At 42.3% G+C, this 288,358-nt stretch overlaps 1 protein-coding gene and 1 pseudogene across 1 annotated transcript; both read left to right on the plus strand.

Moving 5' to 3' along the window:
• The first annotated feature begins 13,555 nt into the window (after positions 1-13,555).
• On the plus strand, positions 13,556-241,363 carry LOC124717266 (multiple coagulation factor deficiency protein 2 homolog). The gene is made up of 6 exons (XM_047244072.1): positions 13,556-13,752; positions 201,072-201,251; positions 204,522-204,611; positions 215,032-215,156; positions 224,817-224,977; positions 240,877-241,363. The coding sequence occupies exons 1-5, from the start codon at positions 13,670-13,672 to the stop codon at positions 224,975-224,977; spliced, it is 639 nt and encodes a 212-aa protein (XP_047100028.1). The 5' UTR covers positions 13,556-13,669; the 3' UTR covers positions 240,877-241,363.
• Positions 192,974-193,091, plus strand: LOC124717599 (annotated as a pseudogene).
• Positions 241,364-288,358: the final 46,995 nt, after the last annotated feature.

Consider the following 288,358-nt stretch of genomic DNA (forward strand, 5'->3'; position numbering starts at 1 on the left):
GCGGCAACAATATGGCTATTCACGTTGGTGTGTAGAATGTATGAGTCTGGCGACATACCATCTGACTTTCGGAAAAATATTATCCACATAATTCCGAAGGCTGCAAGAGCTGACAACTGCGAAAATTATCGCACAATCAGTTTAACAGCTCATACATCCATGATGCTGAGAAGAATAACATGCAGAAGAATGGAAAAGAAAATTGAGGTTGTGTTAGATGTCGATAAATTTGGCTTTAGGAAAGATAAAGGCACCAGAGAGACAATTCTGACTTTTCGGTTGATAATGGAAGCAAGACTAAAGAAAAATCATAGGATTTGTCGACATGGAAAATGCATTCGACAATGTCAAATGGTTCAAGATGTTCAAAATCCGGAGAAAAATTGGGCAAAGCTATATTGAGAGAATAATAAGAGTGGACGAAGTGCTCGGATTAAAACGGTGTAAGATAGGAGTGTAGTGTTTCGCCGCTACTGTTTAATATGTACCTCGAAGAAGCAGGGATGGAAAGAAAGATTCAGGAATGGAATTAAAATTCAAGTTGATAGGATATTAATGATAAGATTCGCTGATGACATTGCTATCCTTAGTAAAAGTGAAGAAGAATTATATGATCTGGTGAATGGAATGAATACAGAATATGGACTGAGAGTAAATCGAAGGAAGGCGAAAGTGATGAGTAGTAGCAGAAATGAGAACAGCAATGGCTGATGTCGCGAAGTCAATGAAGTTAAGGAATTCTGCTGCCTAGGCAGCAAAATAACCAATGACGGAGCAAGGAGGACGTCAAAAGGAGACAGGGACTGGAAAAAAGAGGAGTCTACTAGTATCTAACATAGACCTTAATTTGAGGAAGAAATTTCTGAGAATGTACGTTTGGAGCAAAGCATTTTATGCTAGTGAAACCTGGACTGTGGGAAAATCGGAACGGAAGAGAATCGAATCATTTGAAATGTGGTGCTATAGACGAATGTTCAGAATTAGGTGGATTGATACGGTAAGGAATGAAGAACTTTTGGGAATATTCGGAGAGGAAAAGAATATGTGGCAAACACAGACAAGAAGGGACAGGATGATAGGATATCTGTTAAGACATCAGGGAATGACTTCCATGGTGCTAGAAGGAGCTGTAGAGAACGAAAACTATGGAGCAGGACAGAGACTGGAAAACACCCAGCAAATAATTGAGGACCTAGGTTGCAAGTGCTACTCTAAGGAGAGGAATTCGTAGCGCGCCGCATCAAACCAGTCAGAAGACTGATGACCCAAAATAAAAATAAAAAATTTAAAAAAAAATGATAGTGGTCCAGATAGTGGTCCACTCGACCGCCTGGTATGACGTGGACGCCGTCTACAGCACCCTCTGACGTAACTCTGAAAGCTCAGTTTCTAGATTAAAGTGGCAGCTGGAGACGTTCGGGCCTTCAGAGAGTAACTTACAATAAAAAAATTGTGCCCAGAAGATGTGAATCTAGTTTACGGAAAACAGTTTTTAGCTTCGCAATATTTAGTTTCATAAAATTTTAATGAGTAATTATTTAATTGTACACACAAACAAGAGAAGGGTTATCGCTCAAAGTAGCCACAAAGGCGTTTAGTTTCCAGCTATACAGCTAAGAAAAAACTTCTTAATAAACTTATACCGACGAGATAGCTAAAGAAACCACACTATAAAGCAGGAGGCTGGGCTGTAAAGGGAGGAAAGATGACCATAAAATGAGCAAAAAGAATAGAATCGACTAAGTAAATCAAGCAAGACAGGTTTCAAACACCTTATTGTTCGTAAGCCGTTGCCTCTCTTCGACACCTGAAATCACTCAGCAATGCAGTTATAAGTGGACTTACAGTTCAGTGTCAGTTCTGAACCAAACTTCTTACACATTAAAATCTTGCAGGCTTCAAACAAGTGAAAATTCGCACACAGTTTATTACGAATTCTTTTAGTATATCTATGAAGAATTACGGCTGTGATCTAAACTGACGATTTACATGGGTATAAATTTGCAACCACTCGTTTTTTGGATAACTAGTTTTCAAACCACTGCATGTTCATCATCAGATGCACTTGTTACAGGAACGTTATATCTTGGACTAAGTGTAGCTACCGCGCTGTCGTGGGAAAATGACGGAATTTAGTAATCGTTTCCAAGCCACCGATCCCTACATTCTGTGAAGAGCAATGGACGCCCAACTTCCTTTCACCTACTCGTAGTTTCAGTATTCTCAGTCACTTAACATAGATGTTGACGGCGGTAGCAGGTGAACAGGTGTCCAGGTACTCGCTCGCAGACGCTGGGCCACAACAATCTGGCTTTTGCCAAAGTCGCTAAAGTATGCTGATCTCCTCATCTGCGCCACTTATCGCCGTTAAAATGATTCCCTGATTGTCTCTACTCCGCTCCTATACTTCACTTAGCGCGTCACGTGCCGTCAGCACGACCGGGCAGCATACGCTCTCACAGTGGGCAGTTGTCATAACGTTTTGGCTGATAAGTGTATATTTAAGTTAATCTTGCTAGCTCCAGCTGTGTTCTTATGTTAGCAGCATACATGCAATACGGATTAAAAAGGTGCACAGATAAACACAAAGAGCGAAGTATTTCCTATGTACTTGAAGACTGAATGAATTACAGCATGCCATAGTTGTCTGAAAACTAAGAGAGTGAAGCATTTACTTTGTAACTACAGAGTGAATAAGTAAGAGAGCTACAGTTGTTACATGACTAAGAGCACATAATTTATGGAGGAGGATGGATATCGTGCTTTGGTACCAAGAAGCTTTGAAGTTTTTCCCCAATTCTGTTTGTTCGTTAAGGATATTTTGAGGCGAATGTATATATCTAATTGTTCAAGTCGACCTGATTGTAACCTTTTGTCAGCAATGTGTAAAAGAGAGATGATATAGTTTTTTTGCAGTTTATTGTCTGTGTAGAAGATATTTTTATTTTAAATGGTCTGAAAATATTCGCATTTTTTATGACACTTTCCCAAGAAATGTAAGACTGACGAGTTTAATTGGCCTTTCTTTCTTATTGTGTAATGGTGTTGTGGCTGCTTAATTTTACTTTGGTTTTTTTCAACTAAGGTGTTTTTTTGCACTATAAACTTAAGTAGGTTTATTTCTGATCGTGTGTCTGTTTCACTGATAGGATGGGCAAGTGGATCATAAAACCTGAAGAAAATAGTTTTATGGTAGGTCTGGTGGCATGAGGTATTGTCAATGACGACATAAGTGGTAGTGGATTTTCTGTGTATTTGTAAAGCATGCTTGTTACTGTAGTTGGAAATAGTGATATCGAGGAAATTAATTTCTTAAGTTGTCTGATGTTGAACTGTACATCTGATATGGGATGCATTTTATTCACTTTACCTGCAAGGCTTTTTAGCTCTTCTTTTGGACCACTGATAAGTATTATTGTGTCATCTACAAACCTTTTATAGCACATAATTTTGTATGTAGGTTATGTAGAACTTAAGAATTTTTATTCTAGGTTATGTGTAAGTACATCAAGTAGCAAGTCTGCAAGGTTGCTACTATTGCTTTGGATGTAAAAGTTGCGGTCGAATGAAAACAAATTTATGTGGTCTTGGGCTGATCAGCGATCGAGCCCAAATCAAACCTAGCTACAAAAGAAACCTGTGAATATAATTTTACACATATTTATTGATTAGTTTAACCTGCAATGAAATCAGCAAAAGTGGACAACTTCCGCGTGATATCAGTGGAGATGGAATGCCTCACAATAAAAATTAGGCACCCAGAAGAGAAGCAGGAACTGAACAGGATCTTTATAGGTTGAGAGGGTATGTGATGATATTTCAGTGATTACAAGATAAATTTACACAGATCTTGGGAGCAAGAGCCCACTTATCAGTATGACATTGCATCACCTTTAGTGTGGATACATGCGCTGAATCGGTTAGGTAGTCTCTCCTGAGGCAAGATGATCCATAACTGTTGTAATTCGTCCCTGAAACCCTGGATACAGCCTCTGAAGTTGATGCCACACATCTTCTATCCTGGACAGATGTGGTTATTTTGCTGGCCGCTGTAATTTCTCAACATCATGGAGACATCCATAGAGATTTTCGTAGGTGATTGTCCACAGCTATTAAACAATTTGGGGAAAGCGTGGTTCTACCATTATCTACGAGTACACAGCTTTATGTTTGTTATCTACCAGTTTCGATCTCATAACATCTAGACAGATATGTCACGAGGTATGACCACTTCTCTACGTATGTTACAATGAGATATTTCTGTAGAGCTTTTACTGGCAGATAACGGTTCCCACAAGGGCCACATAGTACTTTAACAAGATTTGGTTGCTACTTCAATACAACTGAAAGAATGAACAGGTTAAACGGTTGGTTTCTACACCTGACTACAACGTTTCTCATATTTTTATTGTCTTTTTTAATCTACATACGTAATGCCATCGTCTGCATTTAGCACACAGTATAACAGTGTTTAATGTCCTACTCCATTACAGTCCTTTGAAGTGAGTTCTTTCACAACGTGTAGTGCAGATAAATATCTTCTTTTTAATTTACGTAACACGAAAGTCGGTATACCACATTATAACAGATTATATCTTTTTGTAGCTATTCAGAGAAAGGACGCAATATTATCTCTGTATTTCTGTTGCTGTAATCTTTGGCTAGGCCAAAGAACATTTGTAATCTCTTAGGCATCGATACTGTGTATGTGTTTCAACTTGATCTCTTTGACTGTCACATAGTATTTATACCTTTGACAATTGTAATGTGCAGTTATTAAGAGTGGAGTTATCACCAAATATGCGCTACTGTAATTGTGCTAAGGTACAGCGCATTTATGTCGACTGTGTTAGCATATTATGAGAGGTATGTATGTTCTGTATTTGTATAACACTTATAAGACGGAAATTTACGGTTGACCCATTGTGTTGGGTCTTGTTCCACAGGAATGAAGAGAGAGGATGTTGTTTGGTGGCCAGTATCCTCTCTCTACAACGAAACTGCACACATATATTAACAGGGTTCTTTAGCTACATAAGCAGATAGCTGCTACTTTAATAGCGTCCATGTGTTGTGGTACAAGCTCTTCAATGTTAAACCAAATTAGCCTCACCGCTGGTGAAGTCCCGCTATGTACACTAATCTTGTCGCAGTGTATTGACAGACGCCAACTTGGAGTGCGAGGCAGTGTGCCAGTGACTGAGCGGCTGAGTTAGTGACTGAGGGACTGCGCTAGTGACTGAGACTGAGTCCTCCAATCTGCGGCGGCTATCTAAATACGGGTGATCGAGATGGCGTTGATGGCACGTTGCTTGCGAGTCTGTCTTTGGCCTCTATCCTGATAGTCGCACTTGATCCAGCGCCTATTGAAAAAGTTAACGCAGAACAGGGAATCAGCGATCATGAAGCGGTTACGGCATCGATGATTTCAGCCGTAAATAGGAATATTAAAAAGGGTAGGAAGATTTTTCTGTTTAGAAAAAGTGACAAAAAGCAGATTTCAGAGTACCTGTAGGCTCAACACAAAAGTTTTGTCTCAAGTACAGATAGTGTTGAAGATCAGTGGACAAAGTTCAAAACCGTCGTACATAATGCGTTAGATGAGTACGTGCCAAGCAAGATCGTAAGAGACGGAAAAGAGCCACCGTGGTACAACAACCGAGTTAGAAAACTGCTGCGGAAGCAAAGGGAACTTCACAGCAAACATAAACATAGCCAAAGCCTTGCAGACAAACAAAAATTACGCGAACGCAAATGTAGTGTGAGGAGGGCTATGCGAGAGGCGTTCAATGAATTCGAAAGTAAAGTTCTATGTACTGTCTTGGCAGAAAATCCTAAGAAATTTTGGTCTTATGTCAAAGCGGTAGGTGAATCAAAACAAAATGTCCAGACACTCTGTGACCAAAATGGTACTGAAACAGAGGATGACAGACTAAAGGCCGAAATACTAAATGTCTTTTTCCAAAGTTGTTTCACAGAGGAAGACTGCACTGTAGTTCCTTCTCTAGATTGTCGCACAGATGACAAAATGGTAGATATCGAAATAGACGACAGAGGGATAGAGAAACAATTAAAATCGCTCAAAAGAGGAAAGGCCTCTGGACCTGATGGAATACCAGTTCAATTTTACACAGAGTACGCGAAGGAACTTGCCCCCTTCTTGCAGCGGTGTACCGTAGGTCTCTAGAAGAGCGTAGCGTTCCAAAGGATTGGAAAAGGGCACAGGTCATCCCCGTTTTCAAGAAGGGACGTCGAGCAGATGTGCAGATCTATAGACCTATATCTCTAACGTCGATCAGTTGTAGAATTTTGGAACACGTATTGTGTTCGAGTATAATGACTTTTCTGGAGACTATAAATCTACTCTGTAGGAATCAGCATGGGTTTCGAAAAAGACGGTCATGTGAAACCCAGCTCGCGCTATTCGTCCACGAGACTCAGAGGGCCATAGACACGAGTTCACAGGTAGATGCCCTGTGTCTTGACTTCCGCAAGGCGTTCGATACAGTTCCCCACAGTCGTTTAATGAACAAAGTAAGAGCATATGGACTATCAGACCAGTTGTGTGATTGGATTGAGGAGTTCCTAGATAACAGGACGCAGCATGTCATTCTCAATGGAGAGAAGTCTTCCGAAGTAAGAGTGATTTCAGGTGTGCCGCAGGGGAGTGTCATAGGACCGTTGCTATTCACAATATACATAAATGACCTTGTGGATGACATCGGAAGTTCACTGAGGCTTTTTGCAGATGATGCTGTGGTGTATCGAGAGGTTGTAACAATGGAAAATTGTACTGAAATGCAGGAGGATCTGCAGCGAATTGACGCATGGTGCAGGGAATGGCAATTGAATCTCAATGTAGACAAGTGTAATGTGCTGCGAATAAACAGAAAGATAGATCCTTTATCATTTAGCTACAAAATAGCACGTCAGCAACTGGAAGTAGTTAATACCATAAATTATCTGGGAGTACGCATTAGGAGTGATTTAAAATGGAATGATCATATAATGTTGATCGTCCGTAAAGCAGATGCCAGACTGAGATTCATTGGAAGAATCCTAAGGAAATGCAATCCGAAAACAAAGGAAGTAGGTTACAGTACGCTTGTTCGCCCACTGCTTGAATACTGCTCAGCAGTGTGGGATCCGTACCAGATAGGGTTGATAGAAGATATAGAGAAGATCCAACGGAGAGCAGCGCGCTTCGTTACAGGATCATTTAGTAATCGCGAAAGCGTTACGGAGATGATATATAAACTCCAGTGGAAGACTCTGCAGGATAGACGCTCAGTAGCTCGGTACGGGCTTTTGTCAAAGTTTCGAGAACATACCTTCACCGAAGAGTCAAGCAGTATATTGCTCGCTCCTACGTATATCTCGCGAAGAGACCATGAGGATAAAATCAGAGAGATTAGAGCCCACACAGAGGCATACCGACAATCCTTCTTTCCACGAACAATACGAGACTGGAATAGAAGGGAGAACCGATAGAGGTACTCAAGGTACCCTCCGTCACACACCGTCAGGTGGCTTGCGGAGTATGGATGTAGATGTAGATGTAGATCTTCCTGTTACATCTTTGCCGACTGGTGTGCTGGCGACAGCTTACGCCAGCACACATCAATGTACAACGTGTAAGTTTTATGGTTTAAAAATCGCCTTTTTCAATTCCTCCATTTTCCATGATTCTTGGGTATATTCTAGATTCGGTTTTTGTATATTACAGATTTCTTCTTAAAGATGACTTAACAATAGAAACCGGTAGAAAATAAACATAGAATTGTACAGCTGATGGCACAAATAGGCTTTTTCCATGTTCACAGACACACGGGCCACACGTACACGAGTCTTGTCCTGTTGACAGATGGTACCTTGAAATGTCTCTGTGAATTGGTTTCATAAGACGCTTGTCGAAGTCAGTACAACTTATTCATTTTACTACCCTATTTTAGGTAAATTCATGAACTCTTCCAGAATGACTGAGCACTCAAATAAGGCGTATTGAATATTATATGTGTGTTTCAACGTGGGGTTTCGGTTTTGTTTTGTGGGAATCGCTGAATTGGTCATCGTCTGCTGGGAGCAGACGAAGTTGCTTCTCCTTCAAAGGAGAGCACAGGATGACCAACTTAGGTTTCCAATACCTCAAAAGACAGGTTTACCCATCTTAGTCGAGGGCTGTGTCGAAGGCTGTTTTTGTGTGTGAGGTTGGTGACGGTAGCTTCCGCTGCACGAGGAGCTAGGTAATCTCGAAAGAGAAAGCGGCACTCTTCGGTGAACGCTTGGTGAGTACGGATCGTAGCTCTTAAGGGGGGTTTCAGGTCATAAGAATCAGGTTGAGTTAGGACTTCGTTATGTTTAACTGTTGAAATACTTAAGAACTTCAGCTTAACTGAAGCGTGTGAAGCGAGTATGACTTTTAATGATTTTAATCTTAGGTTTTGTGTAAGTTGGTTTTGTCTTTGTGTGTCGATTTTGTGCCACGTGTTTGGTAATCAGTTACACTTCTGGTCCACCATGGCACCGCAATAGGTTTTACTTTAGCAGTTTGCCTCCTTAATGAGCTATAATTTCTGCAAGAATATCTGTTCTCTCGTGTGCTTTCTACAAAGCAGCATAACAGTTTGAACTGTAATGTACCACGTGCTCTAGTTCGGCCGTTTGCAAGCAGCAGACGCAGTTAGTATGTTGAATAATTATCGCACAGCCTCGTGTATTGGTTAAACCTCTGTCCAGAATAGTGCATGCGTAGAATCGTAATGCAAATCTCACTGAGATATTTTTATGGTATTAATGCAAAGGAGATGATAGTATAATTGTCTCCCACCCCCGTCTTCTGTTTCTTCTTGCTGTTGATAAATTGTGCTCTGTTTCATTCTCACTTAAATATTTCTAGTCAGGCACCAGTTAAGTGTAGTTAGGATGTGCAACCAAATATTTAGTTACAATAAATAATTTACGCGAAAGATAAATTCTTTGGTGTCGATCTTACCCCCTTACTCTGATTTCCATTCCTGAATTAATCAAGTTGCTTCATACACGACATGGAGTGCTATTTATCTGGCTGCTTAAAGAAATTTGCGTACTTGTAATTAAATTATTAAAGTAATTAAACTAATAATTTTCCAGCTCCCTTTTTTCTAAATGATTAGGAAGGACTTGGGCTGGTGGCGACCCTGAATTTCTGAATTTTTATCATTGTTTGTGCGAGAGAAGCAGCTAGAAATGCAAGAAACGTCGTAAACATAGTAATGCGTTACAGCCTCTATACTCTCAATGAGAAGTAAAACATGAAGATGCCGGATACCCATCAAGTACTGTTGTGTCGTCAGATTTTCCACAGTCAATTTGAGCAGTAATCAGAAGTCATACACAATGGCTGTCCACAGCGTGATGTAACACAACTAAGCTTTTCTAAAACTTTTGAAGGATGGGACCACTGCCCAGGTCGCTACCATACACACGAACTATGGTCATCTAGGATAGTGTAGAAACGCGATTCAGAGCTTAACAATATGCAATGGTGTTCATTGGCAGTCCAAATGCAGCCGTTTTTGTTGTCGTGCATTGGAGGAAGCTATACACAAGCGTAATGGTCTGTTCTTCTTTCACGCCAGGGAAGCACCACGCTTAACCCGATAAATTAGCCTTACGTTTTCTCCAATGCTCATTTACCTCTTACTTCTCCATTCCTCTTTCCCACTGCCCATTTTATTCCCCATCTTATTCGAACTGTTTCGTATGCAAAATTCCCCGCCTTTTAGTTTTGTCTCTGTAGTTTGTTCTATCTTTCATTTCTTGCTTATGTACATCAATCACTTCTAGACCTTCCATGCACTTTACGAAAACCAATTACAGTTTTTACTTTTTAATTTTTCAAAATGTTCCACAATTTTTGACGTGCCTGCTAGGATTCGTTCTATGGATGTGCCCCTAGAACAGGCGATGGCAAACATTTCCTCTTATGGAACACTGAGAGAATCCTTCGATGGAACACCCTGTTTATTTTGTGGGTTATTTTTTAAAATAAGAAATGCTAGTTTTATTTAGTGATTATTTCAGTTTTAAATCGTAATTAATAAACTGACATCATAATAAAATTTTAAAAAATAATTAACACCATCAAAATATCAATGATAAAACGCCATATTATTAATAGTTTTTTTTTCCGGAGCACTTACTCGCTTCCCGTGAAACACCAATGTTCCGCAGAACACTGTTTGGGGAACCCTACACTAAAACATTAGTCTTCGTAATTTCTACATGACGTATATTTCTGTGCAATTTCCTAATTTAAACGTTTCTACCATTGTGCTGTTTCCTAAGATCTTCCTCACAATTTTTTTTCCTTCATATATAACAACTGAATTCTGTTTCTACCTGTAGCAAACACCGGTACTTCGTGTTTAACACCCGAACATGTTTCAGCGAAGTTTCACCGTCGTCAGAGAATTCATGTATTTTCTGTCGTATCCCTAAACGTCTTTCAGTGAAGTTTCACCATCGTCAGAGGTGATATGTTTTCGTTAAACGAATTGTAAACAAATTTATCACGACAATATATACATCTTAGGGAATTATACTATTTTTATTTGTAATATTATTAACAGAAGAATAACTACCATAGTTTCATACACTGATAGTTATATGAGTGATTGACATTAGCAACACAGCTGATTGCTCCAGTTTGTCAACTGCAGTTGATCATGAGTTTTCAATCTAATGTTAAATATATTTACCAAAATTAAAATGAAATTTTTGCTTTTCTCCGTTTTATATTCTCCTGTAAACATTGATTGATAATTCTTTGCCTAGCATATTCGAAAACTATTACTTTAACATGACAGATGACAGTTAAAGAATAAAACAACAAATCTGTAATGCCATCAAAGTATGAGATTCGGCACTAACGTAATCTTATGCTAAAAAAAGGGAAAAAACTATAACTTCATTTCAGTTTTGGTTAATATTTGTAACCTAATTTAGAAAAATCCTGATTAATTGCAGATGACAAACTGAAGGAAATATCAGCGGTACTGCTAATGCCAAACAGCCACAAAAATTTAACTATGTGATAGGAAGGTATATATTGTTGTGTTAATAATTTTTACATGTAAATAGTGTAACTCTCGAAATTGGGTATATTGTACGTTTCAATTTATTTATACGTTTTTTGGCAGAAAATAAATTAACCAAAGTCTGCTTCTGTTTAAACAAGGAGAATTTGCATTTATCTGGACAGAGCCAAGTATCCATAATAGTATACATTAAGAATCGAACAGAGATGAAAAGTGAGCAGCTTCCTCAAGCTGAAAATCTTCCTTCTTTTTTCCTAATTTCTTAATTTTGTCCCGATTCGTATGTAGATTCTGGCAAAATTGCTATCTTCCAACAACAAATTTTTGCATTGCTAGAGAATGATCGTTTTACTATAAATGTATTTCGTTAAGTAATCTTGCTCTGACAGCTTCTTTTTCCCCCTTCGTTACTCTGATTATTTCTCTTACATACTTAAGTTTATGTTCTATTAATATTTCCGTAGTTTATACTTAACAAAGAGTGCAGTATAAGCACCAATATTTATGACTTAGGAGTTTCTTTTTTTCTTATTTCATGTCTTTCTAAGCTAAAGAATTTGATGTATTCTATGGAGACGATCAATATGATATTCGCAGAATATGTATTCATATGAAACGCGCTAGCCTCGTAAATTGTTTCTAAACACAAGTTTGTTGTTGTGGCTTCTTTCCACAGCAAGCATATAAATATTTCATTTATATCTAGACGCATTTTTCTTGCTAAATTATATTCGACCAAGAAAAAGACGTTTGAACTTACAAATCGAATATGCTTCTAAATATTGTCAACAAATACAAGAAACAACATTTACTAAAATTACAGAATGAACGTGATCGCTTGTGACACAGTTTTGGGATAATTAAACTAATTCTTTCGCTTGACGTTAAATGTGCAGTAAACAGCACTTTGAGTTCATTTGTAGCGAAACATGCACTTGTTACGATTGACAGCAATGGATTACAAGCTCCGCTAAAATGCCGGATGCTATTGCATCGTCGCGCGGCAAAATTTCGTTTGTTATTCCGGGCGAAAGTTCAGGGTTAATATATCAGGTTAATAAATAATTTCTCCACACTTCGCATGTTAAATTATAATCCAGTAACACGAAATAACGTTTCCCGTTGTTTAAAACAGACCGTGCACGCTACGAGTAATTCACTTTCAGTAACTGGTTTACTATTGTTCCCGGCGATTGCACTAAGCGCATTTTAGTTTGTTGTGTATATAAATGTTTACTGATACGCCAAATCCCTCGGCACGACAGAACAAGCGTTTCAAACTACCACACTCACCCTCAATGAAATCGCTCTTTTCCGTCGTACTCTTTCGGTATTACCATTTCGCGCTCTCTCTTTTTTATACCCTGACAAAAAAACAAGTTCCATCTCCCTTTCACAAACTGTTACAGAAGCGCACTGGGCTGAGAGCGAAATACAATCTGCCAAATGTAATTCGTATCGTGTTTACAGTTAATTCGTTTCAAAGAACACTCATTCCTCTTCACTAACTCACGCCCTGCCTGAGGTTTCGCTCCAAATCCTATTGTAAGGATCAAGAAAATGCAATTGCAGGTATTCGCCACGAGCTAACACGTTAAGCGATAACCGTTCATCAAATTCTCTAACAGAATTTTTCAAAGGGCGTGCTCCCTTTTTTTATTCTTTTTTTTAATCAGTCTCTCTCTCTCTCTCTCTCTCTCTATCTCTTTCTGTCTCCCTTCGCACGATTGAAGCTTCTTAAACGAAGCGGCAAAAACATCGTTGGCCAAAGCCATTCAGGAATATGCTCTTTCACTTTTTTCCCTCTTTTTCTGTCACTGGTTTTCTCTTCTGCCTCGGTGGAATTTATCTTCTAGTGACTATCAGTTGCTCGTAACGTATCACCTTAATTCGATTCAAGGCAATATCCTACGCATGAAATGCAGTGGAAAGATTTAATATAAGGTCCTCTCTCCACCTCCCCCCCCCCCTCCCCTCCCTGAAGAACCTTCCTGTTCACGACATGGTGTGGGGCAGCTGTTTCAAGAGAGAGAGATAAAGAAGAGAACGAGGAAAAGGTAGAAAAACTGTTTGTTTTAACACTTTTGTTGATTTTCAAATTCAATTTGTTTGCAGCATAAAGGATCCTTGTAATAAAGACATTATGTCCCATTTAAAATTAAACCTCGCTTTCTCTCTCCCTTTCCAGCTCCTTTGGACTTCTGTCGCTCTTCCTCTCACAGTTTTCTCCATTCCCCATCTCTCTCTGTCACTTCCTCCCCTCCTTTTTTTTATTCCCAGCGACGGCTAACGCTGTTAGTCAGAGCAAAAGACATTACCTTTTAGTTGGTGCCGCTCGGCTTCGAATGCGTACACCAGCGCCTCCCGGCGGCCGCCACCGCTACTAAGAGCAGCAGATGTTTTCGGGCGTGCGCGTTGCCAACCTCGCGCGACCAAACCCGCTGCGGGGTCGCAAGTATTGATGTCTTCCCGTCTGCAAAGCTCCACCTGGTCGCGTTTGTTCTTGTATGTGTGTGTGTATGTACTTGTATGTGTGTGAAGGCTTACGACGGTGTTAGTGAGAGCGGGGGCGTGTGTGTTTGAGTGTGTGCATGTGTGCACAGCTTGGAACAGCACTGGGAGACGTCGAAGCCTTGACAGACAAAACGAATAGCTTTGGTGTTCAGCGGAAGATGTGAGTTTCTGTGTTTGCAGATCTAAATGTTTAGCTTCATGTTATTCCTTCTGTTGAAGTGCAGGCATTAACATTGCTCCTCTGTTTTATTGCGTTTCTCGTTTTCTTATTTTCATTTATTAGTAGTGTTAATGTTGAACGAGGCCAATACGCTTTCACACGTACTGTTACTGTCAGAATTTTGCGGAAATCGCTGTTTTTCAAGGAATAAAACGCTTTTTTAGCATAACCTGCAATAAAAAAAGACAGAGCCCTCTTCCAACCTTCACGAAAAATATTATTACATTTATCAAATCCAGAGCTGTAAAGAGATATATTTTATACTTTTTGTGAAATTTGCATGACTGACACTCATTTTAAAAATTCATACTACACAATAGTGCACCCAAACACTCGAAATATCTTCACCACTTATAATTACATACACGTGAATAACGTATAACGTCCGTTTCGCATCAAAATACAGGAAAATGAGTTTAATACTAAGCAAAATTCTGTTGTTGGAAATAAAAGCAGTATGTCCCAACACATTTGAGTGAAATTCACAACACATCCTTTTACTTTATGAGACGATTATGTTCGACCCTACTAGTACACACAGCAACGGTTTGAATGTTTTCTTTCCTAAGTGCATTAAAGACGCTTTTCTAGTTTTTAATACGCCAGCCTACGAGTATAGAACGAGCTCGTCAGTGTGGCGTCGACTACAGAGCGCTCTAGTAGTCGTTGAAACAACTAAATGACTTACAGGTACCAACAGCCACGTTCTTTTACTGAAATCAAGTCGCGTGGCAATAAAATAAGAGAATGGGAATATGGTGATCAGTTCGAATGCTAATGAAGGCCTTCGTTGCTGTTATTTCGAGCATCAAAGATTAAGACGGAAACCTTGATATATTCATTCTGTAACGACTCCAAATAGTTTCTTCTGTGGCCACTGTAAATATTTGTGACACTGAAAGAGTCGAAACTATAAATAATTTGAGTGTGGGAACTAATATAAGGACAGTGATATACACTGAACGTAAAGCACCGTGGTGTCTCATTTTCACCCAATTACTTTAAAGCTAAACGGAACTGGAGACTTAAGTTTCATGCTTCTGCCTATTATTCACTCATACATTGTAATTACACGAATTAAAAATTCTACTGATTTAATGAAATTTGTTTCATTCAGTTAATACGAAGTAGTGGCAATCTGTTTTTATTCAACCTTTTTGGAAGGCGCCTATCAACAGCTGCCAAGTAATGTATAAAATGTATGTTGACCGTCGGCGGCTTTTATTTTAAATCCAAACATCAACCGGTTTCACTCATGGGCCATCTTCACGGATAACAGTTAAAATGGTTTAAGCCACCACTTTATATTCGTCATTACTCGAATAATGTGTAGAGCATGTCATGAATATCAGTGTATGACAAAGGACTATCAGAAGCAATCATGGTAATACTAAGTGTACACAGAGCAGTACTGCTCTGCATGCATTTTATACATTGTTTTTATTATATTCTGTGTGTAGAGAATTGTGTACTTTCTTCTGTTAGGTTGGTCCGTAATTTTGTAGCGATTTTGTTTTGCATGTTGGTATCATGGTTGCAATGGATTTATTTATTGACTGTCGTTTTTTATTTGTAGTTAACTGTTGATATTTGAGTTTACATATTGTCATTTGATTATACGAAGATAGTGATTGGAGCTGTGGATGTAAGAAAGTGGAATCCCAAATGAAGAAACCGAAACACTTCCGATTTATCCTCCTATTTGCGTTCATTAGATAGGCGACAGCAATGGAGACAGCCACAGACAATTGCGCCTTGTACGGGGATAATGCCACTGGACAGGGCGCGGCAAGAAAATGATTTTCTCGTTTTAGGGAGGGTCGTTTTGACGTTAGTGACTATCCTTATACAGAACCTCCGGCCTTTGATGGAGATCTTTTAAACGCACTAATCCATAACTATCTACATCAGTGTACTCGAGAAATGGCAAATTTGATGAAATGTGATCATTCCACCATCGTGCAACATTTGCATACAAAGGTGAAAGTTCAAAAATCGGGTGTATGGGTACCACAAGCTCTAAACCACAATCACACAAATCTGCAGGTGGCCACATGTTCACCTCTGTTTGCTCCTCATCAGTTGGCTCGTGAAGAACACCGACCTTTCTGTCGTGTGTCGTCACTGGTGAGGAGAAATGGTGTCTTTATGCTAGCATGAGGAAAAGAAAGGACTGGTTGAGCCCAAACAAAGCAGCAACTCCTCGTGCAGATCCATATCTTCAAAAGGTAATGTTACGCATATGGTGGAACTGTGACGGTGCGGTGTAGCACGAATTGCTTTCCCGACGTGTAACCAGCACTGTTGACATTTCTTACCAACAACGGAGACACCTTGCAGAGGCAGTCCAAGAACAACGACCAGGAAGACTGCGTGAAGCAATGCTAGTCCATGATAATGCCCGTCCGCATTCTGCTAAACAACACTGTGCAGGACTTGAGTTGGGAACCCACTCCGCAACTCACCTTATTCACCTATCTTGCGCCCTCTGATTTTCGCGTATTCTGCTGTCTGTTGTACAACCTTCAAGAAACTTCCTTTCCAGATAAGAGTGCGCTCCGAACGTGGTGCGACGAGGTTCTTTGCCTCAAAACTACGTGATCTCTACAGCTACGTGATCGAAAAGGTACCCCCATCATTTCCAGACTGTTGTAAATAATGAAGGAAAACATGGGAGCAGGTTACCTTTATTGGACCACTTTTTTCTATTTTGCTACCCCAAGCCATTATTGTATATCTAATAGAAACAAAATGTACTGTACAAAAAGCTACATGTGCATACTTTCACCAGGTGGTATTATACTTTTGAATAAACACATGACATAAATGGGCATCATTTCAAATTTAGACATTTGTAAATCGTCGGAATTAGGAAACCTGTTCCTTAATTTGGATCTTTAGTTGCGTACATTGCACCATATTGTAAAACAATGAACAAAAAGTAAATAATAACTCTAATATTTTAAATAAAGCTTTAGTTCAACATGTTTGTTAAACAGACATGTCAATTATGTACTTGATGCTATATTATATAAAACAGAGGGGTTTGAAATATTCATTATGTTAAGATGTTTATATTGTGAAATTACTGAAATAATTTTCGTACTCATAGCTATATTCGCTTCAAATCAAAACAAAGAATAAACTAGGAAACTTGTTACAAAGAAAAATGTAAGTAAACTTGACACCCTGAAATATACCAATAATTTCCATTAACTGGGGTTAAGAATGACAAATTACTTTGAAGCCTAATTGCAATCTGAATAGAAAATTTTCTTTATATTGAACTTCACATTGGCACATCGTGTATGAACTCGTAATTTACAGACCATACACTGTATCGTGTCACCTTCTTTAATCTTCTTATACAGAACCAGCTTGAATTTCCAACAGTGCCGTTTGTTTTCTGTTCTTTGGGAAATAAAGCAGTGTTAGCAGCTTTTTATTTCTTTACTTGACCTTGCAGACTGCTCTAATTCTTGTTTGTAAGGATTGCTAGTGTTTACAGTGGCATTCTGTGCTTTTCCTCTACCTCGAATAGCAGGCTTGTTGTATAAATTTGGAAGGGGTGACATCTTGCTAATAATCTTCTTGAATTTCTTAGTGGGTGTCGCAGGCCCACAGTAGTCATCGCTTGAATTGTCGTTTGAAGAAGATTCGTATCTAACGTTCGCTGAACTCGGTTTCTCAAGAAAATTATCATCGCTTCCCAAGCAATCAGCTGGTGAAAAATGATTATCTGTAAACATATTCCTTTTCACAGGGCAAATTCCAATTGAGCGGAAGGCACTCTCCACTATTTCTACTGTTGCTGTTCGGTCATAACCTTCATTCAACAGTCCAGATAACTGATACTGTGTCACTTAGGATTTCTCTACTAAGCTAAGAAAATGGCGTGAAAGAAAGGACACTTAGACTAGCCTCAGTCACTCAACTGCCACCTCCTCCCAAGGATTCATGGAAAAAGGACTTGGACACAAGTCTTTCTTTAAACAATTTCATACAGTATGGCCATCCAGTGTTTTCATCATGAGGTCTGGACTCAAACTGACCTGGTACACAGCACCACTAACAGAGGGCACTGTCATCTGAGATGGAGGCCATGATGTCAGGTGATGTCACAAGCACTGTTATCAAAGATGGTGGCAAACAGTATGTTCACTATGATGCCTAGTACACAGCACCACCACCAGAGTGCGGTGTTGCCCATTTAGTGACATAATCCAAGATGGTCGGACAAGTGGCGAGAAAATTACTCTGGCTGTGTTGGGTATAAGGTTTTATATTGCAGGGAGTGTCTACACCATGAGATCTAGACTCCAGCTGACCTAGTACACAATACTGCCACCGGACAGTGCTGTTCTCCCTCCTGTGAGGTAATCTAAGATGGCTGTCTGGGATATGGGAAAATGGTGGGAAAACGACTCTGTCTTTGCTGAACATGAGTCTTTATTTTGCAGGCAGCCTTACACCATCAGATTAAGTGTCCAACTGACCTAGTACACAGTACCATCACCAGAGTGTGCTGTCATCCATCATGTGACATAATCCGAGATGGTGGTCTGGAGGGGGAAAAATGGCTCCAAAATGACTCAGCCTGCGCTGGGCTGTTGGGGGGAGAGTGAGAAAAGATTTTATTTATTTTGGAACATTTTATTTAGGGATGGAGTATATTTATCACACTGATCCAAAACACCCACCCTGATGTGCTTGGAGTCAAAATACAGTCAGCAGACTTATAAACTACTTATAAATAACGCTCTCCAGACACGCAAATAGCTCCTAATTTTCGAAATAATTTCAGTACAGATCTGCAGACTGCTCCTAAATAATGCAGTACACAGATGTGCAGACACGAAATCAACTTGTACACTGTTCAAATAGTGCATGCAGCAGCCTACAGGACCACTCGCAAAATAATGCAACAGACACGCAATCAATGTGACCAAGAACTGCCCCCCCCCCCCCCCCCCCCATCCACACACCCTGTCACCTTGATCACACAGGAGGTTAACGGGAACCCCTGCAAAGTGATCCAGCCATCAGGTGTCAAAACACACAAAGACACACATTAAGGTCCCACCCGCATGAGATGGTGCCGCCCCTTTCATACTTTACACCTGACAAATTCCTTGCAGATGTGTGCAGTCACAGCCGTGAGCCGCTGCCTCGAAGTTGGCTCTATTTTCGAGTATACTGTCACTGTTATACTGATGTCACCAAACTCCAAGGTACGCTCACGCAGCCCCCATATGCGAGACAATTGACACATTCGAGTAGAGTGGTATATTACGCTTCCCAATCAGTGCATTTGGGCTGGGTGTTGGCAGCTGTGCTACATGGATAGATCTGACACAAAATCGATAGCGAAAAATGGCGAGGGAATAGGTATAAATTGACTGAATATACACTGAAATGCGGGGAAACTAAGGAAGTACTTGCCAGTCTTCTGGTTCATTAGTACAAGTTAGTGCATGCTAGTAAACGTTTATGTACTTTAATGTGTGGTACATTTTGTCTAGAGAAATAAAAACACAAACAGAAATTCAAGATTGTAAATATATTTATTTATTCCAAGGGAATAGGTATAAATTGACCCAATATACAGCAAAATGTGGGAAATTGAGGAAGTACTTGCATATCTTCTGGTTCGCACTGAATAACTTGTACGTGGGAACACGTTTGCGGCACCAAGAGGAATCCGGAAAATGTTGACATCAAAATGAAGGGAATCTGAGAGGCAGTCAAATTTTTTCCATGAAGGCAGTATTATACTGTATGTACACTACTGGCCATTAAAACTACTACACCAAGAAGAAATGTAGGTGATAAACGGGTATTCATTGGACAGATATATTACACTAGAACTGACATTTGATTACATTTTCACGCAATTTAGGTGCATAGGTTCTCAGAAATCAGTACACAGAACAAACATTTCTGGCTGTAATAACGGCCTTGATACGCCTGGGCGTTGAGTCAAACAGAGCTTGGATGGCGTGTACAGGTACAGCTGCCCATGCAGCTTCAACACGATACCACAGTTCATCAAGAGTAGTGACTGGCGTATTGTGATGAGCCAGTTGCTCGGCCACCATTGACCAGACGTTTTCAATTGGTGAGAGATCTGGAGAAAATGCTGGCCAGGGCAGCAGTCGAACATTTTCTGTATCCAGAAAGGCCCGTAAAGGACCTGCAACATGCGGTCGTGCATTATCCTGTTGAAATGTAGGGTTTCGCAGGGATCGAATGAAGGGTACAGCCATGGGTCGTAACACATCTGAAATGTAAGGTCCATTGTTCAAAGTGCCATACCATCACGCCAGGTGATACGCCAGTATGGCAATGATGAATACACGCTTCCAATCTGCATTCACCGAGACGTCGCCAAACATGGATGCAATCATCACGATGCTGTAAACAGAACCTGGATTCATCTCAAAAATGACGTTTTGCCATTCGTGCACCCAGGTTTGTCGTTGAGTACACCATCGCAGGTGCTTCTGTCTGCTATGCAGTGTCAAGGGTAACCGCAGCCATGGTTTCCGAGCTGATAGTCCATGCTGCTGCAAACGTCGTCGAACTGTTCATGCAGATGGTTGTTGTCTTGCAAATATCCGCATCTGTTGACTCAGGGATCGAGACGTGGCTGCACGATCCGTTACAGCCATGCAGATAAGATGCCTGTCGTTTTGACTGCTAGTGATACGAGGCCATTGGGATCTAGCACAGCGTTCCGTATTACCTTCCTGAACTCACCGATTCCATATTCTGCGAATAGTCATCGGATCTCGACCAACGCGAGCAGCAATGTCGCGATACGATAAACCGCAATCGCGATAGGCTACAATCCGACCTTTATCAAAGTTGGAAACGTGATGGTACGCATTTCTCCTCCTTACCCGAGTCATCACAACAACATTTCACCAGGCAACGCCGGTCAACTGCTGTTTCCTGCAAGTTTCCCTCATGTCAGCATGTTGTAGGTGTCGCCACTGGACTCCAACCTTGTGTGAATGCTCTGAAAAACTAATCATTTGCATATCACAGCATCTTCTTCCTGTAGGTTAAATTTCGCGTCGGTAGCACGTCATGTTCATGGTGAAGCAACTGTAATGGCCAGCAGTGTATATTGAGGTACCAGGAGGACAGAGAACCATTCACCTCTAAACTTACCTGCATCTGCGTTAAAGGATAACAGAGGGTGGACAGGGTGATCGACTGAGATGGAGCTGTAATCAGGTACGATTTAATGCTTGATTGATGCATTGCAGAGAAGGAGAAGTTGCTGCAGGTGAATTGCTTTCCAGTGCTCTGTCCGGATGCATCAGTCACGTGACATAGCCTACGTTCTACTCGTATACAGCCAGGTGTCCTGTACGTGGTTTAAAGCACTGTCTACTTGCGATCGTTAATGGTAAACCTTTTGGGCATCGGAGGACTTCCATCCCATGTGTGATGAAACTTGGCACATATGTCTAAACGAACTTTGATTTGTGCGATGTACTCCATCTCCCCTGTCGCATCTTGGATGAAAATCGAGACTTCAGCATCATATCTAAGTTAGCGATAGGAGCTTGTGAGCTGCTGCAATCCTCGTGTACACATCTGCCCCACAGATGTGCTGTTTACAGAGTTAGTGACAGAATTACTTGTAATGTTCACATGTCGGACACTGCTGCTTGCGTTTATCTGTTTCCTTGTAGGATGTATCCCCTGCTACTAACGGTTATTTTATATAAGCCTGATGCATCCATAGTATAATTTCTGAACTGTGATTGGATGTGAACAGTGGACACTATACGTATCCAGAAAGCTATATTGTGCTCATATAATGCAGAGCATGTGTTTTAAGGAAGTTTATCGTAGAGAAATCGTCAAGAAGGACGTATGTCATGTGCTAGAAATATATTTCTCACAATGGAATATTAAGAACGCTACATTCCATACGACTGATAGGTCGGAAATGCAGGCGACCTAACATTATAGCCCGTTTTAAGTGCAGAACGTTGTAGCCGTAGGAGCGTGTCTGTGTTTATGTTGTCTCTTACCAGTACCTTCCAGGTACCGATCCTAGACCCTAGAACAATACTTTAGAGTTAATAGCTTGGTTGATTTATGTAAAAATGCGTCGAACTTCATCCGTCTGGAGCTCCATCGCACATACAAATCATTCGTTTCTTGTTCTTCTTAACTGGCTGCTATTACAACACGATCCTTTGAAATCTGTTACTATACTTCGATAAGGAGTGCTAAGCTCCTTGACATGGGCGCATCTCGAGATGGGTGAGGACTCAGAAAGCCACAAAGCCCCATTCATTCACGCGACGTGGAGTGTAGCGGTCTTCTTCTGGTGGGTTGCAGATTAACTCGCTAACGGTGCTGCAGGGTGGGTTGGTCAGTGGCAGTGTGAAGAAGGTATTTCATTCTCTGATTGTACCCTGTGACAGTGAGAATGCTCTGTGACTCCCATTCACAGAGAGACAGATCGTAAATTAAACACTATACTCGAGATGAAGGAAATATGTGGAGTGCTGTCTGGTACACTTTGATGATTTATGTGTTTGAAAATTAACCCTGAATGAACATACTGCACTGTCATCTATCCATGTTCACAATGATACTCGCAAAGTGGAGAGGTGGTGGTTTACCTATGAAACTGAAATTGGGGAAACATGCTGTCACATCATCGGGCGGTGTTGAAGTTACTGTAAAATTGCTAAAATTGTTCGCGCTATCAACTGTGGTGCTCATTATTAGAGTACATCGATGTTGTCTTTTCCATACCATCTGTGCACTGGAATGCTCTTGGCTACCACATAATGATTGACTAGTATCGCTTGTTTGCATCGGGGAAAAATTTTTGATGGATGGAGAGCACCTTCTGGGGTGGATAGCACCGAAACACTGATCGCATACATGAGTGCTATATTAGGAATCAGTCGAAGGGAATGCAGAGCCATCAGTTATTCCATCAGTGTGAGAGACGAGTCCAATTTGGAGCTCGTGAATCACCTTTGGACTGTAGTTTGGAAACCTATGCCAACACCGTAAAACTCTTCCAGTTTGCTTGTGTTGTAACTGTCTTTTAGTTAAAATCACACGATGTGTGGCATGCTATGCTACCCGCCGTAAGAATGTGATTTACACCATGCAATCTCTAGTTTCCTGCGAAATGCCACGGATCAGAACTTCTTAATATCAGTTTAGAACCTGGCACAGGCCTCGAAGTCGCGGCAGAAATACGAAATCTTTGTCATTGTACAAAAGCGTGTTACAAAACAGTGTTTCAAACAACTAAACAGGACCAGAGGGAGCATCTCATGCAATTTAGTATAGCCTCTGGGATACAATCATTCACCTACAGTATAGGTGATCAAACTTTAAAGTGGCCTCTGCAGTGCCTGTATATTTAATAGGACGATGTCACACAGGTGGCAGTAGCAGCAGCAGTTTGAGGTGTAAATTCGGTGAGGGACTGGTATACCGGTAGGAATGCATGGAGGGCTGCACACTGCGGTATTCTGGGGAGTATTACGAAATCTTTTTCTCCGCACTGGACCGCATCGTAGCTATGCCTTGTAGAGCCAGCACTGGTGCCTTGGTGACTTCTATATATGATGAAGTTAGTGGGGCTTTTATAGTTCGTAATTTTTCTCTGTTGGGGGGTTGAGAATAATGATAGTATGTCGGCCTGATTGATTTGAATGGGCGCAGATCTGCTTCAAAAATGGTGCAAATGGCTCTGAGCACTATGGAATTTAACATCTGAGGTCATTAGTCCCCCTAGAACTTAGAACTACTTAAACCAAACTAACCTAAGGACATCACACACATCCATACCCAAGGCATGATTCGAACCTGCGACCGTAGCAGTCGCACAGTTCTGGACTGAAGCGCCTAGAACCGCTCGGCCACACCGGCTGACTGGATCTGCTTCGGACTGTAGTATCTGTATCTAGTTTTGGATACATACCACATTGCCTGCATTTCAGCCGAATGGTCAAAACAAGGCCCTTTTGCACTAACTCAGGTCATTCTGTTTCTACACGGGTTGCAGAAGGCGGTGGATATGTCTTTCTCAGACTTCTGCTCAGTTCTGACTTAAATTGGAACGATCACATGTGGAAAGGCGTAGAAATGGGGTCAGTTGCAAGAGGCATAGGGGGTGACTGAAACCACGTTGGAATTTTACTGTAGCAGCTAGGCTCGGGAAAGGTGATTTGTTTCGAGATATGGGAGTGCCAGAAATATGATTGGTGAGTAGTGGTTGTAATCATTAAAGGAATTGTCAATAGCATCCAATGCAGGTATGTGCTTGAACGGAAAGAGCTGTTTCCAAATCCCAGACATCATTTCCAGCAGATATCATAACACTAGAGCTCTGAGAAGCTGGTGTACATTTTCTTACAACTTCAATAAGCACATCATCTGCTACTACTGTTTGTGTTCCTTCTCGATCAGTCATCGCCTATAACTCAGTGGATATATCGCGGAACCTCTGATATGGTATCGAGACAGAATGTGTTACAACTACTATAGAATTATCTAGCTGGGGCGGTGTGAGGGAGTCGCAAATACCGCTTACATACCATGTTCCTTAGCCGAATCACTTTCAAAATGCGGTAATTTTATCACTAGGTTGCATTGTGGACTATGTGTTGGTCTGATAATAGACATTCCTACTATCCCCGTCATGGTATTTGTCCGGAAAAAACCACCTGATTCAGTGCTAATGTCGTACTTCGATTTGTAAAGCGGGTACAGCTTTTAACATGGATACTTGTGTGCACCTGTGGAACCAAAACAGCTTGTGACAGTAACATACAGTAGTTGTTGCGATCGAGTTTTTTTAAGATCTGGTCGATTACGTCTTTCTTTCTAGAACATGGTGGTAGGACTTGTAAGAACACAAACTTATGAGACATGTCCACCCATCGCTGATTTTGTTTCAGTATTATTTCGTATCGTAGGCAATCAGCTATTGACGAAATTAGTAGTAGTGGATGTGTGATAGGTCCGTGTTTGAGCATCAGGTTTATAAAGTATGTGTTGGTGTAAAGGAAATGACTATGTCCAGTCGTAAGGAGGGTATGGATTTTACTTGGAGTACTTTGATAGCAGAGGTATTTCTGTTTCCAGAGCCACTGCCGACAGCAGGGTGTATTTCCAGTACTTTGCTCATTGTCAAATGCCGTTCAATTGAGACTGTAATTCTAACATTTAATTGTAAATATAATGATAAAAAATATATGTGACCGGTTTTCTAGAATGATTCCGCATATGCATGACCTGTGGTGTGAATGATTCACATTTCCCATTAACGGCAGCAGCTGTCCGAATGCAGAGACCTGTTTGAGTATAGGAATGTATCTCAGTTAACTTTACCGTCCTAGCGAACTAATACTCAGTATGTGTTGGGCGTCTTTCGTGATCAAATGGAAATTTGAAAAGATTGTGTATGGAGGTGGGTTTGCGCTGGACCGTTATTGCCTCCCACGTAAATTGTTCAGTTGGCTGCTTCTGAACATTTCGCGCCTTTATTTAGTTGAGAGAAGATCGATTGTGGTGAGTGCATCTGCCATGTGTAGGACACGTTTGCCTGTTCTCTAGACATGGGAAAGATCTTAGTCGCCTTGTAAATTATGGGGATGATATGGAATATGTTAAATCACCGAATTCGGTATTCGAGAGTGGAAATATGAGTTTCCTCTATTTGTTTCTAGTTACTCAGTGGTTTCGAGCATGCTGCACCTAGCTAAAGTTTGGGGTTTGAAGAGAAATAATTTCCAGTCTATATCTTGGGAATTATGTTGCGCTAGCGATCGGTAGGGTGCTGCCTAGTGCTTAATATCCAGAAGTACCTCGAAAATGGTGTAATATTATGGTGAACCATGCGAAAATACGTATGTTCTTGTAATCCCCGAGTCTGGAGATGTGCGTAGAAAAGTGAGAAAGCAAAGAAATAGGTTCAGGGCAGAAACAGCAACGTGTTTGTGCCGAGGGGAAATGAATGCACGTTAGTAAACGTTAGTGCACATTAGTTCACGTTAGTACACGTTTATGTATGTGACACACTTCCCCTTGAAATGTACGACTTGCAGTTTATTCTATTGTGTAGGCATTGTAGGTTAATATTCAAGCACCTGTCCTCAGTGGGAGAGCAGTGTAATTCAGTAAGAGTCTTTCCGTATTTGACGATATGTATGGCACTTTGCAAGGTTTAGTTATCAGTGCAATATGGTGTTCAGTGTGAAATAACCACTGAAAGTCTCGTTTGCAGAAGGAAAAAAGGCGGATGGTGCTTTGATACTGGTGGCATCAGTAATTCGGCAGGTAAATTCGATAAGAGCCAGTCATAATGCTCGATTCATTCACATCCTTTGTGCTGAGATAGTCTCTACATAGCGGTGAGAACATTTGCATATGTTGAGAGCGTGGAAGAGTGCATTCGATGTTATTCTACGCTACTTTAGTAAACAGGTTCTGTAAGGCAAGAATTTCCATGCATACAGGCTGCAATATAACAGTGACTGTATATTCGAAAATAGATCAAACTTTGACCTGCGTCCGGTGGCGGCTCGTAGCTGTGACTGCATGCGACTCAGGTGTAAAGTATGAAAGAGGCGGCACCACCTCATGCATGCAGGAAATTAGTGGGTGTCTGTGTGTGGTTTGACAACTGATGGCCACATCACTTCGTGGGGGTGCCGTTAACCTCCTGTGCGGTGGACAGGGTGTGGTGGAGGGGGTGGGGGGGGGCGGTGCTTGAGCGCGTTGATTGCATGTCTGTTGCATTATTTTGTGAGTGGGCCTGTAGGTTGTGCCATGCACTATTTGAACAGTGTACAAGTTGATTTTGTGTCTGCACATCTGTGTACTGCATTATTTAGGAGCAGTTTGCAGGTCTGTACTGAAATTATTTCGAAAATTAGGAGTTGTTTGCGAGTCTGGAGAGTGTTATTTAGATGTACTTTATAGGTCTGCAGACTGTGATTTGTTACCCCGAGCACATCAGGGTGAAAGTTTTGCGTCAGTGTGATAAATATACTCCATCCCTAAATAAAATGTTCCAAAATAAATAAACTCCTTCCTCACTCTACCCCCAGCAGCCAGCACAGGCTGAGTCATCTTAGCGCCATTTTCCCTCTCCAGACCACCTTCTCAGATTATGTCACATGATGGATGAGAGCACACTCTGGTGGCAGTACTGTGTACTAGGTAAGTTGGAGTCTAGATCTCATGGTGGAGACACTGCCTGCAAAATAAAACCTTGTACCCAGCACAGGCAGAGTCGTTTTCCAGCCTTTTGTCCCACCATCTTGGATTATATCACGAAATGGACAACAGTGATCTCTGGTGGTGGTGCTGTGTACTAGGCATCGTAGTGAAGATACTGTTTGCCGCCATCTTTGATAATGGTACTTACGACATCACCTGACATCATGGCCACCATCTTGGACGACAGTGCCCTCTGGTGATGATGCAATGTACCAAGTCAGTTTGAGTCCAGACCTCATAGTGAACAAACTGGATGGCTGTACTGCATGAAATTGTTTAAATAAAGATTTATGTCCAAGTCCTTTTCCCACGAAATCTTAGGAGTTGGTGGTGGTTGGGTAACTGAGGTTAGTTTAATAAACTCAAGTGGCAGACTCTGCAAGAGAGGCGCTCTGCATTGCGGTGTAGCTTGCTCGCCAGGTTTCGAGAGGGTGCGTTTCTGGATGAGGTATCGAATATATTGCTTCCCCCTACTTATACTTCCCGAGGAGATCACGAATGTAAAATTAGAGAGATTAGAGCGCGCACGGAGGCTTTCAGACAGTCGTTCTTCCCGCGAACCATACGCGACTGGAACAGGAAAGGGAGGTAATGACAGTGGCACGTAAAGTGCCCTCCGCCACACACCGTTGGGTGGCTTGCGGAGTATCAATGTAGATGTAGATGTAGATGTAGTCAAAGTGTCCTTTCTTTCACGCCATTTTCTTAGCTTAGTAGAGAAATCCCAAGTGACTTATATTGCCGCCGAAATTCAAACATGGCATCAGTTCATAGAAAGAAGTGGCGTTCAGGTGAGGTAGCTCAAGTGACCTATCTTCCTACTTTTTCTTAGCTTAGTAGAGAAACCCTGACTGACTTATCTCCCAACCAAAATTCAAACTTGGTGCCGGTTCATAGCAAGCAGTGGCGGTCAGATGACTTAGGTTACCTCAAGTGACCTATCTTCCCACGATTTCCTTAGCTTAGTATTCATAACCATGGTGTGATGCATTATCCTGTTGGAATTTGAACTTTTTTTCTGGAGGAGGGTGGGTGGCACTTTCCCACCAAAAGCTGCCATCTGGATAACGGTACTTGCATCATCATTTGACATCATGGCAGCCATCTTGGATAACGTCCACATCTACATCCATACTACGCTAGCCACCTGACGGTGTGTGGCGGAGCGTACTTTGAGTACCTCTATCGGTTCTCCCTTCTATTCCAGTCTCGTATTGTTCGTGGAAAGAAAGATTATCGGTATGCCTCTGTGTGGGTTCTAATTTCTCTGATTTTATCCTCAAGGTCTCTTCGCAAGATATATGTAGGAGGGAGCAATAAACTGCTTTAATCCTCAGTGAAGGTTGTTGTTGTTGTTGTGGTCTTCAGTCCTGAGACTGGTTTGATGCAGCTCTCCATGCTACTCTATCCTGTGCAAGCTTTTTCATCTCCCAGTACCTACTGCAACCTACATCCTTCTGAATCTGCTTAGTGTATTCATCTCTTGGTCTCCCTCTACGATTTTTACCCTCCACGCTGCCCTCCAATACTAAATTGGTGATCCCTTGATGCCTCAGAACATGTCCTACCAACCGATCCCTTCTTCTGGTCAAGTTGTGCCACAAACTTCTCTTCTCCCCAATCCTATTCAATACTTCCTCATTAGTTATGTGATCTACCCATCTAATCTTCAGCATTCTTCTGTAGCACCACATTTCAAAAGCTTCTATTCTCTTCTTGTCCAAACTATTTATCGTCCATGTTTCACTTGCATACATGGCTACACTCCATACAAATACTTCCAGAAACGACTTACTGACAAATCAATACTCGATGTTAACAAACTTCTCTTCTTCAGAAACGCTGTCCTTGCCATTGCCAGTCTACATTTTATATCTTCTCTACTTCGACCATCATCAGTTATTTTGCTCCCCAAATAGCAAAACTCCTTTACTACTTTAAGTGCCTCATTTCCTAATCTAATTCCCTCAGCATCACCCGACTTAATTAGACTACATTCCATTATCCTTGTTTTGCTTTTGTTGATGTTCATCTTATATCCTCCTTTCAAGACACTGTCCATTCCGTTCAACTGCTCTTCCAAGTCCTTTGCTGTCTCTGACAGAATTACAATGTCATCGGCGAACCTCAAAGTTTTTATTTCTTCTCCATGAATTTTAATGCCTACTCCGAATTTTTCTTTTGTTTCCTTTACTGCTTGCTCAATATACAGATTGAACAACATTGGGGAGAGGCTACAACCCTGTCTTACTCCCTTCCAAACCACTGCTTCCCTTTCATATCCCTCGACTCTCATAACTGCCATCTGGTTTCTGTACAAATTGTAAATAGCCTTTCGCTCCCTGTATTTTACCTCTGCCACCTTTAGAATTTGAAAGAGAGTATTCCAGTCAACATTGTCAAAAGCCTTCTCCAAGTCCACAAATGCTAGTAACGTAGGTTTGCCTTTCCTTAATCTTTCTTCTAAGATAAGTCGTAAGGTCAGTATTGCCTCACGTGTTCCAGTGTTCTACGGAATCCAAACTGATCTTCCCCGAGGTTGGCTTCTACTAGTTTTTCCATTCGTCTGTAAAGAATTCGTGTTAGTATTTTGCAGCTGTGATTCATTAAGCTGATAGTTCGGTAATTTTCACATCTGTCAACACCTGCTTTCTTTGGGATTGGAATTATTATATTCTTCTTGAAGTCTGAGGGTATTTCGCCTGTTTCATACATCTTGCTCACCAGATGGTAGAGTTTTGTCAGGACTGGCTCTCCCACGGCCGTCAGTAGTTCCAATGGAATATTGTCTACTCCGGGGGCCTTGTTTCGACTCAGGTCTTTCAGTGCTCTGTCAAACTCTTCACGCAGTATCGTATCTCCCATTTCATCTTCATCTACATCCTCTTCCATTTCCATAATATTGTCCTCAAGTACATCGCCCTTGTATAGACCCTCTATATACTCCTTCCACCTTTCTGCTTTCCCTTCTTTGCTTAGAACTGGGTTTCCATCTGAGCTCTTGATATTCATACTAGTCGTTCTCTTATCTCCAAAGGTCTCTTTAATTTTCCTGTAGGCGGTATCTATCTTACCCTTAGTGAGATAGGCCTCTACATCCTTACATTTGTCCTCTAGCCATCCCTGCTTAGCCAGTGAAGGTATGTTCTACGAAACTTCAAGAAAAGCCCGTACTGAGCTACTGAGTGTCTCTCCTGCAGAGTCTTCTACTGGAGTTTCTTCTCCATAATGCTTTCGCGATTACTAAATGATCCTGTAACGAAGTGCACTGCTCTCTGTTGGATCTTCTCTATGTCTTCTATCACCCCTATTTGGTACAGATCCCACACTGGTGAGCAGTATTCAAGCGGTGGGCAAACAAGTGTACTGTAACCTACTCCCTTTGTTTTTGGACTGCGTTTCCTTAGGACTCTTCTAATGAATCTCAGTCTGGCATCTGCTTTACAGACGATCAACTTTATATGATCCTTTCCAATTTAAATCACTCCTAATCCTACTCCCAGATAATTTCTGAAATTAACTGCTTGCAGTTGCTGACCTGCTATATTGAAGCTAAATGATAAAGGATATTTCTTTCTATGTATTCGCAGCACATTACACTTTTCTATACTGACATTCAATTGCCATTCCCTGCACCATGCGTCAATTTGTTGCAGATCCTCCTGCATTTCAGTACAATTTTCCATCGTTGCAACCTCTCGATATACCACAGCGTCATCCGCAAAAAGCCTCAGTGAACTTCTGATATTATCAGCAAGGTCATTTATGTATATTGTGAATAGCAACAGTCCTACGACACTCCCCTGTGGCACACCTAAACTCACTCTTACTTCGGAAGACTTCTCTCCATTGAGAATGTCCTGCTGTGTTCTTCAATCCAATCACACAATTGGTCTGATAGTCCATATGCTCTTACTTTGTTTATTAAACGACTGTGGGGAACTGTATCATGCACTGTTGCCAAGTCTACGCGCCACCATTTTCGATTACGTCATTGCGCCGTCTTGGATACATCTGGCAACAATGCAGAGTAGCGTAGAATCCCCTTTGTCCCAATAGTGAGAATGTGTTTTTACTATCAGGATGTGTCTGTATTGTAGCTTTGGGTACTCCATATACACGAGCACACTCGTTAAGTCCATGGTCACCTTTTCTGTATGCTGCCACAGTGAGTTTCAACTCATCTCCTCTCTTTACTGTACATTCCCCATCTTGGCATCTTTGAAAGATTACCCATAGCTGTTACTTACTGTAGAAATTCTCCCATCCTGAAAACCTAAAAAAAATACCCATACCTATTACGTATTGTAAAAATGGACTTAAAAATTATTTGTTGCGAGTGTCTCCTCAATTTCCCGGTCCAATTTAGGAAACAGGCATTGGTCCAACTTCGTCAACTGGACGCCATATAAATAATGATAAAGGAACACCAAAATTAAACTCTAGTTTTGCGATGTTTAATTATTAACTATTGAATCGCTCTTATGAACTATAATGCAGATAATTTATTTAATTAACCGTACTGCCTAGTAAGCGACAGATCCCGGGTTCTAATCACGGTCTGACAGACATTTTAACTCGTCGCCACTGACAGCAGTGATCCTTCCTTCCCCTCTCCATCTTGAATTTACATGTAGAATATGTCAATCATTTTCCAAGCGAAGCTTGTGAAGCGATGTTTGGTATCGGTACCTCGCAAAAAGCCATCGCTCACAGCATCACTAAAAACTGGTGGGTATTCAGTGGGCCTAACGGCAAAGAAACTGGGAAGTAGCTGACCAGTGGTGTAGTGTGACTTGAGGAGTCGCGATTTTGCCTCAGTTCAGATGAAATGTGCGTATTGCATCATTGGCTCAGAGTCCTGGGCAGTTTGGCCTCCTGGTGCAAAGTATTTTGTATCTGACACCACCTCGGCGACTAGCTCGTGGCTGATGATTTAATGATGGTGAGGACAACACACACACACACACACACACACACACACACGCATACACACACACACGACACATACCAGACGCAAAAGGACGAAATCCCCCACCCGGTCAGTAATCGAACTTGTGACTGCATGATCGACAATCACCAATCTATCCACAATATCACCAACTGCTTACCTCTTTTCGAGTGATGTAAGGTGCAAGTGCACCGAATGGGCCGTTTAACCTGCAGTGTGTGAAGGATATACGCTGATGGGAAAAGAGGTCGCAACACAGAAAAGTAATTATCGTAAAGTAATAAATACATTTCACTGGGTAACATATTTAAATCATTAATATTGTAAGATCATAGGTTAATGGAAGTGCGATATAAGTCATTGCAAATGTCAAATGCTGGTACATTAATAACCAGAGTAACTGCCAGAATATTGAATGGAAGCATGCAAACGTGCATGCATTGGATGCACAGGTGCTGGATGTCTCTTTGTTGGACAGAGTTCCAGAGCTGTTCACATGGTCAGTCAATATAGCGACGGTTATTGCTGTTTGTGGATGGCCATCATTGCCAGACAGATCTGGTAACCGAGCAAGCCAAGGTAACATGTCGACAGTATATAGAGCATGTTGGGTAACAGTGGAATGTGGATGAGCGTTATCCTGTTGGAAAACACTCCCTGGAATACTGTTCAAGAATGGCAGCACAGCAGGTCCAATTACCAGACGAGGTACAAATTTTCAGTCAGGGGATAACCACGAGGACGCTTCTTCTGTCATACCAAGTCTCCTCCCAGACCATAACTCCATGGGTAGGTCCAGTGTGTCTAGCACACAGACAGGTTGGTTGCTGGCAATGAATTGGCCTCCTTCTCGCCGAAATAAGCCCATCGCTGGCACCGGCGCAGAACCAGCTTTCATCAGAAAACACAACAGATCCCCACACTGCCCTCCAATGAGCTCTCGCTTGACACGTCTGAAGTCGCAAATGGCAGTGGTTAGGGGTTAGTGGAATGCGCGGTACAGGGCGTCTGCCTCAGGGCTGTCCTTGAAGTAACTGCCTTGTAACAGATTGTTGTGTCACTGTTGTGCCACCTGCTCCTCAAATTGCTGCTGCAGACGCAGTAAGATGCCGCCAGAGCCATAGTCACACTCGATGGCCTTCCCTCCCGGTAGTACCATGTGACCACCCGGATCCTCCATATTGCTGTGACCACTGTTGCCATCGGTCATGTACATTGGCTGTATTTCTGCCAAGTCTTTCTACAGTATCGCAGAAGAAACATCAAGGTTATTGTAGCCCTATTACACGACCACGTTCAAACTAAGTTACCTGCTGATAATGGCGTCTTTGCCACACTGAATGTATTCTTGACTAACATCCAATCACAACGTTAAATCTCAAAGGAAACTAACGCTCACGAACGTTACAGCGTGTATTTAAATAAAACCTGATTTGCATCCTCATAATAGCTCTACTAGCACCACTCTTACGCGACTGGCGGGAAGTTCAAATAGACATTATTTTTCAGATGTAGAAAGACGCCCACGGAATTTAGTTTATGTCGCAGAACTCCTTCTTGGTGTTGGAATTTTTTTTCCGTTAGTGTACTTCAGACCAGAGGCGGATCTGTGAAATACTGAGGATATTTTTCATACTTGGTACTAGGTGCTTCAGTCCAGAACCGTGCTGCTGCTACGGTCGCAGGTTCCAATCCTGCCTCGGGCATGGGTGTGTGATGTCCTTAGGTTAGTTAGGTTTAAGTAGTTCTAAGTCTATGGGACTGATGACCTCAGATGTTAAGTCCCATAGTGCTTAGAGCCATCATACCTGGTCCCTCTCATTCTGGCTATCGTGACCATAAGGCAGGTTATTTATTTCAACATTACTGGTGACTGTGTATTGCGCTTTCTTTTACATCAGTGTAAGCCAAAAATTCGGCTGGCGAACCGTTCAAAAAATGGCTCTGAGCACTACAGGACTTAACATTTGAGGTCATTAGTGCCCTAGACTTAGAACTACTCAAACCTAACTAACCTAACGACATCACACACATCCATGCCTGAGGCAGGATTCGAACCTGCGACCGTAGCAGCCGCGTGGTTCCGGACTGAAGCGCCTAGAACCGCTCGGCCACAGGGGCCGGCTGCCGAACCGTGTCCTGGCATGAATACAACAGCACTCAGCCTCACTGTACACTTCCCTCGCGTCACTCCAAGGTGTCTTAGGGCGAGGAGAGAGAGAGGAGGGAACTTCAAACGCGCCACATTTAAAAAAATAATGGAGTCGCCTTGCGAATGGCATCGGTTTATACTTCACATTTCACAAAAATATACACTGATCAGTCAGAACATTATGATCACAGACCGACTGACGATATAAACCCGTCCAGACAATAGCACATCACCTGACAAGGAATGACTGCTACTCAACCACACGCACAGCTCACGTAGTATCAGTGACGGTGTTGTCCACCTGTAGAATGGGAATGGTGTGTGATCTGTCTGAGATTGACCGAGAGTACATTGTGATCCACTGGAGGCTCGGCACGAGCATTTCGGAAACTGTACAACTTTTCGAGTGTTCCAGGACTGATGTGGTGAATCTCTTCAACACATCGTGAAACCTTGTTCATATGTCACGAGGTTGGGCTGCCATCCCTCATCCCAGCTGTCAGACATTGTAGGCTAGGAATACTGGTAAAACAGGACAGGCAGCGAACTGTGGCGGAACTGATATCAGACATTAATACTGGCCAGAGTACAGGTGTGTCTGAACACACAGTGCACCGAACACTTGTAACGATGGGGCTCCGCAGCCGATGACCCATGCACGTGCCAGTGTTAAAGACATCGGAAACTGCGATTGAAGTAGGGACGTGACCATCGGCACTGGACGTTGGGACTGTGGCAGAGCGCTGCATGGTCTGATGAATCTCGATACATAACTCATCATGCCCATGGATCAGCTCTTTGACACTTGTACTGTGGCATGGAGACAAGGTGATGGCGGCTTCATATGCTCTGGGAAACATTCACATGGGCATCTACAGGTCCAGTGGAGCTCGTGCAAGGTACTATGACGACCAAGGAGAATCATACACTTGTTGCGGACCATGTACACCCCTTCATGACGATTATGTTTCTCGACGGCAGTGGCTTTTTTCAGCAAGGTAATGCGCAATGCCACAAGGCCAGGACAGTGATGAAGTGGTTCGAGGCACGCAGTGGCGAGTTCCAGTTTATGTGGTGGCTCCCAACACTCTAGCTCTGAACGTAAACGAACACATCTGGGATGTAACTGAATGTGGAATCAAAGCTCAACATCTCTCTCTCCAGAATTTACGGGAATTAGGTGACTTGTGTGTACAGATGTGGTGCCAACTCCCTCCAGCGACCAATCAAGACCTCGTCGGTCCATGCCACCCCAAGTGTCGACGCCGTTATCCGTGCCAAAGGTGGATGTACCGGCTATAAGGTAGGTGGTCATAATGCTCTATGTAATCAGTGTAGCTCACAAAAAAGCAGTGTTATTTAATTATTTTTGGCGCTATGAAGACATAATATAATTTGCATTTGGTACAAACTGTCGGGACAGAAACAGACTCAGACAATTTCACAGGTTTTAGAAAGTTTGCCACGTGATCGTGAGTTATTTAGTTTGATAACCCAAAACTAGGTCTTTCACATGTATATATACATATATGTTCATTGAAATGTTGTAGCACTTACGCAACCGCACTATGAAGATGAGGAAACTACCTGATGAAAACAACGTAGGCATGCTGGACAGTTTTAACGTAAAAGGACTTGTCTTTAAAACGGGAACTACACTACAGATCTGTCAGCTACATGTGCACATGTACAGGGGCGAAATGGTTCAAATGGCTCTGAGCACTGTCGGACTTAACATCTGAGATCATCAGTCCCCTAGAACTTAGAACAAATTAAACCTAACTAACCTGAGGACATCAGACACATCGATGCCCGAGGCAGTATTCGAACCTGCGACCGTAGCGGTCGCGCGGTTCCAGACTGAAGCGCCTAGAACCGCTCGGCCACACTGGCCGGCGTACAGGGGCGGTTTCAACTGAAACCGCAAACGGTCACGAAAACATTTCGGAAACTCAATGTCCTCAAAACGTCTATCCCTGTAATTCCTTCAAGGTCACAATGAATTACTGAAATCTCGCCATTTCTTTGCGCCAGTGGGCTTACGAAACTGTCTGTTTTTTTTTCAGAATTTGTCGTTTCTAAAATCCGATTTTCTTTATCCACCTTGCAGTGTGTTCCTGTGGACAGTGTCCAGTCAAGTCCACTTAAAATGGGACGTCGGCAGTCCATTTCTTATGTTCTAATTTTCTTTGGTACACTCATGTTTCCTTCATAAATTCAGCAATAGGCGGTTTTAAGTCGACAGTTCCATAGAAAACTGTTGAAACTGACTGGATTGATGCGTTTGACTTCAGAAATATTACTGTTCATACCACCAATTCCTTCACATGCTCCACCGCTGCAAATTTAGCACAGAAGGCTTCTGATTGTACAGAACAATGAATCCCGTCTATCGATTGTTGTAATTTTTTGCTCTTTCGTTGTAAACTAAATCCTTAAATCCTTTCTGCATGGTACTGCAATGTAGTATTATAGTAAATTTACAGTAGCCGCCGATTATGCTACTGCAAATTATTTACTGAGCATTCTGATCCCTTTCTTCTATCATTCAAATTCAGTTTTAAAGGTTTGTGACAATAGATCGCTAGACTGTCTCCTTTTGTGTAAACGGCCAGCATACCCGTGAATGCCCTTCATACCACAAACAAATAGCAAAGGGTAAAGAGAGTTGACACCACTATTCTACCGAAATGAAGAGGGTTTTGCTGACCGGAAAATACCGCATCGCAGTTCTAAATGACACGTGTCCTGTACTGAATACTTCCGGTTCAAATGGTTCAAATGGCTCTGAGCACTATGGGACTTAACTTCTGAGGTCATCAGTCCCCTAGAACTTAGAACTACTTAAACCTAACTAACCTAAGGACATCACACACATCCATGCCCGAGGCAGGATTCGAACCTGCGACCGTAGTGAATACTTCCGGGAAGGAACGAACAAAGCCGGCAGAGGCCGAGCTCTGGTCCGCAAGCGGTCCGCACACCCTGCTCACGTGCGTTGTAGCATGTTGTGACCGAGCTTGTCCCAGGTATTCTGGATGATGATGATGTTTGGTTTGTGGGGCACACAACTGCACGGTCATCAGCGCCCTTACGAAGTCCCAATTTGTGCACAGTCCAATTTTCACACAATCCAGTCTAGCCACTGTCACGAAAGATGATGATGATGACGATGATGAAATGATTAGGACAACACGAACACCCAGTCCCCGGGCAGAGAAAATTCCCATCCCGGCCGGGAATCGACCCGGGACCTCGTGATCCAGAGGCAGCAATGCTAGCCACAAGACCACAAGCTCCTTCAGTGTGTGTTGCGGAACAGATCGTATGAAAGCAGTGCTGATTTTGCTACAGTTTTCATCTAACTTTTTTGTGCGTCACGAAGAGAATTACTGTAATAAGGTAAGTGGAAACTTATTGTTTTATTTATGGATGAAAATACATGATACGGTTCAAAAAATTCCTGAACATTGTTCACAAAATCTTTCTACGCTTACCTTCCAGTTATCGTGCGTGGTCTCCTTCGAAATACTCCCGTCCACAATTGATATACCGCTCCCAACGACGTTTCCATTTCCTTAAGGAGTTTCTTGCTGGATCGCGCCAACCGCCCTCTGCCGAATTTTACTTTATTTTGTCTACCGTTGCAAATCTTCGTCCTTCCAAAGGGATTTTTCAACATTGGAAATAAAAAAAAGTCCGCGGTGGCCACGTCTGGAAGGTACGGAGGATGAGGCGGCACAGGAATTTCGTTTTTTTGCGCAATAGAACACGTGAGGCAATACTGACCTTACGACTTATCTTAGAAGAAAGATTAAGGAAAAGCAAACCTACGTTTCTAGCATCTGTAGACTTAGAGAAAGCTTTTGACAATGTTGACTGGAATACTCTCTTTCAGATTCTAAAGGTGGGAGGGGTAAAATACAGGGAGCGAAAGGCTATTTACAATTTGTACAGAAACCAGATAGCAGTTATAAGAGTCGAGGGGCATGAAAGGGAAGCAGTGGTTGGGAAGGGAGTGAGACAGGGTTGTAGCCTCTCCCCGATGCTATTCAATCTGTATATTGAGCAAGCAGTAAAGGAAGCCAAAGAAAAATTCGGAGTAGGTATTAAAATCCACGAAGAAGAAATAAAAACTTTGAGGTTCGCCGATGACACTGTAATTCTCAGAGACAGCAAAGGATTTGGAAGAGCAGTTGAACGGAATGGACAGTGTCCTGAAAGGAGGATATAAGATGAACATCAACAAAAGCAAAACGAGGATAATGGAATGTAGTCGAATTAAATCAGGTGATGCTGAGGGAATTAGATTAGGAAATGAGACACTTAAAGTAGTAAAGGAGTTTTGCTATTTGGGGAGCAAAATAACTGATGATGGTCGAAGTAGAGAGGATACAAAATGTAGACTGGCAATGGCAAGGAAAGCGTTTCTGAAGAAGAGAAATTTGTTAACATCGAGTATAGATTTAAGTGTCAGGAAGTCGTTTCTGAAAGTATTTGTATGAAGTGTAGCCATGTATGGAAGTGAAACATGGACGATAAATAGTTTGCACAAGAAGAGAATAGAAGCTTTCGAAATGTGGTTCAAAATGGCTCTGAGCACTATGGGGCTTAACATCTATGGTCATCAGTCCCCTAGACTTAGAACTACTTAAACCTAACTAACCTAAGGACATCACACAACACCCAGTCATCACGAGGCAGAGAAAACCCCTGACCCCGCCGGGAATCGAACCCGGGAATCCGGGTGCGGGAAGCGAGAACGCTACCGCACGACCACGAGCTGCGGACCGATGTGGTGCTACAGAAGAATGCTGAAGATTAGAAGGGTAGATCATTTACCTAATGAGGAGGTACTGAATAGAATTGGGGAGAAGATGAGTTTGTGGCACAACTTGACAAGAAGAAGGGACAGGATGGTAGGACATGTTCTGGGGCATCAAGGGATCACAAATTTAGCATTGGAGGGCACCGTGGAGGGTAAAAATCGTAGAGTGAGACCAAGAGATGAATACACTAAGCCGATTCAGAAGGATGTAGGTTGCAGTAAGTACTGGGAGATGAAGAAGCTCGCACAGGATAGAGAAGCATGGAGAGCTGCATCAAACCAGTCTCAGGACTGAAGACCACAACAATAGTCACACACCAACAGGGATGAATGTGCGGGTGCGTTACCGTGATGCAAAACCATAAATTGTCTGATCACATTTCAGACCGTTTCCTCCTCACATTTTTTGCAGGCTTTGCAACACGTCCCGATAGTACCATCGATTTACATTGTGTTCCTGTGACACCGGATTCGTGATGAACTAATCCTTCAAAGTCAACGAAAACTATCAGCATGGCTTTGATGCTTGACCCGATCTGACGAGCTTTTGTTGTGCTTGGAAAACCTTTCCCGACCAGTTGTGAAGATTGAATCCTAGTCGCAACATCATAACGGTAGACCATTTACGATTCTCTTAACTAACATCTCGTTCTCATTTGCGCGATCCAAAAGCGCTTCTGGCCTTGAGACATAAGCCGTGGTACGAACGTGGCGCCAACACGATGTATTCCAAGATGCTGTGTCATGTTTTCGTGACATGATCCAACTGAAATATTACATTCTTCTGCAGTCTTTCGGACAGTCCGTCCTCGATTGGCACGAAGAATTTCGTTGACCTTCCAGAGCGTAGTCGGCAGACGTCGAAGGGCGTCCTGAACAAGAAATATTTTTAATTTCCATGCGGCATCTTTAAACCGTGTAAACCACTCGTAACACCGAGTACTGTCTCTGTAAAGGTTTTCTTGAGCTTCACGCAAAATTTAATGCAGACGTGTTGCTCGTCTAACTCTACCATTTCGAAATTCGCAAACTGTGCGACGCAACGTTATACTCAACACAGCACTGAACAGTAACTAACATGCGAGCAGCAATGAAACGTCCAGCAATTACACATTAAACAAAGGGTGTGCTGGGAAGCCAACCGTATTTCACTCCACCACACTACTGGCGTGAAATTACAAATGTCCTGGAATTTTTTGAACAGGCCTCGATAACATCCATTTTTAGGCCGTCATGCATCTAAATTTGTTTTTAGGAAACTGACAAAGAGAAAATGGCTATTTTACTTATAATGTATCGCTGTAAGTTTCCGATACTGTACGAGTACAATTTACGTAACTTGTTCATAGAGTAAGCTTTAAATATGAGTTTAGAATTATTATTGTAACATAATGTTCATAAAAGATATGGTGAATTTTCTATAGCATTCTTTACACAAATAAATGTATTACAGGATGGCAATAGAGAGGCTTTGTGGATATTGGATGAAAGGTGGTTGAAATTAAGCTGTAGAGGTATATGGAAACTGAGATTATGGATTAAATGAATTTGTACCCATATAAAATGTGTCTCAGCCAACAATTAATTGATGCGCTGAAAATGAAAACAACAATGCAAACGAGGATTTGAAACGGCTTGGTCACAGTGAAGTATTTTCCAGCGAAGTTGAAAACGAATTGCAGAAGCAAATTCTAACGTTTGCGGAGAAGAATGTTCTGTTTAAGATAACTTACGTCCGACTTTTCAGAGCGCAACGTACTTCCCCAAAATTTCGATGTAGAAGAAGACTAGACAGGAAATAATTGCGCTGAAGGTATTAAATCCAAGAAATATCGCCGAATCCGAGGAAAATTAATGAAATCTCGAAGCGAAACTTGGAGACTTAAATAGGAGCCTTTGAGATGACGAGGAGGTCACTCAAAGAAATCTAACCAGAGCGAAGGAAAAGAAATCTGTAACTACAGCTCTACCTTGAAGAGGAGTTTTCGGAGACTGCGGGGAAACCACCACATAAACACTGAGACAGAGGAATGGTATAGCGGGTTGTGCGAGGAAGATTGTACGGAAGAAATGATCAGATGCATGAAATTCAAACTGTGAATTGTTGCGGTGTACCGAGTGGAAATGAAGTTATATCGCCTTGCCTGTAAATAGAGATGTAAGATTTTCAACATAGCTGCTGTTTGGCAACAGTGAATGTGAATGAATGATTTGAGAAAATCAGCCAACGTGTTGCTGGTATAAAGATTTATTAACAGCCTATGTCGTGAAGAAGACAATTTTACCATTGTTGAAACCATGGTGAAAGGTTGTTAATAAACCATTGTACTTGCAAATGGTTGGCTGATTTTCTCAACTTATTCAGTGATGGAAAAAGTATTGAACATTCCTTTAAACTCACGCTAGTATCTCTGAGCTCAGGGACATAATCGTAGTTTATGAGGGCGTTACAGTTTATGCACCAATGGAATAACTTCTACATCTACATCTATAACACTACTCTGCAATTCAAATTTAAGTGCTTGGCACAGGGCTCTTCGAACCATCTTTAGACTATTTCTGTACCGTTCCACTAGCTAACAGCACGTGGGAAAATTGAACACTTAAACCTTCCTTTAGGAGCTTTTATTTCTTTTGTGTTGTTACGGAGATCAAATCTCTCAGTGTTGGTTGGCAACAGTAAAATGTTATCACATTCAGAGGAAAAAGTAAATGTGTAAAATTTCGTGAAAAGTGCTCGCCGCAGTGAAAAACGTCCTTGTTTTAATGATTGCCATCCCAACTCGCGTGTCATATCCCTCACACCCTCTCCCTATTTCATGATAATACAAAACGAGCTGCCCTTCTCTGAACTTTTTGGATATCCTCCGCCAGACGTATTTGGTAAGGATCCAATATTGCGCAGCTTACTGTAGCATAGGGTGGCCAAGTTTAGGGTAGGCAATCTCTTTCATACATCTGTTGGATCTTCTGTTCTAATAATGAACAGTCTTTAGTTTGCCTTCCCCACGACATTATCTTTGTGATCGTTCCAATTTAAGTTGTTCGTAACTGGATTCCTAGGTATTTAGTTGAATTGACAGCCTTTTAATTTGTGTGATTTATCATTTAATCGTAATTTAACAGATTTCTTTTCGTATTCAAGCGGATAATCTCACACTTTTCGCTATTCAGAAACAACTACCACTTTTCGCACCACATGCATGTTGCTTCTGAATCATTTTCCAGTTAATTTTGATTTTCTGATGCTCTACTAGACGGTAAGTGACAGAATCAGCTGCAAATAATCTAAGAAGGCTGCTCCGATTGTCTCCTAAATCGTTTACACAGATTAGGAGCAGCAGAGGACCTTTAACACTCCCTTGGGGAACGCCGGATGTCACTTACGTTTTACTCAACGACTTTCCGTCGGTTACTACGTACTATGATTTTCCTGGCAGGAAGCCACGATTCCAGTACGACGACCGAAGCGATACTCCATAGGCACGCAATCTGATTAGAAGTCTCTTGTGATGAGTGTTGTCAAAAGTTTTCTCGAAATCTAGAATTATGGTATCAGTCAGACATCCCCTGTCGACAGCATTTATTGGTTCGTGCGAATAAAGAGCTAGATTCCTAATCTGTTCCGCTTGCAGATGTTAATAAAATTAAATGTAGTGTGTTTATTTTCCTCAGAATTTCTATTCTTTAAATCAGATAAAAAGATCAACATCCTGCAGTTGAAGATGACATAAATAGAAATACATTTTTATTTGCCATCAGCAGTAATATGGTATCGGCAGCAATTGAGAGATTTATACAAAATAAATTTGTAGACACAGAAAAAGTTTTCGATTATGTTGAATCGAATATTGTCTTTGAAATTCTGAAGGTAGCAAGGGTAAAATACAGCGAGCGCAATACTATTTACAGTTTGTGTAGAAACCAAACGGCAGGTTTTTAAATGAACACACCGCCATTTGACTGTTTTGTTGTTTATTTAATTACGACCTGGGTTTCAGATTGTTATGTCATTTTCAAGTGATTGAGTTTATGTCATTAACATATGTTGCAGTACATTACTAACATAAATTCAATAACTTGGAAATGGCTTAAAAGGTTGAAACCGAGGTCGTCATCAAATAAACAACAAAACGTCAAATGGAGGCGTCTTCATTTAAAAATTATTCTATCACCGCTGCACAGAAACATCAGCAACAGCTACAAGAGGCGAGAGACATGCAAGGGAAGCAATGGTTGAGGAGGGAGTGAGACAGGATTGTAACCTATCAGCGATGTCATTCAATCACTACACGGAGCAAGCAGTAAAGGAAACAAAAGAAAAAAATTAGAGTACGAATTAAAGTTCAGGGGAAAGAAACAAAAGGTTTGAGGTTTGCCGATGACACTGTAATTCTCTCAGAGACGGCCAAAGACTTGGAAGAACAGTTGAACGGAATGGACAATGTCTTGAAAGAAGGATTAAGATGAACATCAACAAAAGCAAAACAAGGATAGTGGAAAATAGTCAAATTAGATGATGCTGAGGGAATTAGATTAGGGAGCGAGGCACCTGAAGTAGCACATGAGCTTTGCTACTTGCGCAGCAAAATAATTTACGATGACCGAAGCGGCAAGAAAGCATTTCTGGAGGAGAGAAATTTGTTGACATTGGAAGTCTTTTCTGAATGTATTTGTGTGGAATGTAGCCTAATATCGATGTGAAACATGAAAGATAAACAGTTTAGACAAGAAGAGAATAGAGGCTTTTGACATGTGGTACTATAGAAGAATGACTAAGATTAGATGTATAGTTCACGTAACTACTGAGTAGGTAAGGAATAGCATTGCTGGGAGGGGGGACCGTGGGGGCGAGGGGGGGGGGGGGGGGAAGGGAACAAAATTTGTGGGACAACCTGATAATCTGACTAGAAGAACGGGTCAGTTGGTGGGACACATTCTGAAACATCAAGGGATCACCAGTTTACTACTGGACTGCAGGGTAGGGTGTTAAAATGATAGAGGGAGACATAGATTCAGAAGTATGTAAGTTGCGGAAGTTATTCCGAAATGAAGAGGCTTACATAGAACAGTGTATCAAAGAGAACTGCATCAAACCAGTCTTCGGACTAAAGACCGCAATACATGATACATTTGTTTAGATATTACACATGATGCTATATAATATGTGTACTGTTAGCTTTAAATCTACCATACATTTACAGCTTGTCATCATCAAACATCGCAACGTAATTTGTTTGTCTGTTGATTGAACATTTCCGACCGCTATATATCGCATTAGTTAGCGGATCACTTACAGTGGCTCTCGTCCCTTGCGTGTGTCGTGTTAAAATGCATATCTCTTTAGCTGCTGCCATTAACACGCTCTTTGTATGATTTGTCAGCCAAGCATACAGTCCTTGTCACTACTACGTGTGTTGTTGTGCCTATGCGGTGTTCATTTGGTGGCACGCAAATTAAAAGTATTGTTTGAGATTCTTAGCTTATCCATGTGTGTGTGTGTGTCTGAGTGTGTGTGTGTGTGTGTGTGAGAGAGAGAGAGAGAGAGAGAGAGAGAGAGAGAGAGAGAGAAAGAGAGAGAGGGGGGGAGGGAGAGAGAGATAGGGGCGAAGGGAGAAGAGAGAGGGAGCGGGAGGGAAGGAATTACGGATGGCCGGTAGAGTGAATGGGGTCGATTATGGAGAAGAGAAAACAGTTTTCAGAAGTTGACAGTTGTAGTTTTTCATCTACTACTCGCTTTCTTTTTGCAAAAGAATGCGATAGCGAAAGCCGTTTTAAATACATTGACGTACCGATCTACAACTGTTCATGATGAGAACCACTTGAATTCCGAAATTAAATGTCCAAAATACGTATTCTGAAGAATCAACTGTCAGACTGTAAGTGCATTTTTCAAGATATTGTCAAAATCTGGTTATGTCGCCGTTTACTTTTTGTCATTGACACATGTGGTATATGAAAGAGTCTTTTATGCGAAATATACATTTTTAACCCCCCTCCCCCCCCCCTCCCATGAACCATGGACCTTGCCGTTGGTGGGGAGGCTTGCGTGCCTCAGCGATACAGATAGCCGTACCGTAGGTGGGACCACAACGGAGGGGTATCTGTTGAGAGGCCAGACAAAAGCGTGGTTCCTGAAGAGGGGCAGCAGCCTTTTCAGTAGTTGCAGGGGCAACAGTCTGGATGATGACTGATCTGGCCTTGTAACGTTAACCAAACCGGCCTTGCTGTGCTGGTACTGCGAACGGCTGAAAGCAAGGGGAAACTACAGCCGTAATTTTTCCTGAGGAAATGCAGCTTTACTGTATGATTAAATGATGATGGCGTCCTATTGGGTAAAATATTCCGGAGGTAAAATAGTCTCCCATTCGGATCTCCGGGCGGGGACTACTCAGGAGGATGTCGTTATCAGGAGAAAGAAAACTGGCGTTCTACGGATCGGAGCGTGGAATGTCAGATCCCTTAATAGGGCAGGTACGTTAGAAAATTTAAAAAGGGAAATGGATAGGTTAAAGTTCGGTATAGTGGGAATTAGTGAAGTTCGGTGGCAGGAGGAACAAGACTTCTGGTCAGGTGATTACAGGGTTATAAACACAAAATCAAATAGGAGTAATGCAGGAGTAGCTTTAATAATGAATAGTAAAATAGGAATGCGGGTAAGCTACTACAAACAGCATAGTGAACACATTATTGTGGCCAAGATAGATACGAAGCCCACGCCTACTACCGTAGTACAAGTTTATATGCCAACTAGCTCTGCAGATGACGAAGAAATTGATGTATGATGAAATAAAAGAAATTATTCAGATAGGGAAGCGTGACGAAAATTTAATAGTCATGGGTGACTGGAATTCGGTAGTAGGAAAAGGGAGAGAAGGAAACATAGTAGGTGAATATGGATTGGGGGACAGAAATGAAAGAGGAAGCAGCCTGGTAGAATTTTGCACAGAGCACAACTTAATCATAGCTAACACTTGGTTCAAGAATCATAAAAGAAGGTTGTATACATGGAAGAAGCCTAGAAATACTGACAGGTTTCAGATAGATTATATAATGGTAAGACAGAGATTTAGGAACCAGGTTTTAAATTGTAAGACATTTCCAGGGGCAGATGTGGACTCTGACCACAATCTATTGGTTATGAACTGTAGCTAGAAACTGAAGAAACTGCGAAAAGGTGGGAATTTAAGGAGATGGGACCTGGATAAACTGAGTAAACCAGAGGTTGTACAGAGTTTCAGGGAAAGCATAAGGGAACAATTGACAGGAATGGGGGAAAGAAATACAGTAGAAGAAGAATGAGTATCTTTAAGGGATGAAGCATTGAAGGCAGCAGAGGATCAAGTAGGTAAGAAGACGAGGGCTAGTAGAAATCCTTCGGTAACAGAAGAAATATTGAATTTAATTGATGATAGGAGAAAATAAAAAAATGCAGTAAATGAAGCAGGCAAAAAGGAATACAGACGTCTCAAAAATGGGATCGACAGGAAGTGCAAAATGGCTAAGCAGGGATGGCTAGAGGACAAATGTAAGGATGTAGAGGTTTATCTCACTAGGGGTAAGATAGATACTGCCTACAGGAAAATTAAACAGACCTTTGGAGATAAGAGAACAACTTGCATGAACATCAAGAGCTCAGATGGAAACCCAGTTCTAAGCAAATAAGGGAAAGCAAAAGGTGGAAGGAGTATATAGAGGGTATATACAAGGGCGATGTACTTGAGAGCAATATTATGGAGATGGAAGAGGATGTAGATGTAGATCAAATGGGAAATACGATACTGCGTGAAGAGAGCACTGAAAGACCCGAGTCGAAACAAGGCCCCCGGAGTAGACAACATTCCATCAGAACTACTCACGGCCTTGGGAGAGCCAGTCCTGACAAAACTCTACCATCTGGTGAGCAAGATCTACGAAACAGGCGATATACCCTCAGACTTCCAGAAGAATATAATAATTCCAATCCCAAAGAAATCAGGTGTTGACAGATGTGCAAATTACCGAACTATCAGTTTAATAAGTCACTGCTGCAAAATACTAACGCGAATTCCTTACAGACGAATGGAAAAACTAGCAGAAGCCGACCTAGGGGAAGATCAGTTTGGATTCCGTAGAAATGTCGGAACACGTGAGGCAATACTGACCCTGCGACTTATCTTAGAAGTTAGATTAAGGACGAGCAAACCTACGTTTCTAGCATTTGTAGACTTAGAGAAAGCTTTTGACGATGTTGACTGGAATACTCTCTTTCAAATTCTGAAGGTGGCAGGGATAAAATACAGGGAGCGAAAGGCTATTTGTAATTTGTACAGAAAACCAGATGGCAGTTTTAAGAGTCGAGGGACATGAAAGGGAAGCAGTGGTTGGGTAGGGAGTGAGACAGGGTTGTAGCCTGTCCCCGATGCTATTCAATCTGTATATTGAGCAAACAGTGAAGGAAACAAAAGAAAAATTCGGAGTAGGTATTAAAATCCATGGAGAAGAAATAAAAACTTCGAGGTTAGCCGATGACATTGTAATTCCGTCAGAGACAGCAAAGGACTTGGAAGAGCAGTTGAACGGAACGGATAGTGTCTTGAAAGGAGGATATAAGATGAACATCAACAAAAGCAAAACGAGGATAATGGAATGTAGTCGAATTAAATCAGGTGATGCTGAGGGAATTAGATTAGGAAATGAGACACTTAAAGTAGTAAAGGAGTTTTCTTATTTGGGGAGCAAAATAACTGATGATGGTCGAAGTAGAGAGGATATAAAATGTAGACTGGCAATGGTAAGGAAAGTGTTTCTGAAGAAGAGAAATTTGTTAGCATCGAGTATAGATTTAAGTATCATGAAGTCGTTTCTGAATGTATTTGTATGGAACGTAGCCATGTATGGAAGTGAAACATGGACGATAAATAATTTGGACAAGAAGAGAATAGAAGCTTTTGAAATGTGGTGCTACAGAAGAATGCTGAAGATTAGATGGGTAGATCACATAACTAATGAGGAAGTACTGAATAGGATTGGGGAGAAGAGAAGTTTGTGGCACAACTTGACTAGAAGAAGGGATCGGTTGGTAGTACATGTTCTGAGGCATCAAGGGATCACCAATTTGGTATTGGAGGGCAGCGTGAAGGGTAAAAATCGTGGAGGGAGACCAAGAGATGAATACATTAAGCATATTCAGAAGGATGTAGGTTGCGGTAGGTACTTGGAGATGAAGAAGCTTGCGCAGGGTAGATTAGCATCGAGAGGATTGAAGACCACAACAACAACAACATTTTTAAACCAAAAGATATTGTAATTTTTCTTCAGCTTGATGGTGGTTTAATAAACCTAAACCGGTCAAGAATACATCTACATCTACATCTACATGGATACTCTGCAAATCATATTTAGGTGCCTGACTTGGAACCACCTTCACAATTCTCTATTATTCCAATCTCGTATAGCGCGTGGAAAGAACGAACACCTATATATTTCCGTACGAGCTCTGATTTCCCTTATTTTATAGTGGTAATCGTTTCTGCCTATGTAGGTCGGTGTCAACAAAATATTTTCGCATTCAGAGGAAAAAGTTGGTGATTGGAATTTTGTGAGAAGATACCGGCGCAACGAAAAACGTGTGATGTCCAGCCCGAATCCCATATCATTTCAGTGACACTCTCTCTCATATATACAAAACGTGCTGCCTTTCTTTGAACTTGAAGCCATAGCTGGTATTCTAAGAGAGGACGGACAAGCGTACTGTAGGTAGTCTCTTTAGTAGATCTGTCACATTCTCTAAGTGTCCTGCCAATAACATCTGGGAAAGGCTACAACCCTGTCTCACTCGCTTCCCAACCGCTGCTTCCCTTTCATGCCTCTCGATTATTATAACTGCTATCTGGTTTCTGTACAAATTGTAAGTAGCCTTTCGCCCCCTGTATTTTACCCCTGCCATCTTCAGAATTTGAAAGAGAGTATTCCAGTCAACATTGTCAAAAGCTTTCTCTAAGTCTACAAATGCTAGAAACATAGGTTTGTCTTTCCTTAATCTGTCTTCTAAGGTAAGTCGTAGGATCAGTATTGCCTCACGTGTTCCAGTATTTCTACGGAATCGAACCTGATCTTCCCCGAGGTCGGCTTCTACCAGTTCTTACATTCGTCTGTAAAGAATTCGCGATAGTATTTTGCAGCCGTGACTTATTAAACTGATAGTTCGGTCGTTTTCACATCTGTCAACACCTGCTTTCTTTGGGATTGGAATTATTATATTCTTCTTGAAGCCTGAGGGTATTTCGCCTGTCTCATACATCTTGCTCACCAGATGGTAGAGTTTTGTCAGGACTGGCTCTCCCAAGGCTACATCCTCTTCCATTCCCATAATATTGTCCTCAAGTACATCATCCTTGTATATAGAGGGTCTTCCACCTTTCTGCTTTCCCTTCTTTGCTTAGAACCATGTTTCCATCTGAGTTCTTGATATTCATACAAGTGGTTCTCTTCTCTCCAAAGGTCTCTTTAATTTTCCTGTAGGCAGTATCTATCTTACCCCTAGTGAGTTAAGCCTCTACATCCTTACATTTGTCCTCTAGCCATCTCTGCTTAGCCATTTTGCACTTCCTGTCGATCTCATTTTTGAGACGTTTGTATTCCTTTTTGCCTGCTTCATTTACTGCATTTTTATATTTTCTTCTTTCATCAATTAAATTCAATATTTCTTTTGTTACCCAAGGATTTCTACTAGCCCTCGTCTTTTTACCTACTTGATCGTCTGCTGCCTTCACTACTTCATCCCTCAAAGCTACCCATTCTTCTTCTACTGTATTTCTTTCCCCCATTCCTGAGACTCTGTACAACCTCTGGTTCTTTCAGTTTATCCAGGTCCCATCTTCTTAAATTCCCACCTTTTCGCAGTTTATAAGTACGGAAAGACTGGCAGTACTTATATGTCATTTATAAAATAAGAAATACGCCAAAAGGGCATTAGTCACAAAGATCTTTAAGATAATGAAAACTGTGATGACGAGCTGCTTTTTTATATTTTGGCCAGACCTGTACAGGGCTGTACACCCATCTTCAGCAATCATACAGAAGATGCACAATAATTTGTACAAAAACACAATTGTATGCTATGGAATGTGGTCACAGTTTTATGCTTTGTTGCTCAATAGTTACATCCAATTTACTATCTTGCTCTAATACAATTTCTGTAAATTTTTATTGTTAATTTTATTTTAAGTTTTAACTAGTTTTCAGGGCGTCCATTTAGTGTCACAGATGGGTCAGCATGCTTTCCATTACCAACGATGTATTTTGTCCTCAAAGTTATTGGTATTCTGAGTTTACGCAGAGTGTTTTCGGTGACTTAAGTGGTGTATGTATGAATGTTTTATTGGCGGCAAAATATATGACTAGTAACGTAAAGAACATTTTCCTCACCTGTAACACAATGGACACATGCTGAAAAGCAGTGAAAATAAAAATAAAATAAAAATCCAAAAAAAAACTTTGAGGGTTCAATAATGAAACTTTATGTAGACCGAGTGTGTAGCTGAATGGTTGGTGTCGCTGCGTTCGTTGCGGGAGAACGCGGGTTCGATTTCCAATACCTTCTCTGAGTTAGTGAGACAGGGATAAAGGGATCTACTCAACCTTGTGAAGCCAAATGTGGAGCTGCTTGAATAAAGAAATAGCCGCGTCATCAGGATTCAAGTGTCAGTCGTTCTCAAAACAGTGTTCTGTGTGATTGTGAGTGCATTATGTCAGAGCTCTGTCTATTCGATCGTGAACAAATTGCTGGTGCCCTTATGGTGGGTGGTTTCATAGCCAAGGTAGCCACAGTTTCTCATGTTTCAAGAGGCACTCTATCGAAGATTTATATAACATCCAGGGGTACGCTTCGACGGTGCTAAGAGAGGCAATTGGAAGCTGATTTACAAAGACTTCGCGTCGGATGTGTATCTGGTTATTATTTGGTATTCTCGGCATAAAGGAATGGCTCTAATATGTTGAAAATCCGACACCAAGAAGAGATTTTATAGAGCATTCGAACATCAAGAGCCTTGAGTACCGTTAGCTGCCATTTCGCCTGCCACCAATCTTCTCCACTACTTCACCAACTTCATACATTCAGTAATATGTATGGGCAAGGATCAGCTAATTTGTGTGTTGTTTTAATAATAATCACAAAACATAAATTTGTGTCCGGAACTATATTTTCTATCCCTCACCTGCTACTAAAACCGAGTATCCTGATTTAAATGAACAATTCTTGCATTCAAGTGTTTATAACTGATTTTTTTTTTTGTATAATGTAAAAGGAGTAGTAAAAGTTAAAGCTAAAACCACAAAAGTGAAGTTTGATAGGTTTTTGCTAAAGTATCCTTAGTTTATAACAAAATATAGTTTTGTAGGATTACAGTGCAAGATTGTGTAAATATGACGGTCTAGAACACCTGCTTCACAGGTGATAAAAAGGCAAATAACTTATGCTCATTTTCAAAGATAGTGTGTTTTTGATTTCTGTCATCGATGGTTTCTTTTTTTGAGTTAATTAAGCGTTGTGTTGTATTTTATTGTCTTGCAAAGTAAAGTATGACCTACTCCAAGTGAAGTGAATAATTAGATTTTTGGATTAGTCTTATCTACACTAAAAGAACGTAGACTAGTGAAACTATACTAGTTGATGGGCCCCATCATATTCTTCGCCTATTAGGAAATCATTGAACTATAATTGTTGCTAAGAAAAAGTGATATATGTATAGGACAAAATCTTGTCCATGGCTGCACGTTGAGAGACCGTGAATAGTTGTAATTGAATGAAAATCAGCCCTCGGTCACTATTTTTAACAAATTAAACTGGTTTCGACACTTGTAGGAGTGTCTTCCTCAGAATTTAAAACATAGAATGGTCTATATTCTGTCACATGGTCACAGAATTATGACTAAAAATGTATGATAGAATTACAATGAAATGAACACCCCTAGCTGCTTACAGGCGTTGACATACGTCAACGGGGACAGATGAAAATGTGTGCCCCGACCGGGACTCGAACCCGGGATCTCCTGCGTGCATGACAGACGCTCTACCCACCCTTTTTTTTAAATTCTTTGTTGATCTCATTTTGTTCGTTGTATATGTTCGGGGCGGACGTCTGATGACACCCGGTTAGGTTGTTCGTTGATCCGTTCACTCAGTTTGTTTTTTTTTATTCAGAGGGTAGCTAAACCCTCTGACCGAACACGCTGAGCTGCCGTGCCGGTAGACGCTCTATCCATCTGAGCCAACGAGGACACAGAGGATAGCGCGACTGCAGGGACTTCTCTCTGGCACGCCTCCAGCGAAACCCACATTCTCAACGTATTGTCCCGCACTACATCCGTAGTGCTCCCGCCCATTATACTCATTACTCGCGGCGCGTTGCCGATTCCCGTAAGAGTTCGGACATTGTTTGTGCATTCGCACAGAAGAAGAAGATGGCCAAGTGGCCGGTGAGCCTTAACAATATATATATATATATATATATATATATATATATATATATATATATATATATATATACTAAGATGGTATCTGTTCTTTCGGACATCTTGACGTCCCGTTCTGTCCCGTCACATTAGTTTCAGTTGCAGATCTGTCTGAATGCCACCATCTGAACTGCACTGTGCAAGCCAGCCGGAGTGGCCGAGCGGTTCTAGGCGCTACAGTCTGGATCCGCGCGACCGCTACGGCCGCAGGTTCGAATCCTGCCTCGGGCATGGATGTGTGTGATGTCCTTAGGTTAGTTAGGTTTAAGTAGTTCTAAGTTCTAGGGGACTGATGAGCTCAGAAGTTAAGTCCCATAGTGCTCAGAGCCATTTGAACCATTTTTTTGCGCTGTGCGACATTTCACGGTCGATTCCCTTAAGTGTCAGTTTACCTTAAGGGAATTATCTCGAAGCTTGCGCTCCTCGTGGATGTCGACGAACACCGCGCTGTGCTCCATACCCTCTCTCTATACATCCAATGGCCGCACAAATAAAGGCCGGAATCGGGATAAACTGGAGAAACAATTGGTACTCCACGCAGGATTCCGGTCAACAGTGCGCATTCGGCGCACTTCCGATCGTCCGATTGTGCGGGGGCGACCCCTCCGCCAGTAGGGTGGTAGCGGGTCCGCTGGGGTGGCGGCACTGAGAGAGAGGGTGGCAGCGGGCTAGGGCGGGATTTTATATAGTGTCCGATTCGGCGGTCCAGGGGCTCCCAGCCGAGAGGCCCTAGCACGGCTGATTGCCCGCTGATGAGGTGCGAATTGACGCTTTGGGAGCGACACATGTCGGCCCGAGGGGCTGTGGGAGGGAGGGGGGGTGACAGGAGGGGGCTGATGGGCGGCTTTGTGATGGCGGTGGTGTGAGGGCCGCCGGCTTAGCGGCCGGCCCGGATCAAATGACCCGCCGTATTAATATTTATTCTGTGCCCGGCGGCCACGGGCGCGTATAGCGCCGTCCCCAACCCCTCCCCCCTCACACACACACACACACACACACACACACACACACACACACAAAATGCGGTGCGCAAACCGCGACGTAACGCCGGACCGACGATCAGCGACCTGCTGGCGCACGTGGCGAGTGCGTGCGGCACGCACACCACGCGCTAACGCATACCGCGGCCGTATCAATTTCAGGAGTCATTACCGGGCAAGAGGAGCGATGTCAGCACTTTCATCGCCCCCCCCCCACCCCCACCCCATTCGCCACTACCACACTCCGACCCATCATCCTCCCACTCTTGCAGTGGAAACGTCCTTCAACACGACAAAAACTGGCAAATTACTTCGCATCCCAGTCACACAATTTCCTGAACTTTTCCCCACTACAAAATGAAATCATGGTACGGCATTATTCGCCGGGATATCCAGCCTGGGGATCATAGGCCGCCTGCTGCAAGTCTTTCTATTTGATGCCCCTCTGGCGACACGTACGTCGATGAAAATGAGATGAAATGATCAGAACAAAACAACATTCGGTTCCCGAGAGAAGGAAATCTCCGGGAACTGAAACTTCAACCATGCGGTGTACTGGTCAGTCAGTATAAAAAGTCAGTATAAATTTGAAAACTGTATAAACCACGGAATAATGTAGATAGAGAGGTTCAAATTGACACACTTGCTTGGAATGACATGGGGTTTTATTAGAAACAAAAAAATACAAAAGTTCAAAAAATGCCTCACAGATGGCGCTTCATCTGATCAAAATAGCAATAATTACCATAACAAAGTAAGACAAAGCAAAGATGGTGTTCTTTACAAGAAATGCTCAATATGTCTACCATCATTCCTCATCAATAGCTGTAGTCGAGGAATGATCACTGTAAAGCATGTCCGGAGTTATGGTGAGGCACTGGCATCGGATGTTGTCTTTCAGCATCCCTAGAGATGTCGGTCGATCACTTGCGACTTCAGATAACCCAAAGCCAATAATGTCACGGACTGAGGTCTGGGGACCTGGGAGGCCAAGCATGACGAAAGTGGCGGCTGAGCACACGATCATCACCAAACGACGCGCGCAAGAGATCTTTCACGCGTCTTGCAATATGGGGTGGAGCGCTATCCTGCATAATCATCGTACGTTCCAGCAGGTGTTTATCTGCCAGGCTGGAGATGATGCGATTCTGTAACATATCGGCGTACCTCTCACCCGTCACGGTAGCAGTTTTGCTGTCCAGCGCCATCTGTCGGACATTTTGTGAACTATGTTTTTCTTTTTTTTTGTTCTAATAAAACCCCATGTCATTCCAAGAATGTGTGTAAATTTTTACCTCTCTATCTACATTATTCCGTGATTTATTAAGTTTTCAAATTTATACTGACTTTTTGATCACCCGCTACAGGTAGCGGTCCAAATCTCCACCATTATATAGTCAGTGGTTCTTTGCGGATTTCGCGTGACGTCTTTCAGTTTCTATCAGGTGGAATTCCACTCATCCATTTTATTAAAGAGGTTGGCAGCTGCTCAAAATATTCGAAGTGCCGCAAATTTCAGGTAGAAGGCGTTATACGCTGTTAAGACCTTAAGGATACCACAAGACGTAAAGGTACTGGTTGTGATTACCTTTTGGAGTTCGCGCATTATTTTAGTGGACAAAAACATTTGGACGAGTGTTGGAGTAGCAATCACTCTAAACAAATGGTGCTCAAAATTTGTAACGTCGTGGAAACCGGTTAACAAAAGGTTAATAAAGAATACAGCAATAGTGGGAGTGTATGCCTCTACTGAAGACTCGCCGTTTAAAGTAAAAGGAGATTATGAACAGATGCTGGTAGTGACTATAGAAACCGTTCCAGGATGCTATACTTACTATGGCACAAGAATTTAATAGCAGAATAGGCAAGAGAGGAATATTAAGACTATTGGGACGTGTCTGGGGTATGTTAGAAATAACAGTGGGAAAAGTTTGGTATATATATTAGAGCAGTATGAATTACGACTAGAAAATACATTCTTTGCTCACAGGGATGTAAATGAATTTACATGGTATAACCATACAAGAAGGTTGATATCAATAATTGATTATCTAATTTTGATGGAAAATGCCAATTTCAAAAATTCAGGATGTCAGAGTAAAAAGAGGGGCAGATTGTGCAAGTGATTTGGTGGAATGTAAAATTTATATCCCACTGTACTTTTAGGCGTAGTGGCGAACAGAGGAGGTAATAAAATTCTGACCACTCTGAGATCATACGGAAAATCTTGGACACTTTAAGGGAAGGTAGTACTAAGTATTTAAATCAACAGCGCCTGGCAAACAAATTGGAGATGCTGAGAGAACATTAGAAGAGCAATATCAGCAAATAAAGAAGGCCAGAGATGAAGCAGCAAAAGGAGCCCTTGGAAAATATGAGAAGAACATGAAACCAGTTTGATAGGATTTATAACTAGCAGGGATGATTGAAAGGAAAAGAGAAACCTATTTGACGTTCCTGTGTGTGAATGACACTAATATAGAGACAGTTACAGGACAGAAAATAAAGAAGTAAAAATAGAAGCGTTAAAAAGGAAAAACAAGGAGTGGGAAGCAAGTTGTGAATATGTATAGAGGATCATTATTGGGGCTCGTAGTGCCGACGCAAGGAGAACAATCAAGTCAATGCAAGTGTCAAAGGATGACAAACTACATCATAACAACACCAGTCATGGTCAATGGATAACGTATTGCAGGAATTTTATCCAGGAAAATCGGCCTGAATTTTGACATAGTTGTGAGATGAGGATGCGCCAGGAGGAGTTTGGCGTTTACATATAAAAATTCTTCAGCAGGCTGTGAGGAGCTGTAAGATGAAGAAGACACCGACATATCGATTAATATATTCAGAACTAGGGAATTTTTGCTTTCCGAAATTGTTGGAGATTTTAAGATGGTTGTCTGAAAAATAATTAAATGGAGAATAGGTTCCTTTGGAATGGTAAATAAGGTACGTACGACCGGTACATAAGAAAGGGGCATATAATAATCCAGTTAATTTTAGGTGGTTTTTGGCGATCCCTTCAGCAGTCGAAGGTACTGAAAGACCTGGTAGTGGGAGAAATTACTAACAAGCCGCAAGAGGAGCAAGCAAGATTCTGAGAAGGAAGATTGGACGTCTTCACCATGGAACTAATGTGTGAAAAACGCACTAAGCTTGGACTGGAGACGCATGTTGCACTGATTGACGTAGGGAAAGCATATGATAATGTACCCACCAACAAACTGTGGGCAAAGTTGAAAGAGATAGAGCAAAGATCCCTAAAGACTATTATGAAATTGTATAAAACAGTGCAGCGAGAGTAAGGATTGGGAATAATTGGAGAGAAGAATTTGAGGTGAATAAGTGTCTGCGGCAGTTATGTGGGCTGTCATCTACGCTCTTTAAGCTGTATCTAGGAGCAGTCCAGCTGACTTGGCATCGAAAATGCCGGATAATGGGAATGGCAATGGAAGACAGCGAAGTATTTAGCCTGTATTTTGCAGATGACCAGATTGTGCTATCAGAAGGTGAAGATGATCTGAGCTATATGGTAAGAGAGCTTAAAGAGGAGAACAATGAGGTTGGCCTGAAGATGAACATGATAAAGTACTCACACTTGGGTGTTGGAATGGAAAACGTAAACAATTTGGAGTTAGATGGAGAAGTAATTGCAGGGGTGGTAAAGGCAAAATATCTTGGGATATTAATTAATAGATAGGGCACAAGCAATGATGAAATCACTAATCGGATTAATAAATGACAAGCTGTAACAAGGACAATGAACTCTGCTCCGTGGAACAAAAAGACAAAAAGAACAACGAGGAATAAAATGTATGAGACTATAGTCCATACTGTAGTTTTGTACGGAGCTGAAGCCTAGGACGTTAGAAAAAAACAAAAACAAAAAGAGTACATTGCTTGCCACTGAGATCAATTGAACTGGGTTGGACAGGATAAGAAATGACGTAATACAACAAAGGATGTAAATGGATAGGGATATCTGTAACGACATCCAACAAAAACAAGTGATTCGGTTTGATCATGTGAATAGGACGAATGAAGACAAGGTACCAAATAGGATACCACGATGCATACCATCCCAGCGGAAGAAAAGAGGTCGCCCACGACGCAGCTGACAGAATGATGTGGAGGGAGCAATATAGCAAGGAAATTGAACATTGAGAAAAGTCAAGAAAGAAGAAGATGGCGAGTTGTGGTGGAGAAGCGGCGCCAGCCTTAGATTAACCGCATGTTACCGATGTTTCTGCGTGGATCCGAATTGTATTTAGATTAATGGGTATTCCACCCTCAGAAAATATATTTTTCATATTTTTAAGACTAATATGTTTTAAAACCTACACTATCTGATCAAAAGTAGCTAGAAACCTATTTTTTTCGAGACATCTGTCTTCTGACTGGTTTGACGCGGGCCACAAAGAATTCTCTCTTGTGCCAACCATTTCATCTCAGAGTTGCACTTGCAACTTCCACTCTCACTTACTTGCTGATTGTATTCCAACCTCTGTCTTCCTCTACAGCTTTTGTCCTCTACAGCTCCCTCTAGTACCACGGAAGACATTCCCTAGTGTCTTAACAAATATCCTATCATCTTGTCCCATCTTCTTATCGGTGTTTTCCATGTATTCCTTTCCTCGCTGATTCTGGGGAAAACCATCTCATTTCTTATTAGTCCACCTAACTTACTACATTCTTCTGTAGCACCACATCTCAAATACTTCTATTCTCCTCTGCCACGGATTCACCGCAGACCCTGTTTTACTACCACACAATGCTGTACTCTCATTGTATGTTCTCAGAAATTTCTTCCTCAAATTAAGGCCTGTGTTTGATACTAGTAGACTTCTCTTACACAGGAATATGCATTTTTTGCCGCTGCTAACCCGCTTTTAATGTCCTCCAACCTTTGTCCGTCTTGCGCTATATTGCTGCATAGGTAGAAAAATTCCACAACTTCTACAACTTCGTGATCACCAATTTTATTGTTAACATTCTCGCTATTCTCATTTCTGCTACGACTTTTCACTTTTGTCTTTCATCTGTTTACTCTCTATCTGTATTCTATATTCATTAGACTATTCATTCCATTCAACCCATCCTGTAATCAATGTTATCAGCGAATCTTATCACTGATATCGTTTCACCTTGAACTTAAATCCGACTCTTGAACCTTTCTGGTATCTCCTCACTGCTTCTTCGATGTATAGATTGAACAGTAGGGGTGAAAGACTATATCCCCACGTACACCCTATTTAGTTTGAGCAATTCCTTTTTGGCCTTTCATGTTTACTTTTTCTTTTTGCTTCCTGAACAACTGTATAGTACCAATTTCTCCCTACAGCTTACCCTACTAGTTTCAGAATTTCAAAAATCTTACACCATTTGACATTGTCGAACACTTTTTAGAGGCCAACAATTGGTATGAAAGTGTCTTAACTTCAATCCTTGCTTACATCGTCAACCGCAACGTCAGAATTGCCTCTCTGGTACCTTTACCTTTCTTAAAGCCAAACTGATCGTCATCTAACACTTTCTCAATTTTGTTTCCCATTCTTATGCTTATTATTTTCTCAGCAACAGGGATGTATGTGCTATTAAGCTGATTGTGCTAAGTCTCGCACAGAACTTAGCAGTTCTTGCAGTTCTTCGAAATTGTGTGGATGACATTTTTCCGCAAGAGTGATGGTATGTCACCAGACTCATACATTCTACACAAAAACGTGAATAGTGGTTTTGTTGCCACTTCCCCAAATGATTATAGAAATTCTGATGGGATGTTATCGATCCCTTCAGCCTTATTTGATCTTAAGTCCTCGAAAGCTCTCTTAAAGTCTAATACTGGATCCCCTACCCCTTCTAAATCGACTCCTGTTTCTCCTATCACATTAGACAAATCGTTCCCCTCATAGAGGCATTCAGTGTATTTTTTCAACCTATCGCTCTGTCCTCTGCATATAAAACTCGAATTCCCGTTGCACTCTTGATGTTACCATCCTTTCTTTTAATTGCTCCGAAGCTTGTTTTTACTTTGTTATATTCTGAGTCAGTTCTTCTGACAATCCCTTCTTTTTCAGTTTGTTCACGTTTTTAATACAACTATTTCACCTTACCTTTCCTCCACCTACTATTTATTTCATTCCTAAATGACTTGTATTTTCGTATTGCTGAATTTCCACACTTTTCTAGTTCTTTCTTTCGTCGATTAACTGAAATATTTTTTTTCTGTTATCCGTGGTTTCTTCGCAGTTGCGTTCCTTGTATCCATGCTTTTCTTTCCAACTTTTGTAATTGCCCTTTTTAAGGATCTCCATTCCTCTTCAAGTGAACTGTCTATTGAGCTAGTCATTATCGCAGTGTCTACAGCATCAGAGAATCAAGCGTGTCTCTAAGCTTTCTTAGTATTTCTGTATCCTATCTCCTTGCTCATTGATTCTTTCTCACTAGTCTCTTAAACTTTAGCCTACTGTTCATTACTACTAAATTGTGATCTGAGTCTGCATCTGCTCCTGTACCTGATTCGGAGTGTCTGCCTGATCATCTGCGTCTACACCTACATCTGCTGTTCACAATAAAGTGCCTGGCAGAGGATTCAACAAACCACCTTGAAGCTGACTCTCTACCGTTCCACTCTCGAGCAGCGCGCGGGAAAAACGAGCACTTAAATTTTTCAGTACGAGCCCTGATTTCTCTTCTTCTATCGTGATTATCATTTCTTCCTATTTAGGCGGGTGCCGACAGAATGTTTTCGTCAACAGAGGAGAAAATTGGCAATTGAAATTTCATCAGAAGGTCCCGTAGCAACGAAAAACGCCTTTCCTTTAATGATTAGCACACCAATTCGCGTATCATGTCTGTGGCACTATCTCGTCTATTTCGCGATAATACAGAACGAGCCGACCTCCTTTAAACCTTTTCGATGTCATCCGTCAGTCCCAACTGATGCGGATCCCACACCGCACGGCAGTACTTCAGAATAAGGCGGACAAGAGTGGTGTAAACAGCCTCTTTAGTAGACCTGTTGCACCTTTTAAGTGTTCTGCCAATGAATCTATCTATGCGAACGTTCCAATTTAGATTATTTGTAATTGTAATCCATTAGTACGTAGTTTAATTTACAGCCCTCAGGTTTGTGTGACATATCGCGTAATCGAAATTGAGCGAATTTACACTCCTGGAAATGGAAAAAAGAACACATTGACACCGGTGTGTCAGACCCACCATACTTGCTCCGGACACTGCGAGAGGGCTGTACAAGCAATGATCACACGCACGGCACAGCGGACACACCAGGAACCGCGGTGTTGGCCGTCGAATGGCGCTAGCTGCGCAGCATTTGTGCACCGCCGCCGTCAGTGTCAGCCAGTTTGCCGTGGCATACGGAGCTCCATCGCAGTCTTTAACACTGGTAGCATGCCGCGACAGCGTGGACGTGAACCGTATGTGCAGTTGACGGACTTTGAGCGAGGGCGTATAGTGGGCATGCGGGAAGCCGGGTGGACGTACCGCCGAATTGCTCAACACGTGGGGCGTGAGGTCTCCACAGTACATCGATGTTGTCGGCGGAAGGTGCACGTGCCCGTCGACCTGGGACCGGACCGCAGCGACGCACGGATGCACGCCAAGACCGTAGGATCCTACGCAGTGCCGTAGGGGACCGCACCGCCACTTCCCAGCAAATTAGGGACACTGTTGCTCCTGGGGTATCGGCGAGGACCATTCGCAACCGTCTCCATGAAGCTGGGCTACGGTCCCGCACACCGTTAGGCCGTCTTCCGCTCACGCCCCAACATCGTGCAGCCCGCCTCCAGTGGTGTCGCAACAGGCGTGAATGGAGGGACGAATGGAGACGTGTCGTCTTCAGCGATGAGAGTCGCTTCTGCCTTGGTGCCAATGATGGACGTATGCGTGTTTGGCGCCGTGCAGGTGAGCGCCACAATCAGGACTGCATACGGCCGAGGCACACAGGGCCAACACCCGGCATCATGGTGTGGGGAGCGATCTCCTACACTGGCCGTACACCACTGGTGATCGTCGAGGGGACACTGAATAGTGCACGGTACATCCAAACCGTCATCGAACCCATCATTCTACCATTCCTAGACCGGCAAGGGAACTTGCTGTTCCAGCAGGACAATGCACGTCCGCATGTATCCCGTGCCACCCAACGTGCTCTAGAAGGTGTAAGTCAACTATCCCGGCCAGCAAGATCTCCGGATGTCCCCCATTGAGCATGTTTGGGACTGGATGAAGCGTCGTCTCACGCGGTCTGCACGTCCAGCACGAACGCTGGTCCAACTGAGGCGCCAGGTGGAAATGGCATGGCAAGCCGTTCCACAGGACTACATCCAGCATCTCTACGATCGTCTCCATGGGAGAATAGCAGCCTGCATTGCTGCGAAAGGTGGATATACACTGTACTAGTGCCGACATTGTGCATGCTCTGTTGCCTGTGCCTATGTGCCTGTGGTTCTGTCAGTGTGATCATGTGACGTATCTGACCCCAGGAATGTGTCAATAAAGTTTCCCCTTCCTGGGACAATGAATTCACGGTGTTCTTATTTCAATTTCCAGGAGTGTATTTTAGTACTCATGTGAATAACTTGACACTTTTCTTTATTCAGTATCAATTGCCACTTTTCACACCATACAGATATCGTATCTAAATCGTTTTGGAATTAGTTTTGGTCGTCTGATGACTTTAGAAGACGGTAAATGACTGCATCGTCTGCAAACAATCTGATACGGCTGCTCAGATAGTCTCCTATGTCGTTAATATAGATCAGGATCAATAGAGGGCCTATAACACTTCGTTGGGGAACGCCAGATATTACTTCTGTTTTACTCGACGACTTTCCGTCTATTACTACGACCTTTCTGACAGGAAATCGCGAATCCAGTCGCACAACTGATCGATATTTCATAGGCAGGCAGTTTGGTTAGAAGACGCTTTTCAGGAACGGTGTCGAAAGCCTTCTGGAAATCCAAAAATATGGAATCAATTTGACGTCCCCTGTCGATAGCACTCATTACTTCATGAGTATAAAGAGCTATTTGTGTTTCACAAGAACAATGTTTTCTGAATCCGTCCTGACTATGTGTTAATAAATCGTTGCCTTCGAGGTAATTTATAATGTTCGAACATAGTATATGTTCCATAACCCTACTGCAAATCGACGTCAGTCATACGGACCTGTCATTCAGCAGATTACTCTTCCATTTTTGGGTATTGGTGTGACTTGAGCAATATTCCTGTCTTTAGATGCGGGTCTTTCTGTAAGTGAGCGGTTGTACACAATTGCTAAATATGGAGCTATTCTATCAGCATAATCTGAGAGGATTATTAAATGATGCTTCGTTCCTCCGAGGATATCTACTTCTATGTTTCTCATCTCGGCAGTTGTTCTTGATTGGAATTCAGGAATATTTACTTCGTCTTCTTTGGTCATAATCTAATCGAACTGAAACCTCCACATATCTCAGGGCCTTTTAAAAGAATACCTTCCCCTCTTCTAATTCTTCAATACAGTATTAGCTGAAACATATTGCATAGCTTAATTAGTGGAAATTAATAGTGTGTGTGTGTCCTCTTCGCCTTATAATGGCTTGAACTCTTACGGACACGCTTTCACTGAGGTGCCTGAATGTCTGTCGAAGAGCGGCCGCCCATTCTCCCTCAAGAGCCGAAACCAAAGAAGGTAGTTATGTTGAATGCTGGGGTTTGCAGCGGAGTCGACGTTCTCATTCCAAAGGCCGTGAGCGAGCAAGTCTATTTCAGGAATATTGTTACCGTCAAAACAATGTTCCACAGGTGCTGCTTAATGACTAGAAGCACTATCGTACTGATAAAAACGATCATCGTCTATGAACTGCCTCACTACTGTACACTGCATACAATGATATAGAATGTGTTCACGTACTTTCGCCTTTAGCGTTTTCTTAACCACCTTAAGGGGAAACCGAAAAGACGCCTATACTGACAGACCACACTTTACTGGATGACTGGTAACATTCGTCAGGCATTCGTCAACCTTTTTTTTTTTTTTTTTTTTTTTTTTTCTTTTGAATCGTGTGTCCTCTCCTGTGCCATCATCTGCCGGATGTATTCCAATCTTTGCCTTCCTTTACAGTTTTATACAGTTCCGTCTAGTACCACGGAAGTTTCTCTCCCATGTCTTACGAAATGTCCAATCATCCTGCCCCTTCTTCTTGTCAGTGTTTTTTATATATTCCTTTCCTCTCCAATTCTGCACGGAGAAGCTCCTCATTCCTTATCAGTCCACCTAATTTTCAACATTCGTCTGTCACACCACCACTCAAATATTTCGATTCTCTTCTTTTCCGGTTTTTTCACAGTCCATGTTTCATTACCGTTGAACGCTGTGCTCCAAACGTACATTCTCAGAAATTTCTGCTTCGACCTAAGGTCCATGTTTGATACTAGTAGACTTTTGTTCGCCAGGGATGCCCTTTTTGCCTGTGCCAGTCTACTTTTGATGTTCTCCTTGGTCCGACCGTCATAGGTTATTTTGCCACATAGGTAGCAGAACCTGTTAACTTCATCTACTTCGTGACTATCAATTCTGATGTTTTAACTTCACAGCTGTTCTCATTTCTGATACTTCTCACTACTTTCATCTTTCTTCGATCTACTCTCCATCCATCTCTGTACTCATTACATTGTTCATTCGATTCAGCAGATCATGCAATTTTTCTTACTTTCACTCAGGATAGCAATGTCATCAGCGAATCGTAGCATTGACATCCTTTCAGCTTGAATTTCAATTCCACTCCTTAACCTTTTTTTTATTTCCGTCACTGCTTCTTCGATGTACAGATTGAACAGTAGGGGAGAGAGACTACGCCCTTATCTTACACCCTTTTCAATCCGAGCATCGGATTCCCTCTTGGCTCTTGTATATACTGTATATTACGCATCGCTCCCTATAGTTTACCCCTATTTTTCTCAGAATTTCAAACATCTTGCACCATTTTACGTTCTCGAATGATTTTTCCATATTGACAAATCCCATAAACATGTGCTGATGTTTCTTTACTCTTGCTTCCTCCTTAAGCACGGTAATTATACCGGCTGGACTGTCGGTAGCACTAAGACACTCGCGAGTGACTCCTTTCGCTGATTTGGTGCGGTATTTTACAAACACCCTCCGCAATTTTTGACGGCCCCTGTGCGTCAGTACGTCTACCTGTTCTTGGTTTCGCTGCGGTTGTTCCTTCGCCTTTCCAGTTCAAAATTACGTCACCATTTTGACCAGCTTTAGAAGCGTTGAGATGGGTATAGAGGACTTGTTCAGAACAACGCTAAAGATTAATTAAGTAGACTGAATAACTGACGAGGTACTGAATCTGGCTGCGAAAAAATGAAATTTATGGCACAAATTGTCTAAAATAGGTATCGGTTGGTAGGGCACGTCGAGAGGCATCGTCGAGGACTCATTTCTGTTATGGAGACAAATGTGGAGGATAAAAGTTGGCCGACCGGGGTGACCGAGCAGTTCTAGGCGGAGGTTCGAATCCTGCCTCGGGCATGGATGTGTGTGATGTCCTTAGGTTAGTTAGGTTTAAGTAGTTCTAAGTTCTAGGGGACTGATGACCTTAGAAGTTAAGTCCCATAGTGCTCAGAGCCATTTGAACCATTTTTTTTGATAAAAGTTGTAGAGGTAGATGATCATCTACAGTAAGCAGGTTATAGTAGTTATGCAGAGATGAAGAAGAGTCTTGCACACGACAGACTACCGTGGAGAGGGGCATCTAAAGCGTCCTCGCACTGAAGACTAAAACAGCACACGAGGCGTGTTAACGTCACGTGATGCAGACTGAACGTCATTGTATCTGACTGGTTGCATCATTCAAGATTACAAATAGATGGCTCTGAGCACTATGGGACTTAACTGCTGAGGTCATCAGTCCTCTAGAACTTAGAACTACTTAAAACTAACAACATCACACACATCCATGCCCGAGGCAGGATTCGAACCTGCGACTGTAGCGGTCACGCGGCTCCAGACTGTAGCGCCTAGCAACGCTCGGCCACACCGGCCGGCCAAGATTACAAATATTTGGTTGTTGCAACTCCTCTCTGAATGCTTTCATATTTTGTTTAAATAAGCTCACTCTTCCTGTCGGTTAACATTAGTACGGTGTTTATTAGCTTTTCTTTTTTACCTCTCTGTACAAGTACGGGTAATAATCCATTTTCTTGGCGGAAAATAGTAATCTAATGAAAATTTAATAACATATCCACAGTGTGAAGTATGTTCCGCTACGGTGAAGTTGTCACTTTGTCCATTTCTCCAGAGTTTGGCTAAATGGGTGTAGCTTGTCAGTGGAATGGTTCTATACACCACCACGACCTGTCAGCCCAAAACTTTTAACAGAAACATGTAGCAGATATAATGAGATTCACTGTAACTCCTGTACCTCAGTCAGCAAAAACGGAACCCTTGTACAGGAGAACTTTGTTCTCCGCCTGTCTTTCCGTTTGACTGTTCAAAACCCTGTTTCTCAGGAGTTGTCAAGTTGAAATTTATGTTAGGTATTAAGGTGTACGGTCCCTTGGTGGTGCAAAAACATGAAGCTTCTATGTCAATGCTATCAAAAGGTACGGCCATTCATGTCACATATTTTGGTACTCTCAAAACCAGCTGCGTCCTTCCCGTTAGTGTAGAATCGTGAAACATGGAAAGAAGCAAGGTTTGAGAGTACAATCGAAGGAAAAAATTGGGAACTGTGAATCTGTAATTACAGCACACAAAAAGATTGTCATTTGTTATCTGACATTCTGTCCGTCCCTACGTTAAGTCCCCTTTTTCTCAGGAGCGGGTAGACGTATCAAGCTGACATTTGTGTCACATACTAAGGCCTATGGTCGCTTCACCATGTAATAAATAGAAGCTTCTAAGTCAATGCAACCAAAATATGCAATCATTTATGTCACTTATTTTGATATTCCCAAACTGACCCAATGAGAACCTACAGGGGAGTCCCTTTGACCTAGTACCATCAATTTTGCCAGGAAGCAATGTTTCATAGTTCAAACAAAGGTAAATATCCAAAAATTGTTAATTTGTTATTATATCACACGAAAAAATATTTCTTTTGTCATTTGTTATCCGACTTCAAACTTGAAATTAAAACAATCTAGAAAGTCTTGCTATCAGTGGGGCCGATAGGTTGCCAGTATCAATGTCGATAACAGACAAAAAACGTTGAGATTCTCTATTCCCGGAATAGATGAACTGCCTGTATGTACAGGGTGAGTCAGCAGGAAAGGTAGATGCTTTGAGGGGTGACACTATCAGTGATTCTGAAGAAAAAACTTCAAATGGACGTATGCCCTATTCCGAATGGTGTGTGGACATTGGACGATTGAACAGTGGAAAAATGTTGTGTGGAGTGACGAATCACGGTACACAATGTGGCGATCCGATGGCAGGGTGTGGGTACGGTGAATGCCCGGTGAACATCATCTGCCAGCGTGTGTAGTGCCAGCAGTAAAATTCCGAAGCGGTGGTGTAATGGTGTGGTCATGTTTTTCATGCATGGAACTTACACCCCTTGTTGTTTTGCGTGGCACTATCACAGCACAGGCCTACATTGATGTTTTAAGCATCTTCTTGTTTCCCACTGCTGAAGAGCAATTCGGGGATGGCAATTGCACCTTCCAACACGATCGAGCAAACTGTTCATAATGCACGGCCTGTGGCAGAGTGGTTACACAACAATAACATCCCTGTAATGGACTGGCCTGCACAGACTCCTCACCTGAATCCTATAGAACACGTTTGGGATGTTTTGGAACGCCGACTTCGTGCCAGGCCTCACCAACCGACATCGATACGTCTTCTCAGTGCAGCACTCCGTGAAGAATGCGCTGATATTTCCAAAGAACCCTTTCAACACATGACTGATCGTAAGCCTGCGAGAGTGGAAGCTATCGTCAAGGGGATGGGTGGGCCGACACCATATTGAATTCCGGCATTAACGATGGAGGGCGCCACGAACTTGTAAGTCATTTTCAGCCAGCTGTCCAGATACTTTTGATCACATAGTGTAGCTCATCACTACAACCAGATCTTCCGTGTCGGCGAATTTTACCACGTGTTCGGTCTCACACAGCGCGGCCTCTGCCACCGCCTATTTCTCCACCTGCCCCACCGTGCAGTGTCGCTTATGTTCTGTGATATTGGTGTTTGCCAATCTGAAACACTCTTTTATCCTCTTTGTCGGATTGTAAATAGTCTTTACCCCGTGTTTGCGCATTATACGGCGATTCTGTCCGTCACTCTGGGAATGTATTCCAAAAGGCCGTATCCGACATTTCTTTTCCCGATGTGTCACTTCGCCTATGTTTACCTCTGTTCTACGTCCAGTATAACTTGTCCAGTACCCATTGCTACTCAGAAACCTGTCCAGGTGTTGCATTTCGCTTCTGAGGTGCTGCGGCTCACAAATTCGTCATGCTCGCGATGCGATTATATTATTCATGCCTCTTTTCTGGCTCGGTTGGTGATAAGTATCCATCTTTCGGTATGAAATTACAGATCTTATTTATTGCAGAACTTTTTTTTCTATCGCCCAACACTGTTTTGAAGCGTTATTGATGTTTCATTGAAATATCCCTGTCGGGAAACCTCAATGAGACATGGGGCATGTGAAACACTTATATCGCGGCTGCTACGGTCGCAGGATGGAATCCTGCCTCGGGCATGGATGTTTGTGATGCCCTTAGGTTAGTTAGGTTTAAGTAGTTCTAAGTCTAGGGGACTGAGGACCTCAGATGTTAAGTCCCATAGTTCTTAGAGCCATTTGAACCATTTGAACACATAACGATTAGGTTTATATTATGTATCTGTGTATTCTTTGTTAGTCAAGGTCATCGATTTTTGACAGGAAATTTAAAGTGTTGTAATGTATATATGGAAAAAGATAAGTGATCGTTAAAATAATGAAATTTTAAAATATGTGTATGATTATAAAGAAAATAGTGCTATGGGAAACTGGTTCATGGTTAGGGCATTTATGTTTGTAATGTGTAAAAGACGTAGGGAAGATCATCCGCAAAGGAAGTGGCTGGGCGCGATGTAGAAGGTGGTTTTGGCGGTAGAACTGGGCGGCTCCTTGGTGGGAACGGTACGCAGTCAGTGCCTAGCTGTTGCAAGGTACACATCAGCGGTGCCAAAGGAGGCAATTGGAAGCCGCTTTGAAGGAATTTTGTATTGGATGTGGATTTGGCTGTTGCATGGTACTCTCGGCAACAAGGAATGGCTCTAACACGCTAAAAATCCGTCGCCAAGAAGAAATTTTATAGAGCATTCAAACATCAAGAGCCGTGAGTACAGTTAGCCGCCATGTCGCTTCGCTTGCCACCACAACTTCGCCACCGCTCCACCAACTTCATGCACACAGATATGTATCAGAGCACGGACCAGTCAATTTGTGTGAGTGATTTTAATGATAATCCAAATGCTCTAAATCAGTGTTTGGAAGCGTATCTTTTATCCTAACCATGAACCTATGCAGCGTCCTCTCCTAAGTTTACTAAACCGAGCATTCTCTTTCAAATGCACTATTATTGTTCATTTATGTTTGTCAGATGTGCAAGGATTAGTAAAAGTGAAGCTAGTTAGAATTTTGCTAAAGTACTCTCAGCTTATTCAAAGTATCATTTTGCAAAAATTCAGTGCCAGACTGTGTAAATGTTACTGTCTAGAATACCTACTATACTCATTTGAAACTTAACTGTCATGAACGAATTTTTGAAGTTAATTGAGCTCAGTGTTAAATAATTTGCCTTGAAAAGTAAAAATATATTCCAAGTGAACTTAAGAGTTAATCTTGTTTGAATTAATCTTAGAGCTTGGCTAGTGACACCACACTAATTTATGGGTCCCCATCATATTCTTCACATATTACAAAGATAAATGGACTATTATTACTACTAAGGAAATCTGATATATTTCAATAGATGGGAGTATAAACTGTGATTGTGGTATTATTTATTTTAAGAGTGGTATTTATATGTCAGTTAAGTCTGAAGCCCCTCCTGGCCAATTTTAGTTCTGCACTTCTGGCAGGAACATTTCAGTACTGGTCCAAGTAACAATATTGAGTGTAGTCTTATTAGTGTGAGTTTGGTACGATTTTGCTTTCTATTATTATTAGTATGTGTATTATAGCTAACCACTGCTACCCACAGCTCATAGTGCCCTGTGTCAGTTTGAATCCTATGTGTTATTCAAAGGGAAATTTTAATGAAAGCCACCTCAGTAACTAATATTCAATTTTCTTAAACATATATTTTCAAATTAGTGTGCCTAATTGGGCTGGCGACCGTTCGATTTTTCATTCGTGTATGAATTTTACTACTTTTATTAACCCTAAAGTTAAAGTCTGTTTAGTTTTTCTGTTAGTTGCACACTATTCAAAATAATAGTCCGATACCTTCATCCATTAGACACACGCACGGTCAAAACTCAAAATCCTCCCAGCGGGTAAAATTAGCTAATGTCACGGTAGGCTAGTGTTATACAGCCTAGACTGTATACTAAATTATGTTCCTGTCAGAGTACGCTGATGCAGTACTTCCATACTTAACAATCATATACAACCGCTCGCTATACGAAAGATCCGTACCCAAAGACTGGAAAGCTGCACAGGTCACACCAGCATTCAAGAAAGATAGTAGGGGTAATCCACTAAATTACAGATCCACACCATTAACATCGACATGCAGCAGGATTTTGAAATATGTATTGTGTTCGAACATTACGAATTACTTCGAATAGAAAGGCTTATTGACACACAGTCAACACAGATTTAAAGCACCTAGTTGTTATGAAACACAACTAGCTCTTTATCACACGAAGTGTTGAGTACTATTGACAAGTGATTTCGAATCGACTCCGTATTTCTAGATTTCCGGAGGGCTTTTCACACTCTACCACACAAACGGCTTGTAGTGAAATTGGGTGCTTGTGGAATATCGTTTCAGTTATGTGACTGGATTCGTGATTTCCTGTCAGAGAGGTCATAGTTCGCAGTAACTGACAGAAAGTCATCGAGTAAAATAGAAGTGATTTCTGGCGTTCCCCAGGGTAGTGTCATACTGCCTTTCCTACTCCTTATCTTATATAAACGATTTAGTTGACAATCTGGGCAGCTGTGTTAGTTTGTTTACAGGTAACAGTGTCGTTAATCGACTAGAAAAGTCATCAGAAGATCAAAACGAATTCCAAAACGATTTAGAGAAGATATCTGAATGCTGCCAAAATTCGCAGTTGCCCCAAATAAGGAAAAGTTGAGGTCATACTGATGAGTGCTAAAAAGCATCCGCTAAACTTCAGTTATACGACAAATAAGTCAAATTTATGGGCCGTAAATTCGAGTAAATACCTAGGACTTATAATTACGAACGACTTAAATTGGAAAGAACGCACACAAAATGTTGTGGGAAAGGCTAACGAAAGACTGCGTTTTATTGGAAGGACATGTAGAAGATGCAACAGATATATTAAAGAGACTGCCCACACTACGCTTGTCTGTGCTCTTTCAGAATACTACTGCGCAGTATGGAATCCTTACCAGATAGTACTTACGGAGTTAATCGAGAAAGTTGACAGAAGAGCAGCACGTTTTGTATTATTGGGGAATAGGGGAGACAGTGTCAGTGACAAGGATTTGGGGTAGACATAATTAAAATAAAGGCGTTTTCCGTTGCGGCGGTATTTTCTCACAAACTTTCTCCTCCGAATGCAAAGATATTTTGTTGACGCCGACCTACATAGGGAGGAACGATCATCATGATAAAATAATGGAAGGCAGAGCACACGGAAATACATAGGTCTTCGTAGTTTTCGTCCGCTGGTCAAGACTGGAATAATAGAGAATTATTGTGAAGGTGCTTCGATGAACTCTCTGCTAGGAGCATAAGTGTGATTTGCAGAGTATCCACGTAGATGTAGAAAAGGCTTGTCCAGGATACCACAGTGTGGAGAGCAGCGTCGAATAGCTCATTTTCATAGATCCTCTCCTACGCGCCGCAGACGTAGCCCTCGGTTTGCTGCTGGAGAGCGGATGTCGGTGATGACGCAGACGTCAACCCCGCCCGACGTGACAGACGGCGGCGGGTCGCCCACTCCTGCTGCGGCCAGCTGCGCGAGGGTGGCAGCCCTGCTAGGGGGGAACCCCCGGCCAGGCTTGGCCCAGCCCCCCGGTATTCTATTAGGCGACAAAAGCCGCTCATCTGACATGCCGGCCTGAGCCGATAATGAATACCCGCGACGTGTCATTACACGCGCGCCCATATGTCGCCCGCGCTACGCTGGCGTCTCCCCCGCGCAGTATGTTGCGCTCTTAGGACAACACTTACAGCTTGTCCGCCCACGCCACCCACCCCTGGCCCGCTGGTGTAGTGTTCACTTGTCACCAAGTGCATCGCACCCCAACCCACCTCACCCCTCTTCACGTCACGTATTCACTTTACTGTCGAGGGGCCTGACCGACGTCTATATTATTTGGTCGTACATTGTCACCTGTAGACTCAGTTCCATGTTTAATTATACGGTGCAGATTCGCTGCAGAAATTAATTCAAAAGTGTAAAATATGCTCAGTTATTAACAGACAAATATATACTGGCACGAAAAGAGTATTTATTACACCAGAGCGCACGGAAGCCGACTGGTCCCGGCGGAGGTTCGAGTCCTCCCTCGGGCATCGTTGTGTGTGTTTGTCCTTAGGATAATTTAGGCTAAGTAGTGTGTAAGCTTGGAGACTGATGACCTTAGCAGTTATGTCCCATAGGATTTCACACACATTTGAACATTTTGAACGAACGCAAGTAAATCGGCATTCGCAAAAAATTCGCCAGACTTCACTAGCATCCACTTGTATCTGTGAAGAAGTGCCTACACTAGAGTCCTAGACGTCAAATGATTTTGCTTAAGAGCCAATATTGACACTCTAGGGAGACACCTTGGGCCGTATAGGTAGGGCGGGGGGAGGGGGTTTGGGAAGGGGGGAAGAGGGATTAAGAAGCCACTCAAAGACAAATTTAATTTTCACCAAACCATAGTTATTGATAGAACCTTACCACTTATATAGTTTAAGTCTACATATTATGAGCTATCATATGTTGTTGTGGTTGTGGTCTTTAGTCCTGCGACTGTTTAATGCAGCTCTCCATGCTACTCTATCTTGTGCAAGCTGCTTCATCTCCCAGTACGTACTTCAGTCTACATCCTTCTGAATCTACTTAGTGTATTCATCTCTTGGTCTCCCTCTACGATTTTTACCCTCCACGCTGCCCTCCAATACTAAATGGGTGATCCCTTGATGCCTCAGACCATGTCCTACAAACCGATCTCTTTTTCTAGTCAAGTTGCGCCACAAATTTCTCTTCTCTCCAATTCTATTCAATACCTCCTCGTTAGTTTGTGATCTAACCATCTAATCTTCAGCATTCTTCAGTAGCACCACATTTCGAAATGCGCTATTCTCTTCTTGTCCAAGCTATTTATAGTCCACTTTTCAATTCCATACAAATACTTTCAGAAACGACTTCCTGACAAATCTATACTCGATGTTAACAAATTTCTTTTCTTCGGAAACGCTTTCCTTGCCATTGTTAGTCTACATTTTATATCCTCTCTACTTCGACCATCATCAGTTATTTTGCTCCCCAAATAGCAAAACTCCTTTGCTACTTTCAGTATCTGATTTCCTGATCTAATTCCCTCAGCATCACCTGACTTAATTCGACTACATTCCATTATCCTCGTTTTGCTTATGTTGACGTTCATCTTATATCCTCCTTTCAAGACACTGTCCATTGCGTTCAACTGCTCTTCAAAATCTGCTGTCTCTGACAGAATTACAATGTCATCGGCGAACCTTAAAGTTTTTATTTCTTCTCCATGGATTTTCATACCTACTCCGAATTTTTCTTTTCTTTCGTTTCCGTATTAAATATTTTTAAGAGAAAAAGAAAATAATATAACAGAACTATACGCATTTTTCTGAACACTTACATAGTGAACAATTTTCCTTAATTAACCTTACCTAATAGGCTGCTGTGGCTAGTGATGTCATAACAGCGTCCCATCTCTGCTGCTCAGGTGTCCGGGCAAATTTTCTAGTCATCTTCATGCTCTAATGTCTGAAAGAATATCGAGCGACTGCAGCTGACCGCTTTCAATCGCACTTTTGTATCAGGTCAAATACAACAGAACAGAGACGGTTTTACATAATACAACGAAATTAATGGTGTATGATAGTTTTGTATAAAAAAGGGCGTAGGAGTCTGTTGTGTTATGCGTGCTTTTTGGAAGTTACTAACTCTCATTAGGGTGATCACGTTGGCCACATTTCCCGACGAGTAGTGTGGTTAACTTTCCCGATTGGACACCATGTCACCATTAGTGATACACATAAGAAACTCTCAAACTGCAATAAATAACGAGGAACTACATTTGTAGGTCAAAAGACGCTGTTTATACATTGATATTCTAAAAAAGAAATACCATTCTCCATGCCAGTGAGGTAAACAAGAATAATGTAAATAACTTCTCTTACAGGAGGAGTCTCAAAAGCAAAAAACGCTTTTATTAAAAATAGCGCTAGAAACTTCCTCTGTTAATCTCACTGACAACAGTGGCAATGTAGTATATTAGGTCCAGTCTGACCACTTTTCGGCAGTCACCAGAGCTGATCGGGGCAAAAAAATATGTAGTGACCACTTTTCCCATTGTGGCCACTTTACTACACATTTCTCCACCAGCCTTACTATTAATTGGTAACCTACCTACATTAGCGTATTATATTAATTAATAACAGTAATTGCAATATGAGACACGCTCAAAAATGTTTAGTGTGTGTGTTAAATGCCATTTTTCTTTTATTCATTGCACTGTGCAGGGTGTCCCACTCAAACCTCCCTGATTTCAAGGACCCAAGAGAGAAAAACCACACTAAACACGACAGTGAAAAATGCACCACATTGTAGAGCATATCAAAGAATTTATATTCCCGCATCAGAAGTGGCAAGTATCGTCGCCAGAGTGCAGCATGGTCGCATGTAGTGAAAATGGCGACTCCACACAATGCGCACTCACAGTAGTGTGGATGGCAGAAACAAAATCGCCCATTACTGTGCAAAGAAATTATCGTCGTGTGTATGAATGTAATCAACCTGATTTGGAAACAATAGGAAGTTTCTGGCAACAGGAAGTGTTCTGAAACATTCTGGCGGTGCACGTTACAGAGTTTCAGAAGAGACAAACGGTTCTCAGAAGCCCACGTAAGTCAATTCGTCAAGCATCTAGGGAATTTGATGTACGAGGTGCATTCAAGTTCTAAGGCCTCCGATTTTTTTTCTCCGAACTGGAAAGAGATAGAAACATGCGCATTGTTTTAAAATGAGGCCGCGTTCATTGTCAATACATACCAGAGATGGCAGCACCGTACGGCAGATGGAATTTTACCGCCAGCGGCGAGAATGAGAACTGTTTTAAATACTTAAAATGGCGACGTTTTCCTTACTTGAACAGCGTCCAATCATTCGTTTTCTGAATTTGCGTGGTGTGAAACCAATTGAAATTCATCGACAGTTGAAGGAGACATGTGGTGATGGAGTTATGCATGTGTCGAAAGTGAGTTCGTGGGTGCGACAGTTTAATGAAGGCAGAACATCGTGTGACAACAAACCGAAACAACCTTGGGCTCGCACAAGCCGGTCTGACGACACGATCGAGAAAGTGGAGAGAATTGTTTTGGGGGATCGCCGAATGACTGTTGAACAGATCGCCTCCAGAGTTGGCATTTCTGTGGGTCCTGTGCACACAATCCTGCATGACGACCTGAAAATGCGAAAAGTGTCATCCAGGTGGGTGCCACGAATGCTAACGGACGTCCACATGGCTGCCCGTGTGGCATGTTGCCAAGCAATGTTGACGTGCAACGACAGCATTAATGAGACTTTCTTTTCGTCGGTTGGATGAGACATGGATGCCATTTTTCAATCCAGAAACAAAGCGCCAGTCAGCTCAATGGAAGCACACAGATTCACCACCACCAAAAAAATTTCAGGTAACCGCCAGTGCTGAAAAAATGATGGTGTCCATGTTCTGGGACAGCGAGGGCGTAATCCTTACCCATTGCGTTCCAAAGGGCACTACGGTAACAGGTGCATCCTACGAAAATCTTTTGAAGAACAAATTCCTTCCTGCACTGCAACAAAAACGTCCAGGAAAGGCTGCGCGTGTGCTGTTTCACCAAGACAACGCACCCGCACATCGAGCTAGTTACACAACAGTTTCTTCGTGATAACAACTTTGAAGTGATTCCTCATGCTCCCTACTCACCTGACCTGGCTCCTAGTGACTTTTGGCTTTTTCCAAGAATGAAAGACACTCTCCGTGGCCGCACATTCACCAGCCGTGCTGCTATTGCCTCAGCGATTTTCCAGTAGTCAAAACAGACTCCTAAAGAAGCCTTCGCCGCTGCCATGGAATCATGGCGCCAGCATTTTGAAAAATGTGTACATCAGCAGGGCGATTACGTAGAGAAGTAACGCCAGTTTCATCGATTTCGGGTGAGTAGTTAATTACAAAAAAAATCGGAGGCCTTAGAACTGAATGCATCTCGTACTTCGATCTACATTTTATCATGTGCTTACAAAGTGAAAATTGTGCAACATCTGACGCCGAATGAGAAACCATACCGACAACAATTTGCTGCAGACATGCTGCAGCGTATTGATATGGATGGAAAGATGTTTATTCTCAGATGAGGCAAACTTTCATCTATCAGGAAGTATTAATAGGCATAATGTTCGGACTTGGGGTTCGCAAAATCCGCACGTTGTCACTGAACAATGTTCGTGATAGCCCTAAACTAAACGTCTGGTGCGGGCTAATGCACGGCAGGATTGCTGGACCGTTCTTCTTTGCGGATCGATCAGTGAATGGGTCAGTGTATCTGGACATGTTAGAGCAGTTTGTGTAGTCTCAGATACAAGCAACCCAACATCTTTTTCCAACAAGGTGGAGCTCCGCCGCATTGGTCAACGGCTGTTCGCAAGTTCCTGGATAGGAAATTTCCCAATCGTTGAATCGGACGCGGAGGACCCATTGCATTGCCACCACGTTTACCTGATATTACGGCGCTTGATCTCTTCATGTGGGGATTCGTGAAGCACCGCGTATATGCGACCAAAGTGGACGATATTTATACTTGCCGACACTATATCACTAATGTGATTGTAACAATAACAGAGGAGATACTACAAAGAACTTGGCAAGAAATTGGACTCGATATTCTTCGTGCTACAAATGGTTCACATGTAGTGGTGTATTGATGATAAATAAATAAATTCCTTGAGATGCTCCAGAATGTGGTGCATTTTTCATTGTCGTATCTACTGTGTGTGTGTGTTTTCTTTTTTTTTTTTTTCTTGGGTCTTTGAAATCAGGGAGGTTGAGTGGGACACCCTGATCTTATATTACTTCTTACAAATATGCACTACATTCGGCGACACCTACAACGTGCTGACATTAGGAAAGTTTCCAACCGATTTCTCATCACAAACAGCAGTTCACCGGCGTTGCCTGGTGAAACGTTGTTGTGATGCCTCGTGTAAGGAGGAGAAATGCGTACCATCACGTTTCCGACTTTGATAAAGGTCGGATTGTAGCCTATCGCGATTGCGGTTTATCGTATCGCAACATTGCTGCTCGTGTTGGTCGAGATCCAATGACTGTTACTAGATTATGGAATCGGCGGGTTCAGGAGGGTAATACGGAACGCCGTGCTGGATCCCAACGGCCTTGAATCACTAGCAATCGAGATGACAGGCATCTTATCCGCATGGCTGTACGGGATCAACAGATGGGGACGTTTGCAAGAAGACAACCATCTGCACGAACAGTTCCACGACGTTTGCAGCAGCATGGACTATCAGCTCGGAGACCGTGGCTGCGGTTACCCTTGACGCTGCATCACAGACAGGAGGGCCTGCGGTGGTGTACTCAACGACGAAGCTGGGTGCACAAATGGCAAAACGTCATTTTTTCGGATGAATCCAGGTTCTATTTACAGCATCATGATGGTCGCATCCGTGTGTGGCGACATCGCGTTGAACGCACATTAGAAGCGTGTATTCGCCATCGCCATACTGGCGTATCACCCGGCGTGATGGTAGACGGTGCCATTGGTTACACGTCTCGGTCACCTCTTAATCGCATTGACGGCACTTTGAACAGTGGACGTTACATTTCAGATGTGTTACGACCCGTGGCTCTACCCTTCATTCGATCCCTGCGAAACCCTGCATTTCAGCAGGATAAAGCACGACCACATGTTGCAGGTCATGTATGGGCATTTGTGGATACAGAAAATGTTCGACTGCTGCCCTGGCCAGCACATTCTCCAGATCTCTCACCAACTGAAAACGTCTGGTCAATGGTGGCCCAGGAACTGGCTCCTCACAATATGCCAGTCACTAGTCTTGATGAACTGTGGTATCGTGTTGAAGCTGCATGGGCAGCTGTACCTGTGCACGCCATCCAAGCTCTGTTTGACTCAATACCCAGGCATATCAAGGGCGTTATTACGGCCAGAGGTGGTTGTTCTGGGCACTGATTTCTCAGGATGTATGCACCCAAATTGCGTGAAAATGTAATCACATGTCAGTTCTAGTATAATATATTTGTCCAATGAATACCCGTTTATCATCTGTATTTCTTCTTGGTGTAGCAGTAGTGTAGTTGGCTAGTGATCGGAAGCGGTAGGACTGAGCATAAAAATAAACACGTGACCGTCATCTAGAATGAAGTTTCGCAATTATTAGACAGCCGGAAAGCCGCATCTCGTCACAGATGTGAACTGTCATTCGAGGTGATCGACTGTTAACAGACACCTGGCTGCACAACTGGGTGTCTATGTTGGTAGTGTTCACACACTCGTCCACCAGTTGGGGTGCTCAAGGCTGTGAGCCCGCTGGATTCGTCGCTGTCCACCATAAGACCACAAAGAGCAATAAGGACCATCTGTGCGGAATTGCTTCCGCGTTAGGAGCCCGATGGTGACAATTTATTGTCGAACATCGTCAGAGGCGGCCTTGGTTGCTACGTCGACCGGTAGCGTGGTAGCAAGCGGGCGTACCGGTAGCGCGAGGCCGTCGTATCGAACGGAGATTATCTTGAAAATGAGTTTCGCAGCCAGAAGAGTGCGGAATAATGTGGTGTATTGAAATCGTGAATAAAATGGTTCACATGTAGAGGTGCATTAACGATAAATAAATAAATTCTTTGAGATGCTCTAGAATGTGGTGCATTTTTCATTGTCGTATCTACTGTGTTTTTCTGCAGGAAAGTAGTGAAAAAATCAATGAGGATTTGCTGAAAATAAATGTGGTGTAATGACTGGCAGTTATCTCTCAATATAAGTAAGTGTAACCAATTGCCTGTAACAAGGCGAAAATCCCCGTTAATGTACGAGTACGAAGTAAATGCCCAGTCTTTGGAAGCGGTAACATCTGTCAAGTATCTGGGTGTGACTATTCGAAATGATCTCAAATGGAATGATCAGATTACACGAGTAACGGGTAAGGCGAACTCTAGATTGCGGTTTATTGGTAGATGCAGTCCTTCAGCAAAGGAAATAGCTTACAATACGTTAGTTCGTCCAGTCTTAGAGTACTGTCCGTCTGTTGGGTCTGATTCAAGAGATTGAGAAGGTCCAAAGAAGAGCGGCAAGATTCGTGACTGGTACATTCAGCCATCGCGAGAGCGTTACAAATCTCATACAAAGTTTGTAGTGGGAGACACTTGCAGATAGACGGCGCGCTAAACGGAAGGGGCTGCTCACTAAATTTCGAAATCCGATCTTCCCCGAGGATGTAGAGCGTATATTATTACCACCAGCTTTCAAATCGCGCAATGATCACCATTCAAAGGTTAGGGAAATCGGAGCTCGTTCTGAGGCGCTCAGACAGTCGTTTTTCCCTCGCGTGATCCCCGAGTGGAAATGACTTTGGCGCGAATTGTGCCCTCCGCTACACACCGCCTGGTGGCTAGCGGAGTATATATGTAGATGTAGATGTAGAAAGCCAACCTGCTTTCAGAACAAAAATGTGTTGCATTACTTACTGAAACCCCCTCGTAGTGAAGAGTGCATGAGCCTCTTCATGATTTTGCTTAACATTTGACTTAATGTTCCCGCCTCTGGCACCTCAATTCTGGGCGCAAACTGTCAATTACACACACACACACAAAAAGAACACTGAGCATCAGCGTCTGTTCGTAGTGGCCACAATGTACATTATCTATATTTCATTTCACATTTCACTAAGACTTTTGGTAATTATCGGAGCCCCGCATGCATACTCAATACATTTATGTGCAATGTGTCAGTATACACAGCCTTTCCTCCTCTCACCTGATGAATGAAAAGCGTGAACTGGAAAGATAAATTTCAATATCCAGATCTCTGGGAGTAAATGTAGTCTACTACTTTGGCAGAACAGCCAATCCTATAAACCACGCACCAGAGGTTTCTTTTTTCTTTTTTTTTTTTTTAATTTGTGGTAAGATTCTATGGGACCAAACTGCTGAAGTCATCGCCCCCTAGGCGTACACTCTAATTAAACTAACTTACGCTAATGACAACACATATACCCCTGCCTGAGGGAGGACTCGAACCTCCGACGGGGGTAGTCGCGCGAAACGTGACGAGGCGCCCCAGACCGCACTGCTACCCCGCGCGGCCAAAGAGGTTTCTGTTCGCCTTAGACGAAGGTTGGCACTACGCAGTAGGCAGAGATCTCTGGGCACATCCGGAGGAACGGGACTCGTGCTTTCCAAAAGGGTTCGCTCGGCAGCGTTCCCGGAGACGGGCGACACCGACTAAGTGTGCATGTGGCTGTTCATAGTTAATTCAATGTCTTATATGTTTAGATTTCATCTCCAGTCAAAAATTAACGTCTTGATCTCATCGCTCACTGTTCGTTGAGCAGTATACGGAATATTTCTTGCCAATTTCGAAACATCATAACCACTTGCACTTAACCACGCATGCAATTTATTGTTCTGCCCTACCTTGGTTCAAACATGGGGATGCTTGACGTGCTGGCCAAAGTGGCCGAGCAGTTCTAGGGGCTACAGTCTGGAACCGCGCGACCGCTACGGTCGCAGATTCGAATCCTGCCTCGGGCATGCATGTGTGTGATGTCCTTAGGTTAGTTAGGTTTAAGTAGTTCTAAGTTCTATGGGACTGATGACCTTAGAAGTTAAGTCCCATAGTGCTCAGAGCCATTTGAACCATTTGATGCGTGACGTAACTTCTCGGTTCAGTCTGATTTAGTTCGTTGGTGATCTCACGAGTATAGTACAATTTAACAGATTTCTAAACTTCACTAATTTTGATTTCAGTTCGTAAACATGTTTCCACAGGTCTTTGTTGTCTCAGCACGTGTTAAGTACGGATCTGAGAACCTGAAGTTCGCAGTGATGTATCCTGTCCAACTTGCTATGCTGTTCTGAATTGCACCACTCATTTCATGCACAATTTTTGTTTGTGACGACCACGTGTTCGCGGACTGTGAGAATCGTTACATGTCACAGTTACTGATTCTCGGGGTAAAACTTCCAAATTAATTTCGGAATTTCGTCGGAGGCGCAATTATGAAAAGTTTACTTTTATGGGCGAATTCTTGTTCACCTGCTTCGTGCAGTCAAGCCAAGGGAACGACCGTTTGCTAACCATGTGCATACTGGTGAAGTTGTTCTTTATTCTTATATTTTTCCTGAATCTCTATGATATATGTATATGTGCGTAAATGTCGCCATTGAAATATTCCTCTAACCCTTCCATAATTAATGATAAACCCTGTTGGGATCTCCAAGACGCAGTTGTAATTTTGTAACTCAGCCAAGAGTGTTATGAAGAATAGCAACCATCAGCCATTTATTAGTTGTTTAGTTTACTAGTTTGTTCGGGTGTGTCTTAAATAAATGTGTTATTTTTACCATACTACATGCAACTTCCATTTCTTGCTTTCTATTGATATCCGTTGTGCAACAAATGAATACGGCCCAGTTATTTATATAATATTTATCCAACGATCATAAATGTGCAGATCCGGCAACTCGGTTCATTTAAACATAAAAGGTTTTTCTGTCGTATATATATATATATATATATATATATATATATATATATATATATATATATGCAGATACCGTCTTCTCACTTTGAAAGTTAATACATACATCCTGCTTATGGACACCTCCATCACGAGCACAGACCCCCTACCTGATCCTTCACGTCTAGACACCTTTCACTACAATTTTACAGTCACATACCTTGAGTCGAGAAATAGTCTTTTACTGAGGCAAGGCAGATATCCACGTGTACGAAGAGATGACCTCTGGAGCACCACGTGCTGTTAGCACAGTCTTGCACCCAGAACACGAGAGCGGCTCTCGACGAAACATTGTAACTAGAACATGAATGTATAAGCGTATTCTTTGCTGGCCTGTGTAGAATTTTATAGTCAAGGTACATCCTCTGAGTCAGAAAATTGTCCTTTTTTCAGCAAGAAAGTAATACGTACAAGTACAGTGTGACGACATCTGGAGAACTATGGACTGTCAACGTGGCTTCCCTTTACTTACAGGCACAGAGAGACCGCCAGTGGCGCGCCCGCCAACAACACGGGACACAGGAGAGTCTCTCAGTGGCCTCTTGCCATTAGCGCCCGAGAGGACAAGCATATTGTTTTCCCACCCGTATCGAATTCCACATCTGCTTCACGCACCTTCAGTCCGAAAATGGCCCTTTTTACAGCAGGTTCAAATGGTTCTAAGCACTATGGGACTTAACATCTGAGGTCATCAGTCCCCTAGAACTTAGAACTACTTAAACCTAACTAACCTGAGGACATCACACATCCACGCCCAAGGCAGGATTCGAACCTGCGACCGTAGCAGCCGCGTGGTTCCGGACTGAAGCGCGTAGAGCCGCTCGACCACATCGGCCGGCTTTACAGCAGGTCACGTGTCTACCTTTACAGTGCACCGACGTGTGAAGCACCACAGGCTGTATGACTGCTCCCCTTGTCGCCAAAGCACAGTGAGGCAAACCGAAACACCGAACACAGGAGTGGCACCAAGTTTGCTTTTCAGACGAGTCCCACTTCTGTCTACATCATCATGAAGGACGTCCCCATGCCCGGACGCGCAGAGGAGAACAAACGTTGCCAGACTGCATTCGTCAGAGCAATCTGGACACCGCAAGTGGCATGATGTCACGGGATGTCATTAGGTCAGCAATATCGTCACCTCTGTTTCGGATAGCGGTTAATTTGGACACAATCTATCACTTTTCTGAAGGGTTAAGACCAGTGTCTTCGAAGTCTCTTTCGTCAACGCAGTAACGCATGTTTCCCGTGCTTTGCTAACGTGCCTCCTAACGTACCTGTTGCCCTGGGCTGCACATTCTGCACATCTCTGAGTCATGGAAACATCCGGCCATGGCTTCCCAAGAGACTGGTACACCACTGCAACTGAATAATGATTGCACAAAGTTGAAGCAGTATGGAATGATTTACCCAGATGTGTCAATCAAGCTGATTCGAAGCCCAGCTGCGTTACAGCAGTTTTCACTTCTGCAATGGCTACTCTGTCTACTGAATTTCGGCCGGCCGGGGTGGCCGAGTCTGGAACCTTGCGACCGCTACGGTCGCAGGTTCGAATCCTGCCGCGGGCATGGATTTGTGCGATGTACTTAGGTTAGTTAGGTTTAAGTAGTTCTAAGTTCTAGGGGACTGATGACCTCTGATGTAAAGTCCCATAGTGTTCAGAGCGATTTGAACCATCTACTGAATTTCGCACCCTGTACACGCACAAATCGCCTACAGGTATAATCGTGAATTCTCTCACCATACTGTACAATGATCAGCCAGAACATTACGACCACCAGCTGATAGCTCGAATGTCCATCTATGGCACAGATAACAGTGTATCGATTGGAATTCGCCACTGTATTCCTTGAACCACTCCATCACACTCCTGGTCTGGTGACCTGGCGGGTTATCTTGATGAAAAATGCCACTACCGTCGGGAAACAGGATCGTCATGAACGGGCGTACATGGTCTGCAGCCAGTCTACTATACTCCTTGGCCACCATAGTGCCTTGTACGATCTCGCCTGGACTCATGGATGACCATGTGAATGTTTCCCAGAGCATAATCGAACCACCGCCAATTCCTCTTCGTCCCGCAGTGCAGGTGTCAAGGAAGCAGTTTCCTGCTAGACGACGGTTTTGCGCCCTCTTCCTCCCCCCCCCCCCCCCCCCCCCCCCGCATCAGAGTGATGAAAAAGATATCGGGATTCATCATACCGTGCAACGCTCAATGCCAGTGGGCATGTGCCTATTTCAGTCAAAGTTTCCGATGTCGTACCGTTAATATTGGCATATTCGTGGTTCATCGTTAGGAGTGCGCTCAGACACCCTTGTACTCTGCCCAGCATTAAAGTCGGACGCTAGTTCGCCAGAGTTCGCCCAGCCTACGAAGTCCGACATGAGTTATGAGGGGACGGCTGCCCAGCCCCACGACGTCTCGACGTGGTTTCATCTTGAGTTCGTCAAGTGTTGAAGACACCCACCACAGCACTCCTCGAACACCCGACAAATCGTGCAGTTCCCGAAATGTTCAAGCCGAGCCTCCGGGACATCACAATCTGCCCTCGGTCAAACTCAGATGGATCGCACGGCTTCCCCATCCTACACACATCACACTCACGCACCTAGCCTGATTCTGACTAGCAGTCATACCTCGCCAGATGACGCTACTACCGCCTGGATGGGTTTATATCGATAGTAGGCCGGTGTACGTAGCTTTCTGGCTGATCAGTGTACGCACACAATGAGTAATATTTCATATTTAGTATCGATCGTGGTGTTGCAATTATAGTGGACAGCAGAGTAATATTCAATGTTTCTCAGCAGTACAGTTTCGTAGCGTCTATTTTGGATATGATAGCACGCATATGAATTATTCTAGCAGTGACGCATAGCGGTTTTTGTAGCCCATCGAGTGCATGTCCGTCAGTACGTCATCCGTGACATGCGGGCGATCACACACGGACACAGGGTGCGATCAAAGCGCGGACGATCGCGGCGTGACCGTGCGACTGGTTGATCTTCCACGGTCCGCGGGGCGCGCCGGTTTGGCCGCGCGCCGCCGGTGGCGCGTGTTCCGGAATCACTGTGCGTGACGTCACACGGCGTCGCACACAGGAGCGCGGCTGTGTTCTGCTTCTTTCATTTTTAAACAGGCGAAACTGCGCTCAGGGCTGCTACCAGTAGGAACCGCACAGTGGATTGGTGGTGCCGTTTGCTTCACCTTGTGAGCCGGTTGTGGCCAATGTGAATACTTCGATGTATAAGCCCATTTACTGTGTGTCTGAGATTGCTCGATCCTAGATAACCAGGTAACTGAATAACTACATAACAGGATAATACGGGAGATATTGACTCTAATAACACAGGAGATCTTTGTAATTGACGAAGGGAGAAAATATAGAAATGCAACAAAAGAAGTAGGTAAAAGTGAATAAAGACGATTAAAAATGAGATAAAAATGCAAAATACTAACACGAATTCTTTACAGACGAATGGAAAAACTGGTAGAAGCCGACCTCGGGGAAGATCAGTTTGGAATCCGTAGAAATGTTGGAACACGTGAGGCAAAACTGACCCTACGACTTATCTTAGGAAATAGATTAAGGAAAGGCAAACCTACGTTTCTAGCATTTGTAGACATAGAGAAAGCTTTTGGCATCGTTGACTGGAATACTCTTTCAAATTCTGAAGTTTTCAGGGGTAAAATACAAGGAGCGAAACGCTATTTACAATTTGTACAGAAACCAGATGGCAGTTATAACAGTCGAGGGGTATGAAAGGGAAGCAGTGGTTGGGAAGGGAGTGAGACAGGTTTGTAGCCGCTCCCCGACGTTATTCAATCTGTATATTGAGCAGGCAGTAAAGTAAACAAAAGAAAAATTCGGAGTACGTATTAAAATCGATGGAGAAGAAATAAAAACTTTGAGGTTCGCCAATGACATTTAATTCTGTCAGAGACAGCAAAGAACCTCTAAGAGCAGTTGAACGGAATTGACAGTGTCTTCAAAGGAGGATATAATATGAACATCAACAAAAGCAAAACAAGCATAATGGAATGTAGTCGAATTAAGTCGGGTGATGCTGAGGGAATGAGATTAGGAAATGAGACACTAAAAATAGTAAAGGAGTTCTGCTATTTGCGGAGCAAAATAACTGATGATGGTCGAAGTAGAGAGGATATAAAATGTAGACTGGCAATGGCAAGGAAAGCTTTTCTGAAGAAGAGAAATTTCTTAACATCGAGTATTGATTTAAGTGTCAGGAAGTCGTTTCTGAAAGTATTTGTATGGAGTGTGGCCATGTATGTAAGTGAAACGTGGACGATAAATAGTTTAGACAAGAACAGAATAGAAGCTTTCGAAATGTGGTGCTACAGAAGAATGCTAGCTACATCAAACCACTATTCTCTTCCTGCTGCTGTTATTACAGCAATTAAACCTATTTTCAGAGACTTGGCTCATCCTGACCTTCTAAGGAAATGTCTGCATGGGCAGACACAGAACCCGAATGAATGTTTAAACAGCATAATTTGGAACCGGCTTCCTAAAACTGTATTTGTAGGCGTGCATACAATGAAACTAGGAGTTCACGATGCTGTTATTACATTCAATTGTGGTAATAATGGAAATAATGGAAAGTGTTGGGTACTGAAAAAGCTGGGAATTAATCATTGTGAAAATATGATCACTGGGCAGCAAACAATGCGATAGGATGAGGATAGCCGATGCGGACAGGTCTGCATCTAATATGGCCAAGAAAGCAAGACAAACATCCAAGAAGGTGAAAAAGAAGCTGGAAGACCTGCTAGAGGCCAAAGAAGGGCCATCATATGCAGCAGGACAGTTTTAGTTAACTGTAAGTAACAAATTTCAAAAGTTTTTTCTTTAAAGTCAATGTCCCGCAAACTAAAATTTTGAGTACATATGCCCCATTATATCAGAAACTATCGTAGATAAAAGAACGAATTTTTCCGAGACTCTGTATAACATAAAAGCCTCCTCTGGTACTACATTCATTAATATTGCCCCATTAGTGAAACATGGACTGTGGGAAAACCGGAACAGAAGAGAATCAAAGCATTTGAGATGTGGTGCTATAGACGAATGTTGAAAATTAGGTGGACTGATAAGATACGGAATGAGGAGGTTCTATGCAGAATCGGAGAGGAAAGGAATATGTGCAAAACACTGATAAGGAGAAGGGACAGGATGATAGGACATCTGCTAAGACACGAGGGAATGACTTCCATGGTACTAGAGGGAGCTGTAGAGGGCAAAAACTGTAGAGGAAGACAGAGATTGGAATACGTCAATCAAATAATTGAGGACGTAGGTTGCAAGTGCTACTCTGAGATGAAGAGGTTAGCACAGGAAAGGAATTCGTGGCGGGCCGCATCAAACCAGTCAGTAGACTGATGACAAAAAAAAGGAAGTTCACAAAAAAATATTTTCTGGAGAAAAATCTTAATATTTTTCGTTAATAAATTTAAAAATGTGTTTCTTAAAAACTATAGAATGGATAAAGTGGATTTTAGTACAATTGACTATTAGCATCATGTAACATACAGTAAAAATATTAAGTTCCTGCATCAAATAGTTTTTTCAGAAATGGGTCAAATACTTGCCTATATTAACATGGGTTAGATAGGCAGGGTGTGGCCCCTTAAGTTTTAACGTATGTCGCACATACACTCTTTCAATCATTCTCACGCACTCACACAACAAAATATAATCAAATAATAATTTTGACCGATGATTGTATTATGCAATGCACAGTGACTATAGTTTTGAAAAGAAAATTCTAATTAATTGATTTTATGTACTGATATATTTTTAATGGGTTCAAATTATAATGAAAATCAATCTGTATTTATTCCTGGCTTGGTTTTAAAAAATAAGCGTCGGTTTAAGACTTTTAGGTAATTTTCTCTATCTCCGGAACTATAATGAATAAAAATCTGAAATTTTAACAGTATCTTTCCATTAATAATAAAAGGCTGTGCACCAAATTTTAACAAAATCGGAAAATAAGTGATATGGATTATTTAGATTCGTAGAGGGTGTGAGCCTTTGGATCGACGGAATGTTACTCTACGCAGTTGTCACGGCAGGCAGCGTCAAAAAAAAACATAGCCATCCTGCAGCCACCACACCAGACGGCTGCGTCCCTTACTGCAATGAATGTCCGCTCGTAATAACTTGCTGTGTTACACGACATCCGTCCAAGATATGGCGCAGCACTGCGGGCGTGGTCAAGCATCGTCAACGTGCAAACGTGCAATGCACGTGGAATTACCAGAACGGTGGACATGCCTACGAGCAAGATGCACAAAATCCTACGAAACTTCCTGCATTCCTATGCATCAAAATAACACATGCTTAGGAGTTGCTTCCTGCTGACCTGCCAGCAAGACAAACGTTCGCTCTGGAATTTCTTGCTCGCTTGGAAGTGAACAATAAATGGTGATAGAACATTCTGCGGTCAGTTCAAAATACAGAGAATTGCAGAATATGGGCAACGGAAAACCCGTACGCATGTCAACCGGCACCACTTCATTCAGTGAAAGTAACTTTGAAAATGCCGGAATTATCAGCCGGCATTTACCTACGGCCTATAACTCCACATATTCTGATCTTAATCCGTGTGACGCCTAGCTGTGGGGATACCTGAAAGATGTGCTCAATCCTTCAATTACGAACGTAGCTGAACTGAAGGCATGCATTTCGTAACGCGTTCTGAACGTCACTCCCGAGAAACTCCTACCTGTTATGGAAAATACTGTTTCTCGGGCTCAGTTTGAGGCAGAAAACGGTGGACACTATACTGGACATGGCTTGCACCAGTCTCACGACGATTAGAAACAGATATCATTTTCCCTTTTTATGCAGTTTTTGACCTCAGGACAATTAAAACCCGATTTTTTCCATCCGATGTGGTACGAACTAGTCACGGTTGATGGGCTTACCTAACAGTACTGCAACTGTTGACTGCCAAACATGTGCAGTCATGTACATTGAACAGTACAGATGGCATAATCTGCAATTCAAACCATAGCCGTCGTAATGTGATGCATCTGCCATTTGTAGCTGACCCAAGTTACATTAAGACGCTTGCAGCGACATCTATTAGTAAAATTTTCGTTTTTTTTTTCGTTCCATGACGTTCCCCCTTGCGTCAATAATATGCTCTTCAAATCTGATACCATTTAGAGCAGTGGTTCTCTTCCTACAGCATTTTGAAACTGGAAATTTGATTATTGACACATGGTATGTCAGTAGATCGTACGGCATCAGTACAGTAAGAACGCTCGATGGGCAGGCGTAACAGAATGACAATTAGGCCGTATCGTATAATACTCGAGTTGGGGTAGCAGTCACTGAAACAAAGGCGGTTTTCTTTGCGGCGACATCTATTTACGAAATTTCAATCACCAACTTTCTCTTCCGAATGGGAAAATATTTTGTTGACACCCACCTACGTAGGGAGAAATGATCATCATAATAAAATAAGAGAAATCAGAGCCCGAACGGAAATATTTAGGTGTTCCTTTTTCTCACGCGCCATTCGAGAGTGGAATGGTACTGAATTAGTATGAAAATGATTCGATGAACCCTCTGCCAGGCACTTAAGTGTGAATTGCACAGCAACCATGTTGATGTAGATGTATTAAATGTTCCCATAACCACGTTGTGAATCAATTTGCTCGATTTGTACAGGGTAACAATTACTGAATTATATGAAATAAAATCCTCATAACTTTTGCACAGGTTGCGTTAGAACGTTCAAACTGCACGTTTGACGCAGAGCATGATGGGAATTAGTAAGATTTGGTTTAGCAACAAAGCCGACTTCCATTTGCATGGGTTCGTCAATAGCCAAAATTGCAGCACTGGGGGACTGAGAACCCACAATTCGCGGCCGACAAGTCTCTTCACCCTCAACGGGTGACTGTGTGATGTGCCGAGTCCACTCACAGGATAATCAGCGCGATATTCCTTGATGACACGGTGACTACCGAACGGCACGTGAATGTTTTCGAAGACAATCTCATCCCCATTATCCAAAGTGACCTTAATTTTGACAAGATGTCGTTCGTGTAAGACGGAGCTCGACCCCAATGAAGCAGGAGATTGTTTGATGCCCTGGAGGAGAACTTTGGAAATCGTATTCTGCCTGGAGTACCCAGAGGTCACTGTCATGGGCCTTGATTCGCCGCCATATTATCCGGATCAGAACGGTGCTTTTTGTGTAGATACATTAAAGACAATGTGTACAACAACGACACCAAAAACATTGCTGAGCTGAAAACAGCCATTCAAGAACTCAGCGACAGGATCAATTTTACGACACTTCAGCGGGTCATGCAGAATTTCGCTATTCGTCTGTGCCATAGGATCGCCAAATGATGGCAGGCATATTGAACATGTCATAACCTAAATCTGAATATGTGTAGTGACGTTTACATGTTGAATGAAGTGTGTGCACTAAGTAGTTTGTAACTAATTTACGTTTTTTTTAAATATAGTTTAATAATTGTCACCCTGTATGAACACTAACTGTTCAAGATCTCTGCTAGAAAGGATGTACCATAAGAGACCATTAAAAACAGCCTAAGGACAGTCGTCCTGAAAATATAGTAACTGACAGCGGCTACAGAGGAGTGTCAGGAAGCTTACGTAACAGAGTGGCGGGTGAGTAGAAGAACTTGTTGATTAAGAGAGTCATTCTTAACAATTTTTATTAAAACACACATTAGAACAAAATTTAATCACCCCCAATGGGCTCAATTAAATGAGGCACATCTGATTGATTAATGAACATATTTGGATAAACAATGTAAGCAAAATTCAGTGAGAAAATTATTTTAAATTACTGAGTAAGGGCATAACAAGGGTGGAAATTGAAACTAGTCACCAGAGCACAGAAAATGACAACCAGATAGACTTCTCATTGGTGAAAATGTACACTGCAATAGCAAGATATAAAAATAGAATATCCCAGGCTCAGATAGCATATACTATATAAAGAATTAATCAAATGTGGAGGAGAGACTATTATATCAACAGCTTCATGCTCTATTTATCAGTATCATGGAGGAAGATAGCATATCAAGAGAATAGAAAGTATTACAATCACAGTGTACAAAAAACGAGATAAACGACTGTTAGATAATTACCGGGTAATTAACCAGCTTGTTAGTACCTTTAAGGTACTAAGATCAGTAAGTAGAGACAGAAAGCAGAAATATATAGAAATAGCAGAAGAATAGGAAGGATTCAGGAAGCACAGGCGCACAATAGATGCTGTTTCTGCTTTAAGACAGATTGGAAGAAATTCATGGAGCCATTCGTGGAGCCTACCTGTCCTTCGTTGACTTGTCAAAAGTCCTTGATAGGACTAGACAAAAGGATATGACTCAAAGAGCATTCCTGGCCAAGAGAAGTCTACTATTATCAAACATATACACTCCTGGAAATTGAAATAAGAACACCGTGAATTCATCGTCCCAGGAAGGGGAAACTTTATTGACACATTCCTGGGGTCAGATACATCACATGATCACACTGACAGAACCACTGGCACATAGACACAGGCAACAGAGCATGCACATTGTCGGCACTAGTACAGTGTATATCCACCTTTCGCAGCAATGCAGGCTGCTATTCTCCCATGGAGACGATCGTAGAGATGCTGGATGTAGTCCTGTGGAACGGCTTGCCATGCCATTTCCACCTGGCGCCTCAGTTAGACCAGCGTTCGTGCTGGACGAGCAGACCGCGTGAGACGACGCTTCATCCAGTCCCAAACATGCTCAATGGGGGACAGATCCGGAGATCTTGCTGGCCAGGGTAGTTGACTTACACCTTCTAGAGCACGTTGGGTGGCACGGGATACATGCGGACGTGCATTGTCCTGTTGGAACAGCAAGTTCCCTTGCCGGTCTAGGAATGGTAGAACGATGGGTTCGATGACGGTTTGGATGTACCGTGCACTATTCAGTGTCCCCTCGACGATCACCAGTGGTGTACGGCCAGTGTAGGAGATCGCTCCCCACACCATGATGCCGGGTGTTGGCCTGTGTGCCTCGGTCGTATGCAGTCCTGATTGTGGCGCTCACCTGCACGGCGCCAAACACGCATACGACCATCATTGGCACCAAGGCAGAAGCGACTCTCATCGCTGAAGACGACACGTCTCCATTCGTCCCTCCATTCACGCCTGTCGCGACACCACTGGAGGCGGGCTGCACGATGTTGGGGCGTGAGCGGAAGACGGCCTAACGGTGTGCGGGACCGTAGCCCAGCTTCATGGAAACGGTTGCGAATGGTCCTCGCCGATACCCCAGGAGCAACAGTGTCCCTAATTTGCTGGGAAGTGGCGGTGCGGTCCCCTACGGCACTGCGTAGGATCCTACGGTCTTGGCGTGCATCCGTGCGTCGCTGCGGTCCGGTCCCAGGTCGACGGGCACGTGCACCTTCCGCCGACCACTGGCGACAACATCGATGTACTGTGGAGACCTCACGCCCCACGTGTTGAGCAATTCGGCGGTACGTCCACCCGGCCTCCCGCATGCCCACTATACGCCCTCGCTCAAAGTCCGTCAACTGCACATACGGTTCACGTCCACGCTGTCGCGGCATGCTACCAGTGTTAAAGACTGCGATGGAGCTCCGTATGCCACGGCAAACTGGCTGACACTGACGGCGGCGGTGCACAAATGCTGCGCAGCTGGCGCCATTCGACGGCCAACACCGCGGTTCCTGGTGTGTCCGCTGTGCCGTGCGTGTGATCATTGCTTGTACAGCCCTCTCGCAGTGTCCGGAGTAAGTATGGTGGGTCTGACACACCGGTGTCTATGTGTTCTTTTTTCCATTTCCAGGAGTGTACTTCAATTAGAGGAAGAAATTTCTGAGAATGTACGTTTGGAGCAGAGAATTGTATGGTAGCGAAACATGGACTGTGGAAAACCGGAAAAGATGAGAAGAGGAGCATTTGAGATGTGGCGCCACAGACAAATTTGAAAATTAGTTGGACTGATAAGACAAGGAATGAGGAGGTTCTGTGCGGAATTGGAGAGGAGAGGAATATGTGGAAAACACCGATAAGGAGAAGGAACAGGATTATAGGACAGCTGTTAGGACATCAGGGAAGTACTTCCACGGTACAAGAGGGATCTGTAGAGAGCTAAAAATGTAGACACAGGCAGAGATTGGAATAGATCGAGTAAATAATTGAGAACGTAGGTTGCGAGTGCTACTCCGAAATGAAGAGGTTGGCACAGGAGAGGAATTCGTGGCTGGCCACGTGAAACCAGTCAGAAGACTGGTAAATGTTTTAAAATTTGAATGTTATTGAGATACGAAACACATAATAAGGACAAGAGTTTGAGTTCCATGGTTCAGCGTGTCACATAGCAGTAGTACGCCTGAAAGCGCGGCAACCCTTCGGACAGAGCAGCATCGGGTGCAGACATGCATCCTAGGCGTGGCCTCCCACGACTTGCGCCAACGGCGATAGCCATACCGGAACTGGTAGACGGCGGGGCAAAGAGTCACGTGCACGCAAACAGACCTACAAGTGCGCCTCCATGCACGGGCTGATTATGGGGGCGCAGTTCCACTCATCGACAGTTCACCGCCGACGCTCCGGGCCAACCCTTGTGGCAGTTAACCCTCAGCTTTCAATCGGAGCCTGGTAGGAGCCACAGTAGCGGCAGTTAAGGCATCTCCAGCATCGCCCCAAGAAGTATCTTCGGCCAGCTTGCGCTGAGTACACTCTACTTCCTGCCCGTGCGAAACTTCATTGGATTAATCTCCACGTACCGTCATCTTCATTCATTATGTTGTTTTCGAGGCGCACGGCTGATAGATGACACGAGGAGTGCCAGGTAGGTGGCATCACCCGATCTACCAGTAAAGTCGCTCAGCGGAAGAGGTATTAAAATAAGCGAACCCGTGTCTCGGCTTATCCGTAACTAGTCGACCGTTTCTGAGATAACGGCGGTCACAGTTTTCGCCATAATTTATATGCGCTGAAAGTTGAACTGAAGAGCTCGCACAGAGGGTAGCATCGCAGCTTCGCGCCTCTGCGTCCCGTGTTCGGAACGCGATTCCTTTTTAACTTTATTTAATTTCATTTATCTGTCCATGTTCGTACAGGCTTATTACACAAACGTTTCAAATCAATTTATGGAATACAAGGGCTTTATATTAACTGTAAAGTAGCAACTGGGTTTCACAATAAGTGTAATACGGTTATTATACCACGTCCTTTCGTAATATATTGGGAAGCATTCGTGTTGTAATCTTCTACGGACAAAGGCAGGCAAAAACAAAAACCAAAATAAAAACATAATCGGGTTTCGAACACAGGATGCAAAACTGCGAAGCCGCAGCTAAGATAGCGTCTCGGTCGAGCTCATCACGCGCCATAAAGGTACACACAGTACCTCGAAAACTTTGACCGTCGTTTTCTCAGAAACTGTCGAGTGGCTGCGGGTAGGCTGAGACACGAGTTCGCTTATGTTTGCTCCTCTTCCACTTAGAGAGGTTTCTCGGAAATCGGCTTGTGGCACTTGCCGTGTTCCCTTTGTGAGAGAATTTTGTATTACTTTTTGTGAGAAGAAGTATATGTTTTGTCAATGTTCTCTTGTTTTGGCATAAAACGTTCTTTTGTTGATTGGAACGTGAACGTGTCATCTCTTAGGCATCTCACTGCGTGAGAGAAAGCAAGGGCCAGTTTATCCCCCACTCCCCCAAAAAACTGAATTTTTTGGAAGCAGTTAGCATTCAGCTTAATGATTAGGTCTAGTAGCCAATTTACCAATTAATTTAAACAATTAGAATTTGATTGGTAAACAACAGTGCTATAACAAGAACAACAGTTTGAATTGAGTTAGTAGGCGTGACAGCCACTATACCAAAACAACACATTTTTAATACTGAATTGGACTAAGCATACAGACAAGCTACAAAAGACAAGACCTACAATATCTAGCTCCGATAATCTGAACCTTCTCGGCGGAATTTTAATTTACATCTTTACAAACACGGAGGTCACCTCCAGCACCTGTTTGAAAGGAAAAATATAGTCTTCTTCAGGTTGCTTACGGATTGTTGGCCGTTGTCTCAGGAAACCTGTTGACGTGTCGCACCGTAGGAACCTACCACACCCGGTAAGACTTCAGAGTGTTAACAGAGGTGTAACATCACCGACAGTGTTGACCACCTCACTCGATACCCAGAGACATTCTGTCTCCGAATGCTTCGCTACTGCACAGGGCGGGGTCGTCACGCGCCCCTTGAGTGCCGAGGTAGTGCTCGACGCGACCGCCCTGAATTTCGAAAGACGGGAGAAAGGAAGGATGGGTTTAACTTCCCATCGACCTCGAGGTCATTAGAGATGGAGAACAACCTCGAATGGTGTCAAGGATGGGGTAGGAAATCGACCGTGCCCTCTCAAAGGAACCACTTGGCATTTGCCTGGAGCTATGTAGGGAAATCACGGTAAACCAACATCTCGACGGCCGGACGCGGGTTTGAAACGTCGTTCTCCCGAATGCCACCTCGCCCAGTGCGGAACTGGAGTTTGTACAGACGGCAGCTGTGGAACGGTGCGGTGTCTGTCACGTCACGGTTGGAACCCTTCAGTTTTTTGCGGGTGGTAACCTTGCCCAAGGTCCAGGTTAGGTTAGGTTGAAAAGTGATAGTTTGGATGTGAGTTGGCGAAGCTACCGAATATAAAGGGTGAGTCACCTAACGTTACCGCTGGATATATTTCGCAAACCACATCAAATACTGACGAATCGATTCCACAGACCGAACGTGAGGAGAGGGGCTAGTGTAATTGTTTATTTCAAACCATACAAAAATGCACGGAAGTGTGTTTTTTAACACAAACCTAGGTTTTTTTAAATGGAACCACGTTAGTTTTGTTAGCACATCTGAACATATAAACAAATACGTAGTCAGTGCCGTTTGTTGCATTGTAAAATGTTAATTACATCCGGAGATATTGTAACCTAAAGTTGACGCTTGAAACCTCCGACCACGGGCCGCGGTCGGCGAGCAGTGTCATGCGCATACTGCATCGTCACCGCTTTCACCCGTTTCATGTGTCGCTACATCAGCAATTACATGGTGATGACTTCAATCATCGAGTGCAATTCTGTCAATGGGCATTATCAGAGAATGCGTTGCAGTTCTACCTGTTTACCGATGAGGCTGGTTTCACAAACCACGGGGCAGTGAATCTACGGAACATGCATTACTGGCCCGTGGACAATCCTTGCTGGCTCAGACAGGTAGAGCGACAGCGACCGTGGACTATAAATGTATGGTGCGGAATCACTGGCGACCACCTCGAAAATGTCCCACTGGAAACGCGTCGACGTATGTGGTATCAGCATGATGGTGCACCTTCACATTCCGCAATTAACACTAGGCTGACCCTTGACAGGATGTTCGACGGGCGTTTCATAGGACGTGGAGGATTTATAAATTGGCCAGTCCGTTCTCCTGATCTTACACCTCTGGACTTCTTTCTGTGGGGCACGTTAAAGGAGAATGTGTACCGTGATGTGCCTACAACCCCAGAGGATATGAAACAACGTATTGTGGCAGCCTGCGGCGACATTACACCAGATGTACTGCGGCGTGTACGACATTCATTACGCCAGAGATTGCAATTGTGTGCAGCAAATGATGGCAACCACATTGAACATCTATTGGCCTGACATGTCGGGACACACTCTATTCCACTCCGTAATTGAAAACGGAAACCACGTGTGTACGTGTACCTCACCCCTCATGGTAATGTACATGTGCGTCAGTGAAAAAGACCAATAAAAAGGTGTTAGCATGTGGACGTAATGTGCTGTTCCAGTCTCTTCTGTACCTAAGGTCCATCACCGTTCCCTCTGGATCCCTACGAAATTCGGTGCTCTCCGATACACACGATCGAACAGCGGAGGAGTGGTACTCAAGCGTCAACTTTAGGTTACAATATCTCCGGATGTAATTAACAATTTAAAAATGCAACAAACGGCACTGATTACGTATTTGTTTATATGTTCAGATGTGCTAATAAAACTAAGGGGGTTCCATTTAAAAAAACGTAAGTTTGTGTTAAAAAACATACTTCCGTGCATTTTTTTATGGTTTGTATTAACCAATTACACTAGCCCCTCTCCTCACGTTCGGTCTGTGGAATCGATTCGTCAGTATTTGATGTGGTTTACGAAATATATCCAACGGTAATGTTAGGTGACTCGCCCTGTATACGAGGGTTATGCGGAAAGTAAGGAAAGATTGGTCGCTCGCGAAATGGAAACCACAGTGAAAATCAGATGAAGTTTTGCACCGGTAAGTGTCTCTAGTACGCCCGTCGCTCACGTTACGTCGTTCTTTCCAGTTCTCAGGACACAGGGAGCACATAAAGATACCTAGAACAATAGTGTCTGCCACCAAGTACGAGTTCCTGGTGTGAAATTTCGCCTGAAGTTACGCAGCCAACATTACATAGCTGTCGTGCGTTTTCTTCTTCAAGACAATTCTCAGCCGCATTCTCCAGGGGCAATGAAGATGCTCCTGCTTCGTTTTCAATTGCAAATGTTTGGTTACCCACAATACAGCCCGTAATTGTCTCCCTCTGAGTTTCATCTCTGCTCGCATGAACCGCTGGATATGAAGACAACATTCTGGCACAGACAACGAGCTGTAGGCCAGCGTAGAGAATTGGCGAGGAGCACTGGCGGCTGCCTTCTATAATGAGGGTATTGGAAGGTTGGTATACGACTAACGTCTAAGCCGAATCGGCGACTATGGAGATAAGTAGCTGGAAGATGTAGCTAACTGTTGCAAATAAATAGTTTTTATTTTCACTGTGGTTTCGATTTCGCGACCTATCTTTCCTTACTTTGCGCATAGCCCTCGTCACGTACAGAGAATCTCGGCCGGCCGAAGTGTCCGAGGGGTTCTAGGCGCTACAGTCTGGAACTGCGCGACCGCTACGGTCGCAGGGTCGAATCCTGCCTCGGGCATGGATGTGTGTGATGTCCTTAGGTTAGTTAGGTTTAAGTACTAAGTTCTAGGGGACTGATGACCTCAGCAGTTAAGTCCCATAGTGCTCAGAGCCAAGAGAATCTCGTGGATTTTTGGCTTCTATTGATATCGATACTGGCGATATCGGTCCCAGGAATTCGCAGACCGTATCAAAACCTCTACAGAAGATCCTCAGACTATCCCACACATACAGAAAGAACCGAGCAGGGCAGTTCAAGTTATATATGTAGCGAGAGAAGATCAATATTTTTATTTACTTACTTAAATACGACTTAGATTCTATGTTTACATGCAGTAATATTTTCCTATCATGCAATGTCAATACTAATGGTAGAAAGATATTTTGATTTAATATAATTAAAATTTAACATATTTCGTAGATTTTTCCTTTACTTGTGCTGTGAAAACTTACTTATTGCCAAATTTCACGATCCTAGGTCAACGGGAAGTACCCTATATGTTTTGATGACTGTCTTTGCGAGTATCAAAATATGTAAATGGCCGTATCTTTTGACTGCATTGACTTAGAACCTTCAATTTTTTTACACAGCCAATTGATTGTAAACCTTAGTATGTGACAAAAATGTGAACTTGATAGGTGTGTCCGCTTCTGAGGAAAAGGGGTCTTAACAGACAGAGGGATAAAAATGACGTAACAATATTTCTTTCATGTCATAAATTAAAAATTGACAATTCTTTGATTTTTTCCTGTACTTGTACTGTGAAAGCTTGCTTCTTGCCGAATTTCATGACTCTGTCAGCAGGAAGTACACTATATGTTTTGATGAGTGAGTTTTGCGAGAATCAAAGTATGTGACACAAATGGTGGTATGTTCTGATTGCAATGACTTAGAAGGTTACAATTTTTGCAATGCCAATAGGCCGTAGAGCTTAGTCTATCACACAGATTTGAACTTCATACGTCTTCTCGTCCACGAGAAACAGGATTCTTAACAGTCGTGCAGAGAGACATACAGAAAGACGGACAAAGCGATCCTATGAGGTCTCCGTTCTTACCGATTAAGGGGTTGAGTTGTTTCGGGAAGGAAACCCGACAGCGAGGTCATCGGTTTTACCGATTGAGGTACGAAATCCCAAAAACACCTGGTTGTCGTGACAGTCCGAGGTCAAGGTTTGGTTGGAGTGTGACAGTTTGGTCTTGAGCTGTTGAGTCCAAAGAATGTGAGTGCAAAAATCTACCTGAAGTATCCTGAAGCTCCCCTCAGGAACACCAACACATGCCATCTCCGCACAAGTCTCACCCCGAACAACTGTCACAAACTCGAGTGTCTCGTTTTGCCAACGACAATCGATTTTAAATGCGACAGGGTTTGAAAGAGATTCAGCTCAGCTGATCTCAGAGAGGACATTGTAAAGAGAACTGCACGCAGTGGACATTAGCGTCTAAAACGACCGTAAGTCACAGCCCCACATGAAGCTGCACTTCTTCAGTCGGCCAAACAACGCAGAAACTGGACTGTAGCTGAAAAGAAGCGTGTGGTGTGGTCCCGCCAGTCGCGATGTAACCTCCTTCCAATCGATGCAAGACAACGAGAGCACCGGAGCCCCAATTAAGTGATTAGGGTTCAGTGACTGTGGAAGGAATCTTTGAAGCCAGGGTCGACTAACTTTTTTGGGTATGTTTTTCCTGGCATGTATTGGGCCCTCTCTTTCATTTTTAGGACGAGTACACTGTGAACTCTCCCATATTCCAAGTTGAAAACAACCCTGCTGTTCAGAGGGCAGCACGCGTACATCCCTGGTACTGAAAAACAGTGAGGCATCCTGCTGGCCGCGCGGGATTGGCCGAGCGGTCTTAGGCGCTGCAATCCGCTGATCGCGGCGGAGGTTCGAGTCCTCCCTCGGGCATGGGTGTGCGTGTTTGTCCTTAGGATACTTTAGGTTAAGTAGGGTGTAAGCTTAGGGACTGATGACCTTAGCAATTAAGTCCCATAAGATTTCACACACATTTGAACATTTTTGAACATCCTGCTGGATCTCGACTGGCGCGCTAAGTGATCCAGTCCTGATCCTGTAACGAATGTCTGTGACTATTTGTAAACATAGCAATCAACATTTACCCACTCTGGCAGCTTTGTCAAATCTTATCATCAGTGTGTGGTTTCAGCTGGATTTAGCATATATGAACAAAGATGTAGAGTCTCATCCCCGCAAAATTACCAAAGCTACGGACCGTGCCGTACACAAATATTACGCACTACTGAAAGCACGATAGGGGTCTGACAAGAGAATGGTCCAATCTGGCATGTCGAAACATCCCCTGAAATGTTTATACAGAAAGAGCACACAGAAAGTAAGGCCCTGTCAAAATTTTAGTTGCTAAAATCTTGAGGGGAGTGGCAACATTGCCGTTTGGAATGTATGAGTCTGGCTGTATACGAGGGTAAGTCAATTATTATCCGCAATTTAGCGACATTTTTGTTTATTTTGGTTGTTGTTGTGGTCTTCAGTCCTGAGACTGGTTTGATGCAGCTCTCCATGCTACTCTATCCTGTGCAAGTTTCTTCATCTCCCAATACGTACTGCAGCCTACATCCTTCTGAATCTGCTTAGTGTATTCATTTCTTGGTCTCCCTCTACGATTTTTACCCTCCACGCTGCCCTGCAATACTAAATTGGTGATCCCTCGATGTCTCAGAACATGTCCTACCAACCGATCTCTTCTTCTAGTCAAGTTGTGCCACAAGCTCCTCTTCTCCCCCATTCTATTCAATACCTCCTCATTAGTTATGTGATCTACCCATCTAATCTTCAGCATTCTTCTGTAGCACCACATCAAAGGCTTCTATTCGCTTCTTGTCCAAACTATTTATCGTCCATGTTTCACTCCCATACATGGCCACACTCCATAAAAATACTTTCAGAAACGACTTCCTGACTCTTAGAACTATACTCGATGTTAACAAATTTCTCTTCTTTAGAAACGCTTTCCTTGCCATTGCTAGTCTACATTTTATATCTTCTTTACTTATTTTGGTAGTACTGTCGTTTTAGGTTGATGACGAATCCTTTGTTATATCTTTGCAGTTTTCAAGCTGCTAGGTTAGTTTCATTATCGCTGCCGTGCCGTTAATCATGGCTGCTCCGCTGTCTATTTGCACCAAAGAAGGGCAACGTTCAGAGATCCCTTTTTTGTGGTCGGAAGGTCGGGGACGAAATTCATCGAAGACTTTCGGTACGGAACTGGAACAGTGTTCTGCCACAACGGATTGTCTACGAATGGATTGAATAATTCCGAAATGGTTGCTCAAGTGATACGCACGATCAAGGAGCCGGACGACTGTTTACCGCCACAAATGAGGAAACCATTGAGCGTTCATGTGAAATGATTCTCTTGGACAGACAATTAACTATTGACGAAGTGGCACATCGTCTGCAAACTGTTCACGGTTCTGCCTACGAAATCGTTCACAACAGACTTGGGTTTCATAAAGTTTGCTCAAGATGGGTCCCAAAATAACTCACATGGTTGCATAAGCAAACGCACTTGGACATATGCAAAAAAACATTTGGATCGCTATAGTAACGAAGGGGACAACGTCTTAGACAGGATCATTACTGGTGGCGATACATGGATCCACCATCACGAGCCGGAGAGTAAACGGCATAGTATGGAATGGAGACATTCAAATTCGCCGTGCAAGAAAAAATTCGAATCGTCCGCAGGAAAACTGATGCTTACGGGTTTTTGGGACGCACAAGGTCCAGCACTGGAACGTTACGGGGAAACGGGCACAACAATAAACAGTGTACGTTACAGTGATATGCTTACTGCCAGGCTAAAGCCTGCAATTCGAAGCAAACTCCGAGGATTGCTGTCAAAAGGTGTTGTGTTGTTGCACGACAATGACCGTCCGCATACTGCTGCCCACACTGCTGAAACGCTCCAGAAACTCAAATTTGAAGTACTGGATCATCCTCCATACAGTCCCTATCTTGCTCCTTCTATCGCTTGTTTGGCCCACTCAAACAGGCATTAAGCGGCCATCGATTTGCGTCGGACGAAGCAGTGAAAGAAGCGGTGCATTCCTGGCTCGCAGTTCAACCGAGAACCTTCTTTTATGAGGGCATCAGGAAGCCTGTACAATGATGGACCATGTGCGTTGAAACGCAAGGAGACTATGTCGAAAAATTATGTTCTTGTAAGTTTCCTATTTCATTATAATAAAATTTTGTTTCTACTTTGCGAATAATAATTGACTTACCTCGTACCAACTTACTTTCGGAAAGACGCCATCCACACAATTCCAGCTATCGAAGAGCCAAGATGTGCGAGATTTAGCGCACAGTCAGCATAACAGCTCATGCATCCAAGCTGCTGACAAGAATAATATACAGACGAATGCAAAAGAAAATTAACGATCTGTTGGATGTCGATTAGTCTGGCCTTAGGAAAGGTAAAGGCACCAGAGAGGCAATTATGACGTTGAGCTTCATAATGGTAACAAGACTGAAGAAAAACAAAGATATGTTCACAGGATTTGACGACCTGGAAAAAGTGTTCGACACTGTAAAACGGTTCAAAATGTTCGAAAATCTGAGAAAAATAGGGTAACCTATAGGGAAAGGAGGGAAACATACAATATGTACAAGAACCAAGTGATCAATAAGAGTGGATGACCAAGAACGCTGGGGCTACAAAGGGTTTAAGCCAGGGATAAAGTCTTTGACCCCGACTGTTCACATTGTACATCGAAGAAGCAATGATGGAAGTAAAGGAAAGGCTCAGGAGTAGGTTTAAAATTCAAGATGAAAGGATACCAGTTATAATATTCGCTGATGAAATTGCTATCCTCAGTGAAAGTGCAGAAGAAATGCAAGGTCTGCTGAATGGAATAAACAGTCTAATTGGTACAGAACATGGACTGAGAGTAAACCGAAGAAAGTCGAATGTAATGTACAGTAAGGGAAGTGAGCAGAGAGGGAAACTTAACATCAAGATTGGTGATCACGAACTAAATGAAGTGAAGGAATTCTGCTTCATAGGCAACAAAATAACCCATGACCTTCGGGGTAAGGAGGACATCAAAAGCGGACTAGCGCTAGCAAAAAGAGCTTTCCTGACCAAGAGAAGTCTACTAGTGTCAAAGATATGTCTCAATTTCAGGAAGAAACTTCGGAGAATCCACGTTTGGAGCAGATCATTGACTGTCAGTTTAACATGAACTGCTGGAAAACCGGAAAATCGAAGAATTTGAGGTGTTACAGACAAATGTAGAAAATTAGCTGCACTGATAACGTGAAGAATCGAGAGGTTCTATGGAGAATCGGCGAGGAAAGGAATAGATGGAAAACACTGACAAGAAGAAAGGATAGTATTAAACGACTATCTTAAGACATCAGGGAATGACTTCCACGGTAGTAGCGAGAGTAGTAGAAGAAAAAAACTGTAGAGGAAGACAGAGATATGAATAGTTCCTGCAATACTCTGAAGAGCCAAAGAAACTGGTAAACCTGCCTAAGGCCGTGTAAGGCCACTGCGAGCGTGCAGAAGTGCCGCAACACGACGTGGCATGGACTCGACTAATATCTATGGTAGTACTGGAGGGAACTGACACCACGAATCCTCCAGGGATGTCCATAAATTCGTAAGAGTACGAGAGTGTGGAGATCCGTTGTGAACAGCACGTTGCAAAGCATCCCAGATATGCTCAATAATGTTCATGTCAGCGGAGTCTGGTGGCCATAGGAAGTGGTTAAACTCAGAAGAGTGTTCCCGGAGCCATTCTGTAGCAATTCTGGACTTGTAGGGCGTCGCATTGTCCTGCTGGAACTACTCAAGTCCGTCGGAATGAACAATGGACATGAATGTATGCAGGGGATCAGACAGGATGCTTACGTACGTGTCACCTGTCAGAGTCGTATCTAGACGTGTCAGGGGTCCCATATCCCTTCATCTTCACATTCCCCACACCATGGCAGAGACTCCACCATCTACTGACATGTACGGTCCATGGATTCCTGAGGTTGTCTCCATACCCATACACGTAAATCCGTTCGATGCAATTTGAAACGAGACTCGTCCGACCAGGCAACATGTTTCCAGTTATCAACAGACCATTGTCGGTGTTGACGGGCCAAGGTGAGGCGTAACGCTTTGTGTCGTGTAGTCATCAAGGGTACACGAGTGGGACTTCTACTCCGCAAGTCCATATCGATTACGTTTCGTTGTTTTGTTTGCGTGCTGACACTTGTTGATGGCCCAGCACTGAAATCTGCAGCAATTTCCGGAAGGGTTGCACTTCTGCCACGTTCATCGATTCTCTTCAGTCGTCGTTCGTCCCGTTCTTTTTCCAGAGACAAGCATTGTCTGAGATCTGATGTTTTACCGATTCCTGGTATTCACGTTACACTCGTGAAATGGTCGTACGGGAAAATCCCCACTTCATCGCTACCTCGGAGATGCCCTGTCCCATCGCTCGTGCCCCGCCCGTAACACCGCGTTCAAACTCACTTGAATCTTCCAGAATGAGATTTTCACTCTGCAGCGGAGTGTGCGCTGATATGAAACTTCCTGGCAGATTAAAACTGTGTGCCCGACCGAGGCTCGAACTCGAGACCTTTGCCTTTCGCGGGCAAGTGCTCTACCAACTGAGCTACCGAAGCACGACTCACGCCCCGTACCCACAGCTTTACTTCTGCCAGTATCTCGTCTCCTACCTTCCAAACTTTACAGAAGTTCTCCTGCAAACCTAGCAGAACTAGCACTCCTGAAAGAAAGAACATAGCGGAGACTACATAAGTGTTTCCAAACGCGGCGCCGTATTCTGCTTGTTCACATATCTCTGTATTTGAATACGCATGCGTATACCAGTTTCTTTGCCGCTTCGGTATAATTGAGGACGTAGGTTGCAAGTGCTACTCTGAGATGAAGAGATTGACACAGGAGAGGAATTCGTGGCGGGTCACGTGGACTATGCTACCGCAACATGGCAGGCACGTATCCTTGGTTGACAGTGCATCGGTGAGCAGATAACACGACCGAACGCGATAATATTTGGTAAAACAGATTTCAGTTTTCGTTGATAGTTTCTCTGAAACAGATGTTCACAGTCACTCTTCATTACTACTCATTTAATATCCATTGTAATTACCAGCTGCTTCTGCAGTAGTGCAAATGTTATCAATGAAAATAAAACTGCATTACTAGTCATTGTGCTTAACGCCTAGTGTCGAGCAGTGTGTAAACCTAGTTTTGCTCCGTAACATGTCAATATGATCTGTATAAGTGGACAAAAACACTCACTCAGAGCAAAAAACTATGCACCAAAATGAAATTCGTAAGCCTATGAACAGAAAACTATCCAAAATACTTACTGTACAGAATAGCCACATAGCCCCATTCTCTACCATTAATAACCAACATACACTATATGATCAAAAGTATCCGGACACCCCACAAAACACACGTTTTTCATATTAGGTGCATTGTGCTGCCACCTACTGCCAGGAACTCCTTATGAGCGACCTCAGTAGTCATTAGACATCGTGAGGGAGCAGAATGGGGCGCTACATGGAACTCCCGGGCTTCGAACGTGGTCAGGTGATTGGGTGTCACTTGTGTCACACGTCTGTATGCGAGATTTCCACACTCCTAAACATCCCTAGTTCCACTGTTTCGGATGTTATAGTGAAGTGGAAACGTGAAGGGACACGTACAGCACCAAAGCGTACAGGCCGACCTCGTCTGTTGACTGGCAGAGACCGCCGACAGTTGAAGGGGGTCGTAATGTGTAATAGGCAGACATCTGTCCAGGCCATCACACAGGAATTTCAAACTGCATCAGGATCCAGTGCTACTATGACAGCTAGGCGGTAGGTGATAAAACTTGGATTTCATGCTCATAAGCCACACATCACGCCGGTAAAAGCCAAACGACGTCTCACTTGGTGTAAGGAGCGTAAACATATTACGATTGAACAGTGGAAAATACGTTGTGTGGAGTCACGAATCACGGTACGCAATGTGGCGATGCGATGGCAAGGTATGGGCATGGCCAATGCCCGGTGAACGTTATCTACCAGTGGGTGTGGTGACAAAAGCAAAATTCGGAGGCGGTGGTGTTATGGTGTGGTCGTGTTTTTCATGGAGGGGGATTGCACCCCTTGTTGTTTTGCGTGGCATTATCACAGCACAAGCCTACATTGGTGTTTTACGCATCTTCTTGTTTCGCACTGTTGAAGAGCAATTCGGGGATGGCGATTGCATTTTTCAACACGATCGACCACCGGTTCATAATGTACGGCCTGTGGCGAAGTAGTTACACGACAACATCCCTGTAATGGACTGGCCTGCACAGAGTCCTGACCTGTATCCTATAGAACACCTTTGGGATGTTTTGGAACGCCGACTTCATGCCAGGCCCCATCCACCGACATCGACACATCTCCTCAGTGCAGCACTTCGTGAAGAATGGGCTGTCATTCCCCAAGATACCCTCCAGCACCTGTTTGAACTTATATTAACGGTGGTCCAGCACCACACGAATTCCAGCATTACCGATGGAGGACGCCACGAACTTTTAATTGATTTTCAGCCAAGTGTCGGTATACTTTTGATCACATAGTGTACATTCCTAAGCTTGAATAAATAACTTGAACGGTTCTTTAGAGGAGTTTTCTTGTGATGTGAATCGTGTGAGCCGGTCGTGGTGGCCGAGCGGTTCTAGGCGCTATAGTCTGGACCCGCGTGCCCGCTACGGTCGCAGGTTCGAATCCTGTGTGATGTCCTTAGGTTAGTTAGGTTTAAGTAGTTCTAAGTTCTAGGGACAGATGACCTCAGAAGTTAAGTCCCGTAGTTCTCAGGGCCATTTGAACCATCTTTTTGAATCGTGTGAAGCAACACGTGAGGGGCAGTGTACCGCTAGCGATGGTGGTGTATGGGACTGTGCCCTCAGAATCGCAGTTGTGATGACCATCACTGATTTGAAGTTTTTTCGACCTGGTTTAGGAGACGCAAGAAATCATACAGTATAGGAAGTCACAAAACAAGGAAGTTGCTTCAAGTAAAGGGGTAGAGGAGATGCGATTAATTCGTAGTCGAAGACAAATCTAGCTGTTATCCCCATATTTGATGTGTTTACCACTGAGCGCTCAGATTGCGTGAAAGAACAGCTAGCAAACCACACTTTATCATTTCGAAGGATAAAAGTCAGTATATTGTACCATCAATTAACGCTGTGACACATTTATACAGTCACATACAACAGTGACGAGTGGATTATTGTTTCTGCAGTTGTATATCTGTGTTCATGGACCTCAAGGTATGTCATGACCACAAATTTCAAAAAAGGGTTGTTTAGTGACCAAAATCCTATAACTAATTAATCAAAATTCCAGCTGGAGACATAGGAAAGAACGATTTTTAACAGTTCATTCGAAAAACTTTGTAACCAGTTACAGAAATTAATTAATTGGTTTTGATGGGCTCTTGGCCCGGTAATTGCAACGCCTCTGCCTTTCTGCAGGACGACAAAAAGACTGTTGATATAATTCAGATCCAGCCAGAACAACCAGAGTGACTCTCGATAAAGAAATTTTTCGACTGTGAGAAGTATTGCTCAGGAAATTGTCGGCCAATATAATTTCCGATTTCTCTCTGTCATTTGGGGTTTATCAGCAGGACACTATTCTTAAATGTCAGTCATTTGCGCATTTTCAGTTTGAATCAACACAATGTACGAACTGCTTGAAGTACTTTCTGTATAAAGCACAATAAGCAGTGAAATGGCCAGGACCATTTCTAAATCCACCACCATTCCATCTAAATAAAACTAGTAATGACTGATGTGCCTGAAACTTTTCTTTCGTCAGTTGGGCCTGGTGTAAGGCAAATGTCCCTTTGTGTCATTCAAATTACACTTCGCTTTATTGTGACGTCTACGGGGAATAAACAAGGAGCTGGATACGATGTTGCACTGCCTGTTCTGTTAAGAAGGACGATGCAATACCCCTTCGGACGCGCATGCATGTCTGAAGGAACAAGCTCAGCGGCGTCCGCAGCCGTTATGAAACACATGAGATGTGTTCACAGTTGCGAATATAGACAATCATCAGCTCTATAATAGAATGACGTCAGTAAAGTTCTTGCCGGACCGGGCCTCGAACCCAGATTTCCCGCTTTAAGGGAACGGTCTCCTTAACCGCTTTGGCTATTCGTGTGCGACTCAAGGCCGCGTACACACATTATGTAAATCACGTACAGGGGTGGACATTTTAATTAGAAGTCGGTACCGGGTATCGGTGAATAAATACGATACGTGTTGCTAAAAAGAACGATATTGTGGTCCTTCGGATATGCATGCATGCGTGCAAATAACACACTCTCTGAACTCTGAAAATTCCCGGGAGGGATATATTGCTAGCACCGACATCGACAACAAACAAAAATCGTCGAGGTTCTCGATTCCTAGGATGGATGAAGTACCTAAATACATGATTAAGTTTGTACGGAAACCTCAGAGCCCGACCCGTACTCACAATTGGCCATTTTTTTTCTAATGTGGCACACGTCCCTAAACCATGAGGGAGAACTGGCGCAAAGTATGTGTGATACATGATTGTGTTTGCTATTTGTGGTATTTTCCGCCCTCATAGAAAGTTTTTAATTTATTTTAAAAATCTAACGCATTCAGTGTGCTGCTAAGTATTTCATGATTAATAGTGCCTTCTGCGGAAGCTGAGCTTCAGAAGTATTTGAAATGAGAAACTGATTTTAATTTCATCCCTTCCAAAAATGAGAGCTGTTGAATAAATAATCCTAAAGACTGTTTCCTTGGTCAATTTTGGTTGAAAAAAATGCGGAATTTATTGTTGGACATCATGAAATATTCCCGCTTCAGCCTCTGTAGTTTCACTAAATTCGAAGAGGTGGTAGCGCCGTACGTAGCCTTCGAAATGGCGTCTGCAACACGTGTGCGTTCTAAGCACAAAGCTATTGTTGAATTTCTGTTGGCGGAAAATCATAGTATCGCAGATATTCAAGGCGCTTGCAGAATGTCTACGGAGACCTGGCAGTGAACAAAAGCACGGCGAGTGGTTGGGCGAGGCGTCAGTCATCGTCGGAACAAGGTAGCGCAGACCCGTCCGACCGTCCGAGTGCCGGGAACGGGCCAACACTCTGATTGGGGGTGATAGAAGGATCACAACCATCACAACCAGACACAGCGCTGCTCAACTTCACCTCTCGGTTGATTCTGCTTACCCACTCGTCGACCAGTTAGGCTACTCAAACGTTTGCGCCAGCTGACTTCATTACCGCCTGACAGAAGACCACAAAGAGCACAGAAATACCGTCTGTGTGGAGATGCTTGCGCCTTACGAGGCTAATCGTGACAGCTTTTTCTATAACTTGGTCACAGAGGATGTAACGTGGGTTCATCATGTTATGTCTTCCTTTGCACACTGTGTGGTTTAGTGGATACAGGAACGAAATCGAAACTGTTCATGAACAGAGAATTCGGATATTAATTTACTCTGCATCTACCATCAAATAGTAAAAATGTAAGGTGTACAACTTTGCTTCCGCCTTTGCCGATAGGTGACGACAACGGTAAGTAGCGGTCGAAAAAAAAAAAAAAAAACAAATCACAGACGCCAGGCAGTTAGCTTGGACCTCGGTCAACATAACCTCATTCGAACATTAGTCGATTTCTGTCTGTATCATAAAGTTGTTCTTGATCAAAAATGTCAGTTGACGAGCCTAATTTTCGTCGTTTGTGGGAGGTGTTACTGTTTTGTTTCAATATGAACAAATCAGCGGCTGAGTCTCATCGAATGCTCCCAAGTAGATGTGGTAAGGACACTATTAGTAAAAGAACGTGTCGTGAGTGGTTTCAACGTTTCAGAAACAGTGATTTTAACGTCGTAGACCGGCATAGTGGTGGAAGAGAGAATGTTTTCGAAGATGCAAAATTGGAGACATAGTTGAGTGAAGACTGGAGTCAAACTCGAGAAGAACTGGCACGATTAGTGGGAATGGCACGGCAAGCCATTTCAAAACGTCTCAAGGCTATGGGCATGATTCAGAAAGAAGGAAGTCGGGTCCCGTGTGAGCTGAAACCAAGAGACGTTGAACGGCGTTTGTGTGTTTGTGAACAATTGCTTCAGAGGCAAAAACGGAAGGGATTTCTGCATTGCATTGTGACCGGGGACGAAAAATGGTTTCATTACGATAACCCTAAACGCAAAAAAATCATGGGGATATCCCGACCATACTTCCACGTCGACGGCCAAACCGAATATTCGGCTCCAAGATCATGCTCTGCATTTGGTGGGACCAGCTCGGCGTTGTGTACTATGAGGTGTTCAAAAACCAAGTGTAACAATGACAAGTGCTCGTTATCGAACGCAATTAATGCGTTAGAGCAGAGCATTAAAAGACAAACGGCAGTAGTACAGCCAGAGGTACGATAAAGTGATTTTGCAGCACGACAATGCTCGACCCCACGTTGCAAAAGAGGTCAAAACGTACTTGGAAACATTAAAATGGGAAGTCCCACCCCACCCGCCGTATTCTCCAGACGTTGCTCCCTCTATCACCTGTTTAGACCAATGGCTGACCAACACTTCCGATCTCATGAAGAAGTCACAAATTGGGTCGATTCGTGGATCGATTCAAAGGATGAACAATTTTTTCGACGCGGAATTCGAACACTGCCTGTGAGGTTTTGGACGGATTAAATAAAAGGTTGCGAACGCTAGGTGTTTTCTTTCATTTAACGAAGGCTTTTGACTGTGTCGACCACAAAATATTACTGCAGAAGTTGGACCATTATGGAGTAAGGGGAGTAGCTTACAATTGGTTCGCCTCTTACTTTAAGAACAGAAAGCAGAAGGTAATTCTCCGTAATATTGAGAGTGGTAGTGATGTTCAGTCCCAATGGGGCACTGTTAAGTGGGGCGTTCCCCAAGGGTCGGTGCTGGGGCCACTGCTGTTTCTTATTTATGTATATGATATGCCTTCTAGTATTACAGGTGATTCAAAAATATTTCTATTTGCTGATGACACCAGCTTGGTAGTGAAGGAAGTTGTGTGTAATATTGAAACAGTAACAAATAATGTAGTTCATGAAATAAGTTCGTGGCTTGTGGAAAATAATTTGATGCTAAATCACAGTAAGACTCTGTTTTTACAGTTTCTAACTCACAATTCAACAAGAACCGATATTTTGATCAGACAGAATGGGCATATTATAAGCGAGACGGAACAGTTCAAGTTCCTAGGCGTTCGGATAGATAGTAAGCTGTTGTGGAAAGCCCATGTCCAGGATCTTGTTCAGAAACTAAATGCTGCTTTATTTACCATTAGAACAGTATCTGAAATAAGTGACACTTCAACACGAAAAATAGTCTACTTCGCATATTTTCATACGTTTATATCGTATGGTATTATTTTTTTGGGTAATTCTTCTGATTCAAAGAGGGTATTTTTGGCTCAAAAACGGGCTGTTCGAGCTATATGTGGTGTAAGTTCGAGAACCTCTTGTCGACCCCTATTCAATAGACTGGGAATTCTGACATTGCCCTCACAGTATATATTTTCTTTTTCGTTTGTTGTTAGCAATATTAGCCTATTCCCAAGAGTTAGCAGCTTCCACTCAGTTAATACTTGGCAGAAATCAAATCTGCAAGTGGAATGCACTTCCTTGACTCTTGTGCAGAAAGGAGAGCAGTATTCTGCTGCATCCATTTTCGATAAGCTACCACAAGAACCCAAAAATCTTAGCAGTAGCCCAAACTCTTTTAAGTGTAAACTGAAGAGTTTCCTCATGGCTCACTCCTTCTATTCTGTCGAGGAGCTCCTGGAAGAGCTAAAAAATTAAGCAAATTCCAGTGTTACATTGTTGATTTTCTTTATTTAAACTTACGACTTGTCACCTGAATATGCTTTTTTATATTTCATTTTATCTGTTTCTAATATCGTGTTATAATTTCATGTATTGACTCGTTCCATGACCATGGAGACGTCTCCTTAATTTGGTCCCACGGAACAATAAATAAATAAATAAGACGGGAGAAAGTAGTTGCCGGCGATGGAAAATACTTTGAATGATACATGCGTAACCAATTTGTTTCATTAAAACCTCAAATGTCGGGAGAAAACGGCGGAAGCAAAGCTGTACACCTTGCAATATATAATTTTGTTGCTGTATTTGCAGCGCCAGCTGCTAACAGAATATTTGAATGTAGAAGTACAGTATATAGAGATGCAAAAGATTTATAAATCTGTCGTTCTACAATACAACGTGTCTTCAGGAGACGTCGAGCCCTGGGCACTATGAAACTCTATAAATGGTAGTCAACTGCCAAACACACAAAATGGGCTCAGTGCGTAAATGTTCGAACTTACGTGCACCCGGCGCTGGATCTGCAGAGAGGGGATGCTTGCGTCTCATTGCGTGGGAGCGCCCTCGAGCATGCGTATTTGAAAGTGCGGCGGCCGATACCGCACGTCACTTCGAACCGGGATGAAAACGACTTCCACGGGGAGGCACCACACAGCTTGTCCTCAAAAGAAAAAGTTCAAAGCCGCACCCCCAGCTGGAAAAGTCGTGACACCAGTCTTCTAGGACTCTGAAGGGGTCATCTGTTTGATACGCTCCGTCGTGGTGCGATGACCATCTCTAAAGCGTATTGTGCTACCCTCAGGAAAGTGTAGCGAACTACGTCAGAGAGCTCGTCGTCACAAAAATACAAACGAACTTCTCCTTCTCCCTGTCAACGCAAGGCCCAACGTAAGTCTGTGCACCCAAGAGGAGCTCACAGAACTTCACTGGACTGTTCTTCCTCATCCACCCTGCAGCAATAATCTCGCCCTTTCAGACTTCGATTTGCTTGCCCCAATGCATAATGCGCTCCGCGGGAAGAAGTAACTGAATGATACCGTTATTAATACGGCAAGACCTTGGATCCGAGAGGTACTATGCGGGTATAAAAAACCTCCCAGGAAGGTGGTGTGAGGCCGTCCCAGTGAATGGAAATTATGTTGAAAAACAGTGTTTTGTAGCCAAGAGAGTGGGGAATATTATGGTGTATTATAATCCTGAATAAACTAACCTGCTTGCAGAAAGAAATGTGTTGCATAGCGAAAATGATGCTGTCCATGAGCAGAGAATTCAGATATTAATTTACTCTACAAGTAATGTTAAAACCGAGCGAGGTGACGCAGTAGGTAGCACACTTGACTCGCATTCGGGAGGACAACCGTTCAATCCCGCGTCCGGCCATCCTGATTTAGGTTTACCGTGATTTCCCTAAATCGCTTTAGGCAAATGCCGGGATGGTTCTTCTGAAAGGGCACGGCCGACATCACTACCTAATACGATGAGGCCGATGACCTAGCTGTGTGGTCTCTTCAAACAAATCAACCGATCATATAATATTAACAATTCATAATTTTGTTTCTGTATCTGGAACGCCAGTTGCTAACAATAGGTAATGACTGTAGAAATAGAGTATATACAGATACAAAAGATTTATAGACCTCTTGCTCTACAATACAATGTGTCGAGCCCTGGGTACTGTTGTCGTTGTGGTCTTCAGTCCTGAGACTGGTTTGATGCAGCTCTCCATGCTACTGTATCCTGTGCAAGCAGATTCATCTCCCAGTACCTACTGCAGCCTACATCCTTCTGAATCCGCTTAGTGTATTCATCTCTTGGTCCCCCTCTACGATTTTTACCCTCCACGCTGCCCTCCAGTACAAAATTGGTGATCCCTTGATGCCTCAGAAATGGTCCTACCAACCGATCCCTTCTCTTAGTGAAGTTGTGCCACAAACTCCTCTACAATTCTATTCAGTACCTCCTCATTAGTTATGTCATCTACCCATCTAATCTCCAGCATTCTTCTGTGGCAACACATTTCCTAATCTTCTATTCTCTTTTTGTCAGAACTATTTATGGTCCATGATTTACTTCCATACATGGCTACACTCCATACAAATACTTTCAGAATCGACTTCCTTACAATTAAATCTATACTCGATGTTAACAAATTTCTCTTCTTCAGAAACGCTCTCATTGCCATTGTCATTCTACATTTTATATCGTCTCTACTTCGACAATCATCAGTTAGTTTGCTCCCCAAATAGCAAAACTCCTTTACTACTTTAAGTGTCTCATTTCCTAATCTAATTCCCTCAGCATCACCCGACTTAATTCGACTACATTCCATTATCCTCGATTTGTTTTTGTTGATGTTTATCCTATACCCTCCTTTCAAGACACTGTCCATTCCGTTCAATTGCTCTTCCAAGTCCTTTGCTCTATCTGACAGAATCACAATGTCATCGGCTAACCTCAAAATTTTTATTTCTTCCCCATGGATTTTAATACCTACTCCGAATTTTTCTTTTGTTTCCTTTACTGCTTGCTCAATATATAGATTGAATAGCACCGGGGAGAGGCTACAACCCGGTCTCACTCCCTTCCCAACTACTGCTTCCCTTTCAGACCCCTTGACTCTTATAACTGCCATCTGGTTTCTGTACAAATTTTAAATAGCTTTTTCTCTCTGTATTTTACCCTTGCTACCCTCAAAATTTGAAAAAGTGTATTCCAATCAACATTGTCAAAAGCTTTCTATAAGTCTACGAATGCTAGAAACGTAGCTTCTAAGTCAAGTCGTAGGGTCAGTATTGCGTCACGTGTTCCAACATTTCTACAGAATCCAAACTGAGGTCGGCTTCTACCAGTTTTTCCATTCGTCTGTAAAGAATTCGCGTTAGTTTTTGCAGCTGTGACTTATTAAACTGATAGTGCGGTAATTTTACATCTGTCAACACCTGCTTTCTTTGGGATTGGAATTATTGTATTCTTCTTGAAGCCTGAGGGTATTTCGCCTGTCTCATACATCTTGCTCACCAGATGGTAGAGTTTTGTCAGGACTGGCTCTCCCAAGGCTGTCAGTCTACCCCTGGGGCCTTGTTTCGACTTAGATCTTTCAGTGCTCTGTCAAGCTCTTCACGCAGTATCATATCTCCCATTTCATCTTCATCTACATCCTGTTCCATTTCCATAATATTGTCCTCAAGTACATCGCCCTTGTATAGACCCTCTATATACACCTTCCACCTTTCTGCTTTCCCTTCTTTGCTTAGAACTGGGTTTCCGTCTGAGCTCTTGATATTCATACAAGTGGTTCTCTTTCTCCAAAGGTCTCTTTAATTTTCCTGAAGGCAGTATCTATCTTACCCCTAGTGAGATAAGCCTCTACATCCTTACATTTGTCCTCTAGCCACCCCTGCTTAGCCATTTTGCACTTCCTGTCGATCTCATTTTTGAGACGTTTGCATTCCTTTTTGTCTGGTTCATTTATTGCATTTTTGTATTTTTTCCTTTCATCAATTAAATTCAATATTTCTTCTGTTACCCAAGGATTTCTATTAGCCCTCGTCTTTTTACCTACTTGATCGTCTGCTGCCTTCACTACTTCATCCCTCAGAGCTACCCATTCTTCTTCTACTGTATTTCTTTCCCCCATTCCCTTATGCTCTCCCTGACTCTGTACAACCTGGTTTAGTCAGTTTATCCAGGTCCCATCTCCTTAAATTCCCACCTTTTTTCAATTTCTTCAGTTTTAATCTACATTTCATAACCAATAGATTGTGGTCAGAGTCCACATCTGCCCCTGGAAATGTCTCACAATTTAAAACCTGGTCCCTAAATCTCTGTCTTACCATTATATAATCTATCTGAAACCTTCTAGTATATCCAGGGTTGTTCCATGTATACAACCTTCTTTCATGATTCTTGAATCAAGTGTTAGCTATGGTTAAGTTATGCTCTGTTCAAAATTCTACCAGGCGGCTTCCTCTTTCATTTTTTAGCCCCAACCCATATTCACCTACTGCGTTTTCTTCTCTCACTTTTCCTGCTATCGAATTCCAGTCATATTCTTTTATCTCATCATACATTTCATCAATTTCTTCGTCATCTGCAGAGCTAGTTGGCATACAAACTTGTACTACTGTAGTAGGCGTGGGCTTCGTGTCTATCTCGGCCACAGTAATGCGTTCCCTATACTGTTTGCAGTAGCTTACCCGCATTCCTATTTTTTTTATTCATTATTGAACCTACTCCTGCATTACCCCTATTTGATTTTGTATTTATAACCCTGTATTCACCTGATCAAAAGTCTGGTTCCTCTTGCCACCGAACTTCACTAATTCCTACTATATCTAACTTTAACCTATCCATTTCCCTTTTTAAATTTTCTAACCTACCTGCCCGATTAAGGGATCTGCCATTCCACCCTTTCGATCGGTAGAACGCCAGTGTTCTTTCTCCTGATAACGACGTCTTCTTGAGTAGTCCCCGCCCGGAGATCCGAATGGGAGACTATTTTACCTCCGGAATATTTTACCCAAGAGGACGCCATCATCATTTAACCATACAGTAAAGCTGCATGCCCTCAGGAAAAATTACGGCTGTAGTTTCCCCTTGCTTTCAGCCGTTTGCAGTACCAGCACAGCAAGGCCATTTTGGTTAGTGTTACAAGGCCAGATCAGTCAGTCATTCAGACTGTTGCCCCTGCATTCAAACATTATGAATCACCTCGAAGGGAACGATCTATTGATACGTAATCAGCATGATTTCAGAAAAACATCGTTCTTGTGCAACGCAGCTAGCTCTTTATTCGCACGAAGTAATGGCCGCTATCGACAGGGGATCTCAAGTTGATTCCGTATTTCTTGATTTCCGGAAAGCTTTTGACACCGTTCCTCACAAGCGACTTCTAATCAAGATGCGGGCCTATGGGGTATCGTCTCAGTTGTGCGACTGGATTCGTGATTTCCTGTCAGGAAGGTCGCAGTTCGTATTAATAGACGGCAGATCATCGAGTAAAACTGAAGTGATATCAGGCGTCCCCCAGGGAAGCGTCCTGGGACCTCTGCTGTTCCTGATCTGTATAAATGAGCTGGATGACAATCTGAGCAGTTCTCTTAGGTTGTTCGCAGACGATGCTGTAATTTACCGTCTAGTAAGGTCATCCGAAGACCAGTATCAGTTGCAAAGCGATTTAGAAAAGATTGCTGTATGGTGTGGCAGGTGGCAGTTGACGCTAAATAACGAAAAGCGTGAGGTGATCCACATGAGTTCCAAAAGAAATCCGTTGGAATTCGATTACTCGACAGATAGTGCAATTCTCTAGGCTGTCAATTCAAGTAAGTACCTGGGTTTTAAAATTACGAACAACTTCAGTTGGAAAGACCACATAGATAATATTGTGGGGAAGGCGAGCAAAAGGTTGCGTATCATTGGCAGGACACTTAGAAGATGCAACAAGTCCACTAAAGAGACAGCTTACACTACACTCGTTCGTCCTCTGTTAGAATATTGCTGCGCGGTGTGGAATCCTTACCAGGTGGGACTGACGGAGGACATCGAAAGGGTGAAAAAAAGGGCAGCTCGTTTTGTATTATCACGTAATAGGGGAGAGAGTGTGGCAGATATGATACGCGAGTTGGGATGGAAGTCATTAAAGCAAAGACGTTTTCCGTCGCGACGAGATCTATTTACGAAATTTCAGTCACCAACTTTCTCTTCCGAATGCGGAAATATTTTGTTGAGCCCAACCTACATAGGTAAGAAAGATCATCAAAATAAAATAAGAGAAATCAGAGCTCGAACAGAAAGGTTTAGGTGTTCGTTTATCCCGCGCGCTCTTCGGGAGTGTAATGGTAGGGAGATAGTATGATTGTGGTTCGATGAACCCTCTGCCAAGCACTTAAATGTGAATTGCAGAGTGGTCATGTAGATGCAGATGTAGATGTAGACATATAGTTCCATTCAGTCCTGCACCTCGTTTTCTGCTTAGCAGACCTTTTTAACGAATACAAGTGCATTAGATTCATTGTTCATTCTGGTGATTGATTTTATAATCACGTGGATTACTGAGCTTTCGTGCAGTCCCACATGCGTCGTCCGGTGCCTAGTGGGAGAAGCCGCAGCCTGTGGCAGTTCAACCCCCTCCGCTATGTAGATTCAGACCCGGCAGCTCGCCGGGGGGTTCGACGGCAGCACGCGTCTAGCCTCGCACAGCGGATTCGGGGGCGGGAGGGGGTGGGATGCGCGGACGGCTTTGGCAGCCAGAATTCGCAATTAGGCGCAGCGGGGGCGTGTATCGATTTGTTATGATCGCATCGGCTCCGGCTGCGGGCCGCCCATATCGGAATCCGGCGCAGCGGGCATCAAAGCGACCGCAGCGCCGGCGGCCGGTCCGGGGGCGGTCGCTGTCGTTATTATCACTGCCGGCCATCTCGCGGCACGCACACGCACACGTACACGCACGCGGGTACGCGCCGCGCCCACTACAAAGGACGGCGCCGGGCTCGTGTAATTAGCGGACGGACGGTCGCCATGCAGCCCGGTCGGCTGTAGCTGCGGCTGTCTTCCGCTTATAACGATCGCCAATCGCCGCGCGAGGCACGTAAAAAATTTTTTTTGCTTTTTCTTGCATACCAATTCTGTGCAAAAAAAAAAATTTGTTCCGTGGGGCGCTCTGCGAATCAGTAGAAAAGGGGTGAAGGGGAGGGCGTCGGGTCGGGGGAAGTCCCGTTGTATCAACCGCCGCTGGTAGTTGAGTGGTCAGCGCGACGGAATGTCATACCTAACGGCCCGGGTTCGATTCCCGGCTGCGTCGGAGATTTTCTCCGCTCAGGGACTGGGTGTTGTGTTGTCCTTATCACTTGGTGTTGTGTTGTACTTGTCTAGCCACATGTACCGGATTTAGTTGTAATCAATTTAATCAACATTACACATGAATTATCACATTTTAGACTTCTATGTAACTTAATTTTTGATTTGTCTGCTGTAGACATTTATAGCTTTTAAAACACACAGGGTGTTACAAAAAGGTACTGCCAAATTTTCAGGAAACATTCCTCACACACAAAGAAAGAAAATATGTTATGTGGACATGTGTCCGGAAACGCTTACTTTCCATGTTAGAGCTCATTTTATTACTTCTCTTCAAATCACATTAATCATGGAATGGAAACACACAGCAACAGAACGTACCAGCGTGACTTCAAACACTTTGTTACAGGAAATGTTCAAAACGTCCTCCGTTAGCGAGGATACATGTATCCACCCTCCGTCGCATGGAATCCCTGATGCGCTGATGCAGCCCTCGAGAATGGCGTATTGTATCACAGCCGTGCACAATACGAGCACGAAGAGTCTCTACATTTGGTACCGGGATTGCGTAGACAAGAGCTTTCAAATGCCCCCATAAATGAAAGTGAAGAGGGTTGAGGTCAGGAGAGCGTGGAGGCCATGGAATTGGTCCGCCTCTACCAATCCATCGGTCACCGAATCTGTTGTTGAGAAGCGCACCAACACTTCGACTGAAATGTGCAGGACCTCCATCGTGCATGAACCACATGTTGTGTCGTACTTGTAAAGTCACATGTTGTAGCAGCACAGGTAGAGTATCCCGTATGAAATCATGATAACGTGTTCCATTGAGCGTAGGTGGAAGAACATGGGACCCAATCAAGACATCACCAACAATGCCTGCCCAAACGTTCACAGAAAATCTGTGTTGATGACGTGATTGCACAATTGCGTGCGGATTCTCGTCAGCCCACACATGTTGATTGTGAAAATTTACAATTTGGTCACGTTGGAATGAAACCTCATCCGTAAAGAGAACATTTGCACTGACATGAGGATTGACACATTGTTGGATGAACCATTCGCAGATGTGTACCCGTGGAGGCCAATCAGCTGCTGATAGTGCCTGCACACGCTGTACATGGTACGGAAACAACTGGTTCTCCCGTAGCACTCTCCATACAGTGACGTGGTCAACGTTACCTTGTACAGCAGCAACTTCTCTGACGCTGACATTAGGGTTATCGTCAACTGCACGAAGAATTGCCTCGTCCACTACAGTTGTCCTCGTCGTTCTAGGTCTTCCCCAGTCGCGAGTCATAGGCTGGAATGTTCCGTGCTCCCTAAGACGCCGATCAATTGCGTCGAACGTCTTCCTGTCGGGACACCTTCGTTCTGGAAATCTGTCTCGATACAAACGTACCGCGCCACGGCTATTGCCCCGTGCTAATCCATACATCAAATGGGCATCTGCCAACTCCGCATTTGTAAACATTGCACTGACTGCAAAACCACGTTCGTGATGAACACTAACCTGTTGATGCTACGTACTGATGTGCTTGATGCTAGTACTGTAGAGCAATGAGTCGCATGTCAACACATGCACCGAAGTCAGCATTACCTTCCTTCAATTGGGCCAACTGGCGGTGAATCGAGGAAGTACAGTACATACTGACGAAACTAAAATGAGCTCTAACATGGAAATTAAGCGTTTCCGGACACATGTCCACATAACATCTTTTCTTTATTTGTGTGTGACGAACGTTTCGTGAAAGTTTGGCCGTACCTTTTTGTAACACCCTGTATTAACATTGTTTCTGCTTTAGTAATCTACTGTCCCAAATAAAATCTTGTATAGAGGAATTTATCATGTATAACCTTCAACTATCTGAATATTTTTTGTATTTTTATTTGTGTTGGGGATAACTTTGGTATCAATTATGATTAATAGCCTGCAAAGGTATAATTGTATTGCTATATGTCAATATTCTTATTGTTTTATTATTCACGTGAAATTTGAAACATTATTAGAACGTCATATAGAGGAATCTAGTTATGTTCAATCCATAGGCACATACATAGCCTCCACACTCAGGAATTGCATGTGTGGGAATCAGGTTTTAGGAGACACTATGTTTTTCAAAAAACTCACTATTTATACTCATTTTCTTTTATACTAAGTATAATTATATTCTTTTATTAATTATAATAACTTTGTTAACCACTTATCTCTAATAACTGATGATTTGTATATTATCTCATACTTAAATTTAATTTTTAAATTTTGAATAGAGAAATCTTATGATGTTTAAACATAGCTACCTGATTACTTCCCGAATCTAAGATTGTTTATGCAAGAGTTTACCACTACCATTATATCTTAATATTCATTATGCTCTTATGTTTCATGTGAAATTTTAACATCATTTATAATCTCACATAGAGAAATCTAGCTCAGTTTAATTTTGGGGCACATGTATAGCCTTGCACTTTGAAATTGCATCAGCGAGAACTTGTTCTTGGTAGATACCACATAGTTTAGAATTCTTTTTCTTTGTTTTCTTTTGTGTATATATTTTTAATTCTATTTTGTTTCACTTTATATTTCATTAATTATATTAGTTTTATTAATTACTTTGCATATAAACATTACTCACTGTATCAAAGAATGTACCAACAAACAGAGCAACAGCCAGGGCAGAAACATTAGAAAAAGGTCAGCCTCCACGTGGCAGGGACGGTAACGGAATGGGGACTTGTCAGGCTAACCTAACTCGCAAGCAGCCATTACGGCTAAGAGACCTAACACTGCCTAGCTTGTCACTTGTCTTAAGTAGCACACGGCCTACCTTAGTTACCCAGGTGGTGGGCAACTCTGTAGTGTTTAAATGAAAAAAAAATATCCTTATCATCATCATCATTTCATCCCCATCGACACGCAAGTCGCCGAAGTGGCGTTAAATCGAAAGACTTGCACAATGCGAACGGTCTAACCGACGGCAGGCCCTAGCCACACGGTATAAACCGACTGGTCTTCGCTTGTTGTGACAAGTACACACGTCTACAAGGACACATTGTACCGTATTTTACGGACTACAAGATGCCCTTTTTGGTTTGACAAATTGTCTCCCAAAATTTAAAAAAGGACTCAAAAATGGGCATATACACTCCTGGAAATGGAAAAAAGAACACATTGACACCGGTGTGTCAGACCCACCATACTTGCTCCGGACACTGCGAGAGGGCTGTACAAGCAATGATCACACGCACGGCACAGCGGACACACCAGGAACCGCGGTGTTGGCCGTCGAATGGCGTTAGCTGCGCAGCATTTGTGCACCGCCGCCGTCAGTGTCAGCCAGTTTGCCGTGGCATACGGAGCTCCATCGCAGTCTTTAACACTGGTAGCATGCCGCGACAGCGTGGACGTGAACCGTATGTGCAGTTGACGGACTTTGAGCGAGGGCGTATAGTGGGCATGCGGGAGGCCGGGTGGACGTACCGCCGAATTGCTCAACACGTGGGGCGTGAGGTCTCCACAGTACATCGATGTTGTCGCCAGTGGTCGGCGGAAGGTGCACGTGCCCGTCGACCTGGGACCGGACCGCAGCGACGCACGGATGCACGCCAAGACCGTAGTATCCTACGCAGTGCCGTAGGGGACCGCACCGCCACTTCCCAGCAAATTAGGGACATTGTTGCTCCTGGGGTATCGGCGAGGACCATTCGCAACCGTCTCCATGAAGCTGGGCTACGGTCCCGCACACCGTTAGGCCGTCTTCCGCTCACGCCCCAACATCGTGCAGCCCGCCTCCAGTGGTGTCGCGACAGGCGTGAATGGAGGGACGAATGGAGACGTGTCGTCTTCAGCGATGAGAGTCGCTTCTGCCTTGGTGCCAATGATGGTCGTATGCGTGTTTGGCGCCGTGCAGGTGAGCGCCACAATCAGGACTGCATACGACCGAGGCACACAGGGCCAACACCCGGCATCATGGTGTGGGGAGCGATCTCCTACACTGGCCGTACACCACTGGTGATCGTCGAGGGGACACTGAATAGTGCACGGTACATCCACACCGTCATCGAACCCATCGTTCTACCATTCCTAGACCGGCAAGGGAACTTGCTGTTCCAACAGGACAATGCACGTCCGCATGTATCCCGTGCCACCCAACGTGCTCTAGGAGGTGTAAGTCAACTACCCTGGCCAGCAAGATCTCCGGATCTGTCCCCCATTGAGCATGTTTGGGACTGGATGAAGCGTCGTCTCACGCGGTCTGCACGTCCAGCACGAACGCTGGTCCAACTGAGGCGCCAGGTGGAAATGGCATGGCAAGCCGTTCCACAGGACTACATCCAGCATCTCTACGATCGTCTCCATGGGAGAATAGCAGCCTGCATTGCTGCGAAAGGTGGATATACACTGTACTAGTGCCAACATTGTGCATGCTCTGTTGCCTGTGTCTATGTGCCTGTGGTTCTGTCAGTGTGATCATGTGATGTATCTGACCCCAGGAATGTGTCAATACAGTTTCCCCTTCCTGGGACAATGAATTCACGGTGTTCTTATTTCAATTTCCAGGAGTGTATTTGATGCCGCAGCAAACCTTGCTCTGTCTGTGAGCATTGGATTCAACTGGCAGCAGCAGTGCACCGATCAGACGAACATGAGTTGATAATACGAGGGCTGTCCTGAAAGTAAGTTCCAATCGGTCGCGAAATGGAAACCACTGTATAACTTTGATTTTATCCATACTGGATGAGAGGTCGTGGTTGTGAATGTCAATGTTAAAAAATACATCGGCTCAACCACTTGTTTATAGTGTAAAACACTAAGATTGACGCGTTTCAGAAGTCTAGCTTCCATCACCAGAATAATAAAAAGTAAAAGAACCTGTTAAAACTCACTAAAATGGAACATGCACCAGGCACAATAAAATTGATAATAAAATTAAAACATCGTGGCTACTTCCCTTGTTGCAGCCGTATCTTCCAAGGTGCATCTCCACATAGTCGTCAAAATATAAAAAACTCTAAAATGGTGTCGCCTATGGTGTTCAACATCTAACCACATGGCTCTCTCCTCTATCGTCGTAAACCGCCCGTGCGTCTTCGTTGATACCACACACCACGCAGCCAAACACGACACTGAAACGCGAGTGAGCTCACGCGCAAGTAAACAAGGAAGTGGAGATGCACCTTGGAAGACACGGCTGCAACAAGGGAAGTAGCCACGATGTTTTAATTTTATTATCAATTTTATTGTGCCTGGTGCATGTTCCGTTTTAGTGAGTTTTAACGGGTTCTTTTACTTTTTATTATTCTGATGATGGAAGCTAGACTTCCGAAACGCGTCAATCTTAGTGTTTTACACTATAAACAAGTGGTTGAGCCGATGTATTTTTTAACATTGACCACTGTAAAAATCTGATGAAGCTTTGCACAGATGTGTTGGGCAGTGTCTGTAGAGCGCCGGTCGATCGCGTCACATCGCTCTTTTTAGTTCTGATCACACAGTAAGCACGTAAATGTACCCAGAACAATAGTGTCTCTCGCCAAGTACGAGGGCGTGGTGAGAAATTTCGCCTGAAGCTATGCAGCCTACGTAGCACAACCGTCACACCGTCCCTTCTTCATAACAATTTTCGCTGCCCTCTGCAGCGGTAGTGAAGATCCTAATACAGCGTTTTCACTGGGAAGTATTTGATCACCAACAATACAGGTCGCAATTGAACCACTGAGTTTCATCTCTGCTCGCACGAACCGCGGACTAGGAAGACAACATTTTGGCACAGACAACGAGCTGTCGGCCAGCGTAGAGAATAGGCGGAAAGCACTGGCGGCTACCTTCTATGACGAGGGTATTGAAAAATTGGTACAACGCCACGACAAGTGTCTAAGTCGGAGCGGCGACTATTTAGATAATTAGCTGGGAGTTGTGGCTAGCTGTTGCAAATAAAACATTTTTGAATTTTACAGTAGTGCCCATTTCGCGGACGATCGGAACTTTCTTTCTGGATAGCCCTCGTACTATCTCCCTCCCGCGCCGCCGTCACAAAGGCAGAATACTGTCTAACTTTTGACGCGTAATTGCAGTCTACGGTGCCAGTAAACTTGATCTGAAAGTGATTCGTGTTATCTGCAACAGCACGACATTTTTGTTAGCAGCTAGTTTCGTAAGGGAAAAAAGATAAAAGGTATTCATATGATGCTGGCTATAAATTCAATGTAATAGCATATGCAGAAGGAGATGGCGACAGAGCAGCTGAGTGGTATTTCGGCCCGCTGTCAACAGAAAAAACTGTCTGTGATTGGCAGGCTAGTAAAGAAAAACTGGAAAAAAATGAGGAAGACTAAATGTGCAAATCGAGGACTGAATGCAAAACGACCAAAACTAGAAGATGATGTATTGAAATGGATTCAAGGAAACAATCAAAAGGGCATTGTAATTAATACAAAAATGATTCGAATACACGCTCGTAAGCTAGCACTATAAAGGAATTAAATAGACTTTAAGGGTGGAGTAGGTTCGTGCTACAGGTTTATCAAGCGTCATTGACTTAGTATGCGAACCAACACCAAAATATCTCAGAAAATGCCGCAAGACGATGAAGAGAAAATATTATATTTGCATCGTTTTATTGTTCAACATCGGAAGGAAACCAGTGTGGAACTAAGCCAAATAGCAAATATGGACGAAACTCCATGAAACGTACTAAAACTGTAACGATAAAAGCAAGGGGACATGAAAACATGCACTACACTGTTCTTCTTTCATGTTGGGCTGACGGTACTAAACTTAATCCAGTGATCATTTTCAAGCGCAAAACAATGCCAAAACCTTCTGAAATACCACCAGCTGGTGATGTTCACGTACATGAAAAGGTTTGGATGGACGAGTCTGGTATGAAATCATGGATTAACAGATTGTGAGAGACAGGGACAGGTGCTTTATTGAAGAACAGTTGTCTTCTTGAGCTAGATCAGTTTAGGACTTATCTGAAGAATCTGTGAAAGAGAACTTGAGACAGAGAAATTCAGAGCTTGCTACTATTCTGGGAGAACTTACTTCACAATTGCAACCTCTTGATGTCTCGATGAATAAACCATTGAAGGTGTATATGAGAGAGGAATGGAACAAATGCTTGATGGATTAAACCCAACGTGAATTCGCGTCGAAGGGAGCTATAAAACGTAATACAATCAAACAAGTGTGTCGGTGAATAAAACAGTCGTAGTTTACATTGAGAAAAAACATTATTGTTAAATCTTTCAAGGAGTGTGGCACAAGTAACTTACTCGATGGCAGTGAAAACCATCTTATATATGAACAAAATGATTTATTTTGTTTTCTTTTTACTTACAGGTCAAGTTCCGTAGGACCAAATTTAGGAGCAAATCTCCAAGGTGATAGAACGTTTCAGTACATGAAATTGCAATATAAAAGTAATACCAGATAAAAATAAAATGTTTATGAACCCAAAAAAACTCAATCGATATTGCAGTCAACAATATACGTAACATAAGAATCAGCTTAATTTTTCAGGAATAGAAGGAATTTTTTAGAATAGAAGGAGTGACCCGTGGGGAAACTCTTCAATGTCGATTTCAAAGCGCGTGGATTACTTCTAAGATTTTTGAATTCTTGTGGTAGCTCATTGAAAATTGATGCAACGGTACACCGCACACCTTTCTGCACAAGAGTTAAGGAAGTCCGATCCAAATGCAGGTTGGATATCTGCCGAGTATTAACTGAATGAAAGCTGCTTATTCTTGGGAATAAGCTGATGTTGTTAACAAGAAACGACAGTAAAGAATATATATATATATATATATATATATATATATATATATTGAGATGCCAATGTCAAAATAACCAGACTAATGAACAAGGATCGACAAGAGGTTCGTGAACTCACACCACTTATTGCCCGAACGGCCCGTTTCTGAGCCAAAAATGTCCTTTGAGAACGGGAAGAGTTACCCCAAAATAATATACCATATGATATAAGCGAATGAAAATAAGCAAAGTAAACAAATTTTCAATTAGAACGATCACTTACTTCAGATACCGTTCGAATAGTGAAAATGGCAGCATTAAGCATTTGAACACGATCCTGAATGTGGTCTTTCCACAACGGTTTACTGTCTATCTGAACACCTAGAAATTTGAACTGTTCAGTTTCATTAATCATATGCCCATTCTGTGACATTAAAACGTTGGGGTTTGCAGAATTCCGTGTAAGAAACTGTAAAAACTGAGTCGTACTGTGGTTTAGCGTTAGTTTATTTCCTACAAGCCATGAACTAATGTCATGAACTGCGCTATTTGAAACAGAGCCAATGTTGAACACATCATCCGTTACTATCAGACTAGTGTCATCAGCAAACAAAAATATCTTACAATTACACGTAATAGGAGAGGGCATATCATTTATATACAGCCATTCTCATCGCTGTGAATAATGAGCTATTGCTGTCCGCTGCTGAAATAAGAGGTGAATCAATTGTGAGCCACTCCCCGTATTCCGTAACGGTCCAACTTCTGGAGTAATATTTTGTGATCACCACAATGAAACGCCTTACTTAAATCAAAATCCAGATGACGCAGGCATTGTAAAGGTCAGTTCGGTGCTATAAACAAAGAAAGTTTTTAGTCTGGCTTTACAATGTAATGATAAAAATGGTGAAAATTTAATTTTAAAAAACTGATTAAATTAAGGTGCGTCTTATATTCCGTAAATATGATACCTTTTTGGCGTCATATTTTCTGAAAATCGGAACCTATTTGTTTTGCATATGTTTTACCGTTTTGCAGTTTATTACAGTTAATTCATAATACTTTCCAAACAGTCTGCAAGTACACTTCATCTTGTATGACGCACAACTGCACCGGTAAGTAACATCGTATGAATATGTGGTATCTGTTGTTTCGGACATACACTAAATATTCATATTCCAAACAGTCTGCAAGTACACTTTATCTTGTATGAGGCACAACTGCACCGGTAAGTAACATCGTATGAATATGTGGTATCTGTTGTTTCGGACATACACCAAATATTCATATAACTGATTCACCTGACGGAAAATGAATCCACCGAGGTCAGTGCGGATGCATTATTACGTTCGATCTCCTGTGGGAATCTCGAAGTTGTGAGCATGGAGGACATTGACGGGGACTGTGGATAGGTGGCGGCCGGCGACAATGTGGGTCGGTCGGCCGGGGGAAAGTGGAGGGGAGGCGGGGGGGGGGGGGTGCGACCTGTAATAGTCCACGCAATTACGACAAACATAGTGGGTGGATGTGGGTGGTGCAGTGTTTAACGCAGCTGCCTACTAAGCAGAAGATCGATCCTGGGTTCGAGTCCCGGTCCGGCACACACTTTCACTCGTCGCCGCTAACTCAGTGTGAAGTCCCACTGCAGCTAACATCATGGGCAACTCCCCTCCACCTTCAAGTTTTGTAAATAACTTATTTTACGACCGGTTTCGTACCCTAGAAGCCACATCATGAGGCAAAAATCTGTTAAATAACTAAAAGCGTTTGCTACAATTCTGGTTGAATTGCAGTTACAATAATTGGTGAGAAACAGAGCAAATTACTTATATGGTGAATCATGACATTAAAGTTGCAACATGGAGGGGGCTGAAATTTCCTTGCCCATGAATAAATGGCGCAATCAGCAGATCGTCAGGTAAGTGAAAAGTATGGGTCCACGGTTCCTCAAGCGTGAATAATTTTTCTTTTAACTATGAGAACCGAGAAGAAATACCCTCCCAACTTCATGCGATAAAAGACCAATAATAGGTACAGCACTCAGTCATAGACTGAAAATTAAAAGTACCTACCATGAACATGGGATGAACGATAGGAGCCCGAACATAACCAGTTAACCATTCGAGGTAGGGGCACAATCCATCCAGAGCGTCTAAAAATTAACGAAAATGTGGGAAGTATCAACAAGAACCCTCTTAGTAATAAAAACAGTATGGAGACGATGACTCATGGGCAGATTTGTGTGAAAATGATATACTTTAAATATAGCAGACCGCAGGACATGGCGATGCAGGCGAGAAAGTGCCTAGCATATAGGTATATAGGCAGTCATTTTTCCCTCGTTCTCTTTGGGAGTGGAACAGGGAGAGAAGATGCTAGTTGTGGTACGAGGTACCCTCCGCCACGCACCGTCTTGTGGATTGCGGAGTATGTATGTAGATGTCGATGTAGATGCAGCTATGGACCCAGCGATAATGTGAAAGTACTTTTCTACGTAGGATGTACTGGTGTTCACAAGAAAACAATAATTAAAAAAGTGAAGATAAGATTTTCTAACATACTTCCTCAAATCCAGGTACCATTTAATCCAATAATACACATGTGAAGCTGACCAGATTTTTGCCAGATATATATTACATGATCACTGAGATACTAGGCCTATTTAATCATTCCCATTAGGTACATAAAAATAAGAAAAATTATAATGTCTTATATTTTAACTTAAGTTCTAACTAAAAAATTTAATTCTCTATAATTTAGAGGAACATACAATGAAATATAAGTCTCCTACATAGGAGCAGACGGTTGAAAGTTATAGAAACAAAATTTTGCAATGCTTTATAAACTGAAGTAGATATGTGTTCAACGTGAGGGAAACTGCGAGATATGAGTCATACTGAAATGTTCCTCAGAATATTAATGGAGCGTAGTCCTCATCCTGTTGCACTTCTTCAAGACTCCTCTTGGAATTCTTTTTTAGTATTGCTTCACTGGTCAGTTATACAAAATACACAGGGAAACGTTGTTATCAAAAATCTCTAATATTTATTGGCTGATTTGCTTCAAGCTTTAATAACTTAACTTAACTTTAATAAAATTAACTTTAATAAACATTAACATTTACTATTCAATGGATAGCATATTTTGACTACAGACGATGGGTATTCCTGTGATCTTTTAACGTTGTTGTAACTGATAATGAGACTTTGGGCCGCGAAACACATTGCGTTTTAATAAACAACAATTTTAGCAGCTGTTAGCGGAGTTCCTCTTAACATCATGCCTTCCAATAGCTGCGGTTGAGTAGAATGTACTCTCTGTGATCAAAAGTGTCCGAACACCTCAAAAGACGTACCTTTTTCATATTAGGTACATTGTGCAGCCACCTACTGCCAGGTACTCCAAATCAGCGACCTCAGTAGTCATTAGACATCGTGAGACAGCACAATGGGGCGCTCCGCGGAATTCGCGGAGTTTGAATGTGGTCAGGTGATTGGGTGTCACTTGTGTCATACGTCTGTACGTAAGATTCCCGCACTCCTAAACATCCGTAGGTCCACTGTTTCCGATGTGATACTGAAGTGCAAACGTCAACGGGCACGTACAGCACATAAGCGTACAGGCCGACCTCGTCTGTTGAAAGACAGAGACCGCCGACAGTTGAAGAGGGTTGTAATGTGTATATAGGCAGACATCTAACCAGACCAATACACAGGAATTCCAAACTGCATCAGGATCCACTGCCAGTTGGGCGGGAGGTGAGAAAACTTGAATTTCATGGTGATAAGCCACTCATCACGACGATAAATGCCAAACGACGCCTCGCTTGGTGTAAGGAGCCCAAACATTGGACGACTGAACAGTGGAAAATCGTTGTGTGGAGTGACGAATTACGGTACACAATGTGGCGATCCGATGTCAAGGTGTGGGTATGGAGAATGCCGGTGAACGTCATCTGCCAGCGAGTGTAGTGCCAATAGTAAAATTCGGAGGTGGTGGGGTTATGTGTGGTGGTGTTTTTTTTTTTTTTTTGTTTTGCATGGCACTATCACAGAACAGGCCTACATTGATGTTCTAAGCACCTTCTTGCTTCCCACTGTTGAAGATCAATTCGGGGATGGCGATTGCATCATTCAACACGATCGACCACCTGTTCATATTTCACGCCCTGTAGTGGAGTCGTTACACGACAATAACATCCCTGTAATGGACTGGCCTGCACAGAGTCCTGGCCTGAATCCTATAGAACACCTTTGGGGGGTTTTGGAACGCCGACTTCATGCCAGGCCACATCTACCGACATCGATACCTCTCCTCAGTGGAGCACTCCGTGAAGAATGGGCTGCCATTGCCCAATAAACCTTCGAGCACCTGATTGAACGTATGCCTGCGAGAGTGGAAGCTGTCATCAAGGCTAAGTGCAGGCCAACACCATACCGAATTCCAGCATTACGTATGGAGAGCGCCACGAACTTCTAAGTCATTTTCAGCCGCGTGTCCGGATACTTTTGATCACATAGCGTAAAATGGCAGTATTAATAGTGAGTCTAAGGACTATTTAAAGCTCTCTGATATAAGAAGTATAGTGCATACTTTGAGTCATTTGCCTAGTTCCACCAGCCCTTTTCTTGAAGGTACTATTATTAAATGGCTCTGAGCACTATGGGACTTAACATCTGAGGTCATCAGTCCCCTAGAACTTAGAACTACTTAAACCTAACTAACTTACGGACATCACACACATCCATGTCCGAGGCAGGATTCGAACCTGCGACCGTAGCAGCCGCGTGGTTCCGGAGTGAAGCTCCTAGAACTGCTCGGCCACACCGGCCGGCTGTTATTGTTATTTAAGATGGTTGTTTCCTAGATATTAAGTATTCATGAGTACTGTCATTGTATGTGTTGTAAGAATTTTGTTAGTTATCGTAAAAGTAAGTGTTATTATGAATTGCCCAGGATATCAATGTATGCATACCTGTTATGTCTTTTTTTTTTGGGGGGTGGGGGGGGGGGGGGGTTGTGTTGATAAAGTTTTGGAAATCTAATAGCTCAGTGCCTTCCAGTCAAGGATCGTTCTATCAAGCAAACCCACTCTAAAGGTAAAAGTAGACTAATCCTGTCCCGCTACGCTTTCACGATCTACCCATTTTTATATAACTACCAACTTTTGTTTTTCTTCTACTATTTACTATTCTGTTATAACTTTTTCCAGCACACCGTCTCCTAGTCTCACTGCTGATACAGTCTGAAAGAATCTAGAAGTTCAAAGAAATTTAACTGTAAGTACTGTGTTTGTTGAAAATTTCCGCGCGATTGTGAGACAGACTAGAGAGGAATTGTTGGGGTAATGGTGGAGATGGAGAACGTGAGTTGGCAACAGTGGTGAGCGCCGGACATGACGCGCAGGGAACGCTCATAGCCAATTCTGCCATCAAGATGATCAGCAATTGTAATGACGTGAGTTATGGGGGCGGGGGTCGAGGGTGGCCGAGGACGAGAGAGAAATGCGTCGAGCCAGCCCGCTGGTCAGCCTGTCCCTTTGTCTTCCGGGGTTGGTGTGGCAATGTTGTTCCTTACTACTGCTTCCCCCCCACTTTCGGGAGCGCGCCCCGATAACAATCTTTCGCTTCGTCCTGCATCGGCAATTACGAGATCTCACAGAGTGAATCCACGTTGGCTGATCCATTTTCCTGGCTGTACAGCGATTCTTTTTTCAATAGGCGCCGGTAACAAATTGCGGCACGTTACTCTTAGGCAGTGGGTACCAATTATTTGAAGTCAAGGGAAATAAATGACAGCAGCTATGTAGTATCTGCGTAATGTTGTTGTTGTTGTGGTCTTCAGTCTGGTTTGATGCAGCTCTCCATGCTACTCTATCCTGTGCAAATGTAATGTATTGCGAATACATAGAAAGAAGGATCCTTTATTGTATGATTATATGATAGCGGAACAAACACTGGTAGCAGTTACTTCTGTAAAATATCTGGGAGTATGCGTGCGGAACGATTTGAAGTGGAATGATCATATAAAATTAATTGTTGGTGAGGCGGATACCAGGTTGAGATTCATTGGAAGAGTGCTTAGAAAATGTAGTCCATCAACAAAGGAGGTGGCTTACAAAACACTCGTTCGACCTATACTTGAGTATTGCTCATCAGTGTGGGATCCGTACCAGATCGGTTTGACGGAGGAGATACAGAAGATCCAAAGAAGAGCGGCGCGTTTCGTCACAGGGTTATTTGGTAAGCGTGATAGCGTTACGGAGATATTTGGCAAACTCATGTGGCAGACTCTGCAAGAGAGGTGCTCTGCATCGCGGTGTAGATTGCTCGCCAGGTTTCGAGAGGGTGCGTTTCTGGATGAGGTATTGAATATATTGCTTCCCCCTACTTATACCTCCCGAGGAGATCACGAATGTAAAATTAGAGAGATTAGAGCGCGCACGGAGGCTTTCAGACAGTCGTTCTTCCCGCGAACAATACGCGACTGGAACAGGAAAGGGAGGTAATGACAGTGGCACGTAAAGTGCCCTCCGCCACACACCGTTGGGTGGCTTGCGGAGTATAAATGTAGATAGATGTAGATGTAGATGCATGCTGCTTCATCACCCAGTACCTACTGCAACCTACATCGTTCTGAATCTGCTTAGTGTATTCATCTCTTGGTCTCCCTCTACAACTTTTACCCTCCACGCTGCCCTCGAGTACTAAATTGGTGATCCCTTGATGCCTCAGAACATGTCCTACCAACCGATCCCTTCTGATAGCCACGTTTTGCCACAAACTCCTCTTCTCCCCAATCCAATTCAATACCTCCTCGTTAGTTATGTGATCTACCCATCTAATCTTCAACGTTCTTCTGTAGCACCACATTTTGAAATTTCTATTCTCTTCTTGTCCAAACTAGTTATCGTCCATGTTTAACTTCCATACATGGCTACACTCCATACAAATACTTTCAGAAACGACTTCCTGACACTTAAAACTATACTCGATATTAACAAATTTCTCTTCTTCAGAAACGCTTTCCTTGCCATTGCCAGTCTACATTTTATATCCTCTCTACTTCGACCATCATCAGTTATTTCGCTCCCCAAATAGCAAAACTCCTTTAATACTTTAAGTGTCTCATTTCCTAATCTAATTCCCTCAGCATCACCAGACTTAATTCGACTGCATTCCATTATTCTCGTTTTGCTTTTGTTGATGTTCATCTTATACCCTCCTTTCAAGACACTGCCCATTCCATTCAACTGCTCTTCCAAGTCCTTTGCTGTCTCTGACAGAATTACAATGTCATCGGTAAACCTCAAAGTTTTTATTTCTTCTCCATGGATTTTAATACCTACTACGAATTTTTCTTTTGTTTCCTTTACTGCTTGCTCAATATAAATCAGACAATTACTGTCTACAATAAAGCGTTACCTCATCAGAAACTGTAACTTTGCTGTTGAAGTTATAAACAAGCCAGCCTCTGGCTGCAAGCATGGTTTTCAGTTCCTTCTTTGCAGTATCGATTTCAGAACTGCCAGCAAAATTGGAAATTTGTGGTAAGGACTTGGGACCAAACTGTTGAGGTCATCGGTCCCGAGGCTTACACACTAATTAATCTAACTTAACCTAATTTACGCTAAGGACAACACACACACACACACACACACACACACACACACACACACACACACATGCCCGAGGGAGGACTCGAACCTCCGACGGGGGGGGGCCGCGCGAACCGTGACAAGGCGCCTGAGACCACGTGGCTTCACGGCGCGGCACAATTGCCTGCCCCATGTTGAGGTGCACCTTGCACATGTACATCTTACAGACATTTGGTACAAAGATTGTTATCGTTGGCAATCAACAATATGTGCAAGAAACCCGTGCCTACAAAAACCAAACGAGGTTGAACCTCAGATGATGCCGACCGCTGAGGTGTCAGTTACGTGGTTTTGTAGTCACAGGTTTGTTACACGTCGGTGAGGATAGCAATCTGTGTAGACAACATACGTAAGATGCACATATACAAAGTGCATCGGGCTGGTAGGTCTGAAATTGATAATGCAATAAAGAAATTGAAAACCTAACTTGCAGCCAGAGGCTAATTTATTCATAATTTCCACTGATTGTAGAATTACGTTCCTACCCTCCATAACGATGGAAAGTTAAAACTTCTACAGTTATCGCTTCCAGCCTTACACCATTTAAAAAAATAATTCATCTCTATTAGTGTTCCTTTTCTTCCATGTGTTGATGGTATGTATCTTAACACTTGAAATAATTCCTTAACGTGGTCCGATAAAGCAGGAGATGGTGCAAAAGTTTTCGGAGGGTGTCATTCTGATTTGTCTCTGTCAGTGTGGCCGGCCACTGTGGACGAGCGGTTCTAGGCGCTTCAGTCTGGATCTGCGCTGCTGATATGGTCGCTGGTTCGAATCCTGCCTCGGGTACGCATGTGTGTGATGTCCTTAGGTTAGTTAGGTTTAAGTTGTTCTAAGCCTAGGGAACTGATGACTCAGATGTTGTCCCATAATGCGTAGAGCCATTTGAACCATTTTCTCTGTCAGTGAACGATATTTTTGGAGGAAGAGTATCGATCACTGTGACAATATTGGTTGCTCAGGCAGACTATTGAGGTGTCTACTATGTTCTATGGCAACTAACTCAGACGCTGAGTCTTCAGTGAATCTGATAGGGATTCCAATGGGTCTTTTTAGATTTTAGTAATGACATCACTTGGCTGATCGTCGTATTATAACATTTAAGATAGCATTTACTGTTATTGCGAAACTTTGTGTGAGATCATGATCTGAAATTTTAGGATCACTGAAAATATGTCATCTATACTAAGTGGCTTCTAATAGTACGTTATACCTTATTATGAGTAGCCAAGAAACTTTCATTGCTGCTGCACTTCGCACTACAACTGCTTTTAACAATTATGTCGCTGATGATAATCGTAAAAATGTGTGACATGCAAATTTAGCGAATCACGGCATTCCCCTAAAATTAAAATACCCCGCTGGGTGGTAGTTATAAAAGAGTCTATCTCTATTCATTCTTCTGTTGGCTTCATGTGGTCTAGGCTGAAATTCATTATCAAAACTTTGCAGTATGGAAGTTCGGGTTTTGCTCTGTAATTGACTGAACACTAATTGTTCATGTCGCTGATTTATTGCACAGTTTTTCTTGAATGCAGACATATCCTATGTCACACTTTCCATCACACGATAATGCTTGCGTTTAAATAGTTGTTCAAATTAGACTCGCATCTTTCACTGTCACAAAAGGCAATATACACTCCTGGAAATGGAAAAAAGAACACATTGACACCGGTGTGTCAGACCCACCATACTTGCTCCGGACACTGCGAGAGGGCTGTACAAGCAATGATCACACGCACGGCACAGCGGACACACCAGGAACCGCGGTGTTGGCCGTCGAATGGCGCTAGCTGCGCAGCAATTGTGCACCGCCGCCGTCAGTGTCAGCCAGTTTGCCGTGGCATACGGAGCTCCATCGCAGTCTTTAACACTGGTAGCATGCCGCGACAGCGTGGACGTGAACCGTATGTGCAGTTGACGGACTTTGAGCGAGGGCGTATAGTGGGCATGCGGGAGGCCGGGTGGACGTACCGCCGAATTGCTCAACACGTGGGGCGTGAGGTCTCCACAGTACATCGATGTTGTCGCCAGTGGTCGGCGGAAGGTGCACGTGCCCGTCGACCTGGGGCCGGACCGCAGCGACGCACGGATGCACGCCAAGACCGTAGGATCCTACGCAGTGCCGTAGGGGACCGCACCGCCACTTCCCAGCAAATTAGGGACACTGTTGCTCCTGGGGTATCGGCGAGGACCATTCGCAACCGTCTCCATGAAGCTGGGCTACGGTCCCGCACATCGTTAGGCCGTCTTCCGCTCACGCCCCAACATCGTGCAGCCCGCCTCCAGTGGCGTCGCGACAGGCGTGAATGGAGGGACGAATGGAGACGTGTCGTCTTCAGCGATGAGAGTCGCTTCTGCCTTGGTTCCAATGATGGTCGTATGCGTGTTTGGCGCCGTGCAGGTGAGCGCCACAATCAGGACTGCATACGACCGAGGCACACAGGGCCAACACCCGGCGTCATGGTGTGGGGAGCGATCTCCTACACTGGCCGTACACCACTGGTGATCGTCGAGGGGACACTGAATAGTGCACGGTACATCCAAACCGTCATCGAACCCATCGTTCTACCATTCCTAGACCGGCAAGGGAACTTGCTGTTCCAACAGGACAATGCACGTCCGCATGTATCCCGTGCCACCCAACGTGCTCTAGAAGGTGTAAGTCAACTACCCTGGCCAGCAAGATCTCCGGATCTGTCCCCCATTGAGCATTTTTGGGACTGGATGAAGCGTCGTCTCACGCGGTCTGCACGTCCAGCACGAACGCTGGTCCAACTGAGGCGCCAGGTGGAAATGGCATGGCAAGCCGTTCCACAGGACTACATCCAGCATCTCTACGATCGTCTCCATGGGAGAATAGCAGCCTGCATTGCTGCGAAAGGTGGATATACACTGTACTAGTGCCGACATTGTGCATGCTCTGTTGCCTGTGTCTATGTGCCTGTGGTTCTGTCAGTGTGATCATGTGATGTATCTGACCCCAGGAATGTGTCAATAAAGTTTCCCCTTCCTGGGACAATGAATTCACGGTGTTCTTATTTCAATTTCCAGGAGTGTAGATACGCCGAAACACCACTTGAGCAAGCGGAGCCATAACCACAACTCCACTTAACACAGGTTACCTCAGATTGCGTTAACTCACGACAAGAGATCGTAATACACCGAAGATAATTTTCTAAGAGGTTACACGCATCTATACCGTTATATTAATTGCGTACTTTAGAAAAGTGGAAAAACTGGTAATATGTGGTAAGGTCTTACGAGACCAAACTGCTGAGGTCATCGGTCACGAAGCTTACGCACTACCAAATCTAACTTAAACTAACTTATGCTAAGGACAACACACACACCCATGCCCCAGGGAGGACTCGAACCTCGGACGGGGGACGCCGCCCGGACTTTGGCAAGACTCCATAGACCGCGCGGCTACCCGCGCGGCAGAAAAGTAGATTCGTGCATTATTTTAAAGCATAATTTGCGTTGATACTAATAACTGTTTTTATCTGATTTTGTCGAAGTTAAATAAAAAATACCTTTATGACTAGCGGTTTTTATTTTGTATAAAAAATATATACATCGTATACGACGTCTGTTCAAATCACTCCGGAACTTTGTCCACAAAATTTTTCTGCGCTTGCCCCTTCAGCAACAACAGAGGCGAAATTACGAATGTGCATGGTCTCCTTCGAAATACTCGCCTCCGCAATTTATACACCGCTCCCAATGCCGTTTCGTCCTCTAGAAGCAGTCTTGGTACGGCTCTTGCTGGATCGCCGAAGCGCCGTTTGCGATTTTCCTTTATCTCGTCTATCATTGCAAAACTTCGTCCTTTCGACGGGGCCTTCAACTTTGGAAATAAAAAAAGTCGGCAGTGGCCAGATCTTGTGAGTGCGGAGAATGAGGCAGCAGAGTGATTTCGTTTTTTGTGCAATAGTCACGCACCAACAGGGATGATGTGCGGGTGCGTTACCACGAAGCAAGAGCCGCGAATTGTCTAGCCCCATTTCAGGCCGTTTCCTCCTAAAACTTTCTCGCAGGCATCACAAAACATCCAGATACACGTCGAGGGACCTCCTGAACGAGGGTCAGCTTCAACATCCAAGAGGCCACTTTTGAACCGTGTGACTCATTAGTAACACAGAGAACGGCTTAAGCACTCACCACCGTATGCTTCCTCCATCATTTGTCCCCTGTACAGGTTTTATTGAGTTTCAGGCAAAATACAGCATTGAACTATAACTAACAGACGTACAACAATGAAACTCCCGGCATTTACACTTCAACAGTGACGTTTGGAGGGATGCCAACCGCATTTCTCTCTAACAACAATTGAGGCGGAATTACGAATGTTCCGGAAGTTTCTGAACAGACCTCCTACATACGCCGAAGCATGTTTTGATAAAAAATGCCGTCTGAAGTGTAGCGCAGAAAGGGTTCGCTACAGATCGCAGGATATCATTCATGTATGTCACATTAGTCACAGTGCCCAAAACACGCACCAAGTGGGACTTGTGGTTATACCCAACAGCAACCCACACCATAAGGCTTCGAGCTGCCGCTGATGTCTTGTACGAATGCAGTCACTGTGACGCCACTCTCCTTGTCTGCCGCGAATCAAAATGCAGTCATCGTTTTCAGACAGAATCTGGATCCTCCCGAAAACACAATGTGATGCCTACCGAGCGGGGTGGCGCAGTGGTTAGACACTGGACTCGCATTCGGGAGGACGACGGTTCAATCCCGCGTCCGGCCATCCTGATTTAGGTTTTCCGTGATTACCCTAAATCACTCCGGGCAAATGCCGGGATGGTTCCTCTGAAAGGGCACGGCCGACTTCCTTCCCAATCCTTCTCTAATCCTATGAGACCGATGACCACGCTGTCTGGTCTCCTTCCCCAAACCAACCAACCAACAATGTGATGCCATTCCTGCCCCCGTCGTTCCATACACCAGTGCCGTCTAGCATGTTCCTACACGTTCGTCAAAATACGCGGAGAAGTGGAAGGCGCTCACTAACCTACGCCGTAATGAACGGCAACGAACTTTGACTCTTGATACTGCGCAGTGTATTACAGTGTTCCGCTGTTGCGCCAGAGTCGAGGAGGACACAGATCTCTGCTGCAGTGCCATTCGAATGAGATGTCGATCTTCTCGATTGGTGAGGGAGGGAGGGGGGGAGGGGAGGCGGGACGTCTGAGTGGTGCGACCTGACCCATCTCGTCTTCTACGGCCTTCCGTGAACCATTCGGCACACACACGCTGCACTGCCGAAACACTTCATTCCACACAAACAGCAATTTTTCTCTCATGCCAATAATACGCCCCCTTGCGCCCTCTTTCAAACTCACTGATTTCAGAGTGCTGTTGTCGTATACGACTGCGATGCATGCTGCACGTCAGCTCAACTCACACTGATCCATTACCTTCGATTTATAGTGAAACCCAGAGCCGCATGCTCATTTCACCGGTAGCTGGTGTTGCGCCGCGATATCGATGTTCATTTGAACCCGCGATTCGAAATGGTTCAAATGATAATCATTCCTGCAGAACATACCAGTGTACAGGTCCTGTGCATATGAACGTCCTACCTCCAGTCGTTTAAGGTGCTCTACTATTTCTGAACATGAGTGTATTTTTTTTTTTGTCATCAGTCTACTGACTGGTATGATGCGGCCTGCCACGAATTCCTTTCCTGTGCTAACCTCTTCATCTCAGAGTACCACTTCCAACCTACGTCCTCAATTATTTGCTTGACGTATACCAATCTCTGTCTTCCTCTACAGTTTTTGCCCTTTACAGCTCCCTCTAGTACCACGGAAGTCATTCCCTCATGTCTTAGCAGATGTCCTATCATCCTGTCCCTTCTCCTTATCAGTGTTTTCCACATATTCCTTTCCTCTCCGATTCTGCGTAGAACCTCTTCATTCCTCACCTTATCAGTCCACCTAATTTTCAACATTCGTCTATAGCACCACATCTCAAATGCTTCGATTCTCTTCTGTTCCGGTTTTCCCTACATCCTCAGAAATTTCTTCCTCAAATTAAGGCCGGTATTTGATATTAGTAGACTTCTCTTGGCCAGAAATGCCTTTTTTGCGATAGCGAGTCTGCTTTTGATGTCCTCCTTGCTACGTCCGTCATTGGTTATTTTACTGCCTAGGTAGCAGAATTCCTTAACTTCATTGACTTCGTGACCATCAATCCTGATGTTAAGTTTCTCGCTGTTCTCATTTCTACTACTTCTCATTTCCTTCGTCTTTCTCCGATTTACTCTCAAACCAGACTGTGTACTCATTAGACTGTTCGTTCCGTTCAGCAGATCATTTAATTCTTCTTCACTTTCACTCAGGATAGCAATGTCATCAGCGAATCCTATCATTGATATCCTTTCACCTTGTATTTTAAGTCCACTCCTGAACCTTTCTTTTATTTCCATCATTGCTTCCTCGATGTACAGATTGAAGAGTAGGGGCGAAAGGCTAGAGCCTTGTCTTACACCCTACTTAATACAGCACTTCGTTCTTGATCGTCCACTCTTATTATTCCCTCTTGGTTGTTGTACATATTGTATATGACCCGTCTCTCCCCATACCTTACCCCTACTTTTTTCAAAATCTCGGACAGCTTGCACCATTTTATATTGTCGAACGCTTTTTCCAGGTCGACAAATCCTATGAAAGTGTCTTGATTTTTCTTTAGCCTTGCTTGCATTATTAGCCATAACGTCAGAATTGCCTCTCTCGTCCCTTTGCTTTTCCTAAAGCCAAACTGATCGTCACCTAGCGCATTCTCAATTTTCTTTTCCATTCTTCTGTATATTATTCTTGTAAGCAGCTTCGATGCATGAGCTGTTAAGCTGATTGTGCGATAATTTAATTCTCGCACTTGTCAGCTCTGTCTTCGGAATTGTGTGGGTGATGCTTTTCCGAAAGTCAGATGGTATGTCGCCAGATTCATATATTCTACACACCAACGTGAATAGTCGTTTTGTTGCCACTTCCCCCAATCATTTTAGAATTTCTGATGGAATGTTATCTATCCCTTCTGCCTTATTTGACCGTAAGTCCTTCAAAGCTCTTTTAAATTCCGATTCTAATACTGGATCCCCTATCTCTTCTAAATCGACTCCTGTTTCTTCTTCTATGACATCAGACAAATCTTCACCCTCATAGAGGCTTTCAATGTATTCTTTCCACCTATCTGCTCTCTCCTCTGCATTTAACAGTGAAATTCCCGTTGCACTCTTAATGTTACCACCGTTGCTTTTAATGTCACCAAAGGTTGTTTTGACTTTCCTGTATGCTGAGTCTGTCCTTCCGACAATCATATCTTTTTCGATGTCTTCACATTTTTCCTGCAGTCATTTCGTCTTAGCTTCCCTGCACTTCCTATTTATTTCATTCCTCAGCGACTTGTATTTCTGTATTCCTGATTTTCCTGGAACATATTTGTACTTCCTCCTTTCATGAGTGTATAATAAGGGACAATTCTTCCAGGTTTGACCAGTACTACCTCCTGCAGAAATATGTGATTTTTTTTTTCATTTTAAACCCCCTGTGCAGTGAAATCATCACTGCATACCCCGACAGCATCAGGACACCTGCTATCGAGGGCAAGCGCAGGAGCGTTATCGCGTACGCGGTCTCTAGTCTTAACTAGGAGTGCGCGTACCCGCTAGCGAGCGGGCCCAAGCGGGTTGCATCACGGAGCCTCGCAGGCGCTCAGCGGCCAACGCTGATGTCGAGTTAATTTCAGTCTTGATGTTGCCACAGGGAGTACCGGAAGTGGATGGTTTACACTCGCTATCGTCCGATGTGAGAATGCCTCTCTACCTGGGTTGTAATCATTCGCCGATCGAGATGTCATCGTATACCATACATGGCATTGTGGAATAGATGCTAACAAGGGAACCTCCTCATCGCAGCCCCCTCAGATTTAGTTATAAGTTGGCACAGTGGATAGGCCTTGAAAAACTGAACACAGATCAATCGAGAAAACAGGAAGAAGTTGTGTGGAACTATGAAAAAAATAAGCAAAATATACAAACTGAGTAGTCCATGTGCAAGATAGGCAACACCTAGGGGAGTGGGAGCTCAGGAACGCCGTGGTCCCGTGGTTAGCGTGAGCAGCTGCGGGACGAGAGGTCCTTGGTTCAAGTTTTCCCTCGAGTGAAAATTTTCATTTTTTATTTTCAGTTTATGTGACAAAGTCTTATGTTTTCATCGCTTTTTCGGGACTGATTATCACATTCACAATAAAACCTATATCGGGCAAGGTAGAAGAATCTTTTTACGCATTCGCCAAGTGTAAAAGTTAGGTGGGTCAACAACATATTCTTGTCATGTGACGCACATGCCGTCACCAGTGTCGCATAGAATATATCAGACGTGTTTTCCTGTGGAGGAATCGGTTGACCTATGACCTTGCGATCAAATGTTTTCGGTTCCCATTGGAGAGGCACGTCCATTCGTCTACTAATCGTACGGTTTTGCAGTGCGGTCGCAAAACACAGGCACTAAACTTATTACAGTGAACAGAGACGTCAATGAACGAAAGGACAGATCATAACTTGCGAAAATAAAGAAAGTAAACTTTTCACTCGAAGGAAGACTTGAATCTAGGACCTCTCGTTCCGCAGCTGCTCACGCTAACCACGGGACGACGGCGCAACTGAGCTCACATTATCCTTGATGTTGCCTATCTTGCGCATGGACTACTCAGTTTGCATATTTTGTTTATTTTTTTCATAGTTCCAAACAACTTCTTCCTGTTTCCTCGATTGATCTGTGTTCAGTTTTTCAAGGCCTATCCACTGTGCCAACTTATAACTAAATCTGAGAGGGGTGCGATGGGGAGGTTCCCTTGTAAGAGCCAATCTAGACCTAGTTATGTATATAGTAATACGCCTTATACTTTGTATACCCGCTCATGTCGTGAAGTCGAGCCCTACGGCATGGCACGTCACGGTCTCGTTGCTACGGCCACTCGCGGGGCTGGCCAGCGCGCGCACAGAAAGGCGAGCAGACCCTAGCGGAATGGCAGGCGCGGCCCCTCCTGCTGTGGGGCGGAGTGAATCACTTGCCGGCCGCTTCGCCACTTTGCAGGCACCCTGCGCAGCCTCCCCCCTAATGAAGATCCCGCGGGCTCTGCCGGTTGAGGACCCGCCGACCCTGATTGTCGGATTATGGGCAGACTGCGACAACCCTCACCCCGCCGCGCTGAGCCGCCGCTTCGCCCGTGCACACGCGCTCTTTGATACAGCACCTTGTTCACCAGCACATACCGCCGATAGACATTAAATTCACTCGTACACAGCCACAGGCACTGATGGTCCAGACGTTATGACCACTGCCCACAGGAAGACCGAATGCCGCCTGGTGACGTGATATGGAAAGCATATATGCAGAGCGTTGCTGATGTGGGAATCATTTGGCGGCGATACGGGCCACAAATAGGGAAGTCTACCGGCTTAACGGGAGTTAGAACACAGCAAATTTATTTGACTTTTTCTAATTTTTATCTCACAGTAAAATTTTCCATTTCCTCAATAAAAAGGTATAAAAATCTATACCACTATATAGAAACAAGTTGTGGTTTGACGTTGTTACCAAAAACTCTAAACGTTCTTGACCTATTTACTTCGAATTTTTACGCAGTGCTCTAATAAACGTTTAGACAGACACAGAGTACATATTTTTAACATATGTCTATCTAATGCATAAAGTGAAAACGCTATTTGGAAAAATCTTGAAAAGTTCTTGAACCGATTTACTTCAGATTTTTACGCAGTTCTCTAATAAACGCTCTGTAGTATATATATATATATATATATATATATATATATATATATATATATATATATATATATATATATAGGGTGTTACAAAAAGGTACGACCAAACTTTCAGGAAACATTCCTCACACACAAAGAAAGAAAATATGTTATGTGGACATGTGTCCGGAAACGCTTACTTTCCATGTTAGAGCTCATTTTATTACTTCTCTTCAAATCACATTAGTCATGGAATGGAAACACACAGCAACAGAACGTACCAGCGTGACTTCAAACACTTTGTTACAGGAAATGTTCAAAATGTCCTCCGTTAGCGAGGATGCATGCATCCACCCTCCGACGCATGGAATCCCTGATGCGCTGATGCAGCCCTGGAAAATGGCGTATTGTATCACAGCCGTCCACAATACGAGCACGAAGAGTCTCTACATTTGGTATCGGGGTTGGGTAGACAAGAGCTTTCAAAGGCCCCCATAAATGAAAGTCAAGAGGGTTGAGGTAAGGAGAGCGTGGAGGCCATGGAATTGGTCCGCCTCTACCAATCCATCGGTCACCGAATCTGTTGTTGAGAAGCGTACGAACACTTCCACTGAACTGTGCTTGATGCTAGTACTGTAGAGCAATGAGTCGCATGTCAACAAGCACCGAAGTCAACGTTACCTTCCTTCAATTGGGCCAACTGGGGGTGAATCGAGGAATTACAGTACATACTGACGAAACTAAAATGAGCTCTAACATGGAAATTAAGCGTTTCCGGGCACATGTCCACATAACATCTTTTCTTTATTTGTGTGTGAGGAATGTTTCCTGAAAGTTTGGCCGTACCTTTTTGTAACACCCTATATATATATATATATATATATATATATATATATATATATATATATATATATGTGTGTGTGTGTGTGTGTGTGTGTGGAATACCATGTCATCAGCCTATCACATACATTCTATTCTCTTTCCACCAATACATGTTCCTCTTTTCCCATCTAAGCCTTTCGCAATAATCTCTTCAAGGTATGCCTTAAACAACAGTGCGGAAAGGCGACAACCTTGTCTAACACCTCGTCCAGTGCTGCTTTCTTCTGACATTTCATTTCCAGTCCTTATCCTTACTTTCTGGTGTAAATATAGATTCGGTAACAGTCGACTCTCTTTCCAATCCACTCCTTTCCTCTTCAAAATATCCATCAGCTTGTTCCTCTGAACTCTGACAAAGGCCTTTTCTAAATCTATAAAAACAGCAAAGATTTTTTTTTACCTTTTTCCATATACCTTTCCCCTATAGCATCTCTTGTTCCTTTTCTAAATCCGAAGTGTTCCTCTGCAATCCCTCTATCCAGCTTGCCATATAGCCTTCTATTCAACACTCTCACCAAGACTTTAGCTGCATGAGGCCGGCCGGAGTGGCCGTGCGTTTCTAGGCGCTACAGTCTGGAACCGAGCGACCGAACGGTCGCAGGTTCGAATCCTGCCTCGGGCATGGATGTGTGTGATGTCCTTAGGTTAGTTAGGTTTAATTAGTTCTAAGTTCTAGGCGACTGATGACCTCAGAAGTTAAGTCGCGTAGTGCTCAGAGCCATTTGAACCATTTTTCAGCTGCGTGAGAAATTATAATGATGGTGATATGTTTCTCTTTTTTTCTATTGATATCATAACTGTTGCAACGAAGTACTCAGGCCATTCCCCTTTGTCACATATCTCGTTACAGAGGTAGACTATTTCTTTTCTTGTCTTGTTTCCCAGACTCATCAACAGTTCTGCTGGTAAATCATTAATTCCACATGCCTTCCTATTCTTCATCTCCTTCAGCGCCTTTTCTACTTCTGCTTCCAAGATGGTGAATCCCTTTTCACCTTCCGACACATACTGCTCTTCTTCAACCTTAATTTCTCTTTGCATTTCATCCCCCTTGTACAGACATTCAATATATTCTTGCCATCTGTTCAAAACCCCCTGTGGTTCTTCTGCTAGAGTACCATCCGCTCTTTCTATTTCCATGTTATTCCTCTTTCTTTTACGTTCAAAAACTTACTACCCAGTCTATACCTCATTTCACGCTGTCCCTCATAGCCTACCAAACCAGCGCAAATGCTGAAGGTGAAGCGCTCTTGGTGACCACAAACAAACGTGTCATGCGGATTTTCCCATACCCACAGATGTCGATTGTGGCTGTCGAACACGCCTCCCCTTGTAACGCATGCATCATCCGTAAAAAATAAAAAGTTGGGAATTCCGGTTGACGTCAAACAACTGCAAAAAACCACAGCAGAAGTCAATAGGATGCGAAAAATCTGGTTTAATGGCTTGAACTTTCTGGAACAGGTAAGGGTGCAAATCATCTTCATTCCACACACGGCAGACCGTGGAATGGCTTTCACCCATTTCTCAAACAACACTCTGCGTTCTTGTTGAGGCCACGATTCAAGCAGTGCTGACGTGTCTCTGTTGTGTGCACGGCGCTTTGATGACTGCATCTGTCCAGCTTTCACATCTGTATCACAAAATGAATGTATCAGGTTCCGATGTAGGCGTCAAATGCGCTTACGCCATTATAGTACCTTGTCAGTGAACGACTCACCGCAAATGCACCTGTCTTTCTTACGGACCTGTGGATATGGTGAATAGGCTTCGATCTGGCGTCTGATGATTCGTAAACTGCTGAATGTACAACCACTGAGCAGCAAGAACATTTCCATCATCTGCTCCGTAAGCACAGAGTATGTCAGCCTTTTTCTCCCAAGGAAAGCGGTCCACTTCCCGTCCGCTCCACACAATATCAAACACAACACACACTGACGCAGGTTGATCCAGGCTGTGCAGCGTGCAGAAATTTGCACTGCCAAACACAGTACATTCGCCTCCTAGCAAATGCCGGAAAAGACTCACTTGTGTTGTTCCACCCAGAAAATTTGCTATCATTTTGGCACCCAGAAAATTTGCTATCATTTTGACTCGAATGGCAGGGTTATATGCCTACCTTCCTGTAGTCGCGAAGCCTCGTTAAATGAAACCTGGTGCTGAACACTAAGGGATGTGGAGGATGTGGATATAGCTTGATATGTGATAATTGCTTATTACGACCCACTCTACCAGCTATCTCAGATTTTAGATTCATTTTAGAAATACCCTGCATGTAAAATCTAAATAATATACAATGTTTTAATAAATATTCGTCTTAAGGATACTGTCTTGAAAAAAGGTTATAAGATGAACAACAACAAAAGTAAAACAACTGTGATGGAATTTAGTTGAATGAAATTAAGTGGGACAGAAGGAGTTTAGGAAATGAAACACTGGAAGTGACAGTGGAGTTTTGCTATTTGGGCAGAGAAATAACTGGTGATGCCCGAAGTAGAGAGGACATCAAATGTAGACTGGTTATATCTGGTGAAGTATTTATCAAAAAAACGGAATTTGTTAACATGTGCTGTAAATTTAAGTGTTTTCTGAAAGCATTTGTGTGGAGTGTAGCCTTGTATGTGGGTGAAACATCAACAATCAGCAGTTCAGACAAGAAGAGTGCAGAAACTTTTCGAATGTGATTCTAGGGAAGAATGCTGAAGGTCAAATGGGTAGATCATGTAACCAATGAGGAAGTAGTAAGCCGAATTGGGGAGAAAATAAGTTTGTGGAACATCTCGTCTAAAAGAAGGGATCAGTTGGTAGAACGCATTATGAGGCACGGGGGAATTATCAGTATGATGGTTCAAATGGCTCTGAGCACTATTGGACTTAACATCTATGGTCATCAGTCCCCTAGAACTTAGAACTACTTAAACCTAACTAACCTAAGGACATCACACACATCCATGCCCAAGGCAGGATTCGAACCTGCGACCGTAGCAGTCCCGCGGTTCCGGACTGAGCGCCTAGAACCGCTTGGCCACCGTGGCCGGCTTATCAGTATGATAATTGTCGGATAGGAAGGTGGTAAACATTCTAGAGGGAGACAAGAAATTAATACAGTGAGCAAGTTCAAATAGACGTAGCTTGTATTAGTTATGCAGAGATGAAGAGGGTTGCACAGTAGTGTAGTGCTGCAACAAATCAGTCTTCGGAGTGAAGACCACAACAGCAACAACAACAATGTGTCTGTTAAAATCGAAAGTGCTGTGAGTGGTGATATGAAAAATGTAGTTCCCAAGAATGAATGTCAATTTGACAGACTTTCTTTTTGTACCTTTTCGGATGGAAGTTTTGTGCGCAAATTTAAACCCTGGAATTAATTTTTATTTGGAAATTTATTTGAAACAGAGATTGTATAATTTTTAGAACGTAAAATTCAGTACTCTAACAGTCTATTTATGTGTACTATTTAAAAGAACCATGCAAAATTATATGCTTTTGTGTGACAAAAATGTAAAATGCTACAGGCTTTGTTTAGTACAATAAAATAAACTATAAGCATTTCAACAACACTTAATAATTGTAGAAATAAATGCTATATAGCATAAATTAAAAGTTTCAAATGATGTTTACCTTAAATCTCGGTTTAAACATAGGGGTCCCAGAGACCCCACCTCGTGGTATACGTTACAGAAAAGTCACCTCGCGAATTAAGAGTTAACTGAAATGTCGAGCTGTTCGTGTGGGCCTACTTCCGAGGAGGGCCAACAAGGCGGAGTCACAGTGATGGAGGGGGGAGGGGAGGGGATTCCACGGCCAGCCCACGCCGCATGCGTGAAGACTAGCACGCCGTGGCTGGGCCACACCTTTGCCCTTCAGCTGACTGCGCACAACTTTTTTTCTCAACCGGTTTCGCTTATTACAAACAACATCACTGAGAGACTAGAAGTAAACTAAAATGAAAATTATATGTAGTACACACAGTCAAACGAGAAATGTAACTATTGTATGCATGAAGACAGAATCACCTACAGTATTTGCAGTGCTGAACAGTGAAAAATCAAAATGACGTCAACATCAACATCCTACATAAATAGATGTCACGACTAAGTGCATACAAGCAATATAACTGACTTCATAGCGATTCATAGTCTACAGGTATTATCATGAATAGAAGATAACAAACAGGTACAAATTGTCAGTATAACACCATAGATGTTATAATGAAAGAAAATCAAAAGCAAAGGAACATTTATCATCACAGACCAACGACTCTATTATCAGGTCACAGGTTGGATCAGCTTTAGACGACAACAAAAAAAGACGTCCAAAACATCGATATGTATCCATGTCTAAACAATCTTTTGGCTAATCACAGCAGTATCTAATAACAAGTCCTTATTACTAAAATGTACAGTACTAATCTGTAATTAAAAAGAAATAAACATTATAAGTAAATAATAACTTCATAAAAAGGAAATAAAATTTCATAAGTAATAACAACTTTCTTTAAACGAATCATAAAAAGTGAAATAGGAAGTTATTACTTACCTGTAACGTTTATTTCCTATTTAACTGCAGATTATTACCGTATATTTTGATAATAAGGACCTGTTATTCTATACCACTGTGACTTTGCTAAGTAATGTTAGACCCGATACAAATGCATGTTTTAGACGCCATTTTTGTTAGGTCGTTAAAAAGCGATTTGGGGAATTATTGTTAACCCTTTTAAGGAACATTTAAAAAATAAACCACACAACTTCAAGCATACAAGATAACCTATACTGGACAATGAATTTTTTGGAAGAAATTGGTATTTATAGTCACTAACTGTTTATTTATTTTTTCTTACGTGACCGGCCTGAGTGACCGTGCGGTTCTAGGCGCTGCAGTCCGGAGCCGAGAGACCGCTAAGGTCGCAGGTTCGAATCCTGCCTCAGGCATGGATGTGTGTGATGTCCTTAGGTTAGTTAGGTTTAATTAATTCTAAGTTCTAGGCGACTGATGACCTCAGACGTTAAGTCGGATAGTGCGCAGAGCCATTTTTTTCTTACGTGAGCACCCGAAAACTGTGCATTAAGACGAAGTAGCGAAGTACGGTTGGAATAGCCTAAGTATCTTATACGTTGGGAACTTTTAGGCTTCACAATACATCCTCCTGTTACCTATGGTGTAACTAAAAACTAAAAAACTGAGCTCCGCCCGAACAGGTCGTGAAGGCGCAACGGTACCGACCGGCCCCCATGTCACCCTCACCATACTACGAGACCGGAGCCGCTACTTCTCAATCAAGCAGCTCCTCAGCTTGCCTCACAAGAGCTGAGTGCACCCCGCTTGCTAACAGCGTTCACCCATCCAAGTGGTAGCCCTGCCTGACAGCGCTTAACATCTGTTATCTGGGGGAACCGGTGTTTCCACCGTGATAAGGCCTATGGTGTAAGGCTTCACAATACATCCTGCTGTTGCCTATGTATATCTCGTCATTATTTCAGCTTGAACTATAATACAAAAGCTACTTTGTTTAAGTGCTATGCTGATAGAACACACATATAACTCCGCACATACACACGGTCGAGTCAGATTAATGTGACCACCTATCAAAAGTCTGAATAACCACCTTTTGCAGTGCGGACATGCAGGAAGAGAGTCAGTGATTGTCTGGAAGATATCGACACGAGTGTGGAGCCATGCCTACTCTAGTTCCGTGGGCAGATGAGCTAGGTTTCTCGGCTGATGATCCATGTCGCGAACTACCCGAGCGAGGTGGTCCCACAGATTCTCGATTTGATTTAAGTCCAGAAAATTTGGTGGCCAGGAGAGTAGGATGAACTCATCCTGGAGTCTCCTAACTACGCACTTACACTGCCAGCTGCGTAACGCGTTGCATTGTGCCATTGTGCTAAGGAAAAAAATAAATTGACTTTAGGGGTGGACATGGTCCAAGGTGATAGCTTCATACTTGTGTTGATCCACTGTGCATTCCGGTATTACGAGATCACCTAGGGAATGGCACGAAAACATACTTAAGGCGACAACGATCCACTCTTCCGGCCTTGGGCCTCCCTACGGTTCTTGCAGGGCCACGCAGGCCGACGGCCGTCTGTTCGATGGAGCATAAAAAGTGATTCGTCTGAAAAGGGCGTCTCTCGTCACCTAGTGGATCTACAGCTGCGGAATTGGCGGGCAAATTCCAGCTCTCGTGACAAAAAATAAAAACACCTACAGCAGTCCTTATGATTTTATTTTATTTTGTCGCTACCGGTTTCGACGCTTCGTTGCGTCATCTTCAGGCTGTTTTGATGCGATGCAGGTTGACACGATCCCCATGCATAACCCATCAGTTGCCAGCATTGCTAGATTCACACCACAGTGTGTTGACACATTATCTGCATATCCAGTAATGCTGGCAACTGATGGTATATGCATGGGGATCGTATCAACCAGTACCGCATCCTAATGCGCTGAACCGCCGATCCTGTCGCAGCAACTCAGCAACGATGTCTGCAGCAGTGGAAAGAAAGGCAATCTGCAAACCAACAGGCTTCACAACAGCCTAACTGTGTACCCAAGATCCACGATCCGCCGCAGATCAAATTATAAGTTCTTTTCCCAGTTACTTGAAAAATCCATAAAGAAAAACATTAAACTGTAGCAGATTCAACCTAGAAGATAAGAATAGACGCAGCAAAATTCACCAGTCCCTGTTGTAGAAAAGTTTTATCGTAAAAAAAAAAAAGCTTTTGACAGTTCAACAAAGTCACAGAGTTTCAATATGTTCGGGGTGCGGTCTGTCACTCCTTGATATCTTTGCCAGAATAAATTGAAATTCTCCTAATTTTTCCTTAACTAATTAATTAATGTCACTAAAGAATCAATTTTGTTCTCATTTAACGAAATATTCCACTTTAAAACCGATCTTCTTGACCACAAACGCCGATAAAGCTTTAAAACAGAATTTTAATACACTTCACGGTAATTTCCAAGAATGATTGCCTCTCGAAGTCGCGGGGTCGAAACGATACGTATCGAACCTGCGATCCGAAATCGATCACGCGACTCTGGTGGTCGGCGTTATGAGTATGGTTCCGGTGGTCACTACAGCAACGACAAAAAAAAAGAGCGTTAGAAAAATACTTGTAATTACAAAGGAGAAGACTTACATTATTCGTTGCTGGTGTTGTCGTCACGTGAAAGTCCATGTGATGTGGTCACTACGGGAACAATTTCCTTTTTGCCATTAATTCGCGGAGGTGTATAACTTGGGGCAGCTAAGGGAAACAGAAAACAGATAAAAATGACGATCACAAATAATTGATCATAACGCCCGCCACCAGAGTCGCGTGATCGATGTAGGAGCGCACGTTCGGTATATATCGTTTGGACCCCGCAACTTCGAGAGGCAATCATTCTTGGAAATTACCCACTTCACAGTATCGATTATTTTCTAAATGTCAACACGTGTCGACTTCTCATTAATGAAACTTTAAACTAGTTATGAAACTTCCTGGCAGAGTAAAACTCTGTGCCTAGGCAACACCTAGAACTCGGGACCTTTGCCTTTCGCGTGCAAGTGCTCTACCAACTGAGCTACCCAAGCACGACTCACGACCCCTCCTCACAGCTTTACTTCTGCCAGTACCTAGTCTCCTACCTTCCAAACTTTACAGAAGCTCTCCTGCTGTGGCCAAGCCATGTCTCCGCAATATCCTTTCTTTCAGGAGTGCTAGTTATATGATCATTAGATCTTCCTGCATTTCGCTACAATTTTCCAATGCTGCAGCTTCTCTGTATACTACAGCATCATCCGCGAAAAGCCGCATGGAACTTCCGACACTATCATTTTGCCATGCACAGTTTACTTTTACCACGGCGGCACGCGAGCAGTTCACAAACTTAGCCATTTAAGAAATGCTTCCACACTTCGCTCGCAAGCCAACAATCATGCCCTCTCGGAGTCAGATAAATCGCTCCGCTTCCATGTTACGGCAACGGTTGCACTGTTTCCTGGGTTCCCCCGCTATGCTATATATACCCTCAACCTTTATTCCTCCCACCTACCATATGGTTATCTCACGTTGACGCCGAACACAGGCGGTGGTCTCACTAATTTGACTGGCCCGCATATTACACGAGCCTTGCGTCTACCTTAAGGTATAGCGGATATACTATCTGATAAAATCTATCCAGACACAACCAAAAACATACGTTTTTCATATTAGGTGCATTGTGCTGCCACCCACTCCCAGGTACTCCATATTAGCGACCTCGGTAGTCAATAGATATCGTGAGAGAGCAGAATGGCGCGCTGTGCAGAGCTCACGGACTTCGAACGTGGACAGGTGATTGGGTGTCACTTATCACACAAGTCTGTACGTGAGATTTCCACACTCCTAAACATCCCTACGTCCACTGTTTCCGATGTGATAGTGAAGTTGAAGCTTGAAGCATACAGGGCGACCTCATCTTTTGACTGACAGATTCAAAATGGTTCAAATGGCTCTGAGCACTATGCGACTCAACTTCTCAGGTCATCAGTCGCCTAGAACTTAGAACTAATTAAACCTAACTAACCTAAGGACATCACACACATCCATGCCCGAGGCAGGATTTGAAACTGCGACCGTAGCGGTCGCTCGGTTCCAGACTGTAGCGCCTAGATCCGCACGGCCACTCCGGCCGGCTGACTGACAGAGCCCGCCGACAATTGAAGAGAGCAGTAATGTGTAATAGGCAGACAGCTACGCAGCAATTCCAAACTGCATCGGGATCCACTGCAAGTACTATGACAGTTCGGGGGTAGGTGAGAAAACTTGGATTTCATGGTCGAGTAGCTGCTCGTAAGCCACACATCACGCCGGCAAATGCCAAACGACGCCTCGATTGATGTAAGGAGCGTAAACATTGGACGATTGAAGAGTGGAAAAACTTTGTGCGGAAAGACGATTCACAAAACACAATGTGGTGATCCGATGGCAGGGTGTGAGTATGCGAATACTCGACGAACGTCATCTGCCAGCATGAGCAGTGCCAACAGTAAAATTTGGAAGTGGTGCTGTTATGGTGAGGTCGTGTTTTTCGTGGAGGGTACTTGAACCCCTTTTTGTTTCGCGTGGCACTATCACAGCACAGGCCTACAGTGATGCTTTAAGTACCTCCATGCTTTCCACTGTTGAAGAGCAATTCGAGGATGGAGGTTGCATCTTTGAACACGGTCGAGCACCTGTTCATAATACACGGCCTGTAGCGGAATGGTTACACGACAATAACGTCCATGTAATGGACTGGCCCGCACAGAGACCTAACGTGAGTCCTATAGAACACCTTTGGGATGTTTTCGAACGCCGACTTCGTGCCAGGCCTCGTCGACCGACATCGATACCTCTCCTCAGTGCAGCACTCCGTGAAGAATGGGCTGCCATTCCCCAAGTAACCTTCCAGCACGTGACTGAACGTATGCCTGCGAGAGTGGAAGCTAAGGCTGGGCCAACACCATATTTAATTCCAGCATTCCCTATGGAGGACGCCACGAAATTGTACGTCATTTTCAGCGAGATGTCCGTATACTTTTGATCACATAGTGTACATGAAGTTTAAGCTATTTGAGTCCCGTTAAGACGAATAGCACACTAAACTATAATGTAGAAAAATAATAATTTAAAATAGTAGCGGCACCGGCGTAGTGACACTGTGCACAGTCTTGTGGACACAGCGTGTGTTCACCTGTTTCTCGGTTGACATGGGAAGTTATTACATAACCAACGATTAGATGAGTGGTAAAGATGAGACGTGAAATGTCGAAATCGATTATGGAATCAACCATAACTGCAGCCTGAGGCTATTCTTATTACTATAATAATATTCGTAGACCTACTGCCAACATGAGTAATTTAGAAGTATATATCCTCGGTGTAGTGAAACAGCTTAAATCACTTGATAAATGGAAGGCTTCCGGTCCAGATAGCATACCAGTGAGGTTCCTCTCAAAGTGTGTTGATACAATAGCTCCATATCTAACAATGATATACAACCGCTCGCTCATCGCAAAATCTGTGTCTAAAGACTGGAAAGCTGCACGGGTCTCACCAGTACCCAAGAAATGAATCAGCAGTAATCTGCTGAATTAGAGACCAATATCACGAACGTGGATTTCGAGAAGGGTTTTGGAACATATTCTGTGTTCCAATATAACGAATTATCACCGAGAAAACGGTTTATTGACCAATTGTCAACACGGATTCAGGAAAAATCGTTCTTGTGAAACACAACTAGCCCTCTGTTCTCAAGAAACAATGAGTGCTATCGACTGGGGTATTGTATTATATTGTATTGTATGTGAACCGGGGACCTAAAAATAACGGAGACGCTTCGTCCCCGCCGTAGTCCTCAGTGGTCCACAACCCCACAACAGGCTACAGCAGTCCACTTTACCCCTCCGCCGCCCCACACCGAACCCGGGGTTATTGTGCGGTTCGGCCCCCAGTGGACCACCCAGGGAACGTCTCAAACCAGACGAGTGTAGCCCCTATGTTTGGTGGTGTACACGCACGTAGAGAACTTGTTTGCGCAACAATCGCCGACATAGTGTAACTGAGGCGGAATAAGGGGAACCGGCCTGCATTCGCCGAGGCAGAAGGAAAACCGCCTAAAAATCATCAACAGACTGGCCGGTTCACCGGACTTCGACACAAATCCGCCGGGCGGATTCGTGCCGGGGACCAGGCGCTCCTTCCCGCCCGGAAAGCCGGGCGATAGACCGCACGGCCAACCAGGCGGGCTATCGATTGGGGTATCGAAACTGATTCCGTATGTTTAGATTTCCAGACGGCTTTCGACACCATTCCTCACGAACTTTTTCGAATGAGATCGCGTGCCTATGGACTATCGCCTCAATTGTGCGACTGGATTCATGAGTTCTTGTCAGGTAGGTCGTAGTTCGTAGTAATTGACGGTAAGTCATCGAGGTAAAACAGAAGTAATATCTGGCGTTCCCCAAGGAAGTGTTATAGGTCCTGTGCTCTTCCTGAACTACATAAACGACATAGGAGACAATCTGAGCAGCACTCTTAGATTGTTTGCAGATCGTGCTGCCATTTACCGTCGTGTTAAGTCATCAGTTGATGAAAAAGAACTGTAAAATGATTTAGACATCTGTGTGGCGTGGAAACTGACAGTTAACTCTGACTAATGAAGAATGTGAATTCGTCCACATGAGCACTGAAAAGAAATCCGCTAAATTTCGGTTACACGGGAAAACACACAAATCTAAAGCCTTTAAATTCAATTACATGCATAAGGATTACAATTACATAGAACTTCAGTTGGGAGGATCACATAGATAATGTTGTGGGCAAAGCAAACCAGAAATTGCGGTTTATTGGTAGAAGGCTTGGAAAATGTGTAAGTAGGCTGTTTAGGTTTTTTTATTGGTAACGCCACCTCTGTATGAAAATCACTGGCTGTGCTGTGTGCAGTCTGTGGCTGCTTTGCATTGTTGTAATACTCGCCATTGTAGTGTTAGGCAGCTGGATGTGAACAGCGCACAGCGTTGCGCAGTTAGAGGTGAGCCGCCAGCAGTGGTGGATGTGGGGAGAGAGATGGCAGAGTTTTGAAATTTGTCATGAACTGCTATATTTATATATGATGATATCAAGGTAAATACATTGTTTGTTCTCTATTAATATCTTTCATTTGCTAACTATGCCTATCAGTAGTTAGTGCCTTCCATAGTTTGAATCTTTTATTTAGCTGGCAGTAGTGGCGCTTGCTGTATTGCAGTAGTGGGAGAAACGAAGATTATTGTGAGGTAAGTGATTTAGTGATTTGTGAAAGGTATAGTTTAATGTTAGTCAGGGCCATTCTTTTGTAGGGATTTTTGAAAGTCAGATTGCGTTGCGCTAAAAATATTGTGTGTCAGTTTAAGTACAGTCATGTATAATTTTTCTAAGGGGACGTTTCATATGTCGACCCTTAGCCTAGGATACCTCACTGGAATCTTCTGATTTTTTCTTGTAGTTTGTGTATTTAGTGTAGCTTTTGTTTATTGCTAGCGCGTAATTGTAGAGAGAATCTCCTTTGTAGTTGTAGCCTTTCATTGTTGTACAGTAAAACAGTTGTGGCATGCATGTAGATTTGCACCAAGTATTTCGCAGCTACGCTTGCAATTAACTAGATATTATTTTCAGTGCTATGTTAATGTGTTCTCCTATTTTTGCACTTCAAATTGTGCTTTTCTGTGTTATCGTGTGAAATATTGTGACAATTGTGGCGTGTGAAAAACGTAACACTAGGCTCCAAAATAAACTGAGAAATAATAGTGACGACGAGCGTAGCTTATCAGCGCCGCCGAGTAATGAATTTACTAATGTTCAAAGTAGTAATTTGGTAACTGTGCACAGGGAAATGGAGAGGGCGTCAAACAATGGCGTGGACAGTGAAACAATTAGTGAAGAGGGAAGCATTATCGATCGATCGGTCGGCAATAGCTCGCCTCAGGAAGCCGAAATGACACGACACGATCTCGCAAATACTGTAGATTCAGGTTTTGGATCCTCACCGTTTTCTCAAATAAGTCAAGACACATTTTCTGCTTGTCAAAATGTGAATGTTTCCTGTGCAAATTCACTGCCGAAAAGCACTGAGGAACATGTTTCAGACACCAATGCATTGTTATTACAATTAATACAACAAATGGGACAAACACAGCAAAAGCTTCAAAAGTTAGACACAATGGAACAAAATCTTAAAAAGTTAGACGCAACGGAACAAAATATTCAAAAGTTAGACTCATTGGAACAAACTCTTGAACAAACACGTGAAGATTTAACTACTGAGTTACATCACATTGAATCGAAATGTCAAAAAGTCTGTAATGACGTAAAAACACAAATTTGTGAGCATTTCCAACCTATTTTTTCGCGGCATGAAAATGCATTACAGAATCACGAAGCAGCCATAAAAGAACTGCAAACCATTGTTCATGAAAATCATGAGACCTTGTGGGCTAAAATTGACTCAGTTGCATCTACCGATTCGGTTACGCAACTTGCAAAAACTCAAGAAAACTTAAAGGACACAGTAGATTCGATTTCAACACAAATGGACACTCTGAAACTTGGTTCAGAAAAACACACTGAGGAAATGTGTTCACAATCGGAGAAAGTAGCCGAACTTTCGGATCAGGTCACTAACTTATCTACAAAGGTAGATGATGATCTGAATGACACAAGACCCGTAGCCTTCACTGACACAGAAGAGTATGAACAAATAAGAAAATTCAAACAAAATCAAAATCAAATCAATACTCAGTACAAAAGAGAAATCCGGGAAGTACAAGATCAGCTGACACAGGTAATACAAGAATTACGTATTTCAGAGGATACTCGCGCCCCAATACGGGAAGAGGGACACAGAAATACGGAACAGCCACAAAATAATAACACAGGGCATTTCGGAAGTTATGAAAGAAATTGGCAATGTGCACCGAATTTTGAGATGGAACGGCCGACACGACCTAACAATGACCGACATGCGACTTGCCGACATGATGATTTTGACTATAAGCTGTTCATTACTACACGTAAATTCAAAACATTTAAGAATTCTGGCAACGACATTCATCCACAAGCATGGCTCCATCAATTCTCGCATTGTTTTCCTCCCAACTGGTCGTTAGAACACAGATTAGAATTTATGTGTGGCTACTTGGAGAATGAACCAGCTGTAAGAATGCGATCGGTAATTCACGATTGCCACAGTGAAGGAGAGTTTTACCATGCCTTCCTCTCAGCATATTGGTCTCAAGCCACACAAGACCGAGTAAAACATAGTATCATAATGATGAAACGTTCCGAACAATCTGAATTTTCCAGTCTTATGAAATATTTTGAAGACATGTTGCATAAGAATCAGTATCTTTCAAACCCATACAGCCCCTCAGAACTCATCCGCATTTGCTTAATCAAACTGCCTGAACATTTACGACATATTATTTTGGCAGGACGTTGCAAAGACGACATTGAAGCTTTTCAGGGACTGTTACAAGAACTGGAAAGTGACACTGACAATCGCGGAACGCAAGAGCACAACAATTACAGATCACATCAGTCGCAATTCCGCGATGAAAGAAATAATAACTGGACGCGACAAGGCTATTCTTACAAAGCAAATCGTGACCAAAACAGACACCACCCATATGACAACCACTGGCAGAGTAATAATAGTTACAGAGAAAGATCGCATTTCTGTAGTAATGAATATGACAGAGATTACCATAGAAACAGGCAATATAAGAACAAAAAAAATTATTATCAAGGGAGACAGAATAACTTCAGACGCAACAGTTCAGCGTGCAGTCACGATTCAGGGAGGAATTCTCCACCACGTGACCGACAAGAAAGAAACTACAGGAACTACCGACATGACGACAGACTATATAATCATTACACCAGACCAGAATTTAACCAGAACTGGCGGGATTCAAACAGAGCAGGGCCCTCTCGACAAGGTGAATTTGTAGAAGTTAGACCTCCAAATCCCAATAACGATGCGCGCCAACAAAGAAACAGACAATGACTCGCACCGCAGGCAGCCACGTGCGCCGGCTGGCTCAGAGAAAAATAACATAGCTAACCTTGAGAAAAATTCCAGCATTCTTTACCGACGTATACCGCATGACAATTGCATTCAAGTTGAAACTCTGTGCACTAGGAAGAGTAAAGGTTTACACCACATTTCACATGTAAAACCGTTTATTGAAAGATAATCTGCTTTTTAACTTTGTCTTTGCCATATAACTTTTCACTTCACATTTCTAGTATGCTTTGTCAGACTTAAGAAACTGTTAATATGCAACAATGTTTGAAGTTAAATATCCAGTCTAGAACCAAGAGAACTTATTTAAACAGAAATTACGAATGCATTGTTATTGCCAACAGACGACACAGTGTAATTGTGTGTGTACATTCTTGCTTGTTAGTTGCACGATTAGAACATTTACCAGTACTGCTAATGAGATTTTAATGCAACATTTTGGTTTACTTGAAAATACATTTGGGATTTAAAATACTTTCAGTGAGATACCAGATGACACAGTGGTTAGTTTATGTGACAGCTACACAATTTTATCACGACGGTACTAATGAGTGGCAATTTACAATGTTGCTTTTGCAGTGTTACTGTTTTATATCTGCACAGTTTTCTGTTTTATTCTGGAAAGTAAAACATGTTTTAGTAGTAACTTTTGTGGTATAGCTACAATGAGACAGCCTTTTCGTAGCAGAACAATACGTTACAGCACAGTACTTTCTTCATCACGCCAATAAGCATAATAACTACGATATCTATACGCAAAGCATTTCACTTTTGTTTATCATGTGGTAAGTACATTGACTTCTGCAGAACTTAGCTTTTGGAGGACGATAACTACGACACTTCCACAGAGATTATGTTGCGACAAGATGCACAGTTTAGCGCTACAGTACACGCATTTGAGTGATTAATCTTATACTTAAAACACTTATTTTTAAAGATTTTTTTAATTACAAAGAAAGTTTTCTGTGATACATTTCATTCCATTGCTGTAATTTGTAACACCTGGGAGTATAATTACATTTATCCTCAGGGGGGTACACGCTTACTTTGTGTACCATGTGTGTGGCAACCACAAGGAACCCTAGCTAATATGGTATTTGCTTATACAACTTTACACATCGGTACCATATTTCTCTAACACACAAATTACACAGCTATCTGATCATGTAACTGAGAGATAAACTTTTTTTATTACATCAGTGACAGATGTTTACGCAATTACACAGTTGGATAACTTCACACTTATGAAATTGTATTTTGTCTGTACTTTGTGAAATGCTCATATTTTTTCGGAACCATTGTGATACTATGAGAGCTTTGAATGATATATTTGGTAAGGGAGCATGATTTTAAAGTACGTTTGAGGCAGATGACACTTTTGACATGAGCAGAGAATTTTTTTAATTATTGGAGGAAGCTACGACGATTTTGAGATTTGACTGAGGTGTTATGATGTTATTTTTACGACGACGATGTGTATTATGCTGCTGAGGTATGTTTATGATTAATAGGCTGAGGCTATATGAGTTATTTGATTATGCTTCATATTTATAATAACGAAATATTGACGAGTGTCGATGGATACGTATATGTGTAATAAGGTAAGGAGTAATGAATAGTGGGTAGGGACTCTTGACTTGTGAAACAGGATGTTGGAAACCAAGAATCATACTTCAAGAGTTATGAAATGTGTGTAAATGCGTGAATGTATCACAATGCCGGCGAAAATTTTTTTGGACACTTATATTTATAGCATTTTGTTTCTACAGATTTGCAACGCTAATTCTTGACCTGTGAAATATTTTTATGTGAGACTGTCACTGTAGCGGAAACTGCTGTCGTAAATATTTCCGTAAGAAAGTTAAGTGACCACCTGCACGTAATGCGTCGCGGGCACCCACCTGCGCGACAGCCGCCCGAAAAAAAAAAAAAAAAAAAGCCATTAGCCTTTCAGCGGCACAGGTAGAAAAAAAAAAGGGGGAGGCCATTGTCCGTGCTACTGACATTTCCTTGTTGAAAGCATACTGTGGAGCTCGTAATTTATATTTACTGAAATGCCTAATAAAATGACGAAATATTTTTACATCTGCACACCTGATTATGACAAGCGTCTTTCTATGAGAGTTGAGAGAATTTCTACTAACTTATGAAATGTCACATGACTACTGAATGAAATTTTTATGCTTTGCTTTTCATAGTTGCTTATTTCATTTGATATCTGGTTTCCAGCTGTGTTGCAGCATTGCTTTTATAAAATGAAATGCGTTTGCTAATGTGAACACTTTCTGTCAACAGATCTATTAAATAATTATTTTATGATCCACATTCTTTAAAAAAGGAGCACTTGGAAAGGAAAGAAGAATAAGAAGGAACTAGTAACAGTAACACATAATTTTCTTTTCAAGCACATGGTAATATTTCTTTTTACAATCAGTTGTTGTGGTGCACCACTTTAATTACATAGATATTAAGATGTGAATATACATTTCCCTTATCTGCATTGTTGTTTTTACTGTAATATTTTTTCTGCTTGAGCTATGTCATGTTTAGGTATAAGTTACTGCTGTTTGCCAGGCGTAGTGTTACTGAATTTGACTTTGTGTTACTCTGCTAAGCCAATTTTACTACTCATTTATTTTTCTTGTTGCTGCACATTGGCTCATATTAGTTGTAATGTTGCATTGCTTGGTAATTTAGATTTACTGTAGCTTGCTTTGCAGTTTTCCATTTTTTTGGTCATTGTTGTTTGTGTTACTTATTTTGTGCTGCTGCATTGCCTCGTTCCTTAGTTTAGCATCTGAGCTCAGTAGATTTAAGTTAGCTTAAGAGGGGGTCCCCCCCATGAACCATGGACCTTGCCGTTGGTGGGGAGGCTTGCGTGCCTCAGCGATACAGATAGCCGTACCGTAGGTGCAACCACAACGGAGGGGTATCTGTTGAGAGGCCAGATAAACGTGTGGTTCCTGAAGAGGGGCAGCAGCCTTTTCAGCAGTTGCAAGGGCAACAGTCTGGATGATTGACTGATCTGGCCTTGTAACAATAACCAAAACGGCCTTGCTGTGCTGGTACTGCGAACGGCTGAAAGCAAGGGGAAACTACAGCCGTAATTTTTCCCGAGGGCATGCAGCTTTACTGTATGATTACATGATGATGGCGTCCTCTTGGGTAAAATATTCCGGAGGTAAAATAGTCCCCCATTCGGATCTCCGGGCGGGGACTACTCAAGAGGATGTCGTTATCAGGAGAAAGAAAACTGGCGTTCTACGGATCGGAGCGTGGAATGTCAGATCCCTTAATCGGGCAGGTAGGTTAGAAAATTTAAAAAGGGAAATGGATAGGTTGAAGTTAGATATAGTGGGAATTAGTGAAGTTCGGTGGCAGGAGGAACAAGACTTCTGGTCAGGTGACTACAGGGTTATAAACACAAAATCAAATAGGGGTAATGCAGGAGTAGGTTTAATAATGAATAGGAAAATAGGAATGCAGGTAAGCTACTACAAACAGCATAGCGATCGCATTATTGTGGCCAAGATAGATACGAAGCCCACGCCTACTACAGTAGTACAAGTTTATATGCCAACTAGCTCTGCAGATGACGAAGAAATTGAAGAAATGTATGATGAAATAAAAGAAATTATTCAGATTGTGAAGGGAGACGAAAATTTAATAGTCATAGGTGACTGGAATTCGAGTGTAGGAAAAGGGAGAGAAGGAAACGTAGTAGGTGAATATGGATTGGGGGACAGAAATGAAAGAGGAAGCCGCCTGGTCGAATTTTGCACAGAGCACAACATAATCATAACTAACACTTGGTTTAAGAATCATGAAAGAAGGTTGTATACATGGAAGAACCCTGGAGATACTAAAAGGTATCAGATAGATTATATAATGGTAAGACAGAGATTTAGGAAACAGGTTTTAAATTGTAAGACATTTCCAGGAGCAGATGTGGACTCTGACCACAATCTATTGGTTATGACCTGTAGATTAAAACTGAAGAAACTGCAAAAAGGTGGGAATTTAAGGAGATGGGACCTGGATAAACTAAAAGAACCAGAGGTTGTACAGAGATTCAGGGAGAGCATAAGGGAGCAATTGACTGGAATGGGGGAAATAAATACAGTAGAAGAAGAATGGGTAGCTTTGAGGGATGAAGTAGTGAAGGCAGCAGAGGATCAAGTAGGTAAAAAGACTAGGGCTAGTAGAAATCCTTGGGTAACAGAAGAAACATTGAATTTAATTGATGAAAGGAGAAAATATAAAAATGCAGTAAGTGAAACAGGCAAAAAGGAATAAAAACGTCTGAAAAATGAGATCGACAGGAAGTGCAAAATGGCTAAGCAGGGATGGCTAGAGGACAAATGTAAGGATGTAGAGGCCTATCTCACTAGGGGTAAGATAGATACCGCCTACAGGAAAATTAAAGAGACCTTTGGAGATAAGAGAACGACTTGTATGAATATCAAGAGCTCAGATGGAAACCCAGTTCTAAGCAAAGAAGGGAAAGCAGAAAGGTGGAAGGAGTATATAGAGGGTCTATACAAGGGCGATGTACTTGAGGACAATATTATGGAAATGGAAGAGGATGTAGATGAAGATGAAATGGGAGATATGATACTGCGTGAAGAGTTTGACAGAGCACTGAAAGACCTGAGTCGAAACAAGGCCCCCGGAGTAGACAATATTCCATTGGAACTACTGACGGCCGTGGGAGAGCCAGTCCTGACAAAACTCTACCATCTGGTGAGCAAGATGTATGAAACAGGCGAAATACCCTCAGACTTCAAGAAGAATATAATAATTCCAATCCCAAAGAAAGCAGGTGTTGACAGATGTGAAAATTACCGAACTATCAGCTTAATAAGTCACAGCTGCAAAATACTAACACGAATTCTTTACAGACGAATGGAAAAACTAGTAGAAGCCAATCTCGGGGAAGATCAGTTTGGATTCCGTAGAAACACTGGAACACGTGAGGCAATACTGACCTTACGACTTATCTTAGAAGAAAGATTAAGGAAAGGCAAACCTACGTTTCTAGCATTTGTAGACTTAGAGAAAGCTTTTGACAATGTTGACTGGAGTGCTCTCTTTCAAATTCTAAAGGTGGCAGGGGTAAAATACAGGGAGCGAAAGGCTATTTACAATTTGTACAGAAACCAGATGGCAGTTATAAGAGTCGAGGGACATGAAAGGGAAGCAGTGGTTGGGAAGGGAGTAAGACAGGGTTGTAGCCTCTCCCCGATGTTGTTCAATCTGTATATTGAGCAAGCAGTAAAGGAAACAAAAGAAAAATTCGGAGTAGGTATTAAAATTCATGGAGAAGAAATAAAAACTTTGAGGTTCGCCGATGACATTGTAATTCTGTCAGAGACAGCAAATGACTTGGAAGAGCAGTTGAATGGAATGGACAGTGTCTTCAAAGGAGGATATAAGATGAACATCAACAAAAGCAAAACAAGGATAATGGAATGTAGTCTAATCAAGTCGGGTGATGCTGAGGGAATCAGATTAGGAAATGAGGCACTTAAAGTAGTAAAGGAGTTTTGCTATTTGGGGAGCAAAATAACTGATGATGGTCGAAGTAGAGAGGATATAAAATGTAGGCTGGCAATGGCAAGGAAAGCGTTTCTGAAGAAGAGAAATTTGTTAACATCTAGTATAGATTTAAGTGTCAGGAAGTCATTTCTGAAAGTATTTGTATGGAGTGTAGCCATGTATGGAAGTGAAACATGGACGATAAATAGTTTGGACAAGAAGAGAATAGAAGCTTTCGAAATGTGGTGCTACAGAAGAATGCTGAAGATTAGATGGGTAGATCACATAACTAATGAGGAAGTATTGAATAGGATTGGGGAGAAGAGAAGTTTGTGGCACAACTTGACCAGAAGAAGGGATCGGTTGGTAGGACATGTTCTGAGGCATCAAGGGATCACCAATTTAGTATTGGAGGGCAGTGTGGAGGGTAAAAATCGTAGAGGGAGACCAAGAGATGAATACACTAAGCAGATTCATCAGGATGTAGGTTGCAGTAGGTACTGGGAGATGAAAAAGCTTGCACAGGATAGAGTAGCATGGAGAGCTGCATCAAACCAGTCTCAGGACTGAAGACCACAACAACAACAACAAGAGGGGGTAGCCTCTAAGAGAATGAGTTTCGATGAATTGGAAGAAATGCATTGAGAAGTTATACGAAAAAAAAGTGCAGAAAATAGGTTTAGGTAGGATTTTCTTGAAAATAAATGTTGAGGTAAGAAATGTGTGAACATATAAATACAGAAAGCATGCTTAGATAGATTTTTTTTGGTGGAAACAAAGGATGAAATAAGAGGAAAGATATATGAAGTTTTGGGTTGGACTGCAGTACCACATGTTACACTGAAAACGAACCCTGTCCTTTCCTATTGGTGTTATCCCACTATGTGTTTGTGTACCCTTGTGTATTTGTTTTCTTCCTGTCTCTGTGTAATTTCATAGAATTTTTTTCTTCTTTTAATATTAAGCTACATTCACTATGATGAGGAATACTGTTATCCTCGAATATAATTGGCATAAATAATATGTTATTTACTTTGTAAAGATGTTAGATATTATTAATTCTGTTCTGTTTAATGCTCATGTGTGAAGTTGATGTTTCGAAAGTTACTCTGATCTTTTATGTATGTACTCATGTCATAATTCCTGTAACACTGATGTATATGTTATTTCGATTCTTTTGTAAAGCCCATATTACTACAAATGTTATCTGTACTATTATGTTCTTTAATGATGTATTTGTACCTTTGTAATTGTATTCTTATGTTATTAAATTGTAATTGTCACCAGTTCATGATATTATTAACTTGTTAGTTACATTTCACTGCACACGTTTCTGTTGGTCATAGTATATGGACAATATGTGAGAAGTAGGGACTGTTAGTGTTTGCACGTGTGTTAATAACTCAGCAAGGGACTGGATAACAGCATTGCTGGTTCTAAGGACAATTCCAAAAACTTTGTGAGTGCACAAGTGGTGGTTATGGACTTGCTATATTATCCGCAAGACTCTTCAATGGTGATTGTGCACCTGTACAGTCACAACAGATGGCTGCTGGCTATCTCTACAGGGACTACAGTGGGTCTGCATCTTTGATGACCCACCAGTACCATTATCTCTACAAGGACTACAGTGGGTCTACATCTTTGATGATCCATCAGTACCATTATTTCTACAAGGACTGCAGTGGGTCTGCACCTCTGGTGGCCCACCAATACCGTAATCTCTACCAGGACTACAGTGGGTCTGCTCTGTGATGACCTACCTACCAATACTCTTCAAAATTTCGACTGACTCTGCTGTGGGTTTGCTCTGTTGTGGCCCATTACCTGTATGCATGTCAAGAGTCAGCATTGTCTTTCCGTTGGAAGGACAACACTACTTCTTCAAGACTGCATGGAAATCCACTACTTCTGTGTGCATTTTCTTCTACTGCTCAGACTTTGAGAAAAACACTACTATTTTACCGTAATGAACGATCAGGACTGTCTTTATGGACTGTGAGAAAATTTGAGCTTTTGACCAACATTGTATCAATAAGTGTGTGCATTTGATTTCTTTGTTATTGTAATTATGAAAATTTTTTTCAAATCTGTATTGGCCACTGCCCAAACCAATTTGTAAAATTTTTTTGTGGGGAGCATGGGGGCTATGTAAGTAGGCTGTTTAGGTTTTTTTATTGGTAACGCCACGTCTGTATGAAAATCACTGGCTGTGCTGTGTGCAGTCTGTGGCTGCTTTGCATTGTTGTAATACTCGCCATTGTAGTGTTAGGCAGCTGGATGTGAACAGCGCATAGCGTTGCGCAGTTGGAGGTGAGCCGCCAGCAGTGGTGGATGTGGGGAGAGAGATGGCAGAGTTTTGAAATTTGTCATGAACTGCTATATTTATATATGATGATATCAAGGTAAATACATTGTTTGTTCTCTATTAATATCTTTCATTTGCTAACTATCCCTAACAGTAGTTAGTGCCTTAAGTAGTTTGAATCTTTTATTTAGCTGGCAGTAGTGGCGCTTGCTGTATTGCAGTAGTGGGAGAAACGAAGATTATTGTGAGGTAAGTGATTTAGTGATTTGTGAAAGGTATAGTTTAATGTTAGCCAGGGCCATTCTTTTGTAGGGATTTTTGAAAGTCAGATTGCGTTGCGCTAAAAATATTGTGTGTCAGTTTAAGCACAGTCGTGTATAATTGTTCAAAGGGGACGTTTCAAATGCAACAGCTCGGCTAAAGAGACTGCGTACACCACGCTTGTGCGCCATCTTCTGGAGTACTGTTGTGCGGTTTTACATCTGCATCAGGTGGGACTGACGGAGGACATCAAAAAAAGTTCAAAGGAGGGCGGCTCGTTTTGTACTGCAGCGAAATAGGGGTGAGACTGCAACGGATCTGATGCGTAAATTAGGGTGACAGTCACTGAAATCGAAGTGTTTTTAGTTGCGGCAAAATCTTATGAAAATTTCTATCGACAACTTTCTCCTCCAAATGCGAAAACATTCCGTTGACTTCCGCCTACATGGAGAGAAATGATCATCATCACAAAATAAGAGAAATCACAACTCGCACAGAAATACTCATATCAAAAATAGTTTTGCGTCACCTCGGTTCCGAGAGTTCAGGAAGCTGTACAGAAAACTGGAATAGAGATCAACATAAACATCATTTTCGACCTTTTAATTTCTCATGAAAACCACACATTCCATGTTCTACCACCATAGAGCGAGATTTTCAGAGGTGGTGGTCGAGGCTGCAGTACACACCAGTACCTCTGATACCCAGTAACACGTCCTCTTGCATTGATGCGCGCCTGTATTCGTCGTGGCATACTACCCACAAGTTCATCAAGGCACTGTTGGTCCAGATTGTCCTCAACGGCGATTCGGCGTAGATCCCTCAGAGTGGTTGGTGGGTCACGTCGTCCACAAACAGCCCTTTTCAACCCATCCCAGGCATATACTGTGGTATCGATAGCTACGATGCCACAATGTAGGAGAGACACCGACGACAGCGCTCTCTAGCCGGTGCTGTCGAGGTCTACGAGCTCCGCGACTGCTTCAGCCCATTTGATCAGGTGCAGCCAGCCAGGACACTTCGCTTCAGCATATCACCTACGTACAAAGTTACGTATTCTTCTTGCTAGAGTAAAGATAATTTGACAAGCATTACCGACGTAATTTTCCTTTTTCCTGTTCCTTACCCACGGGCCGCCTCCCAGGCGGGGTACAAAATATACGATAGGATTCATGTCTGGAGAACATGCTGGCCACTCTAGTCGATCGATGTTGTTATCCTGAAGAAAGTAATTCACATGATTTGCACGATGGGGGCGCGAATTGTCGTCCATGTAGGGGAGTGCCTCGCCAATATGCTGCCAATATGGTTGCAATATCAGTCGGAGGATGGCGTTCACGTATCCTACTCCCGCTACGGCGCCTTCCATGACCACCAGCGGCGTACGTCGGCCCCACATAATGCAACCCCAAAACAGGAGCACTCGCTGCACAGTGTGTTTAAGGCGTTCAGCCTGACCGGGTTCCCTCCAAACACGTCTCCGACGACTGTCTGGTTGAAGGCTTATGCGACACCCATCGGTGAAGAGAACTGACGCGTGTGCGGCTCGTGTTCATGCCGTTTCTTGCTTGACAGCTTGTCTTTACGGAACTGTCGCCTCGTTTCTTATTCGATTTACTGGTATCACTAAGTTGCTGGTTTGCTTGCCCGTGAGTGGCAGCAGCGGCACTTATCGATAAGTGCACTGTCGTACTATCTCTGGAGTTGCCGCTAGTATTTCCGGCTCGTCGTGTGTCGGAAGTTCAGTCGGGAGGCGGCTCCAGTGAGGAGCGGACAGCCAGTACTCGCAGACCGCTGGCGACACACATGCACTGTCCGACGGAAGGAGACTGGGGCCCTATTCTGTATCGTTCATATCGATCGGTGTAGTTGGTTCGTTTCGGTAGTGACGTCATTTTCGGTTCTTTTTCGAAATATCCTATTCAATAAGCTTCTGAGACCTGTTACCGATCGGTCCTCCCACCGATTTTACGACAATTGTACCGAGAGGTTATGGATTTCGGTGTGGCCCTGTCGATCGGTGAGCTGTACACCTATAATTTGTTATTTTAAACATATTTAGTGCTTTTAGCTTTGGATTTAGTGACTGTGTTACCAAAGAATCACCAGAGGATGCATCCGGTTGGAAAGTGAATTCATAATAGACTATTTTCCTTTGTTAGAAATATGGTTAGGTTAGGTTGTTACTGTGAATGATTACATCCAAAAAGAAAACGTTTTCGGTCAATATTGTCTCAAAATACGTGTTATTTTAATGCAAATAAGAGTTTAAAGATCATTAAATAAAAAATATCGGCTCTGATTACGTATATTACACGAGTGTGAACTGACATTACTAGTGAATTTGTGAACTCTTTCCCACAAATGGTTTAGTTAGTAATTATCGAAACGTATTTACAACTGTCAAGTAACAATGGAAAGCAATTATGTGAATCCTGATATTAGAAACCTTCCGAACTATTACGCATTTCTGACTTACACAGCGTCGTTTGGCAACGAAGTCGGCCTACGTTCCTCGTTTGCAATAGTACAAGACTTCAGCCACACATAGCTGTTGTTTAGTGCAGCCAAGTGCTTAGCGCGTGGGATGGCTGCGCATAAAGACACTGGTTCGCGCTCGGACGGATGCAAAAAAATTTTTTTCCTCTTCATATGTGCAACACGTTCTGAGACATTGTTATTCGTGTAAGTTAAGAGTTTTCTGCAATATTACTTACATGTAACAGTGCACTTCCTCAGTAATGATTTCGTGATTTCTGTGTGTTTAAAATACGAAATATGAAATTGTTGGTGATGAAACTGCTGTGAGTGAAACAACCGACAGTGGCCTTTATATTTTTTTCTTGTCATAAATAATTCACCATTTTTTCCGAATATGTAGCGATTTCCGAGTATGCAGTTAGACAGGAATCTAAGAGCACAACTGAAATTACTGGGAATCTAACTAGCAGCAGTCATCTTCATGATCTTGCTTGTCACAAGTCTTTATCTGCGATCGAATCCTCAACAACAGTAGGCAGAGATGAAAGATCTCCGCCATAATATTTTTAGACTGTTCAATAATAAGTGCCTATCCATACCCAGGACCGAGCGAGGTGGCGCAGTGGTTAGACACTGGACTCGCACTCGGGAGGACGACGGTTCAATCCCGCGTCCGGCCATCCTGAATTAGGTTTCCCGTGATTTCCCTAAATCGCTCCAGGCAAATGCCGGGATGGTTCCTTTCAATGGGCACGGCCGACTTCCTTCCCCGTCCTTCCCTAATCCGATGAGACCGATGACCTCGCTGTCTGGTCTCCTTCCCCAAACCAACCAACCATCCATACCCAGGGTTGCTGTTTTCGTTTCAAATAAAATACACATAAACGAGAATCACAATAGCAATCCTTAACGCTCTTTCAGTGTCACTAAACGGTGAACCTACTAACCTCATTTTCGTCCGACATTTCCGCTGGTGTTTTAACAACACTTCGTACTGCGAAATCGCAAGTTCGGTATTGCGAAGAATAGCGCGCCAGTCTTGTCTGCTAGCTGCTTTATGTTCGTGGCGCTGTGTGCCCTGCATTGCGCATGCACGGATGTGCGGCCGCTTGCTTTTGATTGGCTTGCGCGACGCGAACCGACAACAGCGCTTCGTTTCCCTAGACCCGAACGGTATCGCTATCGAAAGGCATACTGAATAAAGATGGGACTCTAATTCGAGTACTAGACCGTTCGGTGCTCTTGAGTACCGAAACGTTCGGCACAATGGCGGAAAGATACAGAATAGACACCGTGGAGTGGGAACGACCATTGGTTGCTCGTTCGGTTGGTCGTCTCATCGGGAGACGTGTATTTGGTCTTTTGACCGTTTCTGGACCTCGTCAGTTGGTCATCTTACCGGACGTGAGTCGGTTCCTTCCTTGTGCAGAGATGTCGGGTGACCAATGGGCAAGTGTCACCTCCACATTTTTGGGTCTGAGCCAGTGTGCACGGGTATTTGTGTCTCCGAGTTGCGAACGGACATCGAGTTGAGTCGGGATGGAGCTGCGGTGAGGTCCGGACAGCCAAGACTCGCTCGACTGTTGCTGACGCACATGACCTGAGTGGGGACAACCTTGGTTGGTCGTTCGGTCTGTTGTCTCAATGGACGACGTATATTTATTTGGTCGCCGACCGCTTCGGTTTCTCTGTGTGTGTCGACTTGTCATTCGTCCCAGTTGTTCCTCAGTGATTGCTTTTACGGCTGTTTTCGTGGAACTGTGTCTAGCTTGTGTAATTTAGACTGGGCAGTTATGTTAATGCTGTCTACATACTGGAGTAGGCAGTCGGTCAGTTGGGACAGTGCAGCGAGGAAGTCTCTGCGGCGAGGGCGTTAGCATGGTGTTCCGCAGTGTGTTTTTCCTCGCGGTGTTGATGCTGTCCGTACCGCGTGTAGTTTGACAGCCTTTGGTGTTTTTCATATTTTTCAGTGGTTATTGTGTCTTGGCTGTTTTTAGACGCCAATTTTGAGGACGTAGTGCTGCTGGTATCTTCGTCCTCGGTTGATATTTTCCATTGTCGTGCCATTAGTCGGCGCAGCGGAATTTATTTGGTTGTTGGTGGGTCCTTCAGCCGTCCCTGGGTCGGGTTGCCACCCGATTATTTAACCTTACTTTTGGCTGCCTGTCTCACCTAAAGTTACCTCCTCAGGCCGACCCTTGGAACACTTCTGAGCGCCATTGTTCTGTGGTTTCTAGATTGCTGTTTTTGGCTCAAGTGCGGTACGAGGTCTTCAGCCGCCTATTAATTTGTATTGTATTGTATTGTATGTTAACCGGGGACCTAGAAACGACGGAGAGGCTCCGTCCCCGCCTCAGCCGCAGTGGTCCGCAACCCGACGACGACTACCGCAGTCCACTTCACCCCTCCGCCGCCCCACACAGAACCACTCTTTCAGGGTTATTGTGCGGTTCGGCCCACGGTGGACCCCCCCAGGGAACGTCTCACACCAGACGAGTGTAACCCGTATGTTTGCGTGGTAGAGTAATGGTGGTGTACGCGTACGTGGAGAACTTGTTTGCGCAGCAATCGCCGACATAGTGTAACTGAGGCGGAATTAGGGGAACCGACCCGAATTCGCCGAGGCAGATGGAAAACCGTCTAAAAACCATCCACAGACTGGCCGGTTCACCGGACCTCGACACAAATCCGCCGGGCGGATTCGTGCCGGGGACCAGGCGCTCCTTCCCAATCCGGACAGCAGTGCGTTAGGCCGCACGGCCAACCGGGCGGGGGTCTATTAATTTGTTGTAATTTTAAAATAAGGCCTTCAGTCGTCTCAAGTTAAAACTTTCAAGATTCTTGTTTGAACTAAATTTTTTTAAGAGAAAATAAAGGGAAATTTTGCTGTACTGGAAATCCTTGTTATCCAGGCCCTTTAGCCGTTCTATGTTCAGTATGTGGCCTTCAGCTGAGTTCTTATGTAAAATTTTGTAACTAAGCCCTTCAGCCGTGTGAATTCCTTAAGGCAATTTTAATAACTTGGGTTCGGGTCTCCAGCCGTATTGTTTTGAATGCTTTTAAGGGCATGTGTGTTTTAGGAAAATAAAGTTTGTATGTTTTGTGCAACTGACAGTAACTGATTTTAACCCCTTTCCACAACTACAACATTGATCAGCTCTGTCCTGCGAAACCAGATTTCAAGAACGTGACGCCAATCCTGAGCGATCCATTCGGTATTCTTGGTTGCATAGATGGATCTCGCCATGGACGTCGGGAGTGAAGTTGCGCATCATGCAGCCTAAGGCTGCACGAAAAGCATTCTTCAACATGGTGACGTTGCTGTCAGAGTTCCTCTGAGCCATAATCCGTAGCTGGCGGTCATCCACTGCAGTAGTAGCCCTTGAGTGGCCTAAGAGGCATGTCATCGACAGCTCCTGTCTCTCTGTATCTCCTCCGTGTCCGAACAACATCGCTTTGGTTGACTCCGAGAAGCCTGAACACTTCCTTCGTTGAGAGCACTTCCTGGTACAAAGTAACAATGCGGACACGATCGAACCGCGGTATTGACCGTCTAGGCATGGTTGAACTACAGACAACACGAGCGGTGTACCTCCTTCCTGGTGGAATGACTGGAACTGATTGGCTGTCGGACCCCCTTCGTCTAATAGGCGCTGCTCATGCATGGTTGTTTACATCTTTGGGGAGAGGGGGTTTAGTGACGTCTCTGAACCGACAAAGGCACCGTGTCTGTGATACAATATCCACAGCCAACATCTATCTTCAGTAGTTCTGGCAACCGGGTTGGTGAAAAAAAAAAATTTTTTTTATATGTGTATTTCAGAACTCGTTTCTCCCGCGTGCTGTTAGAGAGTGGAACCGTAGAGAAATAGCTTGAAGGTGGTTCGATGAACCCTCCGCCACGCATTTAATTGTGAGTTGCAGAGTGATCAAGTAGATGTAGATAAAATTAGAAATAATCCTGTTCATTAGTGAAAACTAGAGACATTTTGTGGCTTCATACCTCATGCCACATGGTAAAATTCTCTGAAACGTTCGGTTGACTCCTGAAATTCCGCATTGACTTCTTTCTTGCGTCTCCGATCACCACAGTACTAGTGCTCGGTGAGGCGAAATGCTGCCGACCGTAAGTCGCTGCACGTATTACACGAAACAGATGAAAAACAACTAGTGTACTTAAAAGCGTTAAAACACGATACAGACTGAGAGCTTATTGTTATGTACTTACAAACAAAGAGTACAGTGGCGACGGCGCGAAAAGTTCGCATTTATTATTTTGGGACATTTCAGTCTCCAATGAGGGAAGCGTAATGCAATCTTCTCCAACGCTGCAAATAAAAGCGTCTGTCAAAGGGATATTCTGCCTGGCTGATGTACAAATGTGATTTTAAGACATCAGCGCCGAAGATTGCGCTTTTAACGGCCTAATTGGAGATGAGTAAAGTGTCGCGGAAACACAATCAACAGTCGACACACGCGAACACGTCCTAAGTACCCTCTCGCTGCGACCGTCCACGTAATTACGTTGTTTTGACTCCGTGTCGCTTATTGCGTTCTGCGAACGGGTCGCATTTTCGCCCTGTTAAGCAAAGCACGCACGGCTGCGAGAGATTTCATTTCTCCATTAAGCCGGCAGAATTATTTCCGAGTAGACGTCAAATGGATTCGAGTACTCTCCATACAGGATAGGCATCCTACCTGTCACGGAAGAGCTGATAGCCTGAAATTTAGAAAAACGGTGGTGCCTAGTTTTCGGTAGCTGTTCCCACCCCTGTCTCCTATCTGATAGCCTGAAATTTAGAAAAACGGTGGTGCCTAGTTTTCGGTAGCTGTTCCCACCCCTGTCTCCTATACCGGAAAGATCGAAATAGGGAATTGTCCTGCAGCGATACATTCCTGCTTATGAATATTCTAACACCGTACCTTGTCTCTCATGGGGAGAGGCGTAGGTAGGACTACGATGAGTAAACTATAACAATAAACATTACGAGTTTGTATCATCTTACATCTTCTAAAACCTTCTCGTTGTTCAAAACGGAATTCTTCTCCGCCAATCTTAAGATGTATTTTGATTCTCCAAGAAACTAAAACTAAAATATAAGTCTACGTGACTCGATGATTTTAACGAAAAGTTCGACGTAGAACTGTAGGTGGTTACTGCGATAGAAGAGAGTACCCGAAGCCTAGAAAAATGCAGGGTGATCTCCGTAAAAAAAAATTAATTATTTTGACTCAGAGACCTCCAAAAATGGTTCAAATAGCTCTAAGCACTGTGGGACTTAACATCTGAGTTCATCACTCCCCTAGACTTAGAACTAATTAAATCTAACTAACCTAAGGACATCACACACAGCCATGCCTGAGGCAGGATTCGAACCTGCTATCGTAGCAGCAGCGCGATTCCGGACTGAAGCGCCTAGAATCGCTTGGTCACAGCGGCCGGTTCAGAGCCCTCCGTAGTTCGCCTTCTCCGCTCATTTGGTTTTCAATTTAGGAAATCTAACGGTGGAGCTGGAATTAAAATCCACGGAGAAGAAATAAAAATTCTGAGATTCGCCGATGACATTGTGATACTGTCAGACACAGCAAAGGACTTGGAAGAGCAGTTGAACGGAATGTACAGTGTCTTGAAATGAGGATATAAGATGAACATCAACAAAAGCAAAACGAGGATAATGGAATATAGTCGAATTAAGTCGGGTGATGCTAAGGCAATTGGATTAGGAAATGAGACACTTAAAGTGATAAAGGAGTTTTGCTATTTGGGAAGCAAAATAACTGATGATGGTCGAAGTAGACAGGATATAAAATGTAGACTGGCAATGGCAAGGAAAGCGTTTCTGAAGAAGAGAAATTTGTTAACATCGAGTATACAGGGTGTTACAAAAAGGTACTGCCAAACTTTCAGGAAACATTCCTCACACACAAAGAAAGAAAATATGTTATGTGGACATGTGTCCGGAAACGCTTACTTTCCATGTTAGAGCTCATTTTATTACTTCTCTTCGAATCACATTAATCATAGAATGGAAACACACAGCAACCGAACGAACCAGCGTGACTTCAAACACTTTGTTACAGGAAATGTTCAAAATGTCCTCCGTTAGGGAGGATACATGCATCCACCCTCCGTCGCATGGAATCCCTGATGCGCTGATGCAGCCCTGGAGAATGGCGTATACTATCACAGCCGTCCACAATACGAGCACGAAGAGTCTCTACATTTGGTACCGGGGTTGCGTAGACAAGAGCTTTCGAATGCCCCCATAAATGAAAGTCAAGAGGGTTGAGGTCAGGAGAGCGTGGAGGCCATGGAATTGGTCCGCCTCTACCAATCCATTGGTCACCGAATCTGTTGTTGAGAAGCGTACGAACACGTCGACTGAAATGTGCAGGAGCTCCATCGTGCATGAACCACATGTTGTGTCGTACTTGTAAAGGCACATGTTCTAGTAGCACAGGTAGAGTATCCCGCATGAAATCATGATAACGTGCTCCATTGAGCGTAGGTGGAAGAACACACTGACGAAACTAAAATGAGCTCTAACATGGAAATTAAGCGTTTCCGGACACATGTCCACATAACATCTTTTCTTTATTTGTGTGTGAGGAATGTTTCCTGAAAGTTTGGCCATACCTTTTTGTAACACCCTGTAGATTTAAGTGTGAGGAAGTCGTTTCTGAAAGTATTTGTATGGAGTGTAGTCATGTATGGAAGTGAAACATGGACGATAAATAGTTTGGACAAGAATAGAATAGAAGATTTTTAAATGTGGTGCTGCAGAAGAATGCTGAAGATTAGATGGATGGATCACATAACTAATGAGGAGGTTTTGAATAGAATTGGAGAGAAGAGAAATTTGTGGCACAACTTTACTAGAAGAAGGGATCGGTTGGTAGGACATGTTCTGAGGCATCAAGGGATCACCAATTTAGTATTGGAGGGCAGCGTGGAGGGTAAAAGTCGTAGAGGGAGACCAAGAGTTGAATACACTAAACAGATTCAGAAGGATGTAGGTTGCAGTAAGGGATGAAGATGAAGAAGCTTGCACAGGATAGAGTAGCAGGGAGAGCTGCATCAAACCATCTCTGGACTGAAGACCACGACAACAACAACATTTTCATCATTTCGCGGCCCTGTCAGCGATTGTTTAAATATTAATTTTAAATTAACAACAGCCTCAGTTGAAATGTTCACCTTCTCCGGAATAAAAGAAACTACGATTTGTCCGTAATGGACAACGTCAAGAACTGAAAACTATAATATAGTAATACATCGTCATATCGCAATAACTTATCTAGGAAACAGCGTCGGCCCCACTTCGCAATCGCCGAGGCTGTTTCCCAGATAAGTTATTGCGATACGGCGATGTATTACTATATTATAGTTTTCAGTTCTTGAAGTTGTCCATTATGGACAAATCGTAGTTCCTTTTATTCTGAAGAAGGTTGAGTTATCCCAACTGAAACCTAGGTAAATGAAGGTAAACACTGCATCTAAGGCTGTTGTTAGTTTGAAATTAAAATTAATATCCTTTCATCTTGAATTTAAATCACACTCTTGGATCTTTCTTGTATTTTCGTCATTGCTTCTTCGACGTTTAGATTGAACAGTAGATGTGTCTTACGCCCTTTTTTAATCAGGGAACTTCGTTCTTGGTCTTCCATTCTTATTGTGCCTTCTTCGTTCTTGTACTATGACGTTACTCAGAATTAATTTTATTGTCTTCTTAACAGCTTTATCGCTGGAACATTGTACAAGGTGCAATAGAACGCAAGTAGATCAGCAACGACATTTTTCGTTATACAGGCGAAACAGTTTCACATATCTTATGGTAATTTATTTTATATTTCGGTATGTTTTTATGTTTTCTCGATAAAATATGCATCACATGGCCCTATCTGTTTTAATAATGTTCACAAATTTTTTCAGTGCAGATATGTTGTGTTTTTGTTGTTTTTCCACAGCTTGAAATAAAAAAAATATTTTTCTTCAAAAATGGTTCAAATGGCTCTAAGTACTATGGGACTTAACATCTGAGGCCATCAGTCCCCTAGAACTTAGAACTACTTAAGCCTAACTAACCTAAGGACATCACACACATCCATGCCCGAGACAGGATTCGAACCTGCGACGGTAGCAGCAGCGCAGTTCGGACTGAAGCGCCTAGAACCGCTCGGCCACAGCGGCCGGCTATATTTTTCTTGAAAGTTTTTTTTAACTTTAGTTTTTTGTCATAATGACTGGCAAGAATTTTGTTTTGAAAAATACTGCATGATATTTTAGACTAGAAATAGGGATGTGTAACATTTGAAACTATCAATAATAGCAGTCCTGTAAGAAAGTGAGATGACTTTGGTCTGTCCAGTTTCGTGACGGCCAGTACAGTCATTCCCTTTGCTGTTCCAGTCGCAAATGGAGCGATGGAAAACCGAATCACTACACATCTACGTGCGGGTCCCAGCTTCTCGTAACCTGTCTTCACAGCTCCTGCGCTAAATGTACATCGACAGCAGTAGAATAATTCTCCAGTAAGCCGCAAATGATGATTCTCTAAATGTTCTTAATGGTGTTCCGCGAGTACTCACACAACCCATGGACACTTTCTCCTAAAGCACAGCGTCATTAACAAAGAGTCGCAGATTCCTGCTCACTCTGCCCATCATGTTGCTGAATTAACACCCCTTTTCAGCGCGAGACGAGCAGGTCGAGAGTCAGTGAGGTTCTGGAAGGTACCTGCAGGGATTTGGAGCCATGGTCCAGTGCTGTAGTCACCTGCACTAAATTTCTCGGGTGAGAGTCCATGTCGCGAACAGCCCTATCAAGATGATCTCACTGATTCTCAATTGGGCTTTAGTCCGGGGCGTCTGGAGGCCAGGAGAGTAGGGGGAACTCAAGCAGGGGCTTTTCGAGGCATGCATGTACGGTGCGAGCTGTAGGACTCAGTGCATTGTCCTGCTGGTAGATGCCGTCGTGCAGTGACATATGCATACTTACTGTTGTTGATAATTCTTTCGGGTTATATGGCCGTGGTCCATGGAATTTTTCTATTCCTAACGTTTCGACCAATACTACGTTGGACATCCTCAGAGGTATGGCTGGTCCTGCTGAGTCCTGCCGACTGACGAGTCGGGCGTCGGAGAGCGGCCTAAATACCGAGGAAAGTGGGCGTGGTCTAGCTTGCACATAGTAGCAGAGAGAAAACCAGCCAAAGATAAAATGTAACTATAGATAATAGTCCGTCATAGATAAAAATCGCTTATCGATTCTGTAACGCCACTGTCCATAACTCGCTTAATTTCAAGGCCTCTTCTGTTCTATTAAAATTATCTTCATGTTTATAAATTTCAATAGCTCCCCTATACAGACGACACATTCGTGGTTTGGACATTCGGTAAAAAAGCCTTAGATGAATTTTTTGATTATCTTAATAGCATAACACCTAAAATTCAGTTTACTATTGAAGTGGAATAAGACCAGGCTATTTCGTTTCTCGACGTGTTAGTCATGAGACAGACCGATGGCAGTCCAAAACATAAAGTATTTCAGAAGAGCACACATACTGATAGACACTTACATAAGAACTCCAATCATCACCCACAACAAAAAAGAGGTGTAATCAAAAGTTTAGTGGACAGGGCAAAACGGATTTGTACGCCGGAACATCTGGATACGGAACTGAATCATCTGAAACAGGCCTTCGAAAAGAATGGGTACTAAAACAAAGAAATTAATAGAGTTTTAAGACCTAATTACAGCAGGCCAAAGGACGACGATGGTAAATAGCGATGGAAGAACACGGTGTCTTTACCTTTCATTAGTAAGGTTACAGATCGAATCGGCAAAATTTTGCTGAAACATAATGTGAAACCGGTGTTCAAACCTACCAGAAAAATAGGACAAGTACTTCGTTCTGTTAAAGATAGAAGGCCACCATTATCATCTAGCGGTGTGTATAAAATTTCGTGTACTTGTGGCAAGGTCTATATTGGTACTACGAAAAGAAGTGTGAATACGAGGATAAAGGAGCATAAAAGTCTTTGCCGACTGGGAAAAATAGATAAATCGGCCGTTGCGGAACATGCACTTCAGTCAGCTGACCATTTAGTTAAGTTTTCTGAAACTACAGTTTTAAGTGTTACCACGATCTATTATCCACGTCTGTATAGGGAGCCTATTGAAATTTATAAACGTGAAGATAATTTTAATAGAAAAGAAGAGGCCTTGAAATTAAGCGAGTTATGGACAGTGGCGTTACAGAATCGATAAGCGATTTTAATTATGACGGACTATTATCTATAGTTACATTTTATCTTCGGCTGGTTTTCTCTCTGCTACTATGTGCAAGCTAGACCACGCCCACTTTCCTCGGTATTTAGGCCGCTCTCCGACGCCCGACACGTCAGTTGGCAGGACTCAGCAGGACCAGCCATACCTCTGAAGATGTCCAACGTAGTATTGGACGAAACGTTAGGAACAGAAGAATTCCATGGACCACGGCCATATAACCCGAAAGAATTATCAACAACAGTACCATCCGGTCGTGAAAGCCTTCATTGTATGATGTGCATACTTATTTCGATTAATTGTGCCTTCCAGAATGACAGCATCAGCCAGCGAATGTCACAGAAACAGTCCCCAGACTCCTCCAGCCCGGACCCTTACGACTGTTGTGGCATTGCTGCACACAGCAATGGCCATCTGTCCGATGGAGCATAAAACGAGATGCATCTGAAAAAGGCCACTTGTCGTCACTCATTGAACGCCCAGTTGTGGTATTGGTGTGCAAATTCCAGCCTTCGTCGCCGATGAAGAGCACTCAGCGTGGATACATGGACCAGGTACCTGCTACTGAGAGCCATACGCAGCAACGGTCGTTGAGAAGACACTGCTGGCAGCCCCTAGGTTCATCAGGGGCAATCGGTTGCTCTACAGTTGCACGTAATTCACCCGTATCCAACTCCGCAGTATTTTTCACGCTTATCATCTATGGCCCGTGACGCACCAGTTTCCTCAGCACTGGTTTTGGAATTTTGCCAAGCATGGCATCCATAAATACAGCAGCACACGAACTCCAAACTTACGTGTTTCCTTATTGCTTCCACTGAAGGCCCAGAAGCCAATGATCATGCCTTTGTGTATGTCCAATAAATATCTCGGTTACTACACTGTTTTCCTCGTGCCCCAGATTCCCTTTGCATACCCTCCTATGCTGTTGCTGCACTGAGCCTTACAGCTCGCACCGTACATACTAAAACTGGTAGAAGCCGACCTGGGGGAAGATCAGTTTGGATTCCGTAGAAATATTGGAACACGTGAGGCAAAACTGACCCTACGACTTATCTTAGAAGCTAGATTAAGGAAAGGCAAACCTACGTTTCTAGCATTTGTAGACTTAGAGAAAGCTTTTGACAATGTTGACTGGAATACTCTCTTTCAAATTCTGAAGGTGGCAGGGGTAAAATACAGGGAGCGAAAGGCTATTTACAATCTGTACAGAAACCAGATGGCAGTTATAAGAGTCGAGGGGCATGAAAGGGAAACAGTGGTTGGGAAGGGAGTGAGACAGGGTTGTAGCCTCTCCCCGATGTTATTCAATCTGTATACTGAGCAAGCAGTAAAGGAAACAAAAGAAAATTTCGGAGTAGGTATTAAAATCCATGGAGAAGAAGTAAAAACTTTGAGGTTCGCCGATGACATTGTAATTCTGTCAGAGACAGCAAAGGACTTGGAAGAGCAGTTGAACAGAATGGACAGTGTCTTGAAAGGAGGATGTAAGATGAACATCAACAAACGCTAAACGAGGATAATGGAATGTAGTCGAATTAAATCGTGTGATGCTGAGGGAATTAGATTAGGAAATGAGACACTTAAAGTGGTAAAGGAGTTTTGGTATTTGCGGAGCAAAATCACTGATGATGGTCGAAGTAGAGAGGATATAAAATGTAGGCTGGCAATGGCAAGAAAAGCGTTTCTGATGAAAAGAAATTTGTTAACATCGAGTATTGATTTAAGTGTCAGGAAGTCGTTTCTGAAAGTATTTGTATGGAGTGTAGCCATGTATGGAAGTGAAACATGGACGATAAATAGTTTGGACAAGAAGAGAATAGAAGCTTTCGAAACTACAGAAGAATGCTGAAGATTAGATGGGTAGATCACATAACTAATGAGGAGGTGTTGAATAGGATTGGGGAGAAGAGAAGTTTGTGGCACAACTTGACTAGAAGAAGGGATCGGTTGGTAGGACATGTTCTGAGGCATCAAGGCATCAGCAATTTAGTATTGGAGAGCATTGTGGACGGTAAAAATCGTAGAGGGAGACCTAGAGACGAATACACTATGCAGATTCAGAAGTAAGTAGGTTGCTGTAGGTACTGGGAGATGAAGCAGCTTGCACAGGATAGGGTAGCATGGAGAGCTGCATCATACCAGTCTCTGGCCTGAAGACCACAACAACAACAACAACAACAACATGCTAGTGCTACACGTTGACGTTTAATCCAGGCGGTGCTCACATTAACGCGACTGGCCCGTTTAGTGCCTGATCGCCTTCAGCTGAAAACAAACCGACTTACGCGCCGAAAATCTGTAGCCACTTCACGAGAGACGTGGCCTGGGGGAGATTTGCACAACGCGAGGAAAGGCAGGATTGTTGGAACTTTCTCGCGGTCGCCACAGTCTCTCCCGCGCCCTACAACGCCGGTGTCCCCACCTGGCGGCCGGATCGGTTAACTAGCTGGCGCGGTGTGGCTGGGGCGTCACGGTACCGGCTCGCAATTACAGCATTAATTCCGGGACACAATGGAACGCAATTACGGGAAACGGGGAGCATCTTTGAGATTGTAAATTAGTTGTCATCTCGGGTGCGCGGCGTCGTAGTAGGAGGGTGTAGCCGAGGAAGGGTCGCCAAACACTCCCTCCCTTCTCCCCTCACTAGCGCCTGGGTTCCGGACGGGAAGGCAGGAAGGAGCGGTGTGTTTAAAGCGGACCGCCTTCGCGGGATTTGCATAATTCCCCGTTTGCCCAGTACTCCTCATCAGCAACTGGTTCCGCTGCCAGCTCAACCCCCTGAAAAACACTCGCGACGCAAATCCAGCCGCAGGGAAAAAGTGCAATTTAGTTACTATACAGCGACTAGACTGACTCGCTATATAGAAAAGTCAAAAAAACTGTTGAAAATTAAAAGCAAGAGTAGTAACCGTAGAAGTACAATGGTAATTCCACTGTTAAATGCAGAAGAGTCGGTGGAGAAGGGAAAAGGGAACAATGAAAGCCTGTATGACAGGGAGCATTCGTTCGATGACGTGATAGAAGAAGACATCAGAGTTGATATGGAAAACATATCGGATCCCGTATTAAGAGTGAGAATTCGAAAGGGCTGTGGAAGACATACGATCAAATAAGGCTGAAGCAATGACGGAGATAACAAAAAGGTTCAAAAGCGGAATCATATCAATGATATGATTCGCTGATGATATCACTATCTTGAGAAGAAAGAACAGAAGAATAATTACAGAATTTCGTCAATGAAATGAACAGTCCAATAAGTACAGAATATTGACTGAGAGTAAATCGAAGAGAGACGAAACTAATCAAAAGTAGCAGAAATGAGAAAGTTAACATCAGGATTGGTGATCACGAAGTAGATGAAGTAAAGGAATTCTGCTAACTAGGCAGTAAAATAACCCATGACGAATGGAGCGAGGAGGACATCAAAAGTAAACTAGCAATGGCGAAAAGGGCATTCCTGGCAAAGAGAAGTCTGATAGTATCGAACATAGGCCTTAATTTGAGGAAGACATTTCTGAGAATGTTCATCTGGCGCACAGAGGTGTATGGTAGTGAAACATGGACTCTGGGAAAATGGGAAAAGTAGACAATCGAAGCATTTTAGATGTGATGCTACAGAAGAGTGTTGAAAATTAGGTAGACTGATAAGTTAAGGAATGACGAGGTTCTCCGGAAGAATCGTCGGGGAAAGGAATGTATGGAAAACACTGTTAAGAAGATGGGACAGGATGATAGGACATCTGTTAAGGCATCAGTGAATACCTTCCATGGCACTAGAGGGAGCTGTAGAGGGTAAAAACTATAGAGGAAAACAGAGATTGGAATGTTGTTGTTCTGGTCTTCAGTCCCGAGACTGGTTTGATGCAGTTGTCCATGCTGCTCTATCCTGTGCAACCTTCTTCATCTCCCAGTACTTACTGCAACCTACATCCTTCTGAATCTGCTTAGTGTATTCATCTCTTGGTCTCCCTCTTCAACTTTTTCCCTCCACGCTGCTCTCCAATACTAAATTAGTGATCCCTTGTTGCCTCAGAGCATGTCCCACCAACCGATCTCTTCTTCTAATCAAGGTGTGCCACAAACTCCTCTTCTCCCAAATCCTATTCAATACCTCCTCATCAGTTATGTGATCTACCCATCTAATCTTCAGCATTCTTCTGTAGCACCAGATTTTGAAAGCTTCTATTCTCTTCTTGCCCCACTATTTATCGTCCACGTTTCACTTCCATACATGGCTACACTCCATACAAATACTTTCGGAAAGTACTTCCTGACACTTAAATCTATACTCGATGTTAACAAATTTCTCTTCTTCAGAAACGCTTTCCTTGCTATTGCCAGTCTACATTTTATATCCTCTCTACTTCGACCATGATCAGTTATTTTGCTCCCCAAATTGCAAAACTGCTTCACTACTTTAAGTGTCTCATTTCCTAATCTAATTCCCCCAGGATCACCAGACATAATTCGACTACATTCCATTATCCTCGTTTTGCTTTTGTTGATGTTCATCTTATACCCTCCTTTCAAGACACTATCCATTCCGTTCAACTGCTCTTCCAAGTCCTTTGCTGTCTCTGGCAGAATTACAATGTCATCGGCGAACCTCAAAGTTTTTATTTCTTCTCCATGGGTTTTAATACCTACTCCGAATTTTTCTTTTGTTTCCTTTACTGCTTGCTCAATATACAGATTGAATAACATCGGGGAGAGGCTACAATCCTGTCTCACTCCCTTCCCAACCACTGCTACCCTTTCATGCCTCTCGACTCTTATAACTGCGATTGGGTTTCTGTACAAATTGTAAATAGCCTTTCGCTCCCTGTATTTTACCCCTGCCACCTTTAGAATTTGAAAGAGAGTACTCCAGTCAACACTGTCAAAAGCTTTCTGTAAGTCTACAAATGCTAGGAACGTAGGTTTGCCGTTCCTTAATCTTTCTTCTAAGGTGAGTCGTAAGGTCAGTATTGCCTCACGTGTCCAATATTTCTACGGAATCCTAACTGATCTCCCACGAGGTCCGCTTCCACCAGTTTTTCCATTCGTCTGTAAAGAATTCGTGTTAGTATTTTACAGATGTGACTTATTAAACTGATAGTTCAGTAATTTTCGCTTCTGTCAAGACCTGCTTTCTTTGGGATTGGAATTAATGTGTTCTTCTTGAAGTCTGACGGTATTTCGCCTGTCTCATACATCTTGCTCACCAGATGGTAGAGTTTCGTCAGGACTGGCTCTCCCAAGGCGGTCAGTAGTTCTAATGGAATGTTGTCTACTCCTGGGGCCTTGTTTCGACTCAGGTCTTTCAGTGCTCTGTCAAACTCTTCATGTAGTATCATATCTCCCATTTCATCTTCAACTACATCCTCTTCCATTTCCATAATATTGTCCTCAAGTACATCGCCCTTGTATAGACCCTCTATATACTCCTTCCACCTTTCTGCTTTCCCTTCTTTGCTTAGAACTGGGTTTCCATCTGAGCTCTTGATATTCATGCAAGTGGTTCTCTTTTCTCCAAAGGTCTCTTTAATTTTCCTGTAGACAGTGTCTATCTTACCCCTAGTGAGAGAAGGCTCTACATCCTTACATTTGTCCTCTAGCCATCCCTGCTTAGCCATTTTGCACTTCCTGTCAATCTCATTTTTGAGACGTTTGTTTTCCTTTTTGCCTGCTTCATTTATTGCATTTTTATATTTTCTCCTTTCATCAATTAAATTCAATATTTCTTATGTTACCCAAGGATTTCTATCAGCCCTCGTCTTTTTACCTACTTGATCCTCTGCTGCCTTCACTACTTCATCCCTCAAAGCTATCCATTCATCTTCTGCTGTATTTCTTTCCCCCATTCCTGCCAATTTTTCCATTATACTCTCCCTGAAACACTGTACAACCTCTGGTTTAGTCAGTTTATCCAGGTCCCATCTACTTAAATTCCCACCTTTTTGCAATTTCTTCAGTTTTAATCTACCGTTCATAACCAATAGATTGTGGTCAGAGTGCACATCTGCCGCTGGATACGTCTTACAATTTAAAACCTGTTTCCTAAATCTCTGTCTTACCATTATATAATCTATCTGAAACCTGTCAGTATCTCCAGGCTTCTTCCATGTATACAACCTTCTTTTATGATTCTTGAACCAGGTGTTAGCTATGATTAAGTTATGTTCTGTGCAAAATTCTACCAGACGGCTTCCTCTTTCATTTCTTCCCCCCAATCCATATTCACCTACTACGTTTCCTTCTCTTCCTTTTCCTACTACCGAATTCCAGTCACCCATGGCGGTTAAATTTTCGTCTCCCTTCACTATTTGAATAATTTCTTTTATCTCCTCATACATTTCTTCAATTTCTTCGTCATCTGCAGAGCTAGTTGGCATATAAACTTGTACTACTGTAGTAGGCGTGGGCTTCATGTCTATCTTGTCCACAATAATGCGTTCACTATGATTTTTTTAGTAGCTTACCCGCACACCTATTTTTTTTATTCATTATTAAACCTACTCCTGCATTACCCCTATTTGATTTTGTATTTTGGAATAAATTCAGCAAATAATTGACGACGTAGGGTGTAGATACTACTAGAAAACTGATGACACACTCGCCCCTTGCCTCCATCCCAAAAAAAAGATAAGATATTAGCATAGAACTATGCACCGGAACAGCTGGAACAAAGGAAACATTATGTTTAAGATAAGGTCGAGCATTATGTTCACTCACGTTTACACTGCAGTCTCTTTGAAAAAAGTTCATCCTATTTCATAGGACTATACCTTGTACTTTATCATTCAACTTACTCATAATACTACAAAATTTTTATTTACAAAACAACTACCCAATTTTTCAAGGATATATCTCTTACACTTCCGCTTCGGTAACTATAGCACTAAGGTATCTTTTCCCCAAGCAGCGCCAATCAACTTTGCTTTTCTGTGCGCACTGTGCCGTACACACAAGTTCATTTGTCCGTCAACACCGCTCATCTTCACCGCTATGAGAATTTCTACAAATGATTAATCGGTTAGCTATCTATAAACAGCGAGTATTCAAACATTTTTTTTGTGGATACTACCTCACTTTTTTTATCATGAGAACTATCCACATGTAATGGGTAGCTTTCGTATTCATAATACCTTAACAACCACACACAACTGAAATAAAAAAAAAACGAGTTAAATGAGAGCTATTTATAACACGCTCCTGCAATAGGTACAGAGACTAGAGAAAAATACGGGTACAACAGGAGAGATGGATGCTTGAACATAAACGTAGATGCTAGCCAATCCTGCAGTTTTCACTTTTGTATTTGACCACGATCGTCATACTGCAGGTTTCGGTCAGTGCAAAAGCTGTGTTCTGTGTAACCGTAAATGCATTACATCGGAGCTAAGTAAATTACAACGTGGGAAAATTGTTGGTGCTCGAATAGTGGGTGTTCCCGTAACCAATGTGTTTCCAGAGACACTGAATCGAAGTTGAATTTTCTCGTTATGAGACTACTGAAGGGCCATCTGTTTTAAGTGTTAAAAACCATTCAACAGCCAAGATCGCTCAAAATACACACATCAAAAAAAGTTTTGCATCACGTCGGTTCCGAGAGATCCGGAACCTGTACAGGAAATTGGAATAGAGATTGACATAAACATCATTCCGCCCTTTTTAATGCTCATGTTGGACCACCGTACAGTGAGAGCTTCAGAGTTGGTGGTCCAGATTGCTGTACACACCAGTACCTCATAGCCAGAAGCACGTCATCTTGCATTGGTTCATGCCTGTTTTCGTCGTGGTATACTGTCCACAAGTTCATGAAGGCACTGTTGGTCCAGATTGTCCCACTCCTCAACGGCAATTCACCGTAGTTACCTCAGAGTGGTTGGTGAGTCACGTCGTCCATAAACAGCCCTTTTCAATCTATCCCAGGTATGGGCGATAGGGTTCATGTCCGCAGAACATGCTGGCCACTCTAGTCGAGCGATGTCGTTATCATGAAGGAAGTTATTCACAAGATCTGCACGATGGGGCGCGAATTGTTATCCATGATGACGAATGCCTCGCCAATATGCTGCCGATATGGTTGCACTATCGGTCGGAGGATGGCATTCACTTATCGTACAGACGTTACGGCGCCTTTCATAACCTGCACCTTGCTGCACTCGCTGGACAGTGTGTCTAAGACATTCATCCTGACCGGGTTGCCTCCAAACACGTCTCCGACGATTGTCTGGTTGAAGGCAGATGCGATACTCATCGGTGAAGAGAACGTGATGCCAATCCTGAGTGGTTCATTCGGCATGTTGTTGCGCCCATCTGTACCGCACCGCATGGTGTCGTGGTTGCAAAGATGGACCTCGCCATGGACGTCGGGAGTGATGTGCATCATGCAGCCTATTGCCCACTGTTTGAGTCGTAACACGACGTCCTGTGGCTGCACGAAAAGCGTTATTCAACACGGTGGCGTTGCTGTTTAGGTTCCTCCGAGTCATAGTCCGTAGCTGGCGGTCATCCACTGCAGTAGTAGCCCTTGGGCGGCCTGAGCGAGGCATGTCATTGACAGTTCCTGTCTCTCTGTATCTCCTCCATGTCCGAACAACATCGCTTTGGCTCACTGCGAGATGCCTGGACACTTCCCTTGTTGAGAGCCCTTCCTGTCACAAAGTAACAACGCGGACGCGATCGAACCGCGGTATTGACCGTCTAGGCATGGTTGAACTACAGACAACACGAGCCATGTACGTCCTACCTGGTGGAATGATTGGAACTGATTGGTTGTCGGAACCCCTCCGTCTAATAGGCGCTGCTCATGCATGGTTGTTTACATCTTTGGGCGGGTTTAGTGACATCTCTGAACAGTCAAAGGGACTGTGTCTATGATACAATACCCACAGTCAACGTCTATATTCAGGAGTTCTGGGAACCGGGTTTGATGCAAAACGTTTTTTGATGATGTATTTTCCATTCGAGAGAACCGGTTTCAGAAGTCTTTGCTGTCATCTTCAGGTATTAAACATCCTTTTGTAGTAAAACATATTCATTTTAAGCTGACCTCATTCACAAGAAGTCAAGTAGATAAAGCGTTTCTTACCGCTAAAATATTTAAAAACACACAGAACCTTCTCCAGCAGGTCAGGTCGATATACATATTGTCTTTAGATGCTTGTTACGTGGTACAGGGTGGCGTGACAAGCATCCGTAACCATTACGTATATTAACATGACCTTTTGGACAAGATAGTGCGTGCTTTTAAGTATTTTAGCGGTGACAAACGTTTTAACCACTTGACATCTTGTGCATGAGGTCAGCGTAAAATGAGCATGTTCGACTACAAAAAAGTTTAATACCTGAAGATGACAAAAAGACTGTTGAAACCGGTTGTCATGAATAAAAAAGCATTTTGTGGGATCTCGGCTTTTGAATGGTTTTTAACTGTATCGAAGATTTGTACGGCATACAAAGAAATTGGAAGAACATCCTCTAAGTCACAGCGTCAAAATTGTGTTTTGAGTGAACGTGGAGGACGGTCATTGAAGGTGATTGTGATGAGAAGTAGGAGAACGATAGCTGCAAAAATCAATGCATAACTGAATGTCTCACTAATGAATTCTGTCAGTACCAAAGCAACGCCAAGGGAGCTCTAGGCACTGCGAATTTTGCAGCGCAAGCTGGAATTCGGAAGACACACATCAGTCCCCGTAACGGAAAAATGTGATGCAGAACCCATGAAATGTAGATTATGGAGGAATGGAACGAAGTTATCTTGTCGTGTGAGTCATGTTTCACACGTTTCCAACTTCCGGCCGAGTTTACGCCTCATGAGTGAAACATGATGGGGTTTCGGTGATACGGGCTGTTACATCGTGGTATTTCATGGACCAGGGTCACATTATTGCCGACGTCACGATTCTGGCTGAGCTGGTCCATACCAAAGGTTTGCTCCCCAATGGTGATGTGTTCCAAGACGAATGGGACTCCATTAATATTGCTGACATCGTCCAGGATTGGGTTTGTGAGTACGGGGATGAACTGGTGTATCTGTCCTGGCCGCCACAGTACCAAATCTCAGTATTATTGAGTCTTTGTGTGGTGTAATGTAGCAAGTGTTATTACTAATTTATTAAAACTTGAGCATAGTAAATACTTAAATTTGGAAACTGGTAAGGTATAGCAGTGGTAAACAGGGCACATGGGCTGCTGTAGTGGAATGCTGACCCCATTTGAGGACACAAAAATTTATTTTCACCACATTAATTAAATCAGATCACTGGTAACAACACAATGATTAATTAGTATTTTCAAATAGCGTGATCTACACCAATTACACAAGTCTGCGACATAAAAATTGTTTCAAATTTATTATCTGATTTTTATAGTGTTTTCAACGCTGACTTCGGGAAAAATAGTGAAAAAATTCCATCACGTACCGTTATTTCACAAAGTGCTTATCCAGCTTTAGCTTTTTTCGGTATTTCAACACTCTAGTGCGTTTGAATTTTGGTTTTTAGGATCTCCATAAACTGTTATTTAGCCGTTTTGTACTAGATATACGTAAAATAAAGAGTAATCAGGAGAAACCAGCAGTACTTTGATGTCAGTGGCTGTCTGTCGCGCTGCCCCTTCCCCCGCCATCTCCAAGCACTGAGCTTCTGCTGTTGTCTTTCAGTTCACGGTACCGCTTCACTCTGTGCTGTTCACGTGTTGTTGTTACTAGTACTTTAAAGTAGTGACTGTTTTCTTGTGTTGTTTTATAGACAATGAACAATGACTACCAGAGGATCTATAAACTCGCCAGATTGCTTCTGCTACATTTGTGGTAACTATGCCTTTAAAAAGCAGCATATAAACATTTCCGAATTTGTTGAAAAAGTATATTTCGCCTATCATGGTATAAAGTTAGGCGAGCATGATAAGCCTCGGACCCACACAAAGTTTGTTCAGTGTGTGTTGAAGAACTGAGGCAATGGTTTCAACGTAAAAAGCAGTCCTTACGTTTTGGAATACCAGTGGTTTGGAGGGAGCCAAAAAATCATAGTCATGACTGCTATTTTTGTTCTTTCAACGTACGAGGTTTCAATTTGAAAAACAAAAAGGATATTTCTAACATTCAAATATCAGTGAAGATGGAATGTCAACATGATAGCGAACTACTGCTGGATGATAAAAAGGGATGATCTTCAACCCATCCACAGCCAGAAAGGTAATAAAAGAATTCGACAGAAAGCGAAACCGTTATTATAATCACTTATGCTGGGTAGCGCCAAGAGAAATGGAAGTGTACTGGAAATGTAGTTTAGAACATGATTTGTAAATAAAATAAAATTTTATAACGTTGGATAAAATGCGATAAATCGCTTAAATTTTGCTATTATACCAAAAAACAAATCTTTTTTGTGATAAAACCTGACGTGATAGAAAAAAATGGATTGCATTTTCGAAATCACTGCTGAAAAGTACATAAGTCAGATAACAATTTGAAACAACTTTCAAAAAATATTCTTTTGCAGACCTGTCTTATTTAATTGTATTAAAGCAATGAGAATAATTCAAAAAATTTTAAAAGAGAAACAGCCTTATGGCCCCAACTTCAGATTAATAAAGAAATTACTTTACACAAATATAACTTTAACGTAACTACATATCTGAGCTGACTAGCCAATTATCAGGCCATGTCAATATGAAAAATAACAATTTGTAAAAGGTATTAGGTTCCAAAAAAATACTCAACTAGCTAGATCTCACGAATACATGAATTAACTATTATGGAAAACATTCGTTAATATGATGTTATGACAGCCTGAAAGATCTACACAGCAATCAGCACATTCTCGACGTTTACTGTTCATATCGGCCGCGCGTCCGATTTCCCTGCACGAGAGCTCAAATGACAACAACAGGCCAGCGCTCACCAATGACGGTTTCTAGAACAAACAAACCCAGTATTAATACACAGTTCACTAAAATACTAAAACCAGCAGCCAAGCACTGGGCAGCGCCAAATGCAGGAAGAGATGTTAAACGTTACAGTGTGACAACCGCAGTTACTATTAAAGCAATAGTTCATTACACAATCTCTAATGACGCGAGGTTTCATTTCATAAATTTATAAACACAACTAGATCAAGGTGATAATGACCACACAATCCGCACACAACCTTAAATACCAAAGCACAGTTTGATGGCGCCAGATTATTAGTATTACAACTGTCAACAAGAAAGAAGTTTGCAATTCTAATTTAAATTATGGGTTGAAGCTTTATACAGATAATAATAATCTTCGATTCATAAAACTGACCACTTAACTTATTAACAGTAATAATAAGAAAAGGAATCGCCGAATATCGGCCACATTTGTAATGCTATAGAACCAGGGCACAGAGCAGTTACATACACTCGCAATACCAAGTATCCCAGACGCACGTCCAAGTGGTTTAAGAAATGACTAGCGAAAATCATAGTGGCTGCACGGAGCAATCACATCCAAAAGTTCCACCACAAAATGGCTCACCATTTAACATTAGCCCAGAAGCTCGCTGTTAACATGCACGCCAGGGTAAACTCCCGCCAGCCTGTGTGGCCGAGCGGTTCTAGGCGCTACAGTCTGGAACCGTGCGAGCGCTACGGTCGCAGGTTTGAATCCTGCCTCGGGCATGGATGTGTGTCATGTCCTTAGGTTAGTTAGGTTTAAGTAGTTCTAAGTTCTAGGGGACTGATGACCTCAGCAGTTAAGTCCCATAGTGATCAGAATCACTTGAACCATTTGGTAAACTCCCGCGCTCCTCAGGATTCGAGATAGACTCGACCCTAAAACAGAGTCTGTGTTGACCAGTGACTGCTTCCACGCTCCAGTTGCGCTCGCCACCAGACCCAGGCGCCGGAATGTCAGCACAGTGCGTCCTTTCAGTACACCAAACGCCGACTGGCTACTCGCGATGCTCCGTACGCTGTCTTCCCTCTGTCACTGCCGCCGCCCGAGTCTGCTCTCGCGAGCCGCGGCGGTCCTAAACAGAGGACTATAGCCAATCAGGAGCCAACGGCATTGCCGCAGTGGTAACCCCGGTTCCCGTCAGATCTCCGAAGTTAAGCGCTGTCGGGCTAGGCTAGCACTTGGATGGGTGACCATCCGTTCCGCCGAGCGCTGTTGGCAAGCGGGATGCAGCCCTTGTGAGGCAAACTGAGGAGCTACTTGACTGAGAAGCAGCGGCTCCGGTCTCGTAAACTGACATACGGCCGGGAGAGCGGTGTTCTAACCACATGCCCCTCTATAATCACATCTAGGGACGCCTATGAGATCAGAATGACACGGTGGCCGGTCGGTACCATTGGACCATCATGGCCTGTTCTGGAAGTTTTTTTTTTTTTTAACCAATCAAGACGCTGAAAAGCGCGTAACTTCGACAGAGACACTATCCTGCCAACAGCACCGCAGGACGTCACTGCTCAGAAACCTAAACACTTAATTTTGAAAACAAATATTGTCCTCGCCGATGACTGTATTTGATAGTGTTACTGACGCTTACATCATTTAGCACTTTGTTGCAGTATCATAGTTCGCATCAAAGTACACTACTGGCCATAAAAATTGCTTCACCAAGAAGAAATGCAGATGATAAACAGGTACTCATTAGGCAAATATTTTACACTACAACCGACATGTGATTACATTTTCAGGCAGTTTGCGTGTATAGATCCTGAGAAATCAGTACCCAAAACAACCACGTTTGGCCTTGATACGCCTGGGCATTGAGTCAAACAGAGCTTGGATGCCGTGTACAGGTACAGCTTCAACACGATACCACAGTTCATCAAGAGTAGTGACTGGCGTATTGTGACGAGACAGTTCCTCGGCCACCATTTACCAGACGTTTTCAATTGATGAGACATCTGGAGAATCTGCTGGCCAGGGCAACAGTCGAACATTTTCTGTATCCAGAAAGGCCCGTACAGGACCTGCAACATGCGGTCGTGCATTATCCCGCTGAAATGTAGGGTTTCGCAGGGATCGAATGAATGGTAGCGCCACGGGTCGTAACACACGTGAAATGTAACGTCCACTGTTCAAAGAGCCGTCAATGCGAACAAGAGGCGACCGAGACGTATAACCAATGGCACCCCATACCATCACGCCGGGTGATACGCCAGTATGGCGATGACGAATACACGCTTGCAATGTGCGTTCACCGCGATGTCGCCAAACACGGATGCGACCATCATGATGCTGTAAACAGAGCCTGGATTTATCCGAAAAAATGACGTTTTGCCATTCGTGCACCCAGGTTCGTCGTTGAGAATACCATCGCAGGTACTCCTGTCTGTGATACAGCAAGGGTAACTGCATCCGTGGGCTCCAAGCTGATAGTCCATGCTGCTGCAAACTTCGTCGAACTGTTCGTGCTGATGGTTGTTGTCTTGCAAACGTCCCCATCTGTTGACTCAGGGATCGAGACGGGGCTGCACAATCCGTTACAGCCATGCGGATAAGATGCCTCTGACCTCGACTGCTAGTGATACGAGGCCGCTGGGATCCAGCACGGCGTTCCGTATACCCTTCTGTACCCACTGATTCCATATTCTGGTAACAGTCATTGGATCTCGACCAACGCGAGCAGCACTGTCGTTATACGATAACCGCAATCGCGATAGGCTACAATCCGACCTTAATCAAAGTCGGAAACGTGATGGTACACATTTCTCCTCCTTACACGAGGCATCACAACAACGTTTCACCAGGCAACGCCGGTCAACTGCTGTTTGTGTATGAGAAATCGATTGGAAACGTTCCTCATGTCAGCACGTTGTAGGTGTCGCCACCGGCGCCAACCTTGTGTGAATGGTCTGAAAAGCTAATTATTTGCATATCACATCAGCTTCTTCCTGTCGGTTAAATTTCGCGTCTGTAGCACGTCATCTTCGTGGTGTAGCAGTTTTAATGGCCAGTAATGTAGTTCGCATCAAAGTAGAAATGTCCATAACTAGATATAGAATTGTAAACATGCCCTATTAGCACGCAGCCGGATTTTTGCTAAGATGATACATCGTGGTAAGCGATGATTACAATTGGTAGCTGATTACGTAGAGAATGCCCTAAGCGGCACTGTGCTCAGACGTTAATTGATTTCTGGCCGCCGTAGTGTTCGATAACGCTTGGAGACATTTTAATGCCGACGTCTCCGATTTGATGCTGCTTCTGGCAGTTTCGCTGCTGTCGTGAGGTACATGCATGAGACGTCATTCTGCGAACAACAACACACTTTGCTGAGTACTCTCGAGAGAAGAGTGCGTGGCTTCTATCCACTTCCATCTTGTTACCTGAACTTGCCAATATTTTGCACGACTCTAGACATATAAAATGGCCGGCCTAGATGGCCGAGCGGTTCTAGGCGCTGCAGTCTGAAACCGTGGGACCACTACGGTCGCAGGTTCGAATCCTGCCTCGGGCATGGATGTGTGTGACGTCCTTAGGGTACTTAGGTTTGAGTAGTTCTAAGTTCTAGGGGACCGGTGACCTTAGAAGTTAAGTCCCATAGTCCAGAATGAGATTTTCACTCTGCAGCGGAGTGTGCGCTGATATGAAACTTCGTGGCAGATTAAAACTGTGTGCCCGACCGAGACTCGAACTCGGGAACCTTTGCCTTTCGCGGGCAAGTGCTCTACCAACTGAGCTACCGAAGCACGACTCACGCCCGGTACTCACAGCTTTGCTTCTGCCAGTATCTCGTTTCCTACCTTCCAGACTTTACAGAAACTCTCCTGCGAACCTTGCAGAACTGGCACTCCTGAAAGAAAGGATATTGCGGAGACATGGCTTAGCCACAGCCTGGGGGATGTTTCCAGAATGAGATTTTCACTCTGCAGCGGAGTGTGCGCTGATATGAAACTTCCTGGCAGGTTAAAATTCTGTGCCGGACCGAGACTCGAACTCGGGACCTTTGCCTATCGCGGGCAAGTGCTCTACCAACTGAGCTACCCAAGCACGACTCACGCCCCGTCCTCACAGCTTTACTTTTGCCAGTGCCTCGTCTCCTACCTTCCAGACTTTACAGAAGCTCTCCTGCGAACCTTACAGAACTAGCACTCCTGAAAAAACCTGAAAAAAGGTACAGCGGAGACATGGCTTAGCCACAGCCTGGGGGATGTTTCCTGAATAAGATTTTCACTCTGCAGCGGAGTGTGCGCTTATATGAAACTTCCTGGCAGACCGTTTTAAGTAAGTGAGTCGTGCTTGGGTAGGTCAGTTGGTAGAGCACTTACCCGCGAAAGGCAAAGGTCCCGAGTTCGAGTGTCGGTCTGGCACACAGTTTTAATCTGCCAGGAAGTTTCAAGTCCCATAGTGCTCAGAGCCATTTTGAACACATAAAATGGATGTATTTACGTGTGTATATGTGTATATGTTCCACACCTCCTCCTAAACCGCTGGACTGGATTCAACAAAATTTGGTACACGTATCACTTGGTGTCTGGAAATAATGGCTGTGGGGGTAAGAATCACCTACTTATCATACCTCAGGAGGTATGTCGTCATAAACTATGAGACGCGCGAAAAACTGCAGCGTCATGCATGATATTTAAATTTATTACTTCTTTCCTACTAACTATATTCTCAACACATTTTGCAAACAGTATCCGCATATAGCGTTGATGTACGTACAAATTTATATCATTGCGCGGTACATAGATCTTCAGATAAGACATCATAAACAATGGGATGCGTGATAACCTGATGCATTATGCTTCACGTTTAAGTTTATCTCTCCTTTTCTGCTAAATCTATTCGCAATATGTTTCGAAGACAGTACGCACATATGCCGCTGAATGTGTCTACACAAATACATCATTGCACGAGACATATTTCAAGAGATGTGATGTTATAAACACTGAGATGCGTGAAAAATTTTTCACATCATGCGTGAAGTTTTAATAGGCTCATATGTTTTATGCACTGCTCACACTTCTTTAACACATCAGAATAGCAATTAGTAACAAACACAAAGAGAGTGAAAACTCTAAGTCCATTATCTAAAACGACTGCTGCCTGCGCTGACATGACCTTGAAAACAGAAAGTACTTTTCCTGCATTATTCCGTTATCAGCGCTTAATCTTCGTAAGAAAGACCGGAAGACATTTTTCAGCGTCACGGTCTAGTAAATTATAAGCAACGAGAGGCGCCCATGTTGGCACGGGCCTTAGTCTTGTATCTCTGCATAAAAAAGTCGAGTCGCCGGCCGGTGTGGCCGAGCGGTTCTAGGCGATACAGTCTGGAACCACGCAACCGCTACAGTCGCAGGTTCGAATCCTGCCTCGGTCATGGATGTGTGTGATGTCCTTAGGTTAGTTAGGTTTAAGTAGTTCTAATTTCTAGGGGACTGATGACCTCAGATGTTAAGTCCCATAGTGCTCAGAGGCATTTGAACCATTTGTACAGATGAGTCGAATTAAGGAAATTCGTGACACCCGGCAGCGCTTTTCACAGCTTTAAAACATGGTTCAAATGGGTCTGAGCGCTATGGGACTTAAATTCTGAGGTCATCAGTCCCTTAGAACTTTGAACTACGAGTACTTAAACCTAACTGACCTAAGGACATCACACGCATCCATGCCCGAGGCAGGATTCGAACCAGTGACCGTGGCGGTCGCGGTTCCAGACTGTAGCGCCTAGAACCGCTCGGCAACTCCGAGGGTTCATTGTTCCTTCTAGTTATTTCTCCACCATTCCACTCTCGAACAGCACGCTCTGATTTCTGTTATTTCGTTATGATTACCATTTCTCCCTATGTACATGGGGGTCATCAAAATATTTTCCCCACACTGGGGAAAAAGTTGGTGAACGAAATTTCATGAGAAGATCCTACCCCAACGAAAACCGCCGAGTGCAGTGATGAGTGCGTTGGCGGCCGCGCAAGGTCGGAAACAGAGAATGAGTCGAGAGTGAGTAATGAACATGATATCAGGTGACAGAGTCAGAACCATCTAGCGAGGAAAAAACAGCTGCTCTGTTCATATTTTGTTTATCAATTTTATTTCGAAGTACCTAGAGATTCAATCGCGAGTTAAAGCATCTAAATAACTACAGAAACGAAAGAAAGCTTATAATCATAATTCCCTAGTTACAGACAAAATCTGTACACAGACCTTGTCTGCCGTCATTTGGAGAGGAATTAGTTAATTGATCAAAATAGTCACGGCCGTTAGAAGCAAGTTTAAATGGAGCGCCTTGTTCGTCTTGAGGCTCGCACGAGCACAGAACATCCGGCCGTCCCAGAGGCCGAAGCTGCACCAGGTTAGGAAACCTCTGGGGAAAAAAGGAAGCGGCTAGGTACATGACCCAACAGATGACAGCTAGCTGCTTGACTATACGGCAAGTTGGCACCGGAACTATTTTTTTCCGCCGTAGGGACACTAAGAGTCAGGTGCCTACCAGCTAACAAACCCACCCCATTCTGGTCCTCCCATATAGATGAATGGTCAGCGTGACGGACTTCCGTCCTCAGTGCCCCGGGTTCGATTCCCGCCTGGGTCGGGGATTTTCTCCGCTCAGGGACTGGGTGTTGTGTTGTCTTCATCATCATTTCATCCCCATCCGGGGCCCAGGTCACACTATGCGGTGTCGAATGTAATAAGGCCTGCACCAAGGCGGCCAGACTTGCCCCGTAAGGAGCCTCCAGGCCAAAGATGAGAAACGCTCATTTCCATTTACCTCATTCTGGATCGTCTTCTTGGAAGATCCACTAGCTGCCGACTCGTCCGCGACCGTCTATTGTCGATATCTACGCTCAGCCACACGACGAGTTTATCGGTTCGTGACTTCGGGCACAATCCAATAATGATGCTCGGATTCGATTGCCGTTTCCTCGTTTGGCGATGTCGAGTATTTCGCGATACTACGGGGCAGCAACAATGCCAGCCACGCGGTAAGGTTCAGCGAATTCTGCCACCCCTCTTCTGTTGCCGAAAGCCAGTTCTCATGGTTCAGTATTCTCTCTCTGAAGTGATAACAGTCAAATTTATGTAGCTACGGGTGAATGCTACTTCTGTATGTCCTTTTATGAACGTGTCTATGTCAGTGGAGGCTGTCCTCAGTTAAGAGTACGCTATTCTGCACTACTTTCAGAATATATATCTTCGTGCTGCTTTCTAAATCTTTTATTTTTGTTGCTATTTCTACCACCTTCTCCCAATATCCATTCAAATCAGTGGTTCCCTGTATGTAGGGTCGTAGTCCATGCCTTCCAACAGTATGATACTGGGCAGAATAAAATCAAGAGATCCCGATGGCGTATCGATATTTGCCTCACCCCCTTAATAGGACAAGTTCTTTTCATTCAGGCCGTCTAGGTTACGAAAATTGAGGCAGTCAGTTCAGGTGTGGTAGCGTATGTTCAAGCATGCATTTCTCGTCATGTTTCCACATTTTTGTCCAACCCCTGTTTGTCATTCATAGCATAGAGCCAGTTTGACATATATATTGCAACTATCCTGAGATCTCCCTCAATACCACAAAACAATGCCCACGCTTCCAATAATAATGTACTCCAATTAGAGGGAAAGGATTTTCCGAACAAGAAACTGCTGCCAAAGTTTGTAGAGCACACAACTGTAGTTCATAACAATCGATTTGCTAAAATAAAAAAAAATAAAAAATGCGATTGCGTAACGTTCGTAAGCTCTCCTGAAAACTCTTTTGTGACAGTGTTAAGGAGAATATAGTCAGACAAGAAACCATTTCTAGCGGCAGCTCCTCTGCCCCTCCTTCCCAAACTGAAAGGGTGTCGTTGTAAAATAACTGTGCAGTAAGCAGTCAGTCTTCATCTGACTGGGAATTAATTACATGTGGTTTTCCTCAAGGTTCCATCTTTAGTCCATTGCTTTTTCTTGTGCTCAATAATGACCTCTCATCTGTTATATTGCTAGATGCTAAGTTTATTTTGTTTGTAAATGATACAAACATTTCAATAAGTACTAATTCAAGTACAGGTAAAGAAATAGCTGTTAATCAAATTTTCACTGACATTAATAGGTGGTTTAAAGCTAATTCACTGTCATTAAACTTTGAGAAGACCCAGTATACGCACTCCAGAACTTGTAAGAGATTTCCTTCCAGCATGAATATAACATATAAAGACATGCAGATCGAAGTTGACAGTGTTAAATTTCTCGGACTACAACTTGATAATCAATTCAGTTGGGAAGAGCATACCACAGAATTCCTTAAGCGCCGTAACAAGTCTGCATTTGCCCTGAAAATGATGTCAGATGTAGGAGATACAAATATAAAAAAAATTGCATATTTTTCTTACTTTGATGCTATTATGTCATATGGGATCATATTCCGCGGCACCTCATCAAACCGAGCAAACGTTTTTAGGGTGCAAAAGCGTGTAATAAGAATCATTTGTGGAGTAAATTCTAAAACACCTAGTAGAAACCCGTACAAGGAACTTTGTATTCTAAAGACTGCTTCTCAGTATATTTATTCCTTAATGAAATTTGTTGCAAGTAATACATCTCTATTTCCAACCAATAGCTCAAAACATAGTATCAATCTACATAAGAACCTAAAATCACTTACCTTGGTCGAAAAAGGGCTCCAATTTCAGGAACACACATTTTTAATAAATTGCTAGCAAACATTAACAACTTGGTTTCAGATAATTGACTGTTTAAAGAGAGTTTGAAAGACCTTTTGACAGGCAACTTATTCAACTCTATAGATCAATACGTTAACGGGGACTGTTAAGCCAGCTTAAGTAAAAATATGTCTTAGATTTCAGTTTCGATAGCACTTGGTCACAACAGTCAAGATTAGGTATTTTGTGTATGATAAATTTATTAATAGTGCATTACAATGTTTCATTCTCACAGTGTATTAATTCGGTAAATATTAGCTGTTCCAGTTTACTGCACTGTATACACCTATTTCGACAATCTCCAGACAAATCATCAGGGTAGTAATTATTACATTCGAATATTTTATGTTTTTATGGTGTAATTTCTGACTTGTTCCACACCCACGAGAATCATCTCATTTTTTGCGTCTGTGGAACGAAAACAGAATCTAATCTGATCGGATCTAATGTGAACCCTACAGACTCCACAGCGCGACACTTGGTGGTGTGGTGGCTGTTGCAGGTGGGATCGACGTGCCACGCAGCGCTGTCTGCTGGTCCTGTTGGTGCTGGTGGTGCAGTGTGGTGCCGTCGACATCCGGGGTCCGCACCACCCACGCAGCAATGTGGTGGCGCACACACACCACCGGCCGGAGCGCGACACCAAGGTCACCAGCGACACGAAGCTGCTCCGGGACACCAGGTGAGTGCCCTGAAACGCACAGTGTACATTCCAACACTCACCATTCCTTTTTGCGGATAAGCAATGTCACATACACTACTGGCCATTAAAACTGCTGCACCACGAAGATGACGTGCTACAGGCGCGAAATTTAACCGACAGAAGGAAGCAAATGATTAGCTTTTCAAAGCATTCACACGTGGTTGGCGCCGGTGGCGACAGCTACAACGTGCTGACATGAGGAAAGTTTCCAACCGATTTCTCATACACAAACAGCAGTTGACGGGCGTTGCCTGGTGAAACGTTGTTGTGATGCCTCGTGTAAGGAGGAGAAATGCGTACCATCACGTTTCCGACTTTGATAAAGGTCGGATTGTGGCCTATTGCGAATGCGGTTTATCGTATCACGACACTGCTGCTCGCGTTGGTCGAGATCCAATGACTGTTAGCAGAATATGTAATCGGTGGGTTCAGGAGGGTAATACGGAACGCCGTGCTGGATCCCTACGGCCTCGTATCACTAGCAGCCGAGATGACAGGCAACTTATCCGCATGGCTATAACGGATCGTGCAGCCACGTCTCGATCCCTGAGTCAACAGAAGGGGACGTTTGCAAGACAACAACCATCTGCACGAACAGTTCGACGACGTTTGCAGCAGCATGGACTATCAGCGGTTACCCTTGATGCAGCATCTCAGACAGGAGCGCCTGCGATGGTGTACTCAACGACGAACCTGGGTGCACGAATGGCGAAACGTCATTTTTCCGGATGAATCCAGGTTCTGTTTACAGCATCATGATGGTCGCATCCGGGTTTGGCGACATCGCGGTGAACGCACATTGCAAGCGTGTATTCGTCATCGCCATACTGGCGTATCACCCGGCGTGATGGTATGGGGTGCCATTGGTTACACGTGTCGGTCACCTCTTGTTCGCATTGGCCGCACTATGAACAGTGGACGTTATATTTCAGATGTGTTACGACGTGGGGCTCTACCCTTCATTTGATCCCTGCGAAACCCTACATTTCAGCAGGATAATGCACGACCGTATGTTGCTGGTCCTGTACGGGCGTTTCTGGATACAGAAAATGTTCGACTGCTGCCCTGGCCAGCACATTCTCCAGATCTCTCACCAATTGGAAACGTCTGTTCAATGGTGGCCGAGCAACCGGCTCGTCTCAGTACGCCAGTCACTACTCTTGATGAACTGTGGTATCATGTTGAAGCTGCATGGACAACTGTACCTCTACACGCCATCCAAGCTCTGTTTGACTCAATGCCCAGGCGTATCAAGGCCGTTATTACGGGCCAGAGGTACTGATTTCTCAGGATCTATGCACCCAAACTGCGTGAAAATGTAATTTTAATGGCCAGTAGTGTATTTAAAAAATGCAGGGATTGAAAGGCAGCAGAACAGCAATGAGAACGAATAAGTTTTCAAGAAAGAACTCAGACGCCACAGGTTGGTTTCGGCATCGGCCAGAAATCTTAAGTAGATTCACGAGGTACCATGTGAGCTCACTTGGAGAGTCGCGAGGCACGGCAGTGTGTTGGCAGTGACCGTATATGGTCATACACAAAGTCCCGCAGGTCCCTGTCCAGATGTGCCAACGTGTGTGGTGGTGGGGTGGGGGGGGGGGGGGGGTGTGAAACCTGCCGCACAGTACAGAGGAAGAGGTGGGGTAGCCCGCAGGAAAATGCAGTACAGACAGCGGTCCAGGGGGGACGTCTGCGGAGGCCAGTCCTGGAGCCTGGACTTTGCCCTGGCTCTGGTCGTGCTCGTACTTAGCCGCGTACCTCCCTCCAAGAGATTCTGCAATCAGGACTAGTGGACGGACATTATAGAACGTCCGTCTCCAGTGTCATTGTCAAAGCTGTTTACTGGAGTGATAGCGTGACTCTTCGATATCATCTGTTGACTTTGACAAATGAAGTCATAGCCCCAGAATTCAGCACAAGTATGATATCAAAACCGCGGACAGTGACATGATCCGTTTCTATGGTGCCGAAATATAAACCTCAAATACCGAATCGCACAAATTCTTAATAATGAAAACTAAAGCTAACGGGATAAGCGCTACAAATTGAGTGTATTTCGCAGTGACAAACTAAAATAAGAGACACAAAATGACGATAGCAGTCAACTATACAAAGCGAAACAACCAAAGAAACATGATACGTCGGTGGTTTCACAGAGCCAAAAAACACTTAGTGTGAACCAACTTTGGCAGGTATCTCTTCATCTATGTAGCTCAGTCATTTTGTGGTCGGAGCTCTTTTCTTCTCCTCGTTTGCTTCTAATACGTAATAAGGAAATTTGGTTTTCCCTGAGCAAACAGAATTTTTCTTGTAGTATTAATCACATATGTTTCAGAGAAGTTTCTTCATTTTCAGTGGATTTTATTTATTATCTGTTGAATAATATACAAAGAATTTATGCATGATGATCTTCTATTGAGATTATTACAGTATTTACATTACTTTTACATATTGGTGTTCACATGCCTGTTTGGTATTGGCAGCACAGATACAATTACTGCCATCCAGTATGTGATCTGTGGTTAATAACCGTATATCAGTGTTTTGTTACGTAATTTCTCATATCTTATGCCTAATATTGTATTATCATTTTTTCCCTCTTTTCATAGCACTGCAGTCATTGTATTGTGTTGTTTTGTTAACAAATATTCGGTATTTTACTCTTTGTCTAGCTTTTTTTAGCTTATAGTCCTATCTTTCACAGCGCTTCGTTACAGACAGCATACGTTCAACAAATTTTTTCAAGAAATGGTATTGTAACCAAAAAAAATGCTAGTCAAACAGTAAAATAGTTAATATTTTTTCACAAAACAAAATAATAGTGTGACAGTAATGCAATGGTGAAAAGGAAAAAGTTGATAATATCATGTTTGGGCTAAGATTTGAGAAATTACGTAACAAAACATTGACAAAAGATTATTAATTTCAGATGACATACTAGGAGCCATAATTATAGCTGTGCTGCTAAAACCAAACAGATTTATGAACAACAATATGTTATAATAAGGTAAATATGTATTCTAGACGTTAATATTTCTCTCAATGCTTATAGTAATGCATATTATAGCAATTTATATTGCTATAAATGTAGATGTAGGCGTGAACAACGTTGCCAGAATAATAAATTAATGGTACACTCAGTTATATCATTACTCCACCAACGAATAAGAGGTGCACTGAATCTCTGGGTGTTACTGTATGGATGAATGCCAAAACTGATGTCTTTATCTTGGCATTTCTGCTTTTCAGACACATACAAGAAGACCTGCTGGCGCAAGGGCCGACGTACGTCGACCTGATGAATATGACGCCTGAGGAACTAGAGTTCCACTACTTCAAGTGAGTTCCTACCTCGTCCTGTTATTTCAACTATCTCTTGGCTTTCTTGCATGATACATCAATTGTATACAAATTTACAAGAATAACTCCAAAAAACTGAGATGTCTTTAGCTTATAATGTATATTTACGCACCATTTCAGTAAAACTTCGCTTTTTATCCACATCTACATCAATACTCCTCAAGTCACCTGACAGTGGGTGGCGGGGGATACTTCTGGTAACACTAACTGATTCCGCCTTCCCTGTTTTACTCGCGAATGGCGCGTGGGAAAAACGATTATCGGTAAGCCTCTGTAATAGCTGTAATTTGTCGAATTTTCTCTTGATGTTCATTTCCAGAAATGTTCGCAGCACGAAGTGATATGTTGTCCAACTTTTACCGGGAAGTACTCTCTCGAAATTTCAATAGTAAACCCTACCGGCATACACAACGCTTCTCTTGCATCGTCTCGCGCTGGAGTGTTGAGACTCTCTGAGCTAAACGATGCCAGGACGAAACGCGCTGCTCTTCTCTGGATCTTCTCTATCTCAGCTATCATTCTTACTTAGTAAGGGTCCCATACTGATGAACAATTCTCAAGAATCGATCAAAAAGCTCCTTGTAAGCCATTTCGTTAGTGGGTGTGTTTCAGTTCCTTAAGATTTTTCTTATGAAACCCCAGCCTGGCATCTGCTTTCCCTACCATTTGTTTTATGTGGTCATTGCACTTAATGACGCTGGTGGATAGCTACTCCTAGATTTTTCCGCTAGATACTGTTCCCACCAGTTTGTCAACAGCATGGTGAAAGACGAGGATTGCTAGTCAGACGAGTACAGGGTAATATCAAGAGGAGCAGAAAATTTTATAATGGGAGTAGGGTACGTTATGAAGAGGAAGATAGGGCAGAGAGTAAGATGCAGTGAACAGTTCAGTGATAGGGTTGTTCTCATCAGAATCGACAGCAAACCAACACCGACTACTATAGTTCAGGTATACACGCCGAGGTCGAAGGCGAAGATGAACAGTTAGAGAAATTATATGGGGATATTGAATACGTAATTAGTATGTAAAGGGAGAAAAGTAGCAGTGACAAACGAGAAAGACTAATTGAGTTCTGGAATACATTTCGGATTGTAATGTCGAATACTCTATTCAAGAATCATAAGAGGAGAAGGTATACTTGGAAAAAAAACCGGGAAATACAGGAAGATTTCAGTTAAATTACATTATGGTCAGGCGCAGATTCCGCAATCAGATACTGGATTGTAAGGCGTATCCAGGGGAAGATATAGACTCAGGTCAGAATTTAGTAATGATGTGAAGAAATCGAAAAAGAAGTGATTGCCGAAAGGACTGACTCAGCGTATAGGAAAGTCAAAACAGCTTTCGGCGAAACGAACAGCAAAGGCTGCAACATTAAGAAAGCAAATGAAATTCCACTGTTAAATGCAGAGGAGACCGCAGATAGGTGAAAAGAGTACATTTTACGGTGGGGAGGACTTACCTGATGACGTGACAGAAGAAGAAACCAGCGTTGATATGGAAGGGATAGGGGATCCAGCGTTAGAATCACAATCTAGAAGAGCTTTGGGAGACTTATAACCAATTAGGCAGAAGGGATCGGTAACATTCCACTAGGATTTCTAAGATCGTTGGGGAAGTGACAACAAAACGATTATTCAGGTTGATGTGTAGAACGTATGAGACTGGCGATATACCATCAGATTTTTGGAAAGAACATCATCCACTTTGCTTATTTTCATTCGTTCATGTCATATGGTATTATATTTTGGGTAACTCTTCCCATTACAAAAGAATATTTTTGGCTCTTAACGGTCAATTCGGGCAATAAGTGCTGTAAATTCATGAACCTCTTGTCGACCCCTGTTCGTGAGTCTGGGTATTTTGACATTGACGTCCTTATTCCTTACTGTCATTTCTTTATAAAAATATTAGCTTATCCCCGAGAATAATCAGCTTTCACTCAGTTAACACTCGGCAGAAATCAAACCTGCATTTGGATCGCACTTCCTTGACTCTTGTGTAGAAAGGTGTGCGGCATACTGCTGCATCCATTTTCAATAAGCTATCACTAGAATTCAAAATTCTTAGCAGTATCCACGCGCTTTCAAACCGAAACTGAAGAGTTTCGTCATCGATCACTCCTTCTATTCTATCGAGGAGTTCCTTGAAAAATTAAGCTGATTCTTGTTGTATTGTTGACTTTTTTCGGGTTCACAAACATTTTATTTTTATCTGTTATTACTTTTATGTTGCAATTTCTTGTACTGACACGTTCCATGGCCTTTGAGATTTGCTCATCAATTTGGTCCTACGGAACTTGAGGTGTAAATAAAAAATAAACAAATAGGAGCAATGCAGTCATTGTTGTAATGCAGAAACTAGCTGCATGTTTGCTATCGTGGGATTCCTAACTGCTATGCAAGTTAGGGGCCAGAACCACGATGTTATTCAAATCACACCCAAATGGGTTTGTATTGAACCTTCAGAAGGTGTGTAATGCACCCTGATATAAATCCTACAGGGGGTTGCTAAATTAACTCAACGAAGTTCCCCTCCAAAAATGATAATGGGAAAGGATTCTGGTGAGTGTGACTATTTAAAGATTAATGCCACCCTAAAAATTTAAAATTACATTTATTTTCCTTTATTGGAACACAAAATTTTTGCAAGGAACAGTCATGTGTATTAACATAAACGAAAATGTAAATAACCCTCATTTGATAGAGGTGTTGGCAAGAACCCATTAGAAACAATTCTACATGGAATGTGGTATGGTTCTCTACTACGAGACGGTGGGGGGGGGGGGGGGGGGGAGGGCAAAGAGAACAAGTTAAACGTATTTTGTTGATAAACAAGTGGGTAATCGGATGTAGCACCATGATATCACCTAACCCTACAGGCCGGTGTTGTGTACATTAGCGTCAGTATGGCGCCAGGCAGCGTGCTGATGACGACAGCTGTTAGTGGTAAGGTCCACTGCATGGGGATGGGCTCCGCCTTGGAGACCGATCGAAGCATGGGCGCGAAAACAACGGTGAATTAAAATTGCTCTGTAGCAAGGGCGACGGAGTTCGTGTCTGACTCTTGTGGCGGCTAGGAACCAATTCCCCAATTCTCTTCTGCCTCTTCTCCAGAGCGACTGCGCCGCTTGTGCAAGAACTCGGCCAACAATCGCCAATGAACAAAGATTTCGCCAATTCTGTGCTTACAACAAATTCATCAAGACTCCCATTATCGTACTCCGTCAACCTTGGACCCCAGTACCATTCCTTCACGCCAATTGCCCACGGTGTCCGCAAACATGTGCTGATGCAAAGGTAGACCAGCCTACCATAGACTCTGCCAGGACTTTCCACGCGGATCTCCATGGCGATTTGCTCCAGTGGTATATGATAACTGGATACGAGTGTGGCACCGTTCTGTCGACTATCCCGTGGAGCTCAGCAACCATTTCTGTGAAATATCGCAAACGAAAGCACTGCCGTGATGCTGTACAGGAACTTTCCTATCCAAAACATGACGCTTTCAGGAGGAAACTGTCACCAACCATTGTAAGAATAGCGAGCGTCCGTCGCTCCGGCCCCTGAGACCTGGCATCAGAAGAGACAGATGCCAGCTAGGGATCGGGACTCAGCAATTCACAGTGACCAGATGTCGCAGTAATTCCTGCTATTGTCACCGGTTGGCCTCCCCAAAGCCCAAACGTTCACGAATATTTCCTACACCAAAGGAACAGAATTACACTACTCGCCATTGAAACTGCTACACCAAGAAGTAATGCAGATGATAAACGGATATTCATTGGACAAATATATTATACTAGAACTGACATGTGATTACATTTTCACTCAATTTGGGTACATAGATCCTGAGAAATCAGTACCCAGAACAACCACCTCTGGCCGTAATAACGGTCTTAATACGCCTGGGCATTGAGTCAGAGCTTGGATGGCGTGTACAGGTACAGCTGCCCATGCAGCTTCAACACGATACCACTGTTCATCAACAGTAGTGACTGGCATATTGTGACGAGCCAGTTACTTGGCCACCATTGACCAGACGTTTTCAATTGGTGAGAGATCTGGAGAATGTGCTGGCCAGGGCAGCAGTCGAATATTTTCTGTATCCAAAAAGGCCCGTAGAGGACCTGCAACATGCGCTCGTGCATTATCCTGCAGAAAAGTAGGGTTTTGCAGGGATCGAATAAAGGGTAGAGCCACGGGTCGTAACACATCTGAAATGTAACGTCCACTGTTCAAAGTGCCGTCAATGCGAACAAGAGGTGACCGAGACGTGTAACCAATAGCACCCCATAACATCACGCCGGGTGATACACCAGTATGGCGATGACGAATACGCGCTTCCAATGTGCGTTCACCGCGATGTCGCCAAACACTGATGCGACCATCATGATGCTGTAAGCAGAACCTGGATTCATCCGAAAAAATGACGTTTTGCCATTGGTGCACCCAGGTTCGTCGTTGAGAACACCATCGCTGACGCTCCTGTCTGTGATGCAGCGTCAAGGGTAACAGCAGCTATGGTCTCCGAGCTGATAGTCCATGCTGCTGCAAACGTCGTCGAACTGTTCGTGCAGATGGTTCTGGTCTTGCAAATGTCCCCATCTGTTAACTCAGGGATCGACACGTGGCTGCACGATCCGTTACAGCCATGCGGATAAGATGCCTGTCATCTCGACTGCTAGTGATACGAGGCCGTTGGGATCCAGCACGGCGTTCCGTATTACCCTCCTGAACCCACCGATTCCATATTCTGCTAACAGTCATTGGATCTCGACTAACACGAGCAGCAATGTCGCGACACGATAAATCGCAATCGCGATAGGCTACAGTCTGACCCTTATCAAAGTCGGGAACGTGATGGTGCGCATTTCTCCTCCTTCACGAGGCATCACAACAACGTTTCACCAGGCAACGCCGGTCAACTGCTGTTTGTGTATGAGAAATCGGTTTGAAACGTTCCTCATATCAGCACTTTGTAGGTGTCGCGACCGGCGCCAACCTTGTGTGAATGCTCTGAAAAGCTAATCATTTGCATATCACAGCATCTTCTTCCTGTCGGTTAAATTTCGCGTCTGTAGCACGTCATCTTCGTGGTGTAGCAATTTTAATGGGCAGTAGTGTACAATATGCGTGCACCCTATTCCCGGCTATGGTATGCTGGTACACAGCATCCAATTACCTATTTTGCATGAAAGTGTAATATGACAGCAAAATGACATTTATTTGCATGTATGCGAATTCAGATTTTCGAAATTCAAGATCTGATGGCCCTTAATAATTCTATGAAGATACCAGAGAGCCTATTGTCTTGCATATCCAAAACGGCACGACCATTGATTTACGGAGTAAGTGTGGATGCATTTTCAGAAGAGCTATGTCTGTACGCATTTAACGTGTCACCATGGTTAAAGTATACAGTGTCTGGCAAAATGGCGCTGCCCAAAACTGGTGCTGAGGAAATTGAGCGCACCACAGATCATAGGTGACAGAGGTGAACAACAGCTGCAAGGATGTATACAGGTGAACAGACGTGAAACTGCTGAGTAACTGATCATCCAGATGAACCAAGGGGGCCGGCCGGAGTGGCCGAGCGGTTGTAGGCGCTGCAGTCTGGAACCGCGCAACCGCTACGTTCGCAGGTTCGAATCCTGCCTCGGGCGTGGATGTGTGTGATGTCCTTAGGTTAGTTAGGTTTAAGTAGTTCTAAGTTATAGGGGACTGATGACCTCAGCAGTTAAGTCCCATAGTGCTCAGAAACGTTTGAACCATTTTTGAACCAAGGGGTTACCAACAATGCCTCCTCAATGTCTGACACCGCAGCTCGTGGTCTCGTGGTCTCGTGGTCTCGTTCTCGCTTCCCAGGCACAGGGTCCTGGGTTCGATTCCCAGGGATTTTCACCTGCCTCGAGATGACTTGGTGTTTGTGTTGTCCTCATCATTTCATCATCATTCGTGAAAGTGGCGAGATTGGACTCAGCAAAGGTTGGGAATATGTATGGGGCCGATAAATGCGCAGTTGAGTGCCCCACAAACCAAACATCATCATCATCATCCTCAATGTCTGTTCACCAAAGACTACAGTGTACATGCCCCCAGAGCAGGGGATTTCTACATGCATCCATACTGACTACTGTTCATCAGCAATGAAGACTGCAGTTGGCTCACCAACTCTGCAACTGGATATCCACTTAGTGTCGACAGATGATCTTCAGATGAATCACGTTTTATGCTCCATTGGACAGATGGCTGTTGGCGTCTTCGACGTGGAACATCTGAAAGTAATTACCATACTACGGTCTTTGGAAAGGTCCAAGCCAGAGGTGGGAGCATTATTCTCCAGCGAATTCTTTCATGGCATTCCTGGGCGATCTCGTCATCCTTGAAGGCAAAATGGATCAACAAAACGCCGCATGTATCTGTAGGGACCATGTCCACACCTTCATTCCGTTTGTTTTCCCTTGGACTGTTGGCATCTACCAGCATACAGTGCAACATGTTACACAGCTTGCAGTGTACGTGTGTAGTTTGAAGAGCACCAGGATGAGTTTATCATACTACTCTGGCCACCAAACTCCCTGAATACAAACCCAAACGAGAGTCTGTATGATCTCCTCAGCTGGGCTGTTCATGTCTTGGATCCTCAACAAGAAACCTAGCCCAACTGGCTATTGCACTGTAGTCATCATAGCTCCACATCCCTGTCAGTATCTTTCATAACCTCATTGACTCTATTTCTGTACATCTTGTAGTGGTCCAAACTGCAAAGGGTGGCTCTCAGGCTCTTGACAGGTGGCCACATTAATGTGACTGGACAATGTACATCACTAAGAAGTAAATAGTCAAGCTATAATCCTGTAGAGCCTAGAACTTTCCAAGCTGAGACAAAGGGGACAGATCGAGAAGAAGAGCAGGCAAGCAACTGGCATTAGGGGAGAGCCAAATAGTTGCCTGCCTGCAGGCGCCTAAGGCTTTGGCAGGTTTTCTCTGTAAAGGCATATTTTTCCAGTTTTCAACAGATGTTTACGGATGCCACCGTGGGCATCGCTGAACTAGCGGATCTTAGAGGAACCCTGTACTGTTGTATTCAAGCATGTGACAATGTAATAACACTGAGAAATGACGCCACAGGAGACCATTAAACAGGAGGGCTGAAAAACCCAACACCACCTTTGCAGCTTTTGACCATTTCATATTTCGTCAAGTGGTTTTGAATGGTCCCCAGTGGCTCCATTCTGTAAACGAGAGAAAAAATTGCAGTTGTCCTGCACTCTCATCATGTTCAATTGGTATGTAGCCCTACACTGTCCCTAGAGAGGGGTTGAAATGTCCAGGGGTGCCATCCGCATCACAAGTGATGAACAATGTCGTTCTGTTGCTCGTCGCAATGAGAACTTTAGTTTCCGAGCACCAAATGTACGGTCATCTGATTCCATATGCAGAACCAGGATTCCGCAGAGTAGCGGTTTGTAATCTCCATTACCTTGCTACACCTACTTCAGATCACAGTTTGGCATACAAATCCATGTTTCGATTTTTGGTGCAGAAATATCACTCCACCTACCTCGACACACCTCTTGATGTGCATCACCTTCACTTTGAGTTGACAGGAACTCGTTTGGTCGATGAAAAGCAGTGTTGACGAAGCACTGACTAAATACCTAGGAAACTAAGCCCGCATAACTCAAGCTAGGAAGCAGCATCTGTAAGTTTGTAAAAAATATTGGGCGTATGGGATTCTAAAAAATTGCGTGAGAATTATGAATGTTCAATTAATTAAGCTTTGTTCCCTCTAAAACAAGTTGTAAATAACTATCAAACTGCCAAAACTATTATCATTGCAGGTTGGTTACTGTTTTACTGAAAGTCTTGACACGTAAAACACTCAGAATTTTTACAAGTCCGACCCGAATAAATTCTGTGTCCTAAACTCTCACTGATCCGCAGCTATTCGTGAGTTACTACATCAAGTCTTTCAGTAATCTTCTTAAAAAGAAGTGCTCGCCAAGATTTTGAGAATGTTCGGAAAATATGGGAAATGCTTAATTCCTATTGGCTGACGATATGGACAGGCAAATAGAAAATCTCCAGCACTCCAAAACCCGCAGTTTGGTTCATACAATAAGACTACAGAGAGAAAATTATGAAAGAAACACCTAAATTTACGAAACCAAATTTCTGTTAAATAAAACAAAGTACACATTACGTCCAGAAATGAAATAATTATTGATCTAACACAGAACTTCTGTTCCGATTGCATTTGTACAAAAGTATGAATATAGGACATATGTCACACGATTCATGATTGCACAAGAATAGTTGTTAATCAGATGAAACATCCAAACATTATCTATGTTCTCCACACATTCTGTGTTTTGCCGCATCATTCACACAATTAAACATAATTAAATAATAATTCTGGAAAGATTACTTTTGCATTATCCAGCTACTGTAACGAAAATAAAACTAATTCTACGATAACAATTTGTATGAAATGAACGTTTTTGGTTATAAATTTAGATGAGATAATAAATGAATACATTAGAATCTCTATATTTCATCATGTTACCTTCCATTCGGAAAGCGGGTGCACTCAGCGACTGATTATGACTTATACATTATAGAGTAACAGTAGTATTCAAAGAACTGCGACTGACGCCCAAACAACAGGGACTTACATGCATTGAGAATAAAAAATAGCGCATTGAGAATGGCTAGCTACTAGCCGAAATCTGTATCTGCATAATAAAATCTAAAAAGGACAACTGATTGCTGCACTCTATAATTAATAAATCGCTATATTTGTTTGTTAGTACTATAAAATTAACTGTAAGTAAAATTTTATATCTATGAAAGTATTGAAGCTAATGAACTGAGGTTTTAACAATATACTTGTCGTAGAAACACAAGACTGTGTATGTACTATGGAAAAATTCGAATAAAGTGTAATACGAAGGCGTTCAATTAGTAATGCAACATATTTTTATCTGACAGCGGATTGGTTTTTTCAGGATTCCAATACACTATATTATTCCGCACTGTTTGAATACAAAACCGTATTTTTCAACACCATCTCCGTTCAGTGCGACGGCCTTACTATATATATGCCCACATGGGACCTCTCTACTGGTCGATGCCGGAGCCAACGTCTTGCTGCGTCAGTAACCAACCAATCATCCAGGTACTGCTTCCCGTGGAGTGCACCCTTCAATGGGCCAAACGTATGGATGGGGAAGTGGATGAGGAAGTTCAGGCCAATGAAAGTTTTCTTAGCTCATTTCGGATGTGCAGTCTGCAGTTCGTGCTCTAGTGGCTAGGGTTGCTGCCTCTTGATCACTGGATCCCAGGTTCGATTCCTGGGTCGGTTGGGGACTCTCTCTGTCCGGGGACTGGGTGCTTGTGTTGTCCTCACCATTTCATCATCATCATCATCATTCGTGGCAGTGGCTATATTGCACTGAGTATAAAATTGGACTGTGTAAAATTTGGAACTTTGTAAGAGGCTGATGACCGCGCAGTTGAGAGCCCTACAAACCAAACATCGTTAACATCATCGGATGTGCAGACTTTTGTGAGGCCTTGCGTTGTCATGGAGGAGGAGACGTTCATTTGTATTTTTGTGTCGACGAACACACTGAAGTTTCTTCAGTTTCTTGAAGGTAGCACAATACCCTTCACGTTTTATCGTTGCACCATTAGAAAGAACGTCAGACGGAGTAACCCCATCAGAATCCCAGAAGACCGTCGCCATCACTTTACCAGCTGATGGTGCAGCCTCAAACTTTCTCTCCGGAAGAGACGTGGTGCCACGCCACGATTTCAAATGAGACTGTCCTCACGTTTCAACATTCCAGAAGTCACAGTTCTGTGCTGCCAGCTATCATGCGGAAGATTAGATAGGTTTGCACGGTCTGGTTGTGAGGATGAAAGACGCCTCCCCCAACGATTCATCGCCCCCTTTCTTCACTACCTGATCTACGTAGACATTCTAGAAGCGCTTACGAATATCTGTGGTGCTCTGGTTTTCCGCCAACGTACCTCCGCTACTTTGAAGACTACTTATAATGGCACCATCTATCGCACCTTCATTAAACCAGAGAGGATGAATCGGGAATATTAGTCTATGTCCACAACGAATTCCGCATGTTTTTCAACCGAAATAGGCCGAGGTAAAAAATGAGTTGCATTACTTATTGAATGCCGTTTGTTCCATTACTTTAGATTCATAGTGAGTGTGTATACTGTATCGGTTGCACGTCAGGCCAGCTCACTGCACCAGTGGCTGTAAAGCTGCATGTCAAAAACCAGAGTTCTGTAAACAGGCTTCCAGAAGTGGTATTGGAAGTGTAGAAAGTGTCGCTGACTGGGGACTTTTGTTGCCGGTGTGTTGTCAGACTGCACGACTACGACAACAACACGAAGCTGGACGGGCTGGAGATCTTACACGCAATCAGCCACGCCGTACTGGAACATCCGGGCGTCGAACGTGAGCCCCATGAAGACTTCGACTTCTTTGTCGGTAAGTGAGCCTACTTCCCGCCTTTTTACTACGATTCGTTAACATAAGAGTTCTGCTATGCGGCAGATAAAATACAAATGACCTGGGCAGTATTTCATGCACCTCAAAATAGACAAGGCAGTTTATATCTTCTGCAGCCCAGGGAAGATTATGTATGTTCAGCTGCCTCTCTTAGGGTGCGTGAAATATTTTCCAGCTCATTTTTATTTTTCCCACCTTGCATATTACAGTGGTGGCCGTAACGCACATCCTGAGCCGCATTCGGTTTTGCGTCAGTCTAGTTTGGGTCTTGTTGCCTTGATTTCCACGTGCTTTGCAATTAGTAGATGGTGGATCACTCCTGTAGCGAGTGGTGCGCTCGTTATTCCATACATGCAGTAACACGAAGTAAAATTGCGATTGTTCCTGGTGCCTTACGATATACACCCACATCTGCGTAGATTGCCAAGTGCGCAGAAGTTTTCCTTGCATTCCAGCCGCATACAGAGAGCAGGGAGAAAAAAATTAGTGCTTTAAATGCCTCTGTGTATGCTGTAATTAGTCTTATCTTTTATTCTGGTTCTGTGCAGGGAAATGAAAAATATCTCTAGAATTTTCGCTTTATAATGGTTCTCGAAATTTCGTAAAAAGCTTCGACTGAATAATTTGCGTCTTTCTTCGAGAGCCTGGCAATTGAGATGCAGGAACAAACGACTCCAGTTTGTGTCGTCAGTTTCCCCCAGACTCTCGTCTGCAGGACGGCAAATTTGACTTATTACTGGAGCGGTTGAATGTGCAGTTTTGTAGTGACAGTCACCTCCAGCCAGGCTGTGCGAGTGCAGCGTTCCTGATTACTGACAAACGGTCTTCATCTCACTGTTCTAGTGAGCTTGATCATGGACAATGTCCTGATTGGGTGTCCATTACTTCTGTGTATGGAGCACTAGCCCACCTTCAGTCAAGTTGGTTGCTATATTGTAGCGCCATTTAGCACCCGGTTCTATAGCAGAAGTCCTTCTGTCATCAGCCCAGTCATCATCATTATACACTGGTCCTGTCATCATTTCATTGGCCCTGTAGTCATCAGCCCTGTTGTCACACGCTCTGTCATTGCCAAATCAGTCTTACCAGGCATTTCATTACCAGACCTACACTGCTGGCCATTAAAACTGCTACACCACGAAGATGACGTGCTGCAGACGCGAAATTTAACCGACAGGAAGAAGATGCTGTGATATGCAAATGATTAGCTTTTCAGAGCATTCACATTAGCTTGGCAAGATGCTGTGATATGCAAATGATTAGCTTTTCAGAGCATTCACACTAGGTTGGCGCCGGTGGCGACACCTACAACATGCTGACATGAGGGAAGTTTCCAACCGATTTCTGATACACAGATAGCAGTTGACCGGCGTTGCCTGGTGAAACGTTGTTGTAATGCCTCGTGTAAGGAGGAGAAACGCGTACCATCACGTTTCCGACTTTGATAAAGGTGGGATTGTAGACTATCGCGATTGCGGTTTATCGTATGGCGCTATCAGGAGGGTAATACGGAACGCTGTGCTGGATCCCAACGGCCTCGTATCACTAGCTGTCGAGATGACAGGCATCTTATCCGTCTAGCTGTAACGGATCGTGCAGCCACGTCTCGATCCCTGAGTCAACAGATGGGGACGTTTGCAAGACAACAACCATCAGCACGAACAGTTCGACGACTTTTGCAGCAGCATGGAGTATCAGCTAGGAGACCATGGCTGCGGTTACCCTTGACGCTGCATCACAGACAGGAGCGCCTCCAATCGTGTACTCAACGACGAACCTGGGTGCACCAATGGCAAAACGTCATTTTTTCGGATGAATCCAGGTTGTGTTTACAGCGTCATGACGGTCGAATCCGTGTTTGGCGACATCGCGGTGAACGCACATTGCAAGCGTGTATTCGTCATCGCCATACTGGCGTATCATCCGGCGTGATGGTATGGGGTGCCATTGGTTACAAGTCTCGGTCGCCTCTTGTTCGCATTGACGGCACTTTGAACAGTGGACGTTACATTTCAGATGTGTTGCGACCCGTGGCTCTACCCTTAATTCGGTCCCTGCGAAACGCTACAGTTCAGCAGGATAATGTACGACCGCACGTTGCAGGTCCTGTACGGGCCTTTCTGGATCCAGAAAATGTTCGACTTTTGCCCTGGCCAGCAGATTCTCCAGATGTCTCACCAATTGAAAACGTCTGGTCAATGGTGGCCGAGGAAGTGGCTCGTCACAATACACCAGTCACTACTCTTGATGAATTGTGGTATTGTGTTGAAGCTGCATGGGCAGCTGTACCTGTACATGCCATCCAAGCTCTGTTTGACTCAATTCCCAGGCGTATCAAGGCCGTTATTACGGCCAGAGGTGGTTGTTCTGGTTGTTCTGGGTAATGATTTCTCAGGATCTATGCACCCAAATTACGTGAAAATGTAATCACATGTCAGTCCTAGTATAATATGTTTGTCCAATGAATACCTGTTTATCATCTGCATTTTTTTCTTAGTGTAGCAATTTTAATGGCCAGTAGTGTACCATCAGTGGACCTGTCATCACCAAATGAGTCATCACTTGATTTGTTGACACCAGACTTGTCACTGGACCTGTTGTTTGTTGCCTGACGTGTCACCACCAGCCATGTCATCTCCAGACCTGCCATCGCTTCTCTGGCCATTGTCAGACCTGTAGTCGCTGATTCTGTCATCAGTCGACCTGTCATCACTGTCCCTGTCGCCAATGGCACTATCGTAGCCAGACTTGTCGCCACTGGTCCTGCGCTGATACGAAAGTTTGAAAGGTAGGAGACGAGGTACTGGCAGAAGTAAAGCTGTGAGGACGGGGCGTGAGTCGTTATTTCTTCTTCCTGAACTTTACTTCCTTCTTCAAATTTTCGTTTGGTTTCTTTACTGCTTGGTCAGTGTACAGACAGAATAACATCGACGGTAGGCCACAGCCCTGTGTCACTCCCTTCTGATGCACTGCTTCACTTTCCTAACCTTTGAGTCCTATAACTACTGTCTGGTTTCTGCACAACTCGTAAATAGCATTTTGCTCCCTGTACTTCACCCCTGCTACCTTCAGAATTTCAAAGAGTGTAATCCAGTCGGCATTCTCTACGTGTGCAAACGCTATAAACGTTGGTTTACTTTTGCTTAACCTATCTTCTAAGATGAGTCGTAGGGTCAGTATTGCCTCATGTTTTCCACCATTTCTCCGAAATCCAAAGCGATCTTCCTCGAGGTCGCCTTCTACCAATTTCTTCATGATTCTGTAAGTAACTCGTGTCAAGATACTGCAACCATAACCTATTACATTAATACACTCCTGGAAATTGAAATAAGAACACCGTGAATTCATTGTCCCAGGAAGGGGAAACTTTATTGACACATTCCTGGGGTCAGATGCATCACATGATCACACTGACAGAACCACAGGCACATAGACACAGGCCACAGAGCATGCACAATGTCGGCACTAGTACAGTGTATATCCACCTTTCGCAGCAATGCAGGCTGCTATTCACCCATGGAGACGATCGTAGAGATGCTGGATATAGTCCTGTGGAACGGCTTGCCATGCCATTTCCACCTGACGCCTCAGTTGGACCAGCGTTCGTGCTGGACGTACAGACCGCGTGAGACGACGCTTCATCCAATCCCAAACATGCTCAATGGGGGACAGATCCGGAGATCTTACTGGCCAGGGTAGTTGACTTACACCTTCTAGAGCACGTTGGGTGGCACGGGATACATGCGGACGTGCATTGTCCTGTTGGAACAGCAAGTTCCCTTGCCGGTCTAGGAATGGTAGAACGATGGGTTCGATGACGGTTTGGATGTACCGTGCACTATTCAGTGTCCCCTCTACGATCAACAGTGGTGTACGGCCAGTGTAGGAGATCGCTCCCCACACCATGATGCCGGGTGTTGGCCCTGTGTGCCTCGGTCGTATGCAGTCCTGGTAGTGGCGCTCAGCTGCACGGCGCCAAACACGCATACGACCATCATTGGCACCAAGGCAGAAGCGACTCTCATCGCTGAAGACGACACGTCTCCATTCGTCCCTCCATTCACGCCTGTCGCGACACCACTGGAGGCGGGCTGCACGATGTTGGGGCGTGAGCGGAAGACGGCCTAACGGTGTGCGGGACCGTAGCCCAGCTTCATGGAGACGGTTGCGAATGGTCCTCGCCGATACCCCAGGAGCAACAGTGTCCCTAATTTGCTGGGAAGTGGCGGTGCGGTCCCCTACGGCACTGCGTAGGATCCTACGGTCTTGGCGTGCATCCGTGCGTCGCTGCGGTCCGGTCCCAGGTTGACGGGCACGTGCACCTTCCGCCGACCACTGGCGACAACATCGATGTACTGTGGAGACCTCACGCCCCACGTGTTGAGCAATTCGGCGGTACGTCCACCCGGCCTCCCGCATGCCCACTATACGCCCTCGCTCAAAGTCCGTCAACTGCACATACGGTTCACGTCCACGCTGTCGCGGCATGCTACCAGTGTTAAAGACTGCGATGGAGCTGCGTATGCCACGGCAAACTGGCTGACACTAACGGCGGCGGTGCACAAATGCTGCGCAGCTAGCGCCATTCGACGGCCAACACCGCGGTTCCTGGTGTGTCCGCTGTGCCGTGCGTGTGATCATTGCTTGTACAGCCCTCTCGCAGTGTCCGGAGCAAGTATGGTGGGTCTGACACACCGGTGTCAATGTGTTCTTTTTTCCATTTCCAGGAGTGTAGTTTGGTAATATTCACACCTATCAACGCCTGCTTTCCTTGGTATTGGAACTATATCACTAGACTGACGAGTTTTGTCATGAGGCTATCAGTAGCACGCCGTCTACTAACAGGGCCTTGTTCCGACTTAGGTCTTTCAGTGTCCTGTTAAATTGTTCTCGTAGTATCATATCTCCAATTTCATCCTCGTCTACGTCTTTTTGCCTTTCTGTAATATTTGACAAGGAAAATCGCCAAACAGCTATGAAGTTTGAGAAGCTGTTTTACTTTATTTCCACAACCACTTTCGGCAATTCACTATGCCATCTTCAGTTGCCATATCCGCCTCATGTATAGATACTCAACCGTATCGCTGTTGGCATACTGGTGCCATCAGTATCTGGATGTAGCGAATTTGTGTATTTCAAATGCCTTCTCCATGTCCACAACGGATCAATCTACATCTACATCTACATTGATACTCCGCAAGCCACCCAACGGTGTGTGGCGGAGGGCACTTTACGTGCCACTGTCATTACCTCCCTTTCCTGTTCCAGTCGCGTATGGTTCGCGGGATGATAGAGATTTCTATCATATTGTCTTCAAGTTCCTTTTCCCTTGTATACCCGATCTATATATTCCTTCCACTTTCAGCATTCCTTCCTTGCTTAGCAGTTGTTTTCCATCTGAGCTCTTGGTATTAATAAAGCTGCTTCTCTTCTCTTCAAAGGGCACTTTAATTTTGCTACTAGTGTTATCTATCTTTCCCCTAGTTATATATTATTTTATATCCTCACGTTTGACCTCTAGCCATTCCCACTTAGCAATTTTGCATTTCCTGTGAGTCTCATTTTTTAGATGGTGTTGCCTGTATTGTACGCAGATGATACGACTTTTCCTCATAGCAGTAACAATCTTAATGATCTTAAAACCTGTGCTGAAAATACACTCACTCACGCAGCATATTGGTTCAGAGCAAATGGTTTCCTGCTAAATGAAAATAAAACTCAGCAGACAATCTTCACTCTAAGAGACAAGCCACTATCTGATGACCCTAGTTCTGTTAAATTCCTGGGAGTTTATTTAGACGAAAAGTTATCCTGGGGCCAACATGTAAACTATATTAGTAGTAGCCGGCCGAAGTGGCCATGCGGTTAAAGGCGCTGCAGTCTGGAACCGCAAGACCGCTACGGTCGCATGTTCGAATCCTGCCTCGGGCATGGATGTTTGTGATGTCCTTAGGTTAGTTAGGTTTAACTAGTTCTAAGTTCTAGGGGACTAATGACCTCAGCAGTTGAGTCCCATAGTGCTCAGAGCCATTTGAACCATTTTTTTATATTAGTGGTAAGCTATCTAGAGTAATTTATTTATCAAGGCAACTCGGAAACTTTGTACCTGAAACATACATCAGATCATCTTATTTTGCATTTTTCCAAAGTATAATATCCTATGGCATTATCTTGCGGGGTAACTGTAGTCATATACATGACATGCTATTATTGCAGAAGAAAGCCATTAGGATAATTACAATTTCTACACATAAGGCTCACTGCAAACCCTTATTTACTAAACAAAAAATTATGACAGTAATAAACCTCTATATATACAATGTCCTAAACTTTACGAAGAAGAATCTACAAAATATGAAACGTAGAGAAAATGTACATTGTTTCAAGACGCATCAAACACATATACACGCCTTACCATAGATTATCAAAATCAATAAATAACTATGAAGTCACAGGGCACAAACTATTTAATAAGCTGCCAGATGCTATACAGGATCTTCCTGAACATACATTCAAAGAACGACTGCATGAATGATATCAATGAATTCTTCAACTGTAAAATGCAGTAATCCAACTGATAACCCACTGTACATTTATTGTAATATAAGCTAAAATATTTCATTAGTCAATACCTTATCACACTGTATTGTAAATTGTATCTTCATTTGACGTTGTCAATTGCTGTAATGACCTAAAGACAATAAAATCTTTATTATATTATTATTATTATTCCAAACTTCATGTTAGTTCTCCATCATACCTTGCTGGATATCACTCCTGGAGGAAAGGCTATTGCAGAGACTTAGACGCAGCATGGGAAATCGTTTCCAGAATGAATTTTCACTCTCAAGTGGAGTGCATGCAGATTTGAAACTTGCTGGTAGATTAAAATTGTTTGCCGCTGTGGTTCTCGAACCTGAGACCTTTGCCTCTCGCAAGCAAGTTCTCTAATGACTTTAGCTACCCAAACAGACTCACAACGTGTCCTTGCAGCTTCTCATCTCTGGCTGTAGCCAAGCTTGATCTTTGCAATAACCTTTCTTTCAGTGTGCTAGTCTTGAAAAGTATGTTGAAGAACTTCTGTGAAGTTTGGAAGGTAGGAGATGAGGAACTGGCGGAAACTCAGCTGTGAGGAGATGTTTCGAGTCGTTCTTGAGAAGCTCAGTTGGAATAGCACTTGTCCCGAAAAGGGCAAGGTGCCACCTTCTGGTCCCAATTCAGCACACAACTTTAACTTGCCAGGAACTCTCAAATCAGTGAGTGCCCCGCTGCATGGTAAAAATTCATTCTGAACTTTCGTATCTCCTCTCCTTCTTTTATCGATCAATTGTAGAAGTGTTTCTTCTGTTACCCAAGATTTCTTTACAGTTACCTTCCTTGTACATACGAGGTGTATGATAAATGTAATAAGACTCATTTTTGTCTACCAAAGTTTTATTCTTTTTCAAACAACATCGGGGTTGTGGAACAATGGGAATGTCATCTGAGACCAAAAATTCAGTGATGTAAGTGGCCATGTGACATAGGACGATACCATGATGCAGCATCCACTTGTCTGAAATGTCCGATCTCACTCGATTCACCTTTTCCTGAACCTTTCAAGGACATCTTTGAAATATACTTTATTGACAGTTTTTCCTAGAGCAGCAAATTCTGTATGTACGATACTCTTAGTGTCAAACCAGCAAATCACCGTTGTTTTCATCTTTGACTTGCTCATTAGAGCTTTTTTTGGTTGAGGAGATGTCTCAGTGTGCCACTCCTCACTTTGCAGCTTTGTCTCAGGATGATTCTCAAAAATCCAGGATTCATCATCACCTCTGATCACACAATTCAATCATTCGTGGCCATTGGCAGCCCCCTCAAGAAGATCAATGCACACGTTTCTTAGATTGTCCCTCCGCTCAGTTGTGATGTTTTTCAGTACAAATTTGAGTGTGGTGGAAATGTTTTAGTTTAACAGGTCAGCCATTATTCTTGTCGTTAAACGTTAATCTGATCTCATAAGAGGTCTCCCTGAGCGAGGTTCGCCTTCAATGTGTTCTCGGCCTTCCAAAAATGACTTGTGCTCTTGATAGGGAATGTTCATCACAAGGCTATTTCAACTTTACAAAGGCCACACTCGCAGATTCCCAAATTTCACACAAAACTTGATGGCGTAACGTTGCTCCAAAATCCACCGTTTCATCTTCGTGACATACAGCAAAAACACAACTTTACTGATGGCGCTCTCAACAATCACGAGAAAGTTGTGTGGAGCTTGAAGCATCCCCAACTCTCTTGTGGTTCCCTTTTTAGGTACTCCACGTCGACGTCTGCTCGTAGATACGTATCGTCGGTAGGTTTTCCGGCTTTACTTCCCGACGTGACAGTGACGACTCTCCGATGAGGTGCGAGCCTTGTGTTTTGCTATCACTGCGAGTCTTGTAAATGTTGCTTTTATTTAGTAATTTGCCCGGCTAAAACTCTCCCCTTTTGTGATTAAGACAGCCTCCGCCACCTTTCGGAGGGAGTGGGGACGTCAAAGAGTCACAAAAGTTCATATTAAGGAATCCGCAAAACACGTAAACGCCCACTTCAGTTAGCGTGTTAGTTAATGCCTACGCTTTCCGCTAGATGGTGCTGACTTACTGCTGAATAGCTTTGGTTCCGTAAAACTTTCACTGATTGGTACTAGGTAAATGAAATAAGTACAACACTCTTGTATTTCACTTTCACTCTATATTCAAGGATTAAGATGGTGATGGATGATGGTCTATTTAAAAGGTTCCTAGCCAGGAGGAATCTAAATAGTCCGCAAACGCCGATAAGCACGCGCTCTACGTCCAGATTCGCAACTAATGGCACACGACACTTTCAAAAGTCCACACGTTAATATCTGAATACCGGTTCCTCTGAATTCACTCGTATCAGCAGATAACTTGAGTTTCTGTCGTCTATATGTCCTTAACGTTCCAATCTAGCACTAAAGTCCTAAAATCCCCTTAATACTCCGTTGCTACCAACAGTCAGAGATCGTACACTACATCACTTTTAATCTCCGTAATATTCTAATAGTTTATCATGAATCTTAACACGATAAAGTCCAATCTAATTATTGTCTCGCTGACTGACACGGGTTCGCCGCCCTTTAACGAAACAATCAAGGAAAAAAGACGGTAATAATGACGATCAGGCCTTTTTATAGGTTTTTCACCACAAGAGTTTTACGTCACTGCCTTCTCCATAACGGAGCTTCCGTGGCTTTGCTGAACTTAGACATTAAACTACCTGCTGATATACTATAATTTTGATCTGCAATTACCGAACTCTGATTCTACACTATCTTCCCCTCTAAAAATTCTATTCTTAACTTTAAATTATTCTTTCTATAGCTTTTATTACCATAAACTGAACCGAGGTGTTACCAGCTGAAAACTCGGACTGAGCATCTGGAAGAGAACATACTGGTCTACACAAGCAGAACAAGACAGCGTTGCCAGATCGCTCGCAATGTTGTCAGTGTCATTACTTTTCTCACACACCTCGTATATTTGTCGATCTGACGTTTGCGATTGCCCTTTTTAGAGATGTCCAAGCTGTAAATTGAGGAACCGAAGTGTCTAACACTTCATTAAGACCTAAAATTTCACTGTTCAGAACTGATCGACCGTGTGCTCGCCGAGGATGACTCCAACGGCGATGGGTACCTGAGCTACGCAGAGTATGTGTTGGCCCGCACCAAGGACGAAGCCCGGCGGAAACAAGAAAAGGTCTTCACTGTCCAGCCTCAAACCGGGGATGTGCCCGCTGCTGGCTAGGTGAGGAACCACTCGCAGCTCCGATATATTCGTGCAATGCTTATTTGCATTGAAGAATTATAGTTCAGCAAACCAGTTGATATAATCTACCTCTCTCAATATCACGTGACTACTGGTATAGATATGTCAAATGTTACAGGATTCAATTTAGCCTCTTACTCCAGAAACAAAATAAGAATACAGGCTGAGTTGCCACATTTGTCAGAAACTTTTCAGTGTCAAGAATATTCATGCTGATAAAATTTCCTCAGAGTAGCACTTAGAAGCTTGTGCAACAAAAGTATCATTTCATGACAACTCCTTTATAATAGTAAATATATACAAAGCACCTTCAGGAAACTTTATAAAATGTCTTGAACCTCTGTTGTCCAGTTTCATAGTAAAAAGCAAGGAAAAAGTGCTTGCTGGTCCTTTTAATGTGGATTTATTGAAAAGCTCTTTTAGTGAACAATTATTGCAGCCAGTAACACTGTCATTCATTTAACTCCTACAGTGAACTTTGCAACTATTAAATGCTCTGAGACTGCTATTCATAATATTTTTGAAGAGAAATCTAAGGAAAAACTCATATCACAAAACCAACAATAGTCAATGGACTATCTGATCATGTCATACAGCATCTTATGGTAAATGATGAAACTTGTCATGATATAAAATGTATTAAATAGGAGTACAGGAAGGTGACAAATCAAATTTTGAGAATTTTAGGAGATTGTTCAAAGATATGAACTGGCTAGATGTTTACATTATTTCTGACTAAATGGAAAATACTAAGCATTCATTAAAGAAGTTAATTCCTTGTTTGAAAAATGTTTTACCCTAAAGGTTACTCAAATCGAACAGAAGTCTAGAAATAAACCATGGATTACATAAGGAATAAAGGTATCATGTGGAACAAAAAGGAAACTGAATCTGCTATCTAGGAACAGCCCTGATGTCAGCATTTTAAATCATTACTAAGAATATTGCAAAATATTGAAGCAAGTAATCCATAAATCAAAATATCTTTATTATGATAAAAAGAAAATTGTCAGGCAACAGAATGAAAACTGTATGGAATATATTGAAGACTGAAGTAGGTGGGACTAGAAGGAAAGAGGGACAGATATCTCTAAAAATAAATGTAGTATTGCAAACCTCTTAAACAAATACTTGGTTACTGGCAGCTTGGGGTTATCAGGTTCAGTAAACAGTGCAGTGTAATATCTGAGACCAGTCTCTACAAATGACAGTAGTAAAATGGAATTGACACTTACATCTCTCAAAGAAGTAGCAGCCATCATAATATCCTTAAAATCAAAGTATTCTAGTGGTTATGATAACATATCATTGAAGTTAATCAATGAGTGCTCATGTGAGTTGAGTTCTATCTTAAGTTATTTGTGTAATCAATGTACTAGGGGAAGTAAAGCTGTGAGGATAGGGCGTGAGTCTTGCTTGGGTATCTCAGATGGTAGAGTGCTTGTCCGTGAAAGGCAAAAGTCCTGTGTTCAAGTCTCGGTCTGGCACACAGTTTTAATCTGCCAGGAAAATTTCAATGTCCTTAACAGCTGAAAGTTTCCAGAGTTGCTAATAATGCCAAAGTTACGCCTCTTTACAACAAGGGGGATAGAGATATACCATGAGACTATCGACCAATTTCATTTTTTCTGGGTTTTACAAAAATATTCGAAAAGATTGTGTTCAAGCATCTCCTTAAGCATGTCATGACAAATAATATGTTGTCCAAGTCACAGTTTGGGTTCGTTAAAGGTTCTGATATAGGGAAAGCCATTTACACTTATAGTGAGAGTGTACTTAATTCATTGGAAAACAAACTAGAGGCTACTAGCATTTTCTGTAACCTGTCAAAAATCTTTGACTGTATGAATCACACCATTCTCTAAAGTAAACTAAAATATTGTGATGACACCGATAGTGCTACAAAATGGTTCAGATCTTACATAACTAAGAGGAAGCCAAGGATGTCATAGTGAAATACATGTGGAGTAAGCATTCAGTCTTCATCTGACTGGGAATTAATTACACGTGATGTTTCTCAATGTTCCATCTTGGGTCTGTTTCTTTTTCTTGTGTACATTAATGACTGTTCATCTGTTACATTGCCAAATGCTAAGTTTGTTTTGTTTGCAGATGATACAAACATTGCAATGAATAGCAAGTCAAGAAATGGCCGCTAATAAATTTTCACTGTAGTTTAAAGCTAATTCTCTCTCATTAAACGTTGAAAAGTCAAACTATATGCAGTTCAGAACATGTAAGAGATTTCCTTCCAGTATGTGCATAACATAAAAAGTCATGCAGATAGAAGAGGTGGACAGTGTTACATTTCTGGGATTAAACTCAATAAAAAAATTCAGTTGGGAAGGGCGTAGCAGAGAATTGCTAAAAAGCCTAAACAAGCATGTATTTGCAGTGTGAATCATACCAGATGTAGGAGGTATAAGTATAAAAACATGTTGCATACTTTGCTTACTTTCATTCTATTGTATCATATGGGATCATTTCTGGGGTGACTCATCAAATCAAGCAAACGTTTTTGACGTGCAAAAGTGTGTAATAAGGCTCATTTGTAGTGTAAATTCAAGAACATCAAGTAGAAACTTATTCAAGGTACTGGGTATCTTGATCGCTACATCTCAGTAAATTTATTCCTTAATGAATTTTTTTTTTCAAATAATATGTCTCTATTTCCAACCAATGGCTCAAAACATAGTATCAATAATGTAATAAGAACGGTGTTCATAAAGACCTAAAATCACTTACCTTGGTCAAAAAAGTGATTAAATATTCAGGAACACACATTTTCAAAAAACTGTGAGCAACTATTAAAATCTTCATTTCAGTTAAAGCACAGGTTAAACAGAGTATGAAGGGCTTTTTGGTAGGCAACTCTTTCTGTTCCATAGATGAATATTTTAATAGAGCATGTTGACCAGCTTAAGTAAAAATGTCTGCTAGAGTTCAATTTTGACAGTACTTGGTTACAGCAGTCAAGGTTAGATATTTTGTGTATGATAAATTTAATAAAAGTGTGTAACTTTGTTTCATTATGACAGTGTATTAATTTTGCAAATATTAGCAGTTCGAATTTAGTGTAATGTATTCACATATTTTGACAATATGACAAATGATCAAGGAAGTGAGTATTCTACTGAAATGTTCTATGTTTTTTATGTTATATTTTCTGACATGTTCCACACCCACGAGAATCATCTGTGGAACGAAAACAATGTGTAATCTAATCTCTTCTACTCAAGCAGTTACACATTTGAAGACCTAACATTCAAAACAATGGACAATCCAGGGTGTGAGCTGCATTTGTGTGTGTGTGTGTGTGTGTGTGTGTGTGTGTGTGTGTGTGTGTGTGTTGTCTAGTTCTGATGAATGCCTGTTTGGCCAAAAGCTTTGTTCAACAGATTTTTTTTATTATCCCTATCTGCAACTCAGCATCTTGCTATATGGTGAGTAGCAACTATCCTTCTCATAATGTTAACATTCTAAACATATTAAGGAGCAAAATAATGTTTTGAGATATAACTAAAGCACAAAATATTATATGATGTACGAAATTATCATGCATATTTCTATAGTAATAAATATTATATTAACATCTACGAAATATAAACTATACTGCAAGGTGCATGAAAAATGCATTGAATTGTGTAGGGAAACTCGACAACAGATGTCAAACGTATTACCTTATTCAGACTAAATGAGCTACATCAGTGCTACAATGGATGGGAAAATATACCTAAATATAAATATCTTAAGGCATGTAAACAATATGAAACAGAAATCATCAGTTTGCATTATCATTAAACAAATCAAGAAAAGGCTGCTGATGCTGATGTGGTATTAAGGGTACGATAGCAAGCAAGCCCTTCTTTTATTCAGCAGACAATCATGAAAAATATTGCACAACTGAAACATGTGTATGAATCAAATCGCCAACAGTTTTGTCTTTCTTTAGAATGTTCACACTTTCACATTGGTCAATGTCACTGAATGTCTTTTTCACGTGCATGATTCCAGGGGTTATGATTTTATTTTGTGCAGCAATACTGATGTGCAGCTCTGTGGTGTTGATGACTTTATCAGCAGCTGTCTGGAAATCATTAAAGTCATATTCCTCCACTCTGACTGTGTTGAATGCTAAAGAAGGACATGCTGAAGTAATTACTTCCTGTAAATCATCAGGTACATATCACTTAGCGACTTTCTGAAGTTTTTCTATTGAGGCAAAATTTCCATCACAACATAGGAAACTGTGATCTGAAACTAGATACTTATTTTACATGGTAATCAAATAGGCCACAAGGTACTACGAACATGTACTGTACACATTTATAAGTACATGGTTTTTCTTTTGTTCACAGTGCTTGTCATTCAAAATTACAATTTTACTTTTGTTACCAGTGCAGTTCAGAACATGGAATAGAGACTGTACTACACTGTTAGCGCCACGAGACCCACCACCCTCGTACCACAATTACGTTATTGCCTCACTAATGTCATGAGCATGAATACAGAAGTTTTAATATGAAAGATTTTGTAAGCAGAACATATCTGATTGTGTAATATTTGGAACAAATAATATTTATTGCAGATTGATTGCTAAAGTACAAGTGTTACTTCCAAAACATGACAAACAAAATGCCATCTATTACGTCTGAACATTAAAATGATGTAGTTCAATGCTGATTGCCAAGCACATTTAGAAAGGAGGAGGCCGTAGTGCAAGCGGATGTGCCTTCCATTCATCACTGTTACGATTTGTTATCTTCGTTATATGATGAATCACTTTTAGTATAACATACTTGCATACATGTAGCACCTTTAGAGCAAATAGAATCAATTTGGAAAAAACTTTATGGCACTTACCACATTTAGACTATTACGTTTTCATTTTAATATCCTGTCCCATGCAATGCAGTCAAATATATAGTGGCTTATGCTTTACACAGTCAAAAGCTTTGCTTAGATCAACAAAGATCCACCAACTGATAACTCAATTCGGCGGTGGTATGCGCAGTTTAAAGCTTCTGGATGCCTCTGTAAGGGGAAATCAACGGGTCGGCCTGCAGTGAGCGAAGAAACGGTTGAACGCGTACGGGCAAGTTTCACGCGTAGCCCGCGGAAGTCGACGAATAAAGCAAGCAGGCAGCTAAACGTACCACAGCTGACGGTTTGGAAAATGTTACGGAAAAGGATAAAGCAGAAGCCTTACTGTTTACAATTGCTACAAGCCCTGACACCCAATGACAAAGTCAAACGTTTTGAATTTTCGGCGCGGTTGCAACAGCTCATGGAAGAGGATGCGTTCAGTGTGAAACTTGTTTTCAGTGATGAAGCAACATTTTTTCTTAATGGTGAAGTGAACAGACACAATGTGCGAATCTGGGCGGTAGAGAATCCTCACGCATTCGTGCAGCAAATTCGCAATTCACCAAAAGTTAACGTGTTTTGTGCAATCTCACGGCTTAAAGTTTACGGCCCCTTTTTCTTCTGCGAAAAAAACGTTACAGGACACGTGTATCTGGACATGCTGGAAAATTGGCTCATGCCACAACTGGAGACCGACAGCGCTGACTTCATCTTTCAACAGGATGGTGCTCCACCGCACTTCCATCATGATGTTCGGCATTTCTTAAACAGGAGATTGGAAAACCGATGGATCGTTCGTGGTGGAGATCATGATCAGCAATTCATGTCATGGCCTCCACGCTCTCCCGACTTAACCCCATGCGATTTCTTTCTGTGGGGTTATGTGAAAGATTCAGTGTTTAAACCTCCTCTACCAAGAAACATGCCAGAACTGCAAGCTCGCATCAACAATGCTTTCGAACTCATTGATGGGGACATGCTGCGCCGAGTGTGGGAGGAACTTGATTATCGGCTTGATGTCTGCCGAATCACTAAAGGGGCACATATCGAACATTTGTGAATGCCTAAAAAAACTTTTTCAGTTTTTGTATGTGTGTGCAAAGCATTGTGAAAATATCTCAAATAATAAAGTTATTGTAGAGCTGTGAAATCGCTTCAGTCATTTGTAATAACCCTGTACATGCCTATATCAGTTTCTTTGGCGCTTCAGTGTATATGGCAGATTGGTAACTTCCTCAACTCATGGAGAGATGCAATTTTGATACCTCTTCTCAAACCAGGAAAGGATTGCACATGTTCCAGTAGTTATCTGAGTATTGCCTTAATGAGCTGTGTAGGAAAGGCCCTAGAATGAATGGTTAACTGTTGTCTCGTCTGGATGTTAGAGAGCAGGCAACTCCCTAGCTGCTCTCTGTGTGGATTTCGAAGACTTCAGTCTGCTGTTGACAACCTTACCCTGCTATAGGTAGCTATTCATCAGGCTTTCTTACACAGACATCACTGCATTGGAATATTAATTCATATCAGTAAAGGGTGCAATACTAGTTGGTGTCACTGTAATCTCGCTCAACTGCATCACTGGGGCTTTCATTGCCACCTCCCCATCTTTGTCTGTTCTTTCCTGTCTCAGCACTATTTTAGGACTCGAGCTGGTGACTCGCTGTCAGATTGTTTTGAGCAGCAGAATGGTATCCCTCGGGGCAGTGTTTTAAGTGTTACTCTCTTTACCATAGCCATCAACAGTATCATATCTACAATAAGGTGTCGAGGACAGTGCTCCTTCCCACAGTATTTTTAATTTACCTGCCTTGCATATTAGAGACATCATCCTAAATTTTAGAGATTCAGTGCAGTTTCTGGGCCTCACTTTTGACTCCAAATTGTTATGGTTATCATACCTAAGAGACCTGACAGCCAGAACCCTGAATATCTTAAAGTGCCTTAGCCACAGGTCTTGGGGAGTGGGCAGGGTGTGTCTCCTCCAGTTTTATAGGACTTTTGTGCATTCACAGCTGGACTATGGATGCAGAGTATATGGTTCGGTGAGACTTTTCTATTTGAAGATCATTGACACTGTCCACCGTGAGGGGATCCAGCTGGCCACATGTGCCTGTAGGACCAGTCCCATACTCAGCCTCTGTGCTGGCAGTGGCAGTTCCTCCTGGTGCATCAGGCGTGTAAGTTTCTTGCAGCTCTCATTTCACCTGCACACCCTACTGTTGTCCATCTGCCTCTGGAATATCTTTATTCCAACTGCCCATGAGCTATGGTGCCGTTTGGGATCCACGTGCAATGTGTGCAGGAGTCACTTGGTATGCAGCGAGTATGGCCCTAAATCCAGGGTTTTAACACCCTACCACCATGGTTACTGGAGAGGCCCAGAATGATTTTATATTTAGAGCAGTACAAGAGAGACTGCACTCCTGCTTCCGTTATTAATGCGATAGTTTCTGACATTTTAACTGAGCACCAAAACTCTATAGCTGCTTTTAAGGATGGGTCAAAACAGGGGGATTCTGTTGGTTGCAGTGTTTTTTTCCCAGATCATATCCTTGAGGTCTGACTGCCTCAAGCATTTACTGTCTTTGATGCAGAATTGTATGTGATCTTGTAGATGAGACGTTCTTCCAGTCCTAAATTTCTTGTCTGTTCCGATTCTCTAAGTGCCCTTCACTTGTTGAAACATATGTACACAGCAGATAGAGTAGTCCAGACCATTCAGGCTACTCTCCTCTAACTACAATGACTGGTGAAGGAGGTGGCATTCTGCTGGGTACCAGTGCTCATCAGCATTGCTGGGAAGTATAGGGCAGGAGGCGTTTCTCAATCCTCAGGAATTCCAGTGTGCCATCCCCCTAATGCTAATACCCCACTGTTGAGCTCAAAAGTTTTGTGTCAGTGGGCGAATGACTGGCAAGAAGTGACTGACATTAATCTCCATTTAGTAAAGCCCACAACACAGATGTGGTGTACTTCTACCAGCCATGTAGACGGGACGAGTTTCTCCTCACTCTTCTTCACATAGGCCACACCCCTATGACGCGTGGCTTCTTTCTCCAGTAAGAGGACCCTCCAAAGTGTGGTGCTTGTGGCATACAGATCACTGCGGATGTAGGTCTTGTGCTGTCTAAACTGTAGATCAACTTGGTAGGTATGCAAAACATAGGAATTTTACTGGCTTTTTTTAAACCATTTGCCAGAACTAATCCCTGTATAAGGTATTTTACAATATAAGTTGCATGCCTTATCATTAACAATAGGTTGACTGACTATGTATATTGGACATAAGCCCTCTCATTTTTCTTGTCCTGTCCAAGATGCAGTATGCTGGAGCCTTTGTACTAGTTGGTTAAAATATTTTACGTAAGTTGACAGCTAATGACAATTTCCTGTGGCATCCTTTCAGCTCCTTTCTTGTTTTATTTATGGTTTAGTTTCTTGTATAGCATCTTTAGTCTTTTCGTGCTGTCTTTGTGTGTATGACCATGTTTTACTGATTTTGTCCGTATTCATTTCTTTTAATGTGTGTAAGGGTGCTGATAACACAGCCACATTCAAAAAATTGAGGCCTCACTTACATAATTTGAGATCTGCATTAACTAATCACCTAAAAGTGCGCAAATGCACTAACCGAGACATAAATAATAACTTAAGTAACCTCCAACTACACCCAAAAGTTTGAGGCATCAGTTTATTGGAATAAACTAAATTTTACTTGATCTGAACCAGAATCCACTATATATGCTAAATGAGCAAACCACATTGAAACATACATTTAAAAGAAATAACAAAGTTGCAAATTGAAGTGCATTTTTCCAACCTCCCACTCATTTATTATCTTAACCTGTTAACCTTCTACCCATATATTAATTTTTGTATAATGCTAAGTGCCCAGCTGAGCATGTTGTTTGTGTCTCACTGCTCACATTACTACACTAATATTTTCGATTTTTTTATCACGGTCTTTATATATTTTATTTTATGTCACTTGAGGTCATAATATATCCTATATGTATTATGACTGTTTACTAGCTGTGTTTGATGCTACTCTACTGTTTATCATGGCTTTTATTTCCTGTTCATTCATTTTGTATATGTATCATTATGTCATTACCTATCTTGATTGTGTTGTTATCTATCTTGATGGATTATACCAGCTTGTTTATGGTTTATTATCCTTCTGACTGAAGTGTTAAATGTGCTCAGACCAGTCAGTCCCAATTTAGTAAATTTTGCTAATATCATTGTCAGTTTACTTCCTCTCACTCACTTCTTGTGCCTGTACCACTTCACACTTCTAGACCTTCAATGAGGCCCTCCACTCTAGACTTTCTTGTGCATAGCGTGCAGCTGCTCGACAGTGCGAGTACAGAATTTGGGTTTAGTTCTTATCTTTTTGCCCAATCCTTCTGGACATTATGCTTTAGGTCCATTTGGCTATTTGGCCCTCTCCTCTTTTTTCTACTTCTGCCCAGGATATAATGACTTGGAGTGTTTGTATTGCCCAACCATTTGTTATGAATGACCAAGTGCAATAAATGAGTCACTTATTTTCTTAGTATGTTCTTTTTTTCTGGATATGTTATATTAGATTTCCCTCCTCCTCTCCTATATGTGCAGTTTTTTATTAATCTGAAGATGGGGTTTTAACATTCTGAAACCAGTTGTGGATTGAAAGTCTCATTATTTCCACTGAAACAGATGTCATTTTATTGCTCTAGAGAAGGAGGCAAAGATTGCTTGAAAATTATTTTGTGTTTTACACTGTGGCTGCATAAATCCAGGTCAGCTGAAATTGATTTTAACTATCAAGAAAAAAAAACCATTAAGGAGTAAAATTATTAGGAAGTGACACTAGGAATCTCAACATCCTTAGAAAGGTTTCTGCAAGATGTACAGGCATCTAGTTTACATGATATTCTTACTGCTTGCTTCTGCTAAATAAACACTTTAATTTGCTAAAGTGCACTGCCCCAGAAGATACCTTCATCAAGAAAACTGGAATGAAATATTTAACATAAGCCAATGCTCTTAGTCTTTGAATCAGCTTAATGTGAGACGCTTCTAAGAGTATAACATTCTCAGCTGAGCTTCTTAAGTTTTAGCTCATTGTCCAGTCCACAGAATTTTGAGCACTGTGTTTTATTCAGTGAACAACTATTAATGTTGACTTATGATGCTAAAAGGACATTATTGCTTGTTTTAAATTGGATACTATGAGTCTTTGTGAGATGATGATGATTGAAACTGTTAGCTATAAACCACTTTACTTTATTTCTGGGCATTTTTCATCAGGCAACATATAATGAAACAGACAATATTGCAATTTAAGATCTGCATAACATTTAAAGTTCACCATCTTACTTCTAGAAATTTGCTTTATAGTTTGCAAATTGATGTAGGCCTAGTGCACTTGAAACTGTTACGTAAGATTACACATACTCTGTGTTAATACAAACCTGAAAATTATGCATACACTTTAATAGTTTGAGGGATACAAAATAATGAATTTTTATTTCATTCTCATCTTAATTTTTACACTAGGTGATGGGTCTGAACAGTAAGAATATGTAGGGACGAGGATATTTACTATGTACATTCAAATTCCTTAACAATATAAACACACTTATCAGCTAACAATTTATGGAGGTGCTCCTTGAAAACATCACTTGGTAAATATCTCACTGATGGTGATAACTTGTTATATAGCTTCACTTCTGTGTATTTAAAACTACTTTGGGTCTTGCATAGTCCTGTAAATGATACATCTATGTTATTTCTGTTTCTTGTTTCATGGGAATGGATAGCTGATCTGCAAGTAAAACATGTTGTAATATAAAGGGAAGACACAGTCAGCTGACTTAGAACAGCCACATTGAACAGTTATGCACCATAGTAACTAGAATTGTAATTTTGTTAAGTAAATTAAAAACAATAGTTAGCAAACAACTACTACTGTGTTTGTGCTATGCCTTCTTTCAGTCTCATCTGTAATGTGGAATAAACCTAAGGGACAACTCTCCTAGTATTTACACAGTGTCATAGCCCTGCCCAGCAATCATCTGGCACAGGGCATGACATTCAGACCATGGATTTACTTAAAATTTCTTACACTTTGAGCATTCCATTAGGACAACGTAATGTCCAAGTAGTAAAGTGTACCACTTATGCCATTTTGAGAAAATCACAAGAGAAGTTTTGCACATCGATGATATACTGGTGCATTGCTACTCAGAGCATGAGCTGGCAACAGTCATGTGATACGCATTCGAGCTCTGTAATTGGTGGATCCCGGGATTGAGTCCCTTTCATGCAATTTTTATTTATATTTTTTTGAACACTAGTCATATTATCTTACAAGGTGTACAACTTTGCTTCCACCATCTGCTGATAGGTGGCAACAACGGTAAGTAGCGGTTGAAAGAAACAGATCGCAGACATCAGGCAGTTAGCTTGGAGCTCAGTCAACATAACCTTGCTCAAACATTAATCGATTTGTGTCTGCATCATAAAGTTGTTCTTGATAGAAAATGTCAGTTTACGAGCCTAATGCTCATCATTTGCGGGAGTTGTTACTGTTTTGTTTCAGTATGAAGGAAACAGTGGCTGAGTCTCATCAAATGCTCTCAAGTACGTATGGTAAGGACGCTATTAGTGAAAGAACATGTCGTGAGTGGTTTCAATGCTTCAAGAATGGTGAGTTTAATGTTGTAGGCTGGCATAGTGGTGGAAGAGAGAATGTTTTCAAAGATCCAGAATTGGAGACATTGCTGAGTGAAGACTCATGTCAAACTCAAGCAGAATTGGCACAATTAGTGGGAGTGACACAGCAAGCCATTTCAAAATGTCTCAAGGCTATGAGCATGATTCAGAAAGAAGGAACTTGGGTCCCGTGTGAGCTGAAACCAAGAGGCATTGAACAGCATTTGCGTGGTTGTGAACAGTTGCTTCAGAGGCAAAAATAGAAGGGATTTCTGCATTGCATTGTAACCAGTGATGAAAAATGGGTTCATTACTATAAACTTAAATGCAAAAAATCATGGAGATATCCCAGCCATGCTTCCACGTCCACGGCCAAACCAAATATTCACAGCTCCAAGATCACGCTCTGCATTTGGTGGGACCAGCTCGGCCTCATGTACTATGAGGTGTTAAAACCAAGTGAAACCATCACAGGTGCTTGTTATTGAATGCAGTTAATGTGTTTGAGCAAAGCATTAAAAGTCAAGCGGCCGCAATAAAGTGAGAGGCACGATGAAGTGATTTTGCAGCACGACAACACTCGACCCCACGTTGCAAAAGAGGTCAAAACATACTTGGAAACGTTAAAATGGGAAGTCCTACTTCACCTGCTGTATTCTCCAGACATTGCTCCCTCTGACTATCACCTGTTTAAATCAATGGTGCGTGACCTGGCTTACCAACACTTCCGACCTCATGAAGAAGTCACAAATTGGATTGATTCATGGACTGCTTCAAAAGATGAATAATTTTTTCGACATGGGATTCATACACTGCCCAAAAGATGGGAGAAAGTAGTGGCCAGTGATGGAAAATGCTTTGAATGATACATGTGTTGCAATTTGTTTCATTAAAGTCTCAAATGTTAGGGAAAAAATGGCGGAAGCAAAGTATAAATATTACATTTGAAAGGCAATGTGATGAAAAGACACATATATTTGCATCAACATTTATTGAATTTTCATATTATTTGGCTGTTTACTCATTTTTATTATCACAGTAAATATTATGTGACTTTTATTTCTGCAGAAATGATAAAAACTTATCATGCACCTTCGGACTTGTTCATATTTGACTGACAACAAATGAGAAATTGCTTCTTGTGAAAATACTATTAACATACAATCATTCATTGCCAATTTTTGACACTGATATTTATAAAAAATGTTGTTACACATGATTTGCATCCAAATTCTTGGAAGAAAGAGAATTTTTTTTAAATGTCAATTAGCTTCATTTTTTCTTAGAAACCCTGAAGATTTCGTGTGCGTGCAGGAAAATTGCATTCATTTGTTGTAGTAGAAGCTGTTTCAATTTACTTTTTCTGTATCTGTATGAAAAATACCATCTTGCAACCTGTAGTGTTGGAAGCACATTCAATGATTAATCCTACGTTAGCATGTTGCAACTCCTTGTATTATTGAATAAAGTTTTTTACACCTTAATTTATCAGTGCTTGACATGGGTTTCCAAAGCCTGTCCCTTGTCCTTGAAACCTGTGTCTGCAGATCAAAGCATCCAGGTGGAAAGAAGTTCTCAGTATCTCAGCCAATTGCAGGTGTAAGGGATTTTGGAAAAAGTGAAAGGCATACATTTTCAAAAAAAACTATATATGTTTGGTCATTTACTTGTCAGTAATTGTAAATGTAATATTTGTTGAGAAAAATTAACAAACAACGCAATAACATTAGATACCTAATAAATATTCAAGGAAATACATGTTTATTTTGATCATATTATCTTTGAAGTGTAATATGTATGAAAAAAATTATAGGCGTTAAAGAAAAGAGCGGGAGCCAATCCAGGGATCTACCAATTACAGAGCTTGAATGCTAAACACGTGACTCCCACCATTTCATGCTGAGGGTAGCAATGCACCAGTACATCACTGATACATCAAACTACTCTTCCAGTTTTCTCAAAATTATGTAAATGCCTTACTACTTGCACATTATGTTCTCTTACTGGACTATGAAAAGTATACGAAGTTTAAAGTAAATCTGCAATTCAAACATCGTGGTCTCCTCTTGTAAGTTTGTGTCATCATGGAACATTAGTTTTTGACCTGCCCTCTGAAGTCATGAAGGTTAGAAAGAAGAATCGGCTCAACACCGGTACTGATCCTTGTGGCATGCTACGTGTTTTGTTACCACATTATGAGGTTATTTTCATGCCAAAGATACAGTCTATTAATGAGACACACTGCTTTCTGTTACAGAAGTAAGATTTCATCCCTGGAAGAGGGATGCCATTAATGACTTAACACTCAAGTTTTTCAAGCAAATTTTTATGATCAACACTATCAAATTACAGACATATCAACAGGATACTTTTTCTTATTTAACTCTGCTAACACTTAATTTGTGAAATCTTGCATAGCTTTCTGTATGGAGAATCCATTACGAAAGCCAAACTGTGAGGCAGTTACTAATTTCTGCTCAGTTGAATGAGTTAATGTTCTATCACAGCCCAGATTCACAAACACTTTTGAAAAGAAGTGATATATGTCTTTAATTAGAAGTGGTTTGCTTGTCTTGAGTTTTGTTGATGTATTTGCTGTATTTAAATCAGTTAGGAAATATGCCCATAGTCACCGACTCATTACAAAGATAGCTTAAAGGCAATACTATCAAATCAGCACAAGATTTTAGTAGTCTGCTAAGACTGCAGGAGAACTGCTTCTTTTCCATGACTTGCTGAATTCTACAATCTCCATAACACTTGTCTAAGGCTGCATATAGTGCCTACATAAGTAAATCAAATGCATCTGTATTTGGTTCTTTATGACTGTGTGCAGGATTTTCAATCACTGTGAAGAAGTAAGAACTGAATTTCATGGTCAATGATTTGAAATCTGCAAATCACATTTAAGTGCCTGGCAGAGGGTTCATCGAACCACCTTCACAATTCTCTACTATTCCAATCTCATATAGCACACAGAAAGAATGAACACCTGTATCTTTCCGTACGAGCTTTGATTTCCCTTATGTTATCTTGGTGATCGTTTCTCCCTATGTAGGTCAGTGTCAACAAAATATTTTCGCATTCGGAGGAGAAAGTTGATCATTGGAATTACGTGAGAAGATTCCGTTGCAACGAAAAACACCTTTCCTTTAATGATGTCCAGCCCAAATCCTGTTTCATGTCAGTGATACTCTCTCCCCTACTTCTCGATAATACAAAAAGTGCTGCCCTTCCTTGAACTTTTTTGATGTACTCCGTCAGTCCTATCTGGTAAGGATCCCACACCGAGATGCTGTTGGTAGCCCCTCATTTCATCTGGGCGGTCAGTTGCTCCACGGTGGCATGTTTGTTGGCCTGTACACATCTCTGCAGCTGTTTGTCACCCCTGACAGTAATAGCTCTTGGTGCAACATGGTTGCCTCAGTGCTGTTTTTGGATAGCACCAATTTTCCATCCTTGGTATACTTTTACCATGACGGATGTGGACTGTTTACAAACTTAGCTATTTCAGAAATGCTTCCACCACTGGTCTGAAAGCCAATGATCATGCCATTATGGTTATCAGATAAGTTGCTCCATTTCCACATTACAACAAAGACTGTATTGTTGTCCGTGTCCCCATGACATGCTTTATATACTCCGCACTCCTAGGGCTGCCACCAGCTGTCTGAGTGGTTATCACACATTGACTTTGAACATAGGTGGTGGTCTCATTAATGTGACTGGACTGTCTAATATTAAATTACCCACATTTTTTAATGTGTAATAAATTAAGATATTAAGTATATCAGGAGAAAAGCAGCTACTCTGAAATAAACCAGAGACTTTCTTCTTCCTTTTACACTATCCACCTCCTGTTTTATCTCCTACTTCACATGAAACATTTATGTCACATTACATTTTCAGAGGACATTGTCAGACTTGTGTATTCTGAAAAAGTTAAAAACCTTTATAATATGATCATTAGTTTGAAATGTAATTTATATCCCGAAGTCCAAATATTCTGATATATATTATAGGAAAAATGCAGTGGAGCAGAAAGTGGCAGTATATACTACAAAAATAATGGAGAACCTCTGAAAGCCAGTTTTCAGTCTGAGAACTTGTAAAATAAAAAGAGTAGCAGTTACTATGGTGATATCAGGTCAAACGACATTTTGAAAGTCCACAGATGCAACAATAGGCATTAGCTATGAAAAATAAGGCTATGAACTTTCACAATACTCCATTTGTCTTTATAACACATTAAACTTTGTGTAGTATGAATGATCTGTATGTTGCAATCAGTTCCCTCCAATCTGTTCCAGATGGCGCATCCCTAGTGTCGACCACGCTGACTATACTGTCAGCAGCCACCATGGGACAGCCTCTTCTCATTCTGATATCCAACCAGTGTCTGAGGCTCAATGTGGACAGAGGATGACTCTGTGTAGAACGAATATTTGTCCTGTTCCATGGCACTTGCAGTATTACATTTTATCTGCCATGAATTAATACCAATTATGTAAACAATAATTTATATATGTTTCAGTTACTATGCCTAATGAAATTTTGAGAATTTTAGCGTGAAATTTATACAGATAAATGTTGAGCTTAAATTCTGTCCCCAGTGACAACATGAACTGTTGCTTATAATTTTTAAGACCATTAATAATGTGTGATTCCTGTTATCCACTCAAAAGCTACAGGGTAATTTACAAAATGGACTGAATACAAACTATTTATAGTTCTGTTTATTAGTAGATGTCCAATGAAACAAGACAGTGTTCTCCTGTGAATATAGTGTGTTCTTTCTGACATCTGCTCATAATTTCTATGTCAACATTAATTGTCAGATGTAAATATTTGGTTGGCCTAAATAAATTCTTATACCCTCACCAACAAAAAAAACTAGCTGAGTATTTTGCTCATAATTTCTATGTCAACATTAATTGTCAGATGTAAATATTTGGTTGGCCTAAATAAATTCTTATACCCTCACCAACAAAAAAAAACTAGCTATGTCGATCACATCTCGCAGTTGCACTGTTTCACTGTAGAAACTTGAACCATAATTTGAGTTTTATATTACGAGACCATAGATGTAGAAATTATGTTAAATATCAACACAGATTTATGAAATATCAATTTATTTAAGTTCAGTTTCCTGCATTTATAGATGGCCCAGTAAAATAAAACAAAAAAGATTGACTCAGCACTGCTTAATAATTAATGGACAAATATGAGGTGTTTCAGCAACTGAAGAAGAGATTATATTATTACAGATATTACTGTATTTGTGTTGGAGACATAGGAGTAACACCACATAATACAATTAATATTAGTTGCATGAATAGAGAAGTGTCTGAAAATTGCGTCTTCATAATATATCAAGTGGAAGTGGTTAGTTGCTTCTCAGTACAATAAGATGCTCTGATCCTTCAGTATAGAGAATTTTGAAATACAAAGTACTGTATTGTGGCTACACATCTAAATGGTGGCCACAGTTAAAATTCCAGTTTCAAAACACTGTAGAAAGAGAGCCACTCCTCAGAAAGATGTCCAATTTGAATAGCATATTATGGCACTGTAATCATCAGAATGTGCACACCAATAGCCATGGCTGTTCCTCAATCTGCATCCAAGATACCCATCACGACTGTCTCCATGAAGTAACTCTTTTACAAGAATGATGGCTGTCTGCCAATAGCCCTCCAGAAGCTCCAGGTATAAAAAAAGGCATTGATCCAGTGTCTGCTAAGGTTCTGGAAAAAATGATTAAATATTTTGAAACCACAGGTTTGGAAGTGCAATGTGGCAGAGGAAGGAAATCAGTTGATCCAACATCAGTTGAAGATGTGGTCACAGCATTGTAGAGTGGTTGAGCAGTTATGTGTATACATATAGCGCCTGCAGAATTCCCAAACATTGGTCATATCTGTGAGCATGGTGCATAAAATCGTATGAAACATCCTGGGTTACTATCCATACAAAATCATCCATATTCCTGGTGACCTTCCAGCAAGACAAACATTGACTGTGGAATTTCTTGCTCACTTGACAGTGGACAATAAGTAGCCATGGAGGGTTCTGTTGACAGACAGAGCCCATTTCCTTTGCTAAGGACATATCAATACACAGAATTGCAGAATATGAACAACGAGAAATCCACACACACGTCAACCTGTATTACTTCATTTTGCGAAGATGACTATGGGGTATGAGCTGACGGCATTGTTTATCATAAGGCCATATCTTTTTTTTGTTGTTTTTTGTTTTGAGGAGATTAGTCTTGTTACCTGTACTGTCACTGGTCAACACAATGAGAGCCTTTTGCACCCTGTCATTCCAACCCTTCAACAGGAAGAATGTGTTGTTAGGTTAATTTTTGTGCAAGAAGGTGCTCTTTTGCACACTACATAGCCAGTGAAGCAGCTGCTGCAGAAGAGTTTCAGAAATGCTGGAATCATCATCCGTCACTTCGCTACAGCCTCGCCAAGCAGATCATCTGATCTTAAATCTGCATGACTTCTGGTTGTGGGGTTATGTGAAAGATGTTGGGTTCAGCATTCCAATTATGAATGGAGCTGCAGTGGAAGCATACATTGTGCAATGCATTCTGAAGATGACCACCGACACACTCCAAAATGTTGTGGAACATGCTGTTTCTTGATTTCTACTTGTGGTAGAAAACAGTGGACAGCATACTGAACCTGTCTTGCACCAGTTTAACAATGATTAGAACTCAATGTTATTTTACTTTTATGCAGTTTTTGGCCCCTGGGCAATTATAAACTGATTTCATTTTGTTGTTTGTGCCGTTTATGGTCTCAGGACCTTTAAAAACTCAATTTTTCCATCCAATATTATACAACCTCACCATGGCGAATGGGCTTTCCAACAGTCCCCCAACTATTGACTGCTCAACTTGTGTGTACGTGTACATTGAACAGTACAGATAGTGTAATGTTTAACTCGTAGCGGTCATATTGCAAATCATCTGTCATTTATGACTGACCCCATTTACATTAAGACACTTGCAGTGCCATCCATTGGTAAAAATTTCATCAAATTTTTTGTCTCATGTAGTTCCCTCTGTTCAATATACTGTTCAAATTAAACATCATTCTGAACAGTGATACCCTTTCTACAGCCTTTAGAAACTGGAACTTTAAATCATGGACACCCTATACACATGTGAGGGAACTTAAAAAAGTAGGTTACAAATTATGATGTCACATCTAGCTGCTCTTATTGAATGCTGCACCACACTTCATATTGACACAGATATCAGTACATGACTCAATTATCCAGCATAGCTTCCAAGTCTCTGCAAACAAGGGTCAAAACATCCTGCCACTTGTTCAGTGCCTTGATGGTATAAATCCACTCCTTGGTCACAGAGTCTTTCAAGAACTACTGTGTGGACATCCTCATCAGTGAAATATGTTTATCCACTTATTTCCCATGATTATTGTGAATTAATTACTTGACTGTCTGTACATTGTCACCTGTGGCTGATGTTGATGGCCTTCCTTGCCATTCAATATCACTAATGTCTGAGCGGCCTTGGTCAAATTGTTGGAAACATTTCACTGTGGCTGGAGGTGACACTACATTTGACCAATATACTGAATGAATTTTAGAGTAAATCTGTGTGCAACTTAGACATTGGGTCCACAAGAATCATACTGTTCCACATACTTCAACCTTTGAGTACATTTGCAGTTTCTGTGTCATTTCACTCACACAATGTAATGCAGTTTTTATTCTGACTGCTAAAGAATTGAGTCTGCAGTAAACTTGGCATACATTCTCTTTACAGAGCACCATCTTTGCTGCACAGTGGTCTTAGCTTGGGACAACCTGTGTAACTCACCTTCTTAAGTTCCTGTGCAGATCTACATTTACATCCACGTATTGTGTGTGTAGTGGAGCAGGTAGAGAGCTTAACCAGTTTTCCCTGTTTTTCTTGTTCAGTTTGCACATCTTGCATAGGAACAGATACTGGCAGCTGTTGGCATATAAGGACAAGTTACACTACATTTCTGGTTTGCTCATTGATGAGACGTGTCTGGGAGTAGTAATATGTTTCTCCTGTCATCTTGGAACAACCATTATAGGAATTACATAAGTAAGCCCTTCTATGGCTTTCAATAAGTTGCCTGTCATAACTTTCACTCAAGTTGAGTTTTTCCATAACATTTTCACTTTGAGTAAATAAATTCATGAAGAATCACATAGATCTTCTCTGTATCCCAACTAACTCTTCGACTGATACATTTTGGTAAAGGATCCAAGTGGATGGACAATAATAAAGTGGATGTTGAACAAGAGTTTTGTAAGTGGCAACTTTCATAAATGAATTACAGTTTTAGAAGTTCATTCTGTTGATACCTGGAACAACTATTTGCATCTTTAGTGGAGTGGTTTGTTCCCTTATCTACCCTATGTCATTAACCACGTCATCACTGAATACCTGTAGGAGCAATTTCCCACCCCAAGATCAAAAGTCCTTCTGGAAGGTTATTGACATCTGATAGAAAGTGCTGTCCCTATCTCAAGAAATATTTGATCCACATATTCATTAGCTGTCTGCTAAAGTAATGTCACTCTGTGAACAGGTGGTGCTCTAATGAGTCATGGGGGACTCCTAAATACAATTGTAAAGGGGTATATTAATCAAAAAAAGGCAATGGCATTGCCACAGTGGTAACACCGGTTCCTGGAAGATCACTGAAGTTAAGTGCTGTCGGTATTGGCTAGCATTTCAGTGGGTTACAGTCTGGGTCTACTGAGTGCTGCTGGCAAGCGGAGTGTACCCAGTCCTTGTCAGGCCGATTGAGGAGCTACTTGCTTGAGATGTAGTGGCACCAGTCATGAAAACTGAAAATTGCTGGGAGAGCAATATGCTGACCACTTACCCCTCTGTACCCACATCCAGTGATGCCTAAGGGCTGAGGATGACATGGAAACTGGTTGGTACTGTTGGACCTTCAAGGCCTGTTCAGATGATTTTTTTTTGTTTTTATGGTAATGAAAAAAGATTTAAAATAATGTAAATGGATAGATAAAAAATCTACTCACCAGGTGGCGGCAGGGGAACTACAAGCTTTTGGAGCCAGTGGCTCCTTCTTCTGGCAGAGGAGTTGAGGTGGAAGGAAGAGGGGTGAAGGAAAAGGACTGGAGAGGCTTAGGGGAAGGGATACAGTTCAGAAAAGTGATACAGAACCCCGGGTCAGGGGAGGGTTAACGGATGGGATAAGAAGGAAAGACTTTCTTTCAGAAAGTCTCCCCGGACTTGGGGTTCTAGGTGACTTTTCTAAACTGTATCCCTTTCCCTAAGCCTCTCCAGTCATTTTCCTTTATCCCTATTCCTTCACCTTCAACTTTTCTGCCAGAAGAAGAAGTTAAATCCTATGTGTGTGTGTGTGTGTGTGTGTGTGTGTGTGTGTGTGTGTGTGTCCCTGCCGCTACTTGGTGAGTAAACTTTTTATCTATCCATTTACATTAGGTTATCAATAACTATTTTCATTGTTATAAAAAAGATTCAAAGTAAGACCATGATTAAGGTACATAAATCAAATTAGGGATGATGTGGGATGTAAAGTGTATGGAGAAATGGAGAGGATATTAGGAGGATGTGAAGAGTGGAGATCTGCTGGCAACTAGTCCTTGTACGAGGGGTGTTTGCAAAGTCCAAGAGATGGCACCACCAGCATGATTGTTAAAAAATGGACGAAGAAGAATTTCGTGTGGTGATTAAACATTACTTTACGAAAGTCGAAACGCCTCAGGAGACTAAAGAGAAGCTTGACAAACATTACAGTAACTCTGCACCTTCGATTATAACAGTTTATAAGTGGTTTCAAAATTTTCAGAGGGGCCATATGGGCACAAGTGATGCTGAATGTTCTGGATGCCCTATGGAAGTTACAACTCCAGGAAGCTTTGATAAAATCCATGATATGGTGATGGATGATGGAAGAGTTAAGGTGCATGAGATTGCTAGTGCTGTGGGCATCTTGAATGAATGGGTACATAATATTTTGCATAAACATTTGGACGAGACAAAGCTATCCACAAGATGGGTTCCATAATTGCTCACGCTTGACCAAAAATGGAATCGTGTGAAGTGTTGCAAGGATAGTTTCCAGCTGTTCAGGAAGAATCCGCAGGATTTTAAGCATCATTTCGTCACTGTGGATTAAACATGGATACATTACTATACTCCTGAGACCAAACAACAATCTAAACAATGGGTTGCCAAGGGAGAATCTGCACCAAAAAAGGCGAAGACCAGTCCTTCAGCCGGAAAGGTTATGGCGACTGTCTTTTGGGATTTGCAAGGGATAATCCTCATTGACTATATAGAAAAGGGTAAAACTATTACAGGTACATATTATTCATTGTTATTGGAGCGTTTTAAAACCGAGCTGCAAGAAAAATCCTGGCAATTGGATGGCAAAAATGCCCTTTTCCATCATGACAATGCACCAGCACACACCTCAGCAGTTGTGGTCACAAAATTAATGGAAATAGGATTCCAACTCGTTTCAAATCCCCCCTATTCTTCAGACTTGGCTCCCTCGGACTACTATTTGTTCCCAAATTTGAAGAAATGGCTAGTGGGACAAAAATTTTATTGAAACAAGGAGATGGTTGCAGCAACTAAGAGCTATTTTGCAGACTTGGACAATTTCTATTATTTGGAAGGGATCAACAAATTAGAACAGCATTGGATGAAGTGTATAACTATAAAAGGAGACTATGTCGAAAAATAAAAAAGGTTTACCCCAAGCACGTAAGTAGTTTTTATTTTTGCACAGACTTTTCAAATGCCCCTTGTACTATTCAATACACAATACAGTTTCAGCAAACATCAACTAACTATAATTTGGGTCAATTCAGACTTACTTTCCATAACCCATAATAAAACAAGGACATCACTGAAATTAAAGGGAAGGTAAATGATGTTGGCATATTTCTTTGTCATGTGGGGTAGCACTGGATGATAGTGGGCAGCTTATGTTGCATATTCTTTGATATTTGTGGAACAGGAAGACAACAATAACTTCTTTGTACACTTCCACCTGCATCAGATAACTCAAAACGTTTGACCTTTATGCCCAGTACTCCCCAGCCATTGCTAATTGTAACTAATGACTACCTTTTTTTTATTTAAGGTACTGTACTTACAGTGATGTGACAAAAGTCATGCTACACCTCTTAATATTGTGTTGATCTCCTTTTGCCTGGCATAGTGCAGAAACTTCATGTGGCATGGGTTCAACAAGTTGTCGGAAGTCCCCTGCAGAAATATTCAGCGATACTGCCTCTGTAGCTATTTACAAAACTGTAGCCGACGATGGATTTTATACGTGAACTGACCTCTGGATTACATTCCATAAATTCTCAATGGAATTCATATTGGACAATTTGAGTGACCATTTCATTTGCTCAAATTATCTAGAATGTTTCTCAAACCAATCACAAACACTGGTGGCCCAGTGACATGTTTTAGTACATGAAGTCCGTTAACAGTTGCAAATGGTCTCCAAGTACCCAGACATAACCATTTCCAGTCAATGATTGGTTCAGTTTGACCAGAGTACCCAATTCATTCCATTATGAAGGCACCACCAGCTTGCACAGTGCTGGGCCCGTGGCTCCATGGGGCCTGTGCCACACTTGGGAGCCTATCATCAGCTCTAACCAATTGAAACTAGGACTTATCTGACCAGGCTGCAGTTTCCAGTTGTCTAGGTCCAATCAATATTGTCATGACCCCAGGAGAAGTGGCTGCAGGTGATGTCATGCTCTTAGCAAAGGCACTCACATTGGTTGTCTGCTGCCATAACCCATTAATGCCAAATTTCACCACACTAACCTAACAGATAACTTGTCATACATCCTACATTAATTTCTGTGGTTATTTCATGCAGTGTTGCTTGCCTGTTAGCACTGACAACTCTACGCAAACACCACTGCTCTCAGTCAGTAAATGAAGGCTGTCAGCCGTGTGTTGTCCGTGGTGAGGGGCAATGCCTGAAATCTGGTATTCTTGGCACACTCTTGACACTGTGGATCTCATAATATTGAATACCTTAATGATTTCCAAGATGGAATGTCCCATGCATCTAGTTCCAACTATCATTCCACTTTCTGTCTATTCCTGTCGTCAGAAACCTGAGTTACCTGAATACAAATGACAGCTCCATCAATGCACTGTCCTTTTATAGCTTGTGTATGTGATCCTACCATCACATGTATATGTGCATATTAATTTCCCACAACTTTTGTCATTATATACTGGGTGTTGTGATATGCTAACCCACATATAGGTTCATTGGTACAAATAAATAGTGAAACACACAAACTGATGTCCCAAAACTTTATGACTGCATCCCACTGCAAGACTGAATACCATTTCGTGGCAATGCTAGCATGTAGTGTTGGAAGGAAAGTACATAAGCAGAACAGAGGGGAATGGGGAGTAATTCTAGGAATGGTATGGACCACAAATCAGAAAATTGACAGTCATGAACTATTTTGACAAAGAGCAAACCATTATGACCTGATGTCTGGGAATCAGCATTTCACAAATGTAAAATAGGTCAATAGGCCACATACTACTCTTGAGAGCATTGATGGAAACAGACTGAAGGATGGCAAAAGCATGTGTAGGGCACAACATTTTGGATATCAAAATCTCATTAAAGGACATGGGGATCAGAGGACTGCCCACTCTGTAAATCTAGATAGGCACTGATCTGTGGTAGATATGACGACACACTATAATGATGGTGCAGGCACATACATTTCAGAGCACACTGTTTATCACACATTCTTAAACATGAGTGTCTGCAGAAGATGGTTTGTACATGTTCCCGTAACGACCGAACATCATCATCAGATATGATTGTAGTCAGAACAGGATCAATGAGACTGGATCGTCGATCAGTAGAAACCTTGCCCGATTTGATGAATGCTGTTTCTCGTTTTTATGGATTGATGGTCATGTCTGTATTCATCACCATCCATGTGAATGATGGCTCAAAAGACGCCCTGCACAACAGAGACAAGTCAATGGATCTAGTATTATGCCAAGGGGGGGGGGGGGGGGGCGGTGGCATTAACCTGAGCTTCCATAGGACATATGGTAGTAATAACGGGCATCATGTCAATTTTGGGCTACATGAACATCTTTTTCAGACCACCTGCATCTGTTCAGGCTTCATCTCTTATCTCTTCTTGGAAGAACAAAAATGTCTATGTCACTAAGCCAGAATCATACTATAGTGGTTTTAATTGCATGTTAGTGTATTCCCATTGATGTCTTGGCCACCAGGTTCACCTGATCTGAACATGATGGAACACACCTTGGACACTATTGGGACAAGACTCACACTTGCAAACCACCATCCCGTAATTTACATGAATTGCATGAGCTGCACATAGGCATCTGGTGGCAAATACCTCCAGAAACCTTGAGACGTACCAAGAAATCCATGCCATGTAGCTTTGCTGTTGAATAGCTCTCCGTAGGTGGTACAATACAGTACTAAGTGGGTGGTTGCAATGCATTGGCTCATCACTGTATTTGCAATATAGCATTTAAAATTATTTTTGAGGCTACTAGGCACACAGAAAGGTGCTGACTTCGTACATTTCATTCAACAATAAATGGCGAACTGGTAGAAACAAATGCTGGCATACAGGCAAATGATGACAACACACATTATCACACAGTCCAACATTGTTGAGCCCACCTCTGAAATGGGGTCTTTGCCAAGAAATTAATTAGAACTTTGAGATTCTGCACTTCAATCAAATTTACACTAAATACAGCATGTGAAAATCAGTAAAAAGTAGTCATCTTTGTACTGAACACTAATCGTCACCATTATTACACACATCTCATTTTGTAGTTGATTGCCTGGGAGCTAGGAAAGCCATACAGTGGTCATGCATCTTGTGTGGGCTGACATCTAGGATATCCCTGTTTTTCGTTATGCTAAAGATAGACAACCTGGTTAATTTTTTGATCCAAATGCAGACAGTTAAATTCTTATTAAATGTAATTTTGCTGGATGTATAGAAATGGAAACTAAACATAAAGTCAGTATTACTGTCTTTCATAATTTATTTTTAATACCACAACTATATTTGGTAACAGCATGTGCTCAAAGAGTGAGCTGTTCATCAGCAACAAGCAGCTGCTCGATTATAAATAACTTCAACAAATGTTACAATTTTGTCTGTCAGTTCCTCGCTGCTTTGCTCTATGTGCAAGTTTGGTGACTTTTTGATCATATTCCTTGGTAGCTTTCTTCTTTTTCTCAACTTCTGCTCACTGGTTACAAGGAGCTTTATATAAATGTTAAATAATGTAACACAATGTAATCCAAGTGAATTTTCAATTTTTGCACATTTATCATCATTCTCTAACAAAATGATGGTCACCTGTATACTAACATTCACACAGTGCACAGAACAGATTGCTAAACACAAATATAAGATGCTGCCTACATACAATAACTGTTGCATACAAGTGGCTCTATTTGCATAATCCAGTCAAATCTCAGCACACACTACTGACAATGAACCCTGTATTATTCATAGTAACACAGACTAACTGCTTGAACATTACTCAATAATTAATTAGTGCAGATTCTCTTGAAATAACACTGCACAAACTCTACACGATGGCTGCAGATTTTTGCAAAATGCCTACTTGAATATACATGTAATACTTTTTTTAAAAACTGGTAAAATACACACATCAAAAAAAGTTTTGTATCACCCAGAGCCCCTGAAGATAGATGTTGACTGCGAGTATTGTATTACAGACACAGACCCTTTGACTATCACTATACCTGCCGAAACAACTTCAGTTCCAACATCCAGGGCGAAGTCCATCTTTGCAGCCATGACACCATGCGGCACGGTACAGATGGGCCCAACAACATGCTGAATGGACTGCTCAGGATTGGCATCATGTTCTCTTCACTGATGAGTGTCGCATATGCCTTCAACCAGACAATCGTCGGCGATGTGTTTGGAGGCAACCCAGTCAGGCTGAACGACACGCCTTAGACACGTTGTCCAGTAGGTGCAGCAAGATGGAGGTTCCCTTCTGTTTTGGGGTGGCATTATGTAGGGCCAAAGTATGCCGCTGGTGGTCATGGAAGGCACCATAACAACTGTACGATATGTAAAGCCATCCTCCAACCTATAGAGCAACCATATTGGCAGCATATCGGCGACGCATTCGTCTTCATGGATGACCATTCGCGTCCCCATCACGCACATCTTGTGAATGACTTTGTTCAGGATAATGACATCACTCAAAAAGAGTGGCCAGCATGTTCTACAGACATGAAGCCTATCAAACGTGCCTGGGATAGATGAAAGAGGGCTGTTTATGGACGATATGCTCCACCAGCCACTCTGAGGTATCTATGCTGAATCGCCATTGAGGAGTGGGACAGTCTGGACCAACAGTGCCTTGATGACCTTGTGAATAGTATGTCACAACAAATAAAGGCCTACATCAATGCAAGAGGATGTGCTACTGGGTATTAGAGGTACCAGTGTGTACAGCAATCTGGACCACCATATCTGAAGGTCTCACTGTATGGTAGTACAACATGGAATGTGTGGTTTTCATGAGCAATTAAATGGGCAGAAATGATGTTTATGTTGATCTCTATTCCAATTTTGTGTACAGGTTCCTGAACTCTCAGAACCGAGGTGATGCAAAACTCTTTTTGATGTGTGTATTAAGTAAGTACATTTTCTATAGTAACATAAAAGACATTTAAAGTAGAGAATACACAAATACACATTAAGCAGTGAAGCTATTTTAATTACCAATGGTACAGATAACAGCTCAGTTTCATGTAGCTGAAGTATAGGTATGCAACAAGATTTACAAAAGCTTGGTAAGGTTTTCCCAGCAACTCAAATTTTCTAATCAACATAGCATTTTATAAACTATCACATTATTCTTGGAAAATTATACATTCTTGGAATCAGATAAACTAGGACTACAATATTTCAGCAATGCTGATTTGAAAGGATTGCATATTAAAATTAAAAAATTCTGCATTACTTTTGACAGCAATAATTTTGAATAAAGGCAACTTTTGAATTATAGTTTTCAGAAATATATGTTCCTTAGAAGTACAGGAATGAAATAAGATACAACAATCCTAAAACAGACAATTTCTAGTGCAGTTGAATTCTGAACTGCACATGGTGCCGACAAACTATTAATTTTAAATATTTCTTCAAGTGAAGTGTTTCTACATAAACTGCATACACTTTTATTATCAGCAGCCTGTATTACTTAACACTGTCACCACTTTATATGAGGAAAAACGGAGTGTACCTTTGTTTATAGTAATTTCTTGGTTTTTCTGCATCTACTGCTGTAGGATTGGGACATTAACCAGAATATCAGTGCACAACACAGTACATGTGCAGCAGTGGTGTGAATAAGTTATTACAGGCAACATCCTGTTTGACTTTTACCTACAAATGCAGTTTTTGTTCCAACAATGGGGATTAGCCCTAACTACAAGGCCAGATTATTTTTATTGCTTCTTACATACTACTTCCTGACATGTTGTGTAAATTTGCTTCAAATCCACGATAAACAAGTTGCAAGGAGTTTCATGGTAGGAGTCCCTGTTTAATCCATAATGGGGTGTAGTCTCCATAACACCATGTTTTGTGATGATGTGTCTTTCAAACAATTGCTGTATGCCAGTTTTTATTCCCTTATTTCAACTGATTTTGTTCTTATCACTGAATAACACATTTCAAGTCAGCAAGTGACACCTAGATCCATTAAACATCTTTTTAGACCACGTGTTGCAGATTTGTTTCCCTATTTACAAGTCCCAAGGAATCTCCTTGTGGCAGTTCAGCATACAATAATGAAGCTTCCTGGAATGTTACTAATCTGCTTGCCTCATTTTATGTCCTCTCTGGTTCAGTTGATGACATAATAGATACTGCTAAGATTTTTCATTATAAAAAGTGACATTAAAGTAGTTTAAAGTACAGGCAGTATGCATTTATTTTCACAGTTGCACATACACAGCTGGAAAAAAGAAAATTGTACACCATTTTAGAGATTCCCAATTCACTTACGTTTTATTGCAACAGGGCATATGGAGTACATGAAATGATTACATTTACAGATCAATAGTACAAATGGTTCTGAGGTACCAGGTATGCTGAAACACCCATACTAGTACATGGTATAGCCTCCATTGGCAGCAACACAGGCACTGACCCTGTCATCCATTCAATCATACAAATGGCAAATACTGTCCTGGGATAAATTATGCCACATCTGCTAAGTCTGTTCGCACAGTTCTGTAAGAGTTGTTGGCAGACAAGTCACATGAGTCACTTCTTGTCCCATCATATCCCACATGTGCACAACTGGAGACAAGTCCAGAGGTCATGCACCAGGAAAGATCCTGCACATCTTGCAGAGTACGTTGAGTTTCATGGGCAATGTGTAGGCAAGCATTAGCCTGTCAGAACAACACGTCACCTTCCTGTCACAAAAATGTCAAAAGACTCAGTGTAACAACATACTGCACACACTGAGTGCTGGTTAGTGTCCTCTCCAGAAACACCAAAGGTAAATGAGAATTGTAGCTTATCACACTCCAGACCAAACGGCGTGGGGTGGGGCCAAAGTGTCATGGATGAATGCCCTCTACAAGACAGCACCCACCAGGTCTTTGTTGTACACATGAATGACTTATCACTTGTGGGCAGGCAGAATCCACTTTCACTTCTGAAGAGCACAGCATGTCATTCCATCTTCCAAGTGATCCTCTAATGGCACTAGTTGAGCCACACATGTTGATGCTGTGACATGAGTGAGAGATGGTCTACAAGTGTGTGCATCTACTCCTACTGCTAATAATCATTTTGCAACAGTTCATGATGACACATCTGGGCTCACAAGCCCTCTTATTGGTATTTGTACAATCTTCCATTGATGCCCTCACAATACAATGAAACTGGTGAGTGTCTGTACTGCATGGACACCCAGAACATCATCTACAAGTGTGAGAACCTTCATGTGACCATTGATGACAGCATCATTGCCCAACTTGTGTGGTAATTCTCTGAAAGGACCATCCCACCACTTGGAAGGCCACAATCTGACCCTTTTCAAACTCACTCAGTTGGCTATAGGAAGTGTGAGAGTATCTCCACACCATGGTTATCTGCTTGCTTCTTGCTTTTGCACCACACTGCCTTCTGGCTGTGAGCATTCCCTATTAGAGGACGGACACTGATGGCACTCTTATAACTGTGCCACTACACTATCTGCTGGTGGATGACATTGAAACCATTATCAATATATCCACTATCCACCAGGTGGGATAGACTGTCATTGGATCAAAATCATCATCATCTATCCAGGTGTACTAATTTTTTTCCCGGCATTTTATTATATCAGCTTGCAGTTCATGTTTCACAAAATAAGGTCAGCAACTTACATAGACTCCATACCATCTAACTCATAAACGTTAGTGGCAATCAACTGTGACTATTCCAGCTACAAAAACATGAACAAAGCTGATGTGACATTGACTCTGTGATGAAGGCCTGTTGTCACTGATTCACCAGTTATGACTAGATGTGACTGATTTCTTTGACTGCCTGTGACTGGCTTGCTGAGATGATACCTCAAATAAAATAACTTTGTAGCCAAAAGATTGCACTGGCTGAGGGCAGTGTTTCTGGCATGCAACTGACCATAACTGACAAGGTCCTGCATACACCTATGAAACAAAATATGCATCACAGCAAGCACTTGGCATTTGAGAAAGAAGTATGACAGGCTGTTGACTGGCTCCTCCTCCTGGACTTGATGAAACGTCAGTTTCATAGTTATTTAACTCAGTCTAAATATCAGTCACTGACAGTGACATTGCCCATGATGAATATTTCAGAACTCATGCAGGAAATGTTCTAAAAATTATTCTCAAAATGTTAAAATGCAGACTAATTTAATTTTTAATAACAACTTGAAGGACAGAAATTAAATAATTTGAAAATGAAGATATTTTGTTGACCTGTTGAATAGTCACTCCTTAAATTGCTTTGACATTGCGTGCTATTTTTATGGACTGAATTTTGGGCATGCAACTCCCTTGTGTTTTCTGTTCAAACTCACTAGGATTATTCATTGAACTAAATCTTATATTTGAAAATTTCACTAATACGTTTTCCCTGCAATAAAAGGTCAACATTTTTTTAATACAGAAAACTTTTGGTCTGAGCTACTGGAGATGACAGTCACATGTGCACGAGGAGTGCTCACTTGTATTAATGTGTCTTCCTTTTCTGAACAAGGTTTTTGCCAAGTGCTAAATGAGTAACAGTTTTCCATTGTGCCTCTCTATAAATGAACATGGCATCTTTATGGTGAGTAGCAATCTGTTCTTTTCCTAATATTATTGATATTCCAAACTGGAATTTCTCATTGTTTGATAGAAGCATGAATTAGTAATACTGGATTTTAAGGGCTTATACTTAAGAAATCATGTACCTTATGAGAATAACATTTAAGAATACTGATACTTTCTAAATTAAAAAATGTTGCAAGAAGAGAGAGTGCTATTTGTAATTAGCAACTTTAGGGTCTAAAAATGAAGTATGTGGATCCTGGGTCAAGATATCAAGTAAATTTTCAGTGATGAATATTTCTTTGAGTAAAATGTTTATTTGCAGAATATTTATATTGTGGCCATCATACAAATGTAAAAAATAAATACTAAAAATAGTATGTCTTGCAAGAGATTTTGGCATTTCACGTAAATCCTATATACAGGGTGGTAAGAAACAGTCTGAAAAGTCTGACTGTTTTTTATGGTGCCACTCTATAAATGAACATGGCATCTTTACGGTAGGTAGACTGAGCTGAGACATAATTGTTGAGAAAAATATTCACCACGTAGCACCATTTAGTTAATCATCATTGAAATTAGCAAATGAGACCATTGTGTGTTCAAAATTAAGTAACCCACCAAGACACAATTAGTGCATTATACATGTTCTCACAGTGTATATGATTACACAAGACTGCTCAGCATTTGCCTCAGGTTTGGTCTTGTCTATTGCCATATGTCCAATTTTTGAACTGCTCTTGTGTTTGGTTTTAGGAAACCAAATGGAGAAACGGCACTGCCTCTGCTGGGCCACTTGAACTTGTGCATGCAATGGCCTCACTGGCTAACTTCAATGTTAATCAACACAGAAATAGTTCAAAACAACAAATTTTTTTCTTGACAATTATTTCTCAAAGCAACCTTTCTTGTAACACTCTTACAAGCCCTTGTAACACACTTGCAAGCCTTTCAGACTCTTTCTGACCACCCTGTATGCATTAAACAAGAATCGAAGAAAAATTTATCATTTCTGTTTAGGGTGGTTTCAAAGCAAGTGGAGCTGCGTTATGTATCAGACTCAATCATGTAGGCACATATGTGTGAGCTGTGCTTGCATACTTTAGGAGAAGACCTTTTGGCCACTAGCTCACATGCTAGGCAGGTTTTTTTTTTTCCCCAACTCAACATTTCCACTATATCGTGATAATATTATCATGGAGATATATGGGGAGTTGTACTAGTATATGACCAATTGGATATTTTATTATATATAGCAATGAGCCAAAACATTACGTCCACTCACCACCGCAAAATTGACTACCGCATGGTGGCATTTTGGGAATGTAACATGGTATGGAAAGTATATAAGTGGAGCAGAGATGAATGGGGAATCATTGTAGTGATGATACTGGTATGGAAAGTATATAAGTGGAGCAGAGATGAATGGAGAATCATTGTAGTGATGATACAAGTTGGAAATGGGAAATACATTGACTTTGACGAAGGGCAGATTGTTATGGCATAGCACGTGGGAATGAGCATCTCAGAGATGGTGATGCTGGTTGACTGTTTTTGTGTGGGTGTAGGCACATCATTGAACATAGGGCTTTGTAGGGGATGAGTCCCCATGTTGCCACCTTGACATCATCAATTATGTTTGCAGTGGAATGGGATCATTGAGACTGGACCATGGATCCATAACTGGAATTGTATTGCCTGGTCACGTCTGGACATGCTGTCATCTGCCCAGCTAGTCAAAATGTGCACCATACCATGGATGCATATTGGTGAAGGCACCATGACAGCTGTAAACTACATGAACATTATTCAGACTGCCTGCATCACTTCATGTTTGATGTCTTTTCCAGTGGCAAGGGCATTTTCCATGAGGATAATTGCCATCTCAGAAGGCCAAAATCATACTACAGTGGTTTTAGGGCCATGACAGAGAACTCATACTGACTTCTTGGCCATCATATTTGTCTGATCTCAATGTGATGTAACATATCTTGGACGCTTTGTGGTGGTAGCTCTGGACCTATAAATCCCTGGCCCATAATTTACAAAAAAAATCATGATTTGTGCTTAAAAATCTGGTGTCCCATATCTCCAGACACCAACCAAGGACTACCTGGGTCAATATGCTATTAAGAAGATGATCATATAGATTTTGCCCATCGATATATTTATGCCTCATGTCACTCAAACAGTGCAGATATATTAATGATTAGTTAACACCAGTGTTGGTACCATTTGAGTGATCTGAGGCTGAAATTTTGATAATTTTTTTTTTACAACATAGTCATGGTGTTCCTTAATACAGTGTGCCCAGTCAGGGTAGTGAAAAACTTGAGTTTACGTTGTACACATATGAACTACCGGGAGATACAAAAGTGCCTAGAGCAACAATTTTGTATGGCAGGTAGAACAGCCACCACAGTGCATTAATGTAGTTCATGTTTAGTGTTGTTATCAAGCCTGGTAGGGTACATAAAGGTTGTGAACAGCGTCAGATGATGACTGAACACTGTGAAGACACAAAGATGTCAGGTACTCAAGTGAGACAGCATTGTCGGAACATGACAGAGTTAAAAATGGAACCTCATTTGCATCTCCATTTGGCCAGCTGGCCGAATCATGTAGTATCTAGATTTGTGCATCATTTGGATGTGACAGGGGCCAATGTTGAATTCCATGGGAACATGAGCAGTGGAAGCTGTTGTGTAAGAGCACATGAAAACCCTACCTATTGACACCATGCAGATTTTTTGGTTATTTCTCTTCAAATGGTTCAAATGGCTCTGAGCACTATGCGACTTAACTTCTGAGGTCATCAGTCGCCTAGAACTTAGAACTAATTAAACCTAACTAACCTAAGGACATCACACACATCCATGCCCGAGGCAGGATTCGAACCTGCGACCGTAGCGGTCACGCGGTTCGAGACTGAAGCGCCTTTAACCGCACGGCCACACCGGCCGGCTCTCTTCAAATGCTGTTAAATGTAATGTAATCTGAAAGACACTGCATTAAATCTACCACACTATGCTACGTTGCTCCTCTAGCCTCGGTGAAACTTGGCATAAGGTTCGCAAGCACACCTTCACTTGTGCACATTTTAAGGAGCTTCTGCACTTGTGCACCTAGCTTGACATAATTGCCTTATGGGGCAAATGCATACAGATTTGATAAGCAATGTGCATGGTTCATGGCATGCACTGCTAGCCCTTACCACTCACCTACAAGTTTATGTCAATATCACCAGGTGGTAACACACTGCAGAAGGCTTTTAACCCTGTTTGGTTGACATAAATCCCACTAGGCAGAAGCACACTCCACATATACACCAATTCACTCACTGTATGGAAAAATTTGATCAGACATCAGTATATATTATAGGTATACTCATAAAAAAACCTATTTTGTGAGATTCTGAATGAGATACAGTATATTAAGTTTTGGATTTTATCATACAGTAATCCATTTGAGGCACTGAGAACCACAAACCACATTATCATCAATTGTCAGATTGTAGCATTTACTCATGCTTCTGACAGCTGTTGATCTTATGGTGGGCCAGGTTTATCTGTACTGTAGGCCCACATTTACCTATATATGAACATTCATGAAAAGCTGCCTCACTGGCTTCTCTGATACTCACTGAAGTGTGGGGTCAATGATGGTGTGCTTTTGGTCCTTATGGCTCTCAGTGCCTCATTTGTATTCTAGTCAACTGACCTTGGTGTAGATAGTGCTACTTCAATGTAACCATTTCTGCAAATGGCAGTTTGTGTTTAGAGTAGGTTGTTTACTGTGCAGGAATCAACTTTCCTGTGCAGTGTCAACATGAAATCTGCTGAATCTTTTCTAAGTGCTCACAGAAAAGAAAATTACTCAGAAAACTTAGCCACAAAGGAACTAGGGCCTGTCAGATGAGATCTGTTGTCTAAGAAAGTGACAAAATCAAATACGTGAGACTACAAACCAGAATTTAACAAAGAAATGTACAGGGTGTTTATGAATGAATATCAGGGTTTTAATGCTCTATAATATTTATTATATTAAACTTACAGTTATAAATGATATGTCAAATGAAAGAGCAACTCAAACAGTTTTATCAAGAACCTTATAAATGTTCAATGTCAGCACCATTTGTCACGCAGCACACATCAAGTCTATAGCTGAGTTCTTCCCAAAAGTTGATAAGCTTGTCTTCAGTGAATGTAGCAACAGGTGCTTCAGTCCGGTTTCTTAATTGAGGGGGGTCTGCTGGTAGTGGAGTCACATACCCATGATTCTCGATTAAGCCCCAAAGGATAAAAATTGCATGGCATTAGGTTGCAAAGCAAGCCCTGTTGTTGGGCCCCTTGCGACCTATCCAGCGCTTGGGCACAGTGATGTTCAACCAACCACGTACTTCACTATGGCAGTGAGGTGGCGCACCATCTTGCTGGAAAATGAAGTTCTCTGGCTCATCTTCTTCCAACTGAGGGAAGAGTCATTGCTCTAGTGTATCAAGGTAAGAAGTGTCAGTTACAGTAGGTTCACCTGAAAAGGCCCATAAACTTTTTGGCGGGATACGGCATGAAAAACAGTCACTTTAGGGGAATCTCGTTGCACTTGGACCACCTTATGAGGATTTTATGAGCCCCAGATGCGCACATTGTGAGTGTTAACATGTCCACTAAGGTGAAAGGTCGGTTCATCACTAAAGACAACATGATCCAGAAAATCTTCATCGTCATGAAACAACATTTTGTTTACAAAGTTGGCATGTAATTCGTGGTCTGCCAGCTTTAGACCCTGTAATAACTGTAAACAGTAAAGATGTAGTTGTGTGCATTTTCTTAAAACTTTCCAAACAGTCGACACGAGAACTTGTAATTCACGACTAGCCTTCCGGACTGATTTCTTTGAGCTATGAGTGAAAGACTCACTCATTCACTCAACAGTCTCTTTACTAACTCTTGGTCATCCTGTGCTCTTCCCTTTACAAAGGCCACCAGTATCTTCATATTGATGATACCATCTACGAATGTTATTATCACTTGGAGGGTCAGAACCGAACTTTAGCCAGAACGCACGTTGCACAGTAACTACAGATTGGGTCTTTGCAAACTGCAAAACACAAAAAACTTTCTGTTCACTAGTTGCCATCTTTGCCACTACTGCTGTCTAGCAAATTGTGGCGGAAACATTGTGCACTGCACATGCGCACTGGTCCCAAACACTACTGTTTGAGTTGCTCTTTTATTTGACATATAATTTATAACTGTAAATTTAATGTAATAAATATTATAAAGTGTTAAAACCGTGATATTCATTTATAAACACCCTGTATAATAAGCATAAGTTGTGTGAGTGCTATGTAAGAATGCTTGATTTTCAGCCCAAAAGTTAATTTGTTGAGAAATACATATATTAGGAACTTTGTGCATTTGTCCGAAAAAATAAAAATGGACAAATCTCCCATTTGCACAAAAATGTAAGACAGAGAGTAGTGACAGCTTGAACATTATTTTGTTCTTGCCCTGTACTTAATTATGTATAAAACAACAAAATTCCACAAAAACAATTCTTCCTTTCTTCAGACAAGTTATGCATGTTATTATTATTATTGAAAGTGGTGAAAGTTGTATAAATATGTTGATAAACATAACTGTTGCACAGCAGATGCTATTAATTTTGCACTCTCATATTTATCAGAATCTAAAAATTTGTGGACACCCAGATGTGTACTTATGAGCCACTACTGAACTGAGGGCAGGCAGACTCATCCCCAGACTTCTGGATGACCACATCTGGCCACTACCATGTAGGATGTTCGTATTGTGCAGTAAGCATGTCATAAGCCCTACACATCTGTGGCTGCCATCCAAAAACCAGGATTGAATTCTCAGCAACACTGTGCATCATCCCACACCATCAGTTTGAGACTAGCAGCAACCAGACTAGAGAATGACTGTCCAATGCAACTACACAACACAAATGGCTGCATTTGGAGAAGTGCCGTGATTGGGAAGCACCGACTGCTGACAAATGATGCTGCAGTGTATTCAGCAGTGAATCACAGTTCTACGGTACCCCAGATGACCATCCTCAGAAGTATGGAGGCAACCTGGGGAGAGGTTCCATTCTTCCAATGTTTTGGAGAGAAACAATGGTGTTACTCCTACTGCCGTGGTGTATGGATCCATCAGATAAGATTTCAGGTCATGCCTGGTAATGTCTAAGGGAATTCTGATAGCACAATGATACATCATGGACAGTCTGTGTCCTCGTGTGTATGCGACGGTATCATGGTGCCATTTATTTACAAGGCAATTCTCATAAATATATGGTATGTGCCTTTATGAACCGTATGCATGATGCTGAGGTACTCCTGCGGCCAGTTATATCTGTTGCAGATAGAACATTTGTGGGACCAGGCCTGATGTCAACTCTGTCCCTGTTACAATCCAGGCTATTAAGGACCAGTTACAATAATTATGGGACAGCTCTGAGAGATGAAATAGTGAAGGCAGCGGAGATTTAATAGGTAAAAAGACAAGGCCTAGTAGAAATCCTTGGGTAACACAAGAGGTATTGAATTTAACTGATGAAAGGTGAAAATATAGTAAATGAAGCAGGTGAAAGGGAATACAAACATCTAAAAAATGAGATTGACAGGAAGTGCAAAATGGCTAAGCAGGGATGGCTAGAGGACATGTGTTAAGGATGTAGAAGCACATATCATTAGGGGCAAGATAGATACAGCCTACAGGAAAATTAAGGAGGTCTTTGGAGAAAAGAGAACCACATGTATTAATATCAAGAGCACAGATGGAAAACCGATCGTAAGCAGAGAAGGGAAAGCTGAAAGATGGAAAGACAACATAGTGAGTCTATTCAAGGGAAATGTACTTGAGGTCTGTATTATAGAAATGGAAGAGGACATAAATGAAGATGAGATGGGAGATAAGATACTGTGAGAAGACTTTGACAGAGCTCTGGAAGACATAAGTTGAAATGAGACCCAGGGAGTAAATGGCATTCTGTTAGAACTACTGATAGCCTTGGGAGAGCCTGCCATGACAAAAACCTTCCATCTGGTGAGCAAGATGTATGAAATAGGTGAAATACCCTCAGTATTCAAAAAGAATATAATAATTCCAATTCCACACAAAGCAGGTGTTGACAATAGTGAACATTACCAAACTATTAGTTTAGTAAGTCATGGCTGTAAAATACTAACACAAATTGTTTACAGAAAAATGGGTAAACTAGTAGAAGATGACTTCAGGGAAGGTCAGTCTGTATTCCAGAGAAATGTAGAAACATGTGAGGCAATACTGACCCTATGACTTATCATAGAGGATAGATTAGGGAAAAGCAAACCTAAATTTCTAGCATTTGTAGACTTAGAGAAAACTTTTCATAATGTTGACAGGAATACTCTCTTTGAAATTCTGAGGGTAGCAGGGGTAAAACAGAGGGACAAAAAGGCTATTTACAACTTTTTCAGAAACCAGAGGGCAGTTATATGAGTTGAGAGGCACAAAAAGGAAGCGGTCACTGAGAAGCAAACCTTCATTTCTAGCATTTGTAGACTTAGAGAAAACTTTTCATAATGTTGACGGGAATACTCTCTTTGAAATTCTGAGGGTAGCAGGGGTAAAACAGAGGGACAAAAAGGCTATTTACAACTTTTTCAGAAACCAGAGGGCAGTTATATGAGTTGAGAGGCACAAAAAGGAAGCAGTCACTGAGATGGGAGTGAGACAGAGTTGTAGCCTATCCACTATGTTATTCAATCTGTACACTGAGCAAGTAGTAAAGGAAACAAAACAAAAAAATGGAGTATGAATTAAACTCCAAGGAGAATAAATAAAAATTTTGATGTTACTGATGACACTGTGACTCTCTCAGAGACTGTAAAGGGCTTGGAAGAGCAGTTGAAAAGAATGGAGAGGGTCTTGAAAGGAGGATAAAAGATAAATATCAACAAAAGCAAAACACGGATGGTGGGATGTAGTGAAATTAAATCTGCTGATGATGAGGGAATTAAATTAGGAAATGAGACACTTTAACTGGTAGATGAGTTTTGCTATTTGGGCTGCAAAGTAACTCCTGATGGCCAAAGTAGAGAGGATATAGAATGCATACTGGCAACAGCAAGAAAAACATTCCTGAAGAAGAGAAATTTGTTAACATCAAGTATAGATTTAAGTGTTAGGCAGTTTTTTCTAAAAGTATTTGTATGGAGTGTAACCATGTACAGCAGTGAAACATGGATGACAAACAGTTTAAACAAGAAGACAACAGAACGTTTTTAGAACTGGTGCCACCGAATAATGCTGAAAATTAGGTGGGTGGATAATGCATCTCATGAGAAAGCATTAAATAGAATTGGGGAGCAAAGAAATTTGTTGCACAACCTGACTAGACAGTTGGTAAGACATAATCTGAGACATCAAGGGGTTACCATTCAGTACTGGAGGGAAGTGTAAGTATTGTAAAAATAATTGATGGAGACCAAGAGATTTATACAGTAAGCAGGTTCAGAAAGATGTAGGTCGCAGTAGTTACTCAGAGACGAAGAGACTTGAACAGGATAGAGTAGCTTGGAGAGCTGCAACAAACTAGGTCTTCAGACTGTAGACCATGACAACAAACAATGGGTGAGCTTTCCTCTGGAGACAATATGATGATTTTATCAGACCCTTCCCATGCATATCAGTGCTTGCTGACCAGAGGAAGTACAACTTCATACTGATAAGTGGGCTCATACTGCCAAATTCTATGTAAATTTGACCCAATTTTGTAATCACTGTAATAACAACGCTTATCCGTCGAATGCAAGAAGCTTCATAATCGTTTTTATTTTCTTTTTTTTCAGGTATTTTACATCAGTAAAGTTCTGTGTATTTTGACATTGAAAATTAGTATTTTATTTCATTAACTTTTGTATATTGCAACATACTGACTCATCTGGGATGTAGCTGGTCTTATACTCTGTCCATGTCTTGAGCTAAATAAGGGTGCTTGGTCTTGTATGGAGCATAATGGCCTTCAGAGACTCCACGATAAATAGTGATGCTCTGGAGTTCTGGAGATTCAGGAGGCTGAACAATGCTAGCATTACTTGAAATTATGCTGTTTTCAAACAAATGTCTCACTTCTGCCATAGACCAACCGATAGTAGGTCTGCCCTGTTGAAACCAGCTATTTTGATCTCTTGTACAAAAGTCTGGTTTGAGAAGTCTGTGACAGTTATTAACCACATAATGAAATTTTATGACTTAATCACAACCTTAGCCTTGTGCTATAAGGCAGTTAAAAAGTGATTACGTGAAGAATATCTTACAATATTAAAGTATACTAATACAGTCGCAGACTTATCCAAATGACCAGAAATCTGACTCATTAATATGCAAGTTTAATAGATCTTATGAAGTGTACAATTAAGTTATGGACTTTAGGTGAATATCATACAAGCTTAGAAGTGTTTAACAAATCTGCATTTATGCAAGAATTAAATTATAGTAAATGACTAGTTCATAACTGACTTACACTAAAAATAACAACCAGAATCTGTGTGATTAACCTTGAGTTAGAGGAAGCACTACTAGAAAGTTAATTCATAGACCAATGATGAAACAATAAAAATAGGAAACAGATTCTAGCTGTGTTCTGCATGAATAGCTCAAATAAATAAGGAACCTTATTAAGTTACTACACAGTCATAGTGTTACACACTAAAACATTGTCTCAGCATATGCAAATAATGACAACTTAGATGACTCAAGAAAGGGTATCACAGGAATGCAGGAAACCCAAAGTGGCAAATCCTCGAAGATCAGTACCATCTGTCTTACAGGACCAATATTGCAGTATACAATGCAAGCTCATATATATCACACTCATAGGAACCACAAAGGAAGGTAAGATCAATTCCAGATTTCACAGGGCATCAAGCAGTCATTCTCCTCACACTCCATTACAAGACTGGAACAGGAAGAAACTCTAACAACTGGTACAATGGGAACTATCCTCTCTCCTGCATTTCACTGTGATTTTCAGGGTGTGAATGTAGATGCAGAAGATGTAAATGTAGATGCAGATGCTGGTATCTTTCGTGGAATAGTATGAGAGCTCTGAAAGTTACTGTGGCTATTTTCTCTTAGTATGTTACACAGTGTAAGCTTACTGATCAGAAACCTTCAAATGCCATCCTCCTGCTTTTAATTGGCTTGATCTACACTTGATAAGGAAAATACGCATTTCAGCAAATGATTTTCAATCTTTTCATATTTATTGCTACATGATGTTTCCTTTTTGATGATCAGCTTTGGAACATGCAGGTGTCATAATATTAATCACAGATCAATAAGTTACACTCATTAATATACAACCACAAAGTTCACAGGTGACACATGAATCCATTATTCTACATGACTCTGACAGACAATATATGTATTGTCACTGGCAGAGTAAACTGCACAATGTATTATTGCATGCCTTGGAACAGACTCAGTTTGACATTATGTTTACTCTTTGGAATTAGTGACTGCTCTTTTTTTTTTTATTTTTGTCATTTGACAGTTTAGTTTAGTTCTTAATTGACACTGTAATAAAGCCCATTGTAACAGCCAAGAGGTCTAGGAGAAGGGGTAGATTTCAGGAAAGTCACCCTGAACCATGGGTCATGGGGGACTTACCGGTGGGATGAGAAGAAAAGATTAATTGTTGGATGCTTCCTTTCCTTTTCTGGGGGACTTTCTAAAATCTATCCCTTTTCCTAGACCTCTCCTGTCCTTTTCCTTCACCCCTCTTCGTTCCCCTTCAACCCTACTGCCTGAAGAAGGAGCCACTGGCTCCAAAAGCTTGCCTAATTACAACTGTCTTTTATGTGTGTGTTCTGCTGCCACTTGGTGAGTATTTTTTTATCCATCCACATAAATTATTTTGTCAAAAATTGATTGTTTTTGTTGTTATAAAGACTATCCAGAGTCATACAGTATCATCATATCAAGAAGTTAGTCAAGCTCAGGCCCAGTAGCAGCTGTTAAAGCGACAAGAAGACTCACAGAGAGAGATTAAATATCTTCAGGTTACAATAGGAACACAGGATAATGGAGAGACATGTCCATGACTGTTGAGAAATCACAGAAATTCAATAAACAAGTAAGCTGACAAACATGAGGTAAAAGTCACCCCAAGTATGAAAGTGCATTGAATAAATGCATAATTCTGGAATGATACCTGGTGCCAAACATTAATGAATTGCTAGCAGGAGCTAAAATTCACCATAATCGATTAGAAAAACTGAACAATGAAATATAAATGGTAAAAGAAGATATACCAAAGACTGCTGTGATAAACCCATCCAATTTTCTGAGTTTTCATAAATGTCATTCAGCTAAATTTCTGCTTTGGGCTGGTTCCTTGGTATTTTTCATGACTGGCACAGCAAACCAGTAACACTTTGAGACAGTATTTGACTGGGTATGTAAGCACAGCATGGTGGTGAATGAAGTTAAGTGTACTCTGTGGCAGAACCAAGTAAATTTCCTTGTTATGCATTTTCAGTGGTCAGCATATGCCGCTTGAAAGACAAAACTACTCTCAGAAGATGAAATGTTTCATGAAAAGAAGGATGAAACTGCGCCCACAGCAGTGGAATAGAAAGAAGGAACAGAGCAAGCACAGTGAACACAAGAAAAAAAATCCAGAGGAAATGCCAGAGATGCTGTTAGTTCACCAAGGCTGGTTGGTGTGTGCAGTACAAGCACCCATACATTGCCAGAACTCTGCTCTGATGTGACGAGACTGTGTGGGAATTGCCACTGGCAGAGTGAACACACAGCGTATTTTTGTGTGCTTTGGGCCAGAATCAGTTTTGACAACACACTTACTCTTTGGAGTTAGAGGTTCCTCTCTGTCTCTTTTTTGTTTGACAGTTTGCATAAGATTATAAGTTAAGTGTTAATAAAACTCATTGTATCATCCAAAAGTGGCTTTTAGTGGGTTCAATAAGATGATGAACAAGCAGGATAGCTACAATATAGTGGCATCACACTGTAATGGTTTGGCACAGGTGGTTTGTGTAAGGACTTCTAGCTTTCAATTGACTGATAACAGATTGTACATATCTGGTTATATTATGATTGCTAACTACAGATCAAAACAGGGAGTTCAGCTAATAAATAGGAAGTGCAGAGCAGCCAGGGTGAAGGGGCTGCAAGGAAGATGTGAAAAAATCGAAAAAGAAATGATCGTCTGGAGGACTGACGCAGCATACAGAAAAGTCAAAACAGTCTTTGGTGAAGTGAAAGAATTGAAAAGCAATGCTGCTATCATTAATAGCACAATGGGAGTTCCACTTTTAAATGCAGAAGAGAGAGCAGGTAGGGATAAAGAGTACACTGAAGGCCTGTATGAAGAAGAAGATGACTTTTCTGATGACTTGACAAAAGAAGAAATTGAAGTTGATGAGGAAGAGATAGGGGATCTGCTATTAGAGTCAAAATTTAGAAGAGTTCTTGAAGACATGAGATCAAAGATGGCAGAAGGGTTGCATAACACTCGATCAGAATTTCTAAAATCATTGGGGATATGACAGCCAAATGACTACTCAGGTTGGTGTGCAGTATCTATAAAACTGATAATGCACCTTGAGATTTTCAGAAAATTATCACCCACACAGCTCCAAATTCAGCAAGGGAAAATAAGGGCGAAAACTATTGCACAATCAGCTTAACAGCTCATGCATCGAAGTTGTTGACAAGAACCATATACAGAAGAATGGAAAAGAGAATTAAGGATCTGTTAGATGATGATCAGTGTGACTTTAGGTAAGGAAAGGCACCAGAGAGGCAGTTCTGATGTGGCACTTGATAATGGAAGCTAGACTGAAGAAAAATCAAGACATGCTAATAGAATTTTTGCTACACAGTTTTACACATTTTTGATATCATTCACTTTCCAATAGTTTACAATATAGTTTGCTTTGCTTTCCTCAGAATGCTAGTTACACCCCATTTCAATTTTGTTTATATAGCATGCTTTGTCATTCACAGCTACTTATGACAAAAATGCCCATTCCTTTTGATCAGTTTCTTCTGGGAATGACTTTTACTATTGCTGTTTGAGTTCATAAATGACAGATATCTTTTTAGAGCAATCTCAACATCAGGAAAACAATCTATGGCTCCTGATACAGATGATACAAGTTATAGAAGCAATAGCCTTTCTACAGAATCAAACTCTATTCAAACTTACACATTCTGTTAATCACCCTTTCAAAAGCCTTAGCAGTTTTGCTACCAGAAGTGCCATGTATTTGATTCTGCACCAATGGAATTTGATGTGAGGGAGCACATGGTTTGAGACATGATTGCTGACTTCATTCATATCAGCTGTCTGCTGAAAAACACAGCTGAATAAGACCATAAAAAATAATTATGTCTACAACTTTAACAACTGTAAGGAGGCCCACAACACAGTAATAAAACAAAGAAACGTTTTTTTAAATTTTTGCTGCAGCCTGCAGTGTAGATGCATCCTGAGCTGAAAATCTCATTGCCTCCAGGAGTGAATTTAATTAGCAAAGTAGTGCAAAAGAAAAGGAAATGTGTGTCATAAAGATGACAAGGAGAAACAAAAAATTGAACTGCAAGAGAGATTAGTAACTTGACTGGAAGGAAACACAGAGTGATTTTTTCCACTTTGTACAAGCTCTAGGGACTGATTGGTTAAAGGATATAGAACAAAATAGGTCTAAAGAACTTCTGTTCGGAAATGCATGGTTTTCATGCTAGAGACTGTTTATTCAATCATACTTTGTTACAGAGACTGCAATCTAATACACACTGTACCATGCAGCCACAGTTACAGTATGCATGGCTTCCTTCTAGAGTGTGGTACTGTTCCTCATACATCATCTCCTAGCAACTTCTCATGCCCTAGTAATTTGTAACATTGTGTCCAATTCACTTCTCTTGCTGACTCACCTTGTAGTGGATGTAATACGGCATTGTACACAATAGTTCCATATTCAAATCAAGAGCTTGCTGACATGGTGTTTATTTACAGAAAGTCAAATGGCAATGGGCTGTGGGGAGCAAGATCGTATTAGGAGAGCCATCCCCGCCAACAACAACCATAACATTCAATGTTTGCAACAGTGCTTCACCACCTGTCTGAGACAGGATCATTTCAGGAACCAGGAAATCATGAAGGATGTATCCAAAATGTTTGGACACCAGAGTTGGAGGAAAATGTGATTAACACTGTGGAAGGTGACCGCCATATCAGTACCAGGCAGTTGGCCGGCCAGTAGAGGGTAAGCCAGATGACAGTGTGGAACATTCCCCATGATAACTGTTACTACCCATATCACTTACAGTGCATGCAGGGCTTACTGGCGACAGACTTTCCACATTGTGGGCAGTTTTGTCACAGGTTTCTTCAACAGGCAACCGTGATTCCGGGATTTGTGTCATCCATACTATTCACAGATAAGGCCACCCATGTGCAGATTGGTATCTTCAACTTTCATAACAGTCATCTGTGGAATAACAGCAAATCATCAGTATCGGTGCAGCCAGAATGTGTTTGCTATGATAACTGGTGACCAAATTTTAGGGACAGTCTTCCTTCAATGTCGCGTAACATGCCGGAACTACTGGCGTTTCCTGCAGGTGACTTTGCCTCCCCAGCTGGAGGAAGTGTGTAACATTATGTGATTGCCTTATCATTTTAAATCATGCACTAATCGAGCAGTCGCTCGGCAACAGCTACAGTTAGCAAATAATGTTGCGAGAATGTAAAAGGTGAACGACCTGTGATGTAACTTGTTTATTGTCGAAGCGCCATCAGAGATGCAGTGAGTTATTGAATTTGAAAACCGCGGCACGAAAAATGGACAGAAGAAGAACACTTTTACAAATTTTTTTTGATGTACGAGATATTCTCGATGAACAGTTACTCATTCTTCTCTTGTCTCTTGTAACTTGTGTCGGACGCGCATGTCTTGCCGCCGTATTATTATGGTTAAAAATAATAATATTTTAGTGTAAAGTAAAAGTGCAATACTAAAAGTGCAATACTGCATAGCAGTAGATTTATTGTGCGACGTGTATGTGAAAACATCAAAGGAATTATTTTTATTACGAGAAGAGAAGTGCCAGGCAAAACGACATCCATGTTAAATCTTTCATTGCAGTGTAAGTTCATCTATTAATTGTCATAAATTCAGATTTAAATGGAATTGGTGTATGGACTATTTATTTAATATAGAATCTATGTCTCACTCCTTCATGAAGTTATTTAATTTTCCTTATGTTTCTGCCAAATAGAGAGTTCACAGTCACGAATTCTTTCGTTGAAATAGGACGGAAGTTGTATGCGGCGAAATATTTTCTCCGCGCCATATTCTACTGGTAAATGCATGATAAACTATGGTCCCTTAGGAAATTCATGTTGAGCTATCCAAAAATAATTATATTTTGAATAGGCATTTACTCTCCTCTGCAATGCAACTTCCGACTGATCAGACGATCCAACAAGAAACAGCCGCACACGGTCGGCGTTCACAAATATATTTCCACCGCTGATTATAGCTATATGTTACAGCACAAAAGTGAACATATTGTTATAATTAGCAACTATGAACGAGGACATTTATAACTCTATGTTTATGTATACACATTACGTAAACATATCGTTATAAGTGCCATTGATGATTCAAAGGGTTATGTGGCTGCAAATGATGGAGCTCCACCCCCTTCACTGTTAACATCTGGACGCATCTCAATTGTGTCTTTCCCAGTCAATGGATCAGATGAGTGGGTCCAGTTGCATGGCATACTCATTCACTGGATCTCAATCCATGTGATTTCTGGTTATGGGGCCATCTCGAATATACTGTGTATGCAGAGTCCATCCCCAATATGGAGACACTGGAGCAGCATATTCATGCTGCCTTTGATACTGTTCAGATGCAGCCTGGCTGATATGAACGTGTGAGACAGAACATGTTACAGTGCATACATACGTGTGTTGAGGCACAAGGAAACCATTTTCAACACATACTGTAACTGTGGCTGCATGGTAGTGTGTATTAGACTGTACTCTCTGTAACAATGTATGACTGAATAAATGGTCGCGTATCATGGACACCATGTATTTCCGGACATAAGTTGATTACATGTATTTTGTTCCATATCCTTTCATCAATCAATGGTGGAAAAAATCACTCTGTACACAGGCGATAAGAGTGCAGAGCAGATTGCAATAATAACTCTTCATTACAGCTGCATTATATTACTGATTTCCATAATGAGAAAACTGGCTGGGACATGTTCAATTGCACAAACTCTGTCAAATATTGCAATGTCTCCATATCTGCAAATGTGTGTGAACGTATTTCCACTGGAAGCAAGTAATTAAAGATTAAGCCTTATGAAACTAAAAAATTAACCCTAACTGACTTTCAACTGGTGTTTGACAGAAAATGGCAAGGAAATATCAAATAGGAAATGCTTTCCTCATATTCTGCAAAATACACACACCAAAAACGTTTTGCATCACCTCGGTTCCAAGAGTTCCAGAACCTGTACAGAAAATTGGAATAGAGATCAACATAAACATCACTTCTGCCCTTTTTATTGCTCACAAAAGCCACACATTGCACGTTGTACCACCATACAGCGAGACCTTCATCGGTGGTGATACAGATTTCTGTACACACCAGTACCTCTAATACCCAATAGCATGTCCTCTTGCATTGATGCTTGCCTGTATTCGTCATGGCATACTATCCACAAGTTCATCAAGGCACTATTGGTCCAGATTCTCCCACTCCTGGCTATGGCAATTTGGTGTAGATCCCTCAGAGAGATTGGTGGGTCATGTCATCCATAAACAGCCCTTTTCAATCTATCCCAGGCATGTCTGATATGGTTTATGTGTGGAGAACATGCTGGCCTCTTTAGTCAAACGATGTCATTATCCTGAAGGAAGTCATTCACAAGATGTTCATGAGGGGGGCATGAAGATGAATGACTTGCCAATACGCTCCCGATATGTTTGCACTATCAGTCGGAGGATGGCATTCACATATCGTACAACTGTTATGGCAACTGCAATGACCACCAATGATGGTTGTCTGGTAGAAGGCATATTCAACACTCATCAGTGAAGAGAACTTGATGCCAATCCTGTGCGGTCCATCAGCATGTTGTTGGGCCCATCTGTATCGTGCTGCATGGCATCGTGGTTGAAAAGACGGACTTCACCATGGATGTTGGGAGTGAAGTTGTGCATCATGCAGCCTATTATGCACAGTTTGAGTTGTAACATGACGTCCTGTGGCTGCACAAAAAGCATTATTCAACATGGTGGCATTGCTGTCAGGGTTCCTCTGAGCCATAATCCGTAGGTAGCAGTCATCCACTGCAGTAGTAGCCCTTGGGCAGCCTGAGCGAGGCATGTCCACATTTCCTGTCTCTCTGTATCTCCTCCATGTCTGAACAACATCACTTTGGTTCACTCCAAGATTCCTGGACTCTTTCCTTGTTGAGAGCCCTTCCTGGCACAAAGTAACAATGCAGAGGCAATAAAACTGTAGCATTGACCATCTAGGCATGATTGAACTACAGACTATACTAGCCATTTACCTCCTTCCTGGTGGAATGACTGAAACTGATTGGTTGTCAGACCCCCTCCATCTAATAGGCACTGCTCAAGTATGGTTATTTACATCTTTGAGCAGGTTTAGTGACATCTGTGAACAGTCAAAGGGACTGTGTCTATGATACATTATCCACAGTCAAAGACTCTCTTCAGGTGTTCTGGGAAACGGGGTGATGCTAAACTTTTTTTGACATGTATTATTTACTTGATCATCAACTGGCATTCACCTCCATAAGCCATCATCAGAAACAACTGACTTTCATAACCACAGATAAAATAACATGCAACTTATATGGATATTACTGATAAATATATGAAGAAGATACATGAAATACTGATACACAGAGTGTTTACAAAGGAAAGTGTAACTTTTTCATATCATGCCAAAATAGTTACATCTCACAAAAAAATGAAAAATGTATGGGGTGTCCAGCAAAAGAGTCCCTGATTCCAAAATTAAACGTCTCAAAAACTAAGATGAATAGACAAGTGCAACCAAAGATATGTTTTTAATGAAAACTGTAATAATTTTACACAACAGTTATACAGAAGTTTTGAAATTATTCAAAAAGCTCCTAACAGATGGCACTACCCACTGTGCAGCTTGTACAGTAACTCAGGAAGAATGCAGTGATTTAGCTTCACAGAAGTGGGAATTTTTGGAACCCCAAAGTTGCCAGTTTTGTTCATTCATGGCTCCATTCAGGTGGAAGCATGCTTCATTTGTGAACCAGATCCAGCCATCATCAAATCATTCATTATCAATCACTGTGAGAACCTGGTTCACAAAGTCAGCCTTCTGTTGCACAGCTCACACAAGTATCGCCTGGTGGCTGTAGCTTTTGAATTGAAATGTGTGTAGGCTATGTGTCTATTTTCTGCTTGCTGGAACACTTCCAACCAGCCTCTGCTGCAATTCTTCAGCTGGATTTACTTGGATTTTCCTGAATAATTCTGTAAATGCTGTTGACATTATCGGGAATAATTACAGTTTGCCTGGAGCCAACATTCCACGCTAGATCGTTAGCCTAGCTATTAGAATTTGGCAAAGACCTTGTAAGTGGGTTTTGCATTGGGTTCTTCTGGAACATTAAACTATGTTTGAAAACTGCACCTTGTTGCTATAGGACTATGTCCTACCTGTGGTATTTCAGTGCCAGAAAAATAAATTGTTCAATGGAATACACGATTACAACTTCTTCCTATGGTACACCAACCTCCTTGCATGTTTCAACAGTGGAACTAATCATCTGAGCTATGGCACACTATTTATAAGCAATATATATTGTGATTACAGTCCATCTGGTAGCAGCTTTTTGAACTATTTAAAGCTTCTGTATAAATTCTTATAGCTTCCCAATAAACATATCATTTGTTGCACTCATCTAGCTATCTCAGCTTTCGGGATGTATTATTTTGTAATCAGGAATTTCTTGACTGGAAACCCTGTATTTTGTTATGTTATGTGTAAACTGTTACTTTTAACAAAACCCATTTTAAGATTTTATGGCATGTTCTTCATCAACACTGAACTCATCACTAAATCCATACTTAACAAACAAATACTACCTTTAATGAATTCCTTCATTATGGAAATGTTTCCTTAAATTGCACTTAATACAATGCTGCCCTACACATTTTTATCCATCATATCATATTAAAATTTTTACTTATTATAACTTTCACCCTGTTTACTGATCTTCATTTCACATTATTTTCAGCAATATGGGCTACTGATTGCACTCTTTATATTTTATTCACTAGCAAGATCATATGATGCTTGTAGCCTGCATAAAATAAAGAAGGATCCTAAAAAATTTGTGCCATTACAGAAATATAAGAACACAATCCACAGAGCATTAAAAACTACCTAAATTGCCAACATATATTAGTTACATGAAGTTAAAAGATACTCCTTGTATCATAGACCTGAATTTTCATTTCAATATCATCTACTAAAATACAGGGTGTTTATAAATGAATATCGGAGCTTTAACACTTTATAATATTTATTACATTAAACTTACAGTTATAAATGATGTGTCAAATGAAAGAGCAATTCAAACAGTTTTGCCAAGAACCTTATAAATGTTCAATGTGAGCACCATTTGTCACACACATCAAGTCTATAGCCCAATCGCTGGGTGGGCCGCAAGGGGCTCAATGACAGGGCTTGCTATGCATGGCGTCCACGTTCACCCGACCTAACACCATGAAGTTTTTTTCTTTTGGGGCTTCATCAAGGATCATGCATACATTCCTCCACTCCCTGAATTAAGGAACCAGGTTGAAGCAGCTGTTGCTATAATCACTGAAGACACACATATCAACATTTGGGAAGAACTCTGCTATAGACTTGATGTGTGCCTTGTGACAAATGGTGCTCACATTGAACATTTATAAGGTTATTGGTAAACTGCTTGAGTTGCTCTTTCATTTGACATATCATTTATAACTGTAAGTTTAATGTAATAAATATCATAAAGCACTGATACCTCGATATTCATTTACAAACACCCTGTATTGCATATTCTTATACTACAGTAACTTCTTAGATAACGAAATAAAGGGTGTCATTTATAGTCCTCCCACATTTGAAAGCCTCAGGTAAAAGAAGGACTACAGTAAACACCATCATGAAATTGCACCATAAGTTAGAGCATCTGAAAGAATTTGTATTCCCATATCAGATGTGCCGACTATTGTTGCCAGAGTGCAGGTTGATTGCATGAAGTGAAAATGGTGACTCTGCAGTACCAAGCACAAGCAGCAGTGTGGTTTGCAGATACAAAATTGCTGATTACCGTGCAAAGAAATTATCTTAGGTTGTATGAATGTGATTCACATAATGTGAAAACAATTAAGGAATGGTGGTGTAAGTTTTTTGGCAACTCAGAGTGTGTTCTGAAACATTGTAGCAGTGCATGTTGTAGTGTTTCAGACGTGGAAGATGTCAGGCAAGTGTTTGTCAAAAGTCCACATAAGTCAATTTGTCAGGCATTTAGGCAACTTAATGGATCCTGAACAACAATATATTGTGTAGTATACCAGTTGTCTTCATTTGTATGCTTACAAAGCATAAATTCTTCAACATAAAATGGCAAAAACAAATGGTGCTGATAACAGTTTGTGCCAGATTTTTGCAGTGCACTGACATGACTGCCAGCTTCCTGGGAAGATGTTTATTCTCAGATGACGCAAAGTTTCATGTATCAGGAATGGTTAATGAACTTAATGTTTGGATTCTGCACTTGCAACATCTGTACACTACCACTGAACATCTTTGTAATAGCCCTAACGTGAACATCTAGTGTGGCCTAATGCAAGATAGGATTGTTGGACTGTTCTTATTTGCAGCAAACACAGTGAATAGGTCAGTGTTCTGGACATGTTGAGCTGTTTGTATACCCTCAGACACAAGACTTGCAATGCAAAACACCATCATCTTTCAACAAGATAGGTCAATAGCTGTTCAGAAGTTCCTGGATACAAGATTTTTTGGTCATGGGATCAGATGGGGAGGACATGTTGCCTGGCCACCACATGCCCCCAGTGTTACCCCACTAGATTTCATCTTGTGGAGGTTTGTGAAGGACCATGTGTACATGACCAAAGTGGAAAATGTTCTTCTGTTAATACATCATATCACTGATGCAATTGCAACAGTGATGGAGGACACCTTATGAAGAACATGGGAAGAAACTGGATACAGACTCAGTATTCTTTGTGCTAAAAATGGTTCATTTGTAGAGATGCACTGATGATTGTTAAATAAATTTTTGATGCGCTCTAGCACAATGGCTTCTCAGCTGGGGGTAATTATCTATGACCAATAAAATGACATTTTCCGATGGGTAAAAATGAAACGGACTTGATTGTCTCTGAGTCATGAAACTTAAATTATTTTTAAAAGGCTGTCTCCTCCCTCCCCCGCCCCCCTCCCCCTTAGCTGAGTGGTTAGCATGTCTGACTATCATTCAGTGGGCCTGTGTTCAATTCCTGGCCAGGTAAGAGATTTTCTCCACTCAAGGACTGGGTGTTGTGTTGTCCTTATCATTTTATCTAAATTGACATGCAAGTCACCCAACTTAGCATGAACTGAGAAGATTAGCAACTCAGCAGCCCAAACTTCCCCAGGTAGGAGTCCCAGCCATCAGATACCATATGATAATTTTATTTAAAGGATTATTACTATTACCATAACTTTGCGAGACTCTAACATTGATTAAATATGTATGTGACCTACACCAACATATCTTTTTTTCCAAATACTACCAAAAATAAGTAACAAGATGTGGTAAGTTTATAGCTTGTGAAACAAATTTATAAACAACATCTTCCTCTTCTTCAAGCAGTCCAATTACTAAAACTGAAACATATAAATAACAAATGTTAAAATCACACAAAAATTTCTTTTCTGGATATCAGGTAGTTTCTGCAATGGACCTGAGATTGCTTCATTTCACACTATGAAACAGATAGAGAAACTAATTGTGTCTGAAAGGCATGCCTACGGCTACACATTACTGTTCCAGAGCAACATGTGAATCACTATAGGCACATATAAAAATAAAAGTGAGATAACATCTAGCTTTTGGAGCAAATAGTTCCTTTCTCAAGGAGGAGAAAGGGATACACTAGGAAAAGTTAAATATGAAGGATAGGCCTATGACAGAGAGGAGCTCCCTGTAGTGAGAAACAGAGCACAGCTTGAGTTTTTTTAACCTTTTTTGAGAACAGTTTTGATATGAGTGGAATGGTAATCATTGTTTACGGCTACTTGAGACATGGCAGTGGCATATGTGTCCACTGTGCATATTCATCAGTAAATTAATAAATTAAAATAACAAAGGAGAGAAATAAGTATGTGCAATCATGCTAGATACATAGAAAATTATATTGGAATAAGTTTGTTGAAAACAATATTGATTTGAGTGGAGAATTAGGGGATATTTGACCTTTAGTTCAACTTATTTATCTGAGTTCATGTGAGCCTGTGGTGAGAGTGAATGATCATGTTCAGGTAGCAGGGCAGCGTTGGCCACAAAAATGCAAATCACAGGTGATGTAGACAGCTCACATTGTCAAGAGTATTAGAACGCTGGCAGAGTTATACCAACTGTCCTGAGGAAAAACGCTACATAGTTTGTAGAAGTGGACACCCGTTGGGTACAACCAGGTGGAAGATGCCAAGGTATGGCAGATGGACAGAAGGAAAAAAGTCTGTGATATAGGAGAAATTCTCTCAGGTATTATTTTGGGTATCTCTCCCATGAAGCAACCAATTTAAGTTGTTGTTGTGGTCTTCAGTCCAGAGATTGGTTTGATGCAGCTCTCTATGCTACTCTCCATGCTACTCTATCCTGTGCAAGCTTCTTCATCTCTGAGTAACTACTGTAATCTACATCCTTCTGATCTGCTTAGTGTATTCTTCTCATGGTCTACCTCTACTATTTTTACCCTCCACAATACACTCCAACACTAAATTGGTGATCCCTTGATGCCTCAGAATGTGTCGTACCAACCAATCCCTTCTTTTAGTCAGGTTGTGCCATAATTTCCTCTTCTCTGCAAGTCTACTCAGTACCTCCTCGTTAGTTACGTAATCTACCCATCTAATCTTCAGCATCTTTCTGTAGCACTACATTTTGAAAGCTTGTCATGTCATCGGAAAACCTCAAAGTTTTTATATCTTTGGATTTTAATTGCTGCTCCAAATTTTTCTTTTGTTTCCTTTACTGCTTGCTCAATATACAGATTGAATAACATTGGGGATAGGCTTCAACAATGTCTCACTCCCTTCTCAACCACTGCTTCCCTTTCATGTCTCTTTACTCGTATAACTGCCATCTGGTTTCTGTATAAATTGTGAATAACCTTTCGCTCCCTGTATTTTACTCCCGCCACCTTCAGAATTTTAAAGAAGTATTCCAGTCAATGTTGTCAAAAGCTTTCTCCACGTCTACAAATGCTAGTAATGTAGGTTTCCTTTTCCTTAATCTATCTTCTAAGATAAGTTGTAGGGTCAGTATTGTCTAGCATGTTCCAACATTTCTACGGACTCCAAACTGATCTTCCCAGAGTTTGGCTTCTACCAGTTTTTCCATTCTTCTATAAAGAATTTGTGTTAGTATTTTGCAGCTGTGACTTATTAAACTGATATTTTGGTAATTTTCACACCTGTCGACACCTGTTTTCTTTGGGATTGGAATTATTACATTCTTCTTGAAGTCTGAGGATATTTCGCCTGTCTCATACATCTTGCTCACCAGATGGTAGAGTTTTGTCATGGCTGGCTCTCCCAAGGCTATCAGTATCTCTAATGGGATGTTGTCTATTTGCGGGTCCTTTTTTTGATTTAGGTCTTCAGTGCTCTGTCAAACTCTTCTCGCAGTATCATACCTCCAATTTTATCTTCACCTACATCCTCTTCCATTTCCATAATATTGTCTTCAAGTACATCACCCTTGTATAGACCCTGTATATACTCCTTCCATCTTTCTGCTTTCCTGTCTTTGCTTAGGACTGGTTTTCCATCTGAGCTCTTGATATTCATACAGCTGGTTCTCTTTTTTCCAAAGGTCTCTTTAATCATCGCTCTTACCCCTAGTGATATGTGCCTATACCTCCTTACATTTGTCCTCTATCCATCCTTGCTTAGCCATTTCGCACTTCCAGTCAATCTCATTTTTAAGACATATTTATTCCTTTTTTTCTGCTTCATTTACTGCATTTTTATATTTTCTTATTTCATCTATTAAATTCAACATCTCTTCTGTTACCCTAGGATTTCTACTAGACCTCATATTTTTACCTACTTGATCATCTACGGCCTTCACTATTTCATCTCTTAAAGCTACCCATTCTTCTTCTACTGTATTTCTTTCCCCTGTATTTGTCACACATTCCCTAATGCTCTCTCTGAAACTCTCTACAACTTCTGGTTTTTTCAGTTTATTCAGGTCCCATCTCTTGAAATTCCTACCTTTTTGCAGTTTCTCCAACTTTAATCTACAGTTCATATCCAATACGTTGTGGTCAGAGTCCACATCTGCCCCCAAAAATGTCTTACAATTTAAAGTCTGGTTCCTAAATCTCTGTCTTACCATTATATAATCTATCTGAAATCATCCAGCGTCTCCAGGCCTCTTCCATGTATACGGCTTTTTTCATGATTCTTATACCAAGTGTTAGCTTTGATTAAGTTACACTCTACGCAGAATTCTACCAGGCGGCTTCCTCTTTCATTCCTTACCCCCAGTCCATATTCACCTACTACTTTTCCTTCTCTTCCTTTCTCTACTATTGAATTCCAGTCCCCCATGACTATTAAATTTTCATTTCCTGTAACTAACTGAATAATTTATTTAATTGCATCATACATTTCTTCAAACTCTTCATCATCTGCAGAGCTAGTTGGCATATAAACTTGTACTACTGTGGTAGGTGTGGGTTTCATGTCTATCTTGCTTACAATAATGTGTTCACTATGCTGTTTGTAGTAAATTTTGATTTTTGGAGAATATGGGATAACTGTACCAGAAATTCCTAGACTATTCTGCCATGATGGTGGGAAGTCCCATGCGGCAGGTAGCAAGAAACATATGCTGCAAAGATAGTGGAGTGTGGCAGCACAACAGTGTAAATTCATGCATGAGTAACTTTTTCTTGAGTATTGTTTTCCTAGGGTTGAGAGTAATAAGTTTCAGTTGCATGAATTCTGATCAAAGCAGTTGCTGTAACAAATATGCATCTACTAAACCGGACAGCACTGGGCCTTGACTAACCAGAGGGGTCCAAAAAAATGTATCCACTGTTTAAAAGTCCATAACTGGCAAACTAAGTGATGGGGTTGTCTCATCTTTGGTAGTGTAATAGTTTGTAGTTCCAGCAATCACCACAGAAGTGTTGTATTGTGTTGTTTTTGTTTTGTCAGATGACAGTGTTTTGTTCTTAGTTGCACCCAGTTACTCTAGTAAACATGGCTGGTGCAAGGCTTACATTTGATGAGCTTCAGAAGCTTCAGACATCCGTTTTACCTGCCATCCGAGACTTGTATGGAGACGGAAGAGTTTGCCATCAACAAGATGGTGCCCCAGAACACTACCAAAATCATATTAGGGCGTATCTCGACGAAAATCTATCAGGAAGATGGATAGGCTGTAGAGGTGCTGTGGAGTATCCACCACATTCCCCAGACCTAACTCCTCTGGACTTTTACCTGTGTGGAACAATGGAGGACATTGTTTATCGAAAAAGCCACTCACATTGGATGAACTTTGAGAATCCATCGTACATTCATGTGCAAATATCCAACTGAACACGTTGCAGTCAGTAGTAGTTCGTACTACAGTTCGGCGGCATCGTTTGTGTGTGGATGTTAATGGTGACCATTTCAAACACCTACAGTGATATCTTTAAGTTGGACTTTAAGCTACACTTTCACCAAAAATGAGAGAACTCCATCAATTAGTTTGCAAGTTATGGACTTTTAAACAGTGGATACATTTTTTGAACCCCTCTGTATATTAAGATTTTACAAGACTTTTCTCTTACTCATTTATAGGTGCACCAACTTCTCCAAAGTGACTAACTGCTTGTTGGCTTCTGTCTCGTGTTCTTCAGATGATTTTACTGATGTTCTGCCCGTGCAAGTGACTAGCATTGTTAAAGCTTCACCCTCCACTGCTGATGGTGGACTGTTGATGGATTGTGAAGCTTTGAGAATGCCAGTCACTTGTACTGGTGATCATCAAACAAATGTTAGCTGAAGAACCTGAGGTAGAAGCTAACAGGCAATTTGTTTACAACAAAAGCCTTAACAGTTTTGTTCCCCCAGAGTGTTGTTATAGTAGCACAATTTGTTATCAGAGTTTATAAGGTGGAATGCAACCAAATGGCAGCTGCAATGCAAGATAAGCTCAGGTGAGTTTAACAGGTTGAGGATGTGGAGTTGGACTTCAGAGATGCAGAACCAACAGGTAAACTTGCTATTCACTAGAGTCACACATACCTGTTAAGACTTACACTTCCTGGTACAGGCAATTTGTGCAAGGTATATTGTTGGTTAGGGCTTGGACATCAGTTATTTTCTCTTGATGTTAACTGATGTGGTTTGTTTCCTTTGGCACTGAAAAAATCCATGTCAAATTAATGTCAAATATCAGAGGAAGCAGTGGAGAATGTTTTATAGTGTTGTTGCTTGTAGTTACAGTTCAGAGTCAGTGGTGGACACTGGGACTAATGTATAATGGTAGACAGTATAATGAAAATCATCATGTGCATGGGAGGCAGAGTGCAAGGAGCAAGCTGGAATGTAGAAGTCTGTGTTTCTGTCTTTTCTATATACACTCCTGGAAATTGAAATAAGAACACCGTGAATTCATTGTCCCAGGAAGGGGAAACTTTATTGACACATTCCTGGGGTCAGATACATCACATGATCACACTGACAGAACCACAGGCACATAGACACAGGCAACAGAGCATGCACAATGTCGGCACTAGTACAGTGTATATCCACCTTTCGCAGCAATGCAGGCTGCTATTCTCCCATGGAGACGATCGTAGAGATGCTGGATGTAGTCCTGTGGAATGGCTTGCCATGCCATTTCCACCTGGCGCCTCAGTTGGACCAGCGTTCGTGCTGGACGTGCAGACCGCGTGAGACGACGCTTCATCCAGTCCCAAACATGCTCAATGGGGGACAGATCCGGAGATCTTGCTGGCCAGGGTAGTTGACTTACACCTTCTAGAGCATGTTGGGTGGCACGGGATACATGCGGACGTGCATTGTCCTGTTGGAACAGCAAGTTCCCTTGCCGGTCTGGGAATGGTAGAACGATTGGTTCGATGACGGTTTGGATGTACCGTGCACTATTCAGTGTCCCCTCGACGATCACCAGTGGTGTACGGCCAGTGTAGGAGATCGCTCCCCACACCATAATGCCGGGTGTTGGCCCTGTGTGCCTCGGTCGTATGCAGTCCTGATTGTGGCGCTCACCTGCGCCAAACACGCATACGACCATCATTGGCACCAAGGCAGAAGCGACTCTCATCGCTGAAGACGACACATCTCCATTCGTCCCTCCATTCATGCCTGTCGCGACACCACTGGAGGCGGGCTGCACGATGTTGGGGCGTGAGCGGAAGACGGCCTAAGGGTGTGCGGGACCGTAGCCCAGCTTCATGGAGACGGTTGCGAATGGTCCTCGCTGATACCCCAGGAGCAACAGTGTCCCTAATTTGCTGGGAAGTGGCGGTGCGGTCCCCTACGGCACTGCGTAGGATCCTACGGTCTTGTCGTGCATCCGTGCGTCGCTGCGGTCCGGTCCCAGGTCGACGGGCACGTGCACCTTCCGCCGACCACTGGCGACAACATCGATGTACTGTGGAGACCTCACGCCCCACGTGTTGAGCAATTTGGCGGTACGTCCACCCGGCCTCCCGCATGCCCACTATACGCCCTCGCTCAAAGTCCGTCAACTGCACATACGGTTCACGTCCACGCTGTCGTGGCATGCTACCAGTGTTAAAGACTGCGATGGAGCTCCGTATGCCACGGCAAACTGGCTGACACTGACGGCGGCGGTGCACAAATGCTGCGCAGCTAGCGCCATTCGACGGCCAACACCGCGGTTCCTGGTGTGTCCGCTGTGCCGTGCGTGTGATCATTGCTTGTACAGCCCTCTCGCAGTGTCCGGAGCAAGTATGGTGGGTCTGACACACCGGTGTCAATGTGTTCTTTTTTCCATTTCCAGGAGTGTATTTTAAACTGACAGTTATGATAAGTAATACCTTAATAACCTAGGCTGCAAAAATGAGTGATCAGTGAAACAAGTGGTGAAAAAGTGTATTTTCTTTGCATGTAGCTCATGATAATGCAGCTGTTTTTATAATATTGTTGGAACAGTAGCTGTAACAAAGGGTTGCTTACAACTTTTAGTATGACCCTCATAAGGTCTCAAGCAAGCAATGCTTTCCTAGAATAATGTAAGTTTGTAAAACATGCAAAGTGATATCAAATAAATTAATTGTGTGATCCAGTCTTTATCATATTTATTTAACTATGGTTACTGCCCTCTACCATGATTTCATGTCACATGTAGTGACAATAACTATATTTTCCACATCAGTTCCTTGCATCTCTGGAAGTGGCCTCATGTTCAACTAACCACATGATGAAAGTTGCAGAATAGACTGCAGAACTGAATTTAAAATATGGAAAAAAACTGTGTAATACATTTGAAAGAAAAAGCATTGCTTGTCAGTTACTTTTCAGTAAACAGTTACAACTGAAGTTGAATCCAGCAAAGAGTACAAGGAGTGAGTATTTCTTAGAATTTGATAAATTGATACAAAATTTTCAGTTTACTGGTGCAACTGTTGAAAAAACTGAAGCTGCGTGTAATCTTTTGTTAACAGTGCCATGAGAAAATGATAAAATTGTAACTGCAATTGAGACATTATCTGTGGAAAATCTGTGATGGTAAGATTAATGAAAAAAAGATTCATGTTCCACAAAAGTTAATGTGCTGACTTGAAAAAGAAACCTGCAGAAGATTCAGGACACAGCATAGTTTTAATACATACAGAAACAGTTTCAGTCATGGGGAAACTCAATGGAAAAACAAGTTTGTGAATGTCACCAAAAGTGACACGCAGAGTCTAGATGGAGAAAAACAGTTCAGTTTTAGATGTCATAATTGCAGTGAATTTGGACACAAAAGAGGTATCTGTAAAACCTTGAACATACAATAAATTGTGAGTCAAGAGGTTTCTAAGAGTTCAGATGCTTGTTGTTTTTCAACTGGTGTAGTTAGAGAATAAATTTCATAGTTTTTGCACTGTGGTGCAAGTGAACACTTTGTGAATGACTTAAAAGGCACCCAAATTGCAGACACTGAAAGAGATGCAGTGATTAATACTGCTAAACCTGGAACTTCTTTACTTTCCTAGCATAATGTAGGTTTGTAAAAATTGGACAGTGCCTCAATTGCAGTTTCGTCTAATGAATATTGTCAAAACATATCAAAGGAAAGACAATGCCAATTTTGAAGAAACATATTTTACCGTAACTGAATTTTCTGTTGGTTCCTGGCAGAAGTGATACTACCATTAAACATGGAAATATTTCCTAATTTTCTGCAAAATTAGGCCTGAAGATGGCCTGCAAGTTCAAAATCCAGTTCAGGACAAAATAAATATAATTTTTCATAATGTTAGGAAGTATCTCACTAGGGGTAAGATAGATACAGCCTACAGGAAAATTAAAGAGACATTTGGAGAAAAGAGAACCACTTGTATGGATATCAAAAGCTCAGATGGAAACCCAGTTCTAAGCAAAGAAGGGAAAGCAGAAAGGTGGAAGGAGTATATAGAGGGTCTATACAAGGGCGATGTACTTGAGGACAATATTATGGAAATGGAAGAGGATGTAGATGAAGATGAAATGGGAGATACGATACTGCGTGAAGAGTTTGACAGAGCACTGGAAGACCTGAATCGAAACAATGCCCTGAGAGTAGACAACATCCCATTAGAACTACCGATGGCCTTGTGAAAGCCAGTCCTGACAAAACTCTACCATCTGGTGAGCAAGATGTATGAGACAGGCCAAATACCCTCAGACTTCAAGAAGAATATAATAATTCCAATCCCAAAGAAAGCAAGAGTTCACAGATCAGAAAATTATTGAACTATCAGTTTAATAAGTCACAGTTGCAAAATACTAATGCGAATTCTTTACAGACAAATGGAAAAACTGGTAGAAGCTGACATCGGGGAATATCAGTTTGGATTCCGTAGAAATGTTGGAACACGTGAGGCAATACTGAACCTACAACTTATCTTAGAAGAAAGATTAAGGAAAGGCAAACCTACATTTCTAGCATTTGTAGACTTAGAGAAAGCTTTTGACAATGTTGACTGGAATACTCTCTTTTAAATTCTGAAGGTGGCAGGGGTAAAATACAGGGAGCGAAAAGCTATTTACAATTTGTACAGAAACCAGATGGCAGTTATAAGAGTAGAGGGTCATGAAAGGGAACCAGCAGTTGGGAAGGGGGTGAGACAGGGTTGTAGCCTCTCCCTGACGTTATTGAATCTGTATATTGAGCAAGCAGTAAAGGAAACAAAAGAAAAATTTGGAGTAGGTATTAAAATCCATGGAGAAGAAATAAAAACTTTGAGGTTCGCCGATGACATTGTAATTCTGTCAGAGACAGCAAAGGACTTGGAAGAGCAGTTGAATGGAATGGATAGTGTCCTGAAAGGAGGGTATAAGAGGAACACCAACAAAATCAAAACGAGGATAATGGAATGTAGTCAAATTAAGTCAGGTGATGCTGAGGGAATTAGATTAGGAAATGAGGCACTTAAAGTAGTAAAGGAATTTTGCTATTTGGGGAGCGAAATAACTGATGATGGTCGAAGTAGAGAGGACATAAAATGTAGACTGGCAATGGCAAGGAAAGCGTTTCTGAAGAAGAGAAATTTGTTAACATCGAGTATTGATTTAAGTGTCAGGAAGTAATTTCTGAAAGTATTTGTATGGAGTGTAGCCACATATGGAAGTGAAACACGGACGATAAATAATTTGGACAAGAAGAGAATACAAGCTTTTGAAATGTGGTGCTACAGAAGAATGCTGAAGATTAGATGGATAGATCACATAACTAATGAGGAAGTATTGAATAGCATTGGGGAGAAGAGAAATTTGTGGCACAACTTGACTAGAAGAAGGGATCGGTTGGTAGGACACGTTTTGAGACATCAAGGGATCACCAATTTAGTATTGGAGGGCAGTGTGGAGGGTAAAAATCGTAGAGGGAGACCAAGAGATGAATACACTAAGCAAATTCAGAAGGATGTAGGTTGCAGTAGGTGCTGGGAGATGAAGAAGCTTGCACAGGCTAGAGTAGCATGGAGAGCTGCATCAAACCAGTCTCAGGACTGAAGACCACAATAACAACAACAGGAAGTATTTTTGATATTAAACATATTTTATTTATTCCTGGACTATGTCAGAACTTATTGTTGGTGCACATACTGGAGGCAAATGGAAGATCAACTATGTCAAAGAGGAAAGGATGATGTTGCCACTGGGGAAAAAAAAGTCATGCACTATGTTCATTGGAGTCAACCTAAGAGAACTTTCACGCAGTCAGAGGAGTACAATAATTACACTTCTGCTGGAGCTAGTACACCGTGATGTCATGGATCCTAGTACTCCGATATCTTATGACAGAAATAGGTACATCATTACATTTATAGATGACTATACCTATTTTATGGCTGTATATATATAGTGCAAAATAAATCAGAGGCACTGTAATGTACAGCTACAACAACTGATCATTTCAGTTTGAGAACTATTAGATTCTTCTGCAATAATGGAAGTGAATATTTTTTAAATGAAATTAAAAGCTTCTTTAAAGATAAATGATTAGATATACACCACAAGAAAATGGAGAGAATGAGCACATGAATACGAGCACTGGGGGTAAGGCTTGCTACATGCTATTGAACAGTTGAGTTGAAGACAATACCAATGTGCACCTTAAAAATACAATTCCTGCTACTCTGTGGTACGGTGTAATGCCAAAGTTGCAGAAACTGAGTGTGTTTGACATTTCAGGGAAATTTTTCTGATGGTGGGCGCATTAAGGTGTTGAAATTAATCAATGGTATGAGTTGA

This window comes from Schistocerca piceifrons, chromosome 9, assembly GCF_021461385.2.
Source record: "Schistocerca piceifrons isolate TAMUIC-IGC-003096 chromosome 9, iqSchPice1.1, whole genome shotgun sequence".
Classification (NCBI taxonomy): domain Eukaryota; kingdom Metazoa; phylum Arthropoda; class Insecta; order Orthoptera; family Acrididae; genus Schistocerca; species Schistocerca piceifrons.

Bases quoted from the DNA above. Each gene is read 5' to 3' on its own strand.
- LOC124717266 (XM_047244072.1), top strand. From the start codon at position 13,670: ATGTGTGCACAGCTTGGAACAGCACTGGGAGACGTCGAAGCCTTGACA. The intron at 204,612-215,031 runs GTGAGTTCCTAC...GTGTGTTGTCAG, and splicing joins CTAGAGTTCCACTACTTCAA to ACTGCACGACTACGACAACA. The intron at 215,157-224,816 runs GTAAGTGAGCCT...TTCACTGTTCAG, and splicing joins AGACTTCGACTTCTTTGTCG to AACTGATCGACCGTGTGCTC.